Source organism: Crocodylus siamensis, chromosome 4 (genome assembly GCF_052110815.1).
Source record: "Crocodylus siamensis isolate JL-2025a chromosome 4, ASM5211081v1, whole genome shotgun sequence".
NCBI classification, from domain to species: Eukaryota; Metazoa; Chordata; order Crocodylia; family Crocodylidae; genus Crocodylus; species Crocodylus siamensis.
Window position 1 is genome coordinate 217,198,391 of NC_143398.1, and position 288,358 is coordinate 217,486,748.

At 42.5% G+C, this 288,358-nt stretch overlaps 1 protein-coding gene across 1 annotated transcript; it reads right to left on the reverse strand.

The window, feature by feature from the left end:
• Positions 1–11,447: 11,447 nt before the first annotated feature.
• Positions 11,448–198,539, reverse strand: KCNJ3 (potassium inwardly rectifying channel subfamily J member 3). Its single transcript, XM_090045701.1, has 3 exons — positions 197,249–198,539; positions 183,286–183,502; positions 11,448–15,196 (listed from the first exon to the last, which is right to left on the reverse strand). The coding sequence occupies exons 1-3, from the start codon at positions 197,933–197,935 to the stop codon at positions 14,610–14,612; spliced, it is 1,491 nt and encodes a 496-aa protein (XP_089901827.1). The 5' UTR covers positions 197,936–198,539; the 3' UTR covers positions 11,448–14,609.
• Positions 198,540–288,358: the final 89,819 nt, after the last annotated feature.

Genomic DNA, 288,358 nt, shown 5'->3' on the forward strand with positions numbered 1-288,358 from the left:
TGCAGATCCAGGATGCACTCTGCTGAGGCTCTGCCAGAAGAGATATGACACGGCTACTTCCCAGAAATTGCACTCAGTTCAGAGCCTTGCCAACCTCAAGCTGTTTTGGAGACAGTGTTGACTATCTTCTCAGCTGCCACACAGATTGCATGTTCCAGCATGTTCTGGTACATTCCTGATGGATTATCACTTTCCAAATAAATCATAAAATGCTACTGTGGCCCAATTTACACTCTGCTCCCTTTCTCCTGTTATTTTGCTTGCTCATCTGAGACAAAAAATACAGAGTCCCTGTCAGTTTGAAGCTGCTGAGGAGTCAGGTGCTGGTTCTTGAAAAAATATATGCAAGAACTAGCAGGAAAATATGAAGAAATAAGGGTAATGGTTTGGGGAATAATGAAATACCTATTATAATGATAATTATGAGGTTTTTTTCCTTCAGCATAAAAATATCTAATTCCATAAAGGGGGTGGGGGTGGGGGTGGGGGTGGGTAGAATCTAGGTGAAAATGAAGAAAACCCTGAAATAAAAATCCTGCTTCCACCAAAGTTCCCATGTTTCCTTTTGATGCCATATAAGTTTGGGCCGTAGGTCAATCCTCCCCTCTCTTTCAGTGATACGGTATGTTGCTTCTGGTCAGTTAAACTTGACAGACAATTGCAATTCAGCCCCACAGTTGTTAGGGGTGCACTGCACTTGTTCTTAGCTATCTGATGTTACAGTTATAACAGGAGAAATGAAAGCAGATGACTGGATTCAGTGCTTTATTGTTTGGCTAAGGGCCCAGGAGCTTGTTTAGTACTACACAGATTATATGTACATGCCATCTGAGCTAGGCCCTGGTCTTTCTGAAACACATTACCCAGGCAAAAACAACTTCTTTTGGTGTTTCTCTCAAAAATATTTCCTATGGAATACATAAGCATTAAAAGATGGCCGCAAAGGAAGCACAATTCACAAGATGAATTAATATAGAAATTCAGTGTGATCAGTTGAGCAAACTAGTGATATTTGTGGGAACTTTATGGTAATATTTCACCAAAAACTTGCTTAGTTAAGTGCTACAAGTGAGAAACAAGAAGGCAAAAATGATGACACTTAACACTTAAAACCCAAGTTCAGTGTAATCAATTGTGGCACAAAGTTACTTTTACCTTTTATTCACTTTCTTCCCTTGCATTTTCCTTGTTGTATTTACTTTGTGAGTAAAGGTACTGTCAGCTGGTTTTGATCTTAACGCTGTTGTTTGTTCTTGTAATAAATAAATGTTGTCAGGGCTTATGTTTCACTTGGACAGAATTTTTTTCATTTCTTACAAAAGTGAAAAACAGCAATAGACCAGAAGACCAGCAGGGACAATAAGACTATTTTGGGGAGTTTAATGAAGGCCTTTACTGGCAGAGGGCTCAATCCTGCTTTCTTTGTAATCAATGAAAAAACTCCAGCTGATTTCAGTGGTGCAGGACTGTATCTCATGGCTTTTTTGCCCTAAACTGCTTTGAAGCAAGCACAAAATTATTTATTAATAGCTAAGTTTCCAGTTCAAGAAAGGTGCTGAATTGCATAGCTTTAGGTTATTTAGCTTGATTTCCATTAAGGCAGTAGAATTTAAGCATGGGCTTACATACTACCTTGAATAGGTATGCAGACTCTTTCTCTCTCTGTCACCATAAACCCAGATGCTCTTAGTGGTTACAGAATAGGTGAGATTTTTTTTCACAAAGGAGCTTCTGTGGTTTCAAGCTGGAATCACCCCTTGTTCCCTTTTGGGACCCTGATGGCATGACTGGCAGCATTACCTCAAAGAAGTTATCCTCACTGTCTGAGTACTGGCTATTGGGCTTGTCTTCATCCACTGATTTTTTTTCCTGAAAAGCTTTTTCAAAGCCTGATTTAAATCTTAGTTACCCTTAAGCAAGCCACAGAATACCACTGAACCCAGAGGCAGATTTAAGATTTATAAAGTTACATCTCCCACATTATTCACACCTGGCCCCTATTTATTTTCTTGATAAGTCTAGAAAATATACCCTCAACCATAAAGTCTATTACCCTGTGGCATCTTTGAGGATACGGTATTTACTAACAACCTTCTGTTTTGTCCCTATGTAAAGTGCTACTGTACTTTTTATATTTAACCATTTAAAATTTCAGGATCTATTTCTGCACAATTGTATCATTTAGTACTAGTTTTTATTTTCCTATCCTCTACAAATAAAATATATTTAATAGGAAAAGTCTATTAAATGAATACTAGCTTTTGATTAAAATACTTTCAGTAGAAACAATATAAAACTTAACGGCACATTCTGTGAACACAAAGGCTGTGTTAGGATTCAGATAAAAAAAATTGAACAGCATTACATTTATTTATGTGGAGTTGGCCTGATGGTTATAAACCCAGAGCATAATACAGCAGCTTGGGCCTTTCATCTCTTGATAGGAGATGATGCACAGATGTTTATCTTTGAAATAATAATTCAAGTGCATTTTCATAGCAATCATGGAGTACTTGGAAGTGTTGTAAACAGATTAACAAAACCAGTATTGCACTCATGTTAAATAGTACTTATATCCATACAAAAATTAGGCTGTTATAAAAGGATCATAGTTTTTTCTCTCTCTTTTATCATCTTATGAAATGGAAATATGAGAAGAATAAATGTAAATTACCTTGAATGGATGAAAATGGTAATTTTATTTCTCAAAAATGAACAATGAATTGTCCTGCGCTCTTTTTCCACACATAAGAGCAGTCACACAGTGCACGGCCTATGTTAGGTGTGAGTGGCAGGCCCATGCTAGAATGAAGACTAACATTTTAAAAAGCATATGATGTACCTATCTTTCACTGGATAATTGATGTGTGAACTCAACCGCGGCTAGGAAAAATAAGTCAGTCTGGGGTCTGGTAGCATATAACTGAGTTGCCCCTTTCACTGCCTAGTCAAATTCCTCTCATTTAAAAATGGTTGGATTCTTAGGGATTTTTCCTATCCTGCCCTCCTGTTAGTAAAATGCCAACTTGACACAAACTGCAGGCAATATATAGATTTATTCAAGAAAACTGTTAAATCTGCAATATATTAAATGAATTTTAACAATCACCAATCAGATATTCATAGTTAAAGAGGTACAAATCAGTGTCCAGCCATAAGCCAAACATATTTGCAATAGCAATAGTGAAGCAACTTCAAAAATTATGAGCCCAATCCCAGTTCAGCTAACACTAAATTCCATAATTTGGGTGTTGGCTTGTCATTTTACCAGGTTTGTTCTTCACTTTTTTTCTGTTTTCCTTAATCTTTACCACTTCTCCTAGGCAATATTCTTCTCACATAGATATTTTTAACCCAGCAGTATTTTCTGTTTCTTTCATCAGAATTAATGTTACAGACATGGCTAAGGAAACAGATTCCAATGTGTCATGTTCTATAACACAGCATGATTGACATTATCCTGAGGCTTCACAAACTCTTTTTGGTCAGATATCTGCCCATCACATCAGCTCCTCTTGAGCTACTACAGCGTAATATGGTTTGCACTTCATTCATAAACAGCTCAGAGATTATTTTCTAATTCTACATGTATGCACACTGCAAACTTCAGCCATACTTTCTCCTCACATACTCCCACCTTACTCATGTTAATGCAGTTTACCTTTCATTGATTTTGTATGGGAAAAAAGGTACCACCAATGAGAAAACAAAGAATAGGTACCTTTCATTCCTGCTCTGAATTATGTGATTTGCTTGTATTATATTTTAGGGATTCATGGAACGTAAGTATACTGATGTTAATGTATGGGCAATGTAATGTGTACTGATGTTTTGTCATTGGCAATTTTACTCATAATATCTGCATTACAGATATTATAATATCCGTGTCTGTATATAGGTACCTGGGAACTGGCCAAGCAGCTTATGGCAGGTCTCACACTTCAAGATGTTCTGCGCTCATGGATTCCTGTCTTTGGGCAAATGTGCCCCATTGATTGGAGATAAACAGTTTAACTGTCATTACATGTTCAGGTCGTACCTGTGACCTATACGCCCTCATGCTACCTCTTTATGAAGGATGAAACGTCCCTAACTGCCACTCTATTCCTTTGCCACCTAGAACCCTGTTCGAAGTTTTGCTCTGCAGAGAAGGACGGCCGGTCATATGTGTTTCACGTGTACAGAACAGCTCAAATGATCACAGTTGCTGGGAAGTCAGTCAGCATGCCACACATCTCTGGACAACTGAAAAATGATCTTGGCAGTATAAGTGAAAAACCCACTCCCAACTCTGTTCCCTCCTATGGAGACAGGTCCAGTCATCAGAACCTGAATCTCACTGCCTATGTAAGCTGAGGTGTTTGTTACTAAGAATACTATTTTAATTGGCAGGTGATACAGTGAACATGACAAGGGTTCAAATGGCAGATCCCTTCGTGGACTAAGCATGAAGTTTAAATCCAAAGAAGTGGCGTTCTTTCTGACACATGGGAAACCATGACAACTCCTTCAGGATTGTGTGAACAGTAAGGTATAACAAGATCATGCAATTATGGAGTAGTGGGTGACAGGCAAATATTGCTGCCATGTGAACTTTAACTGAACTGACAACCCTAAATTGAGAACCTTGACTGTTTTACAGCTAAAATATAATCCAAAATATTAGGAACTAAAGAATACAATGGATGAATCTGATATCGAGAAGCCCAAAAGGAAAAATATTTTCACTTAGCATTATACAAAGGTCTAATGAAGTTTTCAACTCAATAAGAGGATATCCTAGATTTCTGTTGAACAATTTCTGACCACTGATGTCAACGAAATAGCATGGCTTCAGATGTAGAGAGAAAGAGTCCAAATAAAGGCCTAGACCATGGTCTTGAACAGCTGTTTCTGGAAGAGACAGGCATGTTACAAATATAGACCTGAGAAAAGCAATAGGTCTGGGTTCTGAAACTGACATTACCATGCTGAATCAGGGTGCCTTGCTTTACCTTGCAAAGAAGTCTTTAAACTAATGGAAATGGTGGCAAACATATGAAATTGGGAAAGTGCCCAATATGATGCCAGGCTCATTACTTCCCAAGAGTTAAAGTTGTGACATTTTCTTTACTGCTCAATTGCTAATAAGTCTATTCAAGGAGCTCACCATCTTTTAAAGACATGAAGAGAGCACACTTATGATATTGTAACTCTCTTGCATAGGGGGCTGCAAAATTCTTATAGTCACAGGGCTGATTTAGTTGTGAGCTTGACATGATTCTGAATATACCACTCCCATAACAAGACAGAGTGGTCTTGATCTTTCTCCCCTATATATGTCTTCATAATACATAGCTGTAGTCAGTTGGCTGAAATACAAATTAATGTATTCTTCTACAGAAATAAAAACAATCTATAAATGAGACATTTTACTCAGAGCTCCATTACATTTATATGGATGCCTACAGACATTTAGATGGTCTGTCAGAGAGGCACTGTAACTCATGGCACTTCACACAGAGGACCATGAGTTAGAGCACTACTGAACCTGACAAACATTCACCTGTTGGGTTGGGAGGGCTTGAACCTGCCTGCACTGGCCTTGGCCAGCAGACAGGGGTGCCCTAGGAGCCTCCTAGGACACTGCCATACCACCTGTCTTCCCAGCTCAGAGGGGCTGGCTCAAGGGGGATGTCCATCTGGGGTGGGGGAAGGGGCCCAAAGGGTTAAAATAGCATGGTGCTGGGGTGGATGGTAGAAAAAGCACAGCCCCAAGGCTGGGACCAGTACTGTACTAGAAACTGTACTGTTTGGGCAGGACCTGATCTAAGTTGGACAACTTCCAAAGTACACTTACTGTAGGTTAGGTCAGCGATTTTTAGACCAATTTACCTTTCCTGAACTTCTGAATAGTTTGCACTTCAATCCACCTAACTAGAGATCTTAATATAAGGTCTGCACCTGGGCCTACTAAGTTAGATGGGGTTAGCATTTTTAACATGATATAACTTCCCCGGACATCCATATGTACCCCAAATCATCTACCCAGGCCCTTAGTGTTTTTCAGTCATATCAAGTAGTGTTTCTTTCACCCCCTAAGAATCTGAATTGACCTCTCTTGTGGATAGAGTACTCACAGAGTAAAGGTTTATACAGAAAGGGAGTTTCTTCCCCTCTAGAAACTTCAGAGTCAAATGTGCTTCATTTTGCAAGATTTATAAACCATATGCTTTGTGGGAGATGGCTCTCTTCCAAGGCAAACATGATACTTGATGCACCCACTGTTCAAGAGAGATCTGGTTTGAACAATAGGAAGCTTTTAAACACTAGACATTTTGATTCAGTCACTTTGAGTGTGTGTTTTTTTTTAAAGAGGTATGCAAAAGCCAGTGGCATAACACACTGATTGCACAGATGACTGATCTGCACAGCTGCAACTGCCCCTCTGTTTTCTTCATTGTCCGTTTGTTGTATGGAAGGCTTTGAGTATCTACATTTTGGATGGAAATACCTGAAGTTGCAGTTAGGGCTAGATATATGAAGCACCTAACGGTAATATTTTAAAATGGCATCAAGGCTCCTAAGTCACTTCAAAATATTGGAAATTTTTATTTTAATACAATTTTTATAATTTCCAATTAAATCTTACCTCTAAATAACTTATCTTGAACTAAAGAGTCCTTTAAAGCCGGTTTTCTATTTCTTAGACCATTGTGGTAAAGTTTTTTAAAGTCCATTAAGAATATGGCAATTTAATTTCCCTTAAATTAAAATTTATTGAAGGCTGCCACAGGTTTTTCTTTTACTTTCAGGTACAGATTAGAAGTGGGTATAGGACATAGTAGGTTTTTTTTCTTTTTAAATAGACAATGGTCTGGATGATGGACAAATAACATACTGCAGTTATAATATTTGCAATTATAATTGCATTTCATTATGTGTTTGTAGTTTGTGTATATGTGTGGAAAGTACCAGAGAAGAGAATACATCAAGAAAAATACATCAAGACAAGTGTAAGGTGGCATACTGTATCATCATGCATAATTGGACCTCAAACCACACTAATAAGCATAGGATGAAATGAAATATTTGATTCCAGTAACTTATTGAAAATAAGGAAAAAAAGAATTCACTTACCTGCTATGCCTCTATCAATATCTTTCCCTTATGTTAAGATGTAATTATATATCACTATATGCACTGATACTGTGGCAAACACTGAATCAAATTTCAATTTATTTCTCTATTCCCACTCTTCAGGAGTGCAAAATTTCTTTTAAACTGAAAAACAAAAGATATAGAATGACTGGAAAAAATAGGATACATGGAAAGGATCTTACCATTTTAAAATACATATAGAGTTAGGGTGAAATATTAATTTTATTGATGATAACAGGAAGTTTATGCTGATTTAAATAAACCTAGGTATTAGAATTAAAAAACAAATTAATGCCTTTCACCAAGTTCACACTGACATACAACTAATGAAAAGCTACCTGGTAAAATCCCCTTCTTTGTACATATATGCAATTTTGCAAAACTTCTTTCACATTCTCTTTTTTGTTATGAAATCATATTCTAGTGGTATTTCCATACCCTTGACTAAGTTATGGAAACACTGCTTTTTGGATTCACTCAGATGTGAGGCATACATGTTCCATAAATAATTCTTCTCAGGTTAGATAATACTACCTGGTTTAAAGTGTTATTTTTTATTTTGATCTTGATCATACATTTCCTAGCATGATGGCATTTTTTAAAAAATAAGTCAATATTAAACTTCTTTTTAGCCTTATTGTTACAAATCTTGACGCCACTGGAATTTAAAAGACAGAAAAAATAACTTTTGTCTAAGGTAAATATTCCCACCAGAACTTGAACCTAGTGCCTCATTGACCTCGTTTGTACATGACACATCAATTTCCATAGCTGCTGGCACTCAGAGGAGTCACATGGCTATTAGCGGTATGCGAAACAGGCTGTATTCGATTCAGATTCAGATTCAGCCTGAATCAGCAACAGTGATTTGATTTGTTAATTCGGATCACTGTCCCTGATTTGATTCAGCCGAATCCAAATTTGAAGATTCGATGCTGATTCAGAGAACCAATGATTTGGCCATAGACACAGCTTTAAATGTTTTTTCTACATACCACAAGGTACCAGGCATGGCTCGTGAACACTGCAAAGCTGGGATGGATGGAGCATCCCACAGGCCCACTGCCTAGCACATGGTGGGCCCCCCTGCATCTCTCTAGCTCAGCAATCAGCCACAGGGGGACCCTGGGTGCCCCCCCAGACCCAGGAGGCACCAGTCACCAAGCTAGAGGGACACAGGGGGGCCCCCAACACTCTCCCCAGCAGACCCAGAAGTAGACCGGACATGCTTCTTATCCACTTCCAGGTCTGCTGCTGAGCATTGTGGGGACACCTCCCCCCCACACTCCTGTGGGATGCTCCACCTCCCCCAGCATAGTGGCATTCACAAGCTGCCTGGTACCTTGAGGTATGTAGAAAAAACATTTAAAGCTGTGTTTATGTCCGAATCGTAGAATCTTTCCAAATCGATTTGGAGGGTTCAGATTCAATTCAGGGAGATTAAAGGGTCTGCTGATTCAATCCGGATTTGGAGATGCAGCCACCAAATTGGGCCCAAATCTCCACCAAATCGAGTCAGGGACCAAAGCTTCGCAAAGCCCTAGTGGCTATACCTCAGGGTCATTGTTGCTCTTTATCCATAGCCTCAAATATTTACAAAAGCAAGAGACAAGTCAGAGATGCCATGGAAAAAGACAGCAGGGAAACTGTACACTGTCAACTTCTTACCCTCAAAATTGCAGGCCATCCTACGGAAATACTTGGAGAATGCTGCCTCAATGTGTTTGCCTACTTGGCCTCAGGCTGTGAGCCACAATATCCTTTGCAATAGTTTTTGCAAGATTGTTCTAACAGGGAACTGCATGGAGATTCAGCTTGCCTTTTCCAAAATTATCACTGATTTTGGCAATATTTTGTATCTGATTTTACACAGGCCACATGAGAAAAACATGCCATCTGTCAATGCAAAAAATGGATCCCGTATTTTTTCACATCACATTACACTTGATATAACATTTTTGTAGCTTATCACATTTCTTGTATGAAACACATTGTGGAGCTCAAATGAAAAGAGTTTTGCATAGACCCAGTTTGAGTGACACACTCTGATGGATTATCCACATTATTAAGTCTACTAAACTACTGATTTCACTAGTTTCCTGATCTCTAGGAAGACAGCTTGTACACTCTTTGATTAAAACATCTGGGGCTGACATCAGCAGGATGACTCAGAACCCTGGTATGTGCTCACTCAGAATTACTGAGCTTTGCTGTAACTGGAAATAGTATTTGTAAAGGGCCTTTACACAACGTGATGGATGGAAAATTATGTACAAGTAAATATCATCTGAGGCTAGATTAGGAAATTGTTGTTCCATGCATACCAAAGAAAGCAACTTTTAAGTTTTGTAGTATTATAACTCAAGTCAGATTCTGAAATCCCTGGCTATCAATACTCCATTTCTTGACCCAATTAATTTTAAACCCGTGTATATTTTCTACTACTATCTAAAAGAGAGAGAGTTTAGAATAGAGTTTAGATGGAGTTTGGGGTCAGAAAATGAAAGTGCTTCAGTATTAAAAGTTGACGATCACTTCAGAAACAACTTAATTTGTATATACAAATCCAACTCAGAAAATAAAATGAACTTTTGAATCTTCTGATATTCAAGGATCTTATTTGAATTGGACACACACTAATTAGTGGTGGCTGTGTAACTTGGAACTGTATCTTCCTAAGAAAGCAGGAAAACAATTTAAAAGAATTATATTTTAAAGGCACAAAAACAGTAAAATCCATTTTAAGCCTGGTTAGCTAAACTGTCTGTAAAGGTAATTAATATATCTTTGGTTATTTCCTCATACAAGTTTCTTTTGGGTAGGGAAACTACCTTCCTGGCCATGTATGTGCCAGCTCATGTCTGCACCTCTGTCTGTCTGGTTTACATATGCAAAGGAATAGAAAAAGAAAAACTGCAGAGCAAAAAAAGGAAGTGGAGGTGAGATCTCTGCTATGCCAGTTTTCCACAGGTCACGGATCTCTTGGGGACCCAATTAGCAGTGGAACTTAAAGTTGCAACTCCCTGAGCCTTATCATCTCTATTGCCAAAAAATGGTCTCAAGCAGAGGAGAAGCATAGTAGTAATGTATACCATTTTAGATTGCTAAAACTCCATTGACTAAACTGACTTCACTGGTTTTCAAACCAGTTTTGCAATTAGGCAGACCCAGACTTTATTTTGGTCAATGCTAAAGTTCTGTTTAACTGAGCAGGTTGAAAAATGGTTACAAAATATCACCAGTGTCAAAGCCCCAAGACTGTCTATGACTCAATCAAGAAAAGAAGTGAGATCTCTATTTCCCTCCCATTCCATAACCACAAGCCTATTCCGTACTCTCAGAAGTACATTGCATGTCACAGGAGCAATATTGGATTAGCAGCTCACAGACCTTTTCTCTGGGGAATAACATTTCATTTACTAAATTCTACTTTATTCAATCTGCTTTATTTAGGTATATCTCTCAAACAGTATAAAATAATAGCCTGATTTTCAGTTGCCCTCCATTTTCTGAGACAGCTGTGTCTCCACAAATCACATTTTGCAATGTCCAGCTGGAATTTTTATGACCACCAGTTGATTGTGGCACATTTTTCCCCACAAAATCAAAAGTCAGGTTATGAACCAGCTGAAAACAAAGGCTGATAGGCTAATTTGTGTACCAAAACCAACAGCTGAAAACACTTAACATATACCTCTAGAGATAGCTAATGTGAAAGCTTCTCAAAGAGAGACAGAGCTACTCTACATTAGGAATGTCCCTGCCCTCCCCCCCGCCCCTCCCCCGGCTCCAATGGTTAGAAATTTTGGTGTTGACTCATGAGAGGTGCAATGAGGGACATATGTGGGCACAGAAAGCAAAGTTACCTGGAAGTAATGTTGTACAGGCAGGGAGCAATAATGACTTCTAAGCAAGGTATTTTCTGAGGGCTAATGATTCCCAGGTGTCAATACCGTCATGGACCATCAGTTCCTCCCAGCTGGTCACCATAATTATGATCCATCCCCAGTGAAGTTAGTGTAAATTTTTCCACTATCTTTACTGGGAGATGGATCAGGCCAAAAATAATTTTAGAAACATTGTTTACTGCCTTATGGATTCATCTGATCTGCCTAATGCTCTATTTGGATTTGTTGATTAGAAGCAGACCAGTCATTTTACACAGTAAATGCCTAACCTTAAGGACTTACCTTAGTCTTTTAATAATTTTACACAAAAATTTAACATTCATTCATTCATTCGCAAAAAAACCCATAGGTGTTTGATACATCTGATAAAAAAACAAACACACAGTGACATTTAAACCCAACAATTTTTGAAAGTTTAATATAGCTTTAGATAAAACTGAGCTTGCAGTATTAATGAATACAAGAGTTTGTAATTTTGTATAATCGAAATAAACTTATACATTTATACAATTATAGATCGCATGCCAGAAAATGCATTTAGTTGATTCTAATCTGAATATATACAATTTACAATATAATTCAAGCATAAATTCAGCAGTAGAGAACACAGACCTGCTGTGCAGTCAAACAGAAGTACTTTTTTAGCATAAGCAATAGGGCTGGGCTAAAATGTAAATTATGAAATGACAGTGGTTTTACTGGTAGAAATGAAATATTAACCCAAAATAACAGTAGTTTCTAAAAACTTACAAAAGTAATTTATCATCCATGTTTTTGATTTCAGTGTATTATCAATGAAAAACATATATATTTTAATATTAGCATACATCATACTGTACTACATGCCACAGGGCTCAGCAGCCTCATTCCCAGCAGGGAAAAATAAATGATTTACTTAAATTCAGTTGTTATGAATGAATCATAACTGAACATTTTCAATTGCAATGTATGCTGCAGCATCAAAAATAAAATCGGATAAAAAAGAGAACACCTTCTCATTTCAGAGCAAAGCTATTTAGTCTATTAAATAACTTGTTCACCAACCGTTGCCTTGTATTTTCAAGGACAATGCAAATTCTCATTGTATTTCAATGCTCAATTAGTATTTTTTCCTATACTCATTTCTTATACACAAATTTACTCCAAAATTGCTCAAGTGGAAATGCTACTAATATCACTATCTTTAGAGTAAGATCCAATAATAAAATAACTGCCTAGCTTCCATGCTGCAGAAACTTAAACAAAGGAAATGGAAGTTCCAGACATGGTTTTTGATAGGGCCTTCAGCTTTGCCTAGTGCAGAAGCTAAATGTCTTTTTCAAGAAACTCTCTCTTGCAGAGTTCCAACAAAAGTGGGGAAAGTAGTTCACAATTTTTCAGAATTTGTTTTGTAACACTAGAAATTTGCTCACTAGGCATTAGAGCATGGTACTAGCACGCAGGGAATTACACACACAACTCCCATTAACAATAACGTGCACAGGGCTGACAATTTAGCTGAAGGTGTAGAAGCATGCAATGCAGGTCACAAATCATTATAAACTCTGAAAAACTTTGGAAGTAACCATGAAATCCAAAAGTACACAGATGACAGATCATGTACTGTAACTCCCAGGAAAAGTGCTGAGCTCCAGTTGTTTTTACTCACTTAGCAACATAGAACACTTTGCTTTACATTCCTTGCAACCAGTTACAAAAAATGAACATATACAGATATTGGTAGATCTGTTATTATTATTACTGTTGTTATTATTTATACAGTGCTAAAATATGCACCCATTTAAATCTCATTTACATAGTCCAAAGCCCTTTGAGTCAGAACTGCCAATATATTACAGAAATCAGTTCTAGTTATACATGCTGATTAGAGTAAAATATGCTATTCACTGTGGTCCCAAAATACATCTGGCTAGTAAAATACAAATGACTTCAAACAATTTGAGACCAGGATTATTATTATTATTTTTTTTTTTTGCTGTTATTGATGAGCCAATATGGAAACCCTCAAGAGCCAAGACCTATCTTAATGACCACATGACTTCTGGATGGTTGCACCACTGGTAATGTCATTTTGTCAACGATTACTGTGTTTTTTTTCAAGACGCTGTGATGTATAGATGTTTAATTTTTGGGAGGTTGGAAAGTGTATTAAGATAGCTACCCTCCTTTGAGCAGAGTATGGCTAACCAAATGCTGCCTACCCACAGCTGACTACAGGTACATATACTATGCCAAAACATCATAACAAAGAAAGATGAAAACAAACAAATAAAAAGAGTAAGATTGGAACCTCACACATTTATGAAAAGTTGGCATTTTTTATTTTCATACTCTTTGGGGCAACTTCATCTGAGATTATTTTTTAAATTTAAAAACCTTTTAATCACTTAGAAAATAGTCCAAGCAGTAGAAGTTGCTTAGGAAAGCTTTGTGTAAAACATTAACATATTGACATATTTTGGATGTGCAATAGAAGTTTGACAACCTAGAAAAAGTCAATTCAGTTTGTAAGATCCCTAATCATTAAAGGAGGCCTACTTTCAGTCAAGTAAGAGTCAGTTTTATTTCAGTTTATTGCAGTTGGCCCCTAAAATGGAGGCTGAAGCCCTCATGCCACTGAAATTAAGGGGAATTTTACTGGACTTTACTAAGGACAAAATATCACCCACAAAATGTATGTAATATTTTAAAGAAATAATTAATATCATTTCCATATTGGGCCAATAGTATTGGCACCAGAAATCAAGCAAAATAATTATTTTGAAGTGTTTTGTTATATTTATACTAATAGCCATGAAACAAAAGTATTTCACAATTTTCTTTGTACTTTGCTCCATCTAACTAAAATCTGTTTGGGGATTATTTGGCCCAGCCCTAAATAGTAAATTTTCTTTAGTTTGTTTTTTTATCAATACCTCAAATGAAGTATATTTTAATTTCTCCTTGTGTCCTAATGGCAGGGGAAAAAAAGATATTAAAGCAAATTATAAAATGGGAAGTGACTTAAGGCTAAAAGATTTGGTGTTTAGAATTGGCTAATGCCTATAACCTTGGCTTAGGAAAGAAAACGTGCACCATAACTACTCTGTTTGAACAAAACAGCACAGACTACATCAGGAAAAGAAAAATTAAATTAAATTATAACTTGCCCTGAAAGTTACCCACTCATTTTTTACCTACTACTTATCCTTAAGAAATATCAGGGAGAGGAACACCCCCTTTACATATTTTTCAGAATATACAATATAAATAAAGTAAGAATCATGCCGTAAAACTTTATGCAAAAATTGCACACTATTATTGCATGCTTGGTGTGATACTACATGCCAATTAATATTAGCTCTCTATAACCCCAAGAAGGATTTCAGATCTTTTATCTTTGAAGTTTACTTACAGTACAGTCACTGTTATCTGGGAGGAATATGGATGTTGCAAGTTGTATGTAATTTGGAGGAAACTTTCACCTTTTAGTTATCACACTCTTCAGGGGGGTTATTTTTCTGCTCAAATTTGATTTTCTAGGAATTCTATCTTTAAATAATACCTAAAAGTCTATTTATGTTATGTAAATCGATCAGAATTCATTTTCCTCAGTTTTGGTGGAAGATTCCCCTCCATTCTGCCTCCTCCTCCTGATAATTTCTGAAGTTTTGGTGGCAAATCAGCCATAGATTGACTCATAGGATCTGACATCATCTTTGTAGTTTTAGATACCAGTTTCTCTTCTGAGTTACCAGGAACTGAGCTTATTCGCTGAAGTTTCATAGGCAAGTCCCCCATGCTGTAAGCCTTTTCTGAAGTTGTAGAACTCATCCGTAGTAGTTTTTTGGGGAAGTCTTCCCTTCCAGTCATTTTCTGCAGTTTTGAAGGTAACTTTGTACTAATGTCATCTAGACCATCTAGACATTCTGTAGAATTATTCCTTTCTTTACTGTTACTTACAGCAGGTGCTATTAAAGGGGAGGACATAAGAAGCATTTCTTCCTGTTCCTTCACACTGTATGGTGGGGTAGGTACTTCAAATGTTGCATGAAACTGGGAGTAGTCTACTTTAAAGAATCCTTCCTCTAAGGAAATAACAGGGAAAAAACGGTGACCCCAAAGAACCTCATCTTCAGTATATGATGTTCGGGCTTGACATGTCATCCCTGAAACCAAAAAAGAGAATAAAAGTCTTGATAAATTACTAAGAAATAAAAGGGTTCAAATGTTGTTGTAACCATAATGGTCTAGGAAATATGCGAGAAGCAAAGTTTTATTTTTGTTGGTATCTTATATTGGATCAGCTTTATAGACAAACTTTCAGGTGCAGAATGCCCTACCTCTAGTCATTGCTTCTCAGTGTTTGTGCCAAAAAACATGTCTAGAAATAATAAAGTGGGTCCAGTAAAGGATATCACCAAAAACCTCCTGCTTCTAAGGGTATAAAACAGATGTCATATTTGGAGCAGGATCAGCTGTGTCAGAATATGTGCTGGTACACCTGATCTACTTCATTGGCGTTTACAGATGTCACCCAAGGCTATTGTCCTCCACTTCCAGATGCATATCCTGAATCAGAGTGTGACAACCTGATATATAAACTGCGGGAATCCCCCTGCCAGGGAAATCCTAGGATATATAATAAATGAACAGATGCCCTGACCTATAAAGCATCCCCAACTGTGACTACATTTGGTCACAGCAACATTTTTGGGCACTTGGAGTGTGACAAGGGTCTAGGACATCTGTTTGCTCACAACTTGTTCTGACACAAAATTTTAATGTGTTAGTTGATGGATAACAAAATTGCTCCTTCCCTCTCATCAAACCATAACTCTTGAGGAATACTCTGTTTGCACCTTAAGAAATAAAAGTTGACTCAAATTGATTTAAACATATCAAAACATTTCACAGAGATACAGTTAGGAGTTATTTTGATGCATTTAAGATAGCACTGACCATCATCTGAAATCATGCATGTAGCTATTTAATGATCCATCTTATTAGCAAGAAGAAAGATTTTAATCCAGACTAGCTGTTAACACTAAGTTACAAGGTGATGTTATACCTTTTAATATTTTCCTGAATCTAATAGCCTTTCTGAAACAAATGTTCCACTCTAGCACCAATGTGGATTGAGTTAGAAAACAGAAAAGAGAAATCATAAAATTATTTGAATAATTTCATTTCTATTTTTACTGAATTTCATTTTTGCCATATTTTTATTATGTTGAAATCTAATATTTTTAAGCACATGGTCCTCAAATATATAAGTAAATGCATTACTTCTATATGCATCGCACCATACTGGGATATATACATCCACCCTAATATTGCAGTATACATACAGGGCAGAAATCTATTTCTCTGCGAAGACACACAAATGACACATTTTAGGTATTTAAATCACAGAAAAACATTCTACATCACCTCACATAACAGCTTGTTTTGCATTTACATGCCTGCATTCCTTACATGGCTACATTTTCACCCTATGTGACTGTTTGCCCCTACTGACAATGCTCAGAAGCAATTCGGTTCTGCCCCCGATGCTCTGTTGTGATTCAGCTTCACTGTGGATGTACACAAAGATGCACACACCCCTCAAATTGTAGAAAACCAAAAAGTAGTTACTGTTTGACACTAGCCCAGCCCACCTTATAGGGCACTGGCTGACTCTCTCTTCTCTTATATTTCTTTTGAAATCAAGTATTGCCTGTGACACCCTCTCATCCAGCCTGTGCAGAAGGAAACAATGCACATAATAAAGATTAGTGATTAATGTTTTCAGAAGACGTGAAACTGAGCAACTCCAAACCCAGGGCAAGCTACATGACACCTGAGGAAGGGCTGGGTGCCAGGATGCTGATCACACATGGTCTCCCATACCCTGAGTGAGTGCATCTTTTCTCCCAGTATTTGCTCTCAAAACTCAAGAATTCCACTTCAAATTATACAATATAGGATGTATAATACTCAGTTTTCCATTACTGACAGCTTTATGAACCAGTATTTCATGAGTTATCAGAACCTATAAGCCTCTCAGTTCTCCATTCCCAGTGGCATAAAATATTTCTTTCAAGTCATACAAGTAAACAATGAGGTAGCTGACCTTAAAGTCAAAATATGATGATGTATAGAAACGTTATTTGAGATGATTTCTGAAATAAGATTAGCTCATTTTATCTCCACTGTTACATCTTAGCTATAATGCATCTCCTTCTCCAAAATCACTGCAGTTGGACTTATGGGACAATCCTGAGGTGTTGCTCTTGGAATTGGTTCTCCTGTATCTTTTCTAGCTCATCTTTCCATTCCATATCTCTATCGGTACCTTGATACTAGAGGAATAATCAAAGCCACAGTATTTTACAAGTTTGGGGGAGAGCAGAGTACAATTTTTATTCCAAATACTTTCACAGGGGACCAGAGAATGTGGGCATTACTTATAAAAAGCTGCATGTTCTGCAACATACAAGTGTAAGTCAAGAGAGATCAAAAGTCTAGAAAATAGTTACAACCGATCAAAGAAAAGATCACAAGTTGTGGCAAAAACAAAAGGCAAAAACAAGCTCTTAAGACTACGAGACAGTGCAGTTACTCTTTCATATGCTGGTGGAACAGAAATAGCCTTAAGTCATTCAGATCATATCAAACATTAACTTATGAAGTTAAGCAGACACTTATCCCAGGCTCTAAAACTTGAACAAACCAATTATGGTTCATTCACAAGTAGCTAAACTTTACCTCTTAATATTACCTTACAATAATGCATGTTTATGCATCAAGTCCTTGCTAGTATTGACTCCTATTATGAATTTTAAACATTTTAGTAAAAAAGGTTTTGTCTTTCTTTACCCATTTGTTTTTGCTAACTCAACCCTATTCAGATATTTGGTATTTTGACACAACTATAATGCTTGATGTGTATCTGACACAAACTTAGCAGTCTTGCATGAGAATTTGCCTTGTAATCAAAAGATTTAGGAAAATTGTTAAGAAATAAGATATATTCAGCAACTATATTTTCATATGTCAGTCATTGTAATTTATCCCATGGTGGTTTGATTCAACTTCTTTATTTGTAGCAATCCATAAACTTAATTACATTCTAATTCCACCAACAAATTTTGTAACTCTGTTAATTGCACATTTACACCATTCACTATAGCAGTCAGTAAAAATAGCTGTTTTGTTTCACAAAGATCCATAAATATGAAGAATACCTCCCTGCTTTAGACAGCAACAGGGGAAAATAAACAAACTCCAAGAAGGAAGATTAAAGAAGCTTTTGAAAGCTCCAGAAAAAGTTTATTTAAAGTAAAGTTGTGATGTCTTTCTTGGAAACATACTTCCACAGTTTTAAAACCACAATATCACTAAAAGCAAATATATATGCAATGTGGGGATGAAGTAGCCTGACCCCTGCCCCTTGCCCCCCCACACACCTTGCCCCCTCCCACCTGTCCCCCTAACATTTGACCCCCTGTTGCCTGCTCCCCTGTCAGGAACTCGCCTTGCCACATGCCTGGCTTGTACCTGAATGCCACCCCATGCCTGTACCGTCTTTCACTTGCCCCCTCCCACCTCCCTTCCCTGCTGTCACACCTTCCTCCCCTGCCTGCCCCCCCCACCTGTGGCTCCCCCTCACTTCCTTGCTGCTGGCACTTACCATCCAGCTCTGGCTGTAGATCCGGGAAGGCAAAGGTGGTGGAGGCAAGGAGGTGGTGGTGGGAAAGAAGCAGCAGGGAGGTGGGCACCAGCTTTGGCTCTGATCCTAACCTCAATTCCAGGTCAGGGCCATAACATTGAAAGGTTCTGCTCAACAACTAAGCTCAAAACTCTTCCACTGAGGTAGGAGGCTATGTATACATTTCAGAGAATTCCTAAATATTTCGCGCATGTATAGATATTGCGTAGTGTATTTTCAACTTTGTTTATGCGACTATAGTGACAGAAAAAAAATCACATTCCACAAGAAGTCCTGGTGAAATACATTTTAGAACAGTCTAATTTTGTTGAGTACTTGTCCCACTTGTGTTTATTATTCTCTAGTAATTTACGACCTACAGATTTATGAACAAAGAGCCTCTTTCATCTGGTCTCAGCTAGGAAATGTATTAGAAGATAAGTATATACGTTAATATATGTAAAAAATAATTACAGAGGCATCTGAAATTAAATTCATGATTACTGTAAAACAGACAGTTAACTAAACTATGGGGCAATAGAGTTAATTGAAATGCTAAACTTTTTGATATAAAAGTTGATTGACAACATGGATAAACTGTGATCTGTCGTAATTAATTAAAATGTTTACCTAGTTCACTATCAAAGAGCTACATTAGTAATACTCAAAGTTTGAGCTCAAGGATGATAGCTAAGTGTACAGTGGGGGACAAACCTCCTTCCCCATGATTTTCAAACAGTACCTTCCATAGCATTTAATTGTTCAATGTCTTGCATAGAGCTTTTTGTATCGCTAGTATCTAAAATAACAAAACTTATATATGTTTTTAAGAAGCTGCATTAAAAAAAACCTTGTGTATCTAATGAAATGACAGCACAAGACAAAATGGAGCAAGTGCAAACTCAGTAATGCATCCCTTTCTGGAGATTAATTGTCTGATATTACCACCAAGAATAGTTGGGCCTCTATGATGCATGCTTACTTGAAGGGAAAATGGGAAGGTGTATCTGAGGAGATAAGGAAGGAAATTTAATTGGTTAGATATAGTATTCACTGCAGTCTTCACTGCAGAAGCTGATGATTTGGAATGGGGTATGAGAGGGCTAATTGCTGTGTTATTACCAACTGCTTCTTGGTTGATAAGAGGTCAGGTGGGAAAACATGTATCATTCAGTTCTATCCAAAAGGGAGGACACAACAGGAGATTGCATAGTGATTTCTCAGCAAGATACACAATTTGCCTCAAGCAAATTATATCAACAGGAGCCCCAGGAAAGTTATGGGCAAGTTAAAACAAAGGCTTTTAATTGGAATGGTATTTCAAATACAGTCTCAGGTATAGCATTCATTACCAACTAAATGTCATAAGCCTTTGCACTTTCATAACACCTGCCATTCAAGCATCACAAAGCATTTTAACAATATTAATTGAACTATATTAAATCTTACTCTGTTATGTCTAAAAAGTGACTTTGCAAACATCATATCCCAGGTTACATGTTTGACTGCAATCAAAGATTATTACATCAGGCATCCTTAGTTTGCAAGCAACAAAGCATTATTCTCCATTCTTGTCCCACCTGTCTGACTTGCAAACTCAAGTTGGTTCTGCATGCCAAGTAAATTCCTTCTGTCTTGCATGTTAACATCAGTAATAATGACTGCATAGTCCAAGCCAGGCTTTCAGGTACACCTGCATAAATGCACTGTCACCATCAGCAATGCCCAAGTATAACAAACAACACTCAGGTTCAGATTGTGAGGGGCATGGCAAAAGGAGGCATCTGCACGGGCCACTGCAGAGTACCAGAAAAGGACCTAGATGCCTAATAAACTGTGATGTGGTGGTTAATGCATTGTCCTTGGAAGACTGAGATGCAGGCTCAAATGCCATTTGGATGAGTGACACCTAGAATGCTCACTTCCTTGGCAAGGAAAAATGATGATGGAAGGAAAAATGATGATGATACTGCCTTGAGCAATCAGCTTGGACTGAATAACTTTCTGACATTCCTTACAGCCTTACATTTTATAATTCTATATGATTCTAATTCGTTTCAATCATGACACTTAGCTTTAATACATGTTATCCAACCCAAGGACTATACACTAATGCTGCAGTAAAGCATTATTTGTCTTTACTTGCCAGAAATGTGACTGTGATGTGATCATGTTCTCAAATTATTCATTGGAAAAATGCACATGCTTTATGATGTAGTGTACATGTAAGGGAGGGAACAGCTATTCAAATTAAGTTAACACTTAGATATTTCAAGGCAGCTAAGCACTCAGACAGTTAAAGTGGAATAAATTTAGCACAATTCATGTTTCCTACCTAATACAACAAATAATTATTGCATTTACTCAAATACAAGATGGGATTTCACCCCCTAGTTGGCATAGGGGGAAAAATCCCTTCATCCTATGACCATGTGCTTAGCTGTAGTATCACTGTGACTTGAAATGCTGGCTTTGGACTAATAACCTCTCAGTTTCAACATGGGATGGCCCCCCTTTCTCATTGATCTAACAGTCATTAGTCATGTGCTTCTGGCTGGCTAAATGTTCATGATTTACATGCACTTGTATATATCTAGTGGGAGCATGCTTGTATAACCACGTGCTTGCCTGGCCAGTGCATAATCTACTGTGCACACTTTGTCTACACATACACACACGTATGTGTCTGCAGCATAGGAATGGCAGCATTGTAATCTTCACACCAGACAAATGCGCCAAATGCCACTGAAATTAATAGAAAACTGCCATTTAGGTGCACAAAGGGAAAGAGAATTCTGCCCTCACAATTTATGGATTGTGTGAATACACAATCCTTGAGTAAAGGCCTGTACCAGATGACATTTGCAGGTCCCTTCCAGGCCTACTTTCCTATGAACAGGAACTGGAGTTTACATCTTAAAAGTTTAAATATAACACTAGTCAGCTCTTTCTCTGGCAGTTGTAGTCAAAGGAAAGGTGCATGCAATTACACTGTTTTGTACTGTTAACATTTCATTATTTTATCATACTGTGTACATTGCCATTGATTATCATATAGCATTGTTTTGGCTTGTTACTTATTACTGGGAATGTCTGCATGTGTATTTGTGCTGGCTTAAATTTACTGTGCAGTAAATTACTGTCCAGTAAGAAGGAATGGGTCAGCATCTACACGTGTAGGTGTTAAAGTATATAAACAATGTGTGTGGAATGACTTGGGACTAACTAAAGTTTAGTCCCAAGTCATTCTACACACACAGTGTTACTGCACAGTAAGGCTTCTACACATGCATTACTGGATACAGGATGCAGGTATCAAATTTACACTCAAGTCAGTGTAGGTTGCCATATTTACTGTGTGGTAAATGTGCACGTGTAGTTGTGAACACATACTGCGCAGTAATTTTGGTTACTGCACAGTAAATGTGCATGTGTAGATGTGTCCACTATGTAATAAAAGTCCAACAAAATTATAAAATTAAATTCAGTGTTACACATTAAAATATTCTTGTGAAATCAGATTTTCATTAGGACATAGACTCATATGATCACAGGGCTGGCAGGGACCCCAAAGGATCATCAGGTCCAGCCCCCTGCATGAGCAGGAAGAACATTTGGGGTCAGACGACCCCAACCAGGTGACTGTCCAGTCTTCTCTTGAAGACCTCTAGGGTAAATGATTGCACCATCTCTTGTGGGAGCTTGCTAGTTGTAAAGAAGTTTTTCCTAATTTTCAGCCTGAAACTATCTTCCAGGAGTTTGTGGCGGTTGTTCCTAGTTTTCTCCCAGGGCACCCTGGTGAACAGTTGCTCACTGAGCCCCTGATGTACACCTCTGATACAGTGGTAAGCCACAATCAGGTCCCCTCTCAGCCTTCTTTTCTTTAGGCTGAAGAGTCTGAGATCCCGCAGCCTGTCCTCACATGGCTTGCCATGGAAGTCCCTGATCATGCGGCTGGCCATTCTCTGGACTCTCTCAAGCTTTAGCATGTCCCTGTTGAAGTGTGGCACCCAGAACTGGATGCAATACTCCAGCTGCAGCTGCACCAATGATGAGTAAAGTGAGAGAATCACTTCTTTGGATTTACTGGAAATGCATCAATTGATGCATGCCAGAGTTTTATTGGCCCTAGAGGCTACTGCATCGCATTGCCAGCTCATATTCATGCTGAGGTTTATTGTTACCCCCAGATCCCTTTCATTTGTAGTGCTAGTCAGGTTAGCGATGCCAGGCCTGTAGGTGTGCTGGGGGTTCTTCCTTCCCAGATGCAGCACTTTGCATTTCTCTATGTTGAACCTCATTTGGTTCCATTTTGCCCAGCATGGTTCCATTTTGCCTGTCCTGGTCTGCTTGTATCTGCAACCTATCTGCAGGTGTGCCTGCAGAACCCCATATCTTGGTGTTGTTTGTGAACTTGGTCCATGGGCTTTTCACCCCCTCATCCAAGTCATTGATAAAACTATTGAACAGCACTGGGCCAAGTACCAACCCCTGGGGCATGCCGCTGCCCACATCTCACCAGGATGACACTGATCCATTCATTTGGGCTTTCTGTGTCCTACCCTGCAACCAGATTAGCACTCATGTGACAGTCCCACAGTTGAGCCTATTACATACTGTAATAGCACAACAAATATGAAAATCTGATTTGTAAGAAGCAGAACAGCAGCTCTCAGTGAGCTTGGTTCAATCAGAATTACTGACATTTTTACAGTCATAGTCTAGTAAACATTTTAATTGTTGCCTAAGGAAATAATAGCATATATACATTTCTAATATAACCAAATTAGTTCAATTTAGTAATCTCACAATTAATTAAGATCTCCTTTCAAACTCTAGTATTACAAATTTATTCTTGACAATTTATTTTTTCTTCCAAGTGGCCAAATTAATAAATGTTTCTTATATGTCCTAACTTTATTTTAAAGCTGCACCAATATTGTATACAGGTGCTCAGACACTACAGTAATGAACATCAAATCCCTCCCCCCAAACAAAGTCTTCCTGTCTCTCCAGATATCATTATCTCAAACATGTAGCTTTGGTTTATACATATTTGCCTTTTATAGGTATAATCCTGCTTCTACTGAAGACAATGGAATAAGAATCAAGTCATTAGGAATATGAGATGTAGAAGTGCTATCTGTCATAACAGGAAGGTTAACTCTGTTCTCTGAAGAGCATGTTCAAATCCCAATAAATTCTGTGCATGCAGCACAGACACGTGAGGAGAATTTAAGTTAAAAATGTTATATACAATGCTAATATTTTTATTCCAGACTGTCTATAGACTTTCTCCAGAGCATATGTATGAATGAGGAAATGTAGTATGATTGTTATTAGTCACATTAACTCTTCCCAAGTGTCTCCTTTAAATTTATTGATACATGAAAACAGATAATTACTGTTACAGAAAAACTTACACCATACCTCTTATTTTTACTGGCACCCAAAATGTAATTGAAACAAATGGCTGAGGAGAGTAGCCTGCCCACTGGACAAACTGCAATCAGTGTGAAAGAGCCAACTCTTATTATTCACAGCCTTGTAAAACCTTTCAGTTTATATTCTTCTGTCACAATCAGCAGCAACAATGTGAAGAATGTATGGCCTAATTCTATCACCTGGCCAGTGCATTGTTAGCTATCAGAGCTTTTTCTGCAACTAAGCTTTTAACAATACAATTTTAAATATGTTTGCTATCAAATGCTATATTGGCTAACATTTAGAACCCACTTTGTTTTGAGTCTTATTAACATAACCCTTTACAGATTAGACTTCACCTGGAGGTATATTATGAGCATTTGTTTATTTCTTGCCACAATATTTATTCCATGAAAAATACAAGCTAGGAAATTTCCAAGTGTATCAGAGTGAGAAGTGCCAGACATGATTTGTGTTGTGATATGGGATACTTCCTCAAATGGAAGATGACCCCCCAGTATCCAAATCATGATGAGCCACAACATTGCATATAGTTCACCCAGAATCCCCCTATCAGCCCTTCTCTCAGCCTGGTTCATGTGATTACTTTGGTCCCACCCTCTATGAAGTGAAACCAGACCAAGTTGTCCTCACCAGTGATCTATGTAGTAAATCATGAGTCCCTGGCTTTGGACTAATATCATGCATGGTTTGTACTACAAATAAGTAGGTACCAAAGTGCCGCTCAAAAATGTGTTGAGGGAGTACTTGTGCTCAAACTTGCAGCAGTTTCAAAAACATGTAACGTGTCAATTCTGGATAATATAAGTGCATGTACACTATATGCAAATTTATACAACCATATTTAATTTCAAGGTGTTTTTTTTACATTTTCTTCTCACTTTCATGTGCTCAGGAAGAACAGGGTCTGACAGTGAATAGAGCACAAAGGAACTGCCAGAAGAAAAAGCTGGGGTGGAAACAGAAATCAAAGGGCTTCCTGACCCGCCCCCCGATTTATTTTCCCAAATTCAAGGCAAACTTCCAATAATTAGGTTGTACATGTGGAAATTTGTAACAAGATTATAATTTTTTCACATATAGAATCTAATTACTGGGGGGGTCAGGAGGCACACATTTAAATTCCCAGCTCATAACTTTTTACTTTTTTCCTTTGCATGCTTTGTCTACATCCCCTGACTAACCTGTTGGACATGGAATGTCTTCCATTAAAATGCTTGTAAATGAAATTTCACTGCTTTGAAACACCTTGCTTAGGTCTTTTAAGTACTAGGGAAAGACAAATAATGAATTAAAGTAATGGAATCGCACTCTACCCTATTCTATTCCCCTGGCTAAATATCACATTCTTCTATGGGACTCCATTTATTTTATACATACTTATCCATAGATTAGCTAAAGCCCAGAACCTATTTAACTTTCATGTGCCTAGTTGGTAAATCTGTGAAACCATAGTTTTTGGCACTTTTGCACAGTTTGGGACTCAGCATAGCTATGATCACCCAGGGCATGTGCACACATGCAGGCATGTGTGCTTGCAGCAGCTCAAATAGGAGCAGCACAAATTTGAGCTGTGGATTTTTGCCTCAGTGCATGTGCCTGGACATGCACTTTGGTGTGGGGCAAGCTGTGCCACTTAGGGCAAAATAACCCTACTCAGCTCCTCCCACATCTACAGCCAGGGGAAACTAGAGCTTGGGGCCAGCACCCATGTATACTGCCCCCAGCAGTATAAAAATCTGTCCTGTGCTGGCCCCAGCAGTATAAAAAGCTGCCCTGGCAAGTAGCTCAGAGCTACTTGCTCTCAGGAGCTTCTGGGGCCTGACCAATTGGTTTCTGGGGACACTAATAACAGACTCCAAGGAATCAGCCCCTTATGCCAGCTGGACTGCTAAAGCAGCCCTAACCAAGAGTTCTCTGCACCCTCTACTCTCTGCAGCAGTCTGGCTATGATCTTCTGCCACTGCGACAGCATGAGGCCCCAAGGCTGCATGCCTGCCAGACCCAGATAGAGACTGCATGGCCACAGCTCTGCACATCTGGGCCAGCTGCCAGCGGGCTGTGGCTGCACATTTGGCCTTTGTGCAGCACTACTGCCATGTGTGCTGCCGTCCTGTCATCTGGGCACCTATTGCCCACAAGATGTTCCCAGTGTGGTGGTATGCTTTGAATGGTCAAGACAAGTCCTCCTGGCCCCAAGTAGCCAGGAGGTCAGCCACCTCCATTTGGGTCCTTGGTGCCAGCCCTGATCAGGTTCCTTTGCCTGGGTCCTGCCACTTGCCTTACTAGCAGGAATCCCAGTGTTCCCTATTTAAAAACTGCAAAATCTCTGATAAAAACTCCCAAATTCACTCTTTCAAATACCCCCAAATGCATGTTCCCATGTTCTTCCACAACTAAAGCAAAAGAACACTACACAACACAACCCCCTGCACAAAGAGAGAGAGAGAGAGAGAGAGAGAGATCAGTTGGACAGTGGCACAATTTTATAGTTTTATATTTACAATTTTAAAGCAGTTTGGAAGCCTACCAGTGTCTCTATCATCATAATAAAATAAATTCTGAATATCTATATGTTTTGATGTTTGCTTTTGGTTTTCTTATCATAGAACAGTTAGACCCCTCCATTAATTAGGATGTGGGGACAGCTGCCCTTGCAGCCACAGCTCCTGTCAGCAGGTCTGATCCTGTCCAGCAGCTGGCCACAATGGGTGTGCGATGGGGGGATGTGGGGTTTGCAGGAGGGGGGTGGGAAGGGCTCTGGGTATGGAAGGATGTGGGGAAGCTGGGGTGTGTGGGTAGGTGTGAGAGGACTGCTCAGGAGGGGTGGGTCCCCTACCCCCCCCACAGGGCACAGCCCCCCCACACAGCACATGGACTGCCCCCCCTACCGCAGGGCCTTCTCCCCCACACACAACCCACATGTTCCCCACATTGCCCAAGACCCCTTCAGGGTCCACCTGCCCCCCTGCCGGGCCCCAGCCTCCCTGCATGGTCTACAGCTCAGCCACAGCAGCCATCAGGGGACTCAGGGCCCTCCTGGCACAGCCCCCCCCATACGGTGCACAGCAGCATGGATTGGCCTCAGTGGCCTGACACCTGGCCTGCTTGTGCCATATTGTGCAGGCCCAGCCCAGCTTGGTGCAGCACCATGCACCTTTGGGCAGATCCCTGCCACTCAGGATCTCACCCAGGGCCCAGTGCCACTCGCAGGGACACCTGTCACATCAGGTTGGGTCCTGTGCGCACAGACCCTGCACACTATCAGGCTGGACTGGCCCACTGTGACAAGCAGTCCCTGTGAGTGGCACGGAGTCTGGATGACAGCCTGAGCGGCCCAGAGCTGCCCATAGGCATACAGCACCATGCCAAGCCAGGCCTATGCAATATGGCAGAAGCAGTGCTAAGTGCCAGGCAACCAGGGCCAAGCCATGCTGTCCTGTGCCATGCATGTCTGTGCCAGGAGGGCCCTGAGCCCCTCAATGGCCGCTGCTGCTGTTGGTGAGCTCTGGGCCATGTGGGGCAGTTGGGGCTGTGTGGGGAGACATGTGGACCCTGCAGTGGGTGGACAAGGGACCCACCCCTTTTGAGCTGCCCCTTCTCATGGTCTCCCACACCCTCACAGCTCCCACCTCCACCCCCTGCTTACCTGGAATGGAACCCAGGTCCAGGTCACAGCAGCCTGCAATGCTGTTTGTCCTGCATGGGCAGGCAGCATGCTGCAGCATCAGGCCAAGGGGCAGGCATAGGGACACTCTGGTCAGCTACCAAAGCATCTCTTTGGAAGACACGAGCTTCTCGTTGCCTCAGGCCATGTTCCTAGACTGTGCCCTGCCCCACTTTTTTCCCAGGGTTTTTTTTTTTGATGGGATGTCCAACTATCAAATTTTGAGCCTGCACTGCAAATATGCAGTGCAGGGAATGTTTGCTTGTTCCCAGCATGCCTCTTGCTGCATCTCAAACTGCTTTGAGATGAAGCAAGAGGCATGTGTGGACTCATCTGGACACCCCCCCCCCCCTCCAAGTTTCTCCACTGTACCCACTTAGTAACTGTATCCTGCAAGAAGCCAGCCCAGGGGGAGAGTGGCTCACTTTCAGTGCCCTGAAACGGAGGTGTCTGGGTTGTAGCCTGGGCCCCTGCTCTTAGTAAAATGGAAGCTATCCCAATTCTGTTTATTCATGTTAACTCAGTAAATATTAAATGCAAGGTGACTTAGCTTAAAGAGAAGCTAAATGCAGTGGTGACTTAGCTTAAAGAGAAGGGCTAGGGAACACTCTGAGCAATACCTAATCTACAGCTTTGTGGTTAGAACTGTCTCGGGAAGTAGGCGATGCAGGCCGTAAATGCCATCTGGGTGAAGAGGGTTAGAAGCAAGATCTTCTGCTCCCTGGTATCTGAGCTAAAAGAGAGCAGGATCCTTCTGCTCACCTCCCTCCCCCACAGACATTCAGCAGGTATGTGCATGCAGCATCCTTCTGCCCTGCCACCAGTGGAAATTAAATACAATTTTTGTGTAAGTGCCAAATGTCACTGTTACACAGCTATATGCCACTTAGATGTGTGAAAATGAAATAGTATTTAGCCTTCAGTGGGTTGCAATCCTTTCTGTGGTATAAAATGAAATATCAAATCTCTTCAAGTGTAATAGCCTGAAATTGAGCAAATGATTTGAGGGAGGGATGAGAGAAGTTCTGAACCTCTACAGGCAAGAATCACTGCAATGCTATCCGTCATCAAGTGGCAAGCCTGAGGCACTTCATTGGACCCACAATGGGGGAACCACAGTATGTTAACATGTCAGTACTAGTCCAGAAAGCAAGCAAATCAAGATAAATTACAAAATCAAGACCCTAATCCTGAGATAGCTTTAATAATAATACTTTGAATTTATATAATAATTTTCATCTTCAAAGAAAGGAAACACCTTAATTTAGTAGAGTACTGGTACCACCATAGTTCAGGTTGACAGCTCCTTTTTTCTTTAAAGGTCAACCCTTGTAAGGTCTCTCAAATCCAGTCTAACTCAGGCTGTGTGAAATCTGCTGTGGCTCATGGTGGCTCAGGGCAAGGTCAATGTTCCAAACATGGGGACAGTTGAGAAAGGAGCTTCCTATGTAGCCCCCCAAGAGTTTTCTTCTTAAGGCAGAAACTGTCATCAGACCCAGTTGTATAAATCAGGGGATCAAACAGTGGCTCTGAATGCTCTTAATTGCTTCTGGCATCCATTATGCCTTGAGGAAACAACACCGAAAGCAGCAGTTTAGTCTCAACATAGGCACAAACCTAATGCTTACAGACAAACAGATAGCACAACACAAAGACAGACTGACTAGGCAAAAAGGCTTCTAGCCTGCCAGCTTCTGTATGAGCTTCATGGCTGAAAGGGAGACATTAGTGTCACTGAATGTGACCTACATCCAGCCCCACATTAGGCCCCAGAATCCTCCTCTCCAGACCCCAACTGGATCCCTCCACTCAGGTGACCTACTCCACCTTCATTTCAGGCTACCTACATCCCTGAGCTGTTCCCTCTTACAGGTGTGGTCCCACCGGGACCTTTGTCTACACAGGCCCTGGCCTCACCTCCAGGTCAGTTGGAACCCCAGGCCCTGGCTCTGGGCATCCCTCACAGTGGGCCCCTGGCCCTTCAACCCTTCTGGTCCTGGCCCCACCATTGACCAGTCAGGGGATTTCAAGTCAGTCTTCTGAGTCTACAGCCCCACTCTTTCTCCTGGATCCGCCTTCTGGACCCTACAAGGAGTTATTAAGGGGTTATTAACCCTGGTTGTGGGAGCTGGGGTTATTAAGGTGCCCCAACCCACCTTTCACCAGGGTGGTAACTGGCCTGGCATTTCCTGGGGGCTCCCACACCACTGAGAGCCCCACCAGGCCACCCACTCCCAGCAGGGTGCAGTTTTAGGTCATGCCCAGAACCAGGAGCCTCCAAACCATCCCCTACAGCTCCTGCCCTTCCCTCTAGGATGTTCCAAGCAGCCTTGCAGCCAGGTGATGTTATTGCCTGGCCTGCCAGCAGCAAAATTCTCTGTTTATATAGGCGGCCAAAGATCTAAAATGGCCACTGCAATCAAGTACCTGCTGGCTGCTTGGTTGGGTCCTTAAAGTGGCAGGCACAACCAATGCCCTGCCACACACTGAAACAAAGGATGCCAATCCCTATAAAGAACACTTTGAAAATGCCAAGTTGGGTGCATCTCTTTCTCTACTGCTGTTTCACTGGAGCACAGATGCATTTGCTCACCCTGCTGCAGCTGTTATCTTCAAATCTGCTATCTTCAAATCATCATCATCTGCTCATAAGTCCAGGTTCGCCACCCTGGGCTGATATTGAGCAACTATTGCTGGTAACTATATATGGTGTATGTGTGGATGGAATGGCTGTTTTGTGTATGTATATGCCTGTGTGTAATGATGTATATGATAATTTGTGTGTGTTTGTATGAATGGTGTGTCCGAACCTCTATGTTTAACTCATGTAATCAATAAACGCGGCACCTTGCCTTATCCCCCTTTATAAAGTCTCGCTCGTAATTTAAGCAATTGGCAATTAGAGTAGCAGTCTTATTGCTGTCCTGTCATACCAGGAAATTCCTGTTACTTTCTCCTGGGATTCCACATTTCCTGGATGTGTTTCCAGGATGACTTACTATGTCAAATACTCAGCCATGACTCTAGAAAAATCTTTCTTTCTACATTTTGCCTTCCAGAAACAAAACACTTGTTTTATTTGGGGCATGTGATATGTAAGAAAATAAAATATGTGCAAAGGAACAAAGGCACAAGGCAGCAAGCTAAAAGCTTCTAAAATACTAATTGTGATGGGAATAGGGGATAAGGAGCACTAGCTAAAAACTCTGGTAAGGGATATGGTGTGGCATGCGTGGTATGGTAGAAGAAGGGGATGAAGAAAGAGGTACCGTTTTTCATCTGCTTAAAGTTATTGCAGTCCTGTTAGCAACAGCACACCTGCTAACATTTCAGAGCATGACCACAATAGCTATTCCACTATAACAAGTGTTCAGGAGGGATGAGGAATCATGGTATCTTTTATCTTGACACTGCAGTATCTCAGCTGCAAAGCTACAGAACTGTAGCTACTTAAATTATCACTAATCAAATTACTAGAAAACTTACTATCTTAACTAACAGAATTAAGGTTGTCCAGGGATGTTGTTTTTCTAAAATATCACATTCCACACAATTCAACCTTCTGAAAGCCAGAAAATAAAGAGTTAGGATACAGACCTATACTACTTTAACTCTGCCTTCTGTGAGACCTACTCCAATATCTATATAGCATATGCAGTCTCATAAAACCTTTGAATTTTATAGAATTGAATAATCAAACATTTGGACCACACCATCTACTAATGTTGATAGGTGCTTCACCCATATGTACAGGATGCAATCAAATACAATAGTTTCACTTACCTATCACTTAACCTACATATTCTGGACATTTCCTACTTCTCTGCTGATTAGCCATCTCCAGTAAGATGATGACTCCTGTGCCTCCACTACACACAAACGTTGTTTGAATATATTTGGATCAGGCAGAGTCAGGTAGATCCCCCAAATATCATAATCACAGACCTGCCAAGCTTCTCCAACTAATTCTTGCATCACAGATACACCCAACACAGATGGAATAATTGCAGCTAATTTCCACTGGCTATTGTCAGCTCCAAAGGCTGGGGTGAGGGGTGGGTGGAAGTGTAGATGTCTATCTTAACTCTTTCATTTCCTGTTTTTTCAAAGCTTGAGTATGACTATTATTATGGAAAGAAAGAAAGAAGATTCCTCTCTGGTCAACTCTACAATTTAAAAGAGTTGTATTACTGAATAAAGACTAACTGATAAATGCTTTTCTTCTGCCACCCATTGCCCCCCAAGATTAATAAGACTTATTCCTATTTTTCATATAGGAAAACAAGACAAAGAAATTAGGTGACTTATCGTAGACAATAGACAGAATCCCTGCAGGGCCCAGGATGAGAATTTATTTGTTACTGGCTTCTAGTTCTACTTCAAGCAACAAGCTCCTGTCTCTTTCAAAAAAGAAGGATATCATAAGACCAGGTATTCTTTTAGCAGTCAGCTTTATTTAGGACTATTCTACATAATCTGTAAGAAGACCTTCCCTATTTCTCTCTCTGTTTTAATTTTAGCTTGATTAAGTCCTAATGTAACACTTATACATTAGTCAATTCAAAAGATTGCTTTCAAAATTGTGACTAGGTATACTGTTACTATATTGGTCATTGCCAAAGCTTTTTTCTTACCTCTACTATTAGGAGAAATTTGAATTTTATTCTTTGTGTATATACAACCTTAGGAATCATTAATATTTGCAACTCAGTGATTGCTAAGTAAAAAGGAAACCAGACTGTTTTTTTCTATTTTTCATTTTCTAGAGACTACAGTGGACATTTGTAATGACCACATCACCATCACATTATATTGGAAACCAACCAACTGCCAGATCTAACTTCACACTACCAGCTTTCCCCCAAGCTCACCACTAGGTCCATTGTCTGCAGGTGAGCTCTATGTTACATCCAACCATATCTTCTCTGATCCTACTGTCTGGGATGAACATCTTACAGATCTTGAGCAAGAAGTCCCACAGTTACAACAAAATCCCCATACTGTAGCCAGGCCTTGCAATGGACCCAAATACTTGCTATGCTCCCAAACATACCCCAATGTACACTGAATGCCTTTTCCAAGTCCCACAGCTAAAGTGTAACCAACAGGTGAAACTGCACATTTTTGCTGGTGTTCCTCCAGATGCCGTTCTGCATAGCAGCTACAAATGAGCACCACTGCTGATAAGGTGCAGTGGGAAATAGGGAAATCCCAAGCAATTCCCCTTCTCCCCCCTCCAACTCACTCCCTCCTTCTGCTCCCAGAGAACCAGAAAAGGCTTATCCCTCCAGGCTCTAACACTTTAGTTTCCCAAACTGCCTGGCTCCCACAGCACGGAGATGGAAACTAGGCTTTCAGGTTTTCTCAGTTGGGAGGCAGAATGCAATTGCTCTGTGCCATGGTAAACACTGGGCTGTGAGGAGCTGTATGGCTTCTGGCCTAGGTGGGGGAAAGGATCCAGACAGGGAACTCAACATAGGTCCCTTGGTATCTCCCTTGTTTGCAGACTCTGCATTCATGGGACATGGAGCCCAAGATGCTGGGTCTAGCATGATCAGCTGGACACCTGTAGAGTGCTGGAGGCACGTGCACAGATAGCATCAGTGACATAAGGACCAAAGGGGACCTAGATGTGGGGCATTACGATGGGCAGATTGGCAATTCCTTGAACCTGCAGTGCCATGGCACTTGAACAAGCCATCCAAGCCCAGGGACATGCTGTGAAGGTCCAAAAATGAGGTCTATAGATATCCAGCCACTCTGAGGAAGGCTGCACATGCTGCTATGGATCTGAGACAGCTGCAGTACCAGGATAAGGAATTTCTGCACAGGGATCCAGCAATGACACCCATAATTGGTATCAGCGCCACTTCCTGCAGAGAGACCATTGCCATCCCAGGCTAGATTGGTGGGGCAAGCTTCTGCCCACCCCCCACCCCCAGCATGGAGAGCCTTGCTCCAGGGACTCCTCCATGGACTACATGACCAAGAGTCCCATGGGGGTTGGGCCCTGGATGGCACCCAATGGGGAATGACTCACATTGTGCATCGATTGAAAGATGGAGGCTGGGGGTGGGGGCTCTGGAACAGGAGATAAGAAACATGGGAGCCACTGATCCATGGCCCGAGGAGCCAGAAAGTGTCCAGTAAGGCCCATTCCAGGGATCAACAGTATAGAAGGGGAGGAGGACCAGGGGGCCCAAGACCCACTGCCAGGGGCAACACTGACTCAGCGCACCTTACAGGGCCAAGTCGCTACCCCCAGCCACTGGTGGTTGCTGGTGTAGGTACAGGGCCCCAAGGAGAAAGTGGGAGTGGCCTACCAGACCACCAGGACAGGCTACTACAGGCCTATGTCCCTCTTTGGGGTACCATCCTTGCAAAGGTAGGCAGCCCTCTGGTGCTGTCCAAGTTCTGGAGCAGGCAGCATTCCAGTTTTTCTTTATCATACACACAAAAGTTAGGCAGCTGCAACATTTAGTTAAACTGAGCAGCAGCAGTTTCACATATGGCATTCTCCCTGCTGCCTCAAGGTTTCATGTTTTGCAAAGTTGGGCCCCCAAGGCTGCCCACTCCCTCTCCCCCTCAACATTATAACCACCTGGTGCAGCCAGTGCTTTCCACGTTCCATATTCTGAAGCAGGCAACATTGCACAGTATTTGTTTAATAAACATACTAAAAGTTTAGCAGCCTCAACACTTGACTAGAATGAGGCATATCTTCCTTCCTACACCCTGGTCTGCGCCAGGGTGTAGGGGAAGGGGGACAATGCCTAGACAGTCTGGGTTTTTTGCAGCAGGGCCCATGATGCAAAGCCAGAGGAGCCCAGGGCTGGAGACCAACTATCCAGTGCCAGGGCATGAGCACTCAAAGCCTCCAGCCCTACTCATCTGGGGAAGGCTCCAGGTCTACATGGATAAGGAGCTACTTAGCCAGGGCTTTGCAGATCTGAATAGCCTGCCATAGTGTGGGGCTGGGGCCACCAATTGTGGCAGGCGTAGTGGGTGGGAATGACATCTGAGACACATGCACATACATACACAGAACCCAGGCATCCAAGACATATGCACACACACACAGAACTGAGGTGTTTGGGACACACACACACAGAGAACCCAGGTGCCCAAGACACACACACACACACACACACACACACACAGAACCCAGGCATCTGATACACATGCGCACGTGGTGGATACAGGGTGGACTGGGTGGGTATGTGGAAGACAACTGGTTGATGGCTCATGGCCATGACAAGTCATCAGGTCCAGGTGGGCACTGGTTATGTCCCTTCATATTGGGCAGCTCAGCTGTTAGGCTCAGCTCAGAAGTCTTCAGGAGCCCAGGGAGCCTACAGAGCATGCCCTACCTGCTGGGCTCAGGCCATGAAAGCAGGCTTTGAGTTGTGCCCCTCCTGCCCCCCACAAAAAGGGCTAACATGTGTTCTGCTTCCTCCTGCCCTAAATGGGAGTGCTTAAAGCAAATCTCAAAAGTTAGAGCACTTCCTCTGCAGGCTTCCTGAATGCTTGTACTTAGCCTTTACTTCTACGGGCTCTCTGCTTGTTTGTTTCTCCCAGCACTCTCACCCTCCCCCTCCTTCCCCTTCTTCTCCCTCATCTTCTCCTACCTTTTATAATCAAATCATTCACTCTACTTTATACACTGCTCTGTGCTGTCCTTCCACAGCACCCAATGAAAAGAACTCAAGTTCAAGAAAGCTTGGTCTCTATATATCTTTCTTGATGTGTAAGGTGCATGTCTACCCTGCCTTCATTGTGGTACATGCATAGTAAGAACGCCATACTGCAACAAAAAGCTATTATTGGGAGAGTGATTAATAACAAACTCTTTAACATTTCAGTAGTATGTTTTTCACATTTGCTTTGGGTTTAAATTAATACTATCCCATTAGTTTGTTCAGAGACCATTTATCTAGGATTCTAAAAACCTTATTTAATAAACCAGCAATGTTTATGAAGCAAAGGCACTGGCCAGAGTGAAATTTAGTTCCTAGGTCTGTGCCATGCTGGATTACTGAGTATTTACTAGGCTTGAGGTACTGAGCTAAAAGACCTGAGATTAGGGATAACATTGTGGACTGCCTTTTTACATTTATTTCATAGACATAGACATTAGGGCTGGAAGGGACCTCGGGAGATCATCGAGTCCAGCCCCCTGCCCAAAGGGCAGGAAGTCAGCTGGGGTCATAGGATCCCAGCAAGATAAGCATCCAATTTACTCTTGAAGGTGTTCAGTGTAGGTGCTCGAACCACCTCCAATGGCAGACTGTTCCAGACCTTGGGGGCTCGGACAGTAAAGAAATTCTTCCTTATAATCAACCATGTTATTGATGTTTAGTTTGTTTTCCTTTTTTCATTTCCATTTGTTGTTATTGTTTTTTTTTAATTTAATAAAGGCAGAAAAGCTTGATCAAAAAGGTATGAGGCCAATAGCCTCTACAATGCTTTTGCCATTTTAAGACATGTTAAATTTTATCTTTTATGCCTGTATTATTAATATCCTGTTACATCATTCTCTGACATATTTTGGAAGACATGTACTTTATGCTTTGCATTTAAGTAAAATTATGTCTACAATTTAAAATATAAAATGTTTAATTGCATTTATACTTATCATGTGGAGTTAACAGGCCTGCTGAAAAATAACTGTACCCATGTAGTCTGCATCTTGGAAGACCAATCTTACCTTTCCATAGAAGTGTGCAAAAACATGATGCAAAAAATACTTGTTTTAAATAATAAAACAATATAAATAAAACAAAGTATTGTTTTAAAATATTAGCTATACATATTTTTAAATAGAGTCATTTTATTAAGGCAGTAAATAATGGGAATTGACAAAATACCCTTTACTGTGGAGTTCTCCATTTTAAATTAGAAGTGAAGATTTACCTTCAACATTATTTCAAATGACTACTTATAACTATCCTAATATGCAATAGCTTAAGTAGTTTCCCCTTTTGATGGTGATACCTTTCACATGTGTAGTGAATACATTATGACACATTTTAACCTACATTCACTTTCCTTATTTTTTCCTCACAAGTCAACTTATTTGTACTACACTGGGTAATAAATAAATAGAAGTGGTCACACTCACTTGGAAATAAATCCAAGCTTCCAAAACTCGGTCAGTGGGTTCTGAGGCCAATTTCCTTCACTTTCATAAAAAGAGAGTAAGGACCTATTTTCTGGGAAACCTTGGTTCAGATTAAGGCTCTTAACTACCTATTTGTTTCAAAGTAAATATACTATAGGATACTTTAATCCTTAACTTCCATTCACTATTCACACTGGAATCTGCTATCCCACTGGAAGAAACACGGAAAAAAACCCCAATGGCTGATAACATGGGGTGGGGGAGACCAGGGGACACTGAGGAAAAAGTTACATATTTCAAAGATGTTCCATTAACTCTTAGTCTAAAGAAATAGGAGGGAATCAAAGTTTTACATTTTTGTGCTATTGTTGCTAAAGGTTGTAGATTATGATATAAAGACCCCCCTGCTAACGAACATGCATTTTTTATTTTAACATTTTCTTTATTTTTCAAAATAAAATGTCCTTGTTGAAAAATAATGGACCCATTCACCAAATTATAAATGATTAAAGACAAATTATTATATTTAATGAGGTAGAACCTTTGAGTTCAAGAAAGAATATCTATGATTCTAGTCATGAATGAAAAATGGGATGTAATTACCCTAACTTCATCCAGGCAGTAGACTGCCTGATCTTTTGTTTTTTCTATTTAGCTAGTTAGGATTTTATGGTAGGCTGGTACCTTGAGATGCAGTATTTTATTTCCCAGAGGTAGTGGTAAGCAGTAGACAAAGTAGGTTATGCAAATATAACATTATTTTCAATTAGAATTAGATTTCACATGATACCTTACCCAATAAACAAACATAGAAGAGGTAAACTTTAACTCCCCAAACCTTTACATCCTAATAATTGTGTACCCAATCTAATTGTTTCTAATTCCAGTACTGGATAAAAGGTTGATCTATAAATAGACTTAGATACTCAGTTGACACCAACATTGCAAGTCCCAACATTTAAGTGCCACAAAAATCCTCAAATGCCTGTTCAACTGTCACCTAACCACAGAAGCACCTCAAGTCATCTGGTGTCTTAAGTACTGCCAAATCGACAGGCCACACAATTCCTGATTCCACCCAGCTTGTCAGGGCCCTAGCTCACTCTTATGTCACTGCAACCTTCTGTAACAATGCCTTCCTCTCCTTAAGCGTGAAGCTGGATCCAGCACACATGCTCAGAATAGACCTACCAGATTAGGGTTTACACAAAGGTACCAAAACTAGGTCAGTGGATGTTAAGCATGTTGTGAAATATGAAGCCAGTTGTTAGAATAGGTAATGAATACCATACGCAGGGAGGCATCTACCTTCAAAAGTACAGCAAGGAAATCTAGGTGGAAAGCCTAGGTTAAGAAACACTATTACTTGTTCTGTTAAGTGTAAACCTAGGGTATTTAGTATTATTGTAATTAATATAATTCCTTGGCTAAAGCATTTCTTCTGTGTAGTCCATGCTTTAAGAAATACTAAGAATGCTGACAAAACTATACATAATCGCACTTTTCTTATATTAAACCAAGGCCATCCAAGTTGCAAGTGACCAGACACAGCACCAGCAGGGATCACTTGCCACACAGGCTGCACTAGCACAAGTTACAGGCCCTGGGCTGTGCAAAGTGTGCCCCCACAGGTAGTTGGGTAGTCTTGTTTTTGATAGATTTTCGGTGTCTTGTTGCATAGTTGTTTGGTTTCTTCTACGTATTTTCCATAAGGGCATTTGGGACACTGGATGAGATATATAACATTTCTGGAGGTGCAGCTGTAATCCAGGAAAGGTGGTTTTGTTGTGGGGTGCAGTTATTGTGGGGGTGGAGATGTGTTGGCAGGTTTTGCATTTCTTGTCCTGGCATGATCTGGATCCATTGGGTGTGGTTTGGGTTATAGGGAGTTTGCTTCTGGTGATGAGGTTAGGGAGGTTCGGTATTTGTTTGAGGGCTAGGATGGCTGGTTCTTGGAAGATCTCTTTAAGACAGGGGTCTTCTTCTAGTATGGACTGCTATTGTTTGAGGATTTTCCCTGTAGGTTGCAGGGATGGGTGATATGTCATAACTAATAGCATGCAATTTGTGGGGATTTTCTTTTTGTACTGCAGCAAATCTTCATAGATAACAGTTGGACTTGTTTAGTGACCTCCACCACAGATTGAACATTTACTATCCATTAATCATGTGCTCTCTGGAATCCAGAAAAAAATTCTGCATAACACAAACCATTTTCTAGAATGGCACTCTACAAAGCACTGTATACAGAAAACCTATGGACCACACTTACATCCATACAATCAGCAGCCACCCAAACACACAAAGGAAGCTGGAATCTATAGGCAGGCCCTCTGATACCATCGTATTTGCTATGAGGAGAATACTCTTGATACCCACTTCACCAACTTCAAGAATGCCTTTACCTAGCAAAAGCATGCCAGAGAAATGCACTGTGCTCTGAATAAGATGCACAGATATCCCACAATAACCTACTACAGTACAAAAAGAAACCCCCTACTGACTGCACTCCCTTGGTTTTTATTTACCAATTCAAAATGAAACTATAGAAGGTTCATCAGACAATTATAACCTAAAGAAGAACAAGATCAAATCTTGAGGGAAATTTTCCCACTTCTCTTATTCCTGGCCTTCAAACAAGACCTAAACCTGATCCAATTCATCATCAGACGTGACTCCCCTCTGATCAACAGACATAATCCTGGCTTAAAAATAAATGCAGGGCCTGTCAGCATGTCTCCAGCATCACAACAATCAACACATCTCACAATAAAACCATCAGAATCCACAGATCCTACACATCAGTATCACAGAATATGGTACATCTCATCCAGTGTATCAATGCCTCATGGAAACAGGAATTACACACCACAATGAACTCTCACAGGAAAAATATAAAGTACAAAAAAACACACACGCTAGCAGGAGCAAGCACACTTTTCACCATTCCTTCTCTGACCTCACAATCCTTGCACTCAAAGGGAGTTCATAAAACACCTCCAGAAGGTGGACCTTCGAACAGATTCATAAACCTGAAGGAGAGTAAAAAATCTGGACCCAATACAGACAGTGGCTTTATTAATACTTCACAAATACCACTACTAATCTCTCTGCACTTCATAGGTAATAACGACCTTCTCTCTTCTTGTTCTGCTACTAACTAGATTCCCTGTTCTATTGCACTTCTTTTGTCTTATAACGGTTCCTGATAATGCCTCTTTGCTCCTAGTTCATAGCCCTGCTCCATTCCTGCAAGCACACTGCTTGCATTTACATGTTCTTCTTTATTTAGCACTTTATGCCCAAAAGCTTGGCCCACCTATACAGCTGATCCAGTAAAAGATCTCACAAAAAATCCTTCCTTCTCATAACATGTCCTGGACCATCGTGGCCATCACTACATTCTGACCCCACTATAATAAATACTTTGTTATTTGTACATCCAAAAAAGGTAGAGGGACAGACACCCAGGCAAACTGAAGTGACATGATGGTTAGAACACTCTTTGATGAGGAGGAAAAGCTAGTTCAGTAATAAGAAGTAACTTGACCAAGGTCACATAGCGAGTCGGGGACCCCATTTGAACTGAGATCTAGGAATTCCCAATTCAAATCCCAATCCACTCACAGGTATTACTTCATCCTTGTGACATATTGTTTTTTCCCGTTAATTTCTTATGCTGTCACTTTGAACTTTGAATTTTTCCCCACCTCCAAAGTAATGTCACAGAAGTTTCACCTTGAATCTCAATTTCTATTTTTGGTATTTATTAACAAAGGTCACCTTGTTTCTCAGCCAACATGCCAATTCAGCAACTGCTTTATTAGATCCAAGTATTACTTGATTGAAATGAATCTAATTACAGCTGCTTGCCAAGGTCCCTTTTTTGCACAACTCCACAGTCAAGGCACAACTGCAATGAGTTATTGTTTTAAGCATGGGGAAACAGAAGATTTAATCATTAATGGATAGAAACCAAGAAAATTGTTTCAGTATTATAGTTATCCAAGATGACATCCCACGAATGCACAAAAAAGCATATTTTCCCCCACTCCCACAGCAAATAATAATGAAAAGAAATCTTTTGGAAAAAGCCATTAGTAAAAGATGCACAGCGGCGTATGTGTGTACATGCTTACAAATTTCAAGACTAAACATTCATATATACATATAATTTGTCAGAGCTTCCATTGGGTTTGCTGTAGCTCCTAATTTAGGGTATTCTTCACACCACTGGCTTTATGAGTCTAGGAAGCTCTCTGGTTACACGTTTGGGCTACAGATTTTCTTCTTTGCCTCTCTCTCTCTGACCCAACAGTTTGTTTCATTTTTCAACTGGCCACATGACAGATCCTTCCTTTTGTAACTTCCACTCCCTCATCAAGTAACTAGTTGCCTAGTTCCCAGCTCACTGTGTCTACTAGTTGTTTTGTGTCAGTCAACTGACTGGCATATTTATTATCCATAGAGGTGGAAGACCATTAAGGTTTAAGACTCTCCATTATTAGCCCTGTACCTCCTCCTCTTAGATCAACCTGGAAATACAATACAGGAAATAATGAAGACTAGCTTTATAATGTGATCTGTAGTTTAAGAGAGATCATAATTTCAAATGCAATTTCTAAATTGTTCAAAAGATATTCCCAAATCATCACAGGTGTAAACCATTTATATTAGCTGAAGGCCTTGTATGTATACCTAAGATTTTCATACGTGATTGATTTATAAAGTACATATAAAAGCCAGGGTCCCTGCTCAGCATAAAATAGAGAGAGAGAGACAGTTAGCCATATTAATTTGAAGTCAGACAGAAGGCAGAGTAGTCTGAAGTCAGGCTGAAGGCAATGAGCTTGCTGCCAAAGCACAGCACCATTAGAAAGGGGGATTTGGGCAGGGGACCTGTGCTGCTCATATGGCAGTGGGGTGGGGGGTACCACCAATGTGTTGGTTGCAGTGATGGGGGAAAACCCCATGGCAGAGGAGATGATGCAAGTGGCAGGGAAAGACAGTCTATGCAGTGATGGCAGCGTGGGGTGGGGAGAGAGGGACTTGCCCACACCATGGCGGCAGCAGGGGTGCTTGCACTGCTCATATGAGGGTTCTGCAAAGTTTGTGTAGCCCCTGTGGCATGCATCCCATACAGTGTGCAGCCCAAGCCAGGTGATCTGTGTGGCAGAGGAGAAACACAAACCGCACTCCACACAAACACACTGCATGGGGAAACACAAACTAGGACGGCATAGTGACATATCAAACATGCAATACATTATTTAGAAATGCAATATATTATTTAGAAATAAAAACAGAACACCCTCCCACACAGAATAGAATTATCTATTAACAGTTATTTGAAATCCAGAATGCCTGGTCAAAAATCAGAACCATATTTCCCTGTATGGTTAAATAGCAGAGTATCTGAGCATCGTAAAAAATAACTAAGATTCTCACAATGGTGTCCTGCTGGACTTACATTGAGCTATGACCTTTACCTCTCCTAGATTTTGCAGCTTTTGCTTATCGTCTATATTTTTCTTTGTGTTGTGCTGCTGTTGCCAATAAAAGGTAGAGAATAGAGGTAAAGAAAAGATGCGAGTCCTCAGTTATCTGGATGAATATAAAACATTTCCATAACCAAGAGAAAAATTTTAATAAGGCAAAATCTCTCTGTCATCACACACTACGGAAGCTCTTGCCCCTTTACTACTTCTTTTAACCATGAAATACTTCAAAATTTAATTTAAAATGACAGATTGTTCAAGGTACTGCTATAAAAATACACAGTCTATCTATCTTAAGAATGTCTAAAGCTCTAGTTAATATGGTATACATACAACTTTTCTACCTACTTTGATTAAATTTTATTATTTCTAATATTAGTGCTTCCTTATCATATCAGGACATGCTGTATATTAAATGGAAGATAATCAGAGCTGGAACTGTGAAATGCTCTGGAGTTAAATCATGGTTGTCAACCTCAAGTGCACTATACTTTGCTATATGTATTACCTTGCTGTGCTTTCATTTTTGTAATGCGATTCTTTTCAGTCAGTGAGGTCCGTGAGGTAGGCAATCACCTGTACATAAACAGTATCTACTGTATGCACTGAAGTTGTCCAGGAATCTACTGATTAATACAGGATTTTGCAAATGGAGAAAGATTGGGAATTACTGAAATGTAACTAACAAAAAGTAATGTTGTGGGTAACAGAAGAAACACTATCCTGTGATTATATTCCTCTTATGAAGATAAGTTCAAAAACAATCAATCTGCTGAACTTCCAAAACTCACAAGTTATAACTGTATGCAGTTCACTGGTTAAATTATTTTTATTTATGGACACAAATGTGCATGCTTATGGACTACTTATCCCTTTGACTAGCCAAGAGCTCTTTTCTATTTATTTAAAAATAAAATAGCAAATAAAAGATTCATATTAAACAATGAATTCCAGATTTGGGGACTACACCTTGAGTTTCACAAAACAGCAATCATGTATTGCTGACGCTAGATTAAATAGCCTTCATTAAGGGAAAATATACACGTCTATGTTATATAACCAGAGCTTTAGCTGCCTTTGCTAGTATACTGCAGTTCTTCTCTGGGACTAAATATATTTAAGTTATGTCATGTGGTATACAAAGTTGTTCTAATGCCCATATGGCCCAAGATACTCATACAGCATTTCGAAAAGGAGATGACAACACTGCAGTAGCTCCCTTTTCTTTTGCTTTGATTCTCTCTATTGCTATTTTTATTATATTTAAATAAAATTGGTCATTTGGAGATGACTCACAAAATCTCACCAGTTTGAACAAGCTGCTAAATTCCATTTCCAGGCATCTGCAAATGTTACACTTCTACTCACAGCAGTAAGAGACTAACACCAGTATCCTTTCTTTTCATGTGCAAGCAAGATCATCGTAGCTGACAATTTGCTATGCAGCAAAGGGTAACAATGGTGTACTGTGATGCTTTGAATCTATCAGTATGAAAATAGCACAAGTAAACCATTTTGCATTGTCTCACTCCAAAGAAGTATGCATTTCAGAAAATTAATGATATATTCTTTGTTTTCTTTGCAAGCAAGTAGGTTTACAAGCATGCTACTAGTATGTACAGCCTCTTCTCCATTCTTAGGTGACAATTTCTGGGGTGAATAAGAAATCAAGAATAATTAATAAAAAGAACAGTTTAAACTAATGATATAAAAAGCTGAAGAAGACCCACCTAATGAACTGGCATTTTAGATGCACAGAAAGGGGCAATGGTGTGGAAAAGATCACAAGGTGTACAACTCTATTGAGAAATTCAACAGGAAATAGATCTGCCTCTGATATAGAACTGAACTGTTTCAGTGCTAAATACTCTTTTGTGCTATGCAGAGTAGAGCTACATAGATGTGCTCTCTACCACGACAAACTTACACGTTCATCTAAAGCCAGACACAAATAACTACGATGTACAATAAGGGGAAAGCGGGCAGAGGATAGTAATAATAGTACTATATAACGGTAATAGTATCAAGAACATGCTATTTCACAAGCCGAGGGTTTAACATTATTTAAAACATTTTTCTTTAAATCAATCAGCTATCCCCATTGTCACTGAACCTTGTCATCACTGGTTGGCTCATTTTTTTTCTTTTCTTTTTTCTTTTTATTTTCTATTTTTTTATTTATTTGCAAGCATCATGACAGAAATCGATCTTGAGGAAGAAAGGAGTGGCCTCATAAATCAGTTCAGTGAGGATGTGCTTCAAAGGTGGCTAAAAAACACCAAACATCCATATGAGAAACTGATGAAAAAGGAGAAGTCTGGAAGTATTGGTGGATCACTGACTTAAAAAGGCAATGCACAGAGACTTACATTCACAAAGGCACACCTACTCTAAAGATATAAGTACACAAAAAACATTTACCACAAGATAAACGAGACTAGGACTGTCCAACTAGTGGCCCCCAAGGGGCTAACATGTGACCTTTCGCCTTCTTCCTGGTCACTGTTCCTCTCGCTGCCTTTGATGCAGCAGTAGCCTGTTCTCCCAACCTGCCCTCCCTCCTCCGCTTCTGCTTTTTGCAGCACTCCTGGATGGCAGGATGGGATGCAGTGCCAATATTGTACACATAGCAGTGGAGGGAGCTAACTTAGCTGTGTTGTGTGCAAGATGGGAAGGGGAAGGTGGGCTGCCCATGCTGTGTACAACAGTAGAGCTGGGGTGCCTGTGCGGTGGAAGAGAGGGCCATGATACTCATTTCGGGTGCATATCAAGTGAGGGAGCCAAACTAATTACACTATACGCTGCACGAGGGTGAGAGCTACTTGGCTTACCCAGCTGGGAGTGAATTTAGGCTGCACGTGCGGTGGAGGAAGGAGCCAGGCCATGCATGCGCGGGGGGGGAGGGAGGGGGAGGCTGCTTGACTGGCAAATGGTCCGTGTACCATGTAGGCCCTCAGTCTGAGGCCTGTGCAGTCCCTAGCCTGCCAGGAGTTGAACAGCTCTGAGCTACGAATTTACTGCACTTCTACTGCACTGCAGTGACTGAACACCTGTGCATGCTCTAACCCCACTGAAAATGTGAGACAGGAGACCTCAGTTTCATTGAAGGGTCAGCTACCTTCCACTTGTCACAAGGTAAGATTGTACACACAGGCAGTTGCTGCTGAGTAGCTGATACACTAGAAATTTTCATCCCAGTTTACCTTGTAATAACTTGTGTGTCCATACCTTAAGTATATTTGCTATGTGTTAACAAGAACTGCTCCAGGAGAGGGGATATGAAATCCCCTTTTTTCCAGATCACAGGCCTCAGTCGCATAGGTTCACAGGGGAAACCACAATGAAGTAGATGAATGGTTCTGCCCATATTCTTCAAACCCAAATATTTTTTCATTAGAGTGCACAGACTGCCACAAAACTTTGCTGTAGTGCATCAGAAGGTCCATATACAGTGTACTATCTACATGTTTTGTTGCAGAACCATGGCAGTTCTACTGCATTAAGACTCTTTTAACCATTAGTCGGGCTGCAGGATTAGTGCCAACAGCATGCTTTTGAGTTTCTGTGAAATTTTGTAACTGCTTGGTAGCTCTGTAAAAAGATCTTAATTTAGCATTTCTTTTCATTGAGCTAATACAGATGTGCTGAAAATTAAATTGAAAGCATTTACATAGTGGGTTAAACTGATTAATGACAATAGATATATACATATAAAGCTAAAACAGCTTCTTGTGTATCAGAAAAAGTTCTTGAATTTTACATGGACTTAACTGCAGTGGTCAGACCAATTCTAATTCTGCTTTCTCCCACGAATGATCACGTCTGAAGCATAGTGTTGATGTGCCACAATGGGTAGGGTAAAACTGCTTTTAGTTTCAAAGAGAATGCCTTATTTGTTCTTTTGGAATTTAAAAGCATCCAATTTATAAAAAGCTCTTTGCCTAATCATCTTCTATTATAGAAATCTATAAGATGCTCTCACAAAAGAAGCTAGAGACTAAACAAATTAAGTGAATTAAAAAATAAAACCGTAAATCAACTCCAAACCAACAAAAAAAGAATAAGGACATCCTGAATCACAAAACAAAAACACATACATTCAGATAAGCAACATTTAAACATCACTGTTTTCTGCGACATTTTTATTTCCCAATGTGCTGTGGAGCAAACTGAAGCTTTAATTTTGCTGCTCAAGTTAGATGCATTGTTTATGCTTCAGTACTATACATACTGCTTATTCAGGTTATGCACTTCTCCCAGAAGTCATCTCAGTTCATAAAAATATATGTTTATATAGTGGTGACAGCCAAGATAGTTTTAATCAAATTTATTAGCTTCTCTTTAGGACCACTTCTAATCGCTCACTAAATATCAATTTTTGATTATTCACTTGGGGCCTTGACGATAGTTGTTCTTCATCCTCCATCAGACAATGACTAGTATTATTAGTTTCTTATGTCGAGCTTTTGCGATTACACAAAATGAGAGCAATAACAATAAAGCCTCAGTCTAGGTTTTAAACCTTTGCTTGCTTAAAAGGAACCCAGGATCAGTTTGCTCTATCAGAGCTAATCTCACTCATCACAGAATTATGATTATAAAATCATTATATTTAAATTAACCCTAAAATTATGGTTATAAAAACATTGCAGTTTTCAGAATGGGCATATTTCAGTGTAACAGCCTCACTTTTAATAATACAATGTGAGGCACCTAGGCTACATTTATAGGGGAATGGCAAGAGCCTGGAGGCACCTAGAGCAAGCCACTAGGGCACAATAAGTGCAGAAGTATGCCTGGACTTCCACCCTCCAAAGCTTATGTATTTCACTTAGGTACCTGGGCTCCAGACGTATAGCCTAGACTCCTCTTCTGAGGGTGAGCACTTAGCTGGCCACTCATGATTTCTGTTATAGCCTAGCCTAGCCACACTGGGATCGGCTCAGCTTTGCCCCCTCCCCAGCTGTCTACATCTGGGAGTGGGGGGGAGAAGGCAGTGTATCTCCTGGCCCAGCAATGCCCACCCCCCGGGGATGCATTCCCCTCCCGTCCCCTTCCCCCACCCCCCCAGACAGGAGCTAGAGAGGAAAAGGTGTTGGGGAGAGATTTTCTGCTTGCTCTACCCTCCCCATTCCTACCTTCTGAGCCAGTGCTCTAATCACTAGGTTAATATGCAGCAGTGGGAACAGCTCTATCATCACCTTTTCTAGCTAAACTTTTGAGTGAAAGTGATATAGTTGCACCTTGTACTAATGCTGTCAATAAGACAGAGAGGCAGACAGACAGAGTTTAATCTACTCTGAGAATGCCTAATAAAACAGACACCTCCAAGGACCTCCTGTTTTCTAATCTGCCTTGTCTCTGGATTACAGCAGAGTTTGGATGCCAAACAGCTCTGAACGAATGTCTTCTCGAGCTTCATGGATGCCCAAGTTCAGGTGCCTACAGAAACGTGCAGTGTAAAATGGAAATGCTGAATTAAATTAGGCAACTGATAAGTTTTTTGGCTCTTGCTTTAGGTATGTTTTGGATTGCTTTTGTGCCTTAGATCTCTCTAAATCCTAGGTAGGCACCTACATTTAAGTTCTAATAGTTAGGCACTTGTGACAAAATTTCAAAGAAAGATCTTATTTTTGTGCCATTATTGGTAGTGGCACAAGTAGAACTGGAAATGACACAGTTTGTGTTCTAGAAATAATAATAGTTTAAGCCATCTGTTGATTTATGACATATACACTAGATAGTCCTTCTTATGACTGATATTCAATTAAAAAGTTAACTTTAAACTGCACATTTTACTCACAGGCTTCTGATACTTTTTGCAGTGCTTACACATTAGAAATACATACCTTATAGATACCAACATTATCTATTCCTTTGTTTTATTTCAATCATTTCATGGATCAATAATTGTAAATCAGTGCAAAATAACATGGATTAGAAATTATTCCTCTAAAGAGTCAAGTCCACTCAGCTATGTATGAAGGACTATATTTCAAACAGAAAGAACCTCAAAAAGGAGTCAATTGATCTAAAAGATAAAACATACTGTATGTACAGTACAGTCCATTAAAAAAAAGGACAACTGAATCAATATGGAAGCAGAGGAGAAGAAACTATAAACAACTAAATACGAAGTGATGTAACTAGGTGGAGAGCAGATCTAAAACCTCACAGAATTTTTGGTTCCACTATATTTCTTCCCATATTTGTTTTAGCATTAAGTGGAACAACAGTCACAAGATAGCAAGCAAAGAGAATTTATGAGAAATTATTGTATTTTTTCTTCTTGTACTTTCTACACTTTCAATTTTAATTTTTATTTGTAGTAAAATTATCACTATCCATGAAGAGCCAGAAAGACCAAAGGGAATTAATAATACAGTAACTTTCTAGCAGTATTACTGACATATATTATACATTTTTCTCTTTAAATTATTCTACGTTCAGTCATATGAAAAATCCAAAAGGAAAAGGAACAAAAATACAATTTTCAATCCCGGGCAGGAGAGCTTCAACTTCACTGATTCAGGAAAATGATCTTTATGATGGCTCAACAACAAATATTAAAGAATAACATTTACTCTCTCGTGTGGTCCAAGACAGATTAATAGCAAAAAAAAAAAAAAATCCAAGCAGTCACTTAAGAAGAAACATAGGAAACAGAGTTGGGAAAGATGTGTTAAATTATCTAATGTATTCCTTTGCCATGAGCAGTTTGCTCCAGGATTGCAGAAAACATTATTTTTATATTAGATGATGTGGCCATAACATAATTAATCGTGATAGAGGGGCACACCACCTTCTCCGTTGCCCGAAGAATACTAGGCAGTCTTGTACAAATGAGAAATCTTCAGTAACTGTTGTACTTCTAGACCTGTAACTGTATAATGGGTGATACATGGGAACAACTTTCCATAATTTTGTACTGCTCCTCCTGCTACAGTATCTGTGCATCTCTTAATCTTTAACATACTGGTCCATGTAATACCCACTCTCTCATCCTGTGATCCCATGAATGGAGAAAAACCACAGAGTTGAAAAAGAATAAGAGACAATGATTTTTTTTGTGATATCTTCCACTGAACCAATTCTGTAGTTGGGAGAGCCACTGGACAACCTTTTGGCATCAATTTCCCTTCCTCAAGCCTAAATTATGATGCCTATTTTGGACTGAGGGGTTGAAAAGCTTAGCTTTGTAAGGGCTTGGGTAGTTGTATACACCACCAGGGGAAGATATGTGGGTGCTTAGATGCTTTTACTGGTGGTACCAAGAGGATTTAGGCATCTTTAGGGGTAGGTGGTAGTGGAGCAGAGTGTTTTAAATATTTACATTTTGGTTTTAGGTGCTTAAAATAATATGTAGGTGCCTAAGTCACCTTGCAAATATAGGTCTCAATTCTAAGGTCTAATTTAGACCTGAAAATGAGGATTTGATGCCCAAAAATTTGTCCAACAGATCTATCAACTACAGAACTGGTCCAGTAAAAGATATCACAAAAAAGCCTTGCCTATTGTATACTTTCTGGACCATCATGACTACAGCAACACTCTAATCCAGCTACAGAGAGAATAGGAGAAAGACTTATTCCTTATTTATCCCCAATGTATGAATGGGAAAATGAGACCCAGAAAAATTAAGACCTATATCTATAAGGTGACTTAAGCATCTAGTTGTCTTTTTGAGCGCCTAATATCAAAACCTCATCCTCAAACCACATACTTCAAATAGAAGAAAAATGTGGATTCTTTCTTGGGGTAAGTCTGTCTTTGAACAGTATCTAGTAGGGGAACACATATTTGACCTGAACTGCCTTTTTCCTGAGCACCCACGTGGAAGGAGAAGGAAGTCTCATTCACCTTTCATGGCCAATTACTCCTGAACAATATGAGGAGAAAAAGAGATTTTTCCAGCTGAAGAAAACACACAAAAGGAAAGAAATGAAAGAATAGTGTTTTATGATGACTACTTCCTTTACATATTGCTTGTTCATACTGACTTCTAAGAAAAGACCTAGGAAGTAAAGTCTCAGTTCTGGATTTTCTCTTCTGCAACTAATAAGGCTCCTTTTCAGTAATGGACAATGAGCCTTTTTTTGGAATGAACTCAAGTATGCTAAAAAATCTCAGTTTGAATGATTTAATAAAAATACCAGGAACATACTAATATTTAGCTATAATGTTCATAAAGGAAGCACACAATATCAAAAATTTGAAGTCTCCCAGTTTATAAATAACACTAGCTGAGATTTTAACAAGGGGTAAAAATTGTTATTATGTGACCAATTATTTTTCTTCTTTTGGATTTTAATGTCTCATTTCCTCCTTGAATAAACTGCCTGCATTTAGTCTTTTCAGAGAAGAGGAAACAGAGAGATACAATTCTATTCTAGGTTTGTTTTATTGAGAAAGCCCTAAAAGCTTTATGTTTCAGGTTTTTCAAAGGCAGGATTTTTCTTCTGATTGTACTGAGCTGCAGCCTCAAGAAAAACACCTCCCTTTCAACATAAGAAACTCATTGCGAAATGAACACAAATCTTCAAAAAGAAGTTTTACTGAAAAAAATGCTACTCAGGGAAGAAACCATAAGATAAAATATGAATTAGTTTGAAATAAGGGCCGGCAAATTCATTGGGATAGCGCCTGAACCCACAAAATGACACTGGGCTTTATTCTAATTTATTCTTCATTCTACAGATCTATTTGGTTGTAGCTGTCAAGTCCATTGTGAAAATCAATGAATGTTTTAGATTCAAATGGCCCTATAGCTGGGCCATCAGCCAGAATTAATGCTTGCTCCACTGCCTCCCTAAACTAGGGTTTGAATTATATTTTAATTATTCTACAAGCACTAACACACATGGCTTACCTGGTTATGAAAAGCCTCTGTATTAACACATGCAGAATAAGAGACTGATCCTGCAAACAAGTACTGTGAAGCAAAGCATTTAGTCAATGGGCCTAGTTACAATATTAAGTACTCTACTAGGTAGAAATTGTAAGAGGATTGAATTTACTGCCATAACAAGGAGAAGTTGTGATAATACAATGGCAGTTCTCCTTCTGCTTGCAAAGAGCTGTAAATGTATTTCACATTTTTTTCAAATTGCAGCTGGTCCTGAATTCAGTACAATCAACATTGGCTCTTAAAACCCATTCCTCCCATCAGTAGCAAGCTTTGATTTTAAGTGATTAGTTCTGAATTACCATTGATCAATAGTAGAGTATCTGGAGGGAACAGGCTAAATCATCTTCTTTATTTAATATCAGAAGTGAATTGCCTTTAAACCTGAAGCCTCATCAATCACTTGTTTTGTTTTACTCTCAATAGGAAAGCTATGGGAGTCTGCAATTCTATGCCGCATTTCACTGCTCACTGCAACCACATTTTTTAATTGGTACATTTAATGGGCCAGATTGCACTCTGCAGCTAATACAGCTAATTTGGTTTTACACCAGTGAAAACAGAATACGATCTGTTACAGTTCAGCAGCATAATCAAAAATGTGGTATATTTATGTGGAAAATCATCTGATTTTCCATCTGGAAGAGCTTTTGTTTGGAAAATGATGTTTCAGGTCAGATAATTTATCAAGAAGAACATAAGACCTGATAAAGACAGCAGAAAACTAGCAATTGCACAGTTTGAGGAGGAAATTAGAAGTTTAAAATAAATCATGCACTGAAAAACAGAACATTTTAATTATGAGGCAAGAAAAACAAAAAACAAAAACAACCTTTAATGTTGAATAAATGAATTCCTTAGTAGTTTTATACCTCTCTAACCACCCACTTGGCCATATGTTGCAGGGACACTGAAATAGATTGTTTATAATTTGCAGCTGTTAAGTGGATTTAAAATAAAACCATAATTTTAAGAAGTACTTCACATAAGCAATTATCCTTCTGAGAATGATACACTCTATTTACCTACATGTTAAAAACTGTGATTTACCAGTACTCTACAACACCGCCACATATTAAATATTTTCCTTCTCCAGCCCAGAAGTTACAAAATGTGCTTCTTATTTGCTTACTTTTAAGAAAAGATGCATTTGAGGCGCAGGAATGAGGAAAATCTAAGTTTCATTCTTGCTCTGACTTTGATTCCTTGTGACCTTGACTGAAGTAATGCAAGTTCTATTCCTCAATTTCCCTACTTGTAAAATGGATCTATCTGGAGAATTGAATACGGTGATATTTTGTTTATGAAAATGAAAAACTGCTAAGTAGCATTATTGAAAATAATTATCATAGGTAAAATAAGACTAAGACACTGGAAGGCTTTTCACCATAAAACAATTTATATCTTCATTAAAATTCCCTTATTTAATGTACATTAAATAATTTTAAATAGTTATTTGAACCAATAATCACCACAGTATTGCTGAACCCAAGACTTTAAAACATGCGTCATAGACCAGAAAATCATGAATCTGTTTCGAAGTAAATTACCATAACAGATCTTCTGATTTTTTAACCCTCTCTCAGAATTTTCTGTCTGGTCTGAAATGAGCAAAAATTAAACACCAAACAAATATTTATGCCCCTACCCTCATTGATGCGTTCACAAGCCCACTTGCCTTTTCTTTATCACAATTATTACGGAATTCCAATCTAATTATATTCTTTATTGCACTAGTTCTCAAGCATGTAAGGCATGTAAATTGCAACAGGTAAGGTCTGATCCCTTTCCCAAGAAGGTTGAGCTCATATATGCCGACAAGTTAGGTACTGATGTGTCATATCCCAAGTGTTGCCGCCACTTGAATTAGGTGTTTGAGCTCATATATGCCGACAAGTTAGGTACTGATGTGCCATATCCCAAGTGTTGCCGCCACTTGAATTAGGTGTTTGAGCCTAAATAGACAGAGTTAGGCAATTCAGGCAGGAAATGGAGAGGTTTAGGGCTAGAGTCCCCATAAAGGCTAAGTACAGACAGTCAAAAACCCAGAGACTGAATTGATTCAACATTTGTAGGTTAGTCTAGGTTAGTCTAAACTGTAGACGTTAAACTGAGAAACAACTAGACAGATATTCACTTTTGATTCAGGAACTGTAGCCACATGCCTACAATGGCTCAGGCCAGAAGCTGGGGGCTGCTACAGCATGGCTATCTGGCACTTATCCAGCTTGGGCTGTGTGTTTGCTTCTTCTTCCTGCTGCCACTGAGGTCTCTGGGATTTGCAGTCTAGAATCACAGCAGCAGGACTCTACAGAGCTGCTCATCACTTCCTCTTCCTGCTTCTAGGTGCCTCTGGAATTTGTAGTCCACAGTCACAGGCAGCAGTAAGTTTTTAGCAGGTCAGGACAGCTCTGTATTTCAGGGAAGGGAAGTTTAACTTCCTTTCCTGGCCCCAGGCCCCAGCTGGGGTTTGCCTGGGGGGAGGGAGGGAGCAGTCCCTGCCTCCCCTGACCCCAATTTTTTGCTGCTGGAGCAGACAGCACAGCACAGCCCAGGAAAGCATGCTGAGATGCTGGGGGGCTTGTGATTTAATTTGAACCAGTAAAGGGCTTGGGGCAAGTTTCATAAACCGGTTTGACCCACGTCAGTCAAGTCTGATACTACATTCAACCAGCTTTATCTTAAATCACTTTCAGCCATTTTCAAACTGGTTTATGTACACTGAACTTCTGTTCTGTTATAGGTTTAAACCAGCTTCTCATTGGCAGAACATGCTGAGTATCTGCAGGACAGAACTGTATACCTATACTATAAGTGACACAAGCAATGCATACTGCATACACTGGCCCACTCTTTAATGCTGATAAAATAGTTAAGGTAGGGAAGTGCAATATAGATTTCTGACATGTTAAAAATAGGTTTTGAAGGCAAGACACATAATGCAATGAAGAAGTATCTCCATCTCCCTTGTCTATTACCTTCCTGCCTCCTTTCATATTTTCCCTAATATGAAGCCAGATTTAACTTCAATAAAATGCTTCATGCATACAAATTGAAGCCACGATTATGCTCATTCCTTAAGTATTCCAGTATCATCCTCTCAGTTCCTGACATGCTAAAAAATTATAGTCCTAACAAGTAATCCAAAAAGTTGCTCCATTATGAATTTACCATTCACATACCACAAACGTGCAAGTAGAAATAAGAAAGTGTGAGCATAACTTTTTGTTGGAAAATGACATAAGTAAGCCAGGAAAAGGGGTGTAACTGTGATAAAAATGTTATGGCCTATGCAAGAAAATAAAGATTTCACATAATTTTTGTTATTGTCAGCCTGCTTCTAACCTGACAATAGGTGTAATATCTAGAGATGCACTGATATGTACTGATGGCATATCGAATCAGCACCGATAAAAGGGAAATTTACATTATCGGGTACCGGCTTTTTTTGGCCATTGTAACCAATAATGTTCTCTGATAAATATAATTAATTATGCCCTCTGGCTGGGGCCTCTGAACACCTGGGTTCCCCCTCACCCATAGAGCCGGGACTCCTTGGTGCCTGGGTTCCCTCCAAAAATGACAGATTTCCCCTTGCATGCACTCTAGCCTGCAAGGGGTCCTGCTTGGTGCTGCCAGAAGTGAGATGCAGGGGGCACTGTGTGCATGTGCACAGCCATACACATGCAGGTGGCCAGGAAAACAGCTGGACAGCATGGAGAGCAGGAGGGGAAGGGACGTGAGGGAGGGAAGGGGAATAGGAGAGAGATTGAAGCTCTCAGAGTGAGAGAGGGTGTGGAGTAGGGGCTGGGGATACTGCCCAGCTAGGATGGTGCATGGGACAAGGGGCCATGGTGTGGAGCATGACAGAGCTATGGGTGGCTCATCCATAGGATGGTGGGTGGGGCAGCTCCCTGCCACTGTGCATACCCCTTGGGGGACACATGGGGGGCAGCTGTCCCCCAAGATTTGTGCACAGGGTGGATGCAGACTGCTCTCTGTGGGTGCGGGGATCTCTGCTCTGCTCCCTCTTCCTCGGGAGCCCCGCACAACCCACTCACCCCCTGCCCACCCAGCAGCAATTGGGGCGGTGAGTTGTTCCTCCGGCTGCTGTTGGGCAGGGGATGAACAGCTGGTGTGGGGTTCCTGGGGCAAAGGCAGCAGGGTGGAGAGCCCCAAGCCTGCAGTGGCCACTCCACATCCACCTCTGCCCCATTTAAAAGTATCCCCGTGCTTAAAAATGGTGGCAGTGGCACTTGAACTGAAACTCATTTGATGAGCTTTAGTTCAAGTGCTCCTACCACCATTTTTAAGCACCAGGATGTTGATACATGTGATGACCTTTTTTTTTCGTGTGCTCCAGTATCATATGTAAACAAATCAGTTATCAGACTGGTATCAGCCAAAAAGGATGGTTAATAATCAACTATTGGTATCAGCCAAGAAAATCTTTATCAGTGCTGCGCTAGTAATATCCTATTTGCCATACTGACACAATAAAACAGAGACATTTTACAATTATACATTTATGGCAGACCAAAAATCTTTGTACTCAAGACAAACAGTGAGATGGATACCATTTTTAAAGTAGCAGATGAAAAGCCAGGTGAATGGCATGACTACAACACTAAGAAAAAATAATTTATTCCATATTCTGTTCACAATATCATGTATGTTTTGGGCACCAGAGTCTCTATAAAATAAACTGTCACCTTTAATTATCACCCTTTTTTTTCTTCTATAGATTACCATATTTGTCTTTCCTTATTCAGTGACTGTGTTTTTTCTTATTTTGTTATTTTAAAATTGTTCAGGTTATAGCTCTCTTTTCCCACTTCTTAACCTACTGTCAATTTTTCCCTGCTCAATCTGATCTTCTTCAATTCATGCAATTTCTCCCAAGCCATTTTCCACATCACTTTCTTAATACTTCAGTCAGCCTCAAAAGTCTCTCCTCTGTACATTATAGATGCAGCTAATCCCACAAACTCCTTTCTCTTCTGCCTGGAATTTCAGACCTGTACTACAGTTTCCCCAAGTCAGTCCTATATGCTGTTTCCCCAAGTCAGTCCTATATGCTGTTTTCACCTATGAGGAATGACAGCAGTTATTTTTATTGTCTTTTACTGCAAAAGGGTGGGAATACAGTATGTCATTTCCAGATTCTATAAACTGCAAAATGCATGTTTTAGGGTCCTATTAAATTTAACTAGAATAAAGTTCCACAGCTGAAAATACACAAGACACATTTTCCAGAAGTTAAAGGATGAAGTTCTGTAAAATCAGCAGAAAGTTTCTTAATCTATTACCTTTCAGTTAGGGCACCACTGGAATTGTTAAAGTGCCTTTTACTTTCCAAACCTGAAGTCAAAGGTTCCTAGGCTGGTACAACAGAAGATCAAGAATCCAACTTACTGCACCTAAACTGGATGGTATTTTAATACTGTATTTCTTGCATACTTGTCCCCATTATAAATGCCTTGTTTTTGAAAGGCAGGGGTACATTTACACAAGACATTATGTTGCTGTAGCAATGAGCTACAGTGAAATTGCATCGACAGGCACAAACCATGATGCCAATGCTACTGCACGGTAGCTCACTGCTACTGCGCAGTAGCATTGGAAACAACCAGTGCAGCACTGGGCGTGAGTGATAGCGGCGGTTACTGCACAGTCATTTAGTACTTGCTTAAGCAGTAATGGAGCTGAGCCCTTAAGCAGTAAAGGGCTTGTCCCACACATGTGTAGATGTGCCCAGAATGTAGGGAAAAAATGGTTTTTCCAGACATATGGCTGTATAGAGCAGGGACAGAGCCTAATATTCAGCTGGCTCTCCATCCCTTTCCTGCATAACTAAAGTTGAATCCCTAGCTCCTACTGAAGACTGCTCTGTATGAGTGGATATATGATTTTTAAAAGAGCTAGTCTGAGCTAAAGAAGTTGTTATAGTGCAATAGTGTTTGCTCTTGGCCACTGGGTTTCTCGGATGGCGTACTTACTTAGAGTAACCTCCATGCCCTGCGGTTCTGTCCTCGAGTCAGTGTTCAGCAGAGACCGGTGGGATGGTAAACAGCTATATTTTTATTACAAACAAGATTCAGCAACACACACACTCACAGTTTGTGGGGAGAACAACAACCGAACCACCACACCCACAGCAGGGGGGAAAGACTGGAACGTCCTACTGCTGGCCTCTTAAAGGTACATTCCATATACCACATCCCCCTTCTTTACTCTGGGAGCTCCCTCTTAGGTAGTTGAATGTTCATCAGTAGTTACTTTAACTTGGGACATTTCGGGATTGTGAAGCCAGAGGTTGCTAACACTTGGCTTACTGATGGGGTCTAGCCTTTACCACTGTCCTATTACATAGTACTTGTACTTCACAGGCAACTTCACCACACATCCACTCTTAGTTTGCATGATGCCATCGGGTATCTCTGTGGGTACTGGTGGATCCTCTGAAATGTAGTGAAACTGTTGCTCTTGGTGGTCTGGTTTTACTTCTGATGCTTGTTCTGCTGCCATCTCTTGAGGTGCTTCAACTTGTTCTGCTGGGACTAATAAGTACTCTTTCCTTAAGTATTTTCTGTTTCTCCTGTAGACATTACAACTGGGGGGTTTTACCATGTAGGAACACAGTTCATCCCTTTTTGCTATAATGGATGCTGGTATCCAACCTGTACTTGTCTGCATCCTTACTTTGTCCCCCTCTTGTAGAGGTGGCAAGAATGCAGCCATACGGTCATGGTGCATCTTTTGGCACCTTTGAAGGTTCTGCAACTTGTGGGAAGCGTTCGACGGTAGTCTAGGAGTTAGCACTACAATTGTAGCAGGGAGGGTACTGTGCAAAAGTCTCCCCATCAGAAGCTGCGGTGGAGCATACTCAAGACCAGCAATGGACGTGTTCCTCAGATTGAGTAAAGCCAGTTATAGATCTGAGCTGTCCTGAAAAGTCTTCTTAAACATTGATTTGATGGTCTAAACCATGAGTTCAGCCTGACCATTGGATCGTGGATAACTCAGGCTAGAATGGGTGATGGTTATGCCCCAGTCAGTCACAAATTGTTTCATCATGTAACTTGCAAATGACACATGATCACAAACAATTTCTTTAGCTATGCCATGGCGAAAAAATACAGACTTTATTTTGGCTATTACCATGCCAGCTGTCTTGTCAGGCAGGTGCAAAACTTCAGGGTACTTGGAGTAATAGTCGACTATCATCAAATAAGACTGTCCCCATAGGTCAAAAATGTCTGCTGCCAGTTTTAGCCAAGACAGGTCTGGGATCTCATGTGAGATCATGGGCTTTTTCCGAGTACTGGGTTAGAGCTCTTGATAAGGTGTGCAATTTGCAATCCCTTGCTTGATGTGGGCATCAAGACCAATACATGATTTGTTGAGCTTGTGCTTTCACGTTCTGCGTGCCTTGATGGGGCAAGTGAAGCAGTGTCAACATGTTGGTCTTTGCACTGTGTGGAATGATTATTTTTGGCCTGATCATAAGCAAATCATCCTGAATCTGGATTTGGTCTCTAAGAGACCAGTAAGGCTTTAGTTCATGTTTAACTTGTTTTTGCCTGCTCTTCCATCCATTAAGTTCCCTGTCAGCCTTTGTGTGCTCCTGTAACTGCTGGAGTAACTGGCCACTGAGTGAATCTATTTCAATCAGACCATGAACTACCTTTTCTAAGTGGAAAAGATCAGGTTCTGGGTAACAAACAAGCACTGTGGATCTAGAAAGCATGTCAACCACTAACATGTCTATGTCTTTGTCTTTGGTATAGAAAATCTGGATGTCATATTTTTGGATCTGCAACAGCATTTTCTGTAGTCAAGCTGGAACTTTGCCTGTGGGCTTTGCAAAAATTGCTTCCAGAGGTTTGTTTTCCTTTTTCGATCTGAGCATAATTTCTCTTAAATTGCATTAGAGCCCTTGAATCATATGCAATTGGCTGCTTCTGCTGAAACAGACATGCTCCAAGATGTGATAATAGAAAAGTGCCACCCCAACGCTGCCTTGTTGACATCTCATGGGTCTAGACAAAGTGGTAGTGAACCATCCTTCTTTTGTGTGATAACAAGGCTATTGACCCAGGGTATGGGCTTAGTCACCTTTGTAATGACTCATAGCTTCCAGTGTTTTGAGGGCAGTCTTCAATTTGCCTAGAGTTGCATGGGGAATTTTTCTACACCCATGCACCACTGGTGGTACTGCCAGGTCAACAGATTTGGTAGGTAGTGGGAAATTGGTCCAAACCTTTGAAAACATCTGAGTATAGTTTGAGCAGGTGCGCCTTGGTTGCAGGTATTGTCAGAGCCATTCCATGGACTCTTCTGATGAAGTCTAAGGTGGTGTATGCCGCCCTACTAAGTATTGATGGGTCACTATTGTCAGTTATGTAAAAAGTTAAATCAGATTCATTAGCACCAGATTTGCAGCGTGCAATGATTGCAACTTTTGGTTTGATGCCTGTACTGCCAAATGCAACTAATGTAACATGAATTTGAGTCCTGCGTACTTTTACTTGCAAAGCCTTTGCTACACCTACTGGAATAGTGTTTGCTTCTGCTCCAGTATCTAACTTAAAATAAAGTTGCAAGCCAGCAATCATCACTGTGCTATACCAGGCATTCTGGTTATCAAAAGTCTCAGAATGCTGCTTTGCAGACATTGCACCCATATATAGGGTACTGGCTCCTCACACCAGAGCATTTGTAACAAGTTTCTCCAAAAGCTGAGCAGGGTCTAGGCTTGTGTATGCTTCCACACTTTTGCAATCTTTGCTCTTTGCAGCTTGATGGTCCTCCTGTGGAGCAAACTTTATTGGTGGTTATGTGCTGACAACTTTGCTTTTTCTCAACTGTATGTAAGCTTGCTTCTGCAGACATAACACAAGCCTGAGCACTTGAGAGGGCCTTTGCTCTGCAGATATCCACAGCCTGTGCCAGGGTGAGGGAGGGGTTTTCCAGAAGCCTTTCCTTGAGTTTGCAGTCAGTTATACTGAAAACAATTTTGTCCCTCATCGTAACATCCTCAGCAGATCCAAATTCACAATGCTGTGCTCTACTTCTGAGCTCTGTTACAAAATCATCCATGCCTGCAGCCTCGTTGCATCTAAGTTACCAGAACTGATATCTTTCAAAAACAGGGTTTTTTCTGGGTTCATAGTAGCTCTTGAATGCTGCAAGCACCTCTGTAAGGGTTTTGTTACTAGGGTCTACAACCACCCCTTGTACGTTGTTATAAATTTCTAAGGCTTTATCCCCAGTGCAGTGAAGCATGACTGCAATTTTATAATCCTCTGCCCCTTATTTGGCCTTTGTGACTGCAAGGTATAATTGTAGCTTCTGTTCCCATCTCTTCCAATTCTCCCCAAGATTTCCAGTAAAGGAGAATGCTGGTGGAGGTTTGAAATACTCCTTTTTTTTCCTTTGAGTGAAATCTGTAACTGCCTTAATTAGGCTGTGCGTGACTTCCCTGAGAGGCAGGTCATTTCTGACACCATATAGTGTTTGTCTTTGGCCACTGGGTTTCTGGGATGGGGTACTTACTCAGACCTCCATGCCCTGGGTTTCTGTCCTTGAGTCAGCATTCAGCAGACACTGGTGGGATGGTGAATGGATTCATCTTTATTAGGAACAGGATTCAGCTGAGACATTTTACAATAATGTAAATGTCTCCAGGGAAAGACTGGACGTTCCTCTGCAGGCCCCTTAAAGGGACATTCCACATACCACAGCTGTGAAATACAGATGAGGACTAGCTGGCAGAGAGCAAAACTACCCTTAGAAAAGTCAGTTTGTTTCACAGAACAGAGGATCATGAGAAAGTAAGGCTGGAAGGAAAGTCACAAGGCCATCTAGTGTTCCAAATGTTTGACCACCAACATAATCACAAAGTTTCTCCTAATCTCCAACCTAATTTTCCTTTGCTGCAGCATTGTTCCTAGTCCTGTCCCCGCTGGCCACAGAGAAAAACCCATCTCTATCCTCTCAATAATCACCCTCTAGGTATTTGAAAACTTATAAAATCCCCCACTCAATCTTCTCTTTTGCAGTCTATTCAGGTAATTTTGGATCTTAACCCTACCCTCCAGTGTCTGCAACTCCACCCAACTTGGTGTCATCCACAAATTTGCTAAATTTACACTCAATCCCATTGTCCAAATCATTAATGAAGATTACTAAACAACACTAGACCCAGGACAGACCCCTGAAGAACTCCACTTGATACCTCCTCCCAATTAAACACTGAGGGCAATTTTGTATGTGCTCTGGGGGTGAGGGAGATGGCACTTTAATTAGAATAGCTCTGAGAGTCACTCTGATTAAAATATCTCATGTATCAGAGTCTGAGTGCTTCAAAATGGCGGTGAGGCGACTTGAACTAAAGCTCATTTGGTCCCTGCCACCTTTTTGAAGCACAGGGATGCTGATGCATGAGATGTGAGAGATGTTGGAGCACAGTAATTGCCATACCCCAGCAGACTCTATTAACGTCTCCACACTCATGTACAGGCACCCTGAGCTATTGATGACTGTTTATGGAACACAATGATCCAACCAGTTATGTATCCACCTTATACTCCACTCATCTAGGCTGTATTTCCTTAGCTCGTTAATGAGTATGTGGTGGGAGACAGATGTCAAAAGTCTTTTTAAAGTCAAAGTATATCACATCCACTGCTCCCCCATCCATACCTATAGAATCTCTTTATATTGCCTTTTATGTCTCTTGCCAGTTGGATCTCAAATTATGCCTTGGTTTTCCTAATTTTCTCCCTACATGCTCATTCCATATTCTTATATACTTCCCTGGTAGTGTAATCAAGTTTTCACTTTTTGTAGGATTCTTTTTTGAGTTTCAACTCAGTGAACTGATTGCTATCTAGTCAGGCTTGTCTCCTGGCTAGGAAGCTATCAAAACTAATAAAAAGGAATCACTGTCATAACACCTGTGAAGTGAAGAACAATGAGCCATAAACTCAATTGACTCCCTCAGCTGCCTGAACAGTAATACCACAGCTGCTGCACCATGGAGCAGGAATCTAATCAGGGTGCCTCCAACCCCTGGCAGAAAAATCAGCTTCCCTCCTTGACATATGCACCTCAATTTTAAGGGTTGGGGAGGAGTTGCATGCTCTGTGCATGCAACTATGAAAATATTGTATCATACATGGATCCCACTTAATCCATTGCAGATATTGCTGTGCACATCATAAGACATAATAATTAATTTGTTTAAATTAAATTAATTTCAGTTTTTTTTCATTAGACCCCAGATTCTGCTTTTATCAGCTCTGCTATTCAGTCCTGGTGACAAAAATTTAAATTCCCACTCTGATATTTTAATGGTATATGACTGTCTCCTCTGTTAAAAAGTAAGTGATGGACAGTAAACAGAAAGATTAAGAATACAGATTCTACCATGTCATAGCATCAGACACATACAAAAAGAATAAAATGTCTGTCAGGAAGGCTATTTCTGAAATAAACACAAAAATATTCAAAACTTGTTAAAAAATTGCACATAACTTTTACAATTTTCTTTTAATTTGTTCTTCAATTGTATGTTGTAAGTGGAAGTTGCATTTGTGGCTGGTCGTTATGTATATACTCCAATATACTGGGCATGTCTCCATGTTTATTAATGTACAGTGGTTACTATGCATTTAATTCAGTACTCGCTTAATTAAGTATTAAATGCACAGTAACCAGAGTTATTGTGCAGTAGCAATGGCAAACACCTTTTAAGTGATGCTACTGTGCAGTAGCCTAATAATACTGTGCAGTAGCATATTGGCAATGTGCTGTGACACACTACTGCACAGTATTATTAGGTTACTGCATTGTTAGCATCTCATGTAAATGTGCCCACTGTGTCATATAATGTGGAAAATCACTGCCACTTCTAGATGAAAGCAGAAGTATGTCTTTATATATATACAATACATACATACATACATATATATATATATATATATATATATATATATATATATATATATATATATATAAAAATATATAAAGATTAGTTCAGACTAGTTAAGGATTACCTGAAGGGCTTGGATGTGTCCAACTCAGCGGGCCTGGATGACCTTCATCCACGGGTGTTGAGGGAATTGGCTGGTGTCATTGTGGAGCCATTGGCACGGCTGTTCAAGGACTCCTGGTGCTTGAGCCAAGTCCCTGAGGACTGGAAAAGGGCCAATGTGGTCCCTATTTTCAAGAAGAGGAGGAAGGAAGAGCCTGGCAACTATAGGCTAGTCAGCCTCACTTCTATCCTGGGGAAGGTCTTTGAAAAAATTATCAAGGGCCACATTTGTGAGAGCCCTGGAGGGGAAGTGATGTTGAGGGGTAACCAGCATGGGTTCATGCAAGGCCGATCCTGCCTAACTAACTTGGTCTCTTTCTATGACCAGGTAACAAAGAGCTTAGATGTGAAGGAGGAAGTTGATGTCATTTTCTTGGACTTCCAGAAGGCCTTTGACACAGTGTCCCACCCAATTTTGGTGGGCAAGCTGAGGGACTACAGCACTGACAAATGCACAGTCACATGGATGGCAAACTGGATTCAGGGGCGCACTCAGAGGGTGGTGGTGGACTGGTCGATGTCGACCTGGGAGGGTGTGGGCAACGGAGTCTCCCAGGGCTCGGTCCTTGGGCTGGTGTTATTCAACATCTTCATTAGTGACCTGGACAAGGATGTGAAGAACATCCTGTTCAAGTTCTCTCACCTTCCCTGGAAATCTTCCAGAGGAGACTGGATAGGCACCTGGCTGGGGTCTTATGACCCCCCTGCCATCCCCCGTGCCCATTCCTGCCTACGGCAGGGGGTCAGCTTAGATGATCTGTCTAGGTCCCTTCCGACTCATTGATTCTATGATTCTATAATATATATAGATATAGATATATAAAATAGTTTGGTACACACTATCAAATGGTATCAGTTAAAAATAAGCTAAAAAAGGTAAAACTTAAACAGTTCTTTGGCAACAACAGATTTGGGAATAAACAAAGTTCAGATATTTATAGTGTTATGATTACATATGCATGCAAGTGCATGTTGGAAAGGATGAGGGAGCAATTTGCATTATGTTTTAACAATTCTCTTCACTTAGAGTCAATCTCCACGAAAGCATATCCCCAAAAGATCATCTAAAAGGTTGAATTCTTTCCTGGAGGGAGCTGTTTAACAGAACAATCAACAGTTCTTTAAATCAATGGGTTTACACTACGATTTAATTTAGCTCAACATTACTATAAACACTATGGCTCTCAAAAGCAATATAACATACACTCACCATGTTAGTACATACTTTTGTTAAACTTTTCTGATGGTATAAACTTACATAGTGAAGGTATACAGGTTTCTCTAGCTTTATGCAGGTTCTGTATATGCAAATTCTCTCTTATGCAATGACCCTTTTTATACCCAAAATTCAACATATTCAAGGTAAATTCACTCTTATGTAATCAGCCGCAGGTAAGTCTGTGGGGGGAGGGGAAAGGGCCATGGGCGGGGCGGCAGATTGAGGCCTCAGCAGTGAGGGAGGGAACAGGGCACATGCAGGAGCAGGGGCCAGGGTGAGTGGGGCCTCGATCTGTCCCCCCACCAGTGTTGAGGGAGAGAGTGGGGCTGGGGTTGAGGCAGAGGCAGGTGCTGCACCACTGGGGTGGGGTGCCGGATGTGGGGCGCAGCTCCTACTGCTACAGGTTGTGGCCCCACTCACCCCAGCCCCTGGCACCGGGCTCTTCCCACTGGGGCTTTGAGCCATGGTGCACTCGGGGAGGGTGGCGGCAGCACTAGGAGCAGGGTTGGGGGGATCTGGTGAATTCTGGAGTGGCTACAGCGCCCCCCGCTCCTGGAATTCCCTCCCAGGGCCACTGCCACCTGCCCAGAACACAGCCTGGTGCAGCCCCCTGCCAGAAAGAGCCTGGTGCCGCCCCAGCCTCAGCAGACTTACCTGCTGCCAATGCAAAGTCTTGCAACGTATCCGTATTTGTTACCTTGTAAAGTGGGTTCCCTTTATGCAAATTTGAGGTATGTGCAGTTTTTCAAGAACAGATCTACCGCATAAAGCGAGGGAAACCTGTACATCCAATTGTATAAACAAGCTTATTTTTAGTGATTAAAAGTGTTGTGCAATTATTAACCATCTTATCAATTATTAATAAATTTTGAGTAAATATTGTTTGTTCCCAATCAAAATTCTTCACTGTAGTACAGCCATACAGTCATCGCTAAAATTGATCCTGTTAATTTTGGCACTTATTCATATCAATTTACTATATTATATGCACTATTTTGTAGAGTACAGTAACATGAATTAACTGTGTATATGAATCCTCAGACAGTACTATGCAAAAATATCCAAAGCCTTGCTGTTTTATTTCATATTTTATCTTCTCCCTTTCTCTAAGAAGTTCTGAGTTGAATGCAGTTTAAAAAAAAAGCCCCAATTATATCACAAGCAGTTGGAACCTTAGGAGAATTAAAATAACTGATGACATATATCACATCAGTAATCTCAGAATTCTATGGAGGAAAATAATAGTTGATCACAATAAACTGTGCTTGCTTTATGAAACTGAGTCACTCAAAAAAAGGAAATGAAGACAATTCTTAATAAGAAATGGCATAATTATCTTCTTCCCCAATTGTATTTCAAGGGAAAAAATTAGATATTTTAAAGAAGTTCATGAACTCATTAAAATAAAGTAATCAAATATTCCAAAGGAAATTATAATAATTCCATTAAAAGGATTGCATTTAAGTATTTCAACAAAAACCGTAAGTTGTTTTACCCTCTATTTCAATCGTACATTTTTGTATTTTTCAAACACTGCTGTTGAACCATAAGTCTTTTGTACAAGGTAATCTTTATGCCCTCCAAATCCATAATTACCTGAATTTCAGTCTAAGAAACTGAATCAAAAACACAGAACTTCCAGCACTGTGCAACCATCTTATTCTCTTTTAGAATAATCATCAGCTTTTTTAGTAATTCTGTTATGCACATATGCATATCCACCAGCCTCAGTTTTACTGGGAACCAAAGTTGGCCTTGCCTATTTGCCCAAAACAGTAAACCCTGCTTAGAAAAGTTTGTGTTCATATATAAGTTTTAGGGTATATGTACCTTGTTATCTAGGATGTAAGCATAGGCCAAGCCACCTGAACCACCCCTCCATGCCTATAGTTTATCTTATGTTGACTGCACATCAAGCACAAGAGAAACAAGTAGTGGGGAAATTGATTTCTGTAGGGCTGATGCCCCAGAAATCAAGCTGTCTCACCTTCTGTGCTAGGCTGTAATCACAGGCAATGGAGACAGGAACTGGGATACAAAAGGTCTGGAACCAGGAACAGGAAGTCATGGTATTACCATGGTTTGAAATATGGGGAGGACATGGCAGGGTTCAGCCTCCCCATAAGAGATGGCAGCCCCCCCAGAAGCCTCCCCATAAGAGACAAGAGTCCCTAGCCTGCCTCGCGCCTTTCTAAGCAGCTCAGGTGGCAGCAGATCCTTCCAGCTTCTAGCTGCCACCACTGCAGACCCCCTCCCCCAGGAGTTGGAGTGTACCCTGGGTATTACTGTTGGTGGACTAACTTTCTTTGCTTGTACCCTGGAGAATACTGAACACCCTTCTGAGAGAGCTGGGCTGGGCTCTGAAAGCTAAGAGCACTTCTGAGATGAGGTGGGTTGCCAGTAGGTGTTTAATTAAGAGGTTTTTAGTGTGGATAGGTTTGAGGACAGCCTTGAATGGTTGTATATACACACACAAGGATGAAAGTCACTTTCACAATTTAGTTATTATGTCAGAGGCTCTAAGGGACTTGTTACACAACATACTTATGATGACAAGCTAAATCTGTGAAATGTTATGCAGTACTAAAAGTTACTTTGCTTAATGAGTTGTCCCATGATAACATTTACAGTGAGCTCTGTCAATATCTGACCTGCAGAGTTCTGACTTGCTGCTACAGGATTGTTAAGTTGGAGTCCCAGCAGTCATGGCAGAAACATTCATGCTGCAAACTACATTGACCTTTCTGCTCTTTCATTGACTGGCACAGGCTGTCAATCAGGGGATGTCAGCATGTTTGCATTGATCAGGACTTTCCCCCTCCTAGTTGCAGGGGCAGGGGGGATAAAAGCTGAAGGAGATGCTGGAAAATCCTGACATTGAGGCACAAAAGGCTTCTAGAGGCAGCCATATTCTGCCTCTTTCTTCCTGGGCACTTTACTCAACATGTTCTTCATCCCTGGCTTTGACTCTCACCACCAGCAGTGGCAGCACCAGCAACACCAGCAGCATGGAGCAGGGGGCAGCATCTCTATTATGTGGCACAGGGGTCAAGGACCTGATCTCTTATGACTAAATCCCTCTGGGCAGTAGAGTGCTGGCAGATAGGTCATCCACACAGAGCTGGGCATCGAGATGCAGGTGGGGAGAGGGGAAGGTTGGGAGCAATGCACCCTGGAATGCTGGAGGATAGCAAGTTGCTCCTATTATTTCTGAGGAACAATAATAAGACACAGACTACTTAACAAAGTCTGGATATATTCCTTATACGAAAAGGCATAACTTTACAAGGGTAAGAGCTCACTTAGCCTGTTTTCTGGCTTGAACATACAGATGTCAGGTTTTAAGCCGGGGCAGGTAAAATATGGCTCATGGGCTGGATATGACCCACCAGGCACTTTCATCTGGCCTGTAGTGTCCACCAATGTATTGTGTCCTACCCAGCCCTTCTACCCATGAGGGTGGGAGCAAGGTGCCCACCTCCCCCCAGCATACCCTATTGCACTGCTCCCACCCTCTTGGGAAGAAGGGCCCAACCCAGCCAGCAGCAGGTTCCGGGCAGGGCTGCTGCTGCAACTGCCTCATGGGAAGCTGCTTGTCTTCTCTGACATATAGCTTGCTCTGGGCAACAGTTAGGGAAGCACTGGGGTCAGGGCCAAGGCAGAGGAGTTGCAGCTGGGCAAAAGCTTCCCCCTGCTTCCCCACAGACTCCAGTGCAGGACTTCTCCTAGTGTGAGTGTGAGAGATGCAGGTGCACTGCATGGAGCCCCTGCAACAGAGATAGGCCGTGCAAGCTGTGCTTCTCATTCCCAAGTGCAATGCCAGCCAGAGCTGTGCCCTGCCAGCCACCAGCACCTGCACTTGGCACAAACACCCTGAGCATCCCTGCCTGCTGCTACGGCGAGCAGTGGGAGCTGCACCATGGGGGGGTCCCTACATCCCCCACCCTTCCTCAAACACCACAAACTTCACACATCCATACCCTGCCCCACAACACCTACCAACATACACACACAACCTAACATACGCTATGCCCCCACACCCCGCCCCACCATACACACACCATACACAAACACACACCCCACCACACACACAATATCAAAGAGTGAGACTATTTCTCAGTTACTATGCAATCCGTTCTAAATATAGTACATAAACAGAAATTATGACAAACATTATTTGTAATAAAATTAAAATAGCAGGTGTTGACTTCTAGTGTAAGATTTGTGGGTTTTTTCTGGTTCTAAGATGGTGCCCCTCCCAAAAGAAGTATTTATGGGGGGGCAAGGGAAGGGACTCCTGGTGGCAAAAGTCAGGGGTTAGGGGGCTGGACTTTGGGTCCCAAGCTGGCAACCAGGGGGCAGGGCAACTCTCAAGGTGCGATGCTACCCATGCAGCCCTTGACAGGACACCAAAACTCATTAAGCGGCCCTCCAGCCAGAACAATTGCCCACCCCATTTTCAGCACAGTCAGCGTGCCCTAAGTGCCCCCTGAAACAAGGATGTAAGAGGAATATTCTCTTACCTCCTGCTAAAAGACAAAGATAACTTCTGACCTTCCATTTTCACTGGCTTTTTATCTGCAGGTATTTTGGCTGTATCTACCATATGTTAGGATGTTCTTTTTGTACTTAGCATTTTTCACTACCAGTTATATCATAGTGAGCATCTCCCAGTACAATACAGCTTATGTCATGTTTTTAGAATTCATTCACAATTCTTCTTATGGGAGCCTCAGAACCCAGTACAGACTTTGCAGTTCTCTAATATTAATTGATATACATATCTTTAAAACATGGCGAGATATAAGGTATTTTCTATGAAACATGCTCAGAATGACTTAAGGTGCTTCAGGTTCTGTCAGCTGATGCCCAGGAAAAAAGCCAACCTATTAAATGGGTACTTTGCATCAGTCTTTCATCAATCCCATGGGACGTCCATGCCCGCTACGGGACAGGGAGGTCTGGGTGAGGGAGATCCCCTGCCCTCCATCAATGCTGATCTTGTAAAGGAACACCTTGAGAGGTTGGATACTTTCAAGTCAGCCGGCCCTCACAATCTACACCCCAGGGTACTCAAGGAGCTGGTGAGCATCATAGCCTAGCCCCTGGCATGGATCTTTGAGAACTCCTGGCACTCTGGTGTAGTACCAAAGACTGGAAGAATGCCAATGTGGTGCCTATCTCCAAGAAAGGGAGGAAAGTGGATCTGGCAAACTACAGGCCCATCATCCTGACTTCTATCCTGGGGAAGATCTTAGAAAAGTTTATGAAAGAGGGCATCCTTAATGGACTGGCCAGCATGGGTTTGTTGCAGGTAGGTCTTCCTTGACCAATCTCATTTCCTTTACGACCAGGTGACCTATCACCTGGACAAGGAAGAAGAGATTGATGTCATATATCTTGACTTCAAAAAAGCCTTCAATCTGATATCCCATCATCACCTCTTGGCAAAACTGGCCAATTGTGGCCTTGGGTCTGTCATGATCTGCTGGCTAGGAAATTGGCTCCATGGTCAGACCCAGAGGGTGGTAATTGACAGAAGTCAATTGTCATGCTGCCTGGTGACCAGTGGGATCCCCCAAGGCTCTGTCTTTTGACCCTTATTGTTCAACATCTTTATTAATGATGTGGATATTGAAGTCAGGAGTGGACTGGCCAAGTTCACCGATGACACCAAACTTTGGGACAAAGCATCCACACCTGAAGACAGGAGGGCTATCCAGGCTGACCTAGACAGGCTCAGCAGATGGGCAGACGAGAACCTGATGGTGTTTAACACCAAAAAATGCAAGGTTCTCCACCTTGGGAAGAAAAACCTGCAGCATCCTTATAGGCTCGGCAGTGCTACACTAGGTAGCACTATGAAAGAAAGAGGCTTGGGGGTCATCATTGACCACAAGATGAACATGAGCCTGCAGTGTGATGCTGCAGCTAGTAAAGTGACCAAAATGCTGGTTTGCATCCATAGATGCTTCTCAAGCAAATCCCGGGACGTCATTCTCCCCTTGTACTTGGCCTTGGTGAGGCCACAGCTGGAGTACTGCATCCAGTTTTGGGCCCCACAATTCGAAAAGGATGTGGAGAAGCTTGAGAGAGTCCAGAGAAAAGCCACGCACATGTTCAGAGGTCAGAAAAACAGACCTTACGACAACAGGCTGAGAGCCATGGGGCTCCTTAGCCTGGAAAAGCGCAGGCTCAGGGGTGACCTGATGGCCACCTATAAGTTTATCAGGGTGACCACCAGGATCTGGGGGAACGTTTGATCACCAGAGCGCCCCAAGGGATGACGAGGTCTAATGGTTATAAACTCCTGCAAGACCATTTCAGGCTAGACATAAGGAAGAATTTCTTTACTGTCCAAGCCCCCAAGATCTGGAATAACCTGCTGCCGGAGGTGGTTCAAGCACCTGCATTGAACACCTTCAGGAGTAAATTGGATGCTTATCTTGCTGGGATCATATGGCCACAGCTGACTTCCTGCCCTATGGGCGGGGGGCTGGACTCAATCTTCCAAGGTCCCTTCCAGCCCAAATGTCTATGAAATCTATGAAACTCTGGTCAACCTGGGTACTGGAAAATAGTAACCTTACCAGATTGTAAAAACTTGGGGTAAAAAACCATGCCTTTTGTAAGTACTCAGCATGTTCTCTAAATGATGCCAGAAACTATTTCCAAACAAAATACATGTGTACATATCAACTCATTGAAGCAAACTGCTTTGTCCTGTTCTTCCATAAAACTATAATTTATAGATAATTAGGTAGGAAGAAACAGGATCATTGGTAACAAACAAATCAAAATATGTAAACAAAAACCAGTCCTAATAATTAATATTGAATTTTAATGTAGAGTATCTCAAGCAAGAATGTGTGTTCCACTGCTGGTAATTTAGACATCTGTGACTGAGAATGTCTCTTATTACTGTATTGGTCGGTGCCTGCATTCATTTTTTGGTGGCTTGTGACTCCAACCGTGCCCACCTTGGAGCTTCCTTTTCATTTCACTTCATTTAAGCAATACGTATAAATATTTACCATTAAGATTCACTTTTCTCTCTGAGTGAATCATAGTAATGAAGGAATTTAGTTGTAGTATTGTAGCTAGTAAGGGTAATCTGAGGTATGATTATTGCTAATTGAAAAATTTTAAACAATTCAGTCAAAGTGTGAACACATTGTTCATATTTGTAAACTGTTATTTATAAAAGCAAGCCCTTTGTCTGTCAGTAAATACTCCCTATTGTTAAATTGAGAGAATGGTTGCAATTTGGATCATAGCCAGCTAATTGAACAAATATTCAATTCAACTATCCATTCATAGCATCTGATAAAGTATTGTCAGCTATGATAACTTATACCTCTATCAACCAGCTAGTCTGTAAGGTGCCACCCTATTTTACCTTCTGTCTGGCTTCAAACTACCATGGCAAACTACCTCTCAATCTATTATCTAGCATTTTGCTGGATATTTGACTAGGTTCTAAATTATGGATGTTTAATTTACAAAAATATAGATATGATTTATTGAAGATCTGTATTTAAATTTGGTGAATAATCAAGTTGTGATGATTTTAAAAAGAGGATACTGAGGCGATTTAAAAAAATAACAAAATTATTTTTAATGTTTATTTTCTGCAACATGAATAAGAAAATCTGTTAAAATATTTTTTCTGGTAATCATGACTATTAATTTAATGTTTCCTAGTGGTAATCTCCTTTACAATCTGCATCATATAGTCGAAATAACTTCAAATGGATCAGCTAAAGCTAGAATATAGGCTAAGAAAAAACAAACAGAAAAGCACTACTATCCTTCCTAGGTAAGTCGTTTGCAAAGGCTGCCACTTCATGCAGCAAATAAATCGTGGCTGACCTTGACACTGGGCGGACATTTGCTGAGAGTTGAGACTGGACCCACAGCTATGAATGTAGGAAAACTGGGAATTGAGACGGAGAAGGCTGCACGTATAATGTTACAGTTTGACCGTCACAAAGGAGTCTGTACTTTTAAAAGTTATTCCTTTCAAAAGGTTATCACTGATAGAGTGAATCAAACATTAGTAAAAATATGATTCAAAGTTCTGTCATATTCATTTATATTTTACTTTATGATTTTAACGTCTGATGTAAATGTTTCAACTTTTCAATAAGAAAGCCAGATTTTTATATTTTTTACTTCCTTTTATGTTAATGCCTTTATATATGACTGAGTCTAAAATATAGTTCATGCTAGTATCTGAATTTAACAGCAACTTAGCAGGGTAATTTTAATTTGAACATTGATGGCATATAGGTTTATAGTTAGAATGAAATGTCTTAAGTATTAAGAAAATTTCAAGTGCAGTAACTTTCATAACAGCAAATATTAAAATTTTGCAACCCAATGGAACATAATTAGTCCTAGCTCTTGCTACCTGCAACAGGTTCTGATCATAAAAATTCTGCCTATAGTTGTTGGCTGTGGATTTAGGACCCAGAGGCCTTGTTGTGGGGTGAGAAGGATGAACCACCCTCAGACTGGCTACGAGCTTTCCATTCGATAACAGACAAATAAATATCTTGATGCGCAGTGATAACAAAAAAGAAACAATACAAGCAATTCTATATATGTACCAAATCCTAGAGTCAAAAAACATCTGGCCAGGATCCTCAGAGTCAAAATACATCTGGCCAGAATGTAGTCTTCACCCTAAGACTCTCTCTCTTAGGTGTTGGATGTCAGAAACCTGGAGGTGGGATACCAAGGCCCACACTTCCCCTTACAGAGGGGTGGATGAGACAGGCTGGTGGTGTGCCTTCTGTCCATGGTGGCCTCAGGGACCCTTCCTGGGGGACAGGGATGGGTATCCCTCTCAGGGGCCCTCTTGGGGAGGAGGAGAAGGGACCAGGAGCACGGACCCTTTGTTACTTTCATGTCTCTGCTTTTTTTCTTGATGACTGCTAATGTCTCTTGATCTGTGACTGCCCCTGGTTGGTGTCTCTGTGGTTATTATATATCCACATAGCTCATCACATGCACACAAACTAATTTGTTCTTTCCAGGCCTTCTCCTTATTTGGTCTGTACCCCCAAATGAGGACTCAGGCCCTCCTGCTGTGGGATCTTATTAGCTGGTGCCACCCTTATCTCGTGTTATGGAACAGTATGGTACATGCCCCCAGTTTCTCAGACTATGTTTCCTTGTTTCTCAGACAGCCTGTCTGCTTCTAAAGCTCTGTGAATCTATGCATGTGACCCAGGCTTTTAAAAATCAGTTAACCCCTGCTGCCCATCCTGAATCATTCTAATGCATACATATATAATTATAAGCCAATTCCCAAAAAGTGAACCTTTAAATACCATTTTCTAATCAAACAATCCCCCCACCTTGAAGGCTCATACCTTCACAACACAAACGGAGTATAATCAGTGAAATCACTTTGAATGTTCATGAGACTTGTGGAGAGGACCTCCACTAGTCAACCTAGGAAAAGTATTATGGCATTCATGGTCAGGGGCTCCAGTGGGCTGGATGCTGTGATGAACCCTAACCACTGTTCAAATGTCACCCGTACCCCTTGTGATTCAGTCTTTTGCCTCAGCATTCTCTAACTCAGCAGCTGAGTTCTGGCCAATTAGGTTTAAACAGGCCTCCCATGCTGGGGCCAGGGAACGTACAGCCTGAAACGCCTACTACAGCTTTTACTCAGCATTTCAGGTAGCAATCCGCTCTGCAGTCAGTGTCTTATTCAACTCTCAAGATACCTATTCTAATCAGATAAACATCTTATGGTCAGAATCTCCAGGGACCACCAGTTCTTGGCAATTTTACCCGTCCTGTATACTGGGTGCAGAAAATCATAGTGCAGCTTCAGGGAGCTCAGAGACAGTTAGAAGGATCTGAGACACGTACTTTGTGATACGTCCACAGTGCCACACACTGCATGGCCGTGCTCATCTGGACATGGCCTTTGTCTGGAAGAAAAGTGGTGCAATGAGACACAGAGAGGAAAGAGCAAACAATGCTCTCCCTCTTCCACCCACCTGCCCACCCTTTACAATGAAAACTGTAATGATAACATTGGATTCTGAAATTTAGCACAGCAGGTAAGAAATCTCTGGTTGGATTTCGTGAGACATTGTACTGCTTCTGTCAAAACCCAGTTCTAAAAGTCCTAGAATGTCCCCTTTAAAAAAATGCACAGAAAATCCTCAACAAGAGGCAAGTAAACATCTGTGTACTAAACCCTATTATTGGTGTTTAAAGTTAATGTGTATGCCAACAGAATTCATTTCAAGATGGGGAAAAAAACACATCTGGACCTTTGATCCCCTTCTAACACTCACTACATCATGTTAGGAAATACAACTCCAAATCCTCTAGATCCTGTGATCTTTCATTATAAACAATTTAATATATACAGTTTTGAAGTGCACGTCACACTTCCCAGGAAAAGTCTTTTACAGCAGCGTCAGAAATTACTGCACTAAAATTAATTACGGGAAACAGGTTCCAAATAAAGACACTTCATTCCAAAGAAGATTTCAGCATTCTAGATGTTTGTGAGAAAAGACATACAAGAAATTTAAAGGTTCTGATATATTTTTAAAGCCTGGAGGTACCTCATGGACTGGTACAGCATGTGAGTAGTATCTCCAGGAGGCATTACTGTTGCAGAGAACAGAAGCTCAGAAGGACTTGCAGCCAAAACACCTGATGGCAATCCCTGTCAAGCATGAATAAGACTGCTGAGGCCAGCACATGCCCATAATTCTTCTCTCTACTCCCCTGCAAACACATTTTAAAGATAAAATATACAAAGTGTTTCTTCCTTAAGGAAACAAAAGCATCACAGAGAAATTAATGAAGAGATAAAGTCAAGTGGATATACTATGTTCCAGAGCAACCTAAATCTCATTAAACCATGAGAAGGGTTGTTGCTTGGCTGGCATAACATTGAGTTTTTAAAACAGTAATTGCACTTCTGGCTTAATGCCATATTTAAATACAATGAGCTTCAAACTGAAAAAAAATGTGTTTTAGGACTTCAGGTTAAGAACCTCACATTAAGAAGTTTAAAATCTAGTAAGAAAAAGAGCTAGATATGCACTTGCAGCATGGGTATCAAGTTATGTCATCTCAAAGTTAAGAAGATCATATTACAAGTAATAAAAATTTTATTATAGGAAAGAAAAATATTTATCCAAATACTAAGGTTTCTGTCTGGTACCCGGGGCTTGCAGTAAACAGACCAAGCTCTGTAAATAAAGCATGACTTTTAACTTAACTCAATCTTTGTTTCTGTCTGTCTTCATAGAGATACCTGAAAAATAATTAATTTTTATCTAAGTGAATTATTAGGAATTTGTTATGGTAGTTTCTCTTTTTTTAATTCCTGTTGTATCTCTATAATACATAATTATAGGCAGTCACACTACTCTAACAATTAGTAAAAATATCTCAATATTAATTTTATTATTAATAGTTAACACATTTGTTATTGACAGTTGGTGTTAAATGAGTGGATTTGTCGACAGCCATCTTGAGGATCTGGAATTTCCCTCGCTTCCCTACCCTGCTAAAATACCTGCTGAAGTGAAAAGTGGTACTGAAAATACTGATGAAATAAGACAGATTATTCTCTCAGGGATATAACTGTAGTTTTACTAATTTGCATAGAGTTTCTACTGCTTTCCAGTTGTGTCAGAGAGAGGACAAATTGGCCTATATCATACCTGCAAGAGCGGGAAAAAAAAAAGGAACAAAGGAAACATGTTCTGGGACAGCTTCACTTCAGAGAATATGGCCCAAGATAATTATTTTACACTCATATACTCTTTCCTCTGATGATTTCAAAGCTCTTCACAATTGACATTTTTTAATTAAGCTTCACAAATCCTCTGTAAAAACAAAATATCCTTTTTCAAGAGCAACTGCTCTCTTCTTTCATTCTTGACTTTTGAAACTTAGCATACCATTAGACAATTCTTCTTCGTAGAAAAGCCAGGACACAAAAGGCCAAACATTATTTTTCAAAGATTGAGTCTTGACCATTATTATGTTTAATTTTTCCCAATAGCCAATAAATGTCTGAATTTAAAACACTGAGTGTACTGGACCCAGATAATCTGTTCTTCATCAGAAAATATTTTTTTTACCATCATTTAGGAGCAATGAAATAATAGTGATTGGGAAGTGAATTTTCATAAGTGCCCAAGGACCAGCTACTCCAAGCTGTTTATCATCTTGAGGTACAGATAGGTGACCTGTGGCCTTTCTAAAAATGCCTTTGGTGCCTAACTTATTTCATCTGGTATATCTCATCCAGTGTACCAAGTGCCCTGAAGGAAAATATGTAGGAGAAAGCAAAAAACAACTGCATACCAGAATGAACGCACACCAAAAATCTATCAAACTAAAAATACTCAATTAACTGCGGGGGCACATTTCTCACAAGAAAACTACTTCTCCTGCAATCTCTCAGTTCTACTCCTCAAAGGAAATTTACAAAATACCTGCCACAGACAAGCCCATGAACTTCACTTTGTCAGCCTACTGGATACAAAAAATCATGAACTAAATATATACATTGGATTTATGACACATTATAACCTGCCAACATCTAACTCCCCAGGTAACCCCCGCCCCCACACACTTTTTACCAGCTATTGTCATTCAACTGCCTCCCCACCCCCGTCTCATCCTTTGACTACAGCTACATTCATTTCCCCCCCACCCCTTTCCTACTGACCACCTCAGTTTACATTTTAACTGACTGGGTTTCTTGCATATGTACTGGCCTCTGGCTGCTTCATCACTCCATCCAGGAAGAGCACAGATCATCTGCAGACACTTCCTTAGCTTGATGAAGGATGTTTGTGCCCAAAAGCTTGCTAAGAAGAAATTTCTAATTATTTGAGTTAGTCTAATACAAGATATTGGATTTACCCATATAACCTTGTCTGCCTTGGTGTTCAACTCATACTGAAATGAAATAATTGAAAACAGAAGTTAGGCCAGTTCCACAAAAGGACTATTTAAGTAACATAGGATTTAGGTAAATATTAAGTGTCTAAATCTGGAATTATAACCCCGAAAGCTTCTGGTCAGCTAATACCTAATCTTACAGGTACCTATAATATGTGGGACCTCAGATTTTAACATTAACATTTCTCAAATGCCTAAATTATACATGCTAGAAGCACCTCAGTTCAACCCAGTCAAAACAACCCAGCACCTAGCTCATTCCCAAATCCAAATGGGGCATAGAAGAAATGGGGAAAGTAAAGCTGGAAGGGACCTCACTAGGTCATCTAAGTCCAGCCTCTTGCTTAAACCAGGATCACCCTTGACTAAAATATCCCAGCCAAGTGTGTGCCCTACATACTCTTGAACATTTCCAGGGATAGACATTCCACATCTTTTCTGGGTAGCCTGTCCCAATGCTTGGCCACTCTCATAGTTAGAAAGTTCCTCCCCGCTTTGCAGCATACATTTCTTATGCTGCAGCTTGAGGCCATTGCTCCTACTCCTGCCCTCCAGAGCTACAGAAAAAAGGCCATCTCTGTTCTCTCTATAATTGCCATTCAAGTATTTAAAGACCTTTATCAAATCCCTCACACTACTTCAGTCTTTTCTTCTCCAGACTATATAACCCTGTTTCAGCTCTTCCTTATAAATCATGCTTCACTTATCTCTAAACATTTTTGTTGCCCTCCACTGACACTTTCCAATTTGTCCATATCCTTGTTGAAGTGTTGGGCCCCAATTAGTAAGTAATTGGATGCACTTACTAGGAGGAAGTACAGCAGAAGAATCACTGCTTTTGATTTGCAAGTGACACTCCAGGTAATACAAACCAATATACTGTTGGTCTTTTTGGCAACAAGAGCACACTGTTGGCTCATATGCAGCATATGGTCCTTCTCACCATATCCTTCTCTACAGTACTGCAGCCTAGCCAGTTATTCACCAGTCTGTATTTATTTGTATGTGCAATTATTTCATCCCAAATGCTGGACTTTGAACTTATCCTTGTTAAATTTCATCCAGTTGATTGCAGACCATTTTCCCGGTATATCCAGGTTATCCTGGATTCTAGTTCTGCCCTCCAGAATGTTTGCAACTCCACTCAACTTGGTGTCATCCACAAGTTTTCTAAGCATGCACTCAATCCCATAATTCAAATCACTAATTTGGACAGACTTCTGGAAAATTCCAACGATACCTCCTCCCAACTAGATGCTGAGTCAATTATCACTATTCATTAAGCATGATGATTCAATCAATTATGTATCCACTTTACTTTACATCTAGTCTCTATGTATTTAGCTTGTTAGTGAGGAAGTCATGGAAGACAGTGTCAAAACTTTGCTAAGTCAAGGTATATCACATCTGTGGCTCTCCCTGCATCCACAGAGTCTGCCACCTTGTCATAGAAGAAAAGTTGGCTGGTAACTAGCTGTCAATTAATCTATGCTGGCTGTTCCGATCACCCTGTTCTTCTGTAAGTGTTTCACAACAGAGTCCTTGGCAACCTTCTCCCTGATCTTTCCAGGTATTGAGGTCACACTGACTGGTCTGTAATTCAACCGATCCTCCTAATTCCTTTTCTTAAAAATAGGAAGTTCCTCTACCTATCTTTCCGGAGGGGCTGGATTGAGAAGGCATGCTATGAATATAGGAATTGCCAAAAAAAAAAAAAAAAAAAAAGGAATGGCTTACTTTTATTTTAAATGAAAACCACCACTGAAGGAAATCATGGCACCCCTTCTTTTACACAATAGCTCCATTGTAGAGCACTCACACAAGATGCATCAGGGAGGGGAACTGAATCTAGTATTCCAAATCCTAGAAAAGGGGTTTAACCACAGACCTATTGTATAAGAAAGATATACTTGTTTTAAAAGAAAAGAGTGATGCCTACTCTATTTTTTAAACAAAAGGCACAGGCACCTACTATGGACTGTGAGACCCAAGTACAGAGGTGCTTCCTGGTAGGGGTGATTATGACCACTTACCTGTGCAGAGAAATGGATTTTTTTTAAAGGATTCTGGGGTGCCTTACTATCCTTACATATTACGTAAAGAGCCAAGGTCTGGAACTTATCCCACTATTAGTTATCTGGTTGGTACTTGGGAACTTAAATTTAGTCTTATTTTACCATACTCATGTTTCTTAAAATGTTTAACTAAAAAAATGGAGGGTTCCTCCTCTTCGTTGCTGGTTTTTGTGACTTAGTCTTAAGACTAAAATGTGTTTTTATGTATTACGAAAGTAGATGTAATAAAGGTTTTCCAAGCATTCAGAGCAAGTGGAATAAGAAAAAATGACCCTTGCTTGATTCTAGTCTTTGGCCTTTGGCTCCTAGCTTAGAGTTCTAGATTCAACTACCAGACCCAGGTGCCTAAAATTTGGCTTTTTAACCATATTATCAGGCACCTAAGTCCCTTTGTTAAGATCTCTTTTTGGATCTAGGCCTTAATCGCTTTTCAAAAAAAACCAAACAAGCAAAACACAAGCAAACAAACAACCTACCTCTTTAAGGGACTTATCTGAAAACTAATGGTAAGTGAACAAGGTATGTGAATTTACAGTACACCAACAACTCTGCCGCATCTGGCCTTTTGTCTGCCTATTATCCTACTTTTCATTGAGGTGCCAGCTGGTTCACATTTAATGCAAGATTAGAGCTTTCACACAGGTAGACATCATGGTGCTTAGCTAGCTTTGTGGCAACTTGTTTGTGTGCCTTTATACCAGTAGCAGCTGCTAGTTATGCCTCCTCTATATTTTTTATAACTGTATGAGCTTAAAGTAAATAGTAAGTCTATGAGGCCAAGCATTCAGCAGACAAAGTAAGTAGTTTGTTGTAAATGGTAAACATACTGAGTTTTACAAGTGACCTCTTAGACTGGAACCAAGGTTTAATGGTAGCAGTGATATGAGCAAGACCAGAGATATGAGCTAGATTAATATAATTACTAATTAGAAACTATAATAGTTCTATTACTGGAAGAAATAGAACTATTATAGGAAGTGAGTCAAGTGAGAGGCATTAATTATTTAAAATATAAAGAGAGCAAGAAATCAATCAAGGCACTGACCCTAATCTGGTTACTACACATAAGGATCAGACTGTATGACATGGCAAAGATGAAGATCACAAAGAAATTGCAGAGAGAGAAAATTCTCTCATAAGCCAAACAAGTTATAATTAGAAAATAAAGACAGTGAGTTTTTTACAAGCTCTTACATGTACCGTCTTGTATAAATTTGCGATGAAAAGTCTATTGTCATTGACAGCTTTTAAAATAAGATGTTCAACGTGTCTAACAATAAAATTAAACCTATTCACAGAGAGCAGAAAAACAGAATTTGATAGCACATCCAGGAAATTCTTGCCTTTCATATATTGAAAGCATGCAATAAAATATGCCAGTGTTCCAGAGCTTCCATAGAGTCTTTATGTAATAATGACAGTACAAGTGATGTACTCATTTTAAACAGAACAAAAACGTAAGGTAGGTGTTAATGTGGGGGTAGTCTTAAATAGCTATTGAACGAAAATAACATATGTTTATGGGTTTTTAAAAATATTTTCCGAAAGACTTTCTTTCCTGAAATTTGTCCTTAATCTAATTCACTGACCTGTAAATATTGTACCAGATTTTTAAGAGACAGTAAATGCTTGATGACTAGCTGAAAGTGAACCAGATCTCAACAACCTGCTGCTATACTGATTTGTCTCTTCTTATGCAGCTGCCTCTAGTGCTCAAAGGAAACAACTTTCCGTATCTTCTGGTTATAGAACCATAGAAAATTAAGGTCGGAAGGTGTTACTAGGGGCTTTCCCTGGGGCTGGTCAGCCAGTGGCCCACCCACCTGTTCCTGGGCTAATCACCTGCCTTTCCCTCCTGCCACACCTTTTTGTCTAATTGATTGGTTCTAATAAGGTGGGAGGCTGCCCATTCTTGCCCTGATGCCAGGGGGATGATATCTGTAGCTCCACTCCTCCCCTACACCACAGCCCAAGCCTCGCAGATGGCATCCAGGTGACATAACGCTCCTGGCCTACAGCTGAACCAAGCTTAGCCCTCATTGTCAGGCCTCAGACACACATACATTCATACTGCCCTCCTCTCACTAGGGCCTCTCACACTCCACCCCCTCTCACAGGGTCTCTTTCATGCATCAACAACTCATACCCCCCTCTCAGACTGGGCCCCTTCAGCCATAGGCTTTATTTAGCACACACCTTGGGTGGCAGACATACCACCTTTTAGGCCTCTCCCATGACCCTCACCAAGTAGTGGCCAGCTAATTACCCAACTGGAGCCAAACTTGCTCTGGCCCCTCTTCGGGCAACTCTATACAAACTTACACACATATATACCAGGCTCCCAGCCCTCTGGTTGCCCCGTCACTGGAGGTCCACATCTCCGCCCCCTCACCGGGCCCACAGGGCTTCCCTCCCCAGTGGGTGCTCAGGTGGCCATACCCATGCCTGGCCCCACCTGGGTCTTATACCCTCTTTGGGATCAGGTGGCAATAGCTATGCCTGGCCCCCTTGTACCCACAGTGTTTTGTACCCCAACTCACCTTTCAGTGGGGTGGTAACTAGCTTGGCATTTCCTGGGGGCTCCCATGCCAGTAGGAGCCCCATCAGGCCAATCATCCCCAGCAGGGTGCAGTTTTAGGTCATGACCAGAACCAAGAGCCTCCTATCCATCCCCATAAGCTCTTGCCCTTACCTCCAGAATGTTTCATGCAATCTTTCAGCCAGATGAAGTTTCTGCCTGGCCTGCCAGCAGTGAACTGCTCTGTATATATAGGTGGCCAGAGTTCTAAAATGGCCTCCGTAATCAAGCACCTGCTGGCTGTTTGACTCATCCCTTAAAATGGCAGGCACCACCAGTTTCCTGTCACAGAAGGGCTCTCAGGAGGTCATCTAGTCCAACCCCCTGCTCAAAGCAGAACCATCTCCAACTACATCATTTCAGCCAAGGCTTTGTCTATCCCAGTTTTAAAAACCTCCAAGGATGGAGATTCCACAATCTGTCTGGGTAGCCTGTTCCAATGTTTTACTACCCTCCTAGTGAGAAAGCTCTTCCCAATACCTAATCTAAACTTCCTTTGCTGCAACTTGAGACTATTGCTCCTTGTTCTGTCATCTGCCACCACTGACAACAGTCTAGCCCCATCCTCTTTGTAACCATTCTTTAGGTAGTTGAAGACTGCTATTAAACTCCCTCTGAGTCTTCCCTTCTCCAGACTAAAAGGGCATTTTTATGCATGTTGTGGGACATGGTACTGGGTGCTTTAGTTAGTGAGTCGTGTAGTAAAGTCCCCATGCATCACATGTATCAGTGTCCCCATGATGAAAAAATGGCAGCAAGGCACTTTAAACTAAAGCTCATTGAATGTGTTTTATTTCAAAGCACCCCACTGCCATTTTTTCAGTGTGGGGGCACATGGGAATGCTGATACAACGTGACACAGAAGGCTGCTGGAGCACATCAATTTCTGTGCTCCAGCAGACTCAAGTAATTAAATCTGCTCTGATGTGCTGGATTTCCAGCATAAGGGAGCAAGATCCCCACACATCTGTAAGAGCCTAATAACCCCGTTCCCTCAGAAGTCATGTGTCCCAGCCCACTAACCATTTTCCTTGTCCTCTGCTGCACTCTCTCCAATTTGACCATATCCTTTTTAATTTGACCATATGCTTTCTGTAGTGGGGGACACAAATCTGGATGTAGTACTCCAGATGTGGCCCCACCAGTGCAGAATACAGTGGAATAATTACTTCCCTTGACCTGCTGGCAGCACTCCTACTAATGCAGCCCAGTATTCTGTTAACTTTCCTGGGAACAAGCGCACACTTGGCTCACATTCAGGTTATTGTCCACTGGTACCCCAGGTCCTTTTCTGCAGAGCTGCTACTTAGCCAGTTGGTCCCCAGCCTGTACCAATGCATGTGACTGTTCCATCCTAAGTGCAGTACTTTGCACTTGTCCTTTACAGAATTTAATGAAATTACTTTTGGTCCATTTCTCCAATTTGTCTCGGTCTCTCTGAATCCTTGCCATACCCTCCAATGCATCTACTACTCCCCCAGCTTGGTGTCATCTGCAAACTTGCTGAGGATTAACTCCATCCCATCTTCCAAGTCATTGATGAAAATATTGAACAAAACCAGCCACAGGACTGACTCCTGGGACACTCCACTTGATAATGGCTACAAACTAGACATTGAGTCACTGACTACTACCATCTGAGCCCTATGATTCAGTCAGTTTTCTACCCACCTTACAGAACATTCATCCAACTGGAACTTCTTTAGCTTGCTTACAAGAATGTTGTGGGAGACCATAACAAAAGCCTTCTTAAAGTCCAGGTATATCATATCCGTTGGTCTCTCCCCATCCACAGAGTCAGTCATCTCAATATACAATTGAAGGCGGTAAGGCATCTCATGGATCACTGTCTCAGTCTTTACATATGGACAATGAAAGAGAGAAAGTCTCATTTTGTTTCCCAAAAGACTAAGGGTGCCTATACACACACTCAGAGGTTGGGGGGGAGCATTTTAATTAGAGTGGTTCCCCGACAGCTTCTTTAATTAAAACAGCTCACCGTCACATGTATTAAGCACCTTGCATTTTTAAATGGCAGTGGGGGTGCTTTAACTAATACTCATTTGATGATCTTTAGTTAAAGCACCCCAAACACTATCGATACTGTTCTGCTCTGAAGCATACAAGGACAAAACCCTTTCTGCAAAGTGGAAAAGGTAGAACAATTCCCTAAATTGCATCAAGCTCCATACCTGCACAAGTGAGAACATAAGCAGAAGTCAAGGAAGAAGGCAGGGAGGGTCTAGTTGCTAACTGGCAGGGATCCAGGTTTTCTCTGATAAAAAAAATCCCCAATTTTCAGATTAAAGAAGTAACCCCAAATTCATATTTTTCTGTGATTAAAATGAAACACCACTTTATATATTTATATATTAGATGCCCTCCTCTTCAGTATCATTCACTAAGTATTCTCAGCTCTGCAACATCCAGAACTGCCCTGTTCCTATCAGCTTAGCACCTAAGTCCTACCTAAAGCCCCTCAGGATCAAGAAGGTAGGCAGAGTGGCACCAAAGTCCCATAAGAGTGGTGGTATTACAGAAAGTGTGTTTGTTTAGAGCTAACACAAGATCAGAACCCCTTGCAAAACAAAGTGATTTTAAAATATGGCTGGGGGAAGAAGTGGTGCTACAGCTGTCCTACATCTTACATAATAACCTTGTGGTTAGAACACTTGTCTAAAAAGTGGTAGGCCCAGAGTCTAAATTCTCTGCAGCCTGAGGTGAATCCATCTCTATGTCCCCCCTCTCAGCAGATTGACTTGACCTCCAGAGAGGTAGATTATGTGTCCAAGAAAATAACAGGTGTTAGTTTCATCCTGAAGGAGTAAAGGCCCTTGATGGCTTTTACTGTAGAGGCTGTATACTGAATCGGTGCAGTTACTGACTACAGCTGTGGAGGCTGATTTGACACCTTGAAGATCATCTGGCAGTCAGAGACTGTGACTTCTCAACCATGATAGCCGCTCTCCTGGAAGAGTTTCAGCTATCTGGGGCATTTTCCAAGGCCTATGCTGGCAGAGCCTTTCCTAAATCCAGCCCATTATACTTATGTGTAAATTGCTAGGCCTTAAGCTGCTTAGGGCACCTTCTGTAATAATATGGTTTTCTACATCTTTCTCAGAAACTTAGGTCTAAAACCAATAAAGGACTGGGGTACAAGTTAAGTGCTGCCTTAACCAAGTGCCTTTAGCCTCCTGGTTGAAACCAAAACCCAGAAGACATGCATGTGCTCCATATACAGTGTCTGAGGAGAGTCAGCCACCTTAGAAAGCCAGTCCAATAAAACCCTGCATGCTGAGCTGACAGCTGCCTAGACAATAGTGAAAGCTAACTACAGGGGTATGTATGAACTATTCCCTCCTCCAGATCTTAGGCACCTGAATCAAAGTTGTCCATGAGTCCAGGGCCCAGAATCCTTATTTAAAGGGCAGTGCCTAAACCTATTTTTTCAAAGAACTAATACCTGTTATGTTCTTGGACACATAATCTACCTCTCTGGACAACAACACTGTATATTCTGCTCTTATGCTTTACTGTACTTGCCCCCACAACCACATGCAGGAGATAAAAATATAAGTTCTCAACAGATCCTAACAAAGAGAATGCTGATGCTCTTAGGACTTTAAATTAACTTCATTCCCAGCCGTACCCAGTTTCCTCCATCCCCCCTCCCCCTTCTCCCCCTGAAATTCATTTGCCCCTTCAACAACCTCGCCTCCTCCAGGAACCATGCACCACCCAAATCCTGCATCAAAACTTTTCTTAAATGGATCTATGGGAAATCAAGATCCAGTTGACTCAGAAGAGAGTGCTAAAGGGCTAGTTACAAAGCTGCCTCCCCAGTTCTCAATTTCATGGTCTCAGAGACTCAGCTCTGGTATAAGTCAGAACTACTGGCTTTAGTCCACTTAAGAACTGTAGGAGAGTATATTAACTTTGCTTCTGCTGGCCATGTCAGCAGATGGAAGAACCAGATGGCACAAAACCTAGCCGTGATGTTTTATGCAAACTGAGAGCTCCTCCACACCAGAGGAATTCTCAGCTGACTAGGTAAGGCTAGATCCAGTTTTTGTTGTTATGGTCCTTGTAAAAGTATAAGGGACAGAGAAGAAGGAAAAAATCTGGCTCATTTTTTAGATCTGATTCAGCACCAGATTCAGTTTAACAAAAGAGAAAAACATTTTTTTGAAGGACATCCTATACATTATGCCAAAGGGACAACATAGACCTTGAAGTACAGCTGAAAATATTCAGATAATTGGAGAGCAGCATTTAAAATGAAGGTTGTGCTGTGATGCAGGACAAATAACTTAACTGAAAAATTCTCTTCATTGGTAGGTATTTAACACCAATATAAACCAAGCAATTCTGATAAGTCTGAATGCTTCTTGCTGAGAGTCAATGCCGATCACAGACAATGGATTGGCTACTTCGAGTAGGGCTTGGACTGCAAGGTTTCCAGCAAGTAACAAAAAAGTAAGTCTAAGACGTCTTTGTGCTCATACTCATTCACCATGCCAAAGTATTTTTGGTTTTACCTAATTTTGCTCTTCTCTCCTGTGTTCTTTTTTTCCTCTTTTTTTTTTTTTTTTTGCGGTTGGCAGGGACAAAAATGAACACTTTAAAATGGACTTGTGAATACATACCAAGAAGTATTTGACTCATCTGTGTATGCAATGGGGGGTGTCACTTACTGTTTTGTTATTGTATGTGAATTAGAATGCTTGCCATGATCTTAAATCAGTGGTGCTCAGTCTTTTGGGCCCATGGTCCAGATGACTGGGGTGGCACTGCTCTGCAGGCCAGATCAAGTCCCATATGCCAGGATTGGGCCGTGGGCCTGGCACTGCCCTGTGCACCAGGATTGGATCCTGAGAGCCTGGCACAACCCCCACCCACTGTCACATACCAGAATTCATCCCCAGGGGCCCAGCACCCTGTACCCCCCACCCCCGAACACTATGATTGCTCTCCCACTACCCCATGCGCCAGAATTGAGTCTTGGGGCCCAACACTGGCCCTGCCTGGCCCGGTATGCACCTGAACCAGTGCTCAGGGCTCCCTATGCATCCAAAAATTTGGCAGTGTGGGAGTGGTATCACTGCTCTCCAACCCCCAAATTTCCAGACCTGTAATGAACACCATGGGCCAGATAACATGGATCTGCAGGCAGGATCCAGCCTGTAGGCTGGGGGGCTGGGGGTTAAGCACTTCTGTTGTAGACAGTTATTGGTATATTGGATATATAGTGTTTCACAGTCGAACAGGTGGATTGGCCTCCTAGGTCATCAACTGATTCAGCAGTGACTTCCCTATTTACTGGAGAACTGTCATCCTCAGATCGAGGGATTGCCAATGACAATGACGGTATATATCACATTTACCTGAATCAAAGACAATTCCAAATTTAAGATGACCCCAAATAATTAGTTTCTGTATATGGAAAATGTACAAATTTTCCAGGCATAGACTCTAATTATAAAAAGGGGCTCTTAAATTTGTCCCCCTCACTGCTACAGTATGGAAAACAACAGAAGTGGGGCAGGGGGCTGTGGGGAATCAGGTACCCCTTGCCCTCTTCCCACCTCCACTTCTTCCCCCTGAAGCCTTCCTGCCCCTCTCCTGCAGTGCCTGTACCCTCGCCACCTTCTGCATCCCCCCATACCTACCTCACTCAGCCTCTGTCACCGACAACCTCTGGCCCCTTCCCCCCACTTATTGTCAGACATGGCTCTGGCTCTATTTCCTCCTGGGGTACAAAGCACATGGAAGCATGACCCCCACCCAGCCATGCAGCAGTATCTTGGGGTCAGAGCTGTGCTGCTGCTGATTGACAGGGCAGGGGACTGTTTCCATGTGCGCCATGCTCTAGGAGTGAATGGAACCAGAGCCACACCTAACAGCAATGGGGGGGGGGGGAGGCAGAGGCTGCAGGAGGCAGCTGGCTGCTGTGGCTCTGACTCTGGCCCTGATACAGGCCAGAGCCAGAGTCAGAGCTACTGCAGCAGTTACCTGCCCCCGTCCCCTGCCCTTGCTGCCTCTCTGTCTTGTACCTGAACCTAAGATGAAGGGCTTTTCCCCCCATGCTGAATGGGAGGAGGGGAACCTCATCTGGCACATGAGCAAATATGGTAGTTATAAGATATACATGAGTCATAGGATAACACTTTTTTATCTGAATTGCCTTCTTGCTACTTCTTTCTAAAATCTGTTTACTCATAGTATTATATGTAGGTGTGGAGTGACTCACTTTGAATACTCTTCCTAGAGGTAGCGTACGGAATTTACTATTAAACACACTTAATTTTATTAATCTGTGCTGTATGAGAAGTATTGGATGATGCAAAGACAGAACTCTCCCCAAGTCTCTGACACTGTTTGTGTCAAGTTACATTTTAAAACTCCACCCCCCACTACAGAGTAGCTGTCTTTAACCAGTTCTGTGCATTTCCTATAATTGCTGCTATTGCTGTTCGTTGCAGTTTGACCACATTTACATAAATGCAGCATTTCTAAATGTACATGCCCACTGTTTTAATTAATTTATTTTGATTTAAGAAGAACAATTTGCATATAAATCTATATAGGTGCCCTAACATGTAATTAAAACTATAACAAAACCCTGGCAGCATTAAAGCAATTTTTCAACAAGGAACACAGCCAGCCAACCACCTACAAAGCAGCTATTTTTCACCCTTTCATCATTTTGAAAGCATATCCCACAGCCCTCTCCAAAAAACCTTTTCAAACAGATGTCTTTAGCAGCATGCTCAGGAAATACTAAACCCAGGTTCTTTTGGACCAAGCCTAGCTCTGCATAACTTCCACTTATTCTAACTGGCATTGTGTTATCGTGTTATCTAAACATCATTAATTGTTTTGCTTGGTTTTATTGCTGCTCTCAGGTTGTTCTGTTCAACACTAATTAGTTCTTTACTCTCAATTATAAAGCTCATTCACAATATAGTTTTAATCCCAGTGAGTTTTGCAAATGAATTAATTACAGCATTAACATTCAACTGCTTCTGCTGGAATCTGCTTTTTCCTTTGAGCACTGCCCTCCGATTGATGATTGAGACTTGTCTCGCTTGTACTTCTATTTTTCATTTACAAGTTACAGTTTGGGCTTGCTGGGTTAAGCACCATGCATCCTCATTCCTAGTGTGTTCAATAGGACATGAGGAAAAAACTCATCTTTGAAAAACTGTATTTCTAAAGTACTGTGGGTGAGACAAAAGCATGTGTGCAGACATTAAGATTAGCGCTATATCTGCAGAGACAGATGATACTTTAATAAAAACATACACCATTGCTGTTATTTACATTACTCAAAACTACATAAGTCTTTAGAGAAGTCTAGGTAATTAGTCCTAGTTGATTAGATTAAACTGTATAAATTATAAAAGAATAATTTCTGGAGCCACTATCCTGAGGTTAACCAGGCAGTTTATTCCAAGCCTTGCTCTGCCCTCTCACCCAGCCTTCTCATTGGGACCTCTAGCACTGCATTGCACGCTGCACCTGCACCTCTTACTATCTCCCTGGTCCCGTTGAGGAGGAGAGGGCAGCACTCAACAGGGGTGTGTTACACAGCCCCTTCCCAGTTCTTGGGAACTGAAGCATACGGAAGGTATACCAACCATCCTGAATGGAAATAAAAGAACATTAAGCAAAATAGAGAATATTACCGCAGTGAAAAACCTAAGAGGAAATATGCTTAATATTTTAATCATCCTGGGTAGATACATCTGCCATTAAGATGTTTTCATCATCTTACTGGACTACATCAAAAGCTTTTACTATAAACTGAATATTTCTTAAAAGTAAAAATTCTCTAATGAAAAATTCTCTGGCACTATCAAGTGGAAAAAAACTTTGGGAGGAGCAAATTAAATAGGAAAATCCTACTCCTCAGAGGGTATTTTTGGAGGACCAGGTGCCTTCACACTTGTTTCTGGACCTTTCTTCCACTAACAGCATAGCTGTCACTGCCGTCAGGTCCTCGCTCCGGTAATTGACAGTACTGTAGACAGCAAACAGAGAGATTGCATAAGAGAAGAAAAAAAGATCAGCAAAATCTGTAAGATCTTTTGAGCTGACCAACCAAAAATGAATCCTCATGGGAACTGATTCACTGACACGTAATGCTGCAGCTAAATAGCTGTCCCATAACCATAATCTTGAGGCATGGTTTTCCTGAACTCAGACACCCTTCCATCCTGTGAGGCTGCTGGGCTTCTCTTCCTTCAGACAAACATAAATAATACTGCTGCCTCACTGCCATACAATACAGCTTGCAAATCTTGTACTGAAAAAATAAAATATTTATTTGGAAAATGCGTGTTCAATATTAAAAAATAAAAAAGATACATAATTAATGCATTTATGAAACAGGAATATATTTCTAGGTAGAATGTACGGTGATTACATTTAAGATGTTTTAATCAGTTGTAAGACACCATTTTGGCAGAAATTGCCTTCACATAGGAAACACTGGAAATACTAGTAAAGTTACGAAAATAGGAGAAAGTTTTGAGACTGTTATACAAGTACAGTTAAGAGAGATCATATCCATCTCCAGTGATAGGAAAACCCAAACCCAATCTCAGATCTTTATGTCTATAATTCTTTAGGACTTAAAAAATATGAGTTTTTATCTTCATCTAGATTTCACAGGTGGCATATATATTCTGAAGAGCAAAACCAAAGGCTTAGCTCTAAATACCCACAAACTTTGAGGTGCTGAATTCTAAATCAGTGTTTTGCAGCTTGAGCAGATCCCTATAGGGAAATCCTATTAATATCAATGGTAATTCCTATTGACTTGAATTGGGACAGGATTCATCCCCACAGTTCTGTAAAACTGCAGCTTCTCATCCTTTCTTCATGGTGACATTTAGACATTTATTCTAAAACCAATATGTAAGAGGTAATAATATACCCAAGGTACCAATACATGGCATATTTCTTCCTTCTTCATATCCTGATTTATTTACTGAGTTGAAAGATGAAACATCAGCATTATAAATTATGAGTAATTCTTATTATTCAAAATTCAATGCAGAGGCGGCTTTCTTAGAAAGTATCTGTGCAGCAGATACACAAAAACCTGCGATGCAAATCCTTGTTCTGTTATATATTAAAACTATTTCTAGCCAAACATGCAGTCTCAGACTTCTTTATATCTTTGGAATAAAACTGCTCTGTTATACTGTTGTCCTCATAATACAGGAACAGAAAAGATTATTCATAGAGAATTTTTTCATTAGTAAGTAATGTTTCCAGGAATGAACTAGATTTAGTTTAACATTGCTATAAATCGTATGAAAACAGATTAAGACATTTTCATACAAAATCAGTGCTCTGACTTTCAAAATATCATTTTTCCTTTTCGAGGTTAATAGTAATAATAGAATTTGAACTGCAATCCTTGTTTTGGGCTTCTTTATAAATAATTTGCATGCTCTTATTTTCAAAACGTAAGAGTCAAAATTGTTCTTTCCTTTCATAGTGACAGAAGCAGAAAACATTTACTAATGGATTTTTCTATTTAGTTTTGGCTTTATATTATTACTTCTTTTACCATTTTAATGAGGTCCTCTCCTTTCTTAGGCGTTTTTCTTTCCATTGTCAACTCAACAATTATTGGCAGGCTCAAGCTGAAATCTGTCAACAAAATTCTCACAAAATAATTCAGCCGATGTCATCAGTTAAAAATGTACCAATTTTAAACCTGAGGGCCAGTCTCAAACAATGTCCCCGTAGGTTTTGGGGGGTTTTGCCTACAGGGGCACTTTAAAAAAAAAACCCCAAAACAGTAAATGACATCACCTTACTGCCAGATTTGAGGGAAGAAAGGTTTAGATTCTATATAGATTTAAAGTAAGTAGTTTGTATTATTGTCTGTGATATTCTTATTTATCAGGATAACCCAAAAAAGCTATATAGTCACATTCATATCTAGTTGATCTATTATGCCATGAATGGGCAATTACTTGGTCAACACCCTCCCCACCTGCAACAGCTCCCCAAACCTCCCCATATGGGATGGGGCTGCGGGCCAGGAAGGGAGCTGGTGTGGGTGCAGGTAGCAACTTCAGCAGGTTCAGCCTCCGGCCCGCCCTTCTACTCAAAGGAGGGACTTGGGCAGGCTCCCCAATCCCCAGGGAGAAGCTGCCTCTTGTGTCTATAGCTAATGTGGCACCCACCTGGCTCTGCTTCTAGTGCAGGGGCCTAGAGCTGGTGTAAGCTGTGGAGCGAGGCTGTACATGTGGGATGGGGGAGGGGGAGGGGAAGGGGCACGAAGTGGGGGTAAAGGCAGAGGCAGAGATAGGCAGTCCTGCCCATGATGAGCAGCAGCAGCCAGTGCTGGGCACCAGGCAAAAAAAGGACCTGGCAGTGGATGAACTCACCACTTCTAGGGCCCTTCTGGCTGTGGCTATCACAGTGTGCATTGAGGTTGCCCTGCAGCTCTGTCCCACTGCCCCCCCACATGCCTGGGGCAGCCTGGTCCAAATATCTGGTCCAAAATCAGTGGATTGTCCATTCATTTGCAAAGGCAAAATATTTTGCAAAACAGTGTGATCAGATGGTACCATCCTATCTAAAAGAACTAGTTGAAAAATGAAATCATTTGTGTGTGGGGGCAGGGAGGGGCAAGCACCTGCTTTTATTTAGCAATGTGTCATTTTTCAGCTCTCCTAAAGATATTGAGAAAATAATATAAATAGCACGTTTTTAATCAAAAGATATATAGATGCTAATATTGTTTGTGTTCATTTTTAACAAACTGACCAAACAAAAATCTATCACAAGACTTAGATGCCAACTTTCTATCTTTTGGATTCAGGGAGATGATCTAACCCAGAGCACATGGAGGTGCTCTGGGTTAGAGTACAAGGCAGTCGAGGGGAATGAGACTTAACGGTGGGGGTCTACTACAGCCCACCCAACCAAAGGGAAGAGCTAGACCAGGAATTCTTAAGTCAGCTCACAGAGATAGTTAGGTCAAAGGACGTGGTCATCATGGGTGACCTGAACTTTCCAGACATCTGCTGGGAAGAGCAGACAGCCAGATCTGACCACTCACATAGGTTCCAAGCCCAAATGCAGGACCTCCATCTAACCCTGGAGGTGCTCAGCCCCACCAGGGGAGACTCCTTGTTGGACCTGGTGCTGGCCACAGGTGACAACCTGGTGAGGGGGCTGCAGGTGCTCAACCACCTGGGCAACAGTGATCATTGCCTGCTGGAATCACCATCCAGCACAAGGTGGCAAAGGCCTGCAGCAAGGCAGCAGCTCTAGATTTCAGAAGGGCGGACTTCAATGAGCTAAGGAGAATAGTCGGGGAAGCACTGAGGTCCGGGAGGGGAGGGGAGGGGAGCCAGGTGTCCAAAAAGAGTGGCTGCTCCTTAAGGAGACGATCCTCCAAGCCCAAAGGGAGGTAATGTCAACACGGATCAAAGGGAGCAGGGGAGCCCCCATGGCTCACCAAAAGCATCCGGGAATGTCTTCTAGCTAAAAGGGAGGTGTACACCCAATGGCAGGGAGGGGCCATCACCAGGGAGGATTATACTGCAGTTGCTTGGGGATGCAGGGGGGCAGTCAGGGAGGCCAAGGCAGAGATGGAATTGGGACTAGCTTCCTAGATCAAGGACAACAAGAAGTCTTTTTTTAAATACATAGGAGGCAAAAAGAAGGTACCGGGTAACGTGGGGCCCCTGCAAAACACGCTAGGAAATTTGGTCATCACACCAGACGACAAAGCTAATCTATTTAACGACTTCTTTGTGTCCATTTTCCTGAGCAGGGACCAGATCAGCCCCCGCACTGGACCCCCCCTCAGGCCCCAGGGGAGGCACACCTAGGCCAAGGGTCAGGGAGGATCTAGTCAGGGAACTTCTGGAGGGACTGGATGTATTTAAATCAGCTGGTCCGGACAATCTCCACCCAGAGTGCTGAAGGAATTAGCTGAGGTCAGTTCGGGACCCCTGGCATGGCTTTACAAGCACTCGTGGTGCTCTGGTGTGGTGCCAGAGGACTGGAAGAGGGCCAACATGGTTCCCATCTACAAAAAAGGGAGGAAGGAGGACCCAGGGAACTATAGGCCAATTAGTCCTCCCCCGATCCTGGGTAAGCTTTTTCAGAGAATTATTCTGGGACATGTCCGCGAGGGGCCAGCAGTGCAGATTATGCTTAGGGGCAACCAACGCGGGTTCATTAGAGGCAGGTCCTGTCAGACCAACCTGGTGGCCTTCTATGACTAGGTCACCAAATCCTTAGATGCAGGGGTAGCAGTGGACATAGTTTTTCTGAACTTTCGGAAGGCCTTCAACACTGTCTCTCACCCCGTTCTCATTAAGAAACTGGGGAACTATGGTGTCGACACCTACAGTCAAATGGGTCGCCAACTGGCTGGAGGGCCGCACCCAGAGAGTGGTGGTGGATGGGTCATTTTCGACCTGGAGGGATGTGGGCAGTGGGGTTCCGCAGGGCTCGGTCCTCGGGCCCACACTGTTCGACATCTTCATCAGTGACTTGGACGAGGGGGTAAAAAGCACCCTGTTCAAATTTGCTGATGACACTAAGATGTGGGGGAATGTGGACATATTAGAAGGAAGGAATAGGCTACAGTCAGACCTAGACAGGTTACAGGGGTAGGTGGATGAGAATAGGATGGGTTTCAACACAGACAAGTGCAAGGTGATGCACCTGGGGAGGAAGAACCAGCACCATACCTACAGGTCAGAGAACTCCCTTCTCATCAGTGCAGAGGCAGAAAAGGATCTTGGAGTCATCATCGATGCCAAGATGAACATGGGCCGGCAGTGTGGGGAGGCAGTCAGGAAGGCCAACCGTACCTTGTCATGCATCCACAGATGCACCTCAAGGAGGTCCAGGGAGGTGATCATCCCCCTCTATGCGGCACTGGTCAGGCCGCAGCTGGAGTACTGCGTCCAGTTCTTGGCACCGCACTTCAGGAGGGACGTGGACAACATGGAGAGGGTCCAGAGGAGGGCCACTTGCATGATCGGGGGGCAGCAGGGCAGATCCTACAAGGAGAGGCTACAGGACCTGAATCTGTTCAGCCTCCATAAGAGAAGGCTGAGGGGGGATCTAGTGGCCTGTTACAAACTAGTCAGGGGGGATCAGCAGGCATTGGGGGACTTCCTGTTCCCCTGAGCACTACCAGGAGTGACCAGGAATAACGGTCACAAGCTGGCAGGGGGTAGATTTAGGTTAGATATCAGGAGGCGCTACTTCACAGTTAGGGCAGCTAGGATCTGGAACCAACTTCCAAGAGAAGTGGTGCTCGCTCCTACCCTGGGGGGTCTTTAAGAGGAGGTTAGATGAACATCTTGCTGGGGTCATTTCCTGCAGTACTCTTTCCTGCCATGGCAGGGGGTCGGACTTGATGATCTGCTCAGGTCCCTTCCGACCCTACCAGCTATGAAAGTATGAAACTATAATGTGTCTGTAATGATCACTAAGGTACTATCATGGTTTTATTTGTGAGTAAGATTCAGTGTATATCTTTGTGATGTTTAAAAATAGGTGCACAGCCTTTTATGTTTGTTATTTCTAGTCAGTCTGGAGTTCCAGCAAAGAATAAAAAGATCTACCTAAAATACTGGATGTATTAAGTCCACATGACAGTGGCTATAATGACTGTGGCTTTTTGAAAATGCTTTATATAACAAAAGGGGTGTTTCATCTGAGGGCAGAGCTACTTCATCAAAAATGAAAAACACTACTTGTAAATTTATCTTACTTTTAGAGAAATAAAAAACTGCTAACAAGGGAAAATCTTGTTGACATGTGTGCTGTGATCTGTATCCTCATCTGCCCTTCAATATTTTATGTAGAGAGGAAGCACTATTAGGAACATGAATGCCTTGGATGGCAGGCAAAGCAAGGTTCATCAATTTACAGAGTTATGTCTTTTACAAAATAATTTCACTGCAGCTAAAGAACAGGTTTTCTAGGCATCTCAGTTCTCTTGTACTGTCTGACAGGAATACAGAATAGCTAAAAGGAGAATATTTTAAATCTGAAACAGTACACTTAAGTAGCTAAAAGCTAAAATTAAATTACTTTAAAATAAGACTAAAATAAGCCTATAAGCTAGTGGGAAAACACCTGGATTTTATGGGTGCATGTGGGTTTTTTGCACTCCAAACTAAACTTAAATCAGATTTAATCATGCCTGATTTTCAATTCTGTAAAGACTCCATTCTGCCACCTGGGTCCTTTCCTATTTTTTTAGATCAACTGCTAGTATATATCATATAGGTGTTACAGCTGCTTTCACTTATAATGAGTTTTTCTGGTCTCAGGGACCACTGGAATCTAGGAATCACTGAAGGGAGTCACACCCACTAAAACCCCTCATCAGTGGTAAAAGGCAGTGGGGAGGGTGCTACGTTGTCCTCAGAGAGAACACATCAGGGGTTCTGCATCATAATGCAAAGGCTGGAGCTGCAAAAGGCAGCTGACATAATAAAAGCCTTATGAGGTTCAGTGCACCCCAAATTAATCTCAGACTGTGCACCTCAATACCAGGCATAGCCTGACCAGTTTAATTACTAAGGAACCCTTGTGCCTTCCTCTTAAGTCACACACATTGCAAACTCTGCTTTTCATACAGGATTGATAAGAAGTACAAGAAGTTGTTGCATCCTGAAGTTATGGTAAAGAAAATCACGTTATTATAATGTTTTTAAAAATGAAAGTCCTACTGTCAAGAGTTCCTGCCCCCTCTGCTAGTTGTGCAGTTGCCATTATAAATTCTCAGAGCTGAGAAATTATTGGTCGATGTCAATGGTTCAAAAAGCAAATGTGTTTGGCAGGAAAGTGTGCTATTCCAGCTCCATTTAGAATAGAGGAAAAGCCTTGAGGGATATCAAGTAGGAAAGGATAAGATTGTTAATGGAAGGTGGAGTTTATCAGCACCACAGACAGCAGGTGACAGGAAATCCCTGCAATAAAATAATAGCTATTGGATTCTTGACACGGTCCTCTTCTTGCAGAACATAGAAGGAACAGGTTTTGATCTACTGGTGTTTTCTGGCCCTAAAACAACAGTTGCTAGTAGTGCTATTCCTAGAACTTGACTGTTATAAAAGACAGAGTTATACACACGAACGTGCCAAGGTATTTGCAACCTGCATACAGTGCCATGAGCGTGCATAGTGATTTACAGACAAATCACAATGGCAGATCATAAGTTTAAGCAGCTCATAACATAACATGTCGTTCATCTGTATTCTGTATAGTGTCAACCACTGACTTCAGAATAAGGCCCATTTAGATCACAACTGAATTTATGCCAGAAGAAGATACACTTCTACTTATTTAACAAAAAAGGACAAAAGCTGTCCATGACAGCAAATGTACATTATATACAGAATTAACAATAAACAGGATTTGCAAACTTCCCAGTTTCAGTGGGGGAGAGGGTATGTATTGAACTCCCACCATTCCCCTTATCAAGCTTCAATCACCCTATATTTCAGGGTCTCCCTACAATTCCCACCATTTACTACTTACATAAGGGAGTCTTTGCTCTCCAATACTCCTCTGCCTCTACGCCATCATCTTCCATTCTCTCCCTCAAAACAAGGTCTCTGTATGACCCCTTACACTCCTCCTGATCTTCCCCTAGCTCTCTCCCCACTCTATTTCTTCCTCTGTCACTAACAGCATCACTGTGCTCTCCCCAGACTTCCTCTCTGCATCACCCTTTTTACGCCAACTGGGTCCTTGCCCTCCTCACGCGAACATTTCATCTCCCTATTCCCACTCAAGCTCCCTGTTTCACCCCTATTTCTCACCCCTGGATCTGTTGAGGGTCCCCTGCTGCTTCTTTTCCCATTTTGTATCTTCACTTCCCAACCATAAAGATCTTTCTCTAGGGTTTTTATTTCTCTTAGAGTCAAAACTCTATCCCACGCAGCAGGTGAGGCTGTTGAGACTGTTTTACGCAAAGGCAGAAAGCTTTCTCTGCTTGCAGCACCCAGACAGCCTGAGTCCCTTCTTTTTCTCTGAATTGGGATTTTCTCACATTCTAGTTTGCACCAAGGTCAACAGAGTCATGTCTATCAATGGCAGGAATAATCCCTAATTTTTTGGAATTGATTAGATGCATCTTTCCAAAATTCTCCAGTTAGAAGTTAATGGTTTCAAGTTTGCTCAGACAATGAAATCAAACTGCGTAGGTAACAGGCCAACATTGTGAAAATGCTGGACAATGCCAGTCAAAAGCTGTGGATTAGATCCTATTTGGTTTTAGATGCCCCTACATTTGGGCATTGGGACACCTAAAAATCTGCTTGCCTGATCCTGGAAAGTAATCCAGTTTGACCTGGATGATATACCTAAGTACTTTATACAATGAATGGCAAAGGCAGGCACTTCTAAAGGGTGATCCAGCAAGGTTTAGACATTTAATAAAATATTGGAGGAAAAACAATTCTAACAATTATTAGATCTGCTAGAAGCTCTCTTAAGGCTGCAAGAGCATCTCAGCATGTTGTTAGTGTGCCAGAAAGCTAAGCTTCATTTGGAGCTTAATGAATGCATAAGACACATTTGTACAACCATAAGAATGCTTTCTCTCTTCCTAAAAATATCTGTGCTTGTGTCTGAATGCAGAATAATCAGGCTGCCAAGTTATTTTTGTGCTTGTTCACAAATGCTATTAACACACCCAAAATACTAACTCAAATACTTAGAATACAAGGTGACATTCTATACACTTTTGGTAAAGCAAGTTTTAAGTATTTTGTAACTTATACAATAAATTATCAGAGGTGTGGAATACAACAAATGGAAAGAGAAGAGCACACAGAAGGAAAACAAGAAGCTGAACAAATAAAGAATGATTTACTCATGTTAAAGTGCTCAATTCTAATTCAAGGCTGCAGTGCATTTTGTACAGAATTATGGAAAACATCATACTGAACCAGCCTTCAATTAATAGAGTACTTGCTACATCCATTAGTAAAGATAGAGGTCATGTGTATGCACTGGCAGGAGATTAAGCCCTTCAGGGCTTCAGTAGTGTGTGTGGTAGGTGTTTATATACAGGCATACTTCGGAGATATTGCGGGTTCGGTTCCAGACCACCGTAATAAAGCGAATATCACAATAAAGCGAGTCACACGAATTTTTTGGTTTCCCAGTGCATATAAAAGTTATGTTTACACTATACTGTAGTCTATTAAGTGTGCAGTAGCATTATGTCTAAAAAAAAATGTACATACCTTAATTAAAAAATACTTCATTGCTAAAAAATGCTAACCGATGGAAAAATGGTGCCGATAGACTTGCTCGACGCAGGGTTGCCACAAACCTTCAATTTGTAAAAAACGCAATATCTGCGAAGTGCAATAAAGCGAAGCGCAAAAAAAGGAGGTATGCCTGTACTATCTCCAGTACAAGTGGCAGCAAATGTATGACTACAAGAACGGAAAAAAAACTTACTCTCTTTCTTTCTGAGCAGTGACAAGTCTTAAGCCCCCCTGAATGGCTGCACAATTTCACATGGTAAAAAAGGGGAATAAATAATGGGAAATAATGTAGGATGGGGTCCAGATCTGAATATCATGCTTATGACAAAATACAGGTAACTGCTTGCTCCTGTCCTAGCCCTTTATTATGGGACAAGGAAGAAATAGCTTGCCAGGCATGCACCATCACTGCCTTAATGTAGCATCAAGTTCCTTAGAATGACTTTTCTTGCTCCTCATTTTTACTCCATATTCTGTGCCACAAACACAAAACATATTGATTTGGCCCAAGATCTTAAAGACATACAGTTGTTTCATATGAGAAACCCAGAACTATTACTTATATTTGCTTGTCTGATTCCGTCTGTTCCCTTTGAATTTTGTTGTGTTTGGACAGTTCTGTCAAGATAAACAGCAACAAAGGAGATTTCCTTTCAAGATCTGTGTTGTAAATTTGGTGATCTATTTAATATTGCTATAGTGCCATTCCAAGGTCATTCTCAGAGTGTAGATATCAAGCTTCACTCAGCTCTAACCAGAGCCATTTCTGGGCGTAGACAGATGTAACAATTGTATTGTTTTCAAAGCTGTGACACTGTACTTGTTACCACTGCATGATTCTATATGGATACAATATAGCAAAACTGCTCCAACTGGAACCCTGCTTCATCCAAGATCAAAATTAGGGTGATTTAGCTACCGTATTTACTTAAATCTAAGATAACCCTGGACTTAAGATGATCCCCCAATAATAAGATTCTGTATATGAAAAATTTAGAAATTTGTTATTCTTTTCCAGTTATAGAATCTAATTATTGGAGGCTGTCTTGAATTCATTCCCCAACCACTGCTACAGCAGGGAAAGCAATGACTGTGGAGAGTAAGGTTGCTGGGGTGGAGGTCAGGCAGCGCTCTTGCCCTCTGCCTTCCCCACTTCTTCCCTCCCCAGCCTTCCTGCCCCCACCACATGCACCTCTTTACCACCACTCCCCAACGTCTCTGCCCCTTCCTTCTACCCACTCCCCATAATCTCTGTCCCTTACTTCCCCGCATTCCCCACAGTCTCTGTCTTTTCCCTTCCCCCACTCCTAACAGTCTCTGCCCCCTACCCTACTGTCATACAGAGCTGTGTGAAATTTCATCCAGTGTTTTGTTTTGAAGCTGTTTCAAGCTCGAACTAACGAAATTGAAATGAAACAAAAGCCTTCGAAACAGCTTTGAAACAAAACAAGGTCACTTGAAACATTTTGAAAGTTTTGAAATATTTTGAGTTTCTAAGCCAGACTTACTTGGCTTCAGTGTCAGTCCCAGCTGGCAACAGCAGCCTCCTGTCATCTAGCAGGCAGATCGGGGTGTGTTCTCAAAAAGCAGCAGTTCTACCTCCTTTTTGAAAGAGGTTGAGATGCAAGTTTGTATATATATTACTACATGCAAAAAAACCCCAAAGACTGAGGTCCAACAACTTTGATCCATGCACTCTTCAGTAAGCTCTTAAGGGGAAGAAAAAATAAATACAAGCAGAACCATATGGTGGAAAAAGTTCACCTAGGGTTCCCCTCTCACTCTCCCCTGCCCCGCAATGCCCCTCCATACCTTCTGGTTTGGAGGTGGAGGAACAGAAGCAGGCACAGCTGGGCAGTGTCATAGAATGCAAGGTATTCTGGGAATCATCGTTCTCTAGAGTGGCAGTGGAATTTGCTGCTTCAGGGGGAATGGGAGGCACTTTCACTCCATGTCCAGAGGGCGAAAAATGAGGTTAATTCTCCCCCCCAGTAGTAGTGAACTCCACTTCTGCTTTACAAAACTACAACTTCCAGAATGTCTTCATGCAATGCATGCCCTCTCTGTCCTTCTTGCACACCTCTCCTTAGGTGGTGCCCAGGTTACATGTCCCTCTAACCCACCCTGAATTACAATAATGAAGGTATTCAAGCACATCTGTACATAATACCATAGCATATGAACGTAAGAACTGCCTTTGCCTAGGTCCATCTTGCCCAGTGGCAGAGAGTGGGTACTGAAAGAGAGAGTGAACAGGACATGACAAGGGTTTTCCCCCTGTTCCTTACCCACTTACAGCTTTCAACATTTAAGACCTAGGAAGTTCTGGTTCAGAGGTTGTATCCCTAATTCCCATGTTCAATTGCTCCTAATATACCTTTCCTCCAAAAACTTGTCCAATCCCATTTTAAATTTGCTTAAACTGTCAGCGTCTGAAAAAACTTGTGGCAATGAGTTCCAAATGTTAATTACATGCAATGTGAAAAAAATGTCCTTTTGTTAGTTTTGAGCTTACTACCTACTAGCTTCATTTTATAACCACTAGTTCATGTTTTCTAGGAAGTCATACATTGTAAAATTTCAGATTAATTATTCTTGAGTGCTGCAACAGCTGTGCAAAACTTCTGTTGTAAAAGGAGTTAAATGCAACTCAACACACTCATTTCTTTTAAATGGGTCCACCTACACAAGATGCTACATTGCTGTGGTGACGAACTATGGCAATGTAGTGTTGGCAGGCAAGAACCATGACACCGATCCTACCATGCAGTAGCTCATTGCGGAAACAACCCATGCACTGCTGGTACTGCACAGTAACAGCAGTTACTGCACAGTTCCTATGTGTCAGAAGCCCAAATATCCGTTGCAACAACTACTTTTAACTTCCAGGAACAACTGGAGATTTCTGAAAGAGTGCTATATTATGTGAGGGCCCTAAGTGGGTTGTTTAAAATGGATGTAAAAATACCTCACTGTTGAAAAGAAAAAAGCCCACACATGGGAACAGAAAAAAAAAAGAATGTAATAAATAGTTTCCATGTTGGAATCATTCCCAAATATATTAATACATTTTTTCATCATGGCTAATCAAAATTGATTATACCAGAGGCATATCTTGGTGCATTTCACTAGATAGGTGGGCAAAGGACATCCAAAATGTATTATTTTTAATGCAGTCTCATGATTATTTGGAGTTATGAATTTTGAACGACTGGGTCCATTTTTATGCCACTCCTCTGCTAAGAAATAAGTCCAGGCTACTAACTCCTGCTTTATCCACACCCACACACAGAAGTTAGGCAAGAAAGATGGCACAGAAGGATCCTAAATACATGTCTTAACTTGGTTCTGAAACAAAGAGCCCGAGGCTTGTGCTCAGGATTCCTTGGAGTTATCTATGCCATCTAAGTGCCAGGCTCAGGTGCAGAGGGAAGGGAGCAAGTTGACAAGGCTTGTTACTCTGCAGGACTACTGGGATCAGCAGGAAGGCAGTACAGAGATGGCTTAGGGTTGTTAACATCAACTGAAACCAAAAGAAAAGTCTATCTGTGATACTATGTTATTACAAAATGAAGAACAGAACTCCTGTTTGATGGACTCATGTAACAGAATCATGAAGAAAATGTCACTGAAAGGCTACTCCTTCCTATCCAGCAACTGCAATCTATACCCACCCCGCTATCCTGCTATACCCACCAGCTCTCCTGTCAAACAGAAAGTTGGTGACAAAAATATTTTATATAATATGCGACTTTATTCTCACTCACAAATATGTAAACACACACGTGTGTGTGTATGCACACACACCATTTTTCTTCAAGTTCACATACTAAGACAAGTGCATGTGCATAGAAGAGTATGGTAAAAATAAATAAACAAATAAAAACCTCTGAGAAAGCTGAGACATTTTCAAACCATTACATAATTATCAAACATGCATGGAACAGCAGATTGAGGGAGACACTGTGTAAGAGGGAACTCTCACCCTGTTCCTGGGGGACAGCTATGAAGCCAACAGAACCAGTGAAGGCCCTTTAAAAGACAAGTTTTTGTGGCCTGGGCAAAGGCAGCTGGCAGGGCTGGAACTCAGACTAGATAGTGGGCCCAACTGGCCAGGAGGGGCAGGGTCCAAGGGGTAAATAGGCTTCCCTCATGCTGGAGGGGCAGCCTAGCCCTGACTGGCGCAGGGGCAGGATCCTGATCCCACTCCCCAGACAGGCTGCAATGGGCCTGGAAGCAAAGAGAGGAGCCCTGGGGAGGATGTAACCCCTTTTATGCCTGGGGAACTAAGAGGTCCTGCAGCCCCATTGTGAAGCCTGATTCCCATCTGTGCCATTGCGATGGAAAAGCCCTGGTGAGACTAAGTGGGCCCAGGTCTGCACGGAGCAGCTAGGAAAAAAACAGGCCCTGGCCAAAAGGGTCAGGGCCCAGACATGTATAAAAAGTAGAAGTCAAGTGACCCAAAGGAAGCCCCCAAGATGCCTCCTGCATAATTGCTTCCATCAAGGTATGGCATGCAAGATACAGGCTGGCAGTTTAGAAGGCCTAGAGGGAAGTCAGGGTAGAGGGGCAGGCTAACCAGCCCCTGGGTTTAAAGACCTCCCAGCAGGGCCAGGCCTGCCATGCAGTGTTATATGTGATACCTCCAAAACACAATAGGTAGAGTCTACACCACAATCATTAGATATGGATTTAAATCCAAACCTTTTTGGTGAAGGGTGAGTTCTGATCCAGAATTTTAATTTCAGCCCATTTCCAATAACAAATATGAACAAGAATTTGATGTACTCATGTAATAAATAATATTTGAGGGGCAACAATTACCTTGAAGCAGCATTTCAAATATTTCTGACCTCCACTTGGGATCCACAATGTATTTGTTATATTTGGCTTGGGACACTAAGAATACCTAAGAGCTCTACAACAGCTACTGCATTTTTGACTATGCGCATATCAGTAGTTCCCATGGTTACTGTTAGGCTTGTTGTTGAGCATCCATCAATTCCTGACTAGAACTGTGTTGAGCTTTTCTGGGATACGCTCCTTAAGAAATCCACATAGGTGCCTATGATTCTTGTGAAGTTCACATCAACAGCATGGTCTGGATGCCATTGGCTCTTACCAGTGGATGCTGTCTTACTTGGTAATATTAATTTCCTTGTTGGAAATGAATATTAACCTTCAGTTAATAGATAATATCTTCTTCTGTTGACCTTCAGTTAATACAGTGGTTCTCAACCTTTTGAGTCAGGGCCCCTTCCAAAAATATTCTCAGTTTGATGCTACCCCTGGTTGAAAACCACTGTTGTGTTGCCTTGCCTTATTCCAGTACTTCTAAGTCATGCTGATGCCCCAAGCTCCTGCAAGTTTTGGGGTTTTCTGGTAAACCTAAAGCAATCAGGAGTTTTGTTCCTTGTGCAAAACTCCCATGTACCAGTGGGTTGGGAGGGAAGAGAAGGTGGGTGGTCTTAGCCTTTGATGATAGTCTTATGTAGAGTTCAGATTATGGTTTATATAGGGTGATTTGAATAGCGATGATCCTACCTCAGGCAGGAGGCTGGTCTAGATGACCTCTGAAGGTCCCTTCCAGCCCTACTTCTCTATGATTCCACTTGCCCTGGTTGTCCCTGCACTCAGCTACTCCAACCAGGCAGTGCAAAGGCCTGCTCCAATCCAGTCTGATGACTCCAGCTCAGCAATGTAAAGACCTGCTGCAGGATGAAAAGTATGAAGGTACAGTTGCAGCCAGCCTACCTTGGATCCCTGGTGGGTCAGTGCAAAGGGCAGCATCTGTTGCTACAGTTCTTCCCTGTCTAACCCTGAATCCTCTTCCCAGAAACAGAAGGGTGCAGTACAGTCCCTCCTACCCTGTATGCCTCTGTTTCTAAAAGGAGCATGTGGGATCAAGAAGAACATAGGCTCCACCCATAGTTGCTGCCTGAATTTCCTCTGCCAGAGGTACATGAGGCAGTTCAGCTCAGCCACAGTGACACCCAAGTTGTGGCATCCCTAGAAGGGACTCACAGCACACGGCACCCCAGCCAAGAACCACTGAATTCTTTCCTTGTACTACATGGAATGGTCAGACAACATATTAGTATATCAATAAATAATAATTTTATTCCTGATAGTATCATTGGCACTAGAATTGTGTTTAAAAGGCAGTAGAATGAAGCAAGACAAATACTCATTCCCCCATTAATAAAACTAGGAAAGAGTTCAGAACATGTAGGTAAGGTGTCTTACCATATTTAGATACACTTTTTTACAGTTCCTTATCATTTAAATTTACATGACTTGCCGCAGGTAATTTTATATGGACAACAGATATGAGATGGTGGAACAGGAAGAGTAGCTGTAATATTTCAAATGATTTTACATAGTTGAGCAACGCATGTGATACATACACTGGCACATTATATACAATAATTGCTTGTTATATCCAGCATTGCTTTGAGCACAGCAGCAGTTGTGGTTCTTTGTGCCTCCAAGATTCCATCACCACCAAGTACTGGTTCAGGTTATTCAGAATAAAAAACTTAGTAATGCAACTATACATAGCTTGTCATGAATGATAATTTATACCTGGCAAAATTAATTACTTGATGGTTGCCGCTGGAAGCAAAGGGAGGAAAAAAAATTAACTACTTGCCAGTGCTTAGGGTTGATGACCTGAGAAAACTGTTTTTACTGATAATCTGCAAGCATTTTACTGATAGCCACCCCTTTTTTTTTTTTTTTTACTGACGTGCTTTTACCAATATATATTTTATATAATTAAATGCAGTTCTTCTGCCAGGTCCTACCCTGCTGCCTGGCACCAGCCAAAAGGGCAGTGTTCAAATTCAGGAGTTTAACATCAACCAAAGTAAAAAATGTTGGTTGTCAGTAAAAAAGTTTGCAGTAAAAATAAAATTATTGGCTTGGCAACACTGCTTGACTGCAACAATGGTTTTATAATGTGCTGTCCCCCACTACCATACCAGGGCCCCCTACTCAACCACACTCTGATGCCCTCAAATGCACCATGCTGAACCTGCTGCTTACCATCACTGGCCCTGCTTCTTCCATCTCACCACAGACACCCCCAAAGAAACCAACCTGAAACCCAGCAGTATAATGGGAAGCCTGGGACATAGCAGCAGCAGCACACGGCTGAGAGAACATTCCCTGCAGGGTGCCGCATCCAGACAAGTGAGCACATGCCTGTTGCAGCACCTCAAGGCAGTTTGAAACACTGCAAGAGGCACACTAAGAATGAAAAGATGTTCCAGGATATCCCAGTATCAAAAAAAAAACAAACAATGTGTGGGAAAAAACAGCACAAGGCACACTCCTAGAGCATGCCCAGAGGCAACCTCAGACTGAGTCCTCCACGGAGATGCTCTGGCACCTGGCCAGAGCATCGCTATGTCTGTCCCATGCCACTGCTGCCCCAGCACACTGCCTCAGCATGCTGGGGGCAAGGCTGCAGCAGTTGATCAACACAGGCTCTGTGGGTACATGTGGGTGGGGGAAACTGTGGGAGAGGGGGAAATGTGTGTGTGGGAGTGCAGGGGACAGCTCTCGAGGGGTGGGTCCCCTGCCTATCCAACCCCCTGTATGGCACACAGCCTCCCAGCATGGCACACAGCCCTTCCCCTGCCCCCCCCCCCGATAGCAGCAGCAACAGTGGAGGTACCAGGGCACTCAGAGAACCATGGCAACTGCATATGATGGAGGGCATGGGCCCAGCCCACTCACATGCACCCTTGGACAGAACTGGGCCAGCTCTTGCTGTCACCTGGGGTCCAGCACCACATGCAGGGGCCACACACCCTCAGACCAGGCCACATCCTGCCTCCATGGAGCCAGCTAAGCCCAGCAGTGTGCAGGGCACATTGAGGCAGGACCCTGCCTGGCCTGAGAGTGCATGACTTCTGCTTGCAGTGCCAGGACCCTGGGTGACAGGAAGAGATGGCCCAGTTCTGCCCAAGGGTGTATGCAACTGGACCAGGCTGGAGGAGCTGGGTAGGGTCAGTTTTCCCCAAGTGGCACAATTTGCCCCACACCAAAATGCATGTTCAGGCACATGTGCTGAGGCACAAATCTCCTACACAAATTTGTGCCACTGCTATTTGAGCTGCTGCAAGCACACGTGCCTGCATGTGTGGACACGCCCCAGATGTTGCCACTGTGCTCTGTCTGTTGGAACTTAAATCAAGCTATGGCTCCTCAGTGTTTTTACTGATAGCTATAGTTTTTTATGGGCTTTACTAAAAGCTACTTTTAGCCTGTTTTGGTTTTTTTATATATATATTTTTACACTAAGAGTAAGTAAATTTACTTACACTTGACAACCCTGCTATTGCTTGATTCATCATCTAGCTTCTGGAAAGGTGTGTTCTACTGTCAAACTCTTCCTGTGGTGACAATATATAATATAAATAGCATCACTCTGAAGATACAACATTACCTACTAGGATTAGCGGTTCTTAACCAATGGCCTACTGGGGGTGCCACAAGAGTTGGGAAAGGTCATCTGATGTGCCAACAGATGCAGGACCAAACAGGATGCAGGATGCGTGGCATGAGGAAGGCTGTGAGGCTATGAATAGGGTAGAGAGACACTCGGTTGTAGGTTAGATTGGAAGGGTAAGGGGACTGCATAAGGGGTTGATAGTAGGCAGCAGAATAAAAAGGCAGAGGATAAATTGTACTAGATCCTGGGTAATTTATGGGAAATGCAGTTTTCTGCCCCCCAGAAAGGCTCGTCCTTGTTTATCTGGGAAGATGTATCATAGACGAAAGGAGAATGTATTGCTGAGAATCCCTTATGAATTTTTTGGCAGTACATTATTGGCTAACGGCAATATGCTCAGTCACTTGTATTGAGCAGAATGTTGATGCTATCACTAGTGTGATGCTTCAGCAGAGCTTTAAGGACAAAGATTGTGAATTTTGTATCTTATCCAATTTCTTAAGGCTTTTCATTGTTCCCTTTCAAGTGTACTTTTATAAAACAAATGTAAAAGCACAGGATCCAAATTCTGGCTCGTTTCACCAATTCATTCTATCTCATCTTAATATGGTTCCAAAATATGGAAGGTATAACCTGATTATATATGAATTCAGTGTTAAGTGTCTATGTAATAAATATATTCAAATGAAACTCCACAGAACTTCAAACTTGTTGCTACCAGTACTACTGACACAATTCTTGTTTTAAGATAGGTTCTTTGTGTAAATGTGGTATCTTATATTAGACCAATTAAATAGTTGGAAAAAATGTTCTTTACAAGCTTTTGAGCACACACACCCTTCTTCAAGTATAGGGAAAGTCTACTGGTGTTTGCATGCTCTCCTGTGAGGAACAGAAGCTTAAGCAAATATGCAAAATGCAGGTCTGTGATAATGCATTTGTGGCAGGGCACTGTGTGGCAGGAAAGATCAGAGAGAATGGGAGTTAATAGGAGTGAGAGAGGTAGGTGGGAGGGAAGGAGGAATGTTGGCCTAGTGATAGAATGTACCTGGTAAAAATATAGAAAGATTACCTGATAAATATAAATTAAGAGACCACTGTGTAAGCAATGTGTTCATAAGGTAGATAAATATAGAGGGGTTATCACATGTTAGGCAGGTTATAATGTGCCATAAATCCAATGTCTATATTTAGCCCATGAATTTCTTGAGGTGAAGTTTGTAGGTTCGTCTACAAAAGGTGTTCTGTAAATTCCCTTTCAGGATTAGAACTGAGAGATTGGAGAGGGAGTAGTTGTCTTGTGATAACTGTTTAAAAAAACACTTGGCATCATACCATCATACTATGAGTCTGAGCAGGACAAAATGCCATTTCTAAAGTTCTGCTTTAAAAAATGTTAATAAAAGTAACCATAATTGTCAACTATTTTCCATGAGAAAAGGAAACAGCAATCAAGATGTAAACTACTGTAGGCCCTAAGCTACTTAATAGCAATATAGAATACCATTTGCTTGAATTCAGTTGACCAAAGTTTGGGTAAGAAAAGCAGGAAAGGAAATGAGTAAGGAAGAGAACATCAGGAGTGAGAATGATTTTAGAAAGTGTGAGCAAGATGTGTCCAAAGAAGTAGGCTAAAGGTTTCTTAGAGTGCATGTAATAGTTTTATACCAGTTAGATCTAGTTTAGGACAAGATCTAGCTTAAATAAAATATGCAAACAGGTTCTACTGTAATATTCATGTGCCTATGAGGAATATTTTTTAAATTATGGCCTTATTCAGTAAGCAATAGAGTATAAAAATATGGATTCACCTCAGAATCTTTGCTCTTCAGCCTTGAACTAAGATTCTTACTGAACAGCCCATCTGCAGATGAATCAAGAGAAGTGCTCTTTCAAAACTTAATTTGAAACCTAGGTGAGGAGTCTTTTTTTCTAACAGGCTGCTATCTGTTAGAGGCTTTTTAAGGAACCTGAGGACTTCCTGTTAGAGGCTTTTTAAGGAACCTGAGGACTTAATGAAAATAACTTTAAACTCTTTCATAGATTTCATAGCCATTAGGGGCTGGAAGGGACTTTGGCTTCCAGGTCCCTCCCACAGGCAGGAAGTCTGCTGGGATCAAATGATCTCAGCGAGATATGCATCCAAACATTTTTTGTATGTTTCCAGAGTAGATGTTGGCACCACCTCTGAAGGGAGTCTGTTTCAGACCCTGGACACTCAGTCTGTAAAGCAGTTTTTCCTTATGTCCAGTCTAAAATTCAAATGTTAACAAGATTAGTACTTCTTTAGATGAATATATTTTTTATACTTTTTAATCATGCAATCGAATATATGACATTCCCATCATTATGTTCTGATTTATTAGTGTATTTTGTTGTGCATCATATTTATTTCTATATTACATAATTAGATAGAATGAAATAGAATCAAATGCTTCAGACACTTCTCTATGTAAGCAGCATTCAATGAATTAGGCACATTAGGGTAATTTACTCATGGGCCTAAATCTATGGAGGATCAAGTCCATTGTATATCAGTGTTATAACACAAAAAAATGTGAAGTACCTTCACTTACAATATATTGGAAATTATGCTGATAACATGCAATATTGCTCAGCTGCATATGATCCTCTGTTAATTAAGAGACCACTGTGTAAGTAATGTGTTCATAAGGTAGAATTAACATTGTTAGGAAAAATTTAACTGAATTTTCCTTATTATCTAAAATTTAGTTTCGTCCTTGGTATAACCCTTGTGTTTATTAACCCTGTCCTAGTTATAGTGAATAACCTAGTTATAGTGAAATTGCTTATTTGAATGTAATATCTTTAAAAACAGTCAACTAGATTTTCTCCCAGCTTTCCAAAATGCACTTTCCTTTGGCCTAAGAACAAGGGGTGCCTATAGATGTGCTTGTTTCTGTTCTAATTAGAATGTGTCAAGAGAAGACTCAATTAATCAAGTTTGCTCCATGTTCTAATTAGAACACTCCAGCGTCACTTCACCGTCATATCCCTTAAGCCCCCATGCATTCCAACTGGTCATGGGGGTACTTTATCTGAGCCTCAATGAATGAGCTTTAGATAAAGCATCCCATTTTGAAACACCGTGGCGCTTAATGGTGAGCTGTTTTAGAGTGGCTGTCCGGGAACCACAGTAATTAATATCCCCTCTCCCCCCACCTCCACCTCCGAGTATGTGCATAGGGAGTCAAGCATGATGAATTTTAGAAATGTATAGATAAATACAAGTAGAGGATTAGAATTAAAGTATAATTTCAACCCTAACTATTAAAAAGAGAAACCAATCAATGAGCAAAGTACATTCAGGGAAGAATCTTATACAGTGCAAATCCTGATGCAGAAAATGCTGAACACATAGTGTCCACAGACAAACAATCAAAATACTTTAAGGGAACTACTGAACCAAAGACAGATCTATTTATTCCCTCAATATTAATCTTATTCTGGGCATGCAAGGATAAAAGCATTCCCAAGTTCCTTTGCATACTGAGCTGTCCTATCTAAGGCCCAACACACTTTGGTTTTCAAAAAAAAAGATCAACCAAACACTTCTCAACCCATCAGTTACTCCTTCTTGAGCTTTAAATCTCACTGATGCCAATACTATATTAATCTCCAGACATGCCTGGCCATCTGTTAGAATGGGGAGATAGAACAGAAAGGGACATTCTGGGCACCGAGTCCATCACCTTTCTATCACAGGCACAATATCATGCAATCATTTTTATAAATTCATCAAGCTCCATCTTGCAGGTAACAAGTTGAATACCTGAAGCAAAGAAATAACCCAGGAATAAAATGAAGAGTAATGTCCATCATAAATAACAGCACCAGAATCCTGTTACTACCAGATAAATGATCTATCTGTCCGTTGTCATACCATTCTCCACCCCCACCCACCAAGGGCATCTACTCTCATTGTATTTTAAACTCAATTTGGCGTGGGGGGAAGAAAGAAAGAGAAACAGGAAATTTTGTGCATTAAGATAATAAAAAAGAAATTTTAACAACATGTGTAGTTATTAGAGATTTAAAGCTCAGAATTTGAGAAGACCTTGAAAATGTATGCACTAATCATGGGGCACACTAAATATTTGACTAACCATTAAACCATGACAATACTGGATTGAAGATAATAAGATTTATAATTATCTCCTTATGGTACCTTTCTAAGGCCTAACTTTTAGCAATTTTAATATTTAAATATAGTAGCATTCACACTTAGTGTGAATACTTTTCCTTACTTTCCCAGCTTTCAAGATTTATTCAGTGTATTAATAAGCATTAAGGCGGAAGCAACAGTAAATCATTTCAGCTGAACTAGTTCAAACTGCCATCTAATGGTATATAGGATGATTTCAAGTTCATAGAAACTAACTTTCTTACCCCAACTGGGCACATCTATACAAGACATTTTACTAAGCATCACCATCTACGTTTGTGTGGTAATTAGGGTGCAGTAGACTCATTTACAGCTCTGCAAGACAGTCCCATAAGATACAAGTTGTATCTGAGAGCATAGTAAATCACTGTGCTTAAACATACCTGTAGATGGTGATGCCAGAACTAGTTTACGCTGTCACAAATTGAACCGGAATATATTCAGTTGCATTACTTGCATGTGTAGATGTACTCACTAAGTTTCAGTTGTTAATGACAGAAATGCAGCTGAACAGCCTGGTCAGCACCATCACAGTAAAAACCCTATTGGAGTTAACACCATGCAGAGACAAGTGTTTGATTACATTAAACTCGTATCCATACTGTTCCAAGGGTACAGGAGCTATATTTTTCAAAGCTTATTTTTTATTGCTTATGTTTTGAAAACAAATATAAAAAACCTCCATAAATTAGTGCATAGCATAAGCACAAATATAATGTGCATCTATGTGTGCATGTTCCTAAAATAAATAAAAGTTATAAAATTCACTATAGATTTTTTTACACCCTGAGGTCCTATATCGGGGCAATACCACTAATGTTATGACAATCTTTGCATTCTTATTGCATCTCATTTTTATTCATTTTGTTCTAAAAATTCTTTGACAGGTTCACAACATAATACATTTTTTCCTCATAAAATTATACCGAACTTGATTTAGATTCCAACTCCTTCCAAGATTGTCATAACAATTTTGCCAGATTGAGCAGCTCTTTAATCTTGCTCTTGCCAAATAATTTAATCATTCAGCTGTTTGATAAGAGACATTTTTTGTAAAAAAAAAAACAACCCAACATACTGAAAGCTATTAAATGTACACATGCATTAACAATGGTGCATTAGAAGTATTTCCAGCTAATTGCTCCAAGCTCAAGGTTGTCCTCACTGCCCATTAACTTCAATGGGACACACAGATGCTCAGTGTCTTGAAGGATGTGTTTAACACAAAATACATCAAGACTTTATTGAGTTTTTTATAAAGGCCCTATCAAAATCAATTAGCGTTTTCCCTTAATTTGCAAAATTAGCATCTGGCCTTCAATCTTTTTTCTTTTATAAAGCCTATATATAATCTTGCTATGGGGCTGGATAATATGGGGCAACTGTTTATTAATAATTTAAATGCTTTTCTTCAATAATTAGTTGCATTCTTTCTTACTACTGAAAATTAACTAAACAAATGTTGGGAAGCTATATGAAAAAAACAAAGTTTTTTCTAAAATTTCACCTACGCTCATACAAACTCCACATCCTTCCCCTTAAAATAGCCAAGCAAGGGTTAGAATGCAGAAGCATCGTTTCCACTGTGTGGAGAACAGGAAGTAGAGAGCCTATGCAGAGGCAAGAGATTCATACTAGGCCTGTGCAAAGCAGCAAGTATTCAATTCAGATATGGATTCAGCTGATTCGGAGAGACAGTGATTCGATTTGGTGATTTGAGTCACTGTCCTGATTTGATTTGGCCAATTCAGATTCAGAGATTCGGCACTGATTAAGGGATTCAGCCATAGACTATAATGGGGAACTAAGAGGTCCTGCAGCCCCAGATGAAAACAGCAAGGACATTAGCCCCTTCCAGGGGCATGAAGTTTGCCAAGTTTCAACAAGACATATGCAGGGGTTTCTGTGAATGTGCCCCTCAAACTGTTGAAAGCAAAACTTGTATCACTTGTCTGCGTTAAGGGGTGTAGGTTGTAGACGTGTTGGTCTAAGGACATAGGCAGACAAGGTTCTTTGGATCAATCTGATATCTTTTATTAGACCAACTGAATAGTTGAAGAAATGTATCTTTGCAAGCTTTCAGGTTTAAAAACCCTTCATCAAGCTGAGGAAGCACCTGCGGTTGGTGTGTGGGCTCTTCCTGGTTGGAAGGAATAGTAAAGAAGCCAGAGGCTGGTATGCATGCAGGAAAAGCCAGTCAGTGATGATGTAAACTGAGGTGCTGGGGTGTGACCATTGGGCTTTCAGTATCCGCTCTTGAGCAGACCTCACCCGGGTAATGAATGTTGGGCGTTCTCAGGGCTCACGTTTTTGGCTGAACAGGTGTTTCCTCCATGACTCACCCTCCCAATCTTGCCTGCCATGACTTCTTGGTTCCTCAGTGGTCGAGGATGGATGTCTGGTTTACTCGGTGGCTCACGGTTCACCCAACAGTCATTTCACGGGGCTCCACCACCCCTACACCCAGGCCTTAGTCTGCCTCATGTGCGATGTTCTCCATTAGCCTCAGCCCCTTCAGTGGAGTTGCGCCCTCCTGACAGCCGGCCGTTAGGCCTGCTCTCCAACGCGGGGTTAGTCCTCTTGGTTCTGTCCCTTCCCCGCTTTCCTCCTACCCTCTCACCCCTTCTCCTGGGGAAACAAGAAAGAAAACCTCTGAGGCTCTCCCCTCAGTCCAGATACTCAGGGTAGCTTACAAGGCCATCCCCTCCTCAACCCCTTCACACGGGGAAACAGGAAAAAAAAAAAACAATCATCTAAGGAGCCCTAAATTCAAGCCTGCCCCTTGTCATAACTGCACCCCTCTCCTTCCCTGATCTTTTCTTCTGTTTTAATTCAGAGAGCCCTCTTTATCCTCCATTGGCCCTGGGAGTTCTTCACGCTCTGCCGCTGACCCAGCTGGAAATGGCAGCAATACCTGCCCCAATTGCAACCACCCTGGGACTTCTGTCAGGGTCCTTCCCTCTGGCTTGGATCCCTGCCCACCCTGACCACTTCGACTCTCTCACCTGGGATCCTGCAGGGCCTCAAGTCTGATTCTTGGTCCTTGTCTGGGTCCAGGGTCCCTGTCACCCAGCGTCTTCCAGCCTCTAGCTCCTGATGGTCCCCTGGGTTCAGTGGGACCCACAGTGTAGGTCTCCTCCCTTCCTGGGTCTGGCTGGGGCTCTCTTTCTCCTTCTCTCTTCTTCCTCCTTTTTTCTTCTGTGGCATCGGCTGCCATTTTTAATTTCGCCAGCCAGCATCTGGGGCTGCTGTCACTGGCCGGCCGTAATTGTATAAACAAGCGGCTGATGAGCCACACGGACTCTTCCTTCCACCCCTGCTGCTCTGTGCCTCCTGCCATGGGTAAGTGTTTGTTTTTTTCTCTTGTACATCCCTCCCTGGGACAAGGGAGTAAGAGACAGGTGTGGGGGGGAGGGTAGCAGGTAAAAGTGGAGAGGTACCTGGGGAATCAGATGTCAGGCAGGTTATAGTGTGTCATAAATCCAATGTCTAAATTCAGTCCATGAGTATTTGTATCTAGGAGGTTGATGAAGTGAAGTTCATAGGCTTGTCTGTGAAAAGTGTTTTGCAAATTCCAATGAGCACCAAACCTCACTAACTTTATCACCAGGAGCAAACTTCCTACAGCCCAAAACACACTGAAATGATCCAGACCATGCCATGACAAGAAATGCAAAACCTGCCAATGTATCTCCAGTACTCCCACAACAAAACCATCAGCATTCCTAGATCTTACAGCTGCACCTTCAGAAATGTTATAGACTGTCATGCTGGTGCTGGTGGTTATTGATGGTGTTAGTGAAGGTGGTGCAGGTCCAGACACTTCCCCCCTCTTTCTTGCTCCCACTAGCAGCAGAAGACTCATCGCTGCCTGGAAAGAGGTTGCGTCTATGTTTAGGGTGGGAGGAGGGAACTTACAGCTCTCCCTCTGCACCCTCTCTCTCTCCTGCCAGAAGACCTGACCTGCCTTTCCAGCACGCTTCATAATGTTTGATGTGCTGCAAAAGTTTTGTGTATGTAATATATGTTGTGCTTTCCTGCACAGTGATGACACACTGTCTAGGAAAACACAGAAGAGGAGAGACTAGCTACCAAGAGACTAGATAGCAAGCCAGAGCCTTTCAGATGCTGCTGGTCCAAGAGAGACACTCCTCACAAAAGGCAGAATTCACTTCACACATAGCCTTATATGTTGTTTCTACATCCCTCCCCCAGAGCACTGTGATTAGAAGGGAACTTAGGGAAAGACCACAGTCACTGGCCAGCTACAACTGTCAATATCAGAGCAGTTTTTCCCCCGCTCTTCCCCCTCCTTCTTCTCAGTTTCTGTTTCCTGAAAGCTTGCCTTTCGAATATCTCTGAATCTTTTCTGAATGGATTTGGATGCTTCCAGTTCTATTTGGACCTTTTAATGGGTCTCCCGATTTGATTCAGATTAGGAGATTTGGCCGCTGAATTGGCCGAATCTCCTCTGAATTGAATCGACTACCGAAGCTTTGCACAGCCTTAATTCATACTCAGCCCTTTTTAGTGCTAGGAAAAATCTATATGGGAGTTCTGTGCCACTCATCATAAGGCAGTGGCTAGAAAGGGGAAACCAGCCCTTGCAAATGGTGCATCAGTGCAAGCAATTTGCTGATATTCAGACTCTGCATTACAGTTGGAGAGTGCGAGTACAGGAGGGGTAATGAAAGTGGGCTCTGTCCACATTTTTTGTTTATATTCAGTGGTACTGGATGATTGGCATTCCTACCCCAATCTCCCCAGAGTTGAAATGGCACAGTCTTTTCCATTCCCAAGCATGGGCTAGGTACTTGCTATGGTACTCTGCTGCAAAGTGGGAAAATTATGTAGTCATTTGAACCCATGTCAACCAGGTGCTAAGTGTACCATAAATCAATTAATATATCAAATAATCCCTGGTACTAACATTTCTTCCAGTAAGTAAAACCTAACTGTAGAAGTAAAAAATCAAATACACCTTTCTGTTGGCTCTCTAAATCCTAGTGTTTTCCAGGTTTAACTATAACACTCCCCTTGGTGTCCACTTTGTGCCCCTGTAATGTACAGGATACTGAACCAGTCTGACCCCATCTGTCATTTTATATTTTGATGTTGAGTTTATAACAGCTACTGATATTCTGAGTCTGGGAATAGGTTTCAAAGATTTCACTGCAAAGGAAGTGCTGGTACCCAAGAACACCTTACTTGTAGAATCCATTTGAAAGATTCAGGAGCCAGTGAAGACACATCTAGGTTGTACTAAGAGCCTAAATGCAGGAGCTGCAAACAGGGTAAGAAGTTTGCAGACAGTTGCTGGGGGCAAGACAAGGAAGGGGGAAAAGAATCCAGGCTCCAGGCACCAGATCCAGCCCAGGGAAGGTAAGTGATCCAGCTACCAGTGCCTTTTGTTTGCTGTTTGTTTCATGGGCTGTGTGTGTTTGGGGCATGTGCTCTGAGAAGCTTGGAGTGATTGCTGACTGCTGAGTGATTGCTGACTGGGTCTCACAAAGCCCTAACAAGGGGGCAGAGCCAGTCAGCTTGGTGTGAGGAAGCAGGGGGAAAAAAGAACCCCTTGGGGCAAGGAGCAATAAACAGGCCCATTCCAGGAACATTTGCTAGAGAAGGTCTGCTTGGAAGAAGAGCAGTAAGAGAGAGAAGGCAAATTGAGACCCAGGGAAATGGCTGGGGGACTTCACAATGCCCGAGCCACTGCCTGTGATTGCACTTGTAAGAATTCTGTCCGGGTAGGACTACTCTCCATAGATGCTTCCACCCAGGTCCAGTTTTGGTGCTGTGGGGACTGAAGCTTTCAGGTTCCTTCCAGTGGCGGGAAGTGCCTGCAGTGTGAGCGATGCCTCCTGGTGGTGTCTCTCAGGGAACAGGCAAGAGAACTAGAGGAGGAGGTGGCAAAGCTCCGAAGCATCCTCTGCCATGAGGTATTCATTGATTTGATGCTTGAAGAGATCGCTGGGACTCTAGTGAAAGAAATGCTAGATGCAGCAGAGAAGAAAGAGAATATGGACTCCCAAGAGGGTGGAAGCTGGAGCCTTGTGACTTATGGCAGCAAGAAGAGATCTTCACCTCCACCTGCAGTCATTCATCTGGAGAGCAGATATGCAGCTCTAGCAGCAAAGAAGAAGGAGCATGTTCCATTAGTGGAGGAAGATAGGCCTGTCATCACCAAGATGAGTGGGGTAGAGCTGATCACTACCAAGAAGAAGTGACAGGTGTTGGTGGTTGGAGACTCCCTTCTGCGGGGAACAGAGAAAGCCATCTGCCAGCCTGACCTCATGTCTCAAGAGGTCTGCTGGTTGCCTGGAGCCTGGATCTGAGATGTCACAGAGGGATTACTGAGGCTTATCTGGCCCTCTGACTACTACTCCATGCTGCTCATCCCGCAGTGGCATCTCCCAGGCTACTGCACTGGGCAGCACAGTTTTGGAAAAGAGGTAAGCAGCCCTCAGTGGTGAAGGAACAAGCTAAGGACTACTTATATAAGCTGTATGTGTACAAGTCCACGGGGCCAGATGAGATGCACCCGAGGATGCTGAGGGAGTTTGCTGATGTGATTGCAGAACCATTCCCCATCATCTTTGAAAACTGATGGCAATCAAGAGAGATCCTGGATGACTGGAAAAGGGCAAATATAGTACCCATATTTAAGAAAGGGAAAAAGGAGGAACCAGGGAACTACAGACCAGTCGGCTTCACCTCAGTCCCTGGAAAAATCATGGAGCAGATCCTCAAAGAATCCATCTGTAAGTACTTGGAGGAAAAAATGGTGATTAGGAACAGTCAGCATGGATTCACCAAAGGAAAGTCATGTCTGACCAACCTGATTGCCTTCTATGATGAGGTGACTGGTTGGTTCTGTGGATGTGGAGAGACTGGTGGATGTAGTGTATCTTGAAATTTCACCACTTTGCTCTGTTAAGTTTCATATAGAAGGAATATGTAAGACTATATGTTCATGAACTAGGAATAAGTAATGATAAGATCAGGATAAGTGAGAACTGCTAGTAGACTCCAAAATATTAAGAGTACTATATTTCCACCTATGAAAAAAAAACAACCTCCTCCCCAGAAAATGATCAGTGTTAGGTTGTCAGAATCAGACTCTGTCCATATAAATAGGTCTGGGGGCCTATGAAAGTATGTTAGACATAGAAAGCCACAGCATGTGATTCTCACGACCCTGGAATTGAAAACCTTGGTGATATTGTTATAGAGCAACAGAAGCAAATCTTTTTAGCAAGTGCCACAAATTAGCCCCTAACCCCTGCTCCCTGCCCTACCTGCCACTGCACTATCTGTCCCCTCCATGGTCTGCCATGTGCCACACAGAGGCTGTTTATGCCCCTTGTGACATACATGCTGTAGGTTAGCCTCTGCTTTTGTAGAGAACAACACCCTTTTGCTGAGTTGTACTTCAAGCAAATTGGATTCAAACTCAGTATAGCTCCTAAGCAAAGACAGGAACCTTTGTGACAATGGGCTTCACAACACTGACATATGGTTTACCCAAGTTAACAGCATCAGCACTGTTTTGCTACTCAGTTTCATTGTCTGAGATAGATCTGAAGGTCCTGTTGCTATTTGCATTGGATGCTGAGCTATTTTGACTTAAGTGCAACTCCATCCCACTTGTACCAGGCATGGAGCTAAAGTGCACCTTCTCCACCAAACAAATCTAGTTTCATAGTTTCATAGTAGCTAGAGTCGGAAGGGACCTAGGTAGATCATCAAGTCCGACCCCCTGCCTTGGCAGGAAAGAGCACCGGGGTCAGATGACCCCGGCAAGGTGCTCATCTAACTTCCTTTTAAAAATCCCCAGGCTAGGAGCCTGCACCACTTCCCCTGGAAGCCAGTTCCAGGCCCTAGCCGCCCTGACTGTGAAGTAGCGCCTCCTAATATCTAATCTAAACCTACCCTCCGCCAGCTTGTGACCGTTATTCCTGGTCACTCCTGGCAGCGCACGGGGGAACAGGGACTCCCCCAATACCTGCTGATCCCCCCTGACCAGTTTGTAGCAGGCCACAAGGTCCCCCCTTAACCTTCTCTTGTGGAGGCTAAACAGGTTCAGGTCCCGTAGCCTCTCCTCATAAGGCCTGCCCTACTGACCCCTGATCATACGAGTGGCCCTCCTCTGGACTCTCTCCATATCATCCACGTCCCTCTTGAAGTGTGGCGCCCAGAACTGGACGCAGTACTCCAGCTGCGGCCTGACCAGTGCCGCATAGAGGGGGAGGATCACCTCCCTGGCCCTGCTCGAGATGCATCTGTGGATGCATGACAGGGTACGGTTGGCCTTCTTGACTGCCTCCCCACACTGCCGGCCCATGTTCATCGTGGAGTCAATGACGACTCCAAGATCCTTTTCCGTCTCCGTGCTGGCAAGAGGGGAGTTCCCCAACCTGTAAGTGTGGTGCCAGTTCTTCCTCCCCATGTGCAACACCTTGCACTTATCAGTGTTAAACCCCATCCTATTCTCATCCGCCCACCGTTGCAACCTGTCAAGGTCAGCTTGTAGCCTATTGCACCCTTCTAGTGCACCCACATCCCCCCACATCTTAGTGTCATCAGCAAACTTGAACAGGGTGCTTTCTACCCCCTCATCCAAGTCACTGATGAAGATGTTGAACAGCGCGGGCCCGAGGACCGAGCCCTGCGGAACCCCACTGCCCACGTCCTTCCAGGTCGAGAAGAACCCATCCACTACCACCCTCTGGGTGTGGCCCTCCAACCAGTTGGCTACCCATTTGACTGTGTGGGCATCAACACCGCAGTCTCCCAGCTTTTTGATGTGGACAGGGTGAGAGACAGTGTCGAAAGCCTTCCAGAAGTCCAGAAAGACTACATCCACAGCAACCCCTGCGTCTAATGATTTGGTGACCTGATCGTAAAAGGCCACCAGGTTGGTCTGACAAGACCTGCCACTGATGAACCCATGTTGGTTGCCCCTGAGCATGCATTCCCCCGCAAGGCCCTCCTGGATGTGTGCCAGGAGAATTTTTTCAAAGAGCTTACCCAGGATTGAGGTAAGACTAACTGGCCTGTAATTTCCCGGGTCCTCTTTTTTTCCCTTTTTGAAGATAGGGACCACATTGGCCCTCTTCCAGTCCTCCGGCACCTCACCAGAGCACCACGAGTGCTCATAGAGCCGCGCCAGGGGTCCCGCAATGACCTCGGCCAGTTCCTGTAGAACCCTAGGGTGAAGATCATCCGGACCAGCGGACTTGAACATGTCCAGCCTCTCCAGAAGTACCCTAACTAACTCCTCGCTAACTCCTGGCCCAGGCGTGTCTCTCCCGGGGCCCGAGGGGGGCCCAGCAGGGAGGTGGCTGAACTGGTCCCTACTTAGGAAGACAGAGGCAAAGAAATCGTTAAATATGTTAGCTTTGTCATCTGGCATGATGACTAAGTTGCCCATCGTGTCCTGCAGGGGCCCCACATTACCTGGGACCCTCTTTTTACCCCCTATGTATTTGAAGAAGGACTTCTTATTGTCCTTAATCCGGGAGGCTAGTCCTATCTCCATCTCTGCCTTGGCCTTCCTGACTGCCCCCCTACATCCTCGGGCGACTGTAACATAGTCCTTCTTGGTGATGACCCCATCCCTCCATTGGGTGTATGCCTCCCTTTTAGCAAGGAGACATTCCCGGATGCTCCTAGTGAGCCATGGGGGTTTATGTGCCCTCCTGCTCCCTTTGACCCTTGTTGGGATTACCTCCCTTTGGGCATGGAGGATCATCTCCTTAAGGAGCAACCACTCACCTTCGACATGTGGCTCCCTTCCCCTCTGGGTCCTCAGCGCTTCCCCAACGATCCTCCTTAGCTTGTTGAAGTCAGCCCTCCTAAAGTCTAGGGCTGTTGCCTTGCTGCAGCCCTTTGCCACCTTACGCTGGATGGTGAATTCCAGCAAGCGATGATCACTGTCTCCCAGGTGGCCCATCACCCGCAGCCCCCTCACCAGGTCATCACCCGTGGCCAGCACCAGGTCCAACAAGGCGTCTCCCCTGGTGGGGCTGTGCACCTCCTGGGTTAGATGGAGGTCCTGCACTCTGGCTAAGAACCGACGTGAGCGATCAGACTTGGCTGACTGCTCTTCCCAGCAGATGTCTGGGAAGTTCAGGTCCCCCATGATGACCACATCCTTAGCCCTCACTGCCTCTGTTAGCTGACCTAAGGATTCCTGGTTGAGGTCTTCTCCCTGGTTGGGAGGTCTATAGTAGACTCCCACCATTAAGTCTCTATCCCCTGGACTGCCTTTTACTCTAACCCAGAGCACCTCAGAGTGCCCCCCCTCTACCTCCTTGCTAATTGACGAGGAAGTATATTCCTCCTTGATGTAGAGTGCTACTCCTCCACCTTTCCTTCCTATCCTGTCCCTCCTGTGTAGCCTATAGCCCTTGACACTCACCGCCCAGTCATGCGATGAGTCCCACCACGTTTCTGTGATCCCCACTATGTCAGGGCTGGTGACCAGGCCAGCCATTTTTTGCCTAATGTAACCTCCCCAAATGTCTGCACAGATTGGCTTTTAGATCAACCTGACCTTAGTTAGGTCTATCCAAATGTAATGTCTGCACATACCCTCTAATAAGCAGTCAATTAAGACCCTACTACTTACTCAGAGAAAGATAAAACAGAAATGAAAGTCTGGACAAGTTAACGAATCTAATAAACACTGCATCATGAAATCTTGAGCTACTTACAAATTTATAAAAATTGAAAACAGGTTGTTTCAATATCTGGGAGGAGGAGTTGGATAAGATACAGAAAAGACTCAGTAAGTGCAACTGATTACACTTCACAACCTTAAATATTATTTATAAAAGATTAAGAACATCTTTTACACATTTACACAGATTTGATTCAGCAAGTTATATAAAATTCTGCAGCTAGTTAAACCTGGTGGCAATGCATTGTAAAACACCACTCTACTGAGGGACATGCCAGCAGCAAAATATTATAGAATGTCTGTTTGATGTTGTGCAGTGTCTTCCTTTGTAGCTTCTGAAAATATTTTCAGTAATAATTCATGTCGCTTGGCTTTACAGCATGCTATTTGCATGGCAATTGTAATCTGAGTTTTGTGTGCATATTGCAATGAATAAACCTTGGAGTAACATAAAAATCAAATGAAAGCTATAAAAAGGTCCTCAATATCATCTATGATCCCTTTGAGAGTGGAGAGGTTAAACTGACCTCATAGGCAAAATTACCATGTCATTTACCTTCTGTTACCTTCATGGGGCAATACCAAATAATGTCTTTCTAACATAAAAGCCTCAATGTGTATCCTTACAAGCACTACTAAATATGATGATTTAATACCAAAAATGACAAAAAAACCTTTTTGGGGGGAGTGTTGAGAAGATTCCTCTTCCTAGCTAAGAGGCTAGAGGAGTGGTACTCACCCTCTGGCAGGGTGCCCATTGGGCAATCTTGCCCATTGAGCTTCTCACAATTCTGGAAATTTGGTGATGGGGCAGCAGTAGCAGCATTGCTGCCATCCTGCTGCCCAATTTCTGGATTAGTGGGGAGTCCTGCAGGCCAAATAATGCCCTGGCTTGGCATGTAGGGGCACTCTGCAGCTAGATCCAGGACACAGGGTTAGGTTGGTATACAGTTGCATCCAGGAATGCAGGGTCAGGCCAGCACATGACCACATTCAGCCCATGTGGTTGGGTACTTGTGTGGCCTCATCCAGACCTCATATACTGACCCCACATAGGATCTGGCTTGTAAACCAACCCCACAACACTCACTGGTCCACAGGGCTAATAGGTTGGGCTTCACTGGACTAGAACATAGTATTCCTTTGGCACAATGAATCTTGGCAGTCATCCAGGAGGTGGAAGGTATGGGTTTGAAGACAGGGTTGAGGATGGCCTTAGTTTAATTTCATTTTCTGGACAAGTGTTCTAAGCTATTATATAAAAGGTGGGCACCACCACTGTCACTTACTCCCCCTCTATTTTAAAAGAAAAAGTTCTAAATAATTTTTAGATGCTTAAAAGTTACTGCTACAGCACCCAACTTTAGATGCCTATGTTCTGTATTGGGTTTAGCCACAAGTCTTTCAATTTAATAAAATTAACATGGAAAAGATGTTACAACTAATTAAGTGTCCAGTAATTACCCTGTATACGCAGATGGAGTAAGAAAGCTTTTTTAGCATATAAGTCAACGAAGGTCCTAGTTTACAACGCTGTCATGCTGACCACCCTCCTCTACTGCAATGAAACCTGGACCATCTACCGACGCCATGTTAAGACCCTTGAGAGCTTTCACCAGTGGTGCTTACATCGAATCCTGGGGATCAAATGGGAGGACCACCAAACCAGCGTTAGTGTCCTCCATGAAGCCGCATCCACCAGCATCGAAGCCTTGCTCTTGAGAAATCAGATCCAATGGATGGGCCACTGCATCTGGATGTCTGAGAACCACCTCCCTTGCCAGATTCTCTTTTCCCAGCTCTCCACTGGCCAACACTCAAAGGGCAGCCAAAGGAAATGGTACATGCTCAAGGTTGCCCTCAAGAACGGAGGCATTGATATCAACAGCTGTGAGGAGCAAACTGCTGACCATCTGGCATGGCACCACCTGGTCCACCAAGGCACATGCCACTTTGAGGGCCAATGACTCAATACTGAGGTGGAATGACGGCAGCGGAGGAAGGAGAAGACCAACCTAGGGCTGCAAATCCCACTCCCCCATGCAGCAACAGGAACAATGTACCCCCATTGCCAAAGAATGTGTGCATCCAAAATTGGGCTCCTCAGTCCCCTAAAGACCTATCAAGCCTGACGGACATTATCCTTGACTTCGAGGGACTGCCACCACCACGTAATGCTAATTTCCTTATGGACCTTTCCTAGCATATATAGCAACTACGTTCATTGCACTCTACAACTTTTATTACCTCATACCTTTCTTTTCATTATTTATGAATACTAGATACACGTTTTGTTTTTCACAAAAAACAAATTCAGATTTGATTTCATAGTGGAGATACCAGACTTCTTCCTCAGAGAACCAAGTCTTCACTTGACATAGCTGAAAGGAAGCTTCAGGTGGCTGGCTACTCAGTTTTGCCAAGTAAAGAAATCCCATCCAGCTCAACAGTGTGCACGCTAGACCTCCAGTTATTCTTCCCCCTTCTGGCAGCTAGTAAAAGGATCATGAAGCTGGCTATTCCACATTGCACCATGCAAAAATATTCTCTCCAGAATCATGGGTATGAACACCCACAAATGAGCACTTGTATTCAATCACATGATGTACTCCACACAAAATATGTATTTGAGACAAATTTATTTTCTGATTTTCATTTTTTTAAATAAACAAAGTACACATTTCCAGCTCAAGCTTGATACCCAACTCCCACTAGTACAACCTAGAGAAGACCTAAATCAACCAAACTAGGAATATATCTTCTATCACAGTGGCAACCAACTATTAACAGCTAGGAACTATGAAACGGCTCCATCAACAACAATACTTAAAATGTAGCATTTGAGTTTAAACAATGGAACCAGTCTACCACTATTTTCAAAATCTAAATCTATAACAGTCACAGTGCTTGCATGAGCTTGCATTTATATTTTACATGTGCTTGCATTTATGTTTTAAGCAGCCATTTTTCCTATAGGCAACTGATGATGTAATAGGACACTGTGCAATGTTTTATTAAACACCTGTGCTCAGAAGGACATCTGGTCTATGGAACGGCAAGCTAAGTATCAGTGTTCTAATTTTGCTCACTTTGCTGAACTATCCCATGTACGTTTTTTCTCATCATGTAAGGCAAAATCCAGGTCAGAATAATCTATTGGACCAATTTTGGGATAACAGTGGCTAAAAATGAGGCTTCTAGCTATAGGATGACAATCCAAAAAATAGGGTTAGGGTCCTGGACTCTGTATACACTTAATAGTGGGGGTCAGAAGCCACCAAAGGGCAATTCAGCTATAAGACACAAAGAGGCAGTCAGAGCTACCAAATAAGAAATTGTAAGCCCAGGTATGTATCTCACCTTCCACCTCATGGGGAACTTTCATGCTTCAGTCTACTTGGAATCCAGATCCCAAATCTCCTCCTTTGGATAGGAAACTTAACAGCAGCATGACCCCATTTAGCCAAAGATCAGAATACTCAACCAGAAATTCGTGCCCATCAGAAGAAAGCATGTACCTCATAGTCAGAATTATTTTAGTTTTGACCAGGTTGTAAATATTGTCAACTACAATAAAATGTTTGTAGTTTTAATGTGCATGATTTAGGCAGAGTACCACTTTTTGGAAGCTTGGGCCACACACATATTTTAGGCATTTCAAGGCCGAAGTCCATGTCACCAAGCTCAATCTGGCTATGTGTCAGTATGCTGTAACATTATAAAAACTACCATCATTAGCTTTTTTTACTAGTCTTAGAAGCAACAATAACATACAACAGCTGAAAATCTGCCCCATTAATAAAAAAATCTAGGGAACAAAATGTTAACTCATTTGGCTTGCATTAAGCTAAAAAAAAGTACTATAGCAGAAACAAAGTTGTGCTGACTATACTGAATAGACCACGAATACATTTTATAGTATATAAAAACATTGATAGCAACTGTCATGTTTAATTTTTTCATCTAAGAAAATAAATATGCTAAAAGTAATTCTACTCTAAAAGGATCAGACAAGTGAATAACACTTTTTGTGGTTCTTAGATATTAATACATGCTAATGTCTAAATAATTGTATTAGGTAAGATACAGATCAACCAGTTTCAGGAACATTCTATCCGTTTTTAAACAGGATGAATGAAATGGCAGTCTAGGAATTTACTACAGAATGTGGCTATGAGAAAGACTAATCTAAAAATAAAAATGTAGTTGTAAAAGCTTTGGTTTCATACTCAACTGCTATATTAAAAAGGGCATTATAAAGATAGGCTTTCCATCAAAAAAATTATAGAAGAATATTAAAAAATGAACTAGTATCTGGATATGGTTTTAATCTGTAGTAGATACTATTTCCTTGATATTGTTTCCTTGAAAACCAAAGCAAAAAAGAAATATAATCAATGCCACTTTTCATAGGACAAGGTCACTGTGTAGAAAACTTATCTTCTCAGTAGTAACATTTTTAAAACAAACAATTTCTAATGTAATTATTATTTTACATCAGCTATATCACCTACCCAGGAATATTCTACTATATCCCCAAAGCAATTGTATGTTTTAATGACTGTAAACATTGAATTCATTTTCATTATGTTGATGATAGTAAACAAACAGCTACAATTTTTTTTTTGAAGCTGTAAAAAGTGAGAAGCTTGAATCATGTAAAACTTTAGCTTCTTTTCAAAGTTACAGTTAAAAGGCAGAATCCAATTTTACTTTACACATTCAAATGGCAGCTTTCCAGCCATGTAACTGCCACTTTTGGCACGCAAACAAGTTGTGATCCTACCTCATATGCAATATGGACACCTAAGTGGCTACATGGTTACTGAGCATGCACAGCAAGCTATTCTCTGGCCAAATGGGTAATGCTCTGTATACTCATAGAAGGGGCAAGCCTAAGTCATGGAATTCTACCCAGCAAAATCCCATTAGCTCAAAATCCCACAGAAAATGGGAGGGCCCTGCTGCTTCCATGCCACACTGAGACTTGGGGAACATGACTCAGGGGAGGGGTCTCTCACTCCAAGGCATCTTGCCTTGCCCTGCATATCTGTGGAGTTCTGTGGGATTTAGAGCTAGTGGAAGAAGGGAAGGAAATGTCCTCCCATATTTTATCCCCAAAATTTAAGTAGGCAGGGTACTTATCCAGAATGCAAGGAACCTGAGTTCTAGGCCCATGTTAAAAGAGCATTTGAATCTTCAGCTTTCTGACTTCCTAACATGGAACTCAGTCATCAGGCCCAGGTAAGCTATTTAACCAGGTCCTTTTCTCCAGGCCTATTTTTAAAGTTGGACCCTTGGCTAGCCAAGAGAAAGAGAGGTATTGGAGAACAGGCCAAAAAGTGTATAAATCACTAAGTTAGAAACCCCTCTGGAAGTAATCAGGCCCTAGGTTCTAGCTTGGACCCTTGCTCACAAAAAGGCAGAAACCACTGCACTGCTCTCCACCTATTTAATTCAATCACCTTTATATGGAAAAGTGGCTCAACTTCAAAAGAAGCACTAGAGAAGGGTTCAGACAGTGCATGATGACCTGTGGTCTGGTGGTTAGACCTGTGTGCAGCTCCTTGCAGCCTCCCCATCACTTCCCTAGGCTCTGTGGTAGATAGCAGGGGCCAGCAGAGCCCAGGCTGGCTGTGGAAGGCAGCCAGGAGGATGCAAGCTGCAGATCCCTAGCCCAGCTTTTTGCTGGAGGCAAATGCAGATCCCTAGCCCAGCTTCTTGCTGGAGGCAAATGCATGCGCACCTTGGGGCAGAAAGCAGGGAAGGGGCCCAGGCTACAGGGCGATGTTGCACAGAGGTGGCTGCTGCCTTGTGCCTGGGTGGCAGTACCTCCCGCTCCAGCCGCTGCTCCTATTATGTTGGCTAGGAATGGATCCCATGGCTGTGGGGAAGTCCCAGATTTTGCAGGACAACATAGGCGGATTGAGGGGAGGGACCCTGAGCCACAGCCCAGTGGGAGGAGCCCAATGGTGCCTGCAAGCTTGGGCATCCACGGCGTAACAGAACACAGGTCTCTCCGGGCTTGGCTCCCACCTGCAACAGTGGGGTCCCAGCATCTCCAGGGCAGGAGCTGCCTTAGAGCCAGTACAGCTCGGCCCCCGCTGCTTCACATTCCTGGCCTATTCAAGCCCTTCCCCACAGGCCCACCCCTGCCTGAGCCTCCAGGTGCCCCACCCCACTCCTTTCCAACTTCTGTGCAGTGCCACCATGTGCACTCAGCCGTGCAGACCAGCAGCAGCAATGGGGCCTATGCAAGCAAAGAAGCCTGTGCCAGCTGCATCCAGGAACCACCCCTGGCCCCCACCCTTGGGCTGGCATGCAGCTCCAAGCAGGACTTCACACACCACAGACATGCAGGGCAAGACAAGATGCTTGTCCCAAGTGGACACAAATGGAGGCCCAAGAGCACCCTCTCATGGCAGAACCTGAGGCAGGGCTGAGCTGCCGGAAGGAAGGAACAAAAAACCTGAAGAGAGGGCTCACTTAGCTTTTTCAGGAAAAGCCAAGCTGCTCCAAGAAGAGCCACTGGTGCAGTTCATCAGCCACTTTTATTTTTAACTGTGAGCAGCACCAGCGGATGACGTCATCTGATTAAAAGCCAGCAGTGGAGAAACAGGGATGGGGGCAGCCAAGTTGGAGCCAGAAGGTGAAGCTGCTCCCCGGGCTGTGCAGCACCAGGGTTGTCAGCTTGGCAGGGGGCCAGGCGGGGATCCAAAAGAAGGGTCCCAGCTCCCTTAAAAGGAAACCCACTGAGTATACCCACTCAGCTTGGCAGGGCAGCTATGTCAAGGAGGACAGCATCAAGGGATTCTGAGGACCGCAGATGCTGGATCTGTGAGTGGGGCGGGCTGAGACCCGTACCCCAACTGTTCTTTTCTTTTCTTCTCTTTTCTTTGATTTTATTATCTTGAAGGGCACACAGAGCCTGGACTGGGGAAGACATCCCCAAGTACCCTCCTGGTACAAGAGGAAGAGCAGAGCCAATGCAGTGGATTGCGATGCCTCAAAGGGGAGAGCAGACACCGAGGCAAGGACAGTTCTACACCCCGTAGTAACCCGGGGTAAAGAGGCATCGAGGGACAGGCAAGAAGGGATGAAAGCAGGAGCAAACATCAAGGGGACAGGCCAATGGTCCATCATCCAGTTGTCCTGAAAGCTGGCATATGGCTGGAGTGTAGGGGAGGTGGAGCACCAAGAACACCCACAAAGGGCTGCACCCAGTCTGCGAGGTTCTGTGTGGGAGAGCCCCACCACTGAAGGAAGCAAGATCAAGTCATGCCAGGTGAGTGTCGGGGCCTCCCTCAGGGGTGAACACAACCCAACACACAAGTCCCGGGGACACAGCCTGCAGCTGGAGCCAAGTGTGCAATCTAAGGTCACTAGAGAGTGCCTATAGGAGACCAGACGGGTGCAATGCCCCAAAGTAGGAGCCCCTCCACAACCCCCCCCCTCCTCCGAGTCATGTCCCCCACGTCTCAGTACAGCATGGAAGCAGCAGTGGTGGCCTCTAATTTTCCATTTGCCCAAGGCCCAAGTAAATCTTAATCTGCCTCTTCCCAGATGGGATCTGCCTGCCCGGGGATGAGCAGCAGAAGTGGCAGCCAGGGCTGGAAGCCCCATGCTACAACCCCGGTGGGAGAAGGGAGGGAGAGGGAATAAACCCCCTCCCTGCACCCTGCACTTCAGGAGTCCATGCCTGACCAGCATCTGGCTGGGGGCTAGGGTCTGGCCATGCTCCTTCCCCCTCCTCTGCCAAAAGGCTTGGCAACAGATGCTTTCCCCCTCCTCCTCCTCCCTGCAGGTCAGGGTGAGGGCTTAAACCCCTCCCGAATCATAGTCAGGCCCCAACCACACCCCTCCCTCAGCTCAGCTTCTCTTTGGCCCGGGCACTACAGCAAGGATGTGCCCCCCAGCTTCTGGTCTGAGTCACTGCTAGCATGTGACTGCATTTCTGGAAATAAAAGTGAATGTCTATTCACTTTCTTGCTGGTTCAATCTATGCAGGTTAGACTAACCTGCAACGATTGAATCAATTCAAGATCAGGCTTTCTGAATGTCTATACTTAGCCTTCATGAGCAAATAAAGCCGTAGAAAGTAAAGTGTTACAACCAGCAATCATATTTCTTCTGTGACTTTAAGGAGCAGAGAGTTTTCTTTTAATTTGGTAGGAAGTTGATGTTTTATTAAAAAAATCAATTCCTCATCACTGAAGTGTTACAAATACAACATTTCAACCCAATGACTTGTAAGGTATTTTTTTTAATTGCATAACTACCAGTGGGGCTCAGTTGGTAAGATTAGGTTTTGGTTCAGAAGAGGAACAGTTGTGGTATGTCAGGTCTCACACCAGGATTTGAACTCCTTGCCAAGGTTAGGGGGAACAGTCTATCTAGTGAAATGTTAAAGCAGGCTTCCTTCTGCCTCCTGACTGTCCAGATAAGATATAGAGCTGATTACAGGGCAGCAGATGATCATCCTTTCCCCTCCTAAAACCTGCCCAGACTGATAATCTTTATAACTGGTTAGGCTTTCTGGGTCTAAAAGCTAGGGACAGACATTCATAAAACATAAGCCTGAATTGATTCAATCTTTGCAGGTTAGTCTCACCTACCTAGGCTGAATCAATTTGTAACTGTACAGACATCCCCTCTGGACTGAAGAAATGCAGGCACGTGCCTGAAGTGGCTCAGGCTAGAAGCCAGGAACTGCTAGAGTAGCCCTCCCCTCCCTTCCAAAATGCTGAGCAGCAGGGAGAGGGGGCATGGCCAGGCCCTGGCAAGCTGGTCTGATTAGGGAGGGGTTCCCCCCTCGCTGGTCAGCAGTGAGGGAGCCAGCAGGGACTTGCACAACATTTAGTTCCACAGTAGGGAGTTACACAGCAGGGAGTTACACAGTGTTTATCAGCCCATCAGCAAAACAAAAGGGTCTCTCATTAGTTCAAGCTCTTCTTAAACAACTTTTTTTCAAGGAAGGAACAGGACATTACCAGCCACCCATTTATAAGCTCCAAAGAGCCCTATGTTGACACTGTCCTGTCTGTCTTTGTCCTGTCTCCCACAACAAGGAGGTAGCCAGCATGTGGCCTGCTAGCTAAAGCTGAGAGGGGATGGGGGAATCCCTGCTTGAGCAGGCAGTGGTGAGAGAGATTGGGGGAGCAGGAGGAAGCCAGCTAGACCCTGCTGTATGTGCAGGCTCTGCCAGAACTGCAGCCAGGGAGCAGAGGGGAGGGGCCAACCCTGCTGGGCCAGAGCAGAAAGCAGAGCCCCATCCAGCTTTGCAAAGCATCTGGGATTCTGGGGGACTCTGATTTAATTTAAACCATCAAGGGGTCTGGGACAGACATTGCATAAACTGGTTTGACCCAAATCAGTTAAGTCTGATACTACATTCAGCCAGGTTCATCTCAAACCAGTTTCAGCCATTTTCAAACCGGTTTATGGACATTGAACATGTGTTCTGTTACAGGTTTAACCCAGTTTCTAAACACTTAAACTGGTTTATGTGTGATGTCTGTCCCTAGCCATAAGGTTTAGCTTCTTTGTGTCACTGTCTGTCTTCAATAGGAACTTGTCAACAGTAGATACTCTCCTAGGAGAGGGCTCATCAGTGGAAAAGCAGTTATCCCCAGACAATGGAGGCTAACAATGGCTCCTTTTTTTACTCCAAAGAAAGGTAAGTAGAAAGTTTGTAGCCAAGTTTATGTAGCCTGTTAGGAAGATAAAGATCCCTACCAGGGATGTTTGGGCTCCAGAATCCCTATTAATTCATCACATTTAGTAGTTTGACACAAAGCCTTCACTTCTGTGCTTATCACTTAATGTAACCCTCTCTCTTGCTCTCTCTCTCTCATATACTTTCTCTCCCTCCCTCCCCACTTTGAGTTTTCATTATTTTTACGCTCCAATACAGTGCAGCTCATGCAGAGTGAGAGAACAGAGGTGCCAGGTTGTCACATACTCAGCAAAGGTGTCAGCTGGCCACCTAGCAGCTACTGGAGAGCCCCTCCTGCAAAAAACTGAGAGCCAGGATATGACTTTTACAAAGGAAAAAAAAAGATTATAGAACTAGTTCTTTAGTCCTCGCCTCTGTCTGTCACTGCCACAAAACCTGTCCTGCTGAGGTTGTGCAGTTTCTCCAAACCTCAAATTAGTATTGTCCTTTCTTGATTGCAGACTTTTAAAAAGAGTTCAGGAAAACAGGTACTTATCTAGCATGTTATAAATGTTGATGTCAAATTGTACTGAGCTCATGATACACTGCAAGGGTTTGATATTCCTGTATGTGTTTTGAGGCAGGAACCTGTTTTTGAAAAGCTGCTCTGTTTGTCCACACATAAAGCACACCTCTCAGAATTTGTAGCTCATCACTGTTTATATACAGCTTGGAGATGGTGGGAGTACAGAAATGCCAAATAAAACTAAATTCTAATCTGTTCTGTAGATGAAATATTGCTGACAACAGCACATGCTATCTTGCTTTAGAGATTTGAGGGTGGGGACAGGGGAATATGTTCAAGCTGAAGAAGGCCAGGGAGATTTAGACCAAACAGCATAGTGTGACACACCTAGGCCTTTCTAGCTTTTGTGAATCATAGTATCATTTTACCTAACTTAGCAAGGCTAAAAGGGCTGGAGGGAAAGATAAGCTGTCTCTCTCAAACTGCCTTAATTCCCATCATGACCACAAGATTAAAGGTTGCTGCTATCAGCAAAAGCTAATCCAAGTAGATAGTTTATTTCTCTTTGAAGAACTGAATGTATATTGGCTTGTGCAACCAGTATAAAATGTCTCTATGGGCCCCTCTACACAGCTGAGGGTGTGATGGGATCTAATGTGTGTCACACAATCACACCTTCTACCATGGCACATATACATGGAAAGAGGCGTGATTGTGGGATTGCATATTAAAGCCCGTGATTCCTTGATTGCCAGGATCTGGTCCCCCTTGCACTGGCTGCCCCAGGCGGGGGCAACCCCACATGCACCTGGGGCTGCAGTATCACAACCATGCCCCACAGCTGCTTGGACCCAGCATCTGCAACTATGGGACTTTGGATCCCAGCAGCCACGGGACGCTGTTGAGACCCAGAGTCCACAGACACCTGGTGCTGCCAGGGCTGAGAGTCCCCTCAACTGTGGGACTCTCAGACACCTAATAGGGCTCCCAGCTGCATGGGCAGACCCTGCTACACATGCATATTGTTCAGTGGAATTCAGACATCTAACTGGACATATAAATTGCTGGATGACTTTAATAACTGTTTCACACAGCTTGAAGGACATAAAAGCAGTAATTCCAACTGTATCCTAAACTGCCCAACCTCAGATGAACTGGGTATATAAATTTCATATGTCTATAAACTTTAACTTAATGCACTTTAGAACTTAAAATTTCTATGAATCAGGGAAAAATCCTGCTTTGGATAAGAGAAGTTGTCTGATAAATGATTATTCCTTCCCTTTTTCTATTTTCTTGTATTCCTCTAGAATAAATACTACTCTGTTTGTTTGGGAAGATTAACGCTAAGTGATTCAGGGTGGTGTTGCTAGTGAAATAGTATTGGATTTTTAGATACATACCAGAGTATCTTACAGCTTGTTTCTAAATTTCTGGACTTTTGTTTTTTTATCTTAGTGTTTTTATTGTTCAGTCTTAGTTTAAAACCTCACTAGAGTGTCACATTTCTTTAAAGTATCCATTATAATTTATTTGAATATTTTTATTTTGATATATCTGATTTCTTTTCATTTTAGATGTAGGCAGGGATGAATAAAGGAGTGTGAGTGTGTGTGTGGGCGTGTGCATGTACGTGTGTGTGCGCGTGTGGGTATGTGTGTGTGTACACACGCATCTCCAACTCTCATACATTTTTAATTCATAAAAGAAGAAATATACCTAATATGTGTATGTAACAGAAGTTAACGTATCCTGTAAATCATATGCCTACTGTTGAGGTGGTTGGTTGGGATTTTTTGGACAAAATGTATTTTCTCTGAATATTCAGATTAATTTTTAACTGAAACATTGTGGTAATGTGCTGTTTTTCACCTTTAGTACTATTGGGAATAGTTTCTCAGAGCAAGGATGGTGTTTCTGGTTAAAGTTGGGAGTGGGGTGGTTCATTAGGGAACTCGTGCTGTTCTGACCTGCACTTTTCAGTTTGTCCATGTCTGTCCTGAATTAAAGTGCTCAAGATGAGAACTCACCATGCTGAATAGATGGAAGAGTAATTTCCTGTGAATGGCATACTCATGTGATGCATCCAATATGCTATTAGCATTTTTTTTGCAATAGGTTTATACTGATTTGTGTTCAGTTCTTGCAGTCCACTATAATCCAGAGGCCTTCTTATGAGGTATTGTAGGCTAGATAGTTATTTTCCCCATTTTACATCTGTGGATTTGACTGCTCTATCCTAAAGGACAAGTGTAAAAGTTCTTGACTTACTGAATTTCATCCAATTGTCATGTACATGAATTGTTCATTAGAATTGTCTCATTAACAAGCTAAAGAAATACAGATTAGATGAAAGTACAGTAAGGTGAATACATAACTGGTTGTATCACAATACTCAATGAATATTCATCAGTGGTCATCAGCCCCCGCCTGCAGGTCCACACTGAAGCCAGAGCTCAGGGTCAGTCATGCAGGACTCCATACAACATCACTCCACAGCTGAGTGGCACCAGGGGAGTGGAGCCTTTGCCCACTAGGCACATGTGGCATGAACCAAGCTCCAGAGGCAGCCCCTCTGCACCACCAGCAGGTTCCAGCTATGCACTGCACCCAGGTCTACTCCATGCTGCTGGTGGCTCCAGCAACTCCCAGGGCTCTGGTCTGATTGTGCCCTGTGCCCAGCCCGATACTTGGTAGCCACAGCCAGCCACTTTACATGCCTGGCCCAGCCACTGGTTTTGTCCATGTCTAGCTGCCCCCTCTTTTCCCACTCTCCCCCTGCACCTGCCCTCCAGGCATCCAGGGGCCCTGGTCCAGCTGACCTCCGCATTAATCCACCCATGTGGCTAGGGTTCCCTGGGGTGGAGAGAGGAGGGAGGGGAGAATAAATCCCCTCCCTGCCCCCTTCGCCTCAGGGAGCCATGCAAGGCCAGCATCTGGCCAAGCCCTTGCTCCAGCTAGAGAGCAGAGGGGCAAGGCCAGCCTTGCTCTCTGGAGCGGACAGCGCAACCCTGCCCAGCCCAGCCCAGGACTGAAAAGCATGCTGGGATGCTGCGGGACTCTGATTTAACTTAAATCAGGACATGGGTGACTGGTGCTGCCTTAGTCGGGGGGGACACATGCCCCCCTCCACAACCAGTCTCACTGGCTGGGGGGGGGGAGGGGTTCCCCCCTCAGCTGATCTCAATGCTACCGGGAGTGGCTGCAGCCATTTCTGGGAGTGGCTGCAGAGATCGGCCAGCACTTGCAGGGTGGGCACCAGTGCTCCTGCCAGCCCCCCCACCGCCCATCACCTAAGCAGCGAGCATGGCCGATCAGGAGGTGCACCAGCACTCTCAGGGGGTACCCCCGTACACCCTTATGCATAGCCACTGAACCAGGTAGGGGTCTGAGACAGAAGTTCCATAAACCAGTTTGACCTCAATCACTTAAGTCAGATATTACATTCAACCAGGTTTATCTGTTCTGAAACTGGCTTATGTGCCCTGAACTTTTGTTCTGTTACAGGTTTAAACCAGTTTCTGATCACTTGAATCAGTTTATGTGTAACTTCTGTCCCTAGCCAAAGACTTGAACCAGGGATTGTCCAACTTCATAGCATCTGGGTGCCACACGCTGCACAGGTTGGGGGGCCCAGGCTGCACACTGCACAGGCTGCATGCTGCAGGGGCTGCATAGCTTCCCCAAAACACCTGCATGCAACCCCCTGCCATGAAAGCAATATAAGCACTCCCACCACAATTGCTGTGCAGATCTCCCTGTTGCCACCATGTCGCAGAGCACTCAGGTGCCTTGCGCCTGAAAGCATAGATGGCTTGGGAGAGACCCCTAGTGGCGGGAAGGGGGAGGCTCAGCTGCCAGTCACCAGGGCTGTGCAGGTGCTGGTTGCTGGGGCAACCAGTAAAACCAGCTGACAGGAAGGGGCAGGGCTTAGCACTTCTTAAGCCCAGACAGGAGGCCAGGAGGGCAGTTCCTCTCCGGCTAGGAAAGATGAAGGGGAGGACTGTGATGGTGGAAACACCCCCGGTTGCTGCTGGGGTTGGGGAGCTCTCTCTCTCTCTCTAGTAGGAATTGAATCTTGTTTGACCAGGTGGTCTAGGTTTTATGTTGTAGCCCAGGGGCTTTGTGTTCTTGTGTTTAGTGTTTTGACCGGAGGACCAGGTGAGGCTATTAGGGGTTGGAGGAGGCCTCACAGGAGCTCCACAGTAGTGTGGAGACCCTGTTGCCAGAGAGGGTGCAGCGGTTTGAGGGGGTGCATTGACCCCAATCCAGGAGCAGAGAGAGAGAAGGAGGCAGTGAGGAAGCTTCAGAGCAGAGAAGGGGGCAGTGAGGAAGCCCCAGAGCAGAGAGGGGGGCAGTAAGGAAGCCCTGGAGCAGAGAGGGGGCAGGGAGGAGCCCCAGAAGTAAAGGGGAGGGCCAAGGCATAACAGGGCCCAGGTCAAACCACATCAGTACCATCTGTGAGGCTTGAGCTGCGGTGTAGGGGAGGAAAGGAGCCGCAGGTAGCACCCCCTGGCACCGGGGCACATAAAATGGGCAGCCTCCTGCTGATTACACCAATCAATAAATCAATTAAGATCAAGGCATGGCAGACGAGTAAGCAGGCGGTTGGCCCATTACAGGAGGCCGGAGTCACTCCCAAAAAGCCTCTGATAGCAATACTCCTGTCACACACCACCATGCTGGTGATTTCCCCACCCTCCCACCACTGCTATGCAAGCAGCAAGAGCTCCCTTTCTCCTCCCCACATTGTTGCACCCCACCATTCAGCCATGCCCCCTGCCCACTGCCATTGGTGCATGAGCAGCAAGTTCACCACACCTAGGCTTTACCATATGGTGTTTCTGGAAATCCAGAACATTATTTGGAAAATCTGGGACACTACCCCAGGCCCTCCATCCCCTGCCCCATGTTCCCACAAGTCAGCAGGGGTGGGCCTTGCCCACTTGCAAGATGCTCTCCATAACTCTGACTCCCAGCCAGACTGTGCCCCACACCCCTGTGTTTCCAAGACACATTATAATTCCCAACAGCCAACTGGGACAAGCTTCCAAAATTCAGGATGGTCCCAGCTAAAATGGAACATATAGTCACTCTAAACAAGCCTCCCAACATGCTGCCCTGCTCCAGAGACCACAGTTGCCACCACCACAGAAGTTGGAGCAACAGAAGCAGCAGTGACAAGGTAGGAGCCCAGGGACCACATGTTAACCCCTTGGGATGCTTGTACACACCACGAGAGTTTAATTCGGTTTAGTTTTCCCTAAATTGAAAAGGTGGGTTTTTAAAAACACTGCTTCAATTTAGGGATAATTAAATCAAGCTAAACCCCCATGGTGTGCACACAAGGGTGAGGGCCCATCCTTACCTGCCTCTTTGGGGTGGGGGGAGGCAAGCTGCCAGCAGGCTGAGCAGTCCCTGAGGTGTGCAGAGGCCCCCCACATGGCACCCGCCCACTGGCAACCAGCCCCCCAGGCAGTCCTGGGGGGCACTGCAGCTAAAGAGGGAAGCACCATGACCTTGCACAGCTTAAGCAGACAAGCAGGCTCCAGAGAGAAAAAAAGAAAAAAGATTAGGATCACTGCTTTTTTTTTTTTCTTCAGTGAAGCCTGCCTGCATGGGCTGCTGCCGTGTCCCACGGCCCAGCCCCAAGCATGTCAGCTTCCAGTGCCCTGTGTACCATTGCAGTTTGTTAGGTAGCAAATTAAAACAGCTCGGAGGTGTTTTATCTTGCTATGTACCAAAGTTATTTAAAGCAGAATTTGCCACTGAGTGTGAAAACAGGACTGCCATTAAAGCAGAGCAAAAAGGCATTTAAGCCATTTTTAAGGCCGATTTTGTGTACAAGCTACATGTGGCCCATGGATGCAGTTGGATGGCCCCAAGTTAAGCAATCTTAAAAAAGAATTTCTATAGCAGCTGTCTGAAAAAGCACAGCTAAGGTCCTTGCACATTAGTAATTTGGAAATCAAGGCAAAACGTTTAAATTACCAAAATATAAAAATCTTAATATATATATAAAATATAAGAAGTATTTAAAACATTCCAAAATGTAAATGCAAGTGCCATTTTCAACTCAGACTCTATTATGTGTATGTCCCTTCAAAGATCTTCATACCAGCAGAGCGATTACATTCTGGCATTTAATATTGAAGTTATTAGAGTATGATATTTATATGATAGAAGTAAGAGGATCTTGATCTGCCAAACACATGGACCTTGCCTGTTAGCCACCTCAAACAGGACATGCAAGTAAAAGATGACAGATACAGAGGTGGTTTATATTTATGTATTTAACGTATACCACAATACGAACAAATCAATAAGTAGTAAGATCAAGGTCCAACAAAATTACAAAGCAGAGACTGCAATATACCTTCTTTATTTGCAAGAAGGATACAGAGGTGGTTTATATTTATGTATTTAATGTATACCACACTTCCTTAAAAAGGCTTAAGTCAGCTTACAATAAAAAGATTTTTTAAATGTAGAAACAAAATAAAATGTTAAAATAAAGAAATAACACAAAACTCCACCCCAATCCAAAAATTACAAAGCAATTCATCCTCTTCTCTTTCCTTGCCTCTAAGAAGAACTTCCTAACACACATTCAATAACTCTTTGCAACACCCTTCCCCCCCCAATCCTCCCTCCCATTCCTACATACTTATCCTGCTTCACGTGCAGGGGCCCACCCTGCTTCCTTACATACATTGTTCATATCCTGCTACCTGAAACAAGCGGATTTCTTGTTACTATAATCAAAATAAGTAATAGTCAAATTCACATTATAATTTTTGGACCTGTATAAATGTAAGGGCAAAAGCAAACTTTGGGGTGTCCTTTCCAAGCTGTATCTCTCTCCAATACAGGTCACTGTTGTCCACTGAAGCAGGAGCAGTGTCAGAGCACTATCCCTAAGTGGACCAAGTTTAAAGGAACATTAAGGTCCCAGGTTTTAGCTAAATAGTTCACAATGCTATCCAAGAAATCACCATGAATGTGAATGCAAAGAAGCTCCAGGACAGTGTTAAGTTTTTTAACCCTTTGAAGGAGGGCTGTCATCTCCATATTTGCTCATAAAAGGCACCTGTACACACCACAAGGTTTAAATTAAAATTAAATAGGTTTATAAAATTTAAACTTGTTTATTTTGGAGTGTCACATCTGTGTTTGCATGCACTTGGTTTTCAAACAAATTAATCCCAGTCCCTGGACAGTTCAGCGCTGCCCCCCAGCCCAGGGCCCCCAACCCCATGCCCTGCCATGAAGCAGTGGAAGCACAGAGCCACAAACAGCACAAGAAAAAAAAGCAGAAGCAAATCAAAGGGGTGAACTACAAAAAAGTCACAGCACCATCTGGTGGACAACGAGGCTTATTACATGTCTTTAAGTGCCTTCGTGTTTGTACACAACACATCCATGGATGCACTGCTTTAATTTGTGGTAAGCCAAACTAAATTACATCTGAGGAGTTTTACTTTAATGTGCCAGATAGACTTTTAAAAGTTCCGAAAAACCCGCTTGTGCAAACAGTCATGCTGTCGCAGCGCAAAAAGGGCAAAGAACATGGCATGTACAAAGGCCCAAAGAACCTAAGGGTAGTATTATATTATATGAATATGGCTTCTTTTTGCTTGGATTTTTAATCACATAAAATACTCCAGGAATTTTGAGTTACTCAAGGTAGTGTACATGTCCATTTTTCCCCTAACATAATGCACCCACACAGAGTATATTTAATGATATATTATTTTTCCTATATATCTGCCAATTCTGCTCTAAACCCAGGTCTAAAACTCAGAATGATCAGAAATATATAAATATCAATGCAGACTATAAATGACTCCTGAAACTGTAGGAATTAACCAGCTACAACCTTCTCAAAGCCCCTTTCCAGAAGCAACGATATACGAACAAATCAATAAGTAGTAAGATCAAGGTCCAACAAAATTACAAAGCAGAGACTGCAATATACCTTCTTTATTTGCAAGAAGGCTACAGAGAAGTAGCCTTCGCCCTCTTTAGCCACGACTTTTTACCAGTAGAAGCAGAGACTCAAATTTGACACTTGATCAAAAAAGTGAAAAACCCTTCAGAAGAAGAGAAATTTGTCTCTGTAACCAATTGCAGACTTCTAGAGAACATATCTGAGGATCAATACTTTGGGGATGCTATAATAAAAAATTTTAAAAAATCAAGGAACTTTTCTTTGTTTCCCACATATCCATGGTGCAGTTAAACACGAGCTAAAATGTGGTAGCTTTAAACTCTTGTTCTGGTTTTCATTATGAATGTTTGGGCATACATAACTGAGATAAGGTGCAATATTAGATATTGACAGCATGCTGATAAAAAGAAATTGGAGAAATATAAATAGCTAATCTGAAATGTTCAAACGCTTAAAAGGTACAGCAGTCCTTACGTACACTAAAATTGACTGTCACGGTTATATGTTAAAAGCAACACTACTTGACAGCACTGTGTGCTTTGCTTAAAATGTAGGTTAAATAACTCACAAAAACTGAGAATTATCACCTGACATATTCTGCGAATGCTGCAGTGAATCTGGGATATTGAATGTTCCTGAGGTGTCAAACATTATATTTTATAGCAATTTAATCAATAGCAGAGATTAAAACTAAAGTTCAAAAATACACTTGATTGGTGGAGCGGTAGGTTTTTTCACCCCATAATTTTTAGATGTTAAAAAGGCTAACACAAAATAAACTACCTTTTTAAAAAAAATGCATTTTAAGCCCTTTATTTGAGTTGTCCAGAAGTACTATTGTCTATGGCTCAAAAAAGAATCATTCAAAAGGATTAGCTACCTCAGGGCCTTGTTACACGTTAATTTCAGGTGGCTCCTAGAGCTCTTAAACCCCTTGAATGTCCACACATTAACACCTGAAAGTAGTTTTAAGCACACTTTAGGCAGTTTAAAGTTATACCACACCAAGACAGGTTTATGTGTAAGCTGTGTTACCCAGATCGTGTTCCCATCTGGCTCATCACTCACGCAGATGAGCTGCCCAAGTTGCAGTCCGCTAACACCCCGGGATGAAGTGTCCCCCTCCCACACTCCTATTATGTGTGGACAGACTTGTCACCCTCTCAGCTCTACTGGCCATGAGGTGGCTCTGACACCAAGCCAACTCCCCCTCCCACCCTCAGGGATATGACCTTTCCACCCCCATGCAAATAGCCTGCAGAGCACATACCAACTAGCCAGGTCTAGATGGGATGGGATCAAGAGGGATGGGGGACAAGGTAGGGATTTGCTCCCCATGAGGTGGGGTTTCCTTCCTAGATCAGGAGCAATAGTTCCCCCCAAAAGCGTCCTCCCTTACCCCTCTCAGCTCCTAGCTACACTGGGAAGCATGACCAGCGCCCCCACACCTCAATCCCAAATCCCAACTGATTAAAACACGAGACCTTCTTTAATTTACTTCCTCTTTATTCCTTTTTATATTTTTTTCACTTCTTTTTATTTTATCCTTACTGGCTGACTTCCTTCATTTCCCCACCCTTTCCCTTGCTGACTCCCATTTCCTTCCCAGCTCCCATTTCATTACCCACCCCCATTCCATTAACTCTCTGCCTCCCAGTTTCATTTTCCCATCTGCACAACCCATCTCTCTCACACCCCCACCTAGAGCAGGGATAAAAACCTGCCCTGGCTCACAAGCCTTGGAGCAGCAACTCAGAGCTGTAGCTCCTAGTTAGGCCTCTGCTCACCAGTCCTCTAACGGCAAGTCACAGCTGTGCAGGTTGGGGACAGTCAGAGGTTTTTAGCCTTAAGGTGTGATTACTTCAAACTCGAGCTAGCACTAACACTGATCAACGTGTGAGAAACTCAGAGTGCAACATCTAACAAGATCCTAAGTCTTATGCTGTTCTGTTACTCCAAGACAAATAATTACACTTATTGAACATCTCTCCTTTCCACAACCATAAAAGTCAGCTGCTTTGTTCAATTGCTGCATACTAAAAAGACTACAGCATGGATAACAATCCTGGAAGATATTTCATTGTAGTCTTGTTTCTAGCTTTAGTGTTGCTGAAGGAGCACTTTACTTATAAAATGATCATGCTTTTGTAGACCTTAATTATTTTTTTTAATGTTTCTTATTATATTTAGACAAGTTATTCCCTAAATATTGATTCTTAACAAGTAATCAATGATGATAGCCTATAATTTCTAAGACAGATACTTGGACAAACATATGTAATCCATCACAGACAAGTTCTACAGAATATCCATCACTTGTGTTATTGCCCAAGAACAGACTTATTTTCCCTAGGCCAGAAAAAGTTTAGATTTTCTACTTCTGCAAAGGATCTATCTGAGACTCACTGTCAGCTCATCCCCTGACAATCTAAAAAAAAAGCTGAAACAAAGAGCGAGAGAACTGTACAAAAATAGAAACAGGCATTTATTATTTCTAGTGCGGTGGTGGCTAAAGAACCAAGTTAGGTAAGAATCCCATTGCATTACATGCAGTACAAACAGGAAGAGACAGTTCACAGGTGTGCGCCTGATAGTTCCATTTACAATTCCTAAACTAAGTTGAGATGGATTCTGGAGTAGAAAATAAAATATTTAAACTAATGCTAAGTATACATCTTATTAGGTTTACAGGCAGGGTTGTACAGGTTTTTTAAATCTCTCTTTTGGTGGCATACATATGCTCCCTAAAAAAAAAGGATTCTTTTTAAATAATGCTATTCATTGGACCTGTATTTATAACCAGTGTAGCATACCGACAAGCAGGGCTCTGCATCCTTCCCTCAGCCCTGACCGTGCTCCATGGCATGGCAGGGAACTCAGAAGCTGCCAGTTGCTGGGTGGGGAGAAAACCTGGACTGCAGTGAATCCTAGGGAGGCCCGGGAAAAACCCATGCAAGCGAACTCAATTGCAGATGTGGCAGAGGCCAATTAATTGGTCACCCGGCATCCAACTGGTCACCTGGATGTGGAAGGAGAGTAGGGGTAGTGGAGCTCCCAGCCAGCGGTGCCCTGTTTAAACACACAGAGCAACCAAGCCAACAAGTATGGCCAACCCTTAAAGGAACAAGTCCAAATTTGGATACTGAGTACAGCAAGTGATAAATCCTACCTGTGGGAAGATTATGTGTAATAATGGTGAACCCCCTCCTGTTACATAAATTAAACTTACAGCAACTCATGGCAGGCAAGAGCAATAAGAGGCGGCACCTATAGGACAATCCTGGTCAAGGGTAGTAACCAGGCCTGGGCACCTACCCCGATGGCACCCACAGCCAGGATACCACAGTCCATTGGCAACAGCATGAAGTTAGATCAGCTAACACCACACTCCAGGGGCTTCACTTGTAGCGTTCCAGTGATATACGTTTCTGTAACAGCAGTGTAGGTCACAGAATCTGTATGGAGAACACACCTCAGACAACCACAGTTTTTAAAGAGTAAGAAACTGTTCATCCTTTAAGTGACTGTCCACCTGGTGACACACAAACAATTTCTAATGGATCTCAACTGTTAAAGTCAAATGGCACATGATCTAAGGCAGTTCTGTCAAAGTGAATGTTGAATCTGGAGCCCTTAAGAAGTGGCAGTGAATTATGAGCATTTATACACATATATTTGTCTGCTTTGACATGCCAGAGGTCCAGCACATGCAAGCTGATGCTCCCGACGCTGGGTCACGTACATTAGTATAAATGGTGAAATGCACATCAGCACTGAAAAAATGGAGGCAGTGCACTTTTGAACTAAGACACCTTTGATGTGTTTTAGTTCAAAAGCATAATACCGCCATTTTGTCAGTGCTGACACGCATTTCGCCATTTATACAAATACATGCGCCACAGTACCAGGTGCTTTTAAAAGCACCCAGTGCTTCAGCACAAGCACGTGTACAATGCCCAGTATGTCCTAATCTGTGCAAGCAGATGACTGAGATAACAACACTTTCCTATACAGTCAAAAACCCATTTGAATAGGCTTTGGATGGGTATTGGCTGACCCTTTATCCTGTCATCAGAAGTCAGAAACAATTTATGTACCCTAACAATCCTGAGTATGTGCCCTAAATGTTCAGCAATTCTCCTGTAGCCATATAGCTGCCCAAAGAGCGCATAGCCTGCTGAACATGCTCAGAACCTGCATGGATATATCCAAATAGCACAGGTAATAAAATCGCAAACTGTAAGTACCAAAAACACTGCTTAAGCAGCTGGAAGCTGGCATTTAGCTGCACAAAGGGTGAAATAATTCCACCTTCAATATCATCATTAACAGCAATAACTGCCTCCCCAGAGGAACAAGATGTACACCATGGATTTTGATTCCATCTTATCTTGTCGGGAGAAGGGTTCAGAACCCACAAAATTAAGTATCACTGCAATTATGATTCCTTTCTTAATTAGCTAATTTACCTATGGGAAACGATGAAGTACTATGAATTCAAAAGAAAAATCGCAAGGGTGCAGATATGTGCACTTTACAGGGTTCTATCTTGCTGCCACAGGTGGCAAGAAAGAACTATGGGGCAGATTCGAGTACTCTTTCTGCACTCAGGAACAGAGAGAGTAAGAGGCATCCAGCAGTCAGTATGAAAAGATTCCAAAACTATTCACTTGAAGTGCATATATATTGCTAGAAATAGAATATACATGGACAAAGAACTTTTCCTTTTCTCCTGCTACCCAGCATGAAGGTTTTACTACCATTCTACTTCTTTTACTACCATTAACTACCTTCTCTTCCATTTACTTTGACATGTCAACATTTTTTTCACAACTATTGTGATATCTGAACCCTATATGCATAGAAGGGGCAACCTAAGCCTACAAGAATCTTATTTATCAAAGCTTGGTGCGCAAGAATTGGCTGTCCATTTCCTTCCAGAAGATTGCAGCTAGGTAGTTTGGGATAAGCAGATTATGGAAAGCTCATAAGGTAGCTGATGCCCCAGTGTATTTAAATCACTCCTTGTAGAGAAGATGTCAGTTCTAGAGGATGTTAGTGAGCTCACAGCTTTCTCTACCAAGGAAATAAAATGAGTAACTAGACTGCGAATTTAATTATAATAAATATACATCAAGTGAAACTTCTACCATGTAATTGTTCATTAAATATGACAATTAGTTTTATGTCATTAAACCTAAACAAGCATTAAAATATTCTTACCATAGGCTTTAAAATGAATACATCTTTCATATGTACAATAATCAGTGCATAAATATGAATATGCAATAAACCCTCTTTTACCATCAGGAACTGCCGTCATTTTTATCAATTTTGCTTCCTTAATCTTACTGAATTTAATGTTTCTCATCTTTTCAGCAAATTTATCCTTGTAAACATGAAACCACTATAAATGTTAATAGGGCTTCATCCAACTTTCATCCTGAAAGTTGACTTTCATTAATATTTTGTAAGAATTATGCTGGGTCACTGCTCTGTCATTGATATTCTGCAAAAATAAGTAATATTAAATGTTGGAAGAAATAATTTATAATTATAATAATAATTTTATACAGACAATCCCAGATCAGACAACTGAGTAAAGGACAAGTATGCACCTACTCTAAAACTGAAATAACTATCCTAAAGTAGATTGCTTGTCTTTTTTTAAAAAAATGCTCTAGCCTAGTAAGAGCTTGTCAGAAAACAATGAGCACTGGATGATGCTACAAAATGTTAACACAGTTTCAATATGCTGAATTGACACTTGTTGCAAATGGTTTCAAACTTGTCATAATAAGGTATTAAGTAGTCTAAAGCAACCATTACATATGTGTTACTTTACTGAACAGCTTTGGCCAAATTCAATTGTCTCCACAAGCACTTATGTAGGAGTTAGATACCCAAATCCTAAGGAATGATTCCAGCTGAGGATGGGACTAGTAACCTGAAAACCCCAATGAATGCCTGAATCCACTGTATCCACTTGACCCTCCCAGAGATGCCTGTGTAGAACCCCTACTACTCCACACTTTACCAGCTCATCCCCTACCAAGCACTGGAGTGATTGGGATGGCTGTGAGAGACAACCAAATTTCCCAAAACTAACTTGCATCAACAGTGATGAATTCAGGTCCTAATAACCACTGCCAAAGTTGGTGGTGCTCACCTCTGGTTGATAGCCTGAACGGTTAAGGTAATTGTAAAATGGGAAACTTTTCTGGAAGTAGAGGCCAGAACTCACAACTGCCCCACTTACCCAAACCATGAGGCTACAAAGCAGTTTCCTATACTTAGAGCACTTCTGCCTCAGGCTTCTTGAATACTTGTATTTAGCCTACAGGATTCAGAAGCAAGAGATCAGTGTTTAAATCTCCTTCAGGAGAAAAGGGCCTAAATCCCAGGTCAACCACTTCTTAGACAGATGCCCTCACTAGGCTATTGATAAACAATGAAGAAGAGACAGATCCTGAATTACCTATTTTCAAACCACAATATAGCTATATTCAAAACGTGATTTACGTATTGTGATTTGCCAGTGAAATGAGACATCTAGTGAATAGATTAGGCTTTTGAGGTGGCAGGAATTCCAACATCCTCCTGTGCTTCAGCAGTTCTCATTGGCTGCCTACCTTTAAGCATCTCTGGATGATCTGATTTGCCCTCTTCAGGTACTGAAGGTATGTTGGAGAAAATGCCTCCAGAGTGCCAGGGTGCCTAAACCCAAAATCACTCCTAAACTCTCTGGTGACTCTATGAGAACTTGACACGACTGAATATTAAATCAGCTTCCTACAATGGATGCTCAAGAGTTAGGTGGTACAGTGCCTGAGTCAAGGTATTTACTGGGACCTTCTGCATTGGTTTCTTTATTATTTGTTGTGCAATATAATTCCAAATATTCTTTAAGAATTGTTTCATGCAAGGGCGATCAATGAAAAGCTGTCCCTGAACAGTGTATTATTTTTTGTGATGCAGAATTTCATTGTAACTATTCTTGAATGTATTTTATTTTGTTTAAAGACAATACATTTTTTAAAATTACATAATACAATAATTAAAATAATTGAAAAGCATATTCAGATTTTTTTTGGCTTCCCATGTTATTACATGCTTCATTATTTTCCACATTTTAAAAAGAAATATAAATACATCATGGGCCAGCTTGTGCCCAGCTTCTCTATGGTGCATAAGATGAAAAGACAGGAAGGCTAGACAGGAAAAGAACACACCTTCCGTGCTTTGTTACCTCCCCCATCCCCTGTCATTGGCTGACGAGTTCTCCATTATTTCAGAACGCAGCAGTGTTGACAACAGAGCTCTGTAAAATGCACCATTGGTGTAAGCCCAATTTAATAAATAGAGCTACACCATGGGAAAATGCATTTTTTCTATCTTTTTTTTTCTTGTTTTTGGCATGACCCTTTAAAACCTGTAAGTCTGTTTGTAGTGGTCTAGGTAATGACTGGTGTACAAAAATATGGAATCTATGATTCTCTGAAACAAGACAAAACACCTAAGAAATCAATTCTAACATCTCAATACAATTATATTTTCCACCTCATAAACATATTTTTCTAAGTTTCCAATAGGAACAGTTGGCTGTTTGTGGCTGTTCTCTTCAGGGCTGAATTAACTTGCATGCTATGAAAGTTTACTGGCATTTCTGTTTACACACTGTAACAAACAAAGAGAAATAACCACATTCAAACAGTATTAAGAATCTGGTTCAAGCTAAAGCACAATAGACGGATAGACTGAAGCATTGCTCTCTGCTTGGTGAAGTGAAGGTGCTGACATTTCAGAGTATTCAGAACAATGAGTAAATTTATATACAGTACAGTAATACTCCCTCAATATTACACAATTTGAGGCAGCCTGTCTTGTATGCAAGATGACTAGAATACCTGGGCAGAAAGTAAAAATAATTTGTTTTTTAAATTTTAAGTCTGATCTTTCACTTTTCTTTTAAATAAATGCAGGGAAATCAAATTTATTTTTAAGTAGAAATTGGCAACTATTTTTACAGTACATAGCTACACAGTGCAAAAGAGTGAAGAATACTAATATATCAAATTGCAGCTTCACATGCAATAGGGCTAAGCAATTTGTTCTGCTATTTTTCCTGATATTTATTTCAAGTTTTACTTCTAGTTGTTCAGTAAATTAGAGAAAAACTCATTTCACTTGAAAGTTTCTAGAAATGAAAGGAAAGCCTAAGTCATTTGTTAATATAAAAAAATAACTGATAGCAACTAGACAGGTATGATTTTTGACAGCTACAACTAAAGTATCTCCGACAGTACCATTTTAAATTGTTTCTTATTTTATAGGCTGTGAAAAGCTGATAAAACCCAGTTTATGCCTGCAGAGCAGAAAAACTTTATCCTAGTCCTTTCAAAGTATATATCTCAAAGGGAACTACATTTCTTTTGTGCAAGCCCTGCACCATAAACCAATAGCTGCCCTCACTGAAAATACGCACTATGATGTAGGTTTGTGGATTTTATTGCTTACTTTCAAGTGCTAACTGCCAAAAAAACCCAAACCCCCCAGAATAGTGATTTATGTTCTTTACGTTTTATGACTGTACACCTCTGAGGGTACATTTCACTTGAGGTTATCAAGGAACAAGCAAGAAGTCACTGCATGTTAGAAGTGATAGATATGAATTCAAGCACATAGCTTTATAAGATAAAAAGCATCAACCCCAATAAAATTGGGGAAAACATTATTTTAATGAATTAATGCAGGACTACAGCTGGCAGCCTGCAGGCTGCCTGCACCCAGCAAGGGGTTAAATTGTGACCATCAGGCTCCTACTTAGCTGCAGCTCCCCAGCACCCAGATGCTCCAGATGCAGTAGCAGCTGGAGTCCCTGGGGTCCTCACAACCCAACAACTTTTACTGCTCACCTACTCCACAGCCCACCACAAGGGGCAAGGGCAATACAGTGTAGTGTAGCCTAGGAGTTGTGGGTAAGCCTAAGGCCATGGTGGCTCATGATGCAGCAGTGGAGAGGCATGATACAGTGGTGGGGAGATCATGGATGTGTGGTGGTGTGCAGCTGTGGGGATCTATAGCTCACTATGGTGCAGCCCCTCCTGGTTTGGCCCACAGGACATTCAGCCCCCTGCCACTTAAATACTGGACAGCCCTGAAGTAAGGTATTCATATAAATTCATGGTAGAATTTTCCCACTTAGAGTCAGAATGTGAACCTCAATGAGTCTAGATTTTTGCACAGAAACTCCAGTATTCAGACATTAATTGCATCTTTAAAAGGTCTTTAAAGCCCTTCTTTCATACCCATATTGGGTGGTTCCAGCCTGGCTTGAGTTCTGTGCCTCTTTTTAAACACCACAAAATGGCATCTTCCTTAATAGTAGCATTTAGTGAGCCAGATTCTCAACTCTGTTCAACACCGGTCAAAAGAATTATATCAGCTGTGAATCAGGCCAACAGGCCTGAGTCTTCAGTAGTCAATTCAATTTTCCATTGTAAAATTTTCCCGCCCCCTCCACACCCAACCTTATTCATGATATTCTAAAAACAAGAAAAAAATAGTCACTAGACTTAAAGCTTTCCATGCCTGCTCTAAGCCCCAAAGCTGTTTCATATTTTAAAATTGGCCCAGATACAGGGTTAAAGATGCCACAGAGATGGTTTTGGATGGGCCTCAATGAAGAAAAATTCAGATTTGAACTGCATCTCTATAAACACTACAAGTCTACTTATTATATGTCGAATGTGACAAATGGCATAAACTGAGTATCACAGATTTTCTAACTTAAAAAAAAAACAGAAGGAGAGGGAACAAAAAGATTCATGTCAACAAACAACGCAGACCAAGAACAAAACAACCCTGTCTACCCTTCCATGTCTTTTCATCGCATGCACCTTCCTTCATACAGTTGAAAGCCCTGAGCAAGCCAAATTCTTTAAAAGCAAAAATATATAATTAAAAGAAATTTGCCTTAATGCGTCAGTCCCTGACTTTCCTTCCTCCCTCAACCCCCCACACATGCAACTGCTCTCCCTGGAGAGCCTTGCTACACTATTAATCGCTATGCCCCAAAGGATGTTTCTAAATTAAGAGCCCAAGTTACGTTGCTCCTTCCCCCTATTCCATATACACATGCAAAATAAAGTTAATTCAAAGAGACTAATGGGCCATGGGCTGAAAGGGAAGCCAAACTAATGAGGAAGAAGAGAGAAGGACAGTCTCAAACTGCCACTCATTTCCTTTGAGCCCCTTTCTTTCTATTTCCTCCTTTCTGTCTTCAACAATTATTTTCTTCTGAAAAAAAGAGCTTCCTACAGCAAAACTTTCATTTAAAGACAGCTGCCTCTGTAGTGCCACTGAAGGCCACAACCAAGCTAGAAGGGAAGCAGTTTTCCTTTGAAACACTGGAAACTGCTGCTTACACTCCCAGCACAGTTACTGCACTTAGCAGATCTACTGAGGTGGCTGGATGGAATTTAAATGAATGCTCTATTAGTGTGAAATAGTTTAACACTACAAATTCAGTTAAGATGTGATATTTGTGGCAGATGGAAAAGCACTGAGAAGAAAGGAGAAGTGGGAAAGGGAGTGGGATTATGGCCTTTGGCTGTCCTATCAAAGTAATCATAAATTTAAGGGGAAAAAATGCTTACATTCCTAATGATTCATGAGTGGGATGAATTTTCAGAAAGCAGGAATATAACATACTAAACGTAGTTATTCATATCAACATTACATTTGATGATGATGCTACGGAGAATATAAAACATACACATGACTTCAATGTTAATATCACACATTCCCCCAAGGAAAATGCTCAAGGATTGTACTAAGAACAACATTTCAGCACTCTGATTTTCTAAGTATAGTTCTGATTGGCTAGAGATTGGAGCAAAGAGGGAGGGAGGCGGGGACTGGAGGGGATGGAATCTTAGACTCTGTCACAATCTGAACCCAAACTGAATTTGATCTTGACAAATCTAATACCCTCAAACTAATTTCCAAGAGTGTCCTGATGATAGGGTTTATGATAGTCATACAAGAGTTAAGAAACAGGGTTCATTAAGCAATCTCATTGCAGCAGGGCATTATGGGGTGCCTCTGACTTTGTAAAGCACAGCATACAAAAGTAACTACATGCTGAATTAAGTCATAGCAGAAAGGTACAAGAAACTGTGTCCCTTCTACAACTGAGATGTGAACATGACCTTGGGGACCTGTCAAAGAGAAATGAGATGAGGGAAAGAACAAAAGAAAGAACATAAGCACCATACTAGGTCAGACCAATGTTCCATCTAATCTACCTCAGACAGTGACAAGTAGCAGCTGCTTTAGAACAGGGATTTTCAACGTATTTTAGTGTAATTACCCCTAGTGGCTGGATGCCAAGCAGAAGCAGGGGGAAAGAGCACGTGGCTGAATGCTGAGTGGGGTGGGGTGGGGTGGGAGGGAATCAGGGGAGGTAGTGCATAGCCAGACACAGAGCAGGGAGGCGGGACTGCATGCAGGCCGGCGGAAATGGAGTGCCACCACCTCCCAGGTACAGGGCCAGTGCAGGATGGGGTTGGGAAGGTGATAAGGGATGGATTACTTACTCTAGACATGTCTTGTACATATATTCTCCTTCGAAAGCAGGGGTTGTCAACCAGGGGTTACACATACCCCTGGGGGTATACTTGGACTGGTCCTAGGGGGTACACATGGGTGGGCAGGGATGGAGTCCTGCCGCCTCTCAGGAGCAGGGTTGGGGTGGGGTGAGGGCAGCACCTCTGTGGGGTGAGGAAGGTCATCATCCTAGTGCGTGGCAGTGGTCACTACCATGTGCAAGCTGGGTCTGTGTGCCACCTTCTCTGGCTACCAGCACACCCAGATTGCCCCTGGGGCAGCTCAGGAAGGCAGCAGGTGGGCAGCTGAGTGTGCTGGTGGCTGGAGAAGATAGTAAGGATGTACCCAGGGTGCTAGAAGCCCAGGCAGGCTTAGGAAAGTATTGGATCAGGTGCCTCCAAGGTGGGGCAGCACCCAGCCAGCTAGCAGCCCACCTCGGCTTCTAGGACCCCATGTACCATCAGCCACCAACAAACCCAGCCATGCACCTTTACCCACATCCTTCATGGTTTTCTAGACATCTGTGATATCCCCCTCTTCAGCTTTCTCCTTTCTGAGTTGAAGAGTCCAACCCTTTTCAGTCTCTCCTAGTTCAGCAGCTATTTCATCCTTCATTTTTTTCACAGAAACATAGAATTGTAGAAAATTAAGGTTGGAAAGGACCTCAGGAGATCATCTAGTCCAACCCCCTGCTCAAAACAGGACCATCCCCAACTATATGTTGTCCTTCTCTAATTCCACTACATCCTTTTTTGCAATGTGAAAACCAGAACTTCACATAGCATTCAAGACGTAAGTACACCATGGGTTTCAAAAGACTTCAAGAGGTTCGTGTAAACTCATTTCTCTGGCTTTGTCAAAGCCAAACTAGAGCTCAAATGGTTGGGAGTTTTGCTTATCCCTAGAGACACTGTAACCATTTAAGGCAATCATGAGAAAGTCTACATCCTTGGAGCTGTGCCTTACACCTGAGAATGTCCTTACCAATGTATCCTCCCCTGTTAAATGATAATGCGAGATTACACCCTGAAGAAAATTATTATCACTGATTCATTCAAAGTTTCACTCGTGCTTATAATCTTTCACAGTGTTGAATTTGTTCTCAAATTCCATTGACACAAGCACATGTGTTTCCCCTTCTGAGATTAGAAAGCAATATACAACAGGGCAGAACACTTGAACCACTGGCATCTTTGGCAGGGTCAGGGGAGATGCCCATGACTAGGTACTCCCTGGACCGAGATTGGCCAAGGGGTGTCACTGTCTCTGGTATCTGCTTGTTCACCATGACTTGATGTTGAGTTTTTAATTTACAGAGCAGCAGGCAGTTCACCATGATGGTGTGTAATCCCTTCGTAGGTAGGAGTTACACTCTCAATAGTTACAGTTAAAAACACAGTTCAAAATTAGGGACCTGTCCCTTCAAAGGTTGGCCAGACTTGCAGGCGCAGTCACCCTGTGAGTCTGAGCAGGGCAGAGGTGGCTCAGACCTTTCCCTCCAAAATTCACCACAATTACAACAGAAAAACAGGCTTCCCTCACTAACCACTGGGGTTAGGTTCCTGAAAGTTTCTGTAGTAAGCAAAACTGTGGTTGGCAAGACAGGGGAGACGCCTTGTTGGACCTGGTGTTGGAGCAGGAGGGCACACAAGCCCCCATGGCTCACCAAAAGCATCCGGGAATGTCTCCTAGCAAAAAGGGAGGCGTACACCCAATGGAAAGGAGGGGACATCACCAGGGATGACTATACTGTGGTTGCTCGGGGATGTAGGGGGCAGTCAGGAAGGCCAATGCAGAGATGGAACTGGGGCTAGCTTCCCAGATTAAGGACAATAAGAAGTCCTTCTTTAAATACACAGGGGGTAAAAAGAAGGTTCTGGGTAATGTGGAGCCTCTGCAGGACACGTTAGGAAATTTGGTCATCACACCAGACGACAAAGCAAACATGTTTAATGATTTCTTTGCCTCCATTTTCCTAAGCAGGGACTGGAACAGTCACCCCCCCACTGAGCCCCACTTAGGCCCCAGGGGAGGCACACCTAGGCTAAGGGTTAGTGAGGAACTAGTTAGGGAACTTCTGGAGGGACTGGATGTATTCAAGTCAGCCGGTCACCCTAGAGTACTTAAGGAATTGGCTGAGGTCATTGCAGGACCCCTGGCACGGCTTTATGAGCACTCGTGGTGCTCTGGTGTGGTGCCAGAGGACTAGAAGAGGGCCAATGGGGTTCCCATCTTCAAAAAGGGGAAGAAGGAGGACCCAGGAAACTATAGGCCAGTTAGTCTTACCTCGATCCTAGGCAAGCTCTTTGAGAAAATTATTCTGGCACATATCCACAAGGGGCCAGCAGGGGAGGTCATGCTTAGGGGCAACCAACACGGGTTCATTAGTGGCAGGTCCTGTCAGACCAACCTGGTGGCCTTCTATGATCAGATCACCAAATCCTTAGATGCAGGGGTAGCAGTGGACATAGTCTTTCTGAACTTTTGGAAGGCCTTCGGCACTGTCTCTCACCCTGTTCTCATTAACAAACTGGGGGACTGTGGTGTTGACACCCACACAGTAAATTGGGTCGCCAACTGGCTGGAGGGCCGCACCCAGAGAGTGGTGGTGGATGGGTCCTTCTCAACCTGGAAGGACGTGGGCAGTGGGGTTCCGCAGGGCTCGGTCCTTGGGCCTGCACTGTTCAACATCTTCATCAGCGACTTGGACGAGAGGGTAAAAAGCACCCTGTTCAAATTTGCTGATGACACTAAGATGTAGGGGGATGTGGGCACTCTAGAAGGGAGGAATAGGCTCCAATCGGACCTAGACAGGTTACAGGGGTGGGCGGATGAGAATAGGATGGGATTCAACACTGACAAGTGCAAGGTGATGCACCTGGGGAGGAACAACCGGTACCATACCTACAGGCAGGGGAACTCCCTTCTTGTCAGTACAGAGGCGGAAAAGGATCCTGGTGACATCATTGACTCCAAGATGAACATGGGCCGGCCGTGTGGGGAGGCAGTTAGGAAGGCCAGCCGCACCTTGTCAAGCATCCACAGATGCATCTCGAGCAGGTCCAAGGAGGTGATCCTCCCTCCTCTGTGCGGCACTGGTCAGGCCGCAGCTGGAGTACTGCGTCCAGTTCTGGGCACTGCACTTCAAGAGGGATGTGGACAATATGGAGAGGGTTCGGAGGAGGGCCACTCGCATGATCAGGGGGCAGCAGGGCAGGCCCTACGAGGAGAAAGCTATGGGACCTGAACCTGTTCAGCCTCCACAAGAGAAGGCCTGAGGGGGGATCTAGTGGCCTGTTACAAACTACTCAGGGGGGATCAGCAGGCACTGGGGGAGTCCCTGTTCCCCCGAGCACTGCCAGGAGTGACCAGGAATAACGGTCACAAGCTGGCAGAGGGTAGATTTAGGCTAGATATCAGGAGGCGCGACTTCACGGTCAGGGCGGCTAGGGTCTGGAACCAGCTTCCAAGAGAAGTGGTGCAGGCTCCTACCCTGGGGGTGTTTAAGAGGAGGTTAGATGAACACCTTGCTGGGGTCATTTGACCCCAGTAATCTTTCCTGCCATGGCAGGGGGTCAGACTAGATGATCTACTCAGGTCCCTTCCACCTCTAGAAACTGTGAAACTATGAAACTATATTACATCCAGATTAATGCATTTAACAAATGCATTTTTAAAATGTCAGCAAAAACTTCTTGTCCTTTGCCAGTTTTTACTAGTGATTTCACCTACCTTGGATTCTAGTGGCCATTATTATTTACAGAGCATCAAATTTACTTTAAAACATAACGTGGATGAAAGAATACCCCTGTCCATAAATCTTTATTACACAAATAGTTCAAATCATATAATGTTACAATTGCACCAGACACAGGGCCCTGCTTCTTATCCAAATTAGAGCATGATAGAAACCAGCTATAGAGTTGTTATGCATTTTCAAACACTGATTTTGTAGCTAGTTGGCTCTTTTTATGGGTAGATAGTCATTTTTATCATGTGATAATTACTTTGCACTTGTGGCCAGTCTAAGTGTATTGTGTGATTAATCACTTAATTGCATAATATATATAACATGCAGCAGAGGCCTCATATATATAGAATACACAGGAGAAAGAACACTTCTTTAGCTTCTTTGTCCCTCTTGTATTGTATTAGCTTTCTAGTATGCCTTCAGTACAAAGTTATCATGAAGAAAATCCCCCACTAGAAGGAGTTAAGTGTTATCATTTTAGTGATGGAACTGAAGATAGTAAATACCTTCCTGAACTTGTGAAAAAGAAATACATCATCTCAATAGCTTTCTACTGTGGTAGAGGATTGGGAATCTTCAGCATTAAAAAACAAGGACACTCTCTGGTGCCAGATGGTTTTGGGAAGCTGCTTTTTAGATTCCCAGAGGTAAACCAACAAGTGTCAACCCTGTGGGATATGACAAGGACATTGCAAAACTAAATAGATGTAGTGAATGAATAAAAGTAACTACAGATTACAAATTAATGTAAAGGATATATATATATAGAGAGAGAGAGAGAGAGAGAGAGAGATTCCAAGATATTCACATTAACATAAAACCCATCAGCCAGATTATATTGGCAAGGCATAACATAAAGTGCTTGTAATCTTTTGCCTCACTTCTATTTAGAATAATTTGGACACTAAAAGTATCCAACATTAATATTCTTGCTTTGGTAAACACATTTTATTTTGTTTTGCTTTTTTGATGAGAAGAAGATAGTGCTGCAGGTTCTTCTCTTCCAATATCATTCCTCCCCCGTCCTATGACACATTCCCCCCCCCTTGTTTAGAATGTGACTTCACTCCACAGCCTGTCAATGTACTCAGCAGATCGACCAGAGGGAACAGACTGTGATGCAAATCTCTCCATCCTCCCCCCACTTTTCTTTTGCAGGACTGAGCACATCAGTTTACACCATCAAAAGATTTGGTCCAAGATTTTCACAGCAAGGAGACTTGGATGTGAACCAAATAGGTCAGAGGCCTTAGAACTGACCCTGTGTAGAGCAATCAAACTCTCTCCATCCCAGGCCAGAGAACACCAGGAGAGCTATTCAGAAGTTGCTACTGTTTGGGTATCAGGTCTATCCATCCCTCTTCCAGGGGGATATTTTTTCCAGAAAACAAGAACATACTGCATCATTTAAGCTCCAATGACATAAAAGATGAAGCCAACTGCAATACAGTTCTGCTCCACAATGTATACATAGAAATATGTTTGTGCCAACAACAGGTTTTAGCTTTGAATGAAAACAAAAAGCTCCATCATTAGATGAACTGTGATTATAAAAAATTGGAACAATGTGAGCATTTTTCTTTTATAAACTGATAATTTCCTTTTTCCATATAGCAAAGAATCTAGTATCTATATCAAGCATTAGAGAAAACCTTGAAGAAAATTCCTAGTATATATACCTCTTACAATTAGCACAAGCCTACAGCAGAACATAACAGGATTTGTAATTTTCTATTTCCCCCCTATACCCTGCTCATTGGATAGTTCTTACTGCCGCATGTTATCTCAGATATTTGTTGAAGATTGAGTTTTATAGTGCAATGTTTCTCAGTGGATGGTTATTTTAGGCTTCAGGAGTTTTTGCTATGAGCAAGGATTACAGAGAAATTCCATAGAAATTATCACCTTCAACCTCCAGTAAACAAGAAGAAAGCTTCCCTCCTTTACCAATATCACAATAAGTCAGCATTTCCCAACTGGTATGCCATAGAACACTGATGTGCCATCAGGCATGTCCATGTGTGCTGCGACATTTGGGGCTGGAGCCATGCCCCCCACCTGCTGCTGCTGCAGACACAGACAGATGGGGAGCGTGGCTCCAGACAGGCAGGGGACATGGCTCCAGCCCAAAATGCCATTTACCTGGCTGCACACCACCCCCCATCGGTGTCTGGCTGGCTCTGCACCACCCTCTTCCCCCAACGCCCATGTCTGGTGTGCTGAGGTGCATTTTTATTTAGGTAAGTGTGCAATGGGGCAAAAAATGTTGAGAAAGCCTGCAATAAGTGAGCGAGCATAACATGGTCAGTTCCAAAACATGTTTCTTAAAAAGCCTAGTCAGTAGCAGAACTTGGGGACTGAGTGCAAAAATAGCTCCTGCCATGCCTGGTGTGCTCCTCTGCGTGCCAGAGGTGCCCTAGTATGTGACTTATGTCTCCAACCCCCCTGGAAGGTTCTGTTCTATCCATTGTGAGGGGGAGAAGGAGCCGGCGGGCTCCAAGGCTCCCCGCCCAGGTACAAACACAGGAATCACACGCCCACAGACCCAAGACGCTCGGTGGGAACTCACCTCTTCCAGGTGCACGGAGAAGGGAGGGGCCGGCATGGACAGGGCCGGCATAAAAGAGACGCCGGCGCAGGCCAGCGGGAGCGTGGCAGAACCGGAAGGAGGCAGCGGAGGAGCTGAAGCCGTCCAGAGTGCCTGCCGGTGGATGCAAGCTGTCCTCTGATGTGGCCGGATCTTCTGGAGGAAGGGTAAGCCCCAGCAGGGCTTCTGAGCCTGGGAAGCGGGTCCAGCAAGGCCGCGGACTGTTTGCAGCCGTCCGGGAGCGGCGGGAACCCGGCAAGGGCCGGGTACCATATAAACTGTAACATAGGGGCAATCCCTGGCTGGGAAACCGTAGCTCCTGTAAGGAGTGGTTGAGCCCTAGTGAGGACTGAAAAGCTCATGGAGAGCTAGAGAAGGGGTTTCAACCCCACAGCATACAGGGGAATATCGGCGGACGTCTGCTGAGGGTCGAAGCAGTCACCACAATCTAGAGAACCCCTGGCCATAGCATTTTGTATACCTTTTCATTTCTTTTATGGACAATCTGAGTAATCTACGGACATGTGGCCTGCTCTGATAGGCAGCCACGCCCCGGTGGAACGGGCGAGGGTGTAGGGGTGGTGGAGCCGTCATCAACGCGGGACCTGCGGGACGCTAAGGAGTCTGATATTTGGACGACACGCGCCGGACCATCTGAACCAATCGGTATTACCATCAAAGTCGTGGCAGGAGAGGCAAGCGCATGTAAAACGTACAACCACAGGTGAGCCGCTCCTTGGCAACCGGTAAGCAGCCCCAACGTGGGGAGGCGGTAGCGACTCATCCCGCGACACCCATGTGTAAAATGTCATGTCAATATAGGTTGTGCACACACATTCAGATAATCTAGAATAATTCTTCCAGGTTTGTTCTCTTAGTAGAAAAACTTACCCAGAGACTCATATACAGACATTTGATGCTGAAGCCCTAAAGAATGGACAGCTTGCAGTGCTGACACTGCATCGGGGACACACACACACACCCTGCACACATCTCAGTGTACTCTGCAGGCTCTCTTAAGCTACCTAGCAAGAGATGGCAGCAGCGCATAGGGCAGCCCTCATTGGCTGACCCAAACTGCTCAGGGTCAGCCTGTTTCCCTGCAGCGTAACCTGAGGATTATGAAGGAGTGAGATCTGCTCCATGCTACAGCAACAGTCCAGTGAGTGAGATACCATCTTCCAGGGAGAGGAGAGGGGTAAAGGACTATGTTCTCTTCTGAAAGACACCACAGCATGTATAGACATTTACTCTTCAGGAGAGTTTCCCTGGCTGTTCCTGGGCTATTTTTCTCCTGGACTGGCAATTTTTACGCTGAAAGAAGAAGGCTGAAAGTATGTAAACTCATGGTTTTTCCTAGGGGAGCTGCAACTCTCCAAGGAGAAAGTGAATGTCTGTATGAAGCCAAAGACATTTCAATATGAGTTATGGAATATTCTTTTTCAAGTTTTGCATGCTTAGAAATAAAAGTTAGAAAAAAATCTAAAATTTAAAAAAATAGCAAAAAGGCCTGTACAGATTCATCTGAAACTGGTACAACACAATTACTAAATGAATATTATTAATACAAAATATTAGTGTTAAATGATCATATTAATAATTAAAACACATACAACACTTGTTCTTTACAGAAACACAAAAAAGCCATAAAAAAGCATCCACAGATGCATCTCAAGCAGGTCCAAGGAGGTGCTCCTCCCCCTCTTTGCAGCACTGGTCAGGCCACAGCTGGAGTACTGCGTCCAGTTCTGGGCGCCGCACTTCAGGAGGGATGTGGACAACATGGAGAGGGTCCAGAGGAGGGCCACTCGCATGATCGGGGGCAGCAGGGCAGGCCCTACGAGGAGAGGCTACAGGACCTGAACCTGTTCAGCTTCCACAAGAGAAGGCTGAGGGGGGATCTAGTGGCATGTTACAAACTAGTCAAAGGGGACCAGCAGGCATTGGGGAAGTCCCTGTTCCCCTGAGCACAACCAGGAGTGACTAGAAATAACAGTCACAAGCTGGCAGAGGGTAGATTTAGGCTAGATATCAGGAGGCGCAACTTCACGGTCAGGGCAGCTAGGATCTGGAACCAACTTCCAAGAGAAATGGTGCAGGCCCCTACCCTGGGGGTCTTTAAGATGAGGTTAGATGAACACCAAGCTGGGGTCGTTTGACCCCAGTAATCTTTCCTGCCATGGCAGGGGGTCGGACTTGATGACCTGCTCAGGTCCCTTCCGACCCTACCAACTATGAAACTATGAAACTATGAAACTATAATTCAAATTGTCTTGAAATTCTCCAAAAATTGTAGATGTTTCCTCAACATTCAGATGAATTTGGCACCATTGTTATATCATTTATAACAATCCAATGAAACCACAGTAAATGCCAAAACAACTTAACACAGAGCTTAAGCTTGGATACTTTTCTTCTACATATATTCTTCAGGTCATTCCTCCTCAAAGTTAGAAGGCAACTACTAAGCAAAGCAGGTAAACACCAAGGAAAATGAAAACAGTTTTTGGGCCTGGAAACTTTCTACATACAACAGGCATTATATATGTAAAAATACAATACTGTGTTATTGAGAAAATTATCTGGGTTAATTATTTATTTCATACATAAAGTTTTTAAGCATGTAAGTACATTATTCTTTTTTCTCCTCCAAAAATTTCAGGATAATATGGTCCCAGTTTAGCCAGACAAATAAGCATATGCCTACATATAAGGCATATGGGTAAATGCTTTTCTGACCTGGGATGGGTTGAAGTACATGCTTAAGGTTAAGTCTATGTTTCTGCATTTCATGAATAAGGGCCTGTACCCTGTACTTATACAGATTTCACTTTTATTATAATCAAATAACAATTCTGATTTATTGAGAGTTAGTAAATCAATACAGAGAAGACACAAATACTTAATAAACTGACCATTACTGCTATTCTTAAATCTATTCCAAAGACAACCCGTAGGGCTAATGTGCAAGGGAAAACTACTTGTATGCATTTATTTAAAATGTATTAATATTTGATTCCCAATTCAACCGATGGGGGAAAAAAGTCTTCAAAATGATCTTGAATTCTCAAGGTGAAAAATGAGGCTTCAAAAGAAAGAAACTTCTATTTAATGAATAGTGAAGCTTTGGTTTCAAAATATTATTTAAAGCCTGATTGTAGGATCAAGGGGATGAAAGAAATCAATGGCAGTTCATGAATCTTACATAACCTGAGACAATATAAAAACTGAAAATTTTGAGTGACTGAACTCTACTTCAGGGTTTTTGACTTTGGAAAGTCTGAATATTTTGAATGTGTGTGTACTGTGCAGTAAATTTAAGTCAGCATAAATGCACATGTAGACACGCCCCCTGACACTTAGCCTGTATTTACTTTGTGCCTATGATTTTCAATGTTTCCCCTGAAACAGATGCAATGACCTTCTCACATTCATGAAGAATGGATTGATCCACTGAAGATCCCTTCCAAAGCAAATTATATGATATCAAACATCATTATGACATCAAATATCAAATGGTATAAAATGTCATCCATTTTAAACACGTGAAGGAGTTGCAGTAACCAGTATGCATTTTGAAGGCTTTTTTTTTAGCTGAATACAAACTATCTTTAGACAGAACCAACACAACAAAGAAACATAACATTTAATATTTTCAAATTATAATAAAAACCAGGTTGTTCATGTTATGGAACATTGCGGTATATGTCTTCAGTGTTCCAGCCTGATTGTCTGCTTACTGCTTGTCTGTGTCAGACACAGTGGACCTTGAAGGAAACTTTGTCACAAACAGAATTTTTGACACCAGTTAACCCTTGCAGTTGCCCCTGGACAATTGTTCTAATGCAGTATCTATTTTACCTACAAGCCAATTTCCAATAGCAAGCTTCTAAATATCATTTTCTAGCCATTAATCTTGTACTGAAGAACTGGGAGGTAGGAAAAGGTACACATGCAGCCTGACCCTCTAAAAAGTGTGGAGGGGCATGTAAGTGAAAATGTGAATAATTCAAATCAAAATACAGAGGAGCATCAGCTGGCAATATATGAAACCTTGCATTTATTTGGATGCATTTATAAAATAAGTGTTCCAATAAAAGCTGTGTCCAATCAAGAGCAGTCTCAAGTCACACAAAAAGTCATTAAATCAGTCTCTATTTGTCTGAAATTCTCAGCAAACATATAATTCCAGGGTGTCAAAACATTATATAATTCCATACCTGCAGAGACTCTATGCAGCCCACTGGCCTGCCAGAGGATACTGCAAGTTGGCCTGTTGGTATAGCCATCAGTAAAGACCTTGGGTCACCACTGCCAGATCCTGTTCCTGCCATCCCTGCCACTGACAAATTTTGCACTATCCCTACTGGACTCTTCCCCCTCTCCACTGCCAAACCCTGTGCTCTGGCTGCTGCAGGACCCTGAACCACCCCTGTTGTCACCACCGCTGGACCCTGCACCTTCTCTACTGTCACAGGGCCCCATGACAGTGCTGCTGTAGCCACAGTGGCCTCTGTGAGTTGGATGTGACCCACAAGAAGCCTCACATTCTGGATCTGGCCCAGGGTCTCAGGTGAGCTTGACAACCCTGATATAAATGATGCTTTGGTCTACAAATTTCATAATGTATGTGGATCAATGATACACTGCCATGTGTCAATATAACATGCTGTGGCCTGTTTTTCAGCATAATTTTCACATCAAATACAGGGCATGGAAGATATTTGCACAGAAAGTTAACTGAAAGAACATTCCACATTCTCAGCAAAATTTGAGTGCATGTGTGTATGCGCGCGCGCACGTGTGTGTGTATTCATTCCTTGCTATCATGATAGAACATACAACTGTCTGAAGAGCTGTCAAGATTTTGATCAGGGATGGTGAATCTGAATCCCAAGGATTATCACTGGAAGCTACACACTCCATGTTTCACCATATGGGCATGGCTAATGTATATAGCATTTAGACTTTTAAATTAGCTATGCCCACCTGGTGAAACACAGGGTGTGTAGTTTACAGTGATATCCCTGGGAAATCAGATTCACTATCCCTGATAAAAAGCTTGACAGTTCTTCAGGCAGTTTTACATGGGTATAGCATTGCCAGTTTTCAAGTTGTATCCTATGTTTGATAGGTGCCTGACAACATGGAACTTATTAACTACTAAAAATGCCAACTCTTTATCAACCCTTGATGCAAATATAGACCCACATACAATATAAGATTAACTTATTCCTGCTGTCAAATAAATCAGATTTATTAATACTAACCCTGGCTTGCTCTGCAACATGCTGAATATGAACATGCATTCTAATCAATGACTTTTCAATAGATAGCCCTTATTGTATTACCAGACATAATTGTTTTTATTTGCATTAAATTCAACTCTAACCGGTTTTCTGCAAGAGATCATAACATTGTCTCAATCACTTTGCAAATCTAAGTAAATCATTCAGATCATTCATTTTTACTTCAAAGAAAACCACTGTTAAGCACTTGAATTGTAATAGATACTGGAAAAAGTTCCATCTATCAGAATCACTAGTGAAAGTCAGGTTTGTTCTGCATGGAAAAGAAAAAGCTAATGCAAGTTTTACCAAATCTCAGATATCTACTTCGGATGGTACCCCCTTTATTTGCCTGCATGTAACGGGCAAAAAACTCAAGCAGAACTGTATCACTGTATAAAGGTTTACTGTATTTCTCAAGGAAATTTTCAAGAAAAAATATTTTATAAGTAAAAGGAAAATATTAATATACTGCAATTATATCATGCAAAAAAGGAGTAAGACTTCTGATCCCCAATAACAATCATTGCTTTTGTAAGACTGACTAGGGGTCTCCTCAATGTAAAGAAAGCCTTAGTGTGGTCACTCATTCTCACCTGCTCACATTATGAAATCATTAACACATCTGCAGGTACCAAAGACTAATTCCAGAGAGCTAGCCAGCTTCTTTGATTGACTGATTGCTCTTTCCCCTTTCCCAAGGTTCTGGAACAATACTGTTTGTTTATAAAAAGATATGAAACATAGGATCTACACTATATATTTTTCCAAAACAAACTGAAATCTAAACAAGAAATATACCTTAGGTTCCTGACAGATGTTGCATTTATCACACAATTAACATGTTAATCAGGTGACAAAAGCAACATGTCAAACATTCACCAATGTATGGCATCATAAAATGGTAAACAAGCTACAAAGATGTTCCACTTTTAATGTGGAACATCTTTGTGGCTGGTTGGTATAGTGTTTTAATTTGAATGTGTGGTATGTTAAGACAGTGGGGCAACACAGCAAGCCTTCAGAAATGTTGGGAATGGAGCTCCTAATTGGGTCTACCCAATCAGCAAACTGAAAGTCACGCTCCTGGCAGCCAACTGCCAAGACCACAGCTTTCAAATTGCAGAGTGGGGAGAGAAACAATCAACTCCACTCCCCCATCTCAGCAGCTGCAAACCTGCATGCAGGGCTGTAAAAATGTTTTTTTTTAAGGTCCCAGTGTGCTAGGACCCTGGTATCACAGAGCCTCCCTCTGATCCTGGGGTCCTAGTGTACTGGGACATCTAAAACATAACTCCTCTGATCAAGTCTCCTCCACTAGTACTTGCAAACCAATGCCAGGTGTAGCCCCATACAGGGCTGCTGTGTGCCCATGCAACTTGCTGGTGTACATGGAGCCTGAATTCACAATCCAAAACTCTATACATGCTGGCAACTTAGGAGAGTGTAGCAGGGAGCAAAGTACTGGGACCAGTTTTCCATGTCAGGTTCCCTGCACTGGTAGGTTTGCAATTGGAATCTGTTCCCTGATTCCAACAATTCAAATGTGGCATGACAGGACATCTGATTTTTGGGATCAGGGATCAGATCCTATCACACTTTAAACATCTCCCAGTACCCTTAGTCATAGAAGCTGGATATGCATTTATTTGAATTAATTTAGAAATAGTGCATACTGCATTTCTGTAGGGGGTTGGAAAAGACAACCCCTGAGGTCCTTTCCAAATATGTGATTCTGAAATCTCCAAAGACAAGCTATAAATGTTACTATTAAACTAAACTGAAACTGAAGCATTGCAAGGATCATATCAAAATCAAATCCACAAATAAAAAAAAATAAATAAATTGGAGTCAACTAATTAAATGGCAAACTCTAATAAGACAAAAAAGATGGTTTTCCATTTCATTATAATTCCCAACTAAATAACTTTGCAAAAGTCAATCAAATCTGTAAATGGAATGCTTAAATATCCTAATGTTGAAACAAAATTATTATTTCCAATCTGGACCACCTCAGATTAAATTAGAAAGCTGCATAATTAGATTTCAATTCCCATGTGATAGGGTGGAAATGGTTGGCTCTTTTCTCCCCGTAGAGATATAATACATCTAAGAAAATACTCTTGATTAAATAGATGTTTAACAAGACTTATTTACTAGATATTACAGGAGTCAATCGTAAATCCCTTAGGTCCTTAACATTCAATCTAACATATGACTAAATGAATAAGGGTATCGGATATTATTTAGGACCATCTAAAATTTGGGAAACTTCTTTCTTGTGCTTTCCTTCTACAGATAATTAGTCCTCATATGCTTAAACATGTACAATTACACATTTACTATCACACTGTAATATTTTTAATAAAAAGTATCAGAACATCTCCCAATTAAGACAGAAGAAAAGATAAATGAAATATAAGAACAGGGATTGCACATTCTTCAGGTTTTGCATTGTTCTGGACTCTAACAGAGATGAGAGCTGGAACTGTAGAAAAAGGAGCCAGACAGACAGTGATGCTCCACTTGCATGTCATTCCCTGCTAGCAGACAGGTTCTTTAGAGCTAGGGACAGACATTATACATAAGCCAGTTTAAATGATCAGAAACTGGCTTAGACCTGTAACAGAACAGATATTCAAGGCACATAAACCAGTTTGAAAATGGCAGAAACCAGTTTGAGATAAACCTGGTTGAATGTAGTATCAGACTTAACAGATTTGTGTCAAACCAGTTTATGCAATGTCTGTCCCAGACCCCTTGCTGGTTTAAGATAAACCAGACTCCCCCACCATCCCAGCATGCTCTCTGGCCTGGGCAGGGCTCTCTGCTCCACAGCAGGGCTGGTCCCTCCCCTCTGCACCCTGACCACAGCTCTGGCAGAGACGGTAGGTACAGCATCTGCCTGGCTTTCCCCTGTCCTCCCCTCCCCCTCACTGCTCAAGCAGGAATCCCCCCCTCCCTTCCTCCCTCCCATCTCCCACAGCACAGCCCCCAGCCCCATGGACCCTAGGCATGCCTTATGCTAGCTAATGTCAAGGGGTGTCTGTGTGTGTTTGTGTCTCCAATTTCACTGGGACAGGCAGACAGAACAGTGACTGCTTAGGGCATTTGGAACTAGATTGCTGGTAAGCTGTTTAAGAAGAGTTTAAATTAATGGAGAGAGGATATTGTTTTGCTGATGAGCTGATAAACATTGTTATCATCTCCCTGCTGGCTTGCTTCCCTGTCAGTTTGCTGCAGACAGTATAAAGAAGTAGAGAGAGGGAGATTGAAAAGCTCCGTATCATCAACAGATGCATGCACTGCACCCTGCCTCCCCCCTTGCCTCAGAGTGCTAGCCTGGGGCTGGCAGCACTCCCACCCCTTCAGCAGCAAGTGGGGAAAAGCCTGGGATGATGCAGCCAGACCTCTGTAATCAGAGGTTCTGCCAGGGCCTGGCCTTGCCCCCTTCAGCTCAGCCCTGTGGAAGTGAAGGGTTGCTCTAGCACCCCCTGGTTTCTACCTTGAGCCTCTACAGGCATGTCCCTGAATTTCCTCAGTCCAAAGAGAATGTCTGTCCAGTTACAAAGCGGTTCAGCCTAGCCAGGTTAAACTAACCTGCAAAGACTGAATTAATTCAGGCTCAGGCTTTTTGAATGTCTGTCTCTAGCCCAAGTGTCAGGAGACTTGTCAAAGGCTGCTAGAGCCTGCCTGTTTGTCATGAACTTTTTCTTCTCCCAGGTGGCCAGTCCTGGAAATTCTCTGCATTTAACTTCCCTCAAGTTGCTCCTCGACCAAAAAGGAAAGGCTTTGTAAGTTAATTAGAAACTGATACATTTTGTTAGTGCTGCCTTGCAGTACCTCCTTCAGTAGATTTCATAGATTTCATAGATTTCATAGACATTAGGGCTGGAAGGGACCTCGGGAGATCATCGAGTCCAGCCCCCTGCCCAAAGGACAGGAAGTCAGCTGGGGTCATAGGATCCCAGCAAGATAAGCATCCAATTTACTCTTGAAGGTGTTCAATGTAGGCGCTTGAACCACCTCCGCTGGCAGACTGTTCCAGACCTTGGGGGCTTGGACAGTAAAGAAATTCTTCCTTATGTCCAGCCTGAAACGGTCTTGCAGGAGTTTGTGACCGTTCGACCTCGTCATCCCATGGGGCGCTCTGGTGAACAGATGTTCCCCCAGCTCCTGGTGGTCACCCCTGATAAACTTGTAGGTGGCCATCAGATCACCCCTGAGCCTGCGCTTTTCCAGGCTATAGAGTCCCATGGCTCTCAGCCTGTCATCGTAAGATCTGTTTTCCTGACCTCTGATCATGCGCGTGGCTCTCCTCTGGACTCTCTCAAGCTTCTCCACATCCTTTTTGAATTGTGGAGCCCAAAACTGGACGCAGTACTCCAGCTGCGGCCTCACTAAGGCCGAGTACAAGGGGAGAATGACGTCCCGGGATTTGCTCGAGAAGCATCTATCGATGCACGCCAGCATTTTGGTCGCTTTACTAGCCGCAGCATCGCATTGGAGGCTCATGTTCATCTTGTGGTCAATGATGACCCCCAAGTCTCTTTCTTCTGTAGTGCTAACCAACGTAGCACTGCCGAGCCTATAAGGGTGCTGCAGGTTTTTCCTCCCAAGGTGGAGAACCTTGCATTTTTCGGTGTTAAACACCATCAGGTTCTCGTCTGCCCATTTGCTGAGCTTGTCCAGGTCAGCCTGGATCACCCGCCTATCTTCTGGCATGGATGCTTTGCCCCAAAGTTTGGTGTCATCGGCAAACTTGGCCAGTCCACTCCTGACTCCAATGTCCACATCGTTAATGAATATGTTGAACAGTATGGGTCCCAGGACAGAGCCTTGAGGGACCCCACTGGTCACAGGACACCACGATGACTGACTGCCATCAATCACAACCCTCTGGGTCCGACCACGAAGCCAATTTCCCAGCCAGCGGGTATTTTCAGTTGAGGCAGCAGGTGTGAGTCCTGCCTTCCAATGATGGATTTTTGTTCTAGTCATGTTGTAATGGAAGAATCATAAGTAAAAATCAATTTAGAAGAGGTCCAATTAAGCCAAAAAAATTTAAAATATTTGATGGTGTCTACATCAAGGAGACCTGGTCCAAGGACTACTAAACTTTTTCACCTATTCCTGAAAAACATTAACATTCTGGACATATAATATCACTTTTGAGAAAACTGGCAAGATCAGATACGAGTAAGGGATCTAAAATTAGTATCATAAGCAATTTATTGAAATAAAAAATAAACCTAAGTGCTGTTACTGATTCTCACCTCTCAAATTTATATACATTTATACTAATATATACTAAATTTATTCTTACATCTAAACCTATCTCCAATCAAATGTTCTTATTCCTGTTGAAAAAAGAATTACAATAACCTTTCAGTTTAAAAAATGGCCAGTTGATCTGAAAAGTGCATCTATACTTTAATCCAGAAAATGTATTTCATAGTATTCAAATATGATGAACATTTAAAATAACATTTAAAAAGTATATATCTATGTGAGTTTAAATGACATATTTTCCTCAAAAATCCAGGAAGGTTTTTGTTTGACTGTTTTAGAACAACTACACATTTCATACATATTGGCCAGTAAATACACTTGGAAGAGGAGTAGTGAATACAGCATGCAAAGAAAATTATATTTATCCTCCAAGGACAGACAAAACAATAAGAGAGAAACACCACACTGAGAAACTTGTGGAGATTTCTATTTTGCTTCTTCCTATTGGATTTTACCATTGGGGGATCAAGTCAGCACTTTATATGAAAGAAGAATTTACATTCCAAACCATTGAGATAGTTCACTTGATAAGAATGCACTGTACACAGAAAAAAAAGGTAACAATAGCCACTATGACTTCTAAGGAGAAACTGAAATACTTCCCCACCATTAAAAAAAGCCTAAACAATGTTCATAGATTTTGCACACTGCAATATATCAGTACTTGTCATTGTCGTACTTTCATTTTATTATAATTACATAAAGATTAACTAAGCTTTGTTTAAGACACAACATTCTGAAAAGAAAACACAAATACTTCGCTTGAAGAAGGGACACAAGTCACGTGTGCTTAGGAAGCTGGGAATTATTTCTTTTTTTTTCATATTAGGCATGTTCAATTGACAGGAGGTGTAATTCAGATTTAGATCACAGATCAGTTTTGTGCTCCTAAGCTTTCTGGATCATTGCACAAGACATTCCCTCAGTGATTACTAACTCATGCTTATCATCCAGCACTTGTTCATGAAGAGATTGAAATAGATGTAGAATGAAGATTGACCAAACTTGCCTATGTAAGTGTCTGATCAGTACATAAAGCCTATTTCCAGAGGGTTAAATACTACTGCATTAAGTATCTACAAAATATTTTTTAAAGTCCCAACTTTAGATAAATCACTTAGCATTCAGGTTATACGAGGTGAACTTAAAGCTCCAAAGATTAACTCATAACATTAAAGCCAATCTCATTTTTCTCTGACATCTCACAGGATTGTTGTGATTATTTCTGCCCAAGAAACATGACTTTTTCTGATAGAAGGCAGTGAAAAAAAATAGCTTCATTAACCTAGCAGACAAATTATAGAATTTGCTCTGTAAACATATTTCTCCCTTAAAACATTGAGAAGCACAAACTACCCCCAACTGAAAAGTACACAATTCTGTAAGAAATACAAGAGTATAACAAGCAACTTCCTGAAGCCACCTCATCAACCCTTGTTTTAAGCATCATCTTCTGAATTTATCCAGGAACAGAGCCTCCTCGTCAATAATATTTTTGCAGTGCAAAGAGAAGCCCAATTGAATTCAGGAAGAAATAATCTTTCTGCTTGAAGCATAACAGCTCAAGTATCTTTGTTTTAAGCTGAGACAGGTAGGTAGTTGGCTGTGTTAGCAGAAGGCAACGCCGATTTGCGCGCTATATACTAACTATATTAGAAATGCATGCATCTCTAACTTTATTTTAAGTTGACATCAAACTGAAGCCACTAAGTTTTCACACAACTATTCAATTATTTACTGAAATGTGTAGGTCTGCAGTGGTGATTTCAGATATGTTTTCTAGTAATAAATGCAAACTGCTCACATTTACCACAATGGGAAATGATTATAAATACTGACCATACTCCACAGCCTGAAATGGGAGCGGTGGGGGAAGACTGCTTTCTATTTCTTGGTATGTAAGGTTGTGAAGATGATTGTGGGGTGGTGTCATACACAAAGTATACCAAAAAAATATCTGGCAATGCACACAAATATATCTGGCAGTGTCTGCTTGTGCATCAGCATCATTGGGAATCTAGAAAGACAATAAATATTGAACGACAGCAGTGTTTAAAAGGACCACCACTACACATACTTCAAGAACAACAGCTATCATTATTTTAATAATGCACAGACCTGGGAATTCTAAAGAAAAAAATATGAAACGTGTCCCAAGCTTATCCTTATTTCTTCAAATCAAAACTACACTTGGAATGAAACAGCATTATAATTTTAAGACTAATTTACTCCAAACGAATGCACAAAAATGTCCACCACAGCTTTCTGTGCCACCTGACACCCTTTTCCATGGGGAAATTCACTATGTGGAAAGGAAAACAGAAGTAAAGCTCCTGGCCTCTCTAAGGTTTCCTGCTACAGGAAGAGATATTAATTTATGCCATGGTCTGCAAGGGTGATCCACCTCAAACAGCCACACATATCTGCTTATTCCTCAATTGCTACTGCCATACCCCTTCCTTTGATCAGTCTTGGCTTTTTATAAACTACCCAGCTCTAGGACAGAGTTTGTAGATACTTTTTATGGGCAGAGCCTTATGGTTATATTTCCATTGTAGAACCCTGGATTGTGTCTGGCTGTTAAAAATATCATTTCCATTTTCACATTAGTGAGGGAAAATATGCCTATAATATTGCATATAACTATGCATGCCCTTTATTTCATTTCATTTACTGTTTATTTTCTTTAAAATGCTCAGGTAATACACAATTATTTAAAAAGCTAAACCAAGTTAACAAAGACAAAAAAAATCAGAAACAAAACATTAGTACTAGAACCCTAAAAAGCATACAAACTTTACATTATATCTGGGAGGTCTCTGATCCTACTCTGTCAGATAAACAAGAGGTAAAGGACCCTCTAGTAAATATCTGACACTTGTCAACAGATGCTTACAAACCAAGGAACATTAGCTTGTGCACATCAGAGAATTTCTGTTGTATTTATTTATTTCATTCTTGCAAATATATGAGCACGCTATTTCTGGGGAGTAAGTGAGTCTTTCAGCTAGGTAGAGCCCAAATTATATAGCAGTGTACAGGTCAATTTTATATAAAAACACATAAAAAGAATATGTGATGTGGAGATCAAATGCAAAGAAGATAAGTTGCAATATTTTCTATCAGGCATAGCTCATGCAGACTGCACTGCAGTAATAGAATTTGGACTACATCCCAAAATATACTAGAAAATCAGTTCCCATTTCAGGGGACGATATCCTCCCAGCTACATTCCCTGGCTATAACCCTCCAACAGTCAGTGTCACCTGGGTCTTCTCTGGGTTGAGCTCTGGTTGGGGTGGGAGGTGGGGAGGCACCATGGTGTGCTGCATGGAGCAGGCAGCAACCAGCACACCTCTCCCCCTCCTTTGCCCCTGAGTAAGAGGCAAACATACAGGGGGAGATGTCGCTTCCATGCCCTGGGGCCCACTTCATCCCCACCTGCCCATCTGCCTGTCCCTGCATACCCCCTACAACCTTTTTAAGTACCCCTGGGGGTATGTATACAACCCCTGTCCTATCCCATACAGGTGTTCTTGCCTAACATATCCGTAAAACTACATAAATAACCCTGTCACACAACAACAACATGCATTGCTCAAAACACCAGGTATACCCCAACCTGCCACAGGAAAAGCAGGGACACAAAGCCACTGTCAATGTCCTGGTGCTACAAGGTTTATTAAAATACACTCGGGAGTTCCCAGGCAAAAGACCATACCCACTACCGCAGGCAAAGGCCAAAACCCCCATAGTCCATGTTGATTCTTTCCTGATCCTAAATGCAGTTATCACTCTGACTCCAAGCAGAGGGGCAAGACCCTCTAAACCCGAATCTCTAGGTTAGAGTCCCAGAAAACGCATCTGCCCAACCCCATTAAACTCCCCAGCCTTGGCTGCCTTGAAGAAGACAAAAAAAAAAGTCCTGACAACTGTAGCAACAGGAGGGGGAAAAATTCATTCCCAGCCCCATGTGGCAACCAGCAAAACCTAGAAGCATGGGAAAAGCCAAACACTTCCACTCTGTTATACAATCTGGAGCAGCAAACAACTCTACACCTCACACCCCCTTTCTGTCATCCTTTCCTCTCCATAAACTTATGCCAGCCCATTTAGTATTCTTTCATAACTATGTTTATTGCAGAGCTCAGCTTCATTCTCCTGCTGCTGAGCACTGTCTTCTCTGATATCCACCAGAGCTCTTCTCTTTATCTTCCAGCAATCCACTGAGGCTCCTTGGCTTTCTGGAAATTCTCTCAGCGCCCAAATCATGAACAAACATATTAAACAGCACTGAGCCCAGGACAGACTCTGGTGAGATTCCATTCAAAAGCTGTTTCCATTTCTACATGGATCCATTTATAATGACCTTTTGCTTGTAGGTACTGAGCCTACTGTCTCTTCACTTTGTCATAGTTGAGTAGTCCATGTTTCTCCCGTCTGTTTATAAAAAGGTCATGTGGAACTTGTGACAAAAGCCTTATCACTGAAGTCCAGACAGAATGACCACTGCATTCCCTTCACCCACCCAGTAAGTTAGCTAGCTTGTCAAAGAAGGACATAACATTCAATTAGATCTTGATAAATCCATACTGGCTGCTTGTGATCAGCCTTTCCTCTTCCAGATGTTTTAAATGGACTTCCTTATAATATAGTCCAGTAATTTCCCAAATATTGAAGTCAGGCTAACAGATCTATAATTCCCCAGGCCCTCCTTTTTGTCTTTTTTAAAGAGGAGGACTATGATTGATGGTCTCAGCCCTGAGACCACACCAGAGCCAGCTTTCCCCATGTGCAGAAATGCATCATGGAGATTCTCCAGGGCATATCTCTGTAAGTAGGGAACATGTCCATTGCCCCAGGTTTCTCCAGGTCCTAAGGGTGGGACAATGGACAACGTATTTCACCCGATGAAGTGGATCACTTGTGCTAAAATTCATCCTCATCTAACTTCCTTGTACTGTAGAAAGGAACTTTTCAAAATGCATGCATTTTGGGAAGGTCTGTGAGACGCTCTTGAGCATGCGTGGTGGGAGAATAGTAGTGACTGGTGACTATGTTGGGATACCACTGAGGTCAAGAGGAGGAAAAATAAAAGCTCTATCCTAGCAACCACGTTGGAATGTGTGTGGCACCTGGGGCTCAGAGAGGCACTTCCTGAGAAAACTATCTGTGAATAGGGGAAGGGTCTTGTTGAATAAAATAAGAATGTTCTATTGAAAATGCAGACTGATTAGGACTGGGTGAGTACTCACTCTTGCTGGTAGAGGTAACAAATCTGTCTCATACCCCAGGAACTGAAGAGGTTTAAAGGGAATTTGGATTATTTTTCTCTCATCCAGAGGCATGTATCCTTCCCTGAGCATGTGCTGGGAAAAAGAAATAGCACAAGCACGCTGGATCCATCCACAGCCTCCAGAGAAGGTGGATTCAATCTGCTGCTAACTGGACTCAGTATATAAGGAGTATCAGGGACAGTGAAGCTGATCAGTAGCTTATTCAGTACCAAGAAGCAAGATAGATAGATAGATAGATAGATGTGGACATTTAAAATTTGTTATTATTGACTGAAGAAAGTTTGATGTCAAGTGTCTCACTCTAGCTGCTGTTGGATATGTGTAAACATATAAAGCAGTAACAGAATGAAGAGACCTGGTTTATTCTTCCATGTCCCACTCCTGTGCTGTATCTATTATTCTTTGCTGTTTTAGGGTGTAAATAGATGTTGCCAAATTAAGCAGATCAGATGAGGCAGTGTAAGAATTATACAATACTGAATGCACAACCCGTCTGGGTTCACTACGCACACACAAAATGTTTACACGTGTGCCCAGGACCTCAGCACATTGAGCCAGGGCAGAGCAGCCCCAACCTGGCAGGGAGCTTGGGGGGTCAGCCCCAGTATCCAGATGACAGCATCAAGCAGCAAAGGGGCTGCCTGGGACACGAGAGTGCTATAGTGAGGGGCTAGCTGGTGTGAAGACAGTGACACTTTCCAGTGGAGCTAATTAGTTAACTCCACAGTAAAGCACATGTGTAGATGCACACGCTTTGTAATAGTTTCAGTATCTCAGTAAATTGAAGAATAATATTGCAATTTTGAAATCATATGGGCTCCTAAATGCATAGCACTTGAAGTTCTGATGGCATGCCAGCGTACGACACATCACTAGTTCTCTTAGGCAATGGCTTCTTAGAGTTCTACTCAGATATAACAAAAGGTTCTTAACTTTTTCTTACAATCGTATTTTACAACAGGACAGCATTCAATATGCTGCTTTGGAAATAAATGCTTTGGGGAGACAATTATAATTTATCAGTATAGTTTGGGGACTGGATATATATCAAAATTATTGTTTTCAGGTCCTGAAGTATTACAAATTAGCTGTATGTCTTGACTGTTCTTCACTTTTGAAAAGCAATTTAAGCACTTCTTCTGTTCCACCTATTTTTGTACTACCTTCAGCAAAGCAGGACAGCATCTGACTGATATTCAAATAGAGAAATGAGGCCATATTAAGCATGCAACTTATGTCAATATAAGTCCACTGAAGTCCATAGAGTTCCTATATAAGTAAAAAATCTCAAAAACAAGAAAAAGATTTAGCCCAAAATACCACAGAAGTCAAATACCAAGATAGGAGTGAAGAAACTGGCAGAACCATATAGTTTTGCAGATTTCTTTGAAGCATTAAAAAAATGTTGGCATCCTGCTGTTTTATACTCTAAAGTATCTCCCAAGCATAAACATTTAGCTACTACATATATGTTTTTATAACAGCATGCGTGGTGAGGGACAGAATCAGGAGATGTATAAAATTATGCAAAAGCAGTTCACAGACGAAAAGAATTACATCCTCTGTAGCAAGATTATTGTGATGTGCCAGCTATGGTCCCATGCTGGCAGAACCTAATAGGCTTTTCAATAACAGAAATTGTTTCCAAATGTATTAATGTTAGATGGAAGGTAACACAAATTGTACCTTTTAAAAATGACAGAAAAGAACATAAAAGATGGCAAGAAAGAAAAGGAAGATCTGTTTTCTAGGTTATTTTGTTCCCGTTTCAAAGATAAGAGGCCCCTTAAGCAGGTAACTCCTTTTATGACAGGAAAGATTTATAATGCAGTTAGTACAACAGTGCACTCATGGAAAAATATAGCCCAGGACTGCTTCAAATGAGGAACAATTTGCTGCATGGATCTCAGTACTTTGAAACCATAGGATGACAACAGAAGATGGAAAAGTGGGAGTGGCAGAAACAGTGTGTTGCAGACTGAATCAAGAATCCAGGGCCACCCACCCGACACAGAAACATGTGCCTGAGTTGCAACAGAGTCGTCAGTCCAGGATCAGCCTCATCAGCTATCTTCAGACCCATGGATAAAGCAATCATGCAAGATAATCATCCTTGACTGTATGGGATTGCTGAGATTATATATATATAGAGAGAGAGAAAGAGACTCATGGAATTGCACATAAAGATCACACACTAAGATTTTCTTTGGAGAGTTTATAGATGGAATGGACATAAACAAGGTAATTTAAGTCTTTTTCTTAAAGACTTAAATTCTTCCTTACAGTCTTCCTTTGTTGAGATGTCTTTTAGCATTTCACCCAATCTGTTTTAAATCTTCACACCATAAAGGAGCACACTGATATGTACAGGTTTGCATAGATGTACAGAAATGAAATTTCTATTTGTACTTAGTACCTATTCTCTGCCTAATTTTTTTACACCCATAACTGGTATCTTCCTTCAGATCAAGTGTAGTTTCTCAAGTATATCTTTAGTATATTCTAACAAATATAGAAAAATGAACAACGCAGGGCTTTATGAGCTGAAAAGTGGAATGCAACTAGACTATACACCTTTCTAAATACTTCTGGAATGGAGGTAAGCCACATACTAAAACTCCTGCTATTAAAAGTAAAATATGGTCTTTTTAAATAATTTTGACTAAACCAATTAACTATACTCAGAACTCCTCGATTCCACAGGCTTTAAAAGTGACAACCTTGTAAATTCTCATGGAAAGTTTAGAAATATTAAAAGTATGTAAGTGCCCAAGCCTTTCATTTTTCCAGATAACACCTAAGTTGTAGGAAAACTATAATGAAATCTTAACGTTTCAAGACTTCAAATAAGTCATTGTCTAGTTCCTAAAGTTTACTTCAGTTTGAGACAACAGGGCAAGAAAACAATTTTATGAGATTTAACAAAGTAACACACATCAAAAATCAGCCGTATAGGGATGTGGCTGAGCACTCAGCACAGGGGCAGCGGCAACTTCTAGCAGCTGCTGCAGTTGCCATTGGGATTGTGCAGTAGGTAGCAGAAGCCACTCCCCGCCTACATTCCCTACCACCCTTCTAGTCCCACCATAATGGCATAATACTAGGGAGGATCAAAGTTACTTTTGGAAGAACTGAGAGAAAGTTTTATATGATATTCTGAAGACAAATATAGCAAGCTGGATGATAAATACATGGTCTTCCGGGGATGGCCAATAGAAAATTATTAATGGCATGTTATATATAATAGGAATAAGTAAAACTTCTAGGTTTTTAATGACACAGACATAAGTGCACAGCTTTCTGAGCAACTTGTATTCTCAACAAAACAGAACGTGCAAGAAGAAACAAGTACAGAGAATGCTAGTATTCAGTCAGGAGTCTTGACACTTAGCAAGTGAGCAACAGTGTTAGTCACCAACCACATATGGACAAAATGTCACTGGTCATTTCTTCATGCTGAAACTCAAGTCCTTTTCTAAATGAAGCTATATTTGGCAAGTTTCCCCAATACCAACATATACCAACTGCCTGTATCAGTATAATCAAATCTCTCCTTAATTCCCTTTCTAAAAGTGGCTTGTCTCTCACAGTAGAGTGAACACAATTCCACTTCACAGGCCCCTTTACTATACATGGGCCTGTGCACAATTTCTACAGATTATTTTTTTATTGAAATATTATTCCTTTCCTCAGAGGCCTTGTCTTAGGTGGCCACAGACACACACAAAACCTAAAAGGCTGGGGGAGGGGTGTTCAAAAGCAAATAAGAAGTGAGTACTGGGAATGGTCCTTCATGAAAACAGATTGCAGACAGGGGGTTGGAAAGACAAATAAAACATTCATCTAATGCAGTCTTCTTTCCAACTATTCTTATGTTAGGATAGTTGGTCTTAACCAATTTCTATTTTGTCCTCATGTTTATACCCCAGAAATGGGGGGTATGCTTATTTCACAAAGAATAATATTTTGTGACATCAACTTAAACAGTTGAGACATTTTATCATGAGCCAAATCTTAGTGCTGTCCATTTAAATAGAAATCAATGCTTAATTGCTGCTTAAAATTATGCTTCTATTAGTGTAATCATTGCATTATGAGATATTGCTTTAAGACTTGTCATGGGAAATAACATTCTCTCCTTTCTAATCCAGCTTGATGGACCAGATTCTTCTATCACCTGCCATGGCATTATGGCTAGAAGTTGAAACCTTTTAAAGAATTCTTATTTCCATAAATTCATTGTCCAATTCTTCAACTTACAACAATAAAGTTAACATGGCATGTGCATGTGTGTGCATGCACACACACAGGCATGCACCACTAAGGAATTTACTTTGTTCATTATGTTTGAAAATACTGTGAATTTAATAGGAAGATTTTTTTTTACTAGTCACTCATAAGTAGAACTCAGGTCTTTGTGCAGAAGATCACACTACTTAAGCATAGTGCAGAAAAGTTCACAATACTTTTCAGACCATACAAAGAATTATTTACCTTAAAAAGTTTGCACGGAATGCATGCAGACAGGTATTGAATTTCCATTAAACCTTAATAACCTACATTGATACATCTGCTGCATTAAGAGTCTAAAATAAACTAGCAAGGGTCAGCTTGGATCAAATCACTTGTGAGCACTTCACAATTAAAGGGAAAAAATAACTCTGTGTTACATGTCATTATTTTTACATTGATCTGTCTTCATGGTAATGATTCTCTACAAATCAATTGTATGAAAAGGAAAACAACTTTAGAAAAATGGTCCTACGCTAATAAGGCTGTTTAATGTTTCTAAACTCAGCAATACTTTTATTTTATACTCTATGTACTCATCTTAAACCCCATACAGTCAGTCTGAGAATTTTTTTTTAAAAATTAAAAAACTAGATGCAGAACAGAAGAAAAGTAGTATACTATTCTACATATACATTAATGTTGAATGAAAGTCATTCCCATCAAGTCTACAACACAAGGTTCATTTCACCAGTAAGGAATAAGACATCTGAAATAAATTAAGTGTTTTTATCTTGTGTTAATGTCTGATTTTAATTTTCCTTAAAAATATGCAACTAATTCACAAAAAAATAAAAAACACACAGTGATATGTGTGCAGTGGAATAATAAGATGACTATGTAACACATGAACAGGTGCATATTGCACATTGCTGCATATGATTTAAATTTCACTTTTGGATGCCATGCCTTAGGAATGACTAACCATATGCCAAGCTCGATAATTATACACATACAAATTCAACATATTTTCATTAAGCTATTTTGAAATTTATAGTAACTTCAAAACAAAAGTATATCCTGAATTTAGATTTAAAGGACATATTTTAACAAAAGGTTTTGTTGTAGCAAATAAAAAACTAAAGGCCGTTATTAATTTGTTAGCAGAGAGAAAGCTATTCAGACAGAGAAGAGTGAAAGGGTTTTATAAAGACTACGTCCTGCTTCATTTCTGAAATTCCTTTTCTTATCAACCAAACTTGTTACAATGCGTATTTTCTCACTTTCTTTCTCTGGACAATTAATAAACCTTCTTACTCAGGGGCAGGCAATTATTTTGGGCGGAGGGCCACTTACTGAGTTATGGGAAGCCATCGAGGGCCGCATGACAGGCAGCCAGGGGCAGATAAATATTAGTTTTATAAACTTTTTAGAGGCCCCACAGGCTGGATAGAATGGCCTGGTGGGCCGCATCCAGCCCGCAGGCCACATTTTGCTCACCCCTGTTCCTACCCAACCCAAAGTAATGCCCTCTTCTAAGAATGCACAGGTAAAACATTAAGAATGAAAGGCTAATCTATAAATACTTGAAATGCCATATCTTGAAAGATATAAGAGGATTGTTAGGATTCTTAGAATTCTGAGTGATACATGCCATTTGGTTTAAATGGCATAGACATAAGCTAAAGTGGCATAATATTAACATACAACCCATATTTATGACACAAAGATTGTAATGAAAGAAACGTTGTAAAAACTTCTCCAAGGTCTAATCTAGATCATTGCCCTACCTTGTGGGGTGTCCACAATTCTACCCAACTTGGTGTACACAGGCACAGACTCAGGTCACACTGTGCATCCTAAAATAATAACTCTTCACAATCAATATGTAAACAAACCATGCCCTCCACAAAATTCTGAAGATAAACTAGGGGAACTTACACGCATGCAGGGATCCTGTTCTAATGCACTGGAAATCCAGTGCATTGGAGCAGACTCAATCGATTAATTGAGTCTGCTGGAGCACATAATTGCTGCACTCTGGTGGTCTCACGCATCATGTATCAGCGGTGCAGTACACCTCCACACTGAGAAAATGGCAGCAGTGCACTTTGAACTAAAATATGTTCAGTGTGCTTTAGTTCAAAGTGCACCTCCGCCATTTTCTCAACGCAGAGGAACACTACGCTGCTGATACATGTGATGTGTGGTGCTTTTAATTAGCATGGCTAATTAAAACCACCTGGCACTGCATTGTGAGCACATGTAAAAATGGCCTAAGTGGGCTTCCCAAGGAACAATGTGGTCTTCAAGAAAATGGGGTTGTTTACAAAGAAGAGGACAAGGAAATTACTAAACATAAAACACTTTTAAAGCAGAAAGGAAGAGGAAGAAAATTGGATTTCTTTTAAATGAACAATATAGGGAACATGTAGACTAGATCATTCAATCTCATGGAAAAGCAGTTCATAATTAAATTAAGAAATGTAAGGTAAATGCCGGTAAATAAGGTTTGGCATTACACCTACTATATGCCAGAATATCCTCTGACTTTAGGAGTAAACTTGTTCAGCTTCCATCCCCTCTCTGTTAAATATGGAATGTTTTATAGACTTGATTACCTTTTAATTTATATCTTTATTTAAATCACTTGTCATTTTTTCCTCTCTGAAACAGACTGAGTCAGAACTATTTACAATGTAGATGTCAAATGTACTTTTTTATTAAATGATTTTCTATATTTTTCTTCTCATATTCCACTTATTGTGCTATCCTTTTTTCATTTAATTTAAACTTTTGTGAATCTGTGAATCTCACATTCTGTTTCCTTGCTGCACTTTGCTGGACTATTTCCATTCTCAGATACTATACTATACAACTAATGCATAGCAACTGGGTTACCTCCCTTTGACCATTTTTTCTATCGTCTATTCGTATTTTCTGCCATTATTTTAAGTCTTTTGCTGTCCTCCATGTTTTATTAAGATACAACCTATTTTATTCAGCTCACTTTCATCTCTTCCTTTAAAACTGGGTCCTGACTTTGCAACCTCACACAGGTTTGGGTTTGCAGATTCAGATTCTACTTTCCACAGATTTTAGCAACAAAAAACTAGATTGGTAACAACATGTGGAGACAAAAAAGAGTGCAAACACAGTCAATGCAAATTTATTTAAAAACTCGAATGGTTATTTGCAGAATCCTGTCTCTGTATCACCTCTCTCTAGCCACATATGCATACCATATCCATGTGTACCTTTACACAAACAAAAACATCCACTACTGTTAATAGAAGTTAATGGAATTAAGCTAGATACCATCTTCTGTGGATAACTTTAGTGGGAATTAGACTAAATTTATTAATAAACTGGAATATTATGCATTATTATGGCTTTAATTCCACAATGATATCTATAATAAGACTCCACGGATCTAGATAATTAAAAAGATTCCAGCCTCAAAAAGTGATATTCATTGGAACCCGAAGAGGCATATTCAAATTATATCAGTGCTGACAATACTTAGAAAGTATATAATAGTACTTTAAGTGTTAGAAGGAATGTTTAAAAAAATCTCTTTAAATTCTCCTCTATCACTGTAACTAAATAACACAGAATTACACAGGCACAAATGTATAAGCTGAAAAGTAGAAAATAAAGTATTTTAAAATCTCTTACTAATAATCAATCATTCTCCAACCAAGGTCATGCTCCTTAGTATTTACACAAGCCTACTGGCTATTCTCTGTACTAAGAACTGTAACATATTCTCTGTACGAAGAACTCTAGCACACACAAAATACTTTCATTGACAAAAGCAGTGCAGACTACAACAAAAGTACACCTACATGCATCTGTCATTTTTTTTTTTTTAATTCCAGGAAAACTCAACATAAACACATCTGAGGACCTGAGTTAATTTCTACAGAAGTTATTGCATTGACTTACCAACCTTCTTGGGTATGCAGGTGTGCGCCATCTTTGTATAATATACATTTAATTTTCAAAATGATCACTCAAACATTTCACTCATGAGGAGATAATCAGCAGTAATAGTACATTCATTAACAACAATATACCATGCTATTTAAGATATGAAAAGAGAAAAATCTACTTCAATTTTGGAAAAAGCAATAAAATTATAAATGATACATGTACTATATATTCTGTTGTTTTACTTACCAGTTGTTTCCACAATGCCCTCTAGGATAACGACAATCTCAAACTGTTCAGTTTGCATGCTTCGCTGAGAAAGGTCATAGAAGGGGCTTTTGGCATCGATCACATGGCAGATTGTAAGTGGGGAAACAAGAAAAAGTTGATCTGCCCCTGTGCTAAAACCTACGTCCAGTTCAAGTTGATCAAGAGGAAGGAACTCGCCCTCAGGTGTCTGCCGAGACTAGAAAAGCAGTCAGGGGGGAAAAAAAGAAAAGAAAAAGAAGAAATCACCACTAGTACAGCAATTTTCAAGACAACCCGACAGTGATTCACATCATTGCCAACATTTTGCACTATCAGTCATCTGAGACAAAATCCAAACAAATCACTATACAGCAACGTTATAGAAAAATAGGCAGAAGTCCAATGTTGTTCATACAGAATATGCATGAATTATTTATACTCTACATCTTACTATAATTACCACTTGCTAACTCATGAATCTTGAAAAAAATGCCTGGCCTCAAAATGGCTGTTAAGACAAATTTCAGAAGTGAGTATACATCAACGGTATTCTACCACCAGATCACCACTGTCTGGTGGTAAAAATAAAATCAGAGTACCATATTTTCTTGCATATAACATGCACTTCTTTCCAAAAAATTGGGATGCATATATTGAACAAGGAAGATGATATTCTGACTATCATACTAGCACCCTGCTTTTACTCCCGCTCCACAGTGCAGCAGCTGTGGTATTACTATTCAGGCAGCTGAGAGAATCAATTGACATAAAGATTCATTGTTCTTCAATTGAGATGTTAATGACTGTTGCTCCTTTGATGTTTCACGAATAAAGCTAACGTTCCTGAAGGCAATTTTGCTATCTACTAGCTGTTCCTGGTCTCTCTTCTATTTCACAGCCCTGGAAACCCTTTACCTCTTTTCAAAATCATAGATCCACCCATGGGGACCAGTCTTTAGCATCAGCAAGGGTTTCAGCTTTAGTTAAGCAGGAAAAGGAGGGTGAATGAGCAAAAGATGAGGCTCTGTCCCTCTCTGTGAAACCAAAATGCTACAAAAATCTTTGTTTCTTCATTCTGCCTTTCAAAAATAAGGTGTATAATATATTCTGGGATATGTAATATGCAAGAAAATATGTTAAATTAAATGTGCCTTCAAGGCTTTTTTGTATCCCGTTCACAGTTGTTAACATTATGGCTTGACCAAGAATAATCCATACAGGAGCAAACTGCCAGTAACTCAGACTTGACAGCATAAATGGGCATGTTTGAAATAGATACTTAGCAAGCAGCAAGAACTCACTAAAAAGCCAAAGAAGATAGCTGAAAGGTAATTTGAAAGATGCCCATAATTAGGCTCAATTCTGAATTGGCCCCTACAGCTTGAAGAGAAAAGAGTCTTTAGAAGCAAGCAGTTCCCAAACCACCCGACCGTAACACATAGATTTGCAACCATTACCATATATCATACATATCTCGGATTGAACTATTCAGTCACATGAAACATTGCAAACCATCTGCATCATAGGCTGAAATTTCCACCATCTCCTGTAGATGAAAGGATGTCATACCTACTACCAACAGACAAGTCATTGCAATTAAGTTCATGGAACTGATCAGGAGTGAGGTATGACTCTTTGGGTGCATCTACACATGCCAATTTAAGGCACATTAACCATTCTTAAAGTTCATTAAAGGCACAGGTCTACAAGTGCGCTCCCTTAATAGGACTAAAAATGGTGATTTTAGGCTATTTACACCTAACTATGATACCTGCAAAACCAGGTATAAAATTTATGTGCGCATAGCTAAATCACCTTAAAACAAGTGTACATGCTCTAACGTGCATTAATTCACATATGTCTACTGACCTGAGACTAACTTGAATCCCATGTCGGTCTGCACACCGTGTTATTGTGCCTTAGTGCGTGCACATGTAGATGTGTGCCTAAATAACCTTAATGTGCATTAGGCAAATATGTATTAAGTTTAGGCATGCATAAAAATATGTGTGGACATGCCCTTTAAGAGTCAGGGGAGCAGACCAGGCCATTCATGAGAAAATGTGTGGTCAAAGATGATGCATTGTGATTATCATAATTAAATAATGCCTATATCTACACATGCACATATCAGTACAATGTATAAAAAGTATGCAATTATAGATATTTTGCCTTGCTTTGCCATTGTTCCATATGCATAATGTCAACTCATTGTGAATTTCATATGTGGAGAGTAGAGCTAAAGCATTTTACCATAATTAAAGCTATGGCAATGAAAGTAACCAGAAAAACAAAGTCATACAACCCACTATTGGCTTTGTATTATTAAATATAAATAATCACAGCTCATTTGATGTACTGTTCTACTCAACAAAAAACAGGTGTTTGGAAGCTAGTCAACAATGATTAATGGTATAAAAATTAATTGAAAAGTGCTGTTTGCTTCTATAGTTAATGTTTGTCCCTTATGTCACTCAAAGCCATATATTTACAGATTTATTTACAGATATATTTACAGAATTATTCTCAGAACTAAAACATGAAATTCAGGGTGCCAGCTAACTGTATGCTGTTTTTAAAACAATCTTGACTAATATTTAAGGGCATTTTTACACATGCAATTTCTGCTGTGCTAGATGTTTTGAAAAGCTCCTGAGCTGCAATGCTCACACTTGTATAAGTGGTGAAATGAGCATTGGTGCTGAGAAAATGGTAGCAGCACACTTTTAAACTAAAACACATAGAGGATGCTTTAGTTCCAAAGTGCACCACCACCATTTTCTGCACGCTGATACGCATTTCACTGCTTATACACTTGCATGCGATGCAGCACAGTGCACGTCAGCTCACATGCAGAGCAGACTCGATTGATTGAGTCTACTCCAAAGCAGTGGCTCTCCAGCGCATCATGGGATGAAGAAGTATGTGTATAAATGCCCCAAATTACAGTAGATTACAGATTATCCATAACGAACGATAGTCTATCTAATCTCAGGCATGCTGCTGCTCCCCCTGTCCGCCACCCATCAACAGCCCACAATGAGCTTTTTGCAAAACAGATGGAGAACCCAGTTGTACTGCATGCATGGCATGTGGAGTTTTCCGAATTTCTCATGAAGTACAAGGTTGGCAATGCTGCAGTTTTTAGAGCTTTCTCTTTACTTAAGGAGGTGGGTAAATTTCACTGTATCTGTATAAACAATGGTAATTCTAAGCTATAAAGTTTGAGGAGATTTTTATTGTGTCTAGATTTTAACATTTTTTCTGTCCTTTATTTTATATCTCAAGTTCATCACAAGACTTTAACCAAAACATTTAAAACTACTTTTTTATTAAAACCAGGTCACGTTTCTACCTTCAGGTTAATCTGTTGCATCATTCTGTCTGTCAACGAAATGCAGAGAAAATGGGATTTAATGTCATATCATTAGAAAAACATTTCAGTAGGTGGTATAATGAGAATATCACAGATAATTCCATGAGATGAGAATCTATTTTAAAGCAGTCTGGGAAACTTCAGAAACATAAAATATTGAGGAAACTGCAAAGTTCCCCGCTCCCTGCTTTTTCTAATTTGCCTATTCTATACACATATTGCACTGTTGTTAGTAAAGAGACATAAGTATTCTGTGTGTGCTTTACACTTTTAAAAGGTAATAACCATCAGAATGAAATATAATCCTCAGGGCGCTGAAAAATATTTTGAAATCTGATTAATTAGAACTTCCATTTATGCTACTTTGTGTATTTTGGGATGGGGCCACATGTTGGCACAGAGCACCATGGGCAGGGCAGCAGGCGGGGCCTGAGGCTAGGATCACAGAGCAATGACACCACTGGGCTAGGGCCTGGGGCAGAGCCACAATCCGCTCCTGCATGACCCTGCCCATGGAACCAGTGCCCCATGATCCCAATCCCAGCCCCAGCCCTGACCACCTGTCTTGCTCCCAGATGCCACTACCTACCCACCCATGGCCCCATCCTCCCAGCCAAGTGCGCCATGGATCCAAGGAGACCCTGCCCATCTGCTCTGTCTGGCCCCCAGTGGTGGCTGTGTGGTGGATGGGACAGGGTGCCTGGGCAGTGAGGCCAGGTCCAGGAGCACCGGCAGAGACTGGTAGTTGCATCTGGAAGGAGCCGTCACTGCTGGGGCTCCTGGGAAGCGAGTCCAGCCACCATGCTACCCCAGCCCAGCTGCTTTTCCACAGATAGTGGGACTGGCTATATGCACCAAGGCCCAGGCTGCCCCCTGCACCTGAGCTGAGCAGACCCAAGGGACCTGCCACAGGCTAGATAAAATCTCTTGGTGAGCTGGATCTGCCCTGCAGGCTGTATTTTGCCCATGCCCATTGTAATTGCACAAGAACTGAAAGAAGGAACCAAGGAAAGTGTGTTACTCCTGAAACTGCTTTTAGCACTTCTTTAGCACTTGTTACTAGATTTCAGTATTATATTATTCAATAAAGTTTATATTATTCAACAAGTTCCTATACATTTAGGCTATCCCACTAAAACCTAAATACTCATCTGTGTAACAGATTGCTATTATGTATAAAGTTTAAGCTTAAAGTAGACAGAAGAAATTTAAACAAAAAATAAGGCACAATTTTTGACAACGTTTAACCATTTGAAGAATTTACCAGAGTATGGAGGTGGGTGCTTCATTAGCAGATGTTTGGAAATCTAGATCAGTTGTTTCCCTAGAAGATAAATTCTAATTCAAACAGAAATGAATTCAGGGAAATCCTATGGCCTGTGCTATAAAGGTCAGACTAGATCAGCACAATGGTCCCTTCTGGCCTTGTTATCTAGAGAGGGACCTTCGGTTTTATTTCCAGTTAGTTCTGACCTTATGAATTATAAGGTTGTAATATGAAAATTATCCCACTGTCAACCACTACATAGAAAAACTTTATTCATTTAATTACATCAAATGCCTCCATAGATTTAGTGTGTGATATAAGTGATTTGATAATATTACCATAATCTTGAGAATAAAAGCAATATATATTTTTGATTTACTAATTTATAAATAATATATAGTAACAGAGGCCACTTTTTCACTTCTTTTACAATATATCACCCTCCCTCCTCTCTTCCTATTGACTCAGTATACCTCCTTGCCTGCTGCTCTGCCATGTTTCCCCCTTCTTCTCTTCTTTGTTCCCTGCTCCTGCTGCTGCTCTGACTCTTTATTTCCTCTTCTTAGTGCTCCAAATATGTTGGCTGGCATAGCCCTTATTGGTAACCACATTTTTTCTTACTAAGTTTATTTTTGCAACTTAACAATTAGTTTACTTTTATTTATAGAAAAGAAGAGTTGAAAACTGGCATATCTATAAACAATAATGTTTTACATATGTGGTCAAGAGGAATTTTCAGTTTTAAATCAAAATTTATAATACTTTAAAATAATCTTTTACTGATGTAAATGTTCATCCTATGTAAAACTTTATTCAAATGTATAATCCTAGTGATTTCAATGAAATTACATACATTGGGTAAATTATGTTGTTACTTGTTTGCCAAATCCAGTTTGTACTATTTTCTTTAATTATTTTATTGCTATTATTTAGATCTGGCTTCAATACTTAAATATAATAGGATTGTAAACATGGATTTATTTTGTATATATATGTATATGTGCACCCTTGGTTTGTTCTGCAGAAGACACTGGAGTCAGCACAGATGTGAATTGCAAGATCCAACCAATTACATGTACCACAGTAAGGCACATTGGCTACCCTGAAATAAAAAGCCATCTTTGGAGCAAAAGAGGAATCTGTTCTGGCAGATCTATAGATATAGATATATAATGGCCTCTAAGTAAAGGACTCTTCTAGCTAAGCTGTGAAGGAAAGGTCAGTGAAGGGAAGCAAAGAGAAAATGAAGAGTCACCTGTGAAATTTATCTGTTGGGAAAAAGGTAGCAAAGGAAAAGTTTGCGAATTTTATATATATATATATATATATATATATATAAATTTAAATTACTTCCATTTTGAGATTGGAAGAAGTACTCAAAACTCTGTGTGTTAGTCTAACAGTTTCTAAAGTCATTAGAATCCTGCAAAAAAATTTGCTCTGTAATGGAGCTGTCTGCTGTTTATTTTCTTACGGGACTTATTCCGGATCTGGTTTTATACATTTTAAAATATCAAAAATCCTACTGCCAGTCCATCAGAAAATAATAATTTCATGCAATCATGTAATCTAATGGTTGTATTTTTAAAGCCCTGAAGTCTTAGCTGGGAAATAGGCCTTTTCAGTGAAAAAAGCCCCAAGAGACTTACTGGATTTTATTAAAAGTGGATTTCAATGTGACATTGAATCCAGATCCATTACAGTTAAAAGTGGCTGAGTTGTCTGTGATATCGAATCCTGCATAAACACAAAGTCAAATGATATATTTAAAATGTATTTTATATAAAATCTCATCTATGTTTCTCAAAGGAACAGTATTTTTTACCTCAACATGTATACATGCAGGCTAGGTGACATTAATGGAAGACAACTGCTTCTGTTAGAAATCTTTCAATCATTTTAATATTATAAAAATAACAACACAGCTGAATAAGACTTTGCATTTTTCCTGGTGACACGGTTACATCATGACACCATTAAAATCTCTTACTGACAATTTGGTCTGTTCCTTTTGTTATATTGTTCTTGTTGTTTTATGCTAATTGTAATTAGGTAATCTGAACATCTGAAAATAAATCAGATGTAACCATACCCTTCAATTTATTGTCAATTTAAGCAGCAGCAGGATTGGGGCATGAAACTCTACGGCATAGGTGAACGTATAAAGGGAAATTTGTAGAGAATAGCTTTTTCAATTGACCGGGGTAAAGATGGGTATTTTCCCTCACTTCCTGTTCCTAAAGCCACTGCCTATTATTGAGAAAGGATGACTGGGGCAGCAACCCTAGTTTCTGCCTTTGGAAGAAGGTGCAAAAATAGCCAACACTGCCCCAGTGTGGAGCTGCTGCCCAAGATGTGGAGCTGTCCTATAACACCTCTACACCATGGACCAACACAAAACGTGAGATCCTGACAGTCAGCAGCAACAATACTGCCAGATATTCATGCAACCCTGTTGGATGCATGAAATACCAGCAGGTTTAAGGGTGGTGTCACATGTTTAAATTAGCATTTACTAAGTGGAGTTAAAATGCAGACAGATGCATGCTCGAGCAGTGTAGCATGTGTTAAGTGCCCTTGTGGCATTGCAACATTGCTCCTTTTCAGGAGATGGCTACCCCCTAACACTCACTAACTTTAATACAGCAGAACATTCCAATGATTCGCAACCATTGAAAGTGAACATGTGGCAAGGCCCCAAGATACAATGGAGCAACCATATTTGGAACTTGCACAGCTTTTGCCAATTTTGCTAGTATCTTGGTTCAGGATAGTAGCATAATCAGGCAGATTACAATCAGGATATAGTGGTGGGGAAGCAGTTAGTGAGGACAAAATAGCAGCCACCTTCCCTGCTGTCCCATCTGCAGCCTCTGGGGGTCCAGCCACTGCTGCTGCTGCCACTGCTGCCCTGGGTGTAAAACTGCACCATTAAGAACCTTGTGTCAGAGTCTCCATTACAGACAAGTACCCATGCAGGAGGGCCAAGTGTGGCAGCCCCGATCCTTATATAGAAATCCAAGAGGCACTGTGATGATTAGGACATGTCAGTCATGGTAGAAGTGGGGAGAGCTTGCTATAGAGCTTTCAATACACAGTATGCATTTTGGCCCCCTTAGCCAACTCAGGTGTGCTGGCATGCTGAAAAAGAAGAGCCATGGCTCTGCCCACTCCATGTTCATCCCTACTGTTTGAGTTTACTAGCCTGGATCACAGAGTGATTTTTTTTTATTGAAGCTTGTTTTTAAAATGTAAATGATTCAATTTATATTTGTTTTCAGATGTATATCCTGTTCTTTCCAAAAGGCTCAAAACTGCTTAAAGTGTTGCTAGTGCTTTACTGCCCTCCTATTTAATAGTCTTAACATGCCAAAGTGGATGCTCTAGGCTTGTTTCTTCAATTACTGCCCTAAGCATTAGAAAGATTTCTGGTTGTATATCATGGAAGGTTTTTTAACTTAAAAATGTCATTATTAAAATGTCCATATATGCTACGAAGTAAAAGTCTGGAGCCCTGACACAATAACTTTGGCTAAATAATGTTTTATTAATAATACGGAACCAATTTTGTTTTGAAATGGCAATGATTTTATACCACTATGAGAGAACTTTAAATAAACTTTGAATTAACATGATTAGTTGCTGCTGCAGCAAACGCTTATGCACATGCACAACTTTGAATGCATCAGTAATCCCACTCGAGTTAATGAGACTGTTCATATGAGGTAAATTATTTATCTGCTTAAATGTTTCCACGATCCAAGACTTAATATGTTTTGTCCATTGTAAAATTCAAATAAGGTACCCTGCTAGTAGTGGCATTAAACATCATTTATAAATAAAATCCATAATCGTTGGACAAAGTTGCAAGAACCCATGTTTTCAAATTAGCTTTACAAATTGTGTTCATTAGAGCAGTACTTAAGGCGCAACCAAAAATGAGCCTCCTTTGTGTAAACAACGCCTATTCAAAAGCATTTACAATCTAAATAGACTCAACCAACAGGGACAGGTAAAACAGGAACAGTCTACACAGAGTGAGCTATTTAATTTTAGCAAATGTTCTGAATCAGTGATCAGCTAAAATGAAAAGAAAGGTGCAGGGGGCTTTTAAAGAGAAAGCAGATCATATGCAAGGGACAGGAGAAAGAAAATAAAAAGGGCAAATGTGGACTAAAATGAAGTGAAAATACTGTAATAAAAGGGGAGAATAAAAATAAATAGGTAATTAGAACAAAGCAGACAAAGTCTCATCTAAAGATATGTTTTCTAAATCAAATAATCTACATCATTTACACTGTGATTTAGAAGTCATTCTACACTGCCTCCAACATGTATTACTGGTCTCCCACTGGAACTATGAACTAAATGTTGCAGGGTGAGGTGGAATTTATTCTGTACTCCCTTACATAACCATGTTACCGCTCACTATGTAGTCCTTGATAACTTACGCATGTTAGTTACTATGTATGTTGTGTATACATTAAAAAACAGACAGCTGTGCTGTAATGAAGGATTGAATCTTTCACCTTTAAAGTAATCTGAAGTATGGGAAACCCAGAGCGTTGAGAGTCAGATTGTGATATCCTAGCTCAAATATTATCCACAAATGGTCCTACTGAGGTTAAAGTACTCTTCAGTCTGAATAAGGGTATTATAACCTGCATAAATTTAATGTTTGTGGCATGTGAATAGTCTCAAATGAATATTAAGATGATTAGCAAAGTTAAATAAAGTTAATTAGAATTTTTATTTTGCAGTGATTTTTTACTTTTATCAAAGCTTTTTTGCAAAATCTTTGAGGTTTATCCTCAACATCTTTGAGGTCTATAAAATAAAATATTATAAATGTTAACTTTTTGCTTTTTAAAGGACCCCACTCTCCAAAAGAGACTTTTTCTGAAAATGTTGAATTGTTAACAAATAGTTTGACATACAGTTATTGACCATCTGTAAAGATTACTTTGATATTCCAACCCTGTTACTCTGTCTTGAAAGAAAATGAAGGTTCATTAGTATCCAAAATAAATTTGTTTTGTTGCATGTATCAAACAAAAACTATTCCACACAGGTCACAAAGTTCTGAGGAAAGTCCTTTCAATATGGAAATATTGCAATATCCTGCAAATACAAAATACGTCTATTTGAAAACTGTTCAAAGGACGGTGCATTTATTACAGAATTCTTTGCTAAAAAAAGTGTTCTTCTGCCCACCAGATCATTCTCACTTCAGATTTTTATGCTGAACTAGGTTTTGTCCAGCACACAGTATGCCCAGCCCCCAGGAAAACTGGATCTCACGGATGCAAAGTACGAAGTCCCTAACTTTTCAGTGGGTAATCTGCAAAGCCAGTTGAGATGTGTGTATATAATTTAGCTAGATACTCTCAAACAGGATGTGAACAGGTAAACATATATTGTTTCATGCCCAGCCTCTCCTCAACCTCCTGTCCCCCCATCACTCAGCCCCTGTAAAAGTAAGTAAACACTGTAATAAATAAATTGTCTGTTAAACAACGATCTGCTCAGTTCACAGAAGTTGCACTGGGGTTCTTGGAGAGTGAAAAGGTTTAAAACCACTGCTGAAGGCCATTACTTACCCTTTTCTAGTCCTCCCCACCCAGTGATTTAGCCCAATAATGCAAAACCTTCCAGCCCTATGTACCAAATGAGCTATGTGGGGGTAGGTCCTGGGCTGAAACACATGGGCAGTCTGCAGACCTGATTCAGTGTGAGGTTGCTCTGCAGCAATTAACCCTGCCACCATTCCCATGCTACCAAATTTCTGGACCCATGGGGAGCCTTGAGGGCTGGATTACATATCCCAATAGCGCAGAGGTTGAGCACCACCAATTTAGCCCATCCTTGCACAAAGGTCTCTTCAGAGTATAATGGAGACCATCTTCAAAAGGCATCGAACCTTCTCCTTCTATACGCAGAGAGAAATTTTATGTGGAAGGAATCCTCTATGGATGCCATTTTAGGAAGACAGTTTAAATCACTATTATTATGATACACAAACATTGTTTACTGTCTGTGGAGCACCAGCTATATACATATAATACAGTACAGTTTTTATTATAATTCGTTCATTCATACATATAGCATTTGCAACTCTTTATGGAATCATAAATTTTAAGAGCAGCTTCAGCTTTGGCAATTCTCTGCAGAGGTATCATGAGAATACAACGAGGCATCTTTTTAATTTATAAACTGTTGTGACTGATATGTAACTTATGTCTGAACTCCTATATAAAATGAAGGTATGTTAAATTCAGAAGGCTGAACTCTAACTAGTTAGCATTGCCTAATAATGTAAGGCAATTTGATGGTTTACTTTGGTGCCCTCTAAAGACAAAATGAACACTAACTAGGCTATTTTACATGTAATTCACTTTAGTAATTTAAACTGATGTTAATAGTGGGAAAAATCCCTTTAATAAATATTGAGAAGCAGAACTGAAATCTGGTTTCATTATGTAAAAATACCTGTAGTAGATGCTTGGGGGGAAAGCTAGAGTACCTCCTCAAATTATTTCAGTTGATCTATGAAAATCACCCTAGCAAGATAATAAAGAAGCAAGTTAAATAGTGTCATTTCTTCTAAGTCTTCTCTCCTATAATACTAACAAAAAAAATTACTGAAAATTGAAAGAATGTGTGGGCCAATGCTACATTTGGAGGTTTGATTCTACCATGATTCAGGTTGTAACCAAGGACTGGCTGGGCAACCACTACTAAACATAGTGAATCTTAAAATATGTGCAACAAGATGCCAAAATCTTGCCACTAGATCCATGTAGAGGAACACATGCACCTAATACAACCTTGCAGTCTTCTCTACATCTTTGATGGGTCCAGCACCAATGAAGATACAGTCTCTTCTCTTGGGCTAAAGGGCTTGGAGGAAGGAGTGGAGAGGGGATCTCAGGCGTAAGTGCTATGCCTGGTTACCCATCATTCTCCCACTGGCTCCCAATATAAGTGCATAGAAGAGCAGGGGGAGGATACCTCTCTCTCATTCCACAGTTGTACTGAACTCTGGGGCAAGAGAGGGAGCTAATTTGTCTAGTGCTTCCACTGGACAATTGGGAGCACAATGGACTGATTTTCTGACAGCTAGGATGATGAAAAGGAGATAGTGTCTGTCCTGTCTGTTTGGGAGTATCCATTTTGGGCTCTAGCAGGATGGTCTCCAATGAGGGTGGGTTAAGATGTTGACATCATCTTGTTTAGACTCTAACAAGGATTTTTCCCCATATTGCAAAATCATCTGTGGATTTGTTACCTTCCTTTAAGGATCCCAGAGCTGCAGTTTGGGTGGGGTCTACATTACATTCAGCATGGCTTTAGTGGGTCCTAGTGAGATCAGTAGGCTAATATGGATACACACTGAAATCCTACAAGCCCACAGTCCTTGAGCAGGCATGGTGAGGAGATATGCCTCCATGTGTCAGACAGGATGGAGCTCCCCTTCTCTTTAACTGTCTACCTGCTCCAAATAGAAGAAAAGCAGGAGACTCGGGGTTCCAACAAAGGTCTCCAAGGACATCTGAGGGCATGGAGGGACAACAGTCTTCACACATCCTCAGGACTTTGAAGAACAGTGACACATTACCCAGGTGAAACCCCTTTTGGAACCATTGGAACAGCCTTACAGCCTTGTGGGGTAGTTTGTATGGTGAGTCTCCATACCTTTAATTAAAGCTAAGACATACACATATCTGTGCCCACATCAATAGTTTTCATTCATGCTATTCAAATTGTAAGTCTGGGTCCTCATTACTATCATGAAAACACACAAGAGTAACTGAGGGCAGGATTTGGTACCAAGGGGTGAATGCAGGGGAATCTTAGTCTCCTCTACCAATAAACCTCAAAATATTTTTAAAGTATTTTTGTTTTTTTAGAGTGGAAAATTAATATACACTTACAATGAGGTTCCTATTCTAGCCAATTTTATCTTCAAACTAGAATCCTGGGGCTGAGGAAATCTGTTCACTCATTTTGGTGGACCTTAGATGATTTCATAGATTTCATAGACATTAGGGCTGGAAGGGACCTCGGGAGATCATGAGGCCCTACCATAATACTATATGCCTTATGCATATATTCTATTAATTTTTTTTAAGTATTATTCCATTGGATGCCGTCTTCTAAAATACAATGAAAAAAATATAAGTGTTCTTAGGTTTTGGATGAAACAGGAGGAAAACTGACTTGAATCTCTCCCTTTAATAAATTATGTCTATTTTAGCTGTCTCACAAGGATGCTTAAATTATAGTTTAAACAGTCAGAAAAGCCACCTTTTCAGTTTTCTTTACAAAGTGTACAAATCAATTATTACAACGTTTAAACTCAGGCTCATGAAAGTAGACCTGCAAAAAGAGGGGTCTCCCAGAGAACTGTTAATGTTGTTTCAAAAAGACATCACAGAAAGTTAAGAAGAATTCTGGATGGATATTGCTATCTTTAAGAATATTACCTGTTTAATAAGTGACTCAAAATTTTATAAGCTGCATACTCCTCAGGGCAAGGACCTATCGTTTGTATTTGTCTTTAACATTCAAGTGTACTGTGGTGCTAAAAATTAACAATAGCCAAAGGTTGTCATTAAGTAATAGAGCTTAAAGAGGCCCATATCCAGAAATCAAAGGCCAACTATGGAAAATACTCTTGAGCTAATGAGATATTCCAAAGAGTGACACCACGCACAGAACAAAGAAAAGTGTTGGCTTACACTTCTCTCCATCCATCTCAGTTTAAAAATGAAATCTACTTCAAGATCTGTTGCTCTGAAAAGGAAGAGGAAGATAAATTCTGGGTTGGGTGGAAGTAAGAGTGCAGCAGAGAAGGAAAAGAATGATTATGATCTGAGTACCCAAATGGTAAAAGGGCAGAAGGAGTGTGATGCAAACAGAGCACTGAAAAAGAGAAGAAAGGAAGGAGACATGAATGTTGTGGGTGGAAGCAGGAAGATAATGGACATGTAAATGTTTTCAATGGAGTGCTCTGGAGGGTGTCATAATACTAAGAAGGGAAACAACTGGGGGACCTGGAAGAGCTCTAGGGAGGAGAAAGTCAGGGAAAGAGAAAGAGGAAGGTACACATGCTCTGGTGAAGTGTCAGAGATGCAGGACCAGGTGAAAGTGGCCTTGAGATGGAGGCCTGGGAGAACCCTGGAGAGCAAGTGGAAGGAGAAGATGAAGTGGTGTGAGGACTCTAGTGATGGCAGAGCGGTGGACGGTGGGGGGCGGAGAGGGGAGCTTCAGGTGCATGTGCCTGTGCCAGTGCCAAGGCAAGAGGATTCTGCACTTACTTTTAGTAGTTTGCAGCGGATCTGTGCTGATACCATGTGGCTGTTGCGAAGATTGCCCACCCTGAACATAAGGGTAAGTTTGCCATCCCGCATAGAGATGACAGCATGCTCGCTAAACATCAGCGTCTCTGCCCGCTTCTTTGGCTGGGACATCTTGATAAACATGCAGCCAATGAGGAAGGCATCCACGATGGACCCCAGGATGGACTGGAAGAGAAAGAGGATGATGCCTTCCGGACATTTGTCAGTGATGTAGCGGTAGCCATAGCCAATGGTGGCCTCAGTCTCTATGAAGAAGAGGAAGGCAGAGGGGAAGTTGTAGACATTGGCCACGCAGGGAGTGTAATTTTCATCGTGAGCTTTGTTCAGGTCGCCCCGCATGTAAGCAATGATCCACCACATGGAGGCCATGAAGAGCCAGGCCACAGTGTATGTGAGGATGAAGATGAAGAGATTCCACCGCCATTTGAGGTCCACCAGGGTGGTGAAGAGGTCCGACAAGTAGCGGCTTGTCTCGCTGCCCAGGTTGCCATGCTGCACGTTGCACCGACCATTCTTGTCCACAAATCGTTGTCTCTTTCTCTTAGGGGCCGCAGCTGCCGCCTGCTGCTGGTGAAAGCCTGAGCCGCTGGAAGAGGTGGTCACTACCTGGTAATCGTCCCCAAATTTCCTTCGGAGTGCAGACATAATATGGAGGGACCAGCCAGAGTCACCGGAGAGGAGGCACCACCAGTTTTGCACGGCACAGAGGGGCGAGGAGGGGAATCGGTGTCACCCCTTTCCGCCGGACTTTTCTACTTGATTCTCGCCCTGTCCCCCTCCCTCCCTGCCTCTATCCTTCTCCTCCTCTCTGCCTGCCTTTTCTTTTTCCCTTTTGTCCCTTCTTGCCTTTCTCTCTCCCGCTTTGTTGCACCCTCCCTCCAGCTCTCTCCTTTGCTTTCCCCAATCCTCCTCCCTCTATTTAACAGCCAAAGTCCCTCTCTTCCCTTCCTCCTCCTCCTCCTCCTCCTCCCCCCGCCATACACTCGGAGCCAGGGACCCTGCGGCGATGTCCGGCTCCGTCGTACCTTGTCTGCGCGGCTCTGCCTCTCCTGCTCCACTTCCCCCGCTGCACCTGCAAGTTAGAGGGGGGAGCGGGTTTCTCCCGTGCAAACTAGCTGCAGTCAGACGAGCAGATGTTCGCCCTCCGCTCCGCTCCGCTCCGCTCCTTCCTCCTGCACGGCGCTATCCTTCGGCGAGGACCGGGCACAAAGCCATCGCTTCCCCGGCGCCGTGCCCCTCTTGAGCGGTGGCGGCGGCGGCCCCCGACCCCGACCCCGACCCCGACCCCTCCCTGGCGATCACCGGCGGCAGCGAGATGCAGCAAGCGCGTCCCTGCGGCGCCGGGCTCCGGAGCGGCCGCCCCCGCGGCTCAGCCGGACCCGGGCGAGGCACATGGGCGGGGGGCCATCGGCGGCTCCCGGCGGCTCGGCCGCCCTCCGCTCATCGCCGCCTCTGCGCGCGGCTGCTCCGCGGGACCCGCGGCTCCAGCGCCCCGCGGCGCGGGCTCAGCTGCCCGGGGCCGGCATCGCTTCCCGGCGGCGGCGGCGGCGGTGGCGGCGGCGAGCCCCGTGCCCGTGTGTGTGTGTGTGTGTGTGTGCGCGGGCGGCGCTGCGCGATGGGCTGCCGCCCCGGCGCCTGGCCCTGCCTCCGCCGCCGCCGCCGCCGCCCAGCCGCGGCCTCCCGGGAGCGGCTCCGCGGCTCTCTCCGCGCACCTTCCCCTCCAGCTCCCTCCTCCTCGCGGTCCCTCTTCCCCCGGCTCGCTGCTTCCTTCTGTCCCCAGACCTCTGCCCCCTCCCCTCACCCCCAGCGGCCCCCTCCCCAGGCACTGCCGACCCGCCAGCTGCTCTCCATCCTCAGCCCCCCAACTCCTTCCCCATCGCCTCAGCTTCGCCCCTGTCCCCTTCCTCTGAACCTCCCTCTGCCTCCTCCGTCTTCCAGCAACCTGCCTCTGCCCCGGCGAGGTGCCTCGGCCGCCGCCCGCACGGCTCAGCCTCCTTGCGCTGCCCCACGGCGGCGGCGGCGGCGGCGGGACAGGCGCGCTCGCCTGCCGCGCCAGAGCGGCCCAACGGGCCCCGGAGCAGCGCTCGGCTCCGCACCCCCTAACGCACCCTGCCCCATTTGGGATCACGACCCGCAGTTTGGGAACTACTGCCCTAGAGGCACATCGCTCGTCCTCCTTTAGCCAGGCCCCCAGCCCTCATTTAACAGCTGACTAAAACTTGTGCCTCCCATACTACAGTCCTCCCTGCACCTCTCAAGATGGGAGAGAATGGGGACAAGGGGGAAACCGTAGATATTCCCAGGTAGCCACCTGTTGAACACACCACAAAAAACAAATGCTACAAATGTGGTTTACACGAGTGAGGGCAATGCAGGAGCACTAGAGCTGCTCTGCTACAGGCTCAGCTAGGCCAGCGGCTCTTAGGCTTTCCACAGCCTGTGGCCAAATAGCTCTATGGAGGCCGGGAGGGAAAATGGTCACAAAACCATTTTCCTGAAAACTGGTTTCTTAAAATTCAGTAGATAGCGAGGGAGCAGGAAAGCCTGTTTGGGGGAAGGGGGTGCCCTTGTTTAAAATATCCATTTGTGTTCCTTTAAAATCACCCTGCCAATGATTGAGACAAGGACTGGGGAGCATGGGGAGGAGTGGGGTGTGGACCCCTCCTCCCTCTTAGGGAGATATATCATCCTCCCAGACACTACACAGATATTCTTGTTCCCATTCCCCAGGGCAGGCCGCAGTGAGTTGTCTTTGAGTTTGCACCCCTGGCCACCCTGCCTGCACCTACAGGGGACAGAGGCCCCAGGTCATCAGGCACTGCTCCTTGCCAAAAGGCACTTGGGTTGACTGGGAGCAAAGCAAGGCTGTGCCCAGGCTCTGATCCTGTGAACCTGCTGCCCTGATTGTTCAGCACAAAGCCTCCCTAGCCGCAGCTGTGCTCCATGCACCACCTACTTAGCTGCATAGGCAGATTCAAGGGGGGCACAAGCTAGTGCTTATTAGAGGCTCTGTACCCGGCAGGAGGGCCAAGGTCCCAGCCCGATGTCTGTCCTTTGCTGCTGATGCTGCAGCTGCCGCTACCCTGCTCAGCTCATTGCTGCCCGTGGTTTGCAATCAGGTTGGCAGCTGCTCTCTGCCACCTATGCCAAATGCACCTGGCCTGGGCAGTGCCACCAGCAAAGGGTGGGAGAGCAGCCTGCAAGCCCAGCTGCCTCATGCTGAGCTAGCCAGGCCCTGAATCCCGGTCCTTTCCCTGCCTGCCAAAGCCTAACAGGAAAGGGGGAGGAAGGTCTTTAGGGACAGAGAAAACACTTCCTTTCTCCTCTTTGCATGGTCCTCCGACCTCCTCCCAAACCCTTTGGTTATACACACCTAATTGTCCTTGCTTTGCTAAGCATCAGAAAGGGAGAAAGAATGGGGCCCCAAGGTGTAGTTTCTGGAGAATGGAAGGGCTCTTAGTTCTGTAACTGTATACAGCACCTAGCACAGCTGATGCTTGAACCAAATGTAAAGCTACAAGGGCACTACTGCAATAATTTATTTAATAACATCTTTTCTATCTCTGCCACCTGTGTAGAGTCTGGCTGTCTTGGATAACGTCTCCCCTGCTTGCCTCTGGTGCATGGACAGTAAGAATATGGAACATGACAGCCTTATTTTATTTAAGACTGTATTCAATTCTTCTGTTAAACACGAGTAAATGTATGCTTGCTTCAGAATATCATTATACATTAACTACAAAGACATTAAAGGGAACCCAATGTCATTAAAAGCACAACAGGAAATTATTAACAAAAACTGTAAAATTACAGATAAGGTTGCTCATAAATGAAGAAAGTCAATGACAAAGGGAAGGAAATTAAGATTCTTCATATCTACTTAGCAATTTGATAATAAAATATATATACATTTCTTTTCAGTCAGGATTTCAAAGAGTTAATTTATGTGATGTAATCACATTTACCCATTTTTAAATGCATTTCATTTCCCACCTAGGATACTAAAAAAATCCTTCACAGTCTTACCTACAACCAAAGTTTAACAGATTAAAAATAATTTCCCTCATCTATAATAAGAAAACAATATATAACAAGTGGAGGAAAGGGAAAGATCATGGTAATGAATATCAATCAAGAACTAGGAGCTGTAGAAAATTGATAAGGGAAGCAAAAAGGACACAAGGAGAAATTTGTGGTCAGCATAGTTAAGGGCAAGTAGTTTTTCACATGTATTAGGAGATAAAAGGCATTCCACAAATGGCATTGGAAGAAAGCTAATGATATGTCATTATTTAATAACAGTAAAGCAAGAGAACCAGACAAATAAACCCAGGCCAAAATGATGGAACAGCTGCAAAGGGACTTGATTACCAAAGAATCATAGCAGGTTTATATAATCATTGTTAATAAACCTGGGTTTATGGACAATAGATCATGTCAATCTAATGTATCTTTCTGATGAGATTACACATTTTGCTGATAAAAGTAATGCTATTAAGGCATTTGACTTAGTATCATGCTACATTTTGCTTAAGCAATTAGAACTATTCAAAATGAATCTGGTGAACAGTAAATGGATTAAAAATGGTCTACCCAGTAAGTCTCAATGTATAACTGCAAACAGGAAATCATCAAAGAGAAATGGGTTCAGTTTATTTTACTGTCTGATTCATGGTTTACTGGTATAATTAGTTCACATTAACTGAGATAGCATTACCTCTTAAAAAAGAAGTAGTAATCACAGTAAAAGTTGTTAAGAAAATTTGTATTTTCCTAGATCAGTGCTGTCCAGCTGTTGGCCCATGAGCTGCATACAGCCTCTGGGGGCTCAAACCATGGAGCCACTGCTCCTGTTCTGGATGCCATGCCCCCCTTTCCTCACTTGCTGCTGCCACTACAGTCTCATTGCTCCCATTCTCTCCTCCAGCTTCCACTGCCTACTCCCACTCCTGGGGCAGGGTGAAGAATTGCAGCCTCAGTGGAGCTGAGGTAGCCCATGGCCAGAGGGTTTGGGGGGGACCCAGAACCCCATTCAGCCGGTATGCCAGTGCAGTGCAGCGGGAGTCATTAACTACATAGCAGGGGAGGAGAGATGTATGGCAGGACTGCACTATGCATTGTGATTCACAGAGAAGTAGTTATCTAGTCCAGAGGGGCCTATGTGGTGCAGCATATCCACACACTGGGACCCTGGGGAGCATCAGTGGCTCTTGTGGCATGGCAGAGCCTGTGTGGTATGGCAGTACAGGGGGGGGGTATGGGGGCTTGCACAATCTGCCATGGCCCATGTGATGCAGCATGGGGGGTGGGGAGGGATTCACATTGCATGGCATGTAGCTCACATGACATGCCTGATGTGCCCCTCAAGGTGTGTGGTTGAGATGCCTGTGGCCTCCAGCCACTTAGAAATTGGGTAGCCCTGTCATAGATGATGAATAAAGTAAATAGTAAAAACAAATAAAATAGTTAATGCATCTCTTGTGGAAGGCCTCTGAAGCATTTTACAGTGCCAGTCACGACACTGCATGGGCCTTCAAGGTCTATCAGAAGCAATCTCCTAAGTCAGGATTTGGCAGCCTCTAGCCCACGGAGCCATTGGATCACCCACAGACATGGGGCTTTGGCAACACTCAGCACTTTCCAAAATAAATCTCTCTATGTTTTCCAACTTATTCTGATCACTGGAAGCAGGGAAGTCTAAAGAGGAATGTCCTATATCAAATCTCCTTAGCAGGGCTCCTGAAAATTTCTCAGCTCTGCCATCAGTTGTTGCAGCAAGGCACGGAGTGAGATGCAATACATTAGAAGCAGGATACGACTGAAGTCAGCGGAGTTTCAGATACAAGAGCGACTGTCCATCATAATCTGAGATTGGGCTGAGTGCAATCAATGGATGATAAACAGTTCTGCATATCCCTGCCAGGCCTCCTAGACTTGTCAAATCTAGACACGACTTCATCACCAGTTGTGGCAAATGCTGCTAATATGCAAACCGGCATTACCATGAATATTTGTCGTCTTTCATTGGCTAACTGGAGGTTATCCACCAATGCCCTCTCTGCATTATATCTCCCCTGAGGCCTGAAAGTAAAGGGATTAGTGTAACAGAAGATGGCAGATGGACCCAGAGTCCATTCAGGAACAACTCTTTTATCACTTTTATGCAGGAAAGGAATATTGGAGCCAGAACAGTAAATGTTTCATTTGTGTCTCTAAAAAATCATTGAAACTACTTGTGGGAGGAAGCCAGAATCAGGCTTTTGGATGCTTCATCCCTTAGTCACTGGTCTTCTCTCCTCTTTATCCATGTCCTAATATTTCCTGTCTCTCTCCTGCCCCCCTCCACTCCTCCCCCCAAAGCCTCTCTTTCCTTATGCTGCTCTCTGTCTCCTACATCTGTGCGTATAAACATTTTATTGCCTTCTGTTTGGCACAGCAGAGACAATCTTTCTATAACTTTGAACATTATCATTATGATTATATGAACTACATTTATGCAAAAGACGGCTATTTAGAGAGAAGCAAAATACTGAAAGATATACTTACTTACCATCGCTATTACAAGAGCAAACACCAATTTTCTCACCTAGAAAAGTAGCCCCCTTAATGGGATTTTTCAGCTATAGTAGAAATAGATCAACTGACACTTTTGTTTGAGCTCCTTTCCACGTGCTTGACAACTCCAGGTGGTGACAGGTGGTGTGGGTTAATGAAAATTTATACTTGTTTTACTACATTCAGAAAGGTAAGTAAATCATAGGTGTGAGGAATAAGATTTAAACCCATATGCATATAATAGTTTCAATTGGGATTCAAATGATCTCAGTAAAAGGAATATGTTGCTTACAGCTGTACCCTGCAAAGAATTCTCTTCTTCCAGCCAGAAGTAAATGGTAGATGTGTCTGGTAATTCTGTGACACTGGAACTGATGAATAGGATACAAACACTGGAATTTGCTAACTCTGGAACTTACTTTTGAGCTCTTAATTTATCCTGGTGCTTATAATGTTATACATGGTATTATAATATATAGTACCATACTATGTTATACAGAGTCTTGCACATGCCTGAATAAAATAGGATTTCAGAACACAGGCAATTTGAAAAGCCACCAAGACCACAATGTACATATGCAAATCTCCCAAGTGGCTGAATCTGCCAATAATTCAAACAGCAGACTTGTATTATGGGCACAGTGATGCATGATGGCAACATAAACTCTTCGATGAAAATAAATTTATAAATCAAAAGTTGATTTCTTATTTTAATTTAAATTAGGCTTTTTAGAATATTCTTAGGATATGAGACAGACCATTCCAAAGTGGAGTCTACCATGAGGTATGAAAACATTGTAATAACAGTTTTAATAGATTAATTCTTATCTAAATGCATGTACAAATCAGAAAAATTCCTGAGAAACCGAGCCAACTGAGTCTGAGTTTCTGTGAACTGAAGCAGAATACCTAGATAAGCTCTAACTGAACAACAAGCTGTTGGACTAAATCACGAAATAACTCTGTAAAGTTTATTTTGCAAGAGGTCAGACTGGGTGATCATAGAGGTCGCTTCTGGCCCTAAGATCTATAAATCACCAAAATCAGAATGATTGATTAGTATAACATTTTGTGTTGTGTGCAGGTACCTCAAGTAATATGCACTGGTAACATAGACTAGTTGACTGCAAAATTTGGGTCTTAAACCTGTGACCATGTTCATATAATAAGAATCCTGTTGATTTCTGTATTGCCCTACCTGAATACTAGGGCTGTGCGAGGCTTCCGACAGAGCTTTGGATCTGGAGAAGCTTCAGACATTTTGGGGTCGGAAGCAGCACATCCGGGTCAAAGCGCTGCCTCGTTCGGCTTCCCGGAGCGGTTCAGAGCTTCCGAAGAGCTTCGGAGCCGCCTCAGAGCCACCTCGGAGATCCAGTCATAGGGTATAATGGGGAAACAATAAATATCTATAACTTTGGGGGGTTTTGTCCGATTTGGATGAAATTTAGGGTGGTAGACTCTGCAGAGAGGATGAAGTCTGCCAAGTTTCAAGAAGATCAGTGCAGGGGTTTGGGGGGAACTGTACCCCAAATTCTTGAAAGCTAAACTCATGTCAAGGCTGTGTGTTACAACACAGGGGGGTCAAAACTCCAGGAGTGGTGACTCTTATTGAGGCCACAAAGTCTGCCAAGTTTCATGAAGATCAGCGCAGGGATTTGGGGGGATCTGCCCCTCAAGCTGCAGACAAGCAAAACTCATGCTGTGGGTGCTTGTGGGACTGACTGTCTTGGGGCGCGGAGGGAAGACACTGCTGCAGGCCTGGTTGCTGAGGCGCTGTGTTCCCAGCTACCAGTCAATCAATCATGATTCACTCAGGGACCAGGGACCAGGGACCAACTCAATACATAGGACCTAGCTACTACATAACGACTTAACGAGCATCAATTAGCACCTACAAAACCAGGCTAAGGAGAGGAAAGAATCAATACAGACAATCAATTGCCCCAAGATAGAGACAGTCTTGGCACCAGTTTTGTCTGTCAGGGGCCCTGGGGTGCAGGGCCCCAGAACCACCCTGCACCCATCTCCTCGACAGTTGGCAGGCATTGTGGCCTCAGCAGGGGCCACCACCCCTGCAGCTGTCATCCCGCTGGGCCTTAACACACACAGTGTCACCCATGGCATGGCTTGTCCCCAGCTTGAGAGGCAATTCCCCCCCAAGCCCCTGCACCAATCTCCTTGAAACTTGGCAGGCTTTGTGGTCTCAGTAAGAGCCACCACCCCTGCAGTTTTGACCTCCCCACCCCATGTTGTAACACACAGCCGTGACATGAGTTTAGCTTTCAAGAATTTAAATTAGGCTTTTTAGAATATTCTTAGGATATGAGACACCTACACTGATCCCAAAACCCCTGCACTGATCTTCTTGAAACTTGGCAGATTTTATGCTCTCAGCAGAGGCTACCATCCCTGCAATTGTCATCCAAATCAGACAAAAAACAACAAGGTTATAGCTATTTCATTGATTCCCCATTATACCCTAGGGCCAGATCTCCGAGGCAGCTCTGAAGCTTTGGAGCCACTTTGGCCAGATCGAGGTGGAAGCCCGGTTTGGAGCTCCAGATCAGATCACGGCCATCTGAAGTGGCCGGATCCAAAGCCAGATTGGATTGCTGCCAACTCGCACAGGCCTACTGGATACTAGAGTTTGTCCTCACTCATCCAATTTCAGGATCAGGCATCCAGATCAATCTTTTGATTTCTTTTGCAGGCTTTGGATCAGGCCTCTAGAAAGGGAATGCTGTACAGCACAACCATAATACAGTACTGCATGCAAACGTACTAAGATATCTCAGTGAGTGTAATTTAGAAAATCTAATAGCAAAATTCCTTTCCAAGGAATAATGATAATTTCATTATACTTTACCATTCTAAATGGCATTTTTTATTAAATTTCTTGCATCTATAGGTTTACTGAGAAGAAGAGAGAACAAAACATGCTTTGCAAAATTCTGCTTTCATTGAAATTAGTGGCAACATTTTCATTGATTTTTGTGCATTTCACTCAATGAAAATATAACACAAAATACAAACTAACACTTTAAACCCTTTTAGTACTTAATAGGGCCTAGAGTTTGGAACTTGGAGATACATTTCAAGATTGGACTAGGCCAAATGAAAAATTAACCTATGAATATGCAAAGAATTACCCAAAATTACCTTTCAAAGTCATTTTAAAAATCATTCTATATTTGCATATAGTTTCTTCTAGATTAAATGGAAAACCAAGATTAATAGCCATTGTAACAATGCTATTAATAAATTAAATTCCCTTACATTTTGCTCAGGACAAAAACTAAAATCTCATTTAACACCTAAAATGAGGCACGTAGTTCTTCCATTAATAAAATAAGGTTTGCTTGCTTTTTTTCCTCCAAGGTCAATGCCTACAATAAAGAGACAGTTAAAAATAAGGGGAGAAACTTACTTGAATATTTCTTACCTTTCAAAAAGTAAATCCAAACTTTAATGTGAATTCATAGCTTTTCTGTTTAGGTAGTTGTTTAGAAGGTACTCTAATTTGTTTATCATAGTTCTGTAGACTTGGCCTCATACCATGTCCAAAGCTATTGAAGTCTGTAGTGCAGTCTGTAATGTAACCTTAAAACTATGGAAAGAATATTTCAGGGACCGGATTACTTCCTCAAAACTATGTGACAAAATATTGGTAGAATTATTTCAGTCAATATGATAGGGAAATCGTGCTTCAAAACTTTAAGGGACCAGATGCAATACCCATGTACCACTATTCCAAAGAGAATGTTGATAACATTATTATTGGCAAAACCATATAGAAATCAGGTTGGCCTTTATATAGGAGTTCTAGTCCTGGATCCTAACATTTCAGTGAGACTTAGAAAGCAAAATAAAATTTAAAAAAGGAATATTAGACTTACTGCAAAAATGCATGTAGTTGATACCTCTGTGACATAATGAGCTATCCACTCTTTAAAACCTCCTCTGGCTTGTTTTAAACTCCAGTTTCCTCTTGTTCAGACAGAAGCTGGGCACCAGAAAAGAAACAGAATGACAATGATACTTATTTGAAAGAAATAATGGATAAATACAACAATTTCCCATTTAAAGATTGTTTTGATTCAAAAGCAAAGCTGGTAAATTTGTTTCTCTAAGGAGGATTCTTAGGGATGCATCATTTGCCATGCACTGTAGCCAAAATGACTGCAGCAGTGCTTTTCCTGAAAGATCTTACTGACACGTATAGCTAAGGTAGTGGCTTGCTCTTGTTTTCTGTGTTCCTCTGTTGAACCAATTGACAGGCTCATAATCAGCAACAACTGTGGAACTGAGAGATATAACATTATTGAAAAATGAACTCATTCCAGCTAAAGCAGCCTGAGAAAATGCTTCACACTGGGAAAACCCTTTACATTGGCTTTGGTTTGAAACCTCCAGACCTTGGACAATGTTTGTAACATTCTATAAAACAAAACAGAAGCCGAGCACAGATTCTATAGAAAAGAAGCCCACAGCTAGGCCCCAAGTTAAACCTCTGCATGCACATTTTGGGTTATTTGGAGTTTAATAAGGAATATGTATTTGCTGTTCTCAGTCAGGGTTAGCATTTCCTAAATTACATTCATATCATTAGGAATTGCTCTCATACTCTTAGGGCACATCTAGATGAGTGCGCATATGTTTCCCTGGGGACAAAGAGTAGTGGCACATAGTTGTACCACTGCTACTTGTACCCAGGGAATGTCCTTTCACACACACTCTGGCACATGGAAATTGCCTCCAGCAGTGGCAACCTAGGCATGCAGAGCCTGCCCAGCAGCTGGACAGATTCTGGTTTTGGGTAACACACGCTGCCAATTAGGAGTGTGGCAAACACCTGCAAACACTGCACGTGTGCACTTGTGAGGACATGTCCTTAGTGTCTTTGTTATATTGTGATACAAAGCTGTGTTACTGTTGAAGAAGTTTAGGGTTCCAAAACCATTTCTAGTTTTGTTGTCTATAGAAGAAACTTTTGATAATTTTTTATTTACACTGCATCTAGATGCAATGGTTTCTTTATGCTTTCCAATCACTGGATTACTCCTTCTCTAATCATAAGAAATGATCATCCTTGCTTTACTCTACAAGATACCTGTCTGTACAGCTTTCATAAACACTAATGAGCAGCACAGGTGGTGTCTCTATTGGTGGCAAAGGGAAAATGAAGATATCTCAAATCACATTGCAAATTGCCTTAACTTTTAGAACAATATACTGCCAAATATATGATATCCATCATTGCCATTATATCCTGGGAGAAGTTGGAATGGGACTATATATTAGGATTTGATAGCATAGGAGATGATATATACTTTTAAATACTATGTTAAACACATATACCACTTTTGGAAGACTTGATTGAATTGATATGCTAACAGGGCAAACTTCATTCCATCCACTTGGAATCTGAGTTATGGAAGTACAATCAACTCTGACTGCACTGGACTGGACATGAAGCTGCTTTACCACCCATGTCCTTCATAACTGCTATCATTATAGACCCAGATCAGCAATCTACAGCCTGCAGGCTAGATCCTGTCCTTGAAGAGACTCTATCCAGCCCATGGCAGCACAATCTAGTCATATCAGAGGAGGAGGCTTCTCCATGGTCCTATTACCTCTTGCATTTAGTTTATTCTCTCTGCTGCTGCGGAAGAGATACACCCCCCGCCACACACACACACACAAGCACTTGCCTTTTTCTATCTAGTCCCTTTGCCACATCTGCCTATTGCCAGGGGGGATGACCTGCAGTGACAAAAGTTTGACAAACCCCCATTATAGAATGTAGACTTGAATAGTGGTGGCAGCCAGGGTGACCATATCCATATGTATGTTTCCCTTCTCAGTTCATTTGTATTAGAATCCTCCAGAGCAGTGTATTTGGCATGCAGGAAGTATGCCGTCAAGCTTGTACTGCTCAATAGACTGATACCCTGTGCAGCCCTTTTAAATGGTTTACATAGACATTCTGCCCCAATATTGAATTTCACCCAGAAAAGGAGCAATATTAGTTGGTCAGATGAGGGCTTAGCTTGTCCAGAATATAACTTCAGACCTATTGATTTGATTCCAGTGGATGAATTTGTATTGACATTTAGGAACCTTTGTTTTAATGATCAATATCCATTTGTCTACTCCCTTTCCATGAGTACATGCATTGACTAATGTTAGCCAAATGAAAAATACAGGAAAAGGGTGCAGCACTGAGAGATGTCTGTGGACCAGAGTCATAAATGGAGTGAGTGGAAATGTAAAATGTTATACTGTGTGTACATTGATCTGAAACAGAAAAGAATTAGTGGCAAATGTCATGTAACTTACATTAATTTACCATTCAGACATTAAGCATGACAAGTAGGATGACAATAGCAGGAAAAAACTAGCAAGAGACTGTAAAATAAAACTGGACTCCTTATTTAACTTAGGCCTGTGCCACCTCTAGCACTCCAGGCGCTAAAATCCATTTTGGGTTGAAGCAGACACCTATCAAATTAAATGCTTAGACCAGAAATGCACTGAGTTCCTGCAGAACATCAAAACAGTTTCAGTCATTTTACATACCCTTTGAAAGCCGAATTACATTACTTTACCATTAAGTGCCTATATTTTGATCAATGTGCTCAAAGCATATCTAGGACTTTCATCATTCATGCCATTATTGTATTTAGTCTAATACATTCTTCCACATATTGAGGTTACTTTAAATGAGAAGAATGTGAAAAACAAACAGAACAAAAGGGCAAACTGATAAATGACCAGAAATACTCAAATAATCAAACATATTTTGGAAGCGTAACCTGATAAAAGCAAGTGCGTGATTCCATTTTTTATTCTGAGGAAAAAAAGAATTCCAAAAAATCTTTTCCCTGAGGAAAATCTGCTGCATCCACTTAAATATGTGCAAGACAGCAAAGCTATTAAGTTGTAGAATGATTTTCACATTCCTGAGCCTGGATTTTCTCTGACAAAATTAGAAAAGGCAATTTAAACATCACCTTCTCCAACTCACATAGATCTTCTTGAGAAAATGCTCATTTAAGTAAGAACATGTCTCTTTAACTATAGCCCTCTACCTGATTTCAATCAAGACCCTCCTCTACAATTCATCCAGCAAGCTTACAGAGCCAGATCTTCAGTCTCGACTGCTGAACAATTCCAAGGGGTTTTAATGTTGTCTCAGACTGTTGGAAATGAGGCCGCTGTTGAGGCTGCTACGAGGCAATCCATTTTTCTATATTTGTGAAAGCTACTCACTCCAGAGCTCGCTCTCTCTTCCTCCTTGGCAGAATCTTCTCAATAGCAGCTAGTGCCACTTAGAGGAACAGTCCAAGGAATTTTCAGGCTCTCAGCCCCTGCCCCACCTTGGCGAACCCCCTCCCTCCCTCCCTCCATCCCTGTAAAGAACTATTCATCCTGGAAAATAAATGCCAGTACCCCATAGATGGCTAATATCCCATGTCCATACAAAGGTAAAAAGCTACAAAAGTACAGTCTTAGGTATAGCACTTCACATTAATATTGTCTATGAGTATGACCTCTCAAAAACTGCTACAAACTACTTTTAATACTGTGCATTTAATTTACATTTCCCTAGCAAGATTCATGGGTTCTCTCTTTCAAAACCATGAAATACTTTATAATGTTATTTCATGAGCACTGCTTGTTTTCCAGGGGTTATCATGGCTTTTCTGATAAACAAGATTTCAGATTGAAGTGCAATATCACACAAAGAAACTTATCCACATTTCTGGCAGCAGGGATGATGTATTCCATCAAAAGCATATTCATTTTTTTATGCCACAGTGGATTACCTGTGTTACCAGTGTTAACCTTCTCACAGCTGCAGTACCTATTGGCTGGGCACTGTAGCTTGTGCCTGAAGGAGCAATCTACAATGGATTACCAACCCTGGTCTTGTGATATAGAGAATCTGATGGATAAGGCAGAACCACAGCATTTACTGTATTTGCAGAAATAAACAATTCAATGGGCTGACAAATTATAATAATTACTTGAAAAAAACCAAAAAATAAAACAAGAAGGAAGATTAGGCAGTAGACAAAGAAGGCCCCAGTGTATTAAGTGCTGTGTTTATACCCGAAAAGTCTTCTGTGGCTAACTGTAACACAATTAAAATAAATGCATGAAAATGCATTCTCTTTTCAGGCTTGGCTTTCCCTTGTATTTGTTTACTTTTAGTTAGGGTTAATTCTCCTTCCTCACTTTCTGCTCCTTGGAAGTGTTGGATGATGGCTGTACTCTTTATAGATGATTGGCAGGAGATTCTAGCAAATCTACTTCCCATTTACAAGCTAAATCAATATGCACTCTACAAGTAGGACATTTCTAAATATTTAATTGTTTGTATGACAATCAAATTTCTACACAAGGAATTCCATGTTGAATTTATCATATTTACTTGAATATCACATGTATCTTTCTCCCCCAGAATCAGCCTTCCAAAAGTGTAGGGGGAATGTTTTCAGAAGGGAAGGTGATTTTTCTTCATTGGAAGAAAAATTTGGAGGAATAAATCCATGCAGATACTGTTTTCCAATGAGTCCCAAGATGGCTGCTACTTCTCTTTAGCCCCAGCAAGCAGGAAGGGCCGAGCCCTGTCTTAATCTCTCACCGCCAGTAGCTACTGGATGAGCACTATAGCTCGTGTGTAAAACAGCAATTAAGCTGGCTCAGGACAAGTGAACTGCTGCACACACTCTATAGTATCTTGATGAGGCTTGTGGTGTGAAAACAACACTTTATCATTTACAAGAACTTACATAAAGAATGAAGTAACAGCCATACAACTGCCATCGCAAGGATCTGGGGCCTAACCTTGTTGCCATCTTGCCGTACCAGGAAGTTTCTGCTGTCTCACCCAGACTGTCTTCTAGGATGCCATACTTCCTGGACACTATGGCTGTGTCCAGACAAGCGTGGCTGTGTGATAAGTGATGCTGCAGACATGTCTGTGGCGCCATATACTGCACATTCAACTGCTGTCTGTGCTGCAAGGTAGCAGTGTGGGGGAGTTTGACCTTGAGGTCAAAAAAACCTGTGCCCAAAATAGGCAAAGTGGTGCACATGGGGGCAACGCATGCTACCCAAAACCAGAGACTGGCCAGTCAGAGCCATGCTGCAGCTGCTGACCACGATCCAAGCAGCAGGATTGCTACTGCTGCAGCCCCAAGAGGCCCCCAGGACCTCAGGTAAGGCTGCTGACCCCTTTGGTTGGCCCCAGGCTCCCCTATCCCCCACCCCCAGGGTAACCACAGGGTGCATGGCACAGGCATTCCCCAGGGACAACTAGCAGTGGCACAAGGTGTGGTACTGCTTCTTGTCCCTGGGGAAACAAACATCCACGCGTGTGTGGACACAACCTATGCTTCCAGGAGGACTTACTGCGTCACACAGTTGGGCATGGCTCTGGAAAAATCTTTTTTTCTATATTCTCCCTTCAAAAAACAAAGAGTGTGGTTTATTTGGGAGTGTATGGTATGTGCAAAAGTATGGTATACAGATTAGGATTCTTGGAACACATTTTAGACAAGCTATCACCTTTTATGATAACGAGTATTATCAGTCCATTTTGGGGGGGATGTGCTAATGGCCAGATGCTAGCTATTCTTTATTCAGATCATTGGCTATGTTTAAATCAATGTGTTTTTGTGGTATATTTCCAGGCTTACTGGAGTGTGAACATATAGCTTAATTATGAAGGGCAGATGAGTAGCCATCTGTATCTGCACACATCTCTCCCTTTCTAGATCAAATGAAGCCATAACTCAGTGCTAAAATTCCCTTGGATTAAACATTTGTTACAGGGTAAATAACTAAGTTAACTAGGGTACAGGGAAAGAACACCACACAACGTGAACATTTTTTTTCCATTTTAGCCAATACACGTTTTGAAGATTCACCTGTAGGTCATGAGCCATATTTTGTGCAGCAAGAAGCCCGTTTTGCTTTAAATGGAAGTTGTCAGCCGTTCAAATTTGTATCAGATACAGCATACAAATCAGATGCTCAAAAGCAGTTATGTCCTAAACTGTTTTTGCTACTTTGAGGATTATCTGATAGTGGTCAGCATCAACAAATAGCAAAAATAGAATCCAAGAAGAATCCAATAGCCATGAATCAAATAGAGAAGCTTGAGTGAATACCAAAAATTGAACAGCACCAGCCTTTGATTGTAGTTATAACCATATAACACTGGAAAACTTCCACTAAAAGCAAATAAGTTACTTTAGATGTGTACACTGAAAAGGAGATTGAAGTCTGGAAAAGAAAAATCTTGTGACCAATCATTCCTGTCTTCAGTTGCTGTTACCACCCAAGATTGGCTGAGCCTAAGTGCATTCTAGTAGGTGAGTTTGGATATCTGCAAAATACAATACCCCCCAGCACTGAAGGAAGAAAAGCATTTAAAGCTGAAATTAGTGAAGCGAATGTGCTAAATTCTGTTGTCTGGGTTGGCTGGTGCCTGATCTGATCATCACAAAAATAAAAAGTATGCCATCTAAGCCTGCCATCTCCAGGCTACCTAGGCTGAGGCAGGAAAGCAACTAGTGTAGACCTGACAATAAATTCACCTGCACCAGAGAAATATACAACCAGCTCTTTAAGCTTGTTTTCCCCCCACTATTCTCTTAGTGCACATACAGACATTACATTTAGACTGGTCTAAGTGAACATAGATCAGTCTAAACCCATATCCATACAGACATTCAGCACACATCAACTGGTCTAAAAATGGTGCAAGCAATCTCAGACCTGGTGCAAGGTACACTTAACTGAGATTGATGTAGGTTAGACTGAGGTATCCAACTTCTGTACTGTCTGTCTCCCTATTGATTCACATTAGATTTCTGTCCTCTGGCATCCCAGCCTTTTTTGAGGCTCTCCCTACCCCTTTCTCACAGAGAAGCACACTAACACAGCCTGTGCTTGGCTGCTCCAGCAAAGTGCCCAGCAGGCCCTGTCCCAGGTTGTCCCAGAGCTGAGAAAATAAAGTCCTTCTCCCCAACCCCACCTCCTGCCTCCAGCCATCTGTCAGCTGCCAGAAGGCAGCAGGAGGACACGAGGCATTTGTGTCCCCTCCACAAGCCCCAGAACTGGGGCACTTGAGTGCACTCTCAATGCCCAACACAAAGCATCCCACAGCATACACACAGAGCCCAATACTGAGCCCAGAAAAATCCCTGTTCTCAGACATAGTCCCACAGACCCTGACCATGGCACCCACACACCCAGCCATGGACTCCTATGCCCCCAAGCTCAGGCACAGCCTCATGAACCCCAATCCTGGCACTCATGTGCCCAGCCAGGGATTCCCATGCCCTGATGTTTGGGCAGCCCTTGAACCCTGACCATGGCACATGTACACATCTCAGAGGCCAGAGCCAGGCACTCTTCAATTCCCATAGTCACAATCTTCTCCCAGTCCACTGTGTCTGAGAAACCCAGAAAGTATGTGTGTGGGGAGGGGGGAGGAAAGGGAGGTCCAGTGTACAGAAGGGGTTTGAGGGGGCAGTAAATCACCCCGCCTTTACTGCCCAAATCACAGGACCCCAGGCTACTAATTTCTCAAGAGTTGTCTGTCTTTCAGTCTGGGCAGACCACTCACCCCCGCACCTCCCTTCTTCCCTACCTGGAGTGCAGCTGAGGCACCAAGCCCTTCACCCCCAGCCTTGGGCAGCTAGAAGCCCTTCTCCCATTCTGTGGGAACATAAATCTGCCTCATTCACACCTCTCTACCCTCTCTCTCAGGGTCATACTCAGGACCTGGGAAAAGCAGAGCCTCCTCCCAGTCGCCTGGCACATTGGCACTGAAATACCTTTGATCCTCTTTGCACTGACACAAATGCACTAAAACAGTTTATTGAGCTCTGCAGGCAAAATGCAAAAAACAGGTACAAGTGCTGGCATTCTGTACCCCACCCAGTTGGCAGTGTCATGGGGCTGGGTGGCAGAGGATACTGAGGTCAGGGATAGGAGATAACACACAGTCATCTATGAGAACCAGAACAGCAGGAATGAGAAAAATGTCTCCTTGCCAAACAACCCCTCTCCCTCCCTCCCAGTCCAAAAAAGGCACAGATGCAATGGCAGGAGTCCCACGTGAGAATCATTATCTCAGTCAATGCAGTCCCACTGCCAAGGTGACTCCTGAGTCATGCATCTGGAGAGGTTTGCAAATGGCACAACAGCAACGTGCCGGCCCCCTCCCCACCACAACCCCTGCCATCTGTCCTTGGGTAACCAGCATCTCAAAGTCTTATGATGCAAGAAGTCAAGCAACCCCCTCATTCCCACAATCACAGCCAGTCCCAGACAGCATCCTACTGCCCCGCCCTAGCCCCTGAGAGCAAAGCAACACCTACAGCCTTCCAGTGTATTCACAGCAGAAGGGCACCACACAGCAGAACTCTTCTTAGGCAGCCAGTGCATGCAGAATCTCTCTCTGAGTCAGGTCTCAGGTTCAGCATCATATCAATAATTGTGGTGATTGTGAACTAATCTGCAGGTGTCTGCTCATCATAGCAGAGCCACAGGTAGCACATGAGCTGAACTCTTATGTTGAACAGCAACCCAGGGTTCCCCTGCATGCCTTTAAAGCAGATGTCCACCTCCAACTGTCAAACACCTCCTGGGGGACTCTGTCCTGCAGTGTTTGCTAGAATTCCCCTGGAGTGATAAAGCTCATCCCTCCAGGCCCAGCTGACTTTCACCAGGAAAATGTTGGGAGCAAAGTACTACTCCTGAACAGACAAAGCACTGAAACAGCTCTCCTGTAAGGTAATGATTAGGGGAAAGGGACAGTGTAAGAGCTCTGCTGGCATTCCCCAGAGTCCTTGCCTGCTCTGGGGATGGTCCGAGTCCTCGTGAGACCCCAGGCCCCAAGACAATCTGAGAAAGCAGAGCAAGTACCAGCCGCAGATCTTTCCTCGCCAGCAACTTGTCCCAGCACTGCTGCAGAGTCTGCTGCCCACCTGCAGCTAGCTGGGAAACCAGTCTTTTCTGGGCCAGGTGAAGGACAGAGGTGCAGCTCCCAGAATTGGGGGGGGAGGCCAAGAGGGCAGAACCAAGACAGAGGACTTACCATAGCTACCTTGCTATCTCCGCATGAGTGCCCAGACAAGTGCTGAGAGGGTCCAAAAATGCCTGCCCTTATACTTTATTTTATCAGCAAAAGTTGTTACTTCACACAGGGCTCTGTCTCTCCTCTTTCAAACTGCAGAAACACCACCTCTGCGAGGAATGACAGTGCATGGAGGGTGCAATGCTGGCTCACGGACAGGATGCTACACAGCTGTAGAGTACATGTCCTCTGCCCCTTCAAAAGTTTGGTGGTTTGCCTCAGTGGGGAAGGACCAAGTTCTAACACAGACAATATTCAACAGGCTTTCTTTATTAAAAACAAGAAAACTGCAATGTTGTAAACTATGCATGTCTCTTCCTTGCACTGTATTACCCAGCATCCTGTGTGCCCCCTAGGGAAGTAGAGAGTGAGTGGGGGATGGAGTCCAGGCATCCAGGCTTGTAAGTGGCATCACCCAGGACAGAGGAGCCTGGGGCAGGAGATTCATCACCTCATGATAAGGCACAGGCTCTCAGGGACTCAAAGGTCTCCAGCCTTATTCATTCAGGGACTGCTTCCAGTCCCCACCTGTCCAGGGCTTCACACACCTGGGTTCCCTGCCAGCATAGGCAGTGGAAGGCTGGGGCTAACAGGACTCAGCCCCCCAAATGTGGGGCAGCAGGTAGGGCAGCCCAGTCTCAGGCTCCGAGCAGCTACAGCAGAGGTTGGGAGGGGTGCACACCCAGCCAGGATCACAGCCCAGTGTGGGGATCACTGGCTGCCCAGCATGGCAGACAAGTATCAATCTATTCTGTGAAGGGGAAGGGACTGGCAGGTGCACATTGAGTCCTCCACAGTGAGGGAGGGAGTGGGGCAGTGACTGAGGTGAATGGGGACCTGGCTGGACTGGGTGATGAGACAATTGGAGCCTGGGCAGCTTGTCCAGGGGTGCACGGGGACTCCTGCTGCTGTGTACACCCCAGAAGAGGCCTGGGGGGATATGCCCCCTGATCTGTGCACAGGGTGGAGGCAGCTGCAACTGCGAACTAGGCTCTGAGCCCTATTGCAGCTGCCCCAGGAACTGCGCGATGCCACATGCCTGCCACCACTGGGCTGCACCACACTGCCTGCCCACCCGGTAGTGGGACACACATGGCATTGCGCAGCTCTGGAGGCAGTGGCAGCAGGGAGCAAAGTGGTAGCGGGGAGCAAAGCGCAGCATGTAACAGCATCTGCCTCCACCCCACACACATATGGGGGGGCACATGCCCCACGGGCATCCACTGGGGTGTGCACAGTGGTGAGAGTCCCCCGCACACTGGGATGAGCCATCCAGGCTCCAATTGTCTCACCTCCCAGCCCGGCTGGGGGCTCATTCACCCCAGCTCCTTCCTGTGCCCCTCTCCCTCCCTACTGTGGAGGCCTTGATCTGCCCCCCCCAGCCCTTCATACTCCCCCTGCCCCTTCCCCCACAGACTTACCTTGAAGGAGGTGTGCACATGCACGTGCACGCTCAGCCCCCCCAAATAATTTTTTCATCCTCTGCCTATGAGGGCCTGTGCAGGGCCAGTGCCCCCAACATCCTTGGGTGGCTCTGCCTCCTCAACCTCCCTGTGCCAGGCATGGTGTACCATGTTTAGTCTGCATATCCTGTGTCCTCTGTCTACATTTCATGAAAAATCTCCCCCCTAGTCTCTTAGATGTTGTAATGGATGCATACAGTGATGACGAGTCATGGTAAGTTTTCCTTGTCCACCTCAAGGCACATGCTGAGAGCCCATCAGTATACCTTCAGGCAACCAAAGATGCACTACACAGTCATGCAGCAACTGCTCAGGCAGTAATAGTGCTCTTTTTGGTGGTGTAGCTGCACCATGTCAGACATCATGGGCCTGGACATGATGGGGTAAGCTAGGTTCCTGATGATGAAAGGGATTATGATGGAGCTTCTGGATCATACCACCTGCTCTCCATCATCTCAGGGAGTCGGGAGTTGTGGAAGACATGGGCATTGTGGGTGCTGCCCACCCAGCCAGCAAAGACATGGGTGAAATGGCCCTAATGATCGATGATGCCCTGCAGGATGATAAAGAAGAAGCCCTTGAGTTTGATGAATGCGCAGGCACTTTGGGGCAAGCAGAGGATGGGCATGGGGATACCATCCATAGCCTCCATGCAGTTAAGGAAGCCCATGAATCAGAAGCTGGTGATCACTTCTCAGACAGCCTCCCCAGCCATGGACTTGCCCATGCTGAATTCGTTGGTGACATAGTAGAAACTTCTGGGGATGTCCAGCCTCATGACAGTGATAGTCACCCACTTCTCCAACATAAGAGAACATGGCTGCATGTTGATGTCCTAGCACACAATGTGCGGGTCGTCTGAACGGTGATGTCTATGGTCCAGCACACATGGAAGCCTAGACCCACTGTTCGTTATCCCAGGTCTTCAGGATGATCTGCTCTCACTAGTTGCTGCTGACAGCATGGGCCCAGAACTGGTGATCAATTGTCTGTAAGTGGTGCCAGAGCACCTCAATATCCATGGTGTCCTGGGTAGCCTTGTTCTAGTTGGACACTCATAAGCCACTGGTTCAGTCCAAGACACTTGGTGGCCACAAGTGCATTAGGTAGCCCCATATAGTATAGTCATCTGCCAGCTCAGGGGCAGGAAGACACATCCCTTGGTGACCAGCTGCTGCCTCATGTCCAGCTTCTGCATGTATGATGTCCCACAGCCTCCTTCAAGAATCGCATAGGATGACAAACAGAACACACTGCAGCTCCTGGTTCTCTCTGCTTGGATGTGGGCAGTGGATGCCATGGTGGGGTTCAGGCAAGCTGGGTCAGAAGCACATGCAATTCATGAGGAAGAGGAACTCACCCTGGGGCTCTTCTCAAAACCTCAGGCTGGGGTGTGGGAGAAGGTCCACAGAAAGGCAGCAGGGGGTTGAAGGGCACGGTTGCCGGTGAGGAGTAATCTGAGCACTCCGCTGCACTTGGCAGTCTCTGACAACCTGGGGAGGCCCCAGGGCATGCTGGGATGTGTGCAAGAGTGCCCTACACACATGGGCCTTGGCAAGCACAAGCTGCCTGCTAACCCCTTCCCCCGCCCCACCCCCACAAAGGGCAAACATGTACACTGTTCACCCCTAGTCTAAACTAGACCAATAAGAGAAAAATACAAGACTTAAATCAATTTCTCCCCTGGGATTTTAAACTTCTGTCCATGGCCTTAGCACAGTGAATGGTGGCAGAATCTGGCTTACACTGATATACTACAAAGACATTCAGGGCATGTCTACATGTGCATTTATGCCGGCTTAAATTTACTGCACAGTAAGTTACTGCTCAGTAAGTGGGAAGATGCCAGTGTCTATATGTACAGGCATTAAAATGCATTAACACTGTGTGCATAATGCAGGTATCAAATTTATTCTCAAGTCAGTGTAAATCACCATATTTACTGCGCAGTATGGGTGTGCACATGTAGAGGTGTGCCCATATTGCACAGTAATTTCAGTTACCAAGCAGTAAATGCACACATGTAGACATGTCCTCAGTGTTCAAAGAGATGGTCTTTATGGTATTATATGCAGAGTCAGCCTTAGGAGTGGGCGGTGTGGATGACTGCCCAGGGTGCAATGGTCAAACTGTGTCAATGGTATGTGCAGCTCTGCAGGCAGAGGTGGGGGCAGGGTGGCACGGTGCAGCTCTGGTATTACTATTCAGGCAGCTAAGGATACTAAGCATACTCTGTGACCCTTGCAAGCATGTGCCAGAGTGTGCAAGTGTGTGCCAGCATGTGCCAGTGTGCAAGAATGTTCCGGGACACTCATTTTAATGTTCACCTTCTGTGAAACTTGGAAGGAAAAAAGGCACAGAATAGGAAATGAAAAGCTCAGTTAATGACTGCAATGAAAAAAGATGCATATGAAATGAAAAAAATATTTGAAATCTGTTAACAACAAGCCATGCAGTAGTAGTAAGCCAATCACACTGGAGGCATCTGATGAAAAATTCATAGATGATCCACAATTCAACTTCCAAGAATCATTGCAAGAGAAGCAAAGAGACCCAAATGAAACAGAAGTTCTTCATCCAGACCAGTATAGTAATGATGCCACTAGTGATAGAGATTAAACAATTCCCATCATAGGCACTGGTAATGCCATTTCTGATCCTGATTTATGACCCAATCTAAAGTCCAAATTTGAGATCTGCTGGTGACCAGTGGTTCACCAGAAGCAGAAGACATGGATTTTCCTCTGGATGAGCAAAATCACCATTTTTTTATGATGTTTTTATGTAGAAAACTTAAAACAGTGAAGTTCTGAAGTGGTGCTGACTGCTTTACCCAGCATCCACTGATAAGGTTTTCTGTTTCTTCTCCAAGCTCTCCAACTTCAATCCAAAATCATCCCTAGCATCTGAGGGGCCAAATGATTGGAAACATGTCTCAGATTCTCATGCATCATGAGAATTTGCCTAGTCATTTCAGTACCTGCTAAATGTGGGTTTGAGCAGAGCAAAGGATAAAACAGGATAATTGCATTGACATGGAGATTCAACATGTGATTATACAAGAGGCAAAACACTGGGAGAATGTTCTAGAGAGGCTCATGACAATAACACTTTATCTTTCTAAAAATAACATGATTTTTGAGGCTCTGACAGCTCTTCATGGTGAGCAATGGGAACTTTCTGGGTTTGATGGAGTTACTAATAAATTATGAGAAAGTAATGAAGGAACATTTACAACACATACTTTTCAGGAAGGTGATGGATTACTATGGCAGAAAAACAACCCAGAATGAGATAACTGAATTACCGGCAAAGAAACTGCTACAAGACATTCTTAGAAGATTGAGAGTGCCAAGCTACTCCATGCTATGGGACTGCACTCCAGATGTGAGCCATTCTGAAAGGTGTCTTTCACTGTTAGGTTCCTTGACATTTCAGATAGCAAAGTGACTGTTCAGGAGTACTTTATTGGTTTTAAAACAGTGGATGAGTTCACAGGGGAAGAACTACCTGATACTATACTTACTACTCTGAAGAAATATGACATAAATATCAAAGAATATCTAAAAATATCCAAGACTGCCAGGGCTAGGGTTATGACAATGGTGCAAAAGGAAAAACAAGGGAAGAACAAGGGTATACAGGCAAAAATCCTTCATCAAAATGCAGGAGTGGTTTTTGTTCCATTTGGATGTCACTCACTCAGTCTCATGGTGTTGGGTGCTGTAACATCTTAAATGGATTCCAAGTCCCTCTTCGGCATTCTGCAAAGGATCTATGTGCTATTCTCTGCCTCTGTTGGAAGACTCTCAGAGATCAGGTCGATATCGCTACTAAGCCAGTATGTGAAACACGCTGTTATTTTATTGGGAGGAGGCTGCCTAGTGGTCCTAAAGTGAGCCTACATGCAATTGTTTCCCATGTCTGCCATTCTTGAGTTCCAGGCCCTCTAGCCCTCCCAGTCCTAGTCCTGCCCTTCTCAGGCTGGAGCTGTGCCCTGTCTTCCCTGCAAACATCTTCCTAGGGTCTTTCTGCCTTAAAGAGAATCCCAGACTGTTTAGATACCAAACAGCTGAAGTACACAATAGCCTCATTGCATTGCCTAAAACTGAGCAAGCAGATGCTAGTATCCACCATGAAGCACTCATCCTGGCACGTCAACTCACCAAATTCAAGTTCAGCTTCTTGTTTCCATTGTGGTGTGGTACAATATCCTTTTTCAAGTCAATATGGTAAGCAAAAGCATGAAAAGCAAGAAAAACTTTGGCATTGTTGCAGCCACAAACTTGATAAATGCCTGTCATGACTATATTGTAATCTATAGTCTGACAACAGCTAAGGAAAGAGCTGAAAATCTTGTTTATCTAATGTTTAAACCAGCCCTACATGTTCATTGGAAAAAACATCAATTCAGTTACAAATGTGAAAAATTGTGAAGAACCTGGCTATCTCCAAAGTCTAAGAAGTTGTACAGTTTATTTCCCAAACACACGGATAGCGCTCAGGATGTTAACCATGCCTGTATCAGTGATGACCAGTGAATGGAGCATCTCAAAGTTGAAAGCTCATAAAAACATATTTGCAATAGACCATGGGAGATGACAGGCTATCTTGTCTGGCCATCCTACCAAGAATGCTGTGGCTCAAAATATAGAGCTGTTCAGATATCGGAGTTGGGGGCGGCAAAGGGACACCGAGTTATTTTCTGAGCCTTGGAATCTTGGTGAAGTTTTTTTTTTATTTGTTATTATTGTTCGTTTTTTATTAGTTAAATGTTTAATGTTTATTTGTCACTGTTGGTATTTTATGATCTATATTGTTTATTATTTGAATAAACTTGAATTGAATTTTATATCATTTCCTCTTTTGTTTTTTTTAGTGATTTTTAAAAACCTTTTGAGATTATGGCTTTATTTCTGAAACAGAAGGATGCTAGTTCAGCCAGGGCACCATTTTTGCTAAGGCCAGGTCTAGTTATATAATTTAATTATGACTCTTAATCATTTCTTGATTTAACAACTTTTATCATCTTTTTCTCTTTGGGAGGTGTTCTCCAGGGAAAACAATACTCCTTCTAATTTGCATAGTTTATCTCCTCTCAAAAGTCCCTGCTTCAAGGCAGTGCTGCATTCAGCCCAAGGCATGAAGAAAATGGTCTGTGGATAGAGGACAGAGACGGGGGTAGTGGCATTATCATTCATTTTGTATAGCTGTAAATGACTAATAAGCTTCAAGACAGTGCCATATCATCCTTATTTTTAGTACTGTCAAAAAGCATGCCAGTTTTTTGACAGAATCATAAGAGATCTGATCCCTGTCTCAAAGGGTTAAGAGTCTGCTCCTTGCCACCTCCTAGCACTTCCTGTCCACTTCTTTGAGGTGCAAGATAGTGGCTCTACATAATTTATTTCTCCTCATGGGTTGCAAACAAATATCCACCTCTATTCCCTTCTATCACTGCACAGAACAGAAGCCCCATCATCTCCAGGGAGTATTTTTTAAAGACAGAATCAGCACCTTAACTTGGAATGTTCTTGCTTCTGCAAGACGAATGTTTCCTGGAAAGAGCTTCTGGTTTAGCTACCTCTATTAAACTTCAGTTTGTTTTTTTTCCTGAATTGAAATAAACAATTTTGATTTTTTACCACTTACATTTGCATTGTTAGATTTCAATTTAATTGTAATTTCTTTTATGTCTACAGGCAATCATCTGCCTTTCTCAGCATGTGAATGGAAAGAAAGTATCCACAATATAAATGTATCCTGCAAAAAATCTGTACTGCCTGTAACAAGGCCCCTCTGCTATTACTAAGGAGGGGGAGACAAAAGAATAGCATGGCGCCTTTCAGAGGATTCCGTTTTGCATATTAGCTGCAAGGGATGGAGCCCAGGCACCATATTAGGCAGGCTTCAGGTGCGGAGGGTAGCCTGGTGCTTGATGTGATGAGCAAGAGAAGCTCCTGAGGAGATTGCAGCAGACTGGAGCCCAGGGACTAAGCTCAGCAGGGCTGGGACAGCTGTGCTGGTGGTGGGCCACAGAAAAAGGCTCTTAAGAATATGGGCAGGGATTCTGAACCCCCTGGTAGCTCAATAACTATGTCCCACTCTACCCGCAAGGTGCCTTTCCTTCTGTCTTGCCTGACATGCCTTGATGGAATAACAAAATTAAAGGGAGGCTGCCCACAGGCCTTAGTATGGCCCCAGTTCAACTGGACTCCCACTGAGGTTCCTTGGCACCCGACTGGTCTCTATTATGCTAGTCCTAGGCCCCTCGCAGGGCCACTGCACCCTTTGGTTCCCACTAGACTCTTCCTAAACCTCTTGCCAGGCTTCACTATTCCCAGGCCCCTCACTACGCCTCTCTAGATCATGCCACTGTCAGGCACCCACAGACTTAAGGGCTAAATGCATGGCTCCATTCCTCCCCTACACCATGCGTCAAGCCTCACAGGTTTCATAGTTTCATAGTTTCTAGGGTCGGAAGGGACCTGAGTAGATCATCTAGTCCAACCCCCTGCCATGGCAGGAAAAAGTACTGAGGTCAAACGAGGTGTTCATCTAACCTCGTCTTAAAGACCCCCAAGGTAGGAGCCTGCACCACTTCTCTTCAAAGTTGGTTCCAGACCCTAGCCGCCCTGACCATGAAGTTGTGCCTCCTGATATCTAGCCTAAATCTACCCTCTGCCAGCTTGTGACCATTATTCCTGGTCACTCCTGGCAGTGCTCGGGGGAATAGGGACTTCCACAGTGCCTGCTGATCCCCCCTGACTCGTTTGTAACAGGCCACTAGATTCCCCTCAGCCATCTCTTCTGGAGGCTGAACAGGTTTAGGTCCCATAGCCTCTCCTCATAAGGCCTGCCCTGCTGCCCCCTGATCATACGAGTGGCCCTCCTCTGGACCCTCTCCATGTTGTCCACATCCCTCCTGAAGTGCGGCACCCAGAACTGGATGCAGTAGTCCAGCTGCGGCCTGACCAGGGCCGCATAGAGGGGGAGGATCACCTCCTTGGACCTGCTCGAGATGCATCTGTGGATGCATGACAAGGTACGGTTGGCCTTCCTGACTGCTTCCCCACACTGCCAACCCATGTTCATCTTGGAGTCAATGATGTCTCCAAGATCCTTTTCTGCCTCTGTACGGATGAGAAGGGAGTTCCCCAGCCTGTAGGTATGGTGCCGGTTGTTCCTCCCCAGGTGCATCACTTTGTACTTGTCAGTGTTGAATCCCATCCTGTTCTCATCCGCCCACCCTTGTAACCTGTCTAGGTCCGACTGTAGCATATTCCTCCCTTTTAGAGTGCCCACATCCCCCCACATCTTAGTGTCATCAGCAAATTTGAACAGGGTGCTTTTTACCCTCTCATCCAAGTCACTGATGAAGATGTTGAACAGTGCGGGCCTGAGGACCGAGCCCTGCAGAACCCCACTGCCCACATCCCTCCAGGTTGAAAATGACCCATCCACCACCACTCTCTGGGTGCGGCCCTCCAGCCAGTTTGTGACCCAATTGACTGTGTGGGTGTCAGCACCACAGTCCCCCAGTTTCTTAATGAGAACAGGGTGAGAGACAGTGTCAAAAGCCTTCCGAAAGTCCAGGAAGACTATGTCCACTGCTACCCCTGCATCTAAGGATTTGGTGATCTGAGCATAGAAAGCTACCAGGGTGGTCTGACAGGACCTGCCACTGATGAACCCGTGTTGGTTGTTCCTAAGCATGAAATCCTCTGCTGGCCCCTCATGGATGTGTGCCAGCATAATTTTCTCGAACAGCTTGCCTAGGATTGAAGTAAGACTAACTGGTCTATAGTTTCCCGGGTCCTCCTTCTTCCCCTTTTTGAAGAGGTTGCCCCTCTTCCAGTCCTCTGGCACCACACCAGAGCACCATGAGTGCTTGTAAAGCTGTGCCAGGTGTCCTGCAATTCCTTTAGTACTCTAGGGTGGAGATCGTCCGGACTGGCTGACTTGAACACGTCCAGTCCCTCCAGAAGCTCCCCAACTAGTTCCTCACTAACTCTTGGCCCAGGTGTGCCTCCCCTGGGGCCTGAGGGGGGCCCAGCGGGGGGGGGGTGTGTGTTCCAGTCCCTGCTTAGGAAGATGGAGGCAAAGAAATCGTTAAATATGTTGGCTTTATCGTCTGTGTTACTGTGCTATTGTTCACCTATTGGGGCTTTGGCCTCCTCAGCCATTGCCCCTTTTCCTTGGCCTTCCAGCTCAGGCCCACTGTAGCGGACCTTGCTTTGAGGCACCAGCTCTGCCCTAGCCCTCTCAGGCACTGGGTCCGTGGTCCCTGTGTGACTGCACCCTTCTTGGGTGCCAGGCTCCTGGACTCTGTGTGGCTCTGTGGCCTCTCACTCTGTCCTCTCCAGGCTCTACACTCACTCGGGCCTTGAGCCTGCCCAGGCAAGGCTCAGGGTGATTGTGTGCCCCACAGGCACCAGTGCCATCTCTGTGTACTGCCCTTACAGTCCCAACCCAAACCGCTGGTATAACTTCAACATAAACAATAGGCCCCCAGGCTATAACATAAATCCCAAAAAGAGAAGCAGCCCTCTATCCCTTTAAGAGTGAAAACCTTCCCTCACTGTTCAGCTAGGCTAGCCTCCCAGCCTGGGCTGTATCCTAGTGAGTTCCCCGAGCCTCATCAGGGATCCAGACTCAGCACTGCAGTCCCTGCCGGGAGGTCTTTACCCCATGGCTGCCATAGGGAGAAACCAGCTTGCTAACCAGAGCCTTAGGCTTATCTCCTCCCAGGACCCTGTTCCCTTCGGGTCAGCAGACTGCCTGGGCTGCCTGTTAATTGACTTCATCATCCTGTTGCCGTGGCAATCTGAAGCTGCTGTGCCCTGTGTGGCCTGCAGGGCTCCCTCATTGGGTTATTTTTCCCTTAAAGGAACAGAGCCCCAGGCTCTCTGTTACACAGACAAAACCTGTATATTTTACACATGTGGTATCTGTCAATAACAACATAGATTGAACCAAAACTTTCTATGCCAAGTGTTAAATCTGAGGCAGAGATTAAACTTAAAGACACTTATTATAAATTAAGAGGTTTTCATCTTCAAACCTCCCAAAACATGTTAAATAACTCTGAAGTTGTTCTAAGTTGTTCCCAAAGAATCAGAAAGGAAAAGATGTGTCTGACTTTTTATGCCTCAAACTGTACTGTGTATTTGGTCCAACATTTTGGCCTAAAAACAATTCTGAAATACCCAAGTCATAATGACTTAAAATTAGTACGTGTGCAATTAGTTTCTTTCTGGATTTTTTTAAAACTTCATAAACATGCACTGAAATGACAATGCTGGCAGTATTCGTTTTCAGTGGAGTATAAGAACCTAAAATCCTGGTCCTATCCCACTTCCTCTAACCAAAGAAAATATCCAGTCTGGAGTCAAATTTTGCCAGCTGCATTAATCTCTGCCAGACTTTTAAACCAAGTCACTGGATGAAAATTCCTGGACATAAAGAAAGTTTAAACTGCAAACTGCAACTCAGACCCATTTCTAATTGCTACATATCCTACGTGCTTCAATGCACAGTGCAACATAGCATATATTTTTTGTTCAAGTGCTGAAATATCTTGACAGTCTTGAAATAGCAACAGATAATTAAAGAGAGAGACCTCTGATACTCTGTTAAGTTACTAAGTAGTATTTCCTTATACTCACATAAATAAGAACCTTGGCACATATTGCAACAGTGCCTACATGTAATGTTTATTAAATTGCAATTATTGATCCTAGCTGAAGTCCTGGCACATTTCTAAAAAAAATAGCATAATCTAAAGTCATAATATGTGTGTCTAGAAGGTACTTAACAAAACAGTCAATATTAGCATAGAATTACATGCATGAAATCAGATTCTGATATCCCAAAAAATGTATATTATGAGTAATTGCTGATTTTAAGAGGTGCTGAGTATCTGAAGCAGGCATATAAATCAAAGGTGCTTAACCCCCAGCCCACAGGTCAGATGCAACCTGCAGCACTGTGCCATTTGGCCAGCAAAGCTCCCCACAGGCCCAGAAATTGGGTGATGGTAAAACACTGTCACTGTTCCCCAACAGCCAAATCTCTGGATCCATAGGGCGTTCTGGGTCCTGTGTCCCAGTGCAGAGGTCTTGGCAGGAGTGGCATCAGGCCCTAGGTCCTAATCCCAGCATGTGGAGGTCTGGGAGGGGGCAGTGCCAGGCTCCTGGGGGCCAGTTTTGGTGGGAGTGGGCAGCATCAGTGCTCCAGGAACCAACCTAGGCATGTGACGGTGGGAGGAAGTGGCACTGAGCCCCCAGAACCCAATCACAGTACTCAGAGGGTGGGAGAGGGTGATGTTGGGCTCCAGGGCCCAATCCCAGCACTCAGACCAGGGAGGAGGTAGTGCCAGGCCAAGGTTCAGATCCTGGCATGCTGGGCACAATCTGGCTGTTGAACCATCTCCACACCACTCATTTGGTTAGTGAGGCCAAAAGTTTGAATGAGCACCACTGCTTTAAATCAGTGGAAACTGCGGCTGCTGGACAACTTGGAAAAATCAGTCCACTTAGATGCCTTAATTTGTATTTACATGCATTAATTTAGACATCTAAGTCTCAACATTTTAACATATGAGCTCATGAAAGGTTCTAGCATGTTATTCTTTTTACTGTGGAAGCACAAAGGGGCTCAAATTACAAATTAAAGTTAATACAAACAAATAGCAAAAAGACAGTCTTTACCCAAGAAAGCTTATAGTGCAAGGTTCTCATTACAGGAAGAATTTCTTGTATCTTTCTGTGCATCCTCAGGCCAAGTACGAATGAACCAGCAGCAGGGCAAGATTTCTCCAAACCACCAATGTGCCTCAAGTCCTCACCTTAATAGTTGGCACATCAGACCATTTTCCACTTAATCAAACTAGCAAAGATACTAATTAGTGCTGGGGAGGGTGGGTTTTGTGGGATGATTACTAGATGTTAAATGCCAAAGCATTTCAAATAGATTGTCAAAGAAATCCCTAGATATCTGACTTCTAATTACTAACAGCTTCATCTGTATTCACTGAGTCCAGTATTCTTGAGTTGAAAAATTCTATATCCTATTAGAAAAACATTTTGTCCAGATTTACTGAGTTAAGCTAAGTTTTGGCATAAGTGGCTGCAGTATGACAAGGTTAGTGCTTTTAGCATTAATTGCCTTCCCCCACCAAAGGACATAAACCACAGGTCGTTTCCTCCTTTTTTCAGTCATATTTCTGTTCCCCATATCTCCCAAGGTCTGTTCCCATTCTTAGTTTATCCAGGCAGTAACATTCAACCTGGTCAAAGATGTACAAGATAAGAAAAGGGCAAGATACTGTTAGAAATGGAATATTGTTAGAAATGGAGTATTGTTAGAAATGCACAGCTTGCATCTTGCACCTGATAAGAAAGAAACACTGCCAAGGACATTTTTCCTTGCCCAGCCTTGCCACAGCTTTTCTTATACTAAATCGCAGACTCTCCCCCAGCTTCTCCCTAGCCTTTCTCATGCAGATTACAGAAGCTGGAATTCAACTGACTGTGTCCTTGAAAGGGGGGGGTTGAGCTCTTGGTGACCTATAGTAGTCTCTGAGCATGCTTAATTAGCTGATGCATATTTACCTCTCTGCCCTGCATACTTAAGTAGTTAATTATAATATACATGCGATGTATGTAGTGATGTAACCACATGTATGCTTGTATGAAATGGAAGTGAGCTGTAAGAGTTCCTGTTTCTGCACACGTGCCCAGGAGGAAAAAGATAAATACAGCCTGCAAAATTCCTTAGTGGGTTCAGAGTAATCTGAGTTTTTGACTCTGCTCTGACCCTATTTGCAAATACACCTTTTGTGCCATCTAATGAGTGTGTGTCTGTGATTTTGGTGGCCTCCAGAGAAACGAACCGCTTTAAGCATCAATACTATTGAAATTAGATGAGCTTAGTAGGGCTGCATACTTGTATCTGTACTTTAACAACTACAGCGCTGGGAGATGTAGTCTCAGCTCAGTTGTCCTTGTATGTCAGTAATATATAGCTAGGCCTTGTAAGCTGAACAAAGGAAGGAGGCAATTGTTTTTTACCAGGACTCGTGAGCCAATTACAGCTTTGGATTTTCAGTTCTGTCTACATTGCAAAATGGAGGATGTGGGTAATCAACCTGTTCACACCAGCTGTTCTGAACTGTGTCCTGCCTCTCTGTGAGCTGTAGGAGGGGGAACCCAGGGCCAGGGGAGTCTGGGTGGGCCTGGCAGGGAATGGGGGCAGGGGCCAGGGGCAGTGGCCAAGACGGGGGCAGAGGCAGAAACTGGAAGACAGTGAGGGACTTATCACGTCTGAGGTTGGTGAGGCTGGCAGCTCAGTGTGGCCCTCTCTATGGGCAAGGACAACCAGCCTCAGGGTGGAGCCAGCGCTGCTGTCAGCTGGTGGTGACATTGCCGCCTTCTCTTTGTGGTGGGGTCTGGGGCTGCACTGAGAATGAGGCAGCCACTGGCCAGGGCTCCCCAAGTTGCCAGTAGATGTCCCCCAAATGAGCTGCTCATCGCTCTGTCCTGCACCCACCCCAGCTGTGTAGGGCCTGCCCCTGCTCCACCCTGTCACTCACCGCCACGGGAGGGAGGGGCAGATTGAGGCCCCAGTGGTGAGGGAGAGAGCAGGGCACAGGCAGGAGCAGGGGCTGGGGGGAGTGATAGACAACTGGAGGCCTGGGGGGCACAGGCCCCCTGGGCCTCTGCTTGTCCCACCACTCAGTCCAGCCAGGCCCACTGCCCCCAGCCCCAGCTCCTGCCTGTGCCCTACTCTCTCCCTCACTGCTGGGCCTCGATCTGCCCTGCCCCCTCATGGCCTTTTCCCCTCCACCCACCCCTTCCCCTTACCTACTGGGTGGGGCATGCCCCCAAATAATTTTTTCTCCTTCTGCCTTGATCTGCCTCCCCCCAATTCCTTCCCCACAGACTGACCTTCAGGGAATGGGGGTGGCGGCAGCAGGGTAGATCTTGGGTTGCTTTTTAATTCAAAAAGTGATCTCCTATCCAAGAAGTTTAGAAACCACTCTTCTAGAAGGAATTAGTTCTGTTCTACTTTATGAAAGAGGACAAAGTTTAAATGAGTAATTGACAAGTAAGCACATGGGGAAAGAGAAATATCATTCATTTTCTAGAAAAAAATGCAAATTTTTTCTCATGCTGATTTCACTTCTAGTATATTTTCAGAGGCCAATTAAAAAATAAAAGCTTATTTAGCTATTTTGGATTTTTTTCTGAATTTTTCCTCACTAGGATAGACACAATCACATACTAGATTCTCGATTTGATCCTACATTTGTTTTCTTGTAGGAAATTCAACACACTGATTCTGTACAGAACATAAATGTTAATCGGTTCCAATATAAGAAGAGAAATGGTACTGATCTACATAAAACAGTGTTACAGGGGGCCAGCTAGGGGCCGGGTCCCATGCCAGCCCACCCACCTGTCTCTATGGGGCAATCTACCCTGTCTCACCTACCATGACTTTGCTGTTCCCATATACAGATGGTGTGTAGGAGACTGCCCATTACATGCCCCGATGCCGGGGGGTGCTATCTGCAGCTCTGACCTCTCCTACACCACAGCCTATGGCTCTCAGATGGCATCCACATGATGATCTTAAACCACACCACAACTGCTCCCACCCTGAAGAAAGCAGTAGTGAAACCAGAATACCTTAGCCCCACTTCACTGAAAAGTAAACTATGTGGTTTAGTTTCTTGTAGGGTAAAAGCAGGCATACAGGTATAGCCTCCTATATGTCAGCTGATAACTTTTCACTCACTTTTATCGCACTGTGGGCATATCTACACGTGGAATTAATGTGACTGAATTTACTATGCCGCAATTTGCACTGGAGTAAACTAATCTGAGCACAGTGTCTGCACATGTGTTTAAGTGCAGTAATTTACTGCGCTGACGAATACTTTATCCAGCAGTGCAGTAGATTAGTTTGCACCAACCTAATTGCTACACATGTGTAGTTGGTGACACTCAGCTGCACAGCAAATTAGTCTACTATGCAGTAAAGCATCTTGTGTAGAAGCTTCTCATTTGTCCAATCTCCTGCTTATGCCATGACTCAACAAAGTACTTAGGCATGTGTTTAACTTTAAAATGACAACCATCTCAGTGATTGTGAACTGTCTGCTTAGTAAGTTTACTTCAGGAGTATAACTTAGGGTACAGACAGAAGTGCAGCTCCCAGCTGTAACTCAGAATGATTTCTGCAAAACATTCTGAGTTACAATGTTACCCCAAACTAAACAGAAGTTCACTGTTGGCTCCAGGGGGGAGGAGAATCTACCTGTGGGCTGGAAGCCTGCAGCCATTTTCCCACAGCAATGGCCAGAGCTCTTTGCCAGTGCTTGCTGTTTTCAGAACAGGAAGGGGGGAAAGGCAGAGAGGAAAGGTCATTCCTGGCGCTCCCCGTACCTTGGGAGACTCCAATATACCCACCCGACCCTGCAGGGCTGAAAAAACTCCAGGCTGAACTCCCTCTGCTCCATTTCCCCTGTCCCATTCTGAAAACAGGGACAGGCTGGGAGCTCCACAGACACACGCCCAGAAGACACTACATTTTGAAACATCTTTATCTGATAACTTATGCAATAAGGGGTCAGATTTTCACCTGATCAGCCATTTGTGAAGCTGTTTGCAGCTGTGGACTTGTGTTAGGTCACAGCTATCAACTGCTTCCTGTGGCCAGATAGGGCAAAATTTGTCACTTCTGTCTGTGCCTGGAGGTGCTCAGTCAATCACTTGCTTAGTTCAAACAGGATCTAGTTTGAGGCCTCTCGTGGGGTTTCGTGCATGCACTGCTTGCGTATATTTGCAGTGACAATGTGTATAATTGCAATGTCTATTCTGTCTCTGAAAGGATGAAGCATCTTTTCCAGTGCTACTGCTCTAATTATGGGAGATCACTGCGATTCAGAAAAACAGTTAAATAAGGGAGCAAAAAGACAAGAGCTGGCTTAAAGCCCACTTGGTAGTCACGTTTGCCCCCCAGAAATTAGATAAATAAAGCTGTCACAGCTTGACATTTCTATTCTTGGCCTGTGTTGAACAATTCAGATAAGGACAAAAGTGCCACCTAAGCTGCCATAAAACTTTGGTGTAATTCTATAATTTATAATGCAAAAATAGAGATTTCCTGGCTCCATTCCCTTCCCCTCTTTGTTGCTCTTTCTAAGCCATTCCTTTCCATTTAATCTTTTTCCTGTTTATCGGGAATAGCGGAGAGAAACAGTTATAGTTATATGCCTGTGCCAGAGGATTCAATTACTTCTGTTCAACATCCTTCCCAAACTTTATGAGGTATCTTGCTTTCATTTACTGTTTTCCCAGTGCAAAACTAAAAAGTTGGTTGGGTTTTGGATGACTAGTTGCTTATAGCAAAGTTGTCATTGTTTTTATTCCCAGGTGTAGAAAGATTAAAATGAAAGCAAGTATATGTCTTTGTGTCTGCTTATATTTATGCATGCTTAGACAGACACTGTAGAAGCATCTTTCCCAGTACATATCCCACTTGTATGAGTGTCTTTTATGTTGTTAAATATCTTGCCTGTGGTTTTACAATGCACCACCTTACTTCCAGTGGGGGGGTGGTATCTATGGCTTTACAGAGAGGAAAACACAGACACACTGGAGGAAAACATCCAATAACATGATAACAAAGTGAGCACATAGCAGATTTTTCACCCAGCCTGAAATCCATAGCTTACAAGGGGAGTTTCAGACAAACATCACGGTTGGCAAAACAGAGAAGGATTCTCCTGTCATTTCAACTGGTATAAATGAGGAGTCACTCTACTGAATTCATCTGGTATAGAATAAGATTTAGTCAGATCAGATGCATAAACTTTTCTAGAAGATGAAAGACTAAATGAAATCAAGTATCTCGCTTGCATTTCTGGCATTGCTATTACTCAGTGCATTGTACGTTATATATTTAAAATAAAACTCATGCAGAAAAAACACACTTTATGAGCACTGCTTACACATAATCAGTGGGATGACATTGAAAAAGAAACCGTCTGCTGTTCTGATCAGAAAATCAACAGAGTAAATATTCTACAAATATTATAATAGAATCAATATTAGTTGCTTTCAGATTAAGAGTTAAAACTCAAATATGGTAAATAGCTTTTATACAGGAAAAGTACATAGTAATAGGCTATTAGCTGAAGACAGGTACTTGAAGGCTTTCCAATTTGAACATCTAATATATTAGTAAACTCGCATTTTTCCATTACTAAGGTTGTTGTTGAAGTTTTAAAAAATAGCAGATTTTTTATTTCCAGTGACATTCCCTTGTGGGTCACGAATAGTGTAAAGCATCATCTTTTCAAGGCAGTCCTGACTTTGCTTTGACAATGGTGCCTGGGTAGAATGCTACCTTTTGTTGCTTTTGAAGGCAGTTAAGCATGATCATTGCCTGACATTGGACTGAGATTATCTTTGTATCTGGGAGCCTCTTGCTTAATATTAGTTTCCAGGATATCTGTATACTCTATGCTGCTAAAAGTTAAGTTGAAACAAAACATTTTTTCTATAAGAAAAAGTAGCAAGAGACGTACAAAGAAAGTGTTGTTTTGATTTCAGTTTGGACTGTAAGATCTTCTAAATTGAGTAAGGAACTTCTGGCGTTACCAGTTTAGATCGAGGTGCTCAAACCTGAACTGGTGGGCCAGCTCCAGATCTGGCCTGTTCACTAGATCAGGCATGCAGGGCAGCATGGGGCCTAATCAAAGCACTTGGGACTAGGTGCAGGCAGTGAAGGGCCTCAGGCCCAATCGCAGCACATGGGACCTAGCAGAGATAGTGTGAGACAGGGCAGTGCTGGGCCCCAGAGCCTGATCCTGGTATATGGGGCTGGGCAGGGCACCATGGGGCCTCAGGCCCCCAATCCCAGCACTCAGAGACAGATGGAGGCAGTGTGGGGCCCCAGAGTGTGATCTTGGTATGGTAGAGCCAAGTGGATATGGTGTGGGGCCCTGGGGCCCAATACTGGCACGAGGCTAGGCAGAAGCTTTTGAAGCACTGGGGCCAAATCTGCCCCCCAGAAAGGCTCTGTGCCACTCATCTGGTCCCCAGGCCCAAAAGGTTGAGCATCACTGATTTAGGTAATTAAAATTATTATATGAAGTTAACAATAAAACATAGTTTTATTGGTAATAACTGAGTTTATGGAACAAAAGGATTTTTTTTATTCTCACACTTCCACAATGTTGAGTACAAGATTTGATTTTATGTTTTCAAATGTAAAAATGCAATAATCTACTGCTTGATTCAAACCATGACTTTAAAAAGTTTCTTCCTTTTTATAAGAAAGAGGAAGATTCCTAGTAATAAATATATTTCCTCAGCAAAGTAAGGTTGCCTTACTTCCATGAGCAACGGATAACTCAACATTCCTCTCTTTCTTGTTATTTAGTATTATTTTCATGTGGAATAGCCTCAAAGACAGCTCCCCTGGGGCATACATACAATACAACATACCTAAGTATTATCTTTTCTCTTTTATGGCAGTGTACACTTTTTTGATCTAAACTAGAAGCAGAAAGAATGTAGATAGCTGCATCCCTACAGTGCAGCCACATTATAGTTTCTTCCAGAATGAGAATAATAGAGTAGTATTTCAATAACATATTGACTATATTTGGGGATAGATTATCCTCAGACTACTTTGATTATTTTTAATAGAGTACTTACTTATAATGTAGAATAAAATGTATCTGAACACAAATACTTTACAATATGCTACCATAGGAATTACAACAAGAATTGATTATTTGATTTTCTCTATCATTTTCTTTTTTTATTCAGCCTTGATCTTCAAGCTCCTTTGTAAATGCAGCTCTAGTTTTATAATGCCCTTTCTTTTGTTCTCCTTCCTTCCTTTTCATTTGTTTCCATTTTCATTTGTTTCCTTTTTTACCTCTTAATGCTTTTCTCTAATCTTTTATTTCTTGCATGCACCTTAAGAATAAGGTCCCACCATTTGCTTTTAAATTTCCTCTGTTGCTTAGTGACAGTAAAAAATATTCTTTCTGAAACTTGTAAACAAAACCCACTATTTTTTTCACAAATACTTAAGTGAGGTACTCAATACAATACATTAAAAGGACCTTCATATGCCCATGAAACACATGACCTCCTGGCCACTCCATATGCTCTCTTCACTTGAATAATATGCAGCCAGTTTACCATATGTACCTTTATACAGTTTAAATATGCAAGAGTAATTCACATTTTAGTATATTTTACTGGGTTTTTGTCAAATGGCAAAACACTTAAAATTTGAAAAGAAATGTGTTTCCTGACAGGCATCTACAGATGGTACATGACATAATCTTTCAAGTACTTTTCTTAAAGCATGAGCAAATATTCCATTTTGGGAAGGTGTGTTATGTATTGGGTGTTGTTTTATTATGTAAGGATCTTGGTGGAGGATCTTAGGCAAGCAGTGGCAGGTTTGCTCTTTGCTTTGGCCTAGATTGGAATCAGGGCTTGAAGCAGAATTAATCCCTGGTGACCAGGTATTATTCTCTGTCTTGGAAAAAATGAGTGGTCTTCATGCTTCTTTCACAGCTCCAGCTAGATTTCCTCTGCTGGACACTCAAAAGGCAGCTGGGTTTAGATCCTACACATTGGAGCCATGCTATTGTTCTTTTGGCTTAGAAAAGCTCCATTCTTTAGTTTCTTAGGAAACCTTTCTAATTCCCAGTTCAGAGAGGTTGGATTTCATGATCCACCTGCCTTACCTTTAGACCTCCAGTATCAAAGGAGGTACTAACATACCGGTTCAGTTTCATACCAAGAAACTATCAGAAGAAATGGAGATGGCATTAAGCTAACCCTTCTCTCTCCATTTGTTTTAATAGCTCATAGCAAGTACATTAAAACAAAAGCATTTTATTCTGAATTGTATTTTTCAAATATCAGTGTTAAGGCTAATTATTTTTCATGTGGAATTTGGCATCAATGCCTTTTGGGGGTTACTTCCCAATCCCCTCCCAGATTTTTGCATTCCCTCTTTCCCCCAGGGATCCCCCTTGCAATTATAAGTCTATTCCATAAAGAGGAAAGGCATTCTGACTTGTATTAACATCTTAATTTCTCCGGTTCCATAGCTTTTGTGACTCCTTACCCATCATGCTATTTAGTCCTCCTGTCCAGATTCCTGTGCTACCAGGTTCTTAAGCTACCCAGTCACAACCAAATGTCTTCCAAAAATATTATTACTAAGCTGCCTCTCTTTCTTTTTATCTGCAGCTCCAATGGTGCATACGTACTAACTGGATAGTAGCTTGCTACCCAGTTAAGTCTCTCCTTACTAGTGCCAAAGCAGGTTGCAGACTCCATTATGCTTACTCTATAAACTGCATTACAGTCAGGCTGCCACAGCTAAAGTGCTGACAAGTCTTTATTTTGGGTATTCACACAATACAGCATAACACAGTGCAAGCTAGACATACCCAACAAGCTAGCCTGGGTATCATGAGCAGCAGTTGGTAAGAAAAGAAGACTGTGTTAGCTCAGGTTGTGCAATGTATTAAGGTCTCTATGCTCCTCCTAGAATTCCTTCAAAGGGGCAAGCTTATATCTGGAGGGCCTCACTCTTTGAATGATCTATTCAGCCAATTACAGCTTTTTTATTTTATGAGTATTATTGTAACAACGGGGACAGTGAAACTTCAGCTCCCTTGACATTTTCAAAAATGAAACATATTCCTTATAACAAGTGCTGTCCAACAGATTTGGTACTGTATAAACATGGCTAATGGTGTTTGCCTGAAGCAGAACACTGGTGTTCATTCTTCTGTTCTTCCAGTTGATACAGAGGATTTCCCGAACACATTGCTGATGGTAACGTTCCAAAGCTTTCACATGTTTCCGTTATGTCATCCAAGTTTCACACCCATACAGCAGGGCAGGGATGACAACAACCTGGTAGATGAAAAGTTTGGTTTTAGTTTTGATGTTATGGTCACTGAAGACACAATTTCAAAGATATCCAAAAGTAACACTAGCAGATTTTAGCCAGCGTTAAATATTATCATCTATGTTTACTTTTGGGGAAAGCTGGCGACTCAGATAGGGTAAATGATCAACATTCTCCAAGAATTGCCCTGTAATTGTAATATGCGAAGGAACAGCCGTTTGGTATGGGGGGAGGAGGAGTTGGTAAAGTATCTTGGTTTGCATGAAGTTGACAGTCAGTCCAGGCATTTCATACATTTCACAGAAGTGACCAAGAATGACCAGGAGCTCTTCAATTGAGTGACCACACATGACACAAATGTCTGCGTATTGAAGATCAGCAATGGAAGCGTTGGTTATTTTGGGTATGGAATGCAACTGACTGATATCAACACGATTGCCATCCGTGTGATACTGGATGCTTACTCCAAATCATCTCAAGAGCCTGAGTGAGAAACTCTCTGACCTCCCTTATGATCTTGACACCACTGATCACTGGGAGTGCCTCAAGAAAGGCATTCATGAGGAATGCAAAGAATCTCTAGGCATCTCCACAAAGAAACATCAGGACTAGTTCAATGATACTGATAGGGAAATTCAAGCTCCCATTGACAGAAAAGGGAGAGCCCTCAAAGCTTGGCAGAATGACATAAACTCCAAGCAAAATCAAAACACTTATTGCCATTTTAAAGCTGAGACCCAGAGGAAGATTCAAGAGTGAAAGAACAAGTGGTAAAAGGAAAGAAGCAAAAGAGACTCAAAAGTTTGCCAACAGCCATAATGTGTAGTTTCTTCAGTGCAGCCAAACCATCTGTGGGCCAAGCACACAAGGAGCTGTCCCTCTGAAGGTCAAGAATGGAATAACACTCTTTAAATACAGCTCCACAACCAATGCATGATGATAGGGGCATCAGAACAGTCCTGTACATGCACTATGACATAATTAATCAGGTGCCAGTGCTTTGAGTTGTGGGTGAGGGGTCTTCCATTTTTTGGTTTGCTGAAATAAGGAGTGTGTGATGATGAGACCATATCCTGCATGTTTTCTCAGGAGAAAGAATTCCACTGCAGCCTTCATCTACCATTGCAGCCATTGAAGAATTCATCCTTCATCTGTCTGCTCCCCTGCTAAGGACTTATTTTGGTTTATGGAGTGCTGTTAGTCTGGAAACCTCACTCTTGACCTTGCCACCATTGATGACCCTACTAGGAGTACAAATTCCAGATGGCATCACTCTCAAGATCAGTGGTAGCACACAAGCCTCTCTACCACATCAAGGTTATGATGTTTGAGAGATTCTCCGGCATTATAAGAAAAAAGAAGAGTACCTCAGGATTCTAATATCGCAGTTTCAGTGTGGTTCACAAGGGAAAAATATAAACGTAATAAATAACCCTGAATAGATTTTATGCTGAACTATTTGACAGAAGTAAGTTTTTTTTGTGACAGAAATGCTCAAAAGTGTTAGAATTATGTTTAAAGGAGAAAACCAAATTACTGAAAGAATATGGTAAGCAAGTAATGGGGCCATTTTGTCATTCAACCTGCATGAATAAAATATGATCTTCTTATCCATATTATTCCTTTCTTCCTAGACCTTAAATGCTGAAGGCTGCAAGGAGAAAGGAACCATGGGAAAAAATCTGGTCATACCCAATTCACTCTCCCTTTCAGCATCCACTCTCTGACAGAGAAGACTGGGCAGGAGGGACCTATGATCTGACCCCATTAATGGCAATTCTTATCCTCTTCTGTTTTTATATTCCTGGAGTAGAACAAAAGAAGTACAGTAAATGACAGAAGCCAAGTCCCCGTTCCATGTATATATTATTCTTTAACCATCATTGAATACTGTTTACTAAGGACATGCTTAAAATCTGGCTTATTGCAAGTAAAGCTCCAATCATAGATAAAAATTAGTGATATGAATTATCATAGCTTTCACATAGCAATATTTAGTATCTTTTTGAGCAACAGAGAATTTATCTTAACATTGCTTCTCTCTGTCTTTCCAATATTAAATAATTGTCAATAATTACATCATTATTCATCTTATAGAGTTAATTTTATTTTGAATTCATGCCTTTAATGAATATCATAAGCATTCTTTCTTGATGTGTGCACTTCAGCTTTCCCCTGCTGATTCTGCAATTTTAAATTGCCAACACACTGAAGCGAAGACCAGACAGATTAAGTAATAAACTGGTTTTTCTAATATTCATTAAATGACCCCACATTCCAATAAGGGAAAGGGGAAAAGTTAAACAAGAATATTCAAGGGTTGGGAAATGCAGAAATGCCATCACATCATCCTCTCCAGAGGAATGCTTTAAAGATTGAGGGAGCTGGGAGGATTTCCCTCTGACTATTGAAAATTCCAAGAACCATTCACAGGAAGGGTCCCTCTTCACTCCGCCCCTGTCTTCACTGTGAGTTGGATGATGTCTTTAAGTGGAAAAAGAAACAGCACAGCAGGCATTCACCATTAACTACCATTGGAAACTTTATTTCCTTGGAAATTTGCACAGGAAAGCAGCTTTTTTACCCTGTCCCCAGGAGCCAAGCATTTAACTCCAGCCTGCCCTTAGAAATGCTGCTGTGTAAACACTGAGGGCTATCCACAGGGATAGGTGAAAAAGATACTAATCAAACATACTGCAGCTATATGTGGGCTCTTTCCATTAGCTTTATTGAACGCTGTTTTTATCTACTCTGTGCCCATTTGAGGTTGGAGCAGATGACCTTGCCAATTTACAACAATGTTTTTTAACCTAAGATATCTATATGCACACTCCAGAGTGGGAGGGGAAGGAGTAGTATTTTAATTAGACTGGCTTTTGGGAGCTGCTCTAATTAAAATGCCCACAGTGTCTCATGTAGTCAGTTTTGCTTCAAAATGGCGGTGGGGTGATTTAACTAAAGCTCATTTGACAAGCTTTAGGTAAAATGCCCCCACCACCATTTTGAAATGCAGGGAAGCTGAATACACATGACAGCAGGGCTGCTGGAGCATTCTAATTAGATTAATTGAGGCTGCTCTGATATGTTTTAATTAGACTGTGTCAGAGTAGGTGTCCTACAGGCACCATAGTGTTGTTGTTGTACATGGTGGTACAGGCACCATAGTGTTGTTAAACCTGCTGGGACCACTAACAATCAATATGAAGTCATTAAGGACAAATTGATGAATGTCAAAACAACTTTATTAAAATGTCAAAAAAGGAAATTAAGTTAGTGAATAAAGGGAGCAAAGTGGACACACTTGGACCTTACCAAGACTTTTGAGTAAGCTGAAGAAATGTGAGCTAGCTAGACTTACTATTTGATGTATACACAATCAATTGAATAACTATGTGTAAACAGTAACTATTAACAGCAGACTGGTAATACACCTCCAGTGGGACTCCGCAGAGGTGTGTTCCAAGCTTAGTTTTGTATAGCATTTTTGTTTAGGATTTGAATACAGGCATAGAGTGTATTGATCACACTGGCAGATGACACAAAACTGGAAAAGACTGCAAATCCTTTGGGGAACAGGATTAAAATTCAGGATTTAGATCAGTTGGATAGCTAAGCAACAAATAAAATAAAATTCGACAAAGACAACTGTATCAAAATAAAAACAAATACATGAATCAGGAATGGGCAATAACTTGCCTGGCAGTTGCTGCTGAGGAGGAGAATAGGATTAAGGGTTATGGTGGATTGCAAACTCAACATGAGTCAGCAATGTGCTGCTGCAAAAAAAGACAAATGTAGTTGTGAGCTTCATTAAAAGAAGCACTGAATATGATACAGGCGGTGAAATTACCAGTTGGCCTGGCACATATTATTCCTCATTAGAGCACTGTTTCTAGTTCTGAGCACAGAATTTTCCAAACTGTGAGACTGTCTAGATATGAGTAACAAAGATGACAAAGGGTTTGGAAAAGGAAGCTGTGTGAGGATAGGTATATTTAGTTTGGAGCAAAAGATATTAAGGTGGGACATGATAGCCATTCCCAAATAGTAGAAAGGCTGCCATAAAGAAGATGGAGAAACATTTTTCATCCCTGCCACAGAAGACAGGGTAAGAAGCAGTAAATTCAAATTGCAGAACAGCAGATTTAGGTCTGTGTGGGGGTGTTTGGGCTGAGTGGGGAGTGTCTATCTTGGGCTGGGGAAATTGGCAGGGGAAGGGCTAAAATTACTGTGGTCAGGGTTGAGAGTAGGCTAGGAAGAGTGCAGACACAGGGCTGGGGCAAGTAGCTGGGCTTTCTTTGCCCCAGGGCTGCACTCTGAACAAAGGAAGACATTCAGTAGAGCAAGCTAGCCCATTCCAAATCTAATTAAGTTCAGCTGAAATAATTTAGATTGGACCAGCCATTTTTGCCCAATCTGACCATCCTGAACATCTCTACAGACTGGCACTTAGAGCAATGTAACCCTAGTTTGTGTAAAGCCTGTATATGCCTTATGATTCTCTATAACATTTCAGTATATTACTTCCAGTATATTATATGAGAGTCTCTTCTTGTTATTTTTAATTCAAAATTATGTTATTTTTATGTTCTCCTATTCACAAAAATCAAATATTCCCAGTAGATTCCTAAAGTATTTGGCATACACCAAGGTTTCTCCCTTGAACAAAAGTGCAAGATGTTTCACTGCTTGAGGTTAAAAATATGATCATGGTCTAATAAACAGGGAATTATATTTATCACAAACAAAAATCAAATTACATGACATGATGTGATCATGCAGTGAATACAAAAGAGAGAGAGAGACCCCTTTTCCCACTTCATAGAACCACAGAAATTCATAGAACCATAGAAATTAAAGGCTGGGAGGGACCTCAAAAGATTTCATAGATTTCATATTTATTTGGGCTGGAAGGGACCCTGGAGGATCATCGAGTCCAGCCTCCCACCCCAGGGGCAGGAAGTCAGTAGGGATCATAGGATCCCAGCAAGATAAGCATCCAAATGTATTTTGAAGATCATCAAGTCTGAACCCCTGCTCTGGACAGGAATATTGCTGAGATCAAATGCTCCCAGCAAGATGTCTATACAGTCTCCTCTTGGAGACTTCCAAGGTTAGGGACTGCACCACCTCCTTGGGAAGTCTATTGCAGATTCTGGTCACCCTTACCTTAAAGAAGTTCTTCCTTACATCCAAGCTGAAGCCATCCTCTAACAGTTTATGGCCATTGCTCCTTGTCCTCCTTTGGGGCACCCTAGTGAATAATTTTTCTCCCAGCTCTGAATATTTCATAGACGTTAGGGCTGGAAGGGACCTCAGAAGATCATTGAGTCCAGCCCCTGCCCCAGGGGCAGGAAGTCAGCAGGGATCATAGGATCCCAGCAAGATAAACATCCAAATTTCTCTTGAAGGTGTTCAAAGCAGGTGCTTGAACCACCTCCAACTGCAGTCTATTCCACACCTTGAGGGCTCAGACAGTACAAAAGTTCTTCCTTATGTCTGAAACAGTCACGGAGGAATTTATGACCCTTTGACCTTGTCATCCCCTGGGGCACTCTGGTGAACAGACGTTCTCCCAGTTCCTGATGAGCACCCCTGATAAACTTATAGGTGGCCACAAGATCACTCCCGAGCCTGTGGTTTTCTAGGCTGAAGAGTCCTATAGCTCTCAGCCTCTCATCATAAGGTCCGCTTTCCTGACCTCTGATCATGTGTGTGGCTCTCTCTGGACTCTCTCAAGCTTCTCCACTTCCTTTTTGAATTGTGGAGCCCAAAACTGGATGCAATACTCCAGCTGCGGCCTCACCAAGGCTGAGTACAATGGGAGAATGACATCCTGGCATTTGCTTGAGAGGCATCTATGGATGCAAGCCAACATTTTGTTTTGTTTACTAGCTGCAGCATCACATTGAAGGCTCATGTTCAATTTCCCCCAAGTCCTTTTCATCCGTAGTGGTAGCAAGCATAGCACTGCCAAGCCTATAAGCATGCTGCGGGATTTTCTTCCCATGGTGGAGAACCTTGCATTTTTCGGTGTTAAACACTATCAGGTATTCATCCGTCCATTTCCTGAGCCTATCAAGGTCAGCCTGGATCACCTTCCTGTCCTCAGGTGCAGACGCTTTACCTGAGTTTGGTGTTGTCAGTGAACTTGGCCAGTCCAATTCTGATACCAATGTCCATATCATTAATGAAGATGTTGAATAGTGTTGGCCCAAGGACAGATCCTTGAGGGACCCTACTGGTCACAGCACACCATGATAATTAACTTCTGTCAGCCACCACCCTCTGGGTCTAACCACAGAGCCAATTCCCCAGTCAGCAGATCATGGTGAAGCCAAGGCCACAGTTGACCAGTGTTGTTAAGAAGTGATCATGGGACACCAGATCAAAGGCTTCTTTAAAGTCAAGATATATGACATCTTCTCCCTTGTCCATGTGATAGGTCACCTGGTCATAAAAGGAAATAAGATTGGTCAAGCAAGACCTACCTGCAACAAAGCTGTGCTAGCTATACCTCAGGATGCTGCCATCGGCCAGTCTGTTAAGAATGGTCTCTTTGATAATCTTTTCTAAGACCTTCCCCGGGATAGAGGTCAGGCAGATGGGCCTGTAGTTTGCCAGATCCACTTTCCTCCCTTTCTTGAAGATAGGCACCACATTGGCCTTCTTCCAATTTCAGGCACTTCACCAGAGTGCCAGGAGTTCTTACAGATCTGTGCCAGCGGCTGAGCTATGGTGCTTGCCAGCTCCTTGAGTACCCTGGGGTATAAACTTTGAGGGCTGGCTGAGTTGAAGGTGTCCAGCCTCTCAAGGTGTTCCTTCACAAGGTCAGCATTGATGGAGGGTAAGGAATCACCCAGGTGTTCCCTTCCTATAATGGGCAGGGGCACCCTTTGGGACTGGTGCAAAATGAATGCAAAGTACCCATTTAGCAAGTTGTCTTTTACCTGGACATTGGTTGTCGGTTGTCCCATCTGACTTAGCAGGGGTCCAATGTTGCCCTTGCTTTTCCTCTGGCTCTCCACATAAAAAAAAAAGACTTTTTACTGTCCTTGATACCTGTAGCTAGTTTGAGTTTAGTCACAGCCTTGGCTTTCCTGGTTCAGTCCCTGCAGGTCCAGAACAGTGCAGAATATTCCTCCTTGGAGGTGGATCCAGTCCTCCATCCTTTGTAGGTCTTTCTTTTCAGACGCAGGAGGTTTGCTAGTTCCCTGCAGAGCCAAGGGGGCTGCTGTGCCCTTTTGCTGCCTTTCCTCTGAGACAGACTAGCATTAGCTTGTGCACTGAGGATCACTTCCTTGAGGAGCAACCACTCATCCTGAACTCCCTCCCCCTTTGGGTCATGGTCCCTTAGGGCCTCACTAACAAGCCTCCTGAGCTTGTCAAAGTCAGCTTTCCTGAAGCCAAGGACTTCTGTATTTCTTACTGACTTGCCAGCTTTATGATGGATGATGAAGGTGATCAGCTCATGGTCACTATCACCCAGCTTCCCTTTGATTATTAGGTTGCTGATTAGGTCATCCCCCATAGCCAGTACCAGGTTAAGCAGTGCTTTACCTCTCATCAGCCCATTGACTTCTTGCATCAGATAGAGCTCACCCACACATGACAGAAAGCTTTGCAACTATTTAGATTTGGCCTAGTGCTCTTCCCACGAGATGTCTGGGTAGTTGATATCTCCTGTGACAACCATGCACTGGGAGCATACAGCTTTAGTCAATTCACTGGCAAACTCCTGGTCAAGCTCCTGATCCTGGTTAGGAGATCTGTAGTAGACTCCCACCATTGTGTCCCCTGTGCCATGTTCCCCACGGATTTTACCTCAGAGGGTCTCCAGTTGTCCACCCTGGGTGCCAATGTCAGCTTGCAGAGATGCATAGCTTTCCTTGACATAGCGAGCTACACCTCACCCTTTTTGTCCACTCGATCTCTCCTGTACAGGGTATAACCATCTATACCTGTGGTCCAGTCATGGGTAGAGTCCCACCAGGTCTCCGTTATCCCTATGACATCATAATTGTTTGTGTTAAGCAGGAGGACAAGTTATTCCTGCTTATTCCCCAAGCTTCTGGCATTTGTGTACAGCCAAGCAAGTGTCCCTTTGCTCATTCCAGGGCTGGGGCAGGGCTGGGATCCCTTAAGTGCCTTGGCTTGCTGGCTTTGCAAGGGTTGCTTAGTGGGCCAGCAGTGCCAGTGGTCGCCCCCATCCCCCAACGGGCTTAGCTTAAAGCCTGGTGGAGCAGGTCAACAGTCTGGCTGAGAAGAGCCTCCTCCCCAGCAGAAAGAGGTGGAGGCCACCCCTTCCCAGCAGCTCATTGCTTCTCTCACCAAGGAGTGGAATGTAGTCATGGAAGCTGAAGCCTTCCTGATGACACCAGCACCACAGTCTTTGGTTCACTGTCTCAATCTTCCTCTCCCTCCTTAGCCCGTAGCCTGAGACTGGGAGGATTGAAGAAAACCCAACCCCTTTAAGCCTGCTCCCAAATCCCTGTAGTGCTTCATGACCTGGTTGGGATTGCTCCAAGCTGTGTCATTTGTACCACATAGATAAGGAGCATAGGGTAGTGGTTAGTGGGCTGGAGGAGCTCAGGGATCTTCTCCGCAATGCCTCGGCTACGGGCTCCTGGGAAGCAGCAGACTTCCCAGGCTCAGGGTGGCAGATTGCCCCCTCAGTCCCTCTCAGAATGGGGTCTCCCACAACAAGCACTTTGCATTTTGTCTTAGGGAGAGTGGGGGTAGTAAGTACAGTTCAGCCTGTGTCGCCTGCTGGAGCTGGCAGCTTAGCAGGATCTGCTGGGGCTGCAAAAGGTTCATACCTGTTAGAAAGCACCAGCGGGGTGGGGACCTTGGTGTGGTGGGCCTTGGGGCCCTTGACCACCTTGGTCCAACCTCTTGGCAGGACCTCCCTTGTCCTGGAAGGTGACCTTGGTCTACCCTCTGCCTCCAGGGGGTGAAGGGCCTGGTAGTAGGAATCTATCTCCCTGAATCTATCTCTGTCATTCCTGATGTCACACAGTCTCTGGACTATGGCCTAGAGCTCCTCCAGCTGGTCTGCGAGAGACCTCAAAAGGGAGCAGATGTCACAAGGGGAGGTGGCTATGCTCCCAGGCCCCAGAGCTGAAAAAGCATGAGGCAGCCCCCGCAGCTGCGAGCCAGACACTCCACCTGCATGGAGCCTGGAACCATGGGCTCCATCTGGGTAGAGGCATCTGAGGAGCCAGAGGGTGGGGGCCACAGACCCCAAGGGGACACTTGGGGTGCAACACATGCCCATCTGCATTTTACTGGTGGTACTGTGGCTACCTACCCTGGGGTGCACTGGCAGTGCCGTGGGCTCTCCTGCTCACCCTCCTGTGCAAACTCGGTGCTTACTCACATGCCGGACAGACAAGTGCTCCTGTTTGCATGGCCTGTTCATGAGGCTCTGGGCATGTGGCTCCCTGGGGGCTGGGCCAAGTAGGAGCTGGGGGAGTGGGGGGTGTCTCTCATCAACTCTGACTTAGCTGCCCTGCAGCTGACTGGGTCAGGGTCCCTCCCTCCCTGCTGCAGGCCCCACCTACCTCTGGCTGTGCTGGAGATCCAGGTTGGGGTCCTGCTGGGGGGCTCCAGGGGTTCCTGGGCTCCACCGGGGTGCAACAGGCTTTTGCCTGTGTGTCTCACACTGGAACCAGGGACAAACTGCAGCTAAGCCTTCAGTGGGCACTTTTTAAACTGCGTACATGAACAGAAGGGCTCACTGATGGTGCCTCACTGTTCTAGGGGCTGAGGGGTCCCTCCCCCATGGAAGAAGGGGACAGGTGAGTGCCCCCCCTTCTCCTTACATACCTATAGACAGCCACCAAGTCTCCTCTCAGTCATCTCTTACCCAGATTGAACACTCCCAGATCCCTTAGTCTTTCGTCATAAGGCTTGTTCTGCAGGCCCTTAATCATTCTTGTGGCCCTTCTCTAGACCCTTTCAAGATTCTCAACATCTTTTTTGAAGTTCAGCATTCAGTACTGGACAAAGACATGCACCAGCACCAAGTAGAAAGGAAGTGTCACTTCCTTGGCCCTGTTCACGACACATTGGCTAATGCATCCCAGTATGCTATTAACTCTGTTGACTACAGCAGTGCACTGGTGGCTCATGTTCATCCTGTGATCAACCATAACCCCAAGGTGCCTTTCAGCCATCATGTCTCTTTCAGACATCTCCTCCTAACCTATATTCATGTTGCTGGTTACTTTTCCCCAGATGAATCACTCTGCATTTATCCTTTTTGAACTGCATCCACTCCATTCACTTTTCCAGTAAACTGCTCCACTCACCTTCCCAGCTTGTCCAGGTCCGCTTGGATCTGCATTCCATCCTTTGGCATGACTACTTTTCCTCATAACTTAGTATCATCCACAGACTTGGCCAGCGTGCTTTCCACATCCTCATTAAAGTCATTGACAAAGATGTTGAACAGCACAGGGCAAGAACCAAACACTGTGGAACACCAGTGATCACCTTCCACCAAGACGGTAAAGATCCAACTACTAACACTCTCTGGGCACATCCAGATGAGCCTGCACGTGCCTCTTACAGGTACCAATACAATGGCCCCCAGAAGCTCCTGAGAGCAAGTAGCCCTGAGCTTCTTGCCAGGGCAGCTTTTTGTACTGATGGGACCAGGACAGGTGCTGGCCCTGGACTCTAGCTCCCCCTGGCTACAGTTCCAGGAGAAGCCAGGCAGGGTTAATTTGCCACAAGTGGCACAACAAAGTGCATGTCTGGGCACGTGTGCTGAGGCAAAAAGCTCCAGCTCAAATTTGCACTGCTTCTATTTGAGCTGTTGCAAATGCATGTGCTTGCATGTGTGGACACACCCTCTGGGTTAAACCCCTTAGCCAGTTCCCAATCCACCTGACCATGCACTCTACCAGTCCACAATACCCCAGGTTTTTTTATATGAGCATCATGGGAGACCATATCAAAGGCCTTTTTAAAATCCAAGCATCTGACATCAACCACATCTCTCACATCTAATCAGTTTGTTACTTGAACATAGAAAGAAGCAAGGTTAGTCAGACATGACCTGCCCACAATGAAAACATGTTGGCTGTCCTTCAGCATCATGTCTTCTTCCAGTCTCTCACAAATAGACTTCTTGATACTTTTTTCCAAAATTTTACCCGGTTTCAAGGTCAAACTGATCGGCCTATAGTTTCCCGGATCCTCCCTCCTTTCATTCTTAAAGACTGGCACCACATTGGACCTTTTCCAATCTTCCATGAGTCTTCAAATACCTTCGCCAACAGCCCTATAATGACTCCAGTCAATTCCCACAGCACTCTCACGTGTTGACAACATATTAGTGATAAATTGAGGTCAGTGTTCTCAAATTATTCTTAGAAACTGACACTAGTGCATAAGAATGTTGCAGAAATAAAAACAGACTGATAAGTGCAGCAAATGTCTGTGAACAGTAATATGCTAGTATAATGAAATACTTTTCCAATGGCACAAATTGCAGAAAATAGGCAGTAGATATTGGATATAATTTTGCAGAAGAGTTAACTATTAAACAGGTTATTTGAACAATGTTATAAAATCAAACTAACAATAGCATTTGTATTCAATGGATGAAAAACAGGCAAGAAAATATAAGCATACAACAAAAATTCAGAAATGCTATTGATTTCTACTACAGTATCTTCATATACTATGTACCTTTAATGCTCCCAACACTTTGCAAGGTCTGGATGTTACAGTAAACAAGACCTATTAACCCTTTCTAATATGTATAAAATCCAAAATAGGGATTTTTTTAGTGATTTGTCTACAATGTCAGGACTAAGACTTGATCTCAGGATGTCCTGTCTTCCAAATCTATGTTCAGGTCACTAACACACATGCACGTAGGTAGGTTCATATATGTTATACTTATAAATCCATGTTGCTCCACTGACTTCAAGGAGTCTACTCATATATTTCAACTTGAAAGTGTGCATAACTTAATTTGTTTATTCCAATATTTAATTACTTACTCCAGTTTCCAAATATGTTAGCAGACTGCCTGGATTTAAAATTCTAGATATGCATTTTGCACTGAGGCTCACATGCATATAGCCTAGCACCAGTGAGGAGCCCACTGGTGTCAACATAATAAAATAAAAATTCTCATATTTCGTTTACCTACTTCTATTAACACCATTTCCAGAACTATTGATTTGCTGCAAGAATTTAAGTTAATTACCTGTCATTTCCTTTTGCAAGTCTGAAATATCCTCATTATTTTTACCACTATTTTTGAATGTCAGTAATTGAACACACTGTTTTCCCTCATGTGATATCAAATTTCACTTTTCTGTGTCACTGTCAGCGAACAGCAAAGACTTGTTACTAATAGCAACTGTATCTGCCTGTGCCAGAGCTTAGAAGCTATCAGTACCGTATCCATAGATTCATGGAGTTTGATGCCAGAAGGGACCATTAGATCATATAGTCTGAACTGTATGTCACAGGACATTACATTTCAGCCAGTTATCCCTATATCCAGTCCAGTAAATTATTTGTGTGTCTGGTTACAGCATGTCTTCCAGAAAGCCATTGAGTCTTCGTCTGAAAGCATTAAGAAACAAAGAAGATATTTCCCTTGGTTTCTTCCTGTGGCTGTTAAAAATGCACACTCTATTTCTAATATGAATTTGTCTGGCTTCACCTTCCAGCCATTGCTTCTTGGTATGTCTTTACTAAATTAAAAATGTCTTTTGTACATGGCATTTTCACCCCATGAAGATACTTATACATATTAATTAAGTCACCTTTTAGTTTTCTTGTTGATAAACTAACAAATAGGACTCCTTAAAATTCTCACTGGTAGATATTTTCTCCTATCCTTGAATTATTTTGTGGTTCTTTTCTGAACCTTCTCCAATTTAAAAAACATCCTTTTTAAAATGTGTCTATCAGAAGTGGATGTTCTGTTCCAATACTGGCCTCACCAGTACCTTATACCAAGATGAAACCACCACCCTCCTACTCTCTGATCCCTAGTTTACACATCTAAGGCATGTGTTAGCCCATTCCCTCACCACTTTGCACTGGGCACTCATGTTCAGATGCACAAAATCCTTAAAAAATTATTTCCACTTGAACCCCTGATTCTCTAGGAATGTACCCTGCCTTGCTTTTAGTTATAACCTTGCATTTTACTATATTAAAAACATTTTGTTTCAATAGGTCTAATTTCCCAGATGATCCAGATCCCTGTTTAGGATGTCCCTGTCCTCATTGTTATTCACCATCCCCTTAATCTTTTTGTCAACTGCACTTTTTAGCAGTAGTGATATCATACTTACTTCCAGTTCACTGATTATGTTGAATGGGGAATTCTATTAATCTTTCTATTGTGTGAGCTATTTTATAGTCTGTAGTACTCACAGTATTCAAAAGTCTTTTGGGTTGATGAAATTTTAATTTGGTTAATGGTCTAACAAAGTTAAATTAATCTGTTTATGATGCACATATTTTTTTGTCAAGGCTTCTCTCAGCTACACACTTTCAATTCCTAAACTGTTTCTATCAGCTTAAGCACAGTCTGGGACAAGAAGGAGATACTAATGATGTATAGTTATAACTTACAATGGGTACTGCAGCCTCAATAGCACATTTATTCCTTAGCTGGGAAAGTTTGCTTTAGATCAGATGCAGAGTGCTATGCAGAAATAGGAAGTAAAAGTAGCATGTGGAAGTCAAATGGCCTTCTTATCATAACACTGTATAAAGCTGATCACAGCTAAAAGTTCCCTGGTGATACTGACTCATTCACTCAGATAAACAGCACAATGCTGCCCTGTATTCCAGTTGATCAGAAAGTTGCATCTTAACATTATCTGATGCAACCTCTCCTTGAATTTTGGACATTGGCCCGTAATTCTTTCCCTGGGAGGCAGCTAGTTCCAGGTTTGGCTGAACCACCTGCCAGAGACTGATGTCACCAGCCATATGTATCCAAGTTAAACAGATGTCCTAAGTGAAATAAGAAATAGGAATATCTTCTAGATAGAACTGTAAAGCAAAAATTGGTGAGGCAAGGGGTAAGGTCAAGGGAAGTCTTTATTGGTTCAGATAAACATACTATGCAACTGATTTGCAGCAGTTCTAAAAGTGGCATAAAAATCTACAGAAATGGTAGCAGAATTGCAGTTTCTTTCTCCAAAACAGTTGTGATGTGTTGAGGAAAGCATGGTTTAATAGTCAGAATTCAGGACTGGGAATTAGGAACTCCTACATTTTACATGTAAACATATCTGAAAGGGACTCTAACAGAAGCAAGCATGGCATATAATCACTTTCATAAATTTATGCAGCTCCCTATTAATGCTAGTTCTATTTCCTGCCCCTGCTTCTTTCCCTGGAACACTGCCCTAGAACCACACTCTTCTCTTGGTTAGGAATCTTCTTTCAATTACCAATTTAAACATATTCATAGTCAGTTGGTACCTATTTGTCCATATACCAACACAGTTAGCTTAAATAGCTCTTCACTCTATTTCACTTCTCTGATAGTTAGCAACATGAATTACCAGTATTTACTTATATTTACTTCCCCTCTAGTAATATACTTATAGAGTTTAATTATATGCCCCCTAGGCCTCTGTTTTGCTAGACTAAGCCAGCTAGCACCCTCTTGTAATAAGGTGCTTGTGCAACTAATTATCCTACTGGCCCTTTTTTGAATCCAAGTTCAGGTTCATAGATTTCATAGATTTCATAGACATTAGGGCTGGAAGGGACCTCGGGAGATCATCGAGTCCAGCCCCCTGCCCAAAGGGCAGGAAGTCAGCTGGGGTCATAGGATCCCAGCAAGATAAGCATCCAATTTACTCTTGAAGGTGTTCAATGTAGGTGCTTGAACCACCTCCGCTGGCAGACTGTTCCAGACCTTGGTGGCTTGGACAGTAAAGAAATTCTTCCTTATGTCCAGCCTGAAACGGTCTTGCAGGAGTTTGTGACCGTTCGACCTAGTCATCCCTTGGGGCGCTCTGGTGAACAGACGTTCCCCCAGATCCTGGTGGTCACCCCGATAAACTTATAGGTGGCCATCAGATCACCCCTGAGCCTGCGCTTTTCCAGGCTAAGGAGTCCCATGGCTCTCAGCCTGTCATCGTAAGATCTGTTTTCCTGACCTCTGATCACACGCGTGGCTCTCCTCTGGACTCTCTCAAGCTTCTCCACATCCTTTTTGAATTGTGGAGCCCAAAACTGGACGCAGTACTCCAGCTGCGGCCTCACCAAGGCCGAGTACAAGGGGAGAATGACGTCCCCGGATTTGCTCGAGAAGCATCTACGGATGCAAGCCAGCGTTTTGGTCACTTTACTAGCCGCAGCATCGCATTGCAGGCTCATGTTCATCTTGTGGTCAATGATGACCCCCAAGTCTCTTTCTTCTGTAGTGCTATCCAACGTAGCACTGCCGAGCCTATAAGGAAGCTGCAGGTTTTTCCTCCCAAGGTGGAGAACCTTGCATTTTTCAGTGTTAAACACCATGAGGTTCTCGTGTGCCCATTTGCTGAGCTTGTCCAGGTCAGCCTGGATCACCCGCCTATCTTCTGGCGTGGATGTTTTGCCCCAAAGTTTGGTGTCATCGGTGAACTTGGCCAGTCCACTCCTGACTTCAATGTCCACATCGTTAATGAAGATGTTGAACAGGATGGGTCCCAGGACAGAGCCTTGAGGGACCCCACTGGTCACAGGGCACCACGATGAGTGACTGCCATCAATACAACCCTCTGGGTCCAAACACGGAGCCAGTTTCCCAGCCAGCAGATCGTGGTGGAGCCAAGGCCACAACTGGGCAGTTTGGCCAAGAGGTGATCGTGGGATACCAGATCAAAAGCTTTTTTGAAGTCAAGATATATGACATCAATCTCTTCTCCCTTGTCCAGGTGATAGGTCACCTGGTCATAGAGGGAAATGAAATTGGTCAAACAAGACCTACCCACAACAAACCCGTGCTGGCTATCCCTTAGAATGTTAGCCTGGGCCAGTCCCTCAAGGATGGCCTCCTTAATAAACTTTTCTAAGATCTTCCCCAGGATAGAAGTCAGGCTAATGGGCCTGTAGTTAGCCAGATCCACTCTCCTCCCTTTCTTGAAGATCGGCACCACATTGGCCTTCTTCCAGTCTTTGGGCACTATAGCAGAGTGCCAGGAGTTTTCAAAGATCCGTGCCGGGGCTAGGCTATGACGCTCGCCAGCTCCTTGAGTACCCTGGGGTGCAGATTGTCAGGGCCGGCTGACTTGAAGGTATCCAGCTTCTCAAGGTGTTCCTTCACGAGGTCAGCATTGATGGAGGGCAGGGGATCCCCATCACCCGGATCTCCCTGTCCCATAGCAGGCATTGGTGTCCCATGGGACTGATGAAAGACTGATGCAAAGTACCTATTTAATAGATTGGCTTTTTCCTGGGCGTCAGTTGTCAGTTGCCCCATCTGGTTTAGCAGGGGTCCAACGTTGCCCTTGCTTTTCCTCCGGCTCCCCACATATCTGAAAAAGGACTTTTTGCTGTCCTTGATGCTTGAAGCTAGTTGGAGTTCAATTGCAGCCTTGGCTTTCCTGGTTTGCTCCCTGCAGGACTGGACCAGTGCAGAATAATCCTCTTTGGAGGTGAATCCCATCCTCCATCCTTTGTAGGCTTTCCTTTTTAGGAGGTCTGCTAGGTCCCTGGAGAGCCAGGAGGGCTGCTGTGCCTTCTTGCTGCCTTTCCTCCGTGTTGGAATAGATTTAGCTTGTGCATTGAGGATCACTTCCTTGAGAAGCAACCACTCTTCTTGAACTCCCATCTCCCTGGGGTCATGGTCCCTGAGGGCCTGACCGACAAGCCTCTTGAGCTTGTCAAAGTCGGCTTTTCTGAAGTCAAGGACTTCTGTGTTGCTGACTGCCTTGCCAGCTTTACGGTGGATGGTGAAGGTGATCAACTCATGGTCACTGTCACCCAGCTTCCCATCGATCACTAGGTCGCCGATTAGGTCGTCCCCCGTAGCCAGTACCAGGTCGAGCAGCACTTTGCCTCTCATTGGCCCATAGACTTCTTGAGTCAGGTAGAGGTCATCCACGCACGAGAGAAAGCTTTGCGACTGCTCGGATTTAGCTGAGTGATCTTCCCACGAGATGTCTGGGTAATTGAAGTCACCCATGACAACCAAGGTCCTGGAGCAAGCGGCCTCAGTCAGTTCCCGGGCGAACTCCTGGTCAAGCTCAGGACTTTGAGTGGGAGGTCTGTAGTAGACTCCCACCATTGTGTCCCTGTGCTGTATTCCCCACAAATTTTTACCCAGAGGGTCTCTAGCTGTCCATGCTGGTTGCCAACATCAGCTTGCAGGGACATGTAGCTTTCCTTCACATAGAGAGCTACACCCCCGCCCCTTTTGTCAACACGATATCTCCTGTACAAGGTATAGCCCCGTATACCCGTGGTCCAGTCATGGGTGGAGTCCCACCAGGTCTCCGTTATCCCAATGACATCATAATTCTTTGCACTGAGCAGGAGGATGAGCTCCTCCTGCTTGTTACCCAGGCTCCTGGCATTAGTGTACAGGCAGGCAAGTCCCCTTGGGGGCTCTTGCCTTGCCCACAGATTGTGCCAGGGCTGGGGCAGGGGTGGGCTCCCTTAAGTACCTTGGTCTGCTGGCTTTGCAAGGGTCACTCAGTGGGTCAGCAGGGGCAGTAGTCCCCCCAACTCCCAGCGGGCTTAGTTTAAAGCCCGGTGGAGCAGGTCAGTCAGCCTGGCTGAGAAGAGCCTTCTCCCCAGGGGAGAGAGGTGGAGGCCATCCCTTCCCAGCAGCTCGCTGCCTCTCTCACCAAAGAGCGGGCTGTGGTCACGGAAGCCAAAGCCTTCCTGATAACACCAGCTCCGCAGTCTTTGGTTCACTGCGTGGATCCTCCTCTCCCTCCTCAGCCCATAGCCTGAGACTGGGAGGATCGACAAAAACACCACCTGAGCTCCCAGACCCCTAAGCCCCGCTCCCAAATCCCTGTAGAGCCTCATGACCTGGCTGGGGGTGCTCTGAGCTGTGTCATTGGTGCCCACGTGAATAAGGAGCATGGGGTAGTGGTCTGTGGGCCGGAGGAGCTGTGGGATCCTCTCCACAATGTCTCAGATGTGGGCCCCCAGGAAGTAGCAGACTTCCCAGGCTAAGGGGTCGGGGTGGCAGATTGCCCCCTCAGTGCCCCTCAGGATGGAGTCTCCCACAACAAACACCTTTCTCTTTGACTTGGGGAGAGCGGGGCCAGTAGCTGTGGTTGAGCCTGGGTTGCCTGCGGGAGCTGGCAACTGAGCAGGCTCTGCTGGGGCTGCAAGAGGTGCAAACCTGTTGCAAAGCTCCGGCGAGGGAGGGGCCTTGGTGCGGCGGGCCTTAGGGCCCTTGACCACCTTGGTCCATGCCCCTAACTGGGCAGAGCGGGAGGTCCCAGAGTCCTCCTTAGTCGTGGAGGGAGACGGTGCTCTACCCTGCGGCTCCCGGGGGAGAAGGGCCCAGCAGTAGGAGTCAATCTCCTGCTCACAGTCCCTGATGGTACGCAGTCTCTGGACTGTGGCCTGGAGCTCCTCCAGCTGCAGGTTATCTTTCTTTAACTTATTAAGCTATAATACGGTCTTACCAGTACTTGTGTTAATACTTCCCTACCCCTCTTGGAAATACCTCATCAAATCCTAAAATCACATTTGCATCTCATTGGTGGTTACTAATTATCCTTTGATCAACATACCCAGGTCTTTATCTTTTGTCACTACCAATGGAAGTGGCTTCCAGTGGAAGCCTCCAGTTTATAGCTGAAGTACAAATCTCTAAGATAATGAACTTGCATCTTGCAATTAAGGTTCATCCTATTTCTATTTTTCCAGTTCTGAACAAAATCCATGTATTTTTGTTTATTGTTCTGATCCTCCTCTCTGTTGATAAATGACTCCCAGATTTGGGTCACCAGTAAACCAGTTGAACTAAAAAATTCCTATATGGCACTGTACAATATGCTTCCCTGAAGCCTAAGTACCTTTGCTACATTCAGAAAATTAAGGTCTTACCTATGTGACAGATGTATTTATTGTGCATCTTTCATCATGTACACCAGCATTTTACCCACTAATACAATACATCCCTCTGAAACATATCTTGCAGCAGAACAGCATCTGTCCCATTTCTTTTTCCCCCAGTATTTACAATGCCATAATATCCTGGCACATATATTTTATTTTCTAGTAGAATGTTGCTTTTGTTTTAGTTTTGACATTAGTCCTTCTGAAGAAGTGTTTGTTATTCTGGCATTTCTGAAAGTAAGGAAAAAATAGCAAAGCAAGTTGACAAATATGTAGTATACATTGTGAGGAAAGAAACATCTGTCTTCTGATTGAGGTGGATATTCATTGCCAGAACTAAAAGAAAAAAAATATTATCTGCTTATAAACTTACTTACATTTCTGTAATGCCATTGTTGAAAGGAGGGGAGAGAATCATAGATTCATAAAAAGTAAGGCTGGAAGGGACTTGCAGAGATCATCTAGTCCAACTCCCTGCCTAAGGCAGGATCATCCCTATCCAAATCATCCTATACAAACCATAATCTAAACTGGGGTGGGCAAAATATGGCCCATGGCCCAATCCAGCCCATGGAGGGACTTTACCCAACCTGAAGCAGGTCCCTTGGTCCCACCTGACTCAGGCATTGTCCAGCCCATGGCATGTCCTGCTGCCCCTGGGTGTGCAGTGGAACTGGGGCCCATGACAGCTCTCCAGAACTACCTATGTAGCCCATGGGCCCAAATAATGGCCCACCCCTGAGCTAAATTTTACATAAGACTACCATCAACCTTGATACAACACGGACCTAGCACCCTAAACTGCCACAAGTAAAACAGGTGAACCATGGCAGCCAACGTCCTGCTTCTATAAAATGTTGTCAGTATACACTGAAGAGATCCCAGGTAAAGTGCTGTGCCCCGCCCCCCCCCCCAAGTATGAAGGAAGGCAAAAATACCCCACAGTCCACACCAATCTGACCATGGTGTAAAATTCCTTTGTGACCTTAAATATAGTGATCGGTCATACCCTGAGCAGAAAGGCAAGACTCTAGCCAGGAACCTCTGGCTGTGGTCCCAGCAGGAACACTGGCACACCCCAGTCAAAGTCCCCAGTGTTGGCTGTAGCCAACATCTAATGCCTCTGAGGGAGCCTTAAAGGCTAAGTACAGACAGTCAAAAAGCCCAAGGCTGAATTGATTCAGTCTTTCCAGGGTAGTCTAACCTGCAAAGGTTGAACCGATAAGCAAATGAACACACATTCACTTTTGATCCAGGAAATGTAGCCACATGCCTGCAGTGGTTCAAGCCAGAAGCTGGGGGGCATTATAGCACTCCTTCCAGCCACTGTCAAAGGGTAGGGAAGACAGAAAGCCCTGCTGGAGTGGAGGGGTCATGGCCAGGCCCCAACCCATGTTCTGCCTGGGTAGGAGGGAGAAGGTAGTAACACTGAATTCGTAAAAGCTTGAACAAGAATAGGTATAGTTCTTTCACTGAAAAACTATAAATTGAAAAGTTATAAATGCAGCCTGGACTGTATGCTTGCTTACTCTTCCTGCTGTCCCCATGGTCACTGGGATTTGCAGTCCACAGTCAGAGCAGCAAGACTCTCAAGGTTGCTCATCACTTCCTCTTCCTGCTTCCAGGTGCCTCTGGGATTTGTAGTCCAGTCACAGCCAGCACTAAGTTTTAGCAGGGCAGGGCAGGGCAGCTCTGTACTTGGGGGAGAGTGAACTTAACTTCCCTCCCTGGCCCCAGGCCTCAGCTGGGGGTTGCTTGGGGAGGCCAGTGAGCCAGCCATCACTGTTTCAACCAGGTTTATCTTAAACTAGTTTAGGCCATCTTGAAACTGGTTTATGTGCACTGAGCTTCTGTTCTGTTACGGGTTTAAATCAGTTTCTGATCACTTAAGCCAGTTTACGTGTAACTTCTGTCCCTAGCCAAAAGCACTCTGACACATGCAGTGGGAAGAGGGAGCAGGGGCACCCAGCAAAGCCAAGAAGCATGGAAGAGGATTGAAATATAAAACTTAATAGGGATTAAGGCCAAATTAGACTAATGTACTCTGGACCAACAGGTCCTGTGGGTGACCATTTATGTACTTCTAGGAGAGACTTTGATTTCTTCTCACTTCACTTCTGAAAAGGAATTTCTCACATACACTTGCTCTTTTTTTAATCCACCCATAAAGATGGATTTGGTAATACTAAAATACTGACACTTTGGCCATTGTTTTAGTTGCCATACACAGAATAATATATTCATAGAAAACATATGCTGAATCACAATAAGGGCCCAGCTCTACTGTCTCTGAAATCAATGGCAGAAATTTTGATGGCAATGATTACAACATGCTCCAATTCACACTGAGGCAATTTGCCAAGAGCTTCCTACCCTCAAGAAACCCCTTATTGAACCAGAACTTTCATTTAAAAAGCTACTGAAATTCTCTTTGTTACTAAAAAGTTTTACTTATGTAACCCACGTGCTTCATATTGCCAGGAGCATAACTACAGCAGGGCACCAAATAAGAAGGGGTGCTGAAATGATGGCCCACTGAAACTGCACGCAGCTGCTGTAGTGGGATATGCATCTGTGCAGCCTCAGCAGCTAAGGCAGTACACAGACTGCGTGGAGAGCCAAAGGGCATGCAGAAATACACCTCCACTCCAGACTGTTGCAGCAGCAGCAGGTTGCCTGTGGGGAACCAGGAGCCTTCTGCGAAGCAGGCAGCATGTACCCTCATACTCCAGCAAGTTGCAGCAGAACCAGCCAAGAGGGAGAGAGGGAGACAGGAAGCCAGCCTCACTGCTTTAGCAGCTCCTGTGTGAAGAGCAAGCCCTGAGGTATCAGCTCCAGGCAGATAGTAAAAACATCAGCTCTTGGAAGAAACTAGTTGTTTCCCCATCAAAAGTTCATGAGCATCTTACTTCTTGTGACTGTGAATGCAGGACTCTTCTTTCATAAAATTACAGCTGGTGCACAACTAGCTGGGAATTCTCAGCCCTACTCTCCATTAGTTTTCAAGGAGTTTTTGAACATATTTATTCTGTGTTTAATGTTTACAAGGGGTAATCTCAGTGCCTTCTGAGCTAATCACTACACGGCCTGCTTTTCTACAAGCAGGTTTCTATCACTGTGTATCCCAACCAATAAAAAACAAGTGTATAAGCATGAACTGAAGAATTATCAAAATCATTCTCACTGGCCACATCTACACATGCAATTTACTGCAGAGTAGACTAATTAACTGTGGAATAAAGTGTCACTGTCTATACATGCGACAGTATTAGGCCACAGTAAACTAATTAACACTGCCATAAGATAGTACAGTCAGCAGTAATTAACTGTAATTAAATGCACATATAGATGCTGACCACAGCTGTATGTTGCACCCACTCAGCCTAGGCAGCAGGGGCCAGACTCCTGCTTGCTGTCTACCCACATGGCTCTGCACTTTCAACACTCTTGTTCCCAGCCAGTTCCTCCCTTGCTCAACACTACCACCAGAAGCCCCTGAGTAAATTTATATACTGGTGGAAGGGTGGGGCACTTGACAGCATCTCCACCCATGGCACCAAAAATGCCAGTTACACATCTGTATTTTGTGTATATTGCCATATATGTTTAAAATTACCTAAAATACTTAAAATAGTATTGTATTTTACACTAACATAATATTTATATGTATACTAAATGTTTGTTTTACCAGGGAACTGTATGGTATTCTCTTTTTGCAAGATGACTGATTAATTCCTATTTATCAGGGTTTTGGATAAAATAACTCTGAAATTAAATTTGCATTATTTTCTGAAACATTCTTAAAAGGCAAAACTCTATCCTTCGCTTCAGGAAGAGTTAACCTAAGGTGAAAAAAAGAACGTGTACTAATTGGTTATAAATTGGCTGAGCATTCTTCTGCCTCTTTATCATGTGCTTCAAAGAAAGATGCAGTAAACATGACACTAGGGATTTATGTTATCCTGGGTTACTAATAACATATTGTATCACTAATTTAATGCTAATAGTTACTCAAAACTTTGTTGCTAATGTATGTTACCAAGATTAGTGGAAGCAATGTTTTTAGCGCCAACTAAAACATACCATAATAGAATATAGTAGGATACAATGGCATACTATTTTTGTTTCACCCTTTCACTTCCATCCTCTTCATTTTGCCTTGTAACGTTTTAATTTGATCATAGCGCTCAACATTTTTTTCTCACTTTCATAACATTACATTCATAATATGAAATTTTATAAGAAACAGAAGAATACACTGTTGGTCTTTAACAAAATATAAAGATGTAGATGTACTTCAGAGACAATGTATGTGTATATATATTCTGCTCAAAGTATACTGCTATTGAATTCTTCATGTACATTTATTTTCTAAAATACAGAGCCAGCAAGTATACCTTGAGTTGTCCTCAAGCTTTGATGAATCTCTTTTCTAAAACTTTAAATCACTACAAGAACTGAAGCCCTGAAAAAGATGTACAGTTGAGTTCTACTTTTCTGGAAATGTAGGCTACTAAAAATATATCCAATTATTTTTGTCTGCAAGTGTTGGAGTAGGCCAGTCTTGAAATTATTCTTTCTTGTTCTATCTTTTCTTTTCAAATAGCAGAACAGATTTTTTTTTTTTTTTGGAAGAACTTGTTTTCTTTTTTCAGGTAACCTAGGTGAGGAATTGATTAAAGATCTTGCCACAGGTTAGACTCCTTTTAAAAAATACTCAAGAGATAAAGGAAACTTCTCTTTCTACCTAATACAGATTAAAAGGGAAATCATCTTATTTTTAATATAGATCATATCCCTTTAGGCAATTCCCAGAGGTTAATAACCATTTATGGATCTCACCTTTTCTGCATAGTTGAAAGGATCAGAGCAGTGGTTGTCAGCCGGGGGTATGCATACCCCTAGGGGTACTTTAAAAGGTTGTAAGGGGAATAGGGGAGCTCCCACTGCTACACACATACTGGCAGAGGCCTAGGAGACATGTGTCCCCCCTGATCTGTATGGGGGAGTGGAGGCAGCTGCCACTGCATGCTGGGCTTTGCATGCCACTGTGGCTACCCTGAGAGTAGTGCAATGCCATGTGCCCGCTGCCACCAGGTTGCGCTGTGCCTCCTGCCTGCCCCCCGGTAAGACACACATGGTGTCACACTGCTCCCAGGGAAGCAGCAGCAGCACACAAAGCCCAGTGCAAAGCAGCAGCTGCCTCCTCCCCACACACAGATTGGGGAATCATGTACTCCCTGGACCTCTGCCAGGGTGCGCCACACAGTAGCGGGAGACCCCTGCGCCTCTGGACAGGCTGCCCAGGATCTGAATGTCCTACAACACAGCTCAGCTGGGGCTCCATTAAACCCAGCCCCTGCCTGTGCCCCACTTTCTCCCTTACCACCGGGGCCTTGATCTGCACCCCCCATGGCCCTTTCCCCTTCCCACACAGACTTACCCTCCAGGGGGGGCACATGCACGCACATGTGCTCAGCTGTTAATATAAAGGGATACATAAGCTGAAACTCTGCGACAGAAGGGTGCACCTGTTAAAAAAGGTTAAAGGATTAAAGGAACAGAATAGACTGCTTCTACTAATATCTCAGGTTGTTCTCTACAGGGTCAGAATTAATGTATGGTTGGGAGTTAGATATGTTATGTTACACAGCAACATATTTTATCCCCACCATTTTTATGATGATCTCAGAACACAGATAATACCAAACTGCATGTAACAGGGGGCCTTCTTGGGGCCAATATGCCTTTGGCCTGCCCACCTGTTTCTGGGCTAACTGTCCGCCTTCTTTCCTGCCACACCTTGTTCTTAATTAGCGATCTTAATTAGGCAGGAGGCTGCTCATTTCTTGCCTTAATGCCAGGGGGCGCTATCTGCAGTGCCGTACCTCCTCTACACTGCAGCCCATGCTTCTTAGATGGCATCTGCTGATGTTAATCTTGCTGGCCCCACACTGGGCCCCAGACTTCTCTAATCAGGACACCTCTGAGATTCCTCCATTCCAGCAGCCTTCCCTGCCTTCATTCAGGCTATCTAGCTCCCTGAAACTATTTTCCCTTCTTGGGTGTGGTCCCCCTGGGACCTTTGGCCATACAGGCCCTGGCCTCACTTCCAAAGCCAGTCAGAAACCCCAGGCCCACCTAGCTCTGGGCATCCCTCATGGTGGGCCCCTGGCCTTTTTGACCATTCTCGTCCTGGCCCAAGCATTGTTCAATCAAGGGTACTCTCTCTATCAGGTCTGAGTCCCTAGCCCCACTCTGTCCCCTGGGGTCTACCTTCTGGGCCCTAGTAGCAGGTGACCCACCTGGTTATAGGAGCTGGGGTTAAGGCACCCTGACCCACCTTTCACCAGGGTAGTAACTGACCTGGCATTTCCTGGAGGGCTCCCACACCACTGAGAGCCCTACTAGGCCACCCATTCCCAGCAGGGTGCAATTTTAGGTCATTCCCAGGACCAGGAGCCTCCTAGCCATTCCCTACAGCTCCTTCCTTACATCCAGAATGTTCCAAGCAGCCTTGCAACCAGGCAATGTTACTGCCTGGCCTGCCAACAGGAAATTGATCTATTTATATAGGCAGCCAGGGGTCTAAAATGGCTGCCACAATCAAGCACCTGCTGGCTGCTTGGCTCTGATCTTAAAGTGGCAGGTACAAACAGTGCCCTGCCATACTGCATTGCAATAATTCTTCTTCACAGACACCTTCTTATGTTGGAGAACCTCTTTAAAGGCCAATCATCCACGAAGATCCCGGTAGAGAAGGACCTGTGTAGGATGTCAAACAAGTTATCAAGTCATGTCAGGAAAGAGAAGTGCATGGTACTCCTCCAAGGCCAAAACAAAGACTTATAAATGATATGTATATGTCTTCATGTGTCAAGCAGGTAATAGAATCTGAGATGTTTATGTTGGAGCCATGACTAATTTCACAGGGGGTGTGTGAGTTCGTGCCAAATTATATAAGGACTGAATTAAGCACAGGCTCAGACCTGGATGTTTAATTTAAAACTTTTATTGTTTCACAAAGTCATAAACTAAGGAGGTCTGTTGGTTCACGAGGTTCCCAAATCAGGCCCTTGCTTTCTAACCCGAAGGCTAGGTGCGGCTGCCTGACTTAGTAGTCTCAGAACTGGTCAACAGCTCATTTAAAAGGAGTCTCTTATCTTTTTTTAGACAAAAGATACAAAACTGTCCACACTCTGACAGTGAGGCATCTAACATAACTTTATTATCACTTATATATGATAACAAATATACATATGCATTTCTAATTTTTACTTCTATTGGTTACTAGTTAACCCATCTATATTATAATATCAGGTGACACGCTCTTTATTATAATTTTTACGCTTCTTATGTTAATTCTTACTGACCTACTTATAACATTTATCAGACATTGCTTGCTTAATATGCGATTATCTTTCGTCATTGTGGTTTAGCCTTGCAGTTTCCTGTTTTCACGATAGAAGCTACTTGCTTGCAATTTTTATCATTGTCAGCATTTCTATTCAGGGGTCAGATGGTGATCACCAGAATGTCAATTGCTGACTTCTCAACCTTCTTGAAGCATTCTGGGAGTTTTAGTGCATTGTTCTTGGTGCTAGGCCTTGCTTAGCATAAGCACTATCTCACAGGGGGGACAAACCAGGTTGCTGGCCTCTGTAGGCCCTTGTCAGTGTAATCATTGCTTAAGATCCTTAGATTTCCTGAGCTATACCAACTAAATGTAAATGTAAATGGTGCATATTACTTTATGGGAACTGTTTCTATATCTGTATAAATATATACAGATCTCCGTTTCTATATCTGAAAATAAAAGGTAACTCTAGTTACAGAGTGAAATCATTTTACCATAACTGTTCAAAGATTCAGGTAAGAAAATGGATAGCATAAAATAGTTAAACACACATAAAAGTCTTTCCATTTCCATCATTGAATGTAGAATCACAGAATCATCTTGGAAGGGAACTCAGAAGGCATTTAGTGCATTTTGCTACACAAATTTAGGATGCATTTTTCCTAAAACATCTCAGATGTATGCCTAGACAGGTTCTTCCTGAAAACCTCCAATGAAAGATTCCAGAATTTGCATAAGCAGGTTGCTCCACCAGCCTGCTGTTCTTAAAGTTGGGAAGTTTTTTCCTGAGATTTGAGCTAAATCTGTTGTTCTGCCTCTGTTTCTCCATCTTCTTTTCATAGATTTCATAGACATTAGGGCTGGAAGGGACCTCGGGAGATCATCGAGTCCAGCCCCCTGCCCAAAGGGCAGGAAGTCAGCTGGGTCATAGGATCCCAGCAAGATAAGCATCCAATTTACTCTTGAAGATGTTCAATGTAGGTGCTTGAACCACCTCCGCTGGCAGACTGTTCCAGACCTTGGGGGCTCGGACAGTAAAAAAATTCTTCCTTATGTCCAGCCTGAAACGGTCTTGCAGGAGTTTATGACCGTTCGACCTCGTCATCCCTTGGGGCGCTCTGGTGAACAGACATTCCCCCAGATCCTGGTGGTCACCCCTGATAAACTTATAGGTGGCCATCAGATCACCCCTGAGCCTGCGCTTTTCCAGGCTATAGAGTCCCGTGGCTCTCAGCCTGTCATCGTAAGATCTGTTTTCCTGACCTCTGATCACGCGTGTGGCTCTCCTCTGGACTCTCTCAAGCTTCTCCACATCCTTTTTGAATTGTGGAGCCCAAAACTGGACGCAGTACTCCAGCTGCGGCCTCACCAAGGCCGAGTACAAGGGGAGAATGACGTCCCGGGATTTGCTCGAGAAGCATCTATGGATGCACGCCAGCATTTTGGTCGCTTTACTAGCCGCAGCATCGCATTGCAGGCTCATGTTCATCTTGTGGTCAATGATGACCCCCAAGTCTCTTTCTTCTGTAGTGCTAGCCAGCGTAGCACTGCCGAGCCTATAAGGGTGCTGCAGGTTTTTCCTCCCAAGGTGGAGAACCTTGCATTTATCGGTGTTAAACACCATGAGGTTCTCGTGTGCCCATTTGCTGAGCTTGTCCAGGTCAGCCTGGATCACCCGCCTATCTTCTGTTTTATGACAGCCTTTCAAATATTTGAGAACTACTATCACATTCCTTCTTCATCTCGTGTGTTCAAAACTAAAAATACCAGGTTATTTCTACCTTTCCTCATTCTGCACCCTTTTCCAATCCTTTTATCATTTTCATCACTCAGATCTGGACCATCTCACAATTCTATAAAGCCTCCTTAAAATGTGGAGCTCAAAACTCAACACTAAAATTCAGTGAAGTCTAACAAGCGCCAATTTGAATGGTAATGTCACCTTCTGTGACTTCTCTAGGCTGTTTGTTCCAGTGTCCTACCACACTTACAGTTAGGAAGGTTTTTATAACTCTGTTTTGCTGCAGTTTAAACTCTGTCTCTTACCCTGCCTTTTGTGAAAGGAGAGAGAAATGTGGCTCCACCTTTCTTTATTTCTCTTTCTTCTTTCAAATGTTTGAGAACTGCTGGCATGTCCTGCATTAATTTCCTTTGCTCCAAATTAAACATACCTTTCTTCATACAGCTCCCTTTTCCAATACCTTTATCATCTTTGTTGTTTATATGTGGACCATCTCACACTTCTCTACATTCTTCTGAAAATACTGTATTGAAGTTAAATTAATGGGGGCGGAGGAGGGGGGGTTGTGTGTTTCTTGCTTTGGGAGAGACAGAACATAATATACTTTTTTGAAATAATTTTGGTAGCCTACAGCTAATGGTCAATATTAGAACATGCCTCAACTTACCTTTTTAAAATAGTGCTTTTCCTTTTATGATGAATACAGAAACTTTCATCCAAACTGTTTGGACTATGACAGCAAGAGTATCCTACCCTTTAAGTTTAAATAACATATAGCTATGATTCACCCTTAAAAGCTTTCTTGCATCCTTTGCATTCTAAGATAAAATGTACATCATATGGGAAAGTAAAGAAGAAAATGTTATCACTACTTTCACAGATAGAAGAAAAAGCAAAACAAAGGTAGTTTTAGCTGTGGCTAGGAGACTTCTTCATTTAAAATATTTTGAAACTGCAATTTCTTTTAACTATTAGCTTGGTGATTCACCATTAATCTTGCCTAGTATTTCTTTTGTCTTTTTTTTTAAGCTGCGGCAGAACCTCTACCTTTCAGTGCAGATTTAGGCTATTCAACAAAATTCAGCAGATTTTTCTTTTGTTCATTCATTGGCTTTTCTTCCCTACTCTATACCTTTCTTTGGTATTGCCAATAAAATAATCCTATAATAAAGCCATCATAAAACATGATCTACAGTTTTTATGGTAAATTCATGCAACATTACAGAGACACACATATAAAAAATTTTTGAGCTAATTTCACAGTAAATCCATGTTGTTCATGGTAAGAATGTAGTCAAAGCAGTGGGAAATTGTAAAACTGTTCCACTATTCCTTTATGTAGAGGATCAGCACAAATGTCATCCACAGAAAACAGATATAAAGTGTGTTTTCTTAAGAACTTAGATATAAATACTTTGTTAAAAACCTATTATTAACATTGTAAACTCAAGCACTTAGCAGTTAGGAAATGCCATAATTAAGCCTTAGTTTGGCTTTCCTCCCAACTACGTAACTATATTAATTATGTAATCACTTGCTATTTTGTTTTATGATCCCCCCTGCCTCATTCATCACAGTAGATGAATAAGCAGCCGGTCACTATTTTGTTTCATCTTCATTGTTCAAAGTCTTGTCCGTAGCTTTATTTATTGTACACTATTCAAATCCAGCTCCGAAGACAGAATTATTCATGTTTCTCTAAGGCTTTTCTTTGGTTCTCTTCATTATACTATCAGAATGCTTCACAAACAGTAATTTATCTTCAAAAATTACCTGGTGGATGAGCAGGTTTTATTAACCCCATTTAATGTTTTTATTTTTATTTTTTTTTGCAAATAGGGCACTGAGACATGGAGAGATTATGTTGAAAGGATTCAGTAATTTCAGATGCTACAAATGGGATACTTAGACCCTAATTTTTTAGAATATTTAGAATTGTACAGTACTTTATATCTTCAAACACACTTTTCATTACCTTAAATGGCAGTTTTGAATGCTCAGTAGTTCTGCAAATCAAGCTCCAGGGAAGTGGTTCTCAACCTTTTTAGATGCAGTAAGGACATCTTTTAAATTAGACGACACCCTGGTTCAAAACAATGTTTGTTTTGCCTCATCTTACCCCAGTGGCTCTCAGTTGGGATCTGGCCACCATTGCAGCCAGGTGGAACTGGGCAACGTGTTTAATGCCAGATAAGCCTCAAGTAGGCAGGAGTTCCCAGTCCTGCCACAACCTTTCCTGGTCGGAACCACCATGTTCCTCCTCCTGGGATTCTGAAGAACCGAAGGGTCCCCTTACGCCATATATACACGCAGCAAGAACTGAATCACTTCAAATAGTACCTCATTTCAAGAAGTACACATGCATCATTTACTTTTGGGGCATTACAAAAGGTGTTATGTTTTTAAAGCTGGCTCTCTGAACATTTCAAAGGCATCTATAATAGCAGTAGGTTTCTTATAAGAATAATAGGCTTATTCTGTCTGTCTGTAGTACTCTGGTTGTCTCAGCAGCCAATCACAATGCTTACTGAAACAACCAATCAGAGTGCTCTGGACAGACAGAATAAGCATGTTATTATTATAGATCCCGATCCTTTTTCTTCTTCCCTGGAGCCTGCCCATCTGTCCTGCGAACAGGGCGTGAGCTTGCCTCCATGGTGGCGGTACCCCTGGGCAGCACCCTGGGCAGCACCCACCTGCTGGCACTATCACCACAGAGGGAAGCACTGGTTCCCCTGCAGCTCAGGGGCTGCGTGACTTGTTAGCCGCTTGCGCAGGCAGGCTATGCTGAGAAGAAAAAAAAAGTGGTGAGGGGCCTGTTTTTTCTTTTTCTCCTGGAGCCTGCCTGCATCTCCCATGGCTGGACAGTGAGCTGCCAGTGGGTCATGCAGCCCTTGAGCTTCAAGGGACCCCAGTGCTTCTGTCCACAGTGGTGGTTCCCCCTGGGGCCACCTGGCCGAGGTGGTAGCTTGCATGAGCGCAGCCCCAGCTCACAAGCAGCACCTGCTGGATCCAACAGAGCACAGGGTGCTGGAAGTCTGGGCTTGCTCAAGGAAGCTCAGGCTTGGTGGGCTTCCAGTACCACATGCACCATCCCTGCAACCTTCCTACTGCCTGGGACCACCCAGGAGTGGTCTGGCTATCCCAGGAAGGCAGCAGGAGGGCGGATGGGTGTGCTGAAAGTTGGAGAAGGTGGCAGGGAAAGTGCACAGGGCACTGAAATCCCATGAAGCCCGAGCTTTCCCGAGTATGCCCTGCCTGGCCCCATCCTCTGCCCAGCCCTAGACTGCTGGCACTTTAAAATAAATAAATAAATAAAAATCCCTGCACTCACTGGCTGCAGCAGCAGTGACTGGGGCCTCTGGGAGCTCATGGCAGAGCCTCCCTGCACAGCGCGGGGCAGTGGGGGGCAGAGGGGAAGTTCCCCCCCACTTGACACCCGCGCAGCATCTGCCCCATGGCACAGGTGCAGTGTAGCTCAGCAGGGTGCTGCGCACTGTCTGGGAGCTGGGGCAGCTATAGCAGTCCCCCAGATCTCAGCACTGCTCAGCCCTGCCAGCCTGGGCAAGCACCCAGGAGGAGCCTAAAGCTCTCCCTGGTGGCAGCAGGGCCCATTGCAGGACCCCAGGAAACAAGAGCAGTCTGGAATAGGGTATAGGCAACAGGCTGGCTATTAAAATAGTCATAATTTTTTATAAGCTGAATTTGAATTACTGTTCTGACAAGCTGGCTTCTATTACACTCTATAAACAGGATACTTTTGACAAAAAATTAAATAGAGCAATCTACCCAGGAGATATTACAGTACATAAATGGAAGAAAAAAGGCTTGACTCACTGGTGGAGGGGATGGGGGGAGGGGTTATGATTTGTTACTGCCCTACACTTTACCTAGTAAAAAAGTGTGAAAAGGTTTGGAAATTGCAGTTAGGTTTACTGGATTGGTAAGAAATTTGTAAAAGGAAATACTGACAATGCCCACATCCACTGAAATTGTAATCTGAAAATTGACACTTGCAAATTTAAAATAAATAAGTATGCCCTAGGGTACATGGCAGTCTAGAGGACAGCAAGGTTTTGAAAGCAATATGCAGCATTTTTTTGAACAGTAATAAGGAGGACGTGGAATGAATATTTATGATCAATGAGTTTAAAACGCTAGTTTTTTTAAAAATCTTCTCTGATTTAGAAGACAGACTAATCTTCTGTTTATATGTTTGTTTTTCTGCAGCAGTCTCTGCTGCTGAGAGTAGTGTAATTTTTCACAGGAAATGCTACTGGAGTTTCAGTACTTTTTTCTGAAAATGTTCTCCCGTTGCTTACCATAATGAGTAAGCCATAGCGATTTATTCTTTTTTCTGTAATATTTTTTCTTCATGACACCTTCATATCACCTAAGACATATTACAGTAGAAATCTGTAGCATTGAAAATGCCAAAGTGGATTAAAATTTGATGAACCAATATGCCAGCTCACCAGTTTCAAGTCCCTGGGATATTCTCTTTAAAAAACTTTGAACTTTCTAGTAGCAATTCTTTAAACAAATGATCTTAGTTGTTTTATGCTGAAATATCTAGTGGGTTTTTTTTCTTACTGAACTTCCAAAACTCTATTTAGCTTGCTCAGCCAGGAATCAATTCAAGGTTCTTTAGAGCATGGAATTATTTTTCAGAAACTTCAGTCAGTTGAAAACTGATCTCAAAAGCTTCACTATTGATAGGCAGCATTTCTCAACACAGCCATCGACTCTCCTCCTGGAATAATTACAATTAAAATAAATGTTTTGACTTTACTCTGTTTTATAAAAATAGTCATCTTTTTGTCTTTACAACATATCTAGCTCTACTGTGTCTCAGTTGACCAGTTCAGGATCAGTGTATTCCATTTTTGCAGTATCATAATGTCAAGTTGAAAAATGAATCAGCGTATAATAAGCAGTTACATATAAAATATGTAAACACGTGGCAAATAACAGAACCACTACTATGTAATAGTTAAATATATCATAACAATAATGCTGGGAGCAAAGGAAATGAGATTCTTTTCCACTTAAACCCATAAATGGACTCAGGTGCCTAAGTGCACCTATTCCATGCTGCTCAAGTCCCTGAAAAACAGTACCAGTAAGTGTAAAAAAGCGGGTTATCCTCTTCACTGCTTTTTTGTGACTCAATCTTAAGGATAAAATGATGGTGTGTTACAAAAGCAGATGCACTGGTTTTCTAATGTTTTGCCACATACCACTTTACCTGCAAAATATTGTCATTCATAGCCCCTATACCTGAGAGGTCTCTGCATGGAAGAGACCAACATTGACACCAACATCAGAGCACAGCAACACCACCACACACTGTACATTGACAAAATCAGAAGCTCCAAACTTTGATTAAAATATAGACATGTATACCTTAGTAAAACACCAAGTACCCTGGGAGGTACATGCATCCCATTTAGAAAACCACTGCATTAAGGGAGCTCCAGGCAGAGGAGAACTGGCCAGTACTGTGCCATAGGCACTGGCAGTCCCTTCTCCCCGGCAACCCCTCACACCCTGCACCTTTCCTGCAGGGGCTCTAACTCCAGCTTTGGCACCGGGAAGTATAGAGCAGCAATGTAGACACAAAGTGCTGTTGTAGTGACCTAGGGCTTTCTGCTGTTGGTGGAGATGTCATCTCTTTATTTTGCTAAAAATATGCATGTCCAGTGTCCAAAAACACTGATTTTCAGCAGCAAAAAGAAGGTGATGTCCTTCCCCAAAACAATAACCCCCATCACAGTTCCCCCTACTTCCTGAGGCAGTGCCCTGGCATTATGCCCTGCCCACTCCCCATCATTATGTTACTGTTTTCAGGATTTGAACAAGGTGAAATGCACTTAAATCCATTTACAGGCCTAATAAATGGAATATAATCTGTCCCCACAGAGTATTGGATATGTGGTTATTCCTTTCCAGTTGCTATGCCAAAAATATATAACCTGTGATGAACTACTAAAACATCATCCAATCAAATATTATTCATATATAAGGAGAGGGTGAAAAGATTTGTGACCAAATATTTACAGCTGTCTAAAATTCTAGGCCATTAGCAAGGTCTGTGGGAATACTTTAAAAATACACATACATTTGAAATTAAAAATGCATTTGAAAAGTAGTTTAATTTTCACTCACCTCCCAAGTTTTTGACCAGGATGCTTCATTTCTCATTAAGCTGTTGATGAAAACAAAGATGTAATTGCTCTGTTTCATCTTTCCTGCTGCTTTCCCTGGCAACGTTCCACTGAGATGTCCAGGGAAAATGTGGTGAATAGGTCTTTTTTTTATTTCAACAATATTGCTGGTTATGAAGTTCCAGGAGACATGTCTTAGCTGCTGGGGACAAATGGCAATGCAACCCTGTTTTATAAGCCTGCTGAATCACAAAGGCCAGAATAAAGTAACACATTGAAATATATACTTCACTTTAAGGGAGACAACCCATTAAAGTCCCATTTCTTTATTGGGAACAAAATATTTACTGTTTACATGCCTAAGCAGTTGTAACATCCTTTAGGGGTAGGAGAATGATATAGAGTGGGAGTGTCACACTGGCTGCCTAAGGGCTGCATGCAGCCCGCAAGGGATTAATGTGCTTATAGAAAGGTCTGGCACTGCAGCGGCAAAGGCACCTCCTGGTAGCCTCCTGGACTCCATCTTGCTTGCTCGCTCTGGTCTCTTAGGGTCCCACTCTGTTGTCTTTCCTGCCATGCCTTGATATTAAGATTGGACAGGAAAGCTGCCCCTACAGGGCGGGGGGAGGGAGAAGGGTGCGATTGTCTGGGTTAAGGCCCCCTGGACTTGGCCCACTTCACTCTTCCTGGGTCCCTCCACCCGAGATCCACTGTACCAGGACCCTAAGCCCTGAGGCCCCAGCACTAGCCATGTTCTCTACAGGCTCTGGGCCCTGTGGCCACCAGTCTTGCCCTCTGCAGGCTCTGGGCCAGCCCTTGGGCTCTAAGCCAGCCCTCACTTCTTCAGCCCTCAGCCCTCTGGTCCTTAGTCATGGACCAGACTGCTTGCCTCTCCAGCACTCAGCCCTCCGGTCCCTGACTACCTAATGCTGAGTGCCCTACCAGGCACCCCTCTGTGCCCTCCTTGCCTTCCTGTAGCCACAACTCAGTTCTCCAGTAACAAGTCCAAAATGGAACAAAAAAAATATCCAGATCTACTGCTTCATAACAGAGAGTCTCCCTCCTTCAGGGTAAAGTGTTGCCTACAGGCACTACCTTTCATCAGAGCAATCTTACCTACAGCTCCCCTGGCGCAGTTTGTGAGGGCCTGTTCCCCTTCACTATGGTTCCTCTCCCTGCTGCAAGCAGGGCTGACCATGAGCCCCCCAGCTCAGCCTCCTTCTGGTCACATGTTTGGACCCTTTGCCCCTCTCCCCTAGAGCCAGTTGTAGCTAATTGAGTCGTTAGTTGTCTGGTTTTAGGCTTCTTGCAGGCATGAAAAAAACAAAAAAAGAATGGTATTTTAAACTTGGCACACCCCTGCACTGAGCACAGCACATACCCAGAAGAGGCATCACATTAGTTGGACCCAGCTTGCCCAACATCTGTAAAGTCAAGCACTTCAGCAGGGCTTCTTGGCACTTTTATCTAATATCTGATTGACTCAGCTTTGGATAAAAATGCGTAAAAGCCCCACTAAAGCGCCAAATCTATACAGACCCTACAGAGCCAGATCAAACTAACACACTGCCTCTTCTGGTAAAGTGGTGTTTTGTTTTGTTTTGTTTTGTGGGGGAGAAGGGGACTGGCAGGGGCGTGTGGGTGGGCAGGGAGGGTTCACATCTGTAAGCAGCCTTAATCCCTGGTTAGTCCACCTAGGCTCCTGCGTTGATTGCCTTGCCTGACACCTAAAGGATTTTAAAAAGTGAAACTATGACTCATACCCCAGCACAAGAACTTCCACTAGCAGTGAGGCTGCCAAAGAACTCTGCTCTCCTTCAAGGAGGGAGACCGAAGATCTAGCCCTACTCCTTCACCTGTGCAGGATGCCAGCCAATTTAAGCCTCTATTTCATGTGACTAAAAAGTAAACTTCCTCTGTTTGTTTCTCATTCCCACTGTCCTCACAGGACTCTGTATCATCCCCTGGCTGGTGATTCAATGAAAATGGAATATAGAACCAAAGGAAATATATCTGTCTATTTAGTCTGCTATCCTGTCTCCTGCAATGGCCAGCACCAGGTAATTCATGAGAAGCTCTGCAGTGAACAGCTATGCAGTAATCTGCCCACAAAGAAAGTCTCTTCCTAGCTACTCTTTGTTAGAGATTAGTTAATAGCGTGAAGGAAGATTTATAAGCTATGTTCTATTTGCTTCCAATCCTTTTGTAACTACAGTTGATATCTAATAGGGAGGGAACGTTCTCTACACATGGTGTAACTATTGTTACTTCTTTCTGGGAGCATCTACACATGCAAATAAGTGTGACTAAATTTAATGCACACTAAGATACTACACATTAAGTGATTTTTGGCAGGTATCTACACATGCAGGAACTTAGCATTAAAGTTAGTGCACTTGGCACTAAAGTTAGTCCCAAGTCTCTCCAATCCTGCTATGCGCCCCTGTGGCCACCAGGATGAACACCAGCTGGCAGCCACATGGCTGTCAGCACTTGGCTCCCATGTTGAAACCATAACCAGCTGCCAACAGTTAGTAGCCATCTTGAAAGCTCTGATCCCTATCCAGCCTCTTCCCTGCCCAGGAGCCACATGCCCAGTGCCTTCCCACACCAGAGCTGCCCCTGCCCCTGTCAGCAGTGCCCAGCACCCCACTGCTCTAGCCTGGCCTCTACCAGCAATGATCCATGGCCTGCACTGCTGCTGGCCATGGTGCTGGCCCTGCTGGCTCCAGCAATTGCCCCACCCCCCACCAGCTCAGGCCCCAGGAGAGCCATGCACCCACCAGTGAGGACCAAAGCACTGGCTGCTGGAGCCCCTAGCTGACCCCCTCCTCCTGCATTCTGCATCCCAGCCTTCATATCCCGACACCCTCCCCACGCCCTGCCCACCCCCAGCATCACTCGCTGGACATTCACATGGGTGAAAGAAAAAAACTTTAATGTCCTCACAACCCCCACCCCTGGCCCTTCCCCCTCCCTCCTCCCTTCCCACCAAACAGAGCCCCCTTCCCTCTTCAACATACAGTGCCCCTCCACCACTCTCCCCACCCACCACCAATAAAAAACCCTCTTCCCAGTGGCAAAACTATTTACAACAGTCTCAGTCTTTAGGTCCCAGAGTGGGGAGCCATGGAGTGGGGGGGTCTAGGGAACAGAATCAAGGGGCAGGTGCCCAGTGCCCCAGCCATTTCCCCATGGCTCTGGGGGCCATGGTGCCCATGGCAGGCTCTCATGTCCAGCCACAGATGACTCCCCGTCTGGCTGCCCAAGTGCAGGGCCAGTGTCCCCCTCAGGACTCATGGCTGGCTCCTCTGTCTCCTCATCTGTATGGCCTCAGGGTGAGTAGTGAAGCTAGTCCCAGGCAGGTGGCAGAGGACCTGGAGCAGGAGCCAGGCCAGGGCCAGCTGCAGGGCAGTGGGTGGGACCCAGGAGCCCTGAAGAGCCCTTGTGGGGGGCAGGTCTGCACAGGCAAGAGACGGAAAGCTTTTGTGAGAGTTTGCAATATTTTAGAGATAAGATACTTTGCACCAGGAGCCATGTGGTGCCCAGCCCCAGATCAGGGATCACCTGTTCATGGATGCCCAGGGATCATCATAAGCTGGCTGGGCAGGTGTGGACCCAGGCAGGTGCTGGCTGAGCCCTCCCATCCCCACATGCTTCCCTGGTATTGGTGGGCTGATGGGTGGTGGCTGCAGGCAGCCTGCCTACCCCTTCCCCCTTCCCAGGGCAGAACAGACCAGGCTGCTGGCAGCACCTGCTGCCACAGCTCCAGACCCCACTCCCTCCCCTCCCCCCACCCCCACAGGCCATCTGCTCTGCTTCCCAGCCCACAGCCTGTGGCTTGGTGTGTACAATGCTCCCAGACTACTGGAGTGAGGGGCTCCACCATCATCCCCCCACCATCCCCACAGGGGACCTCTCTAGGGAGGAGCCTGGGGCCAGCCCCCACCTGGAACCACTACTGTACCCCAAGCATGCCCTTTCTACGTGTGTCTGAGGCAGCGTGTGATGAGCTGTTTGTGCAGGCTGAGGGGTCCCTGAGCCACTATGCCCTGCTACTGCTGATCTTCCTGGTTCCCTGGGCATACCTGTGCTCCTGGTTTGGGATCCTGAGCTACAACAGTATGGGGGGCAAGCCCAGGCTGCCCCACAACCTCTCCCTGGAGGGCCACCTGTGGCAGCACTACATGTTCCTGCCTCCTGCTGCCAAGGAGGACATGGCTGCTGGCATCAACACCTTTCTTGGTGTGTGAGAGGCCCGTGCCTGCCCAGCTGCCCATATCCCAGGGTACACAAGCTGCTCAATAAAGTTTTGAACTGTGTCCCACCTATCTTCATGTGGGGGTGGGGAAACTCAGGGCCAAGAAAGTGCAGGCAGGCTGGGGGAAGTCGTAAAGGCAGGGGCAGAGCCCGGGGTCAGTGGCAGGGCCAGGACTAGGAACAGGATCAGGGGCCAGGACTGAGAGGGACTTGCCACATGTCTGGGACTGGCTGGCCCGGCATGGGCTTCCCCATCAGTGATGGCAACCGACTATTCCCAGTGTCCTGGGCCCACACTATGCAGCAGGCTGATGCCCAGCCAGGGCCACCCCCAGAGACGGGGTGGCACTGGTAGTGGCTGGCAGTGGTCTGGCTGAGCACACCTCATGACAGGGCCTGGGGGTACAGAGCTTGCAAGACAGCTGCTGGCCAGGGCTCCCTGAGCTGCTTGTGGGTGCGGCAGCCAGGGAGGTGGGTGGGACAAGTGCTGAACACCCAAGGGCCCCTCCTCCAGTATATCCTCCAGTATCCATTTTTATATATACAGTATATCCTCCAGTATATATACATATATATTTATATATATGTATATATATAAAAATCATATCCTCCAGTATATTTATGTGGTAAGACTAGTTTAAAAATAGCATACTTTTTTACCTATTGGGTGCTTCCAGATGTAACCCCAACCCCACCATGGTACTTTACTTTTAACCTTGATGCATTCTTTTTCCAAGCCCCATGCATGCCCAGAAGATGCAGCACATTACTTCAACCCTGCTCTGCAGTGTCTGTAAAGATTGGGTGCTTTAGTAGGGCTTTTTTTGCACTTTTATTAGATAAAAGCACCAAAAAAACCATGCTGAAGTGCCTGATCTTTACAGATGCTACAGAGCTGAGCTGAAGAAATTCACTGCTTCTTTCGGTAAAGCACGTTTTTTGTTGTTGTTTTTTTAAAATGTCTGATAGCAGCCATTGAGCCTCTTTGGAAAAATGCCACCTCTATGCATAAGTCTGAAAACTAAACTACTAGTTTGACTGTTCTGACAATATACACTGAATTAATACAATTTAATTTAAATACTTCCAGCAATCAAGCCAGAAACATTTAAACTAGTCTTATTATTAGACAAGGAACAATGGTCACAAACTGGCAGAGAGTAAATTTAAGTTAGATTTCAGGAAAACCTTCATGGTAAGGGTGGCCAAAATTTGGAATGGGCTTCCAAGCAAGGTGGTGCTCTCCCCTACCTTGGGGATCTTTAAGAGAAGGCTGGATAGACATTGGGCTGGGGTCATCTGACCCCAGCACTCTTTCCTGCCCAGGCAGAGGGTCAGACTTGATGATCTGTTGAGGTCCCTTCTGACCCTAGTATCTATGAATCTATAATAGAGTAACCACATTAATCTAATCGTTCTTAAGAAGTCAAACATTACTAAAACTTGACCTGGTCAGGCATACTTATATTCTTTACTGGCACAAAGGGAATTGCAAATTACAGATAAAACTTCAGAGAAATGCTTCCAGTACTATGTACTCTGTTGTCTAGAGTTTGCCATTAGCTACTTACTAAGTAAGAACAATGACCTTTTGCCTCTGCCATTATTTATTTGGCTTTGAAGTCTTGCTCCGAGAGAGAAACTTTTAGAGCTTATGTCCTACGAGAAGGTTGTGACTATTCATTCCGAGGAATTAAAAATGTTCTAGCCTCCTTTAGAAAATTAACTGTTATTTGGAAATATTAAAAAACATGTATTTTCTATTATTACATGAGAAAGATAATACCAATAACAACATACCTAGTAATTAATACTTAACAAAAGTAATGTTATAATATTTTGACTCACATAGAACCTTTCATGAGGAAAATCCAGGAGATTTGTACAGTTATTAATTAAATCTTATTACAATAATGCTTTACTATTGAAAAAGGTTAACAATGGAAGTACTGGTTCTCTATCTTGGCTTCAAGATATGTTGACTTTCTAGAAGATATGTTTTAATGAAATTAGTCATTTGCTCAAAATGGGTAATTGGTGATGTTCCATTGGCTGCATTATCTCATCTGCTCTGATCAAAGTAAAAGTTTGGTGTGACTTTAATATCTATTAAACTATAATGAGGATAAGTATTATTGTTCACATTTGACATTTAAATGAGTGAACAGTCATGAAGAGGTTAAGTTGTACAGCAAATAACAAAGCCAGAAATTGAACCATGGAATATCAGCACCAGAAGCTATCTTCTTCTGATCAATATTAAAATATTTTATATGGTAAAAAATAAATCAATGAGGTACCACTGAAATACAAACTGTAATTTTTAAGGTTGAATGTGTGTCTTTATTCTCAACTGCTCAAATAACCAACTTCCTTTCATAAAAAATGGACTGCAAGCTTGCACATAAAGTAAATGATGTATGGCCAAAGTTTCTGTATGTTCTAATTATAGCACCCTATACACACAAATATTACAACAGCTTTTTCATTATAGCACATGCTTACTTTCTATAGATCAAAATGTTCATCTTTTAACTTATAGTCCATAATGTATGGGAATAGTGGACCTAAGATCATTAACTGAAAACAGAAGGTAAAATACACTGCTTACTTGGTAGAAGTTCTCTTAGCTGACAACTTGACTTACTTCAGCAGCACTCCAGTTTTCTATTAGTGCAACTCTACTAAACTCAGCAGTTACAGTAATGCAAAAGTGAAGAAACACTAAGGTGACTAAGGTGTAATATGTTGTTAAAATAGGTCTGCTGCACTTCAGCTAAATTATTTTGTAGATAAAGTTGTTTTTCCTCTAAATGATACTGTTTTTTCAAAATTAAATCATTTAGAAGCCATTACTAGAGATGTTTTCATGTAATATTCATAAGACTGCATATCTTTGAAATCCCCTAAAGCAAAGACAGTCACCTGCAACAGTTACATTAGTAAAAGCCCTAAGCCTTAAAATTTCACCTAACCTTCAGAATGGATTCCATTAAATAATACCAAGTTTTTATTTAAAAAAAATAGTAATGCCTCCCAGCAGGTGGGGTTAGAAGGTTCCAGGCATGTACAAAGTTTTTCTTTTGTATTTGAGATGAAATGTGACAGAGGAGGAAAATCTGTGTATTTTTTGTTTTCAAAGCCTTTTTTTTTAATAATGCAATAATTGAAAACATGAATATATCTCCTGTTCCTTTCTCCAGGGTACAAGAAAAAAGGTAATGAGCAACATAAAAGTTACCACAGAAAATAGATTAGTATGTGGTTTATAGTCCCTTCATGCCAGTTTGGTGGTCAACGAGTCAGAGGATCTGCCTACTAGAGTTTCCTTGGTCTGGCATATCAGGGTAGGGAATACTAGTGTGGTGCACAGCCAGCATACTGATCTATTCCCCTGTGCCTCTTGGAGACGTTGGTGCAGGGAAAACAAGTGAAAGATAGGCTTTCTTGACAGAGATCAAGCACCACTCGTCCAAAAGATAATCCAGAATTTCACTAGAAAGAAAAATGGGCTCCATCCTTTTGTCCATGAAATTATGCTTCACTTCTCTCTTTCCCTAATGACAATAACTTCCCCCCATATTATTTCTTCATTTCGCCTCTCAGAGATAAAACTTTTTAGATAAGATATAATCGGCCACTAGCTGCCATAATAAGCTGCGTATTAGAAATGCATACACAGATTAGATTAGAGCATTGCTTTGATGTTGAATCTAAGTGTAACATTCCAAGATATCAGAGGCTTCTATTCAGGTAGCCATACTATCATGTGCATTTAACAGATACACATTTGCTCTGTAATATTTCTATTCATGCTCCCAGCAAGATATTTTTAATAACATTTTTGGACTTTTGAAGTAGCAGTCACTGACAATTAAGTCCTGCATTTTTAAATCATCATGCTCAGCTGTCTGTCTGGCTCTCCAATTTTTCCCCCATTCAAAGTGTTTCCATCTTTTCAATATCTTTTTTCTTTCAATAATATTAAAATGACTGATTTGTGTCCAACCTTGCTAAAATTTATCTAAACCCAATCCTTTCCTTCCTTTTTCTGTTTTGCTATTCATCCAGCAGCCTCCTTACAATGAAACAGAACAAACCCCTTGTTAGTTCAAGAAAGGCACTCCAATTTTCTTTCACGGGCTTTGATTCAGACTAGGAAACTTGCCTACATTGTCAGAGCTGTATGTCTTGTATCAGACTATAGTTTTAAAACCCCATATTGTATTTCTTCTTCTTGTTTGTGGGCTTTCAGAGGATTGATGGTTCTGCCCAGGGACAATTACAAAGGGTGAGATTCTGGCTGTGCTACAGACAATGGGAAGTGTTACTATTTTCTTCAACAGAGGCAGTGTTATATCCATATTTATCCAAATTTGGAGTTTCTCCTCAAATTCACAGCATGCTTTAAATATTTGATAGTTTGGAATATTTAAACACTGGCCTTCATATTCATTCACATAAGGAAATCATGAAATAAGGGGAAAAAATTGAGCCTGACCATTAGGTTCTTACACTATTTTTTCCCCCAAAGTACTGATGGACTAGCACAATATGTTCTTTTCTGATTTGACTGTTTCCTAGAAAATAAAGTCTTTAAAAACCAGGTAATACACATTCTTACATGCACTTTTGCTTTGAAAATTGAAATCTGTATCTTTTTACTTACCTGTGTAAGGGTGGTGTCACACATTTACTTGCAACAGATGCAAATGACTGGAATGCAGTGACCTATTAAAGTTAGTACATGGTAGGAGATAACTCTTGCCTGAAAGGGAACAACTTTGCAATGCCTCAAGGATACTTAACATGTCCTAAACTACTTGAATATATGTCTGCTCATGTTTTAAATGTACTTAGTGGACACGCCACTATGGTGATATTGTTACTGTGCTGTCATTTAGTATTTCCTTTTGGAAGTACCAAAAGATGGCACAATAACACTCCATACTGCACCGCGCATGCTGAAAACAGTTATTTTTAGGCAACATGTTGCTGTAGTGATGTGCTATAATGGGGGAGTGCATCACTATGGCGATGTAGCTGTGGCATTATAGTTCTTGATCATGAACGCTATGTCACCGTAGTGTGTTGCTACAGCAACATAGCGTTATGAGTGGACATGCCCAGTAAGTGTTAAATCGAATGTGTGACACTATCCTAATGTCCCTAGGAGTGGAAGCCCTTGACTTCAATACACCCCTGAGGCTGAGAGTACCAGTCAGCTCATCAATGTTCCTAGCCCTGGAAATGCATCAGAGTCAAGGACTCCTATGCGTGTTTGAGACTGGGGCCCCCAATCAGCTGATGCCAGGCCACACATTCAATTTAGGGTGCAATGTTCCCATTACCACAAAGTTAATACACAAAAGATGTATAATATGATTACTTCTTGTTTTATCACACCATTAATTGCATTAACATGTGGCCAGGTTACTATGCAAGCAGTGATAGCAAGGCTGTATAGAGAGAGACGGATTCCAGAACTTTGATTCTCAGTCCTTCACTTTAACCACTAACGCATTCTCCTCATGCCTACTATACGAAGCAGCCACAAACAGACTGAACATGGCAATGCATATTCAGTTCTTGTTTTGATAACTGGACAAGAAACTGAAAAGTCATTTGGGTTTTTTAATTGAATGTGCTGCTGGAGAAATACCAAAACACATCAAAATGACTCACTTTTAAATTTCCTATGGGGACAACTTGCCAACTTAGCCAATAGACAATTATCATCTCGCCAATTCTCCTTTTAGCTTTTCCTTCAAGCTACACCGCTAAAGCTGCTGACTGGGAGAGCTAGCCCAGGGACTTACTCCCCTGTCGGTATCCTCTTCACTCTTGCCTTATTAAGCTGTTAAAAATGTTAGGCCTAGAAGGCATATGCAAGTCTTAATGGGAAGAGGAGTTTAGCTGTCATTCTTACATGCATTCTTGATTAGGAGGCTAATGGTGCAGCTCCTTTTTATTTTTCCTTTCACAGAAAAATATGACTATAAACATGTTCTACTAAAGAGGTGTACGCATTTGGTACAGGCAGGAGCTCTGTAGGTTATTTACAAAGACTTCAGATAAGCAGAGTTATTGTAGATATCTTTCTTCTTGGAGCTTTTAGGAGGAGTGCATGTGTGTGTGTACAATGTAAAATTACAGACTGATGTTTCATATCTTCACTTGGGGCACAAATGTTAATGGTCAAGTCACTCAGTGCTGACAAATTTTGACTATGTAAGGGCACCTGTTAGACATGTATTTTCCTATTTCATTCACATTCGTTTCTAAATCTGTATCTAATTCTTTTTCAAAAATTACTCCCAACTATCAAAAAACTTCTCGTACATATAATTTCTAATCAAAATCTCTCAAACTTTCACTTGGTTTAAGCTATTGACCACAAAAAAATATATATGTATTGCTTCAAGTACTTCTCCGTTCCCTATTCCAGTGAAAGGAGCAATCAGTAATAACTTTAGAAAAGAAGTAATAAAAAAGCTGAAAATAATTTCAGACCAGGGATTTTAGCATTACTATCAATATTATTCCATCCTCATAATCAAGCAACTTTGAATAATGGGATCTCATTGTAACAGAGATAATGAGAAACCATTACTCTTGAGAAACCCATATGATGCCAGAGGAGTAGTAGCAGCTCAGCCACCTAAAATTCAAATGCAATCAAGCCAGAGCATGTCATCTTGAAATTTAGTCTCTCTTCTTACCAGCTCTTCTCCAGTTCCTGAACATCAAAGGAAAGAGCATATTTCTCTTAATACCTGGCAACAGATCTTTCTTTCTACTTTTGCAAGATGCAAAATTGTAAAGAGAAAATTGTGAAAAGTGGAAGATATAAAGGGTGAACATGTAGCTGGTCTGTCACTCTTTCAGAAGGAATTAAAACAGGACCTGTACACTTCCATTACTGGCCAAATACACATATACCCCTAGACTAAGATCCCATGCACCTGCCTAAAGGGACTTTAAACAGCCTTTGTAACCTCCTGATCCTGGGCTCTTGGGGTGGTTCAAATGCCAAAAGCCCTTCTGTCTCCTTTTCCATCCCCTAAGTCACATAATGGGCTCCAAATCCCTGCAGCATACCAAGCCCCAACATGTCTTCTATGCCAGGGCTGGCAATGGGATTCTCAGGGTTTCTGCTGGGTTCATTCTAGGAAGATGCTCTCCCAATTTGAATCATGGCTTTCAGAACCCGTTTACATTGCTCTAACCCGTTTACCTACAGTAAAGAAGCCAGAGTAAGAGTAAAATTCTCACTCCCAGGTTTTGTATCAAATATTAAAAAACCAAAACCAAACCCTATTAAACATGTATCTAGACACAGCAAAGCACATGTTTCCTTACTTTACCAAAGAAGAAACAAAGAAACCAAAGTCTCATTGGCTTGCCAAGGGAAAAAAAAGGGTCTGTAGGCTTCACAGAGGCACTATATCAGCATTCAGTACATCTGGAACAAATGGAAAATAACTACTAATACAAAAGTGGATTGTGATTCACTAACTAGGTGCAGTAAATAATAAAAACAACAATGAAAGGTCTTGAGAGAGAGAGAGAGAGAGAGAGAAAGGAGGGCTAGAGAAAAAATTGTCCAAGGAAGCAGAAACCAAACCCAGGAGGTGATAAGCCACATTAGTAAAGGTGTCATACACAAAAAACAGCTCTCAGAATGAATGTGTTGTAATATGAAATTCAGTGTAAATAGCTGTTCTGGATACTTGGGGTAAAATTATCCCCAGTGTAATTTCTGTTGGCTTTGTTGGAATTATACTGGAAATTAATGAAATTCTTCCTCGATTAAACATGCTATAAGCTCTATTTCTAAATTACTTAATGCAGGTTTTTTAAGGTAGCATTTTCATGGAGTTGATATATGAGAAACTTTTACAGTTGCTTTTGCCAGCAAGTTGCATAAAAGATTTTCTTTGCCACGTTTGCTGTCCAAATGGACATTCAGACAATAGCCAGTAGAGAGACAATTTAATGATGGATAGCTAGAGGAATGAGAAGAAATCATGGCAGAGGACTGTACTGTTTTATCATTGTGAAATGTATCAAAGATAACAGATCCATAATAGAGCTGAGGTTTTTGCTGCTAAACTACCTATACAAACTAACTCTGCTCTACATGATGAGCAGTGAGACACATTTAACATGGGCTGGGAAGCAAGTTTGGGTTGCAGCACACTTCTTGATACAGGATGGGGTGGGGTATGGTGGGACGGACTGCTTTTGAATCTGAGGTGAGAGAAAGTTTGCTTTGTTATTACTTTCTTAATAATATTAAATATTAGTATAAAAATTAATATTACTTTTGATATGTTGTTCCGTTTTTATAAGTTTTTATTGTAAGCTTTCCTCAGGCTTTTCAGCAAGGGTGGCATGTAAATCTAATAAATAATTTCTATGTTCAAAAATGTGTTTTATGTGGAACAATACACTATTATGCATAAACCATAAATATATGATAAGCTTACACGTTACTTTGAGGTAGAGTGAAGATTGTCTCAATACCTTAACTGCCTTTCATTTGATTTGAAAAATTGTTCTATTCTTGAAGTTCCCTGACAATCTAAAAATAACCAGCTGTATAGTGAAGTCACATCAATTTTATCTCATTTTGGAAGCACACATGAAGAGAAATGTTACAGTTTTGAAGACTGATATAGCACATGAATAGTGAATGGAGTGCTACTAAATAATGATTATGCAAATTAAGAATTTTGCACAAGACTTATTAAGCAATTCACTCATGCTAATGCTCTGCGCTGGAAGGCAAATTTTCCTTTCTGTGTTTTGACTAATCAGCATTACTTTCATGCGTTTTTAAGTCTTTTGCTGAAATTCTAATGAAGCTGGTTCATCACCACCACAACAGACAAATGTGGTCCTAGATAAGAGGTAAGGTAAACAGAATGGCAAATTGAAGAAAACCTGCAGATTTAGACAGAGATGGAGTAGGACTCACATTTACTATAGATTGATTATGTTAAATGCCAAGGAAAGTTACTTTTTTATGGAACAATATAAAATATTGTAAGTATTTATATCTATATGACTTTCAAATCAGCTGATCTGTTTCTCGCTTAGTTTTCTTTAGTTATAAACATTGATTTCACTTCCTGGAGCCATAATGTGTGTCGTTCACTTAAGATAACTGAAAGAAGCACATACATTCTGGCTTTCCCCAAGGTGCAGTAGCTATTTCTTGCTAGTTAAATTACTAGCACTTTCTACTCTTAGTGAGAAAAAAACTTTTAAAAATGTATCAGGGCTGTAGCTATGCATCTAAAAAATTCTGCATTGCTACCTCAGCTCTTCCTTCAGCTTCAGTTCTTCATAGCTTTATAGACTGCAATGGAGAACAGTGTATGTTATTAATCAACTTGTCTTTCCATTGTAAATTTTAAATAAGTTTCCCCAACAATATAAGCTGAAATACCCAAAGAGCTCCACAATTTTCATGAAAAAATTTTTTTTTACCATAGCAATTGGATTAAATACTACCAATAGTAATTTTTTGCATAGCAACAGCAAGCAAAAGGAGTTCATAGTAATTGCACAAACTATTGCTTTTCTTTTTCCTTTAGAAAGCAATTGTTTCTTTGAGTCCCCTGAGTAATTTGAATGAAAAGGACACTTGAATAAATCTGCATTGATTTAACAAACATCCAACTGAAATAATTAGTGTCATTATTTTTGTTTTTAAATCCAGGTACAAGCTGTTCCATGTTGTTAGTGTAAAATGCATAAGACAAGAGAACCGAGCAGAGTACCCAGACTGCAAACTTAAACCAGTGGGTATTAAAATATTCTGCTCTCATAAATAGGAGTGGCGAGACTAATTATATATGATCCTAAATGATAGGAACAGGCAGAACAGTTCAGGGAATGGCAGAGTAGAGTGATGAATAAGGAAAGACTTACATTCACTCAGGAAAATGAAAGGTCTGTGCACCAATGAGCAAAAACAGAAGGGAGAACTGCCAATGATCTTTTTGGTAGTATTTGATTATGCTAGGGGGATGGACAAAGCTTTAAATGATGCTGATGAGAGTGACCTTATGCAGTATAAATGTAAGAAACAAATCAGGGTCCTTTATGGAATCAAATAACTGAAAGAATATGGGCCAGCACACAAAACATAGACAATATGACAAACAAATAAAAGAAAGAAATAAAACTTCGTGGCCCAAGAGGTTTCCAGAGATAAAAACCAGAAGCTGCCACACTGGCTGGTGGAGTTGTGTGCTTCTGCGTAAGAGGGAATCAGAACATAGCCATAGAAGTATTGGTAGCCTGACGTTTGGGGAGGGGGGAAATACTGAGAGAGTGTCTTTGAGTAAATTGATGACTCTAAGAAACTTGAACTATGACCAGTTGGTCTCTTTGGTCTCTACTGTGTTCAAGGAAACAGGTCTTTCTGTACATTCTGGTAAATAAATGGGAATACATAGCAGAAATATTTGACTATGATCAAGGTCTCTTCCTCCTAATGGAAACGACCCTCTAAACGTTGAAAACTAACTTCTTGGGTGAAAAAAATGACACCAGTATTCCTAGAAACTAGCTGGAGAAGCTAATTAATCACCAAAAATATTGCTTGGTAACTGGTTCAGGGTTGCCCACTACGAGTAAATTCTGGAAGAGCCAAAGTCAGTGTCACGGAGTCACATAGGTGCCCCGTGATTGTGAGGGTGATTGGCAGAGCTGTCAATCACCCAGGCAGCTCAGGTGCCTGGTTGCCAGGGCAACCAAGTGGGTCACATGGTCGGAAGGGGGCAGGGCCAGGCCTTTATATATAGCTTAGGCCGGAGCCTGCCTCACAGTTCCCTTCTGGCTGCCGCAGGAGCAGGAGCTCTGTGGCTTGAGCTGAGTGGCCTGAGTTGGTGGTCGCAGCCTTACCCCACTAACAGGCTGCGATGATGCGGGGAACAGGATCACCCTGACGGGAGGTAGGACTGAGAGCCCTGGCAGGGCTTGGAGTTATTGTTAGGCGTGTGGAGCCTCTGTTTATGTTGTAGCCAGAGGGCTTGAGTTTACGTTACAGTTTGAACCGGAGGACCGGGTGAGGCTGTAGGGGAGTGAGGAGGCCTCACGGGAGCTCCCCCACAGCTTGGGGGTTCCCAGTGCCCAGTAGGGGCGCAGTGCCAGGGGCACTATTGTCGGTGCCAAGGAGGCACCGTATTGCGCCAGGGAGGTGCGGTGTGTGGGGTTACAGACCCCGGCCCATCAGGGTGGTGTTAGGCCTAGCGAGGCAACCAGACCCAGAGAAGGGTCAAGGAGACAGGCACGGCTGCGAGTGCCTGTGC

Excerpts from the sequence above, each read along its gene's own strand:
- KCNJ3 (XM_090045701.1), bottom strand. The coding sequence starts at position 197,935 with ATGTCTGCACTCCGAAGGAAATTTGGGGACGATTACCAGGTAGTGACC. Across the intron at positions 183,503-197,248 it reads TCCGCTGCAAACTACTAAAA|TCTCGGCAGACACCTGAGGG; the intron begins GTAAGTGCAGAA and ends CTGCTTTTCTAG. Across the intron at positions 15,197-183,285 it reads GGGCATTGTGGAAACAACTG|GGATGACATGTCAAGCCCGA; the intron begins GTAAGTAAAACA and ends TTTTGGTTTCAG.